We start from the raw sequence: 284,107 nt of genomic DNA, 5'->3' as shown, positions 1-284,107 counted from the left end.
TTGGTTTAATCCTCAGAGTGTTAGATTTCAGTTTTCAATTTTTATTTAGGGAATAAACTTACAAATCCGTGGGAGGTGATGAAATGTCTGATGAAATTATTCCCACGAGGAATGTTTATATCGATTGCCTGGTTTACTTGGAGAAAGACATGTTTGAAATAATGCATGCTCTTTCATTTCATCGAGATTCCCAGCAAGACCAATGTTTCAGACCTGCCATAGACAGACGTTTTTTTAATTTGATGCACGATGAACTTTCTTCCATGACGAGTGCTTGTATGATTTAGGTTTCGATTTCATATGTTATTAGAATATAATCCTAATTTGGCACGGTGGGTGTCCGGTATCTTGGAAAAAAGTGGATTCTGGGTTTTGTAGTGAAGAATGTAGGGCAAGTTCTTAAATTCTGTCATTTTGATCTTCCAAAAACAAAGGGCCTATTTCGTTTTAAAATGGAAATCTGACTCATATTAAAGTTTTCGGTCTTTAATTTGGTTTGGGTTTGAAAGATAATTTTGGGCTCTAAATGCCTTATAAGAGCTTGGGTTTTAGCATGGATTTGGACCAGCATGAGAATCTCAATCCACATTATTGGACTGGGCTTTTCAAAACTTAAAACATTTTTAGCAAACCTATAATCCATCAAAGAAAAAAAAAAGTTTTTAAGGCTTTTTTAGGATTATGGTAACGATTGTGGTTTAAAGTATTTTTTTAAAAAAAATATTTTAAAATAAAAATTTTATTTACTTTTTAAAAATTATTTTTAATATAAACACATCAAAAAAATTCAAAAATATATATAAAAAAAAACTAACAAAAAATAAATTAAAATTTGAAAGAACATGATTTCCCAAACAGGGCCTTAGCTTTTGAGGCATATTTGGCAAATATGTTCTTATAACAATTTTAAGCTATTGTTTTCTTAGTGGATGACATGTTTAGCAAACACGTTTTAACATATTTTTTCATTTTTTTATTTTATTTTATTTTATGTATTTTGTCCAACACAACTTTAGTTTAATATTAATCATTTTTTAGATTTTTAAAGGACTTTTTTGTACTTAATTTTGGTTTTTTATATCATTTTATATTTAATATTTGGGACTATGAATTTATAAGGTAGTTTTTTTATATTAAATAAACTAGTTTTTTTGTATAAAAAAAAAACAGATAAAAAAACAACAAAACAACTTCTTTCAGGAAAAAAAAAATTATGTTTTAACTTCCATATGGCTAAGTTTCTCTAAAAAAAAAAAATTCATGTTCGTATTTAAAAAAAAAATACAAAAATAACATGAAAAAAAAAGAGAAAACAAAGAATATATTGCATGATTTAATATTTCTTGAAAATACCAAAAAAATTAAAAATATATATATAGTTTTTTGCATGCATCATAGATTTAATAATAAGTTTATTAAACTTATGGGAGACTTGGTCTAAATTTAAAAAATACCAAAAACAAGTCTGTTTACTTTTAATATTTTAGGATTTACGAAGTTGTACATAAGATGTATGTTCAATAGTAAAAAAGCAAATATAACTCATAATAAATGATAACCAACCCTTCTCTCTCTCTTTCTTCTTTTTTTTACTTTTAATATTTTGGAATCACAAACTTAACCATAAACATGTTCCTAATATCACGGGAAATAAATATAAATTATATAACATTTTATTGGAATTTAGAATGGCTAGGTTTGACCCATAAAGTCATGATTCACTTTACTAGAGTTGATCCACTTTTATCAATAGACAAACCAATGGTTAGAATAACACAACAAAACCTTAATAATAATCCAATAAATGAAGAATGCAACTTATCTTAGGTAAAGTGTATTAATGGTGATTTTTTCTTCCTCATATACAGTCAGTTCTGTTATCTAAACTCTGTAAACTAGTTAAAGTTTTTAGTGACCAAAACACTATGTGACGATTCTAAAATTTTAAACTATAAAAGGACATGAATCCTTTGTTCTTTCCACACCTCAAAACTCGATATGAAAAGATGATTGCCATGACGCCGCACACATGCAACAACATTATTAATCTAGCAATGTTATATCATGATAATAATAAAGCTATTGCACAAGCAAATAAAACAAGCTCTCATCAATTATCCAAAAATACAACTAGACAATTACATTTTATTAGATAATCATAAAAATAAAAGATGTAAAGACAAGCAAGTACCCACCGAACAAAACCTTGTAGATCCTCTTATTAAGCTATTGTCCTAATAAAAGCATTATTGTCAAGTACAACGATATGATATTTGATACATAAATGATTGGTTTTAGTGAAAGTAAGATATTATTAGTGTACATGCTTGTAGTCAATTAGTTCGGTATGCATGGCATTGACTTTGTTAATATAAATATTTTTTTTAATAAAAGCTTTATTAATTTTTAATCTTCATCAAATATTAAATCAATGAATGTAGAATAAAGATAAAGTCCTTAAGATAAAAAATGTTTTAAAGAAAATTATAAAGTTGTTATAATTATAAGATTCTTATTGTATCAAATCATTGTTCTTAAATATTTCTAGTCAATGTTCTATTTAAAATTATATATTAATTAAAGTCGTTCAAATTTATACATATTATGTTATTTTATTTATTTAAAAAAAAAGTTATTCTCATAAGTTGTGGTATGAGGAATACCTAGAACTAACATGTAGGTGTTTGTTAGTGACATGTACACCAAACTTACCCGCATCAAAATTTCATATGGAGAGATCACATGTGTCTATGAAAAGGCTTATGTGATGGTTGTGCAAGTGATTTTTAAACTAGAGATAACTAAGTAATCATATATAGAAAATGTTATATTTTGATCCTGGTACATGTTTTCTTAATTACGGGTAATAAACGTGAAGTTATTAAGTACAACATGAACTATATAAAGGTACTTGAGTAATCAAGAGAAGATTCATCACCCTATGTCAATTAGAGAAAATGTTCTTTTTGTTCTCGAATAGTTTTGATTGTAAATCCTCGAGTAAGGTGGAATGAGACTTGAAAGAAGATTCAAATCTTATTTAAAAAATCAATGATTATGGCGTTGATAACAAACATGATTAAACATAATAGATACATTTCATGTTATAATGTCTAAATCAAAACATTGTTGCTAAAGAGATAATTATTACACTAAGAAACTAGTCACTGAAAGGATAAGTCAAATCACTTATGACTTCTATAATATTTAGAGAATCATGACAAGTTGCTAGAAATTGTACTTGATCTTCAAATACAAATCAATCAATTATTGAATTTGTCATAATTCATTTATGGGTTAATTCCCTAAATTCACTTTTTTTTTTTCAAAATAAAAATAAAATAATAAAATAAAAGCTAGCAATGTGGAAAAAGAAAGTGGAGAAGGATTCCAAAAAAATACATAAAATTCAAGTTGCAATTTTGGAGGAAATTCAAGAGATAATTGTACCCCATTAGACCCAAGACTAAAGAAACAATGCAGATTCAACGCCAAATTAATGTTTACGAATTAATTTAGGTCCAATTGTTTAATGTTTATTTAATTAGGTGTAATGACTTGATTATACTTTAAATGGGTCAAATTAATTTTATTAGGGGCTTAATTAGTTCAAAAAAAAAAAAAGTTTGGAGCCTAATTTGGGCTTACTTAAGAAGATTGAAATTTTAAAAGATCAAATTTAATTTTTACCAATTAATTGATTGAAATCAAGTTCAAAATCGTAAGAAAAATTGAGTTTTTTGGTCAATTAGAGGTTAAATTGAAAAAATTCACATTCAATAACTAATCTGCAAAAAACACTGAACTATAAAGGTTTAATTGATTGAAATCAAGGTGAAATTGAAGAAATTAAAAGTCTAATGGTCAATTACAGGTTAAATTGAAGAAATCCGAGATCAATGACCAAAATGAAAAAAAAGCGTCAACATCTAGGACAAAGTTAAGTGGGGACCAAATTGCATAAAATTTAAAGTTTGAAGACAATAAAGGGTGTAGATGAGATAAATAAGAAATCAAATGACCAAAGTGAACAATAATGCCATTGTGAACTGCACTTTCTTTCACTGTAAACTTCTTCTTCCAGCATAACAACAACTCCGTCGGCCAAACTCTCCACCAACACCGCCACCAGCCTCTTGTCAGCCACCCAGACCAACAACTCTTCCCCCTTGTGTCAAGTCAGATGGCCTCCCTTTCCTTCTTCCTCCCCTTCCTTCACTTTGTTCTCATGGCCATTACATGCAAAAGCTATTCTATATGCAATGAAAAATTAATGAACTCCTAAGAGTGTACTATACCTGATTTCGCTCATCCTAGATGATCCGGTCCACCCCCTAAAAAAGGAGAAGAAGAAGATTTGTTGGGCCGATCTTGGCCCCACCCTTTTAGGTTGATTCAACCCAACTAGGATAGGCCAGCCCAGCCCATATATTTAATCATTTGTAATAATAATAATATAATAACATATATTATAATATTATATTAGAAAACAAAAAAATTAAAAAAAATTAAAAAAATCCTTTCAAAAATTCTACTAATTTCGCATAATATCGGGTTATATATTTACACTATAAGATACAGATCCTGTATTAAAATACTCGGTTTTATTTGAATTAATTCAAAAAAAAATTTAAAAAAAATCTCAAAACTTAAATTAATTTTCCCTTTCAAAAAAATAAAAAAAAAATATTTTGTTTTCATGCATACGACCAAATCCTAAAAAAATTTTCAAGCATATTTTTATAAAAAAAAAAAAAAAATTGTATCATTCTCATGTTTTTAAAAAGCAAAAAATGGATATCATAACCAATTTATGATTATCCATTGGAATTTAGCCAAAATGTCAAAAATCATTTACCAATCATTTTTTTTTTAATTTCATATTAGGGTTTAGATGTAGATTTTAATTTTTATAGGGTGTAAAACTACACAATCGAGTACACTCTTAAGTATTAAAGATACAAGGTATAAAATAAATGTGATGTTAAAATTTAAACTTTTGAATGGTTAGGATTAAACCTGATGAGATAGAAACTCTCTCACGAAGGGAGATTTGCTTTAGATCTTAGAAAAGACCAACGAATAGAAATTCGACCTATAAAAATAATTAAATAGCAATGCAGTTTACCTTAGGTCTAGTGCACTAGGGGTGATGCGCTTGCACAACCAATCCTTTACCTAGACTCCGCGGACCATAGGTTCCTAGTAAGTATAATACTAGATGACAACTCTTAAATCATAATCATAATTTTATGATTAAACCCAAAATGTTTTTCATTCCCAACAACACAATACCTCCTCAGGAGGCATTAATAGCTCACCAGAGCCCTAACATTGCACCCGTGACAGAAATTAATAATAAATTAATTTGTTTTATTTATTTATTTATATTTTATTTAGGATTGTGATTTATATTTGAACCAACTTATTAAAGAACCTAATGGGTCACACACTTGATTGTAGATAAGTTTTAGAAATTGAGAACTAGGATGTAATTTACATAGGGAATTACAATTCTAGACCTGAAAAAATCAAGTAGATACTTGATTAAATAAATTTATAAAATTATCCTGAAATAATATATGTGATATTATTCAAGGGGCAAATTGATATTTTACTATTTATAAGGTTTTCAAGTTTTTTTATAAATAAAATGTTATACCTCTTATTTTTTTTATATTGTATAACAATACAGAACACCTGAAAAATATGAAACAAAAGAACTAGCACTAAAAAACATATCAATCCCTCTCTCCTAAAAAGGTTTAGAAGATTTTTCATTGACAGTTCGTATGGATTACCGTTAGAGATCGAACACTTAGATAACTTGTGGTTTGTGGTATCTAAGTCTTGAAGCAATTATTCAAAACTGAAAGAACATCTAATCTTAAGGTATTTTTTATTTAAACCCTAAACAATAATAAATTGTCTAACGAGATCTTGATATTCTAAAAAAAATATCAAAATTTACTGTTTTGATTAGGTGTATAAATTATATTTCAGAAAACTAAAAATTAGGTTCCACCCATTACCACGTAAGCATCCACATATTTCTACCTCGGACTAGACTAAACCTGTTTTAAAGGATTTGACCTGATAGCCCGTTTAGTTTATGATGTGCGATTGTCCCTCCTCTTTGGACAATATTTTTAACTCGGCTAGGTTCCAATCGGAACAAAGGGATCTCTAGGACAACTCGAACTATCTCCACCAATTCTAAAGACAAATCGTAACATTAAATACATGCATGTTCTTAAGACAAGTGACATGCATCAAATAATGTTAAAGGTTCCATATGATAAGAAAGCTTAGTCATCTATGGAGGTTTTGTGACCTCATCACCTTGAAATTGCAGACCAAAGGGTAAAGCATGTTTGGCAGAACTTAGACCCCATTTTTAGAGTTCAGCTATAGTCGGACAAATTAATGATACTATTAGAGCTAGCTGTGCACTGCATTCTAGCGTTGACGCACCTTGGTCACATATAGTCGATGGTGCACGCTGAAAGATGCAGGGTTCATCGATCGATCAGATTAGGGTTCGTGGAAGCTGATGTCAATATTTCAAGGGATACCCACAAGAGGATCACGTTCTGAGGCGAGGTCGTCCATATATATATATCAAGAAGGAAAAAGAGCATTTCTAAGATAAGATGATATATTTTTAGGTAGAGGAAATTCCCCGAAACTTCAATTCAGGTTTCCAGAAAAATTTTGCCTTTTTTTTTTCCATGCTATAGATGCAATCGTCCCCCCCTCCTCTTTTTTTCTTTTTAAATAGGTGTCTTTACCAATATTGTATCAATTTCAGTCCTCCATTATTATTATCATTATTATTTGCGGGGCGGACCTCAAACTTAAGGACCACCCTTAAAAGGAGTGTGATCGAATCCTCCAGTGACACTTGCTAGCTTGTTTTTAAAAAGAGAACTTAATTGCATGGTGCTCACTTTCATCGAACTATCCCTTTTCAATTTTTCATGTTCACCTACTCAACTCAATCACCATAAATAGAATCTTCCGAGGTCACTCTAAGTTCACACCCTGTGGAATGGACCAGGTTCAGTCTGGTCCGAGCAACGTCTAATCGGGTTCCGATATTTTCATAAAGATACACTTCGAGTTAGGAGTTAATGTGTTTGAACCGGTTTTGTATTTGATAAAGCTTTCAACAATACTTCGACAATGTTTCTAAAAAGTTTCTTTATCGTATCAAAAGGATTAAAGAAATATACCCGGGAAAAAACAAAAAACATCAATTAACTTCAACAAAAAATACTTCAGTATAGCAACTGCATGAACAATCTAACTCTCTGTTACTGTCTGATCACATGATATTATTATTAACAATCTAAAAACAAGAATATACATGAACTAATTGTATCCCTGTAAGCTGATCAACTAGTTTAGATCGGGATGCATGTCCATATACACGTACATAATACATTCGTTTCAAAACATCACAGGATATGATTATACTTGGACAGCGCCATGACTGGATAAAGATGGACACCTTCCTCCTTTTTACAGGCAGTCTTCTTCAAGAGAAAAGGTATAAGGTGTGAGGCTCGTTGTATCAGAGATTTTGACCTCCTTTCTATCCATGAAGGTGCATGCCCACATCTCTTCTCACATTTGGAATTTAACTGCATCAGTGGTGCACGTGCTTCGGAGCGTAAAGAGGAAGACTGTTGTCGACATGTCAAGAAGAGTATCATGGGTTTGGGACCCATACGAGACCATGCTTTATACCCTTTGATCTCTACATTATTATGCTAGAATAATAAGAAACACATTACAGCGAGACAGTCAAACCTTGATCTCTCTTTATCGACCGGGCCCAAAAAAGATACATATACTGTAGCAATAAATGGGATTAATTTTCCTTTTCATCTTTTGTATAGTTGAAGGACATTGTAACAGATGAAAATCCGATATTGATAGATGGAAATTGAGTGTTTATTTTGTGTGCATGGATGTGCTAGTACGTGTGTGTCTGCGTATACACAAAGTTATTTCTGATTTTTTTTATTTTTTACGAAAATAAGATTGAATCAATGCAGATACTGTAGCTATTTTTACTTTTCAAATAACCACTCCAGCGGCGCATTTAATAAAAAACGTCGGTGTATCAATTAGGTCGTTTTCAGATTGGCCCATACATGGAAATAGTTCCCTTACCTGCAGCTAAAAAGGCACAGACATATATAAATTAAGCGAGCGGCAATACAGAACTATTTCTATTAGGATGTTATAATATTATGCCAGATTTCTGGACGTTCACGTTATACTTTGCAAGCTGGGGAGTGGGTGGTCTTTGCAAGACCATGCCTATGATAAAGTATACATACTGAATTCTAAAATGTTGGCCAATCTTTTTTCAAAATAAACCAAAGTCCTCGAATAAAGATTAACTACTTATATTCTGCACTGAAAAGATGGAAAAAAAAAAAAAACCCATAAAGCTCAAGGGATGCTTTGTCTATGAGCAGCAACAGTTCTGGCTACTGCTCACTGCCCTTTTTTATAAATTGGAAATGGTCCACTGGAACATTGCAGTTCAGTAAGTAAATGCAATACCCCACTTGAAATAGATTGATCAAACAATGAAAAAACGGTGGTAGAATTGAAAAGCGGGGACTATGCTTGGGTGAATTTTAACGATCTGGCTTAAGATATTCTTGCATGAATGATGGGACCCGTAGGGACAAGAATTCCAAGATGATCAAGAACATAAATACTTGAGAGCATTTAGAATCCAACAATATATCTGAGGAATCAGCCACATGAGATGCCAACACACTTACAAAACACAATCCTATCATAGAGATTTTGTGATGTAAGATGTATCAATGTGGGTTTTGAAACAATATCATATAAAAACAAGCCAAGAGCACATGTCATTGCATGGTGTTTTTAGCTCTAGCGAGGAAAAGTGAATGATGATCACATATTAAACCTTGCATTATTTATTTATTACTCGACAAAACAATATTGTAACGACAGTATATAGAAGCTATCTCAAAACTGTTGACTAAGAACTGTTTTTTAATGTAACAACACCAGACTTGCATATGCGTGGGACCATCACCAATTAAGGCCTCCCCCATTCTCAAACTTAAATCTTGCGATCTCTATTTCCTCGCCGTATATACAAGATGCTCAAATGGACATTCCTAATCAGAAGAGTGCTGGTAGCTATTATTAAATTGTCTGTCCTCAATTTACGACTACGCCGTTAAGAGTTGGGATCTCGAATACTCAAATAGAGTGGGATGGGAATTTGAAGATTTGGAGAGGACAGGTTTGCTGATAACCTTTAGCTCATTTGCCCCTCGTTGAAAAACAAAAGATTTTACTCTTTCTTTTTCCCTTAACAGCCTCACTAAACCGAGTACAAAGACATGGCCCAATCTCCTCCCACTTAGCTTGCTAATTTAAACCTCCGAGCTATTCTTGGACTGCACTGGTCATAAAACTAGATCCCAACTTGCGGGAAAGCATCTTCTATACCATACTTTGATGATGGTACTTGAGTTTGAACAGAAGGTAGACAAATGACACAACAATCTTTCAAAATTCAAGGAGCTAGAATGTGACATGGTGGCATTCTAAATTAAAAGATTGTGATATGAGTTTATCCAGCAACAAGAGGTTCAGGGCAAGGTTGTTATATAATGAGTTGACTTGTAAAATCGTATGATTTTATGAGTCAACATGTACTTATCATGCAAAATAATGTAAAAATCAGACTAAAATTGTGTAAAACCATGCAAAGTCGGGTAAAATCATGATTTTACTACTAATTTTATGATTTTACAATAATTCTATATTTTTAATTTTTATCTTTTTCATTGCATATCTTGTGTTTACTTATTAACACATGAGCTCCCACAAGCATTTGTATCAATAGATTTTTTCTTCAATAAATAGTGCAAGGATGAAAAAAACATAATCTTGCTTAAACTCGTTATAACAAATAAAAAAGTATTTATTATGGGGCAGAACTTTGAAAAAACTTATTCAATAGGAATATTTTTATAGACAATAATAATAAACCATACTCTAAAATCTAACCCACCAAGTGTTTATGCCTATATACCATAGTATTTTAAATAAGCTTACAACATTATGAATTCTCTATAAAATTTCATACTTTGTCTAAGATAGATCTAAGAAAAAAAGATGATAAAAAAAAAAAAACAAGGTCTTACTTTGAATTGTTTGATTCATTTATTTTGATTTGTACAAAGCCTACATTTTCTTATTGATCCATTTGTTGTGTGTAACAAACAATATTTGAAACTTACAAAAGTATAGCAATATTTAAAAGTGATGCATTATTCATCAAGGTAGAAAACATCAAATAAGCTAAAACACTATAAATAGTTATGCATTTGAAAGGAGCATTGGAACTGGTGTTAGCCAACAAGAGAGCATAGTTGTAAGGACATAGTTGTTTTTAATGTTCTTTTTTAGACGCAAAGTCTTACCAACAATTTCCACTTTCAGCTTTTTTCTTTGGGATCTTCTATGGTAGGATTTTATCATGAAAGAATAAGTACACCACATCTTTATTGATGTAATTTCTTATTGTTTGTATTAACCATGTATAAAAATAAAATTAATTATGATTTTATAATTCATTTTTACAATCCTAGTTTATATTGTAATTTTCATGTCTTGTTAAAAATTGTTTTTTATAACCTTGGTTCATGGTTATGAGATATAACGTGAGATGTAATTTGTGTTGTTGTCATTTAATTACTCATAACATCTCTCTCTTTCTTTTTCATTGTGAAAGTTGTTGCTATTGAAACAAAAAACAATTTACACACATAAAAACAATGCTTCAATGGATGCTTAACAAGGTATAATTTTGGTAAATCATAGTTAAACTTAATTTGCTATTGAATGGAGAAAAAAGAGATCTAGAGAGTTAGAAGGATAAGGAAAGCTCATAGAAACTCTCTTGTATAAAGTAGATGTTTCCTATACAATTTTACATATGAATAGATTTCAATTTTGTTTTCTTTATATAGTATCAAAGCTAGGTCAATACCCTAGTCTTTCTATTCATTTCTTTTTTTTTTACTACTGCTATTATCAATCATCATAGAGGAACAATAGCCCTTAAATAACAATTCATATTTCCTGCACCATTTAGATCATCCAGGTATGGTGCTCATCTCAAATTCTCTCAACGATAATAATTATTCAACATGGTGTAGGGCCATGATGATTTCTTTAAATGTCAAATCCAAGCTAGGGGACATAAATGGAACCATTTCCATGCCATCTAAAACAAACAAGCCAGATGAATATGCTTCATGGAAAAAATACAATGATATGATTCTTTCTTGGATCCTTAATTCACTCACATAAGACATTGTAAACAATGTCATTTTTTTAGCAATGTCATAAAAAGTATGGGAAGACATTAGGGATCGTTTTTCACATGACAATGTTCCTAGTGTTTTTCAGATTGAATAAGATATTGCTTACTTTACTCAAGATCAGATGATTATTGCAGCTTACTACTTAAAACTAAAAAAATTATGAGATGAATTGGGATCCTATAATAATACCATCTATTCTTGTGGAGAAGATCACAATAGACATTGGTTGATGCAGTTCCTATTGGTATTTAATGACTCATATAATGCCATTTAAGGTCAAATTTTAATGATGAACCCATTATTTGACATTGTTAAAGCCTATGCCTTTGTACAAGAACAAAAGCAACGTAGCCTAGGCAGCATTCATGAAATAGAAGATAATTTTTCCATTGTTGTGCATTAGACAGAATCAGTGGCCATGGTTGCTAGACATGGATAAGATGCTCCTTCTTGTTTCATCTTTGTTAACAGTAAACCTTGCATTGTTCCTATTGTGATCGTGATCATCATGTGCCAGAAACTTGTTGTAAACTAAATGTTTATCCACCAGAATATCTTAAACATTTATCCAACAACAGGCATCACTCTTAGTCTTCCCCAGACAGTGCTTAATCCAAACATAATAATGACCCTCATTTTTCTACCAACAACATTAAGAAGGGTCAGCTAATACATAAGGTATCTCCAATTATGACTAGACTTTCATACATACAAATTTAGATACAAGGGAAGAGCATAGTACAACTATAAAATACTACGGTCATTCCAAAAGCTAATTGCCAACACCTCTACAAGTTTGTAGCCAATAACATTTATGCTACGCCGGATGATTATTAATAGTGGTGCAATAGACTATAGTATTTCCTCTCTAAATTTACTTGTTAACAGCAGCAATAATGGTGCTTTTCATCAATCATTATACCAAGTGGAGAACAGGCTTCCATTAGCTCTTTGCCTCTAAGTTTTACTATTGTTTTTACCAATATGCTTGGAGTACCATCTTTTAAGATGGACTTAATATCTATCAGCAAACTTACCAAAGATCTGAATTGTTTAGTAACTTTTTTTTCTTATTGGTGTTTTTTACAAGACTTGGTGATGAAATGATGATTTGTTTGGGTAAACAAGGAGATGGTCTTTATCACTTGGTTGCTTTAACATCAAACCAACAATGACATCCATCAGTAGCTGGAGCCACATCTTCATATTCATCCAAACCTTAGGTCTTTTATTCTACAACTTTATGGCATTTTCATCTAGGGTATTTATCCCTCTCTAGATTAAGATTTATGGCAAAACATATATTTCATGTTTCTTTTCAATCTAATAATACTTGTGGTGTTTTTGCATTTGCAAAGCAATATCGACTATCATTTCCTCTTAGTTCGATTTTGTATATTAGACCTTATGAATTAATTCATTGTGATATTTGAGTCCTTTATAAAGTTGCATTATTTTCTGGTTCAAATATTTTTTGACTATAGTGAATGATTAATCTCAGTTTACATGGATATTCTTTATGAATCACAAAAGCGAAACACAAAACTTAATCATGAATTTTTTTTTTCATTTATCCAAACACAATTTCATGTTTCTATAGCCAATATCAAGGTCGATAATGGAGGAGAATTCTCCTTTATATATGATTTTAAAAAACACAAAGGGACAATTGATCAATATTCTTATGTTTATACTCCCCTAATAAAATGAGGTTGTAGAGCACAAACATTATCATATTCATGAGTTTGCATAAGCCCTTCATTTTTAACCCCATCTTCTTTTACATTTCTAGATAGATTGTGTTTCTACAGTGGTTCACTTAATTAATCATTTGTTCATGTCACTCTTTGATAACAAAACTCCTTACGAATGCTTTTATAACAAACCACCCTCATATCATCATCTTTTAGTTTTAAGTGTCTTGCATATGCTACCAATGTGCATGTTACTCATATATTTGTTCCTCGTGCTAAATGTTGTATTTTTCTTAGTTATCCTGCTAGTCAGAAAGCTTACAAGCTTGATGACCTTCATACTCATAAAATATTCACTAGTTGTTATATTGTTTTTCAAGAAAACAATTTTCCTTATGAGTCCAACCACTTTGCCTCCATAAACAATAATTATGTACCACCTTATGTTGTCACTACTCCCTTGACCAAAACACACAACCTTTATACCAACATTCTGAACATCCAAGTTCAATTTTGTCATCTTCATCATCCAATTCTTATAAAAGTACATGTTTTCCCCTTAGAAATTTTGTTTCTTATCATTGTTACTCACCGCATATTATTCCTTCACCGTTATCATCCATCAAGATGTTGAGCCAACATCTTATGCCAAAGCAGTTCGTTATTCCTATTGGCAAGAGGCAATGCAATCTTAATTGGATTCTTTAGAGGCCAACAACACTTGGTCCCTCACCTCTCTTCCACATGGTAAGCAACCAATTAGTTTTCATTAGGTCTACAAGCTAAAACAACACTTTGATAGAACCATTGAGCGTTATAAAGTTTGTTTGGTAGCAAAAAGCTACACTTAATTTGAAGGTATTGATTATAATGATATTTTTTCTCCCACTACTAAAATGACTATTTTTCGTTTTTTACTAACTTCAGCAGCTACCCTAGATCGGTGCCTTCATCAGCTTAATGTTCACAATGCTTTTTTCATGGTGATCTCCGTAAGGAAATTTATATGTCTCCACCTCTTGGTTTTCGACGATAAGGGGAGAACTTAGTTTGTCATCTTCACAAATCATTGTATGGTTTGAAGCAGGCCTCACAATAATGGTTTTCCAAATTCTCTATAGTTATTCAAGTTGTTGGTTTTGTTCAAACCAAGGCAAATTACTCATTATTCACATGTCGCAAGGCCAAAACTTTTATAATATTATTGATATATATTGATGATATCCTTATTATCGGGAACGATATTACTGTTAACTAACTCTCAATCAATTTTTGAATACTCATTTTCAGATCAAAAACTTGGGTGATCTAAAGTACTTTCTAGGCATCAAAGTTTCTTGATCCAAAACAAGTATACTTTAGAAATTTTTAAGGACTATGGTTTTCTAGGTGTCAAGTTGGTAAATTTCCAATAAAGTAGAGCTTAAAGCTCTCAGAATCAAGTGATTTGCTTAAAAATCCTTCCCGATATAGATGATTATTTGGTCGTCTAATTTACTTGACTATTACCCATCAAAGCATTACATATTCGGTTAATGTATTAAGCAAATTCATGCATGCACCACGCAAACCATACATGGAAGTTATTTTGCATGTGATGCATTACTTAAAAGCATACTAGGACAAGGTTTATTTTTTTCCTACTTAGAATAATTTATCTTTGAGAGCCTTTTCTGACTCAGATTGGGATGGATGTCCAGCATCATGAAGATCCACTACAGACTATTGTATCTTCTTGTGTTCTGCCCTTATTTCTTAGCATACAAAGAGGTAGAAAATTGTGTCTCTCTCTTTAGTAGAAGCTGAATACAAAGCCATGACAGGTACATGTTATGAATTATCTTGGTTACGCTCGTTGCTATTAGACTTGTGAATATTGCATTCGAAGCTAACATTATTGTATTGTGATAACACAACATCTTTACATATAATTGTCATCAATCCTGTTTTTCATGAAAGAACTAGATACATAGAAATAGATTGTCATTTTATTTATGACAAAATACGAGATAGCTTTCTTAAAACACATTATGTTTCTTCAGCAAATCAACTGGCATATATTTTTACAAAGCAATTTGGAAAGGAAGCATTCTTAATCGATATGCAAGTTGGGCAATCTTGACATCCATTCTTCAATTTAAGAGGGAGTGTTAAGAAATATATTTTATTTAATGTAATTTTCTTGGAATTAATTTTAGTTTCATTTTACTCTTATACTATTTAGAATATAATAGTATAACTATAAGGTAGATGTTTCCTCCTCCAATTAAACATACGAACAGATTTTCAATTTTGTTTTCTTTACATGATGCACGCCTTTGTCTTTCCCAACATACAACATCGTGCTCATAAAATTACTTTTCTGTGAGTTTCTAATTGACAGAAAAATTAAATAATTCAAAGCAACGCGAGGGTTGTTGCCTAATATCCTGTGAAAAATGAAGCATGAGTTTTCAGCTATTCTGCTGTCATCATGGACTCAGCATGCATCCTTCCGTTTTCATTGTTACCGGAGAATTCCATATATATAGACCTTAATTGGACGGGTATAAATGAATGATTTGGGGATGTACAGTAGTAATGAATTCAAAGCTACATGCATAGTAGTAATGTATAGTCAATCAAAACCTAATAAGTTGGGCATCTCCCGATCCGGAAGCTAGTCAAAAATCGAGCCCCGCAAAACAAAAGCTAATTCAACGATGAATTACATTGCATTATATTAATTAATTAATTAGAAAATGATACTAAATGCTGTACTACTTTTCTGTGGTTAAATTTATATCTTCCCACCTCCACAGATGTTTTGGTGGGCACTAGAGACTAGCTACTTTCACCCTATGATCACCATGAACAACTGGAAGTGGAAAGCACCTTTTTGAGTCGCAAGTATTGAGTCAAATGGTTTCAAGCCAAAGAGAGGTGGGGCTGGAGAGAAAAAAGAGGGCGTAGTGGGATTTTTATATGAAAAGATTAACATCTAGGTTTGACGTTTAGGATCCCATCCTACTGCAAAAGTGGGTTTGAATTTTGAAAAACATTACCCTAGTCCATTGACAAATGTAGATGGTGGCCTCTCCTCGATCCCCATGAACAATAATTTAGCCGTTTTTTCTTTAAAACTACTTTGGTTCTTAACCTACTTTTTTGTTTTTCTATTCACATCAAGACCACAAAAGAAGAGACAGAGTAGACTGATATTAGAAATAAGGCGGAACAGGCAACTATAACAATGGCCAATGTTCCAAGTATGGCCTAAGGAAACTATGAGCATGGTACCACGATCTCCACCCTCGTAGGCAGACAAGTCATGTAGGAATTCCCACATCATGATAAGCTTTTTCTGTCTTGGCAAATTAGATTCTACATGTTCCTCTTACGTAAGATTAAGATTAATGGACACCCATTCTTACACGAGCGTAAAAACTGTTCATTACATAAGATTAATGCATAAAAGCTTATCTATTTGTTAATTTCAGAGTCTGAAAGATTAGTTAAGGTATACAGTTTTGGATATCCATAATTAAAAAAAAAAAAGATGATGAGGCAAGCCCTCCAGTCTTTTCCATTCTTTTCTTTCCTTTTCTTTTCTTTTTGATCCTTGTGGATGAGCTACTGGACTGCTGCTAGTGGAGGATTTTCTGAACTGTAAGCAACCTCAAAGAAAGAAATAAAGGTGATAAACGCGTCTCTTTGGGCCCTCCAAAGCGGCAACCTTTAGCATTTTCACATGGCTAATTGTCTCATCCTGTGAATTAAGTGTTGAATTCTCTACTTGAGCACAGCACCACTGTAACAATCCAACCTTCTTGATCCCAATGCGCGCGCGTGTGTGTATAAGAATATGGTTAAAAATATTTAAGCCTGGATGGATAATCTATACTGATTTTATGTACCGGCAGTCATATACTATATACTTTTTTCTTATTCTAATTTTTTTTTTATATGCAGTAAATAGCTTCATGTATTGGATACAAATATTTCCAGCTGGTTATTGCTCCCACTATTACTGTAACTGGTAACAAAAATATTTTGAATGTAAAAAATTATTTAAAAAATCATAATTTACTTCGCTTAGATTTAAAATTAAATTATTTAAAAATTATATCAATATAACCTTATCAACTAGACATGCCTAAAAAAATTAAAAAAAAAAAATGTCAAGTTCATCTTAGTTAACTTGTCAAATTTGTAATTCAAATTATTGATTAGGTTGAATTATTTTTGAAAATTTTATTATATGATAATAAATACAAAAATTAATTGATAATGAACTTAATAATAAAATTTAATAAAAAAATTAACATTAAAAAATAGAATTAAAAGGAAAAAAAAAAAACAAAATCTCAGGCCCGTTCTAGGAGCAGGTTTTTTTCTTCTTTTCTTTTTATATAGAATGAACGACTAGTCATCTCTCGTCATTATTTTGAGTGTGGAGCCATATAAGCCCCATGCGAAAAAATGAGTAACCAAACGGAAAAAGAGGCAGTGTTTGACGTTTCCCCACAGAACAATAATGATCTGAAGAAATTATTTATCTTACACTTTAAAAAAAAAAATAAATATTTATGATAATGTGTAGAACAAATTTGCTTACAATTAAAAAAATAAATAAATTTAGTGGTGGTGTGTGATAATTGATTCGAGAAATATCATATGAATTAGAAAAAACTAAAAGAACGTAGCAAAATCTCCTTTGTATTCTGGAGTGAAGGTATTTAAGAGGCAAAAAGGAGTCTCGAATTATATATAATGTCGCCACACGTGCAGATAATCACACGCAAAGCCTGTCTTAATGAACTGTCAATGAGCATCAAATTGATGGTCAAAGGAAGTCTCGAATTATGTTTACGGATTGCTTTGGCAAATGGCGCCCCTCGTCCCCCCTCCATGGCCTTCCACGTGTATAGCGGCCTCCCCCTGGCATGGTTCGTGTCTTCATGATTTCCTTCCTTGCAGGAACTCTGTGTTCATTAGACATCTAGGAATCAAATTCAAGATCGAAAGTTCTTAAAACGTACAAAAAGTTACACAAAAAAATTAACAAATGAGGTTTGATTTTCAATCCGATTCACATCAACAGTTTCGATTGTACTGAACTTCACTGTTGTATTTGTTTATTCGGTAGCTTTTGTATTTAGTCTCATCATATAAACATTATATTTGGTAATATTAAAATGTAATTGACTATTTATATGGGATTCATGTATTTTTTTTATTGAAACACCAGTTTTACAAAATAGTTGTGAGCTTGCTTCTCATGCTTGCCAACCTGGATAATTCTAGGCACTATTCACATGAATAGTACATGATTATAATTGCTTCTATTAAAAATATATTTTTAAAAAATTATATTTTACTTAAAAATTAGTGTTTAATATTATTTAATAACACTATATAAATTAGAAAGAACATCACATGATGAGGTAACATTTCTGGAATTTGATCGCAATTTCAATTTTATTTATAATGATATTTTATCTTGATTTTGTTGCACGCTTCAAAAAACCATAAAAACTATAGTCCTTTATCAGATGAATTTCTTACATGATAAAATTGTAGATAAGTTAATGAAATAATAAAAAATATTTGATATAAATTATTATTTATTTAATGATGTAAATAACGATAGTTAAATCTACAATATTTAAATTAAAAACTATCAATATTAATATGTATTTTTTTTAATTATTTCATAACTTTAATTTGAAAAGCATGTTTAGCCAAACACATTAAATTATTTTTTATTCAACCTCAATTTTAACAAAAGTTTTAACCAAACATATATAAATATCAAACCAACCTCAACTAAAAATACTTTTTACAAAATAATTTTTTTCAAATCATAACCATAAAAAATTACTACAATACCAAATATATAATTACTATATGAGATTTTTTTTATGGAAGGGACTAGATTACTCTCCAATGAGATTTCAAGCTAAAGCAACCATTATATTAGAAAAAATAAAACTATTTTCTTACAACTTTTTTGAGGTGTTCTTTTTTTTCAATTTCAAAATTAATATATCACTTATCTAAAATCACTTGAAAATTGTTAATTTGATGCTTTTTTGACGGTCAATTTCAAATGAAGTGCAAATGCATTAACAAACTCGCCTATTGCGGGGAGACCCGGTTTTTTTAAAACAAAAGAAAAATGTCTCATAAAATTCTTTGTTATTATCATTAGAATTTAGACCTAATATACAGTGGTTTTGAATTTTATTTTTTTATAAAGATAAATTTTCATGTAGCATATTTTTTATTTGTCTTAACTTACACAATATTTTAAAATTAAAATTATTATTTCTATTTAAAATATATATTTTATGATGTCAAAACAAGTTAACAAAAAATATAAAAAATAAACATTATAAAATCATGTTTAAAATCTATTTAAATATTTTAGTAATAAAAATCTGATTTCAATCCATTTTTTATGAACAATTTATTTTTATTTTTATTATTTTTAAATCAAAGATATAATTATTAAAAAAATCATTAAAATCCAAAAAAAATTATAATAATATTTAACAATGATATAAAAATCAAATAATAAGTGAATCAGTGAATTTTTATAAAAGTAGGGGGGGGGGATTTAGCAACAGGATAAGCCTCCACGCTGGCTTTGCTTTTTTATTTTTTAATTAAGAAGGCAGACAGTCTTATTTTTTAAGAAAAGCGCTCCAACTCTCAAGAACTCGTGATTTATGTCACAGGTGCTAACCGACCGAGTCATGATAAGAATTTGTTATAAAATGATTAAAAGCATATATTAAAATGTTGCAGGTAAAATATCATAAGAAAACTCCAATTTATTTTTAGTGTTTAGATAATAATTTGTCCAAACCAAACTTAGATTTGTCATTTCTTGAAAAAGAAAAGGTCGTCGTGTAAAAACAAGAAGACCTTTGATTGCACGCTGAACAATAGAAAAACAGACATTTTGTCGTGGGTGATGATAATTTACCCTGCAAATAAAATAAAAATTATGGTGGAATGACAAAAATTGACCACTGCTTGAGATTGAGATAAAGATAAAATAAATTAAAAATAATATTTTTTATATTATTGTATTAAAATAATTTAAAAATATTAAAAATATATAATTTTCATAAGAAAAACTACCTTAATGTTCAGTTACTCGCCGCTAAAACTAACGGTGATTTGCTCCCTTCTGAAAATTTCAAGTTTTCAACATCCAAGTATCCAACCGCTTGCCATAACGGAACAAAATATAAAATGCCGTCTCGGGTGTAAATATCTCTACTGTCTCTTGCTTTCATCCACGTGTCACCATGCATTCCTTCGTGTTGGTTACAATTCACAGATCCTGTTGTAGACTCTGAATGACGGTGTCACGTGAATTGTTGAATAAGTAGTAAACGTTTTGGAAGTATGGTTATTGTTGTTTTAAAGTATTTTTTATTTAAAAAAATATGTTAATAATATTTTTTTTATTTTTTAAAAATTATTTTTAAGAATAGCACATCAAAATGATTTAAAAACATAAAAAACATACTAATTTAAAGTAAAAAAAAAAATTCAAAATTTTTAAAAAAATGCTTTTTTACCGCATTACCAAACAACATCTTAAATGTGTTTGTATTTTTAGGTAGTTTTTATTATTGTTGTTTTTAAAAAATTAAGTTTTAAAAAAATATGGTCAGATATAGTTAGTTGAATTTAGATACGTGTTTAGTAAAAATTATGATTGAGGTTTATATGTAACAAAAAAACATGTATAATTAAATAAATATTGTTTTTAAAACACAAAAATAAATACTGTTTTACAAAATATAATTAAAAAACATATCAAAACTGTTTTATAAAAATTATATTTTAAATTTAATTTTTAATATGTCACATAATATAAAACATAATTTTTATCTTACTATATTTTTGGCACTAAACAAAAAAAACAGATATAAAAGAAACGCACCCAACCTAAGCGAGTACGTGGTTGTTAATTTAGAATATATGCAGCCAAAAATGATTCGATCCCTGGGAAGAGAATAACTTCCACGCGGTACATTAGGTCGTGATATGTACGTTCGAATCGCATGGATGAACAGCATTCTATTCGCGTCAGACCTTTCGCTATCCCGTATCTGCAATCCACTTGAATATATAATACTCGTCTTTTTTATCCAACTCTCGCTCACGCTTTTCATGTACGCGTGCCATACAGCTGCGGCACCAGCTTTTCATCCCCCAATGGTGGTAACCGAGGGCCGTTTAGGCTCGAATTTGTTTGTTTACGGTGACATTTATTTTTTTATCCCCATCAGTTTTACTGTAATAACTTTAGAAGTATTTAATTAATGAATATATATTATATTTTTTGCTGGATTTCCGTGAAACCTCTTTTTTAAAATTTTAGTTATAAAAATTATAATTTATAGCAAAAGCACATCAAATATTTTATACAAAAATTAGTTTTAAATTATATTAAAATAATATATTTTTTTAGTTTTTAAAATTTATTTTTAACATCAGCACATCAAAATAATTTAAAAATAAAAAATAAACAAAAAAAATTGACAAATAATATCTTACAGCTAAACATTCTCTTAATATATGGATTATTAAATGTTATATTGAAATATAATTACTGAATAGTATGATTTTTGATAATGTGATTTTTATGATTAGTTAAAAATAATAATAAAATACTAATATATTTCTATTGTGTATACAAGAAATATATGAAGAATTTAAGTGAGTTTATTGTTTTACTTTAAGAACTTAAACCTTCTAAACTCGTATGGTATCAAATTTAACTTTATAAAATTATAAATAGCACATAAAATAATAAATGTACCAATAAATTAATAAATGTACCGTAAATTATATAATATACATATTATATTATATTATTATAGTTGGTCGAATAGATTATACTAATGGAGTAATTAAGATATATAATAGTTGTTTGAATGAATTATAAGTCTAGAATGGTTGTGTTGTTATTAGTCAAAACAATATTATGTAAGCCCACGTGAAATATAAGGAGATTTTTCGGTAGTCCAGATCTTAGATTCCGTCATAGATCAATAAAGAAATCTTAGATTAAGTTATTCTAAAAAATACTAATCAATGGTGTAGCTGAAAAGAATCTTAGATTTTTTATAAATAAAAAAATGGATTTAGTTATTATCATAAAGAAATCTTAGATTTAGTGATGGGTTAGAGACAACAATGAAATCATTGGTGTATCTTATCCCTCATCAATTAAATGTAAAAGAATTTTATCCCTTATTATGTGTAAAAGATATTTATCCTTAATAGATACTAACAAAAGAAAATTGCTTTTCAGTTTCTTTTCTTCACAAAAGAATAAGATTCATGGGTTATATATATCCTATAAATCCTTCAAATGTCAAGGTTCACAATCTCTTCATTCTCAATATTTTCAGCGTATATTATTTCAGAGTTTATCCTTCTAAAATATCATTACACTTTCTATCTCTAAAAAGATACTTAATTAAGCATTCGAGAGTCTTAAAATCTACAAAATATGACCTTTTACATGTGCTAGCCACCTTGGCCTACCAGATATAACTTACCGGTCACCTTAGCCTACGAGACACAAGTTACCAGTCACCTTGATTAAGGAGCAAGTACTAGCCATCTTAGCTCAGCAAACACCAAATACAAGCTACCAGTCACTTTGATTAAGGAGAATAGATCAGTCTGCTATACCAAATAGATTAACCGATTATTAAGCATATAAGTCTTGCTTCTAAGCTATTAAATTAGCATTACTAAACACTATAATTAAATTAGCATCTTGATTCTTATCGTATTATAATTTGTGTTTTTTTCATTGAGCTAAAAGTTACAGAATTTTTTTTTTATCGTATTTACTAGTTCTTTACAAGGTAATGTTTTGATGATTCTAGCAAATATCATGTGGTTATCATTTGATTATCACAAATAGACATCCATTGATATATGTCAAATTACTATGTTGAAATAACAGATTGGTTGGTCAAAACATTTATTTATTTATTTATTCTATGATAAGATTTTAGTGTATTTTTTGAATTAGCTCTATGTGTTTGGAAAAAATGTTTTTTCTTAAATAATAATTCTAAGATTCAAAATCAAAATGAAAAAATTAACTAAATCTTATTAACAACCAATAGAGACTCGGTTATAGGAGACATATCAGGTACTACATCAATAGAGACTCTCACTTCCCTTTTCAGAGGTAATCCATCACATACCAGGTATTACATCAATAGTTTCTTTTTTCATATCCATCACATACGCTAGATACTCCTTTTTTTCATCATTTTCCTAGCAACCATAACCGATATAACACAATTGGGTATGACCTGCCTTTCCCCTCTAAATATTACTCTCTTATCATCTTGTCCTTGGAGTGTCATTATTTTTGCAAAACAGTCCATCTGAGCCCTATTTGTACCTAACTAATCCATCACAAGGATGACATCAAGATCATGTAATTCTAAGGGTATTAGGTCTACTCTAATCTCACACACCTTTATATCAACCCTGATTCCATTAAACGCATGATCAATATTAATACTTTTTCCTAAAAGAGTATTTATAGTAAACTTTTTTTCTAACCTATATTGATTCTTCCCTAGTTTCTCCACAAGCTTATTTGCAACAAAAAATATGTGTAGCCCAAAAAAAAAAACACATGCACAGACAGAGAATTTCATTGTAATGTACTTGCCACTACATCGAGGGCAGCCCTAGTCTCCTTCTATGTTATGTAGAATACTTTGCCCTAAGTTCCGGTTCTCTAGGCCTTGTCAGTTTGAGCCTAAGGTCGACCCCTACTGTTGTTGGCCCCTGATTGTGCTTGTCTGGCTCGTCTGTCCACAATGACTTATTACTACCAACTCTAAACTTGTTATTACTGAATCTAAATAAACTAAGTCCACCAAGGAAAATTCCTTCAAAAGTGTCTCTGTCCCCTACAATAGTAACACTCGCGACCTAAATATAGGCAGTCATGCCATCTACACTCTCCTTTATAAATATAGCATTATCCTGGCGATGCAGAATAGTCCACTAGATGTTTTGCCTATATTGAACACGCAGTGGATAGATAATTGTCTTCTGCTTTGAAGATTCTATAATAGATCTACCCCTTGGGTTCAATTGCCCTCTAATTGACCCTACTTTAACACTTTAAGTAGACCTAACCATTGCTCTTCCCTCTTTTCTAAACTGACTAAATTGTCTCTCGTTTTTTTTTTTCAAAATGAGGGGTCTATCTAAAATGTAATCCACATCCTTTCTTTTTTCATACCTAAACTTACCCTACTGGCCCTTTCTTATACATTCATATACTACCACAAAAAGTTTTTTAGCTATGTCGAACTTGAATGCAATCAGCCATTGCCTTAGTTCCTATCATAATCCATCTTGTAACCTTTATATCTTACGTTGCTTAGTAGGTACATAATACGAAGCAAACATGAAGAGATTATGAAACCTTCTTTCATAGTCAAGCACTAATAAGTCTCCTTGTACCAAATTCAAAAGCTCTTGCTCTTTCACTTTACAATGATATAATGAGTAAACTAACTTTTCAACTCTATCCTCAATTTAGTCTATGTTCTTGCAGGTCTTCTCGATTGTGTTGTATCTCACCAAGACCATGTATTATCAGGTAGTAGGTGTATGACATAATTCACTCATAAATCCTCTGATACCTATATTTGATCCATAATATTCTTAATTGTGCGAAGCCATCTACTTGCAATCTCAACATCTAGCTCATTTAAATAAGGTTCACATCCCATTTCTCTCATGCTCTACACAATCTGCACCAATGTAACTACATTATCAGTAAAGGCTATAATTATTAGTGTTGTTCGTTTCCCTGGAGCTACTAAAATTGTTGTAACTAGGGGTGTTCACGGTCCGGTTCGATCTGATTTTAACCTAAAAATTCAACCAAACCAGAAAATAGCATTCCTTGTTAATATAACCCAGATCGAACTGAGAATCGGTTCAAACCGGATCGGTTTTATTTGGTTGAAATTGGTTTTTTAACATTAAAATTCAAAAAAACCAAAATGTTTTTGTTGCTACCATTGTTGCAAGGCGACCATGAAATAAACCAGAAAGCAGGAGTGATTATAAAATGGGGAAAAGGGAAAGGGGAAGGGGAAAGCCAATTGAGAGTTGTTTGAATAAAGTATGGGAATTGGAGAGGTGAAAGAGTGAGATCTAGAGCTGTGAAAGATAAGAAAGGAACTTGGAGCTCATTTGCAATATGTGAGAGTACATAAAGCAAGGGAAGGGGGTGGCTAGAAAGAGATAAAGGGTAAGGGGAGGGGGGGCTGAAAAGGTATGGTTAGGGTATTTAGGTTTAGAATGTTTCTTTTCATACCTCTTTTTTAGATTCAATTAAACCGGTTTGGTTTAGTCCGGTTCAATCGGTTTAAACTTTTTTAAACTAGAAACAAATTTTTTATTTTATTTTTTAATTGGTTTATTCAGGTTTTTCTATCGGTTCGGTTTTTTCGATTATTTGTTTCTCAATTTTCTCGGTTTAATACGTTGGTCAGTTTTTTTGAACACCCCTAGTCATAGCTGATGTACTGGGCATCACCTTAATCACTGCTCTCATTATTTAATCTATCTATGCAGGGTTAATATGTAGTACGGATGTTCCTATAAATGTTGTTATTGTTGATAGAGGTACATGTTCTCTATCTCTATTAACTTGGTCCCTCAGACTGTGACACTTCCACCTGTCTTGAGACAACATTATCATGAAGTCTAAATGCCTTCTTCAATCTCAATCGATAAGATATCAGCGAAATATGAGAGACAATATCCTCTAGGGGATCCTTCCCCTACCGCTCCACAGTGTTGATATATTGAATCCATCCCTGTCCTAGTAGGGAATTTGTCATTGTATCTTTCCTTGTAAGAACCATCCTGATACAATTCAACAATTATCAAAGTTCCATTCTAACCCATAAACTTAAACTAGGGTTCTGTTACCAACTATAATAACTCTAAATTTTATTTTATCGTATTTACAAAAACATATAGTATTACCATTTAAAGTATATGATTTTTTTTATTCTACCAAAATTTCAGCAAAGTTTTTTTTATATATTTTTATACTAAGTTATTGACTCAATCATTTTTCACATCTTGTAAATACAATTTCAACATATTCTCATTATCAGGACTTCCATATTTAGATATTACCATTAACTCAAAATCAACTTCTTTTTTCTTCCATATTTTCTCAAGCAAATCAATTATGATAATATTCCAAAATACTTTAAGTAACAGTATAATTAACTTAGTTAAACATAAAACAAACACGTATTCATATTAATGTTAATCGAACCTAAAACTGTATCTATATAATTATAGTTATATGGTTTCAAAAGAACTAATTAAGATACATCACCCATACTTATTTTGGATTCATACACTACTTGGTTACAAAATTATATTATATAAAAAAATATGAAATGATTTCATAAAATTACAAATGCGATATCCACTATCTGTCACAACATTGTGAAGTACCTGAAATTTATATAATACTTAGCATAATTAGTTTAGACATGAAAAAAAAATTACTATTGTTACTTTAATATGTAATTATTCTCAATTTATACAATTCATATGATTTAAAAATGTAGTATCTTCTTTTGTCAGACCGACACTTATTTCATTTCCATTATGAATCTCTCTAATTAGTTATTAACCAGAGAACTAGTCTCAATAATCACAAGGACTAGTTCTCCAATTTCCCATTAATTAAAGAATTATCCTATTTATCATGGAACTAAAATCCCCAACTACCTATTAACCAATACTTTAATCTCATTAACCAAATATCTTCATATACCCATTAACTAAGGCATTAATCCCATTAACCAGGAAATCGATATCTTCATTTGCCCGTTTACCAGGCACTAGTCTCATTAACTAAGGTAACTAGTTTCTCAATCACCCATTAATCAGGGCACTAGTCTTATTTACCAGGGTAATTAGTTTCTTCAATAATTCATCATCTATCAAATAAGATTGTTATACATTTAAATAATTAAATAATGCTCTAGTTTTAAGATGCCAAACACCTGCCTAAAGTTTGGGTGCGTGAAATGATTATCTACTGTTGGGCAGGTTCTGTAGTCTCTCTTGTACTAACAGGAATAATATCATATACTAGTCAAGTCCTTGACTGCTTCATATTTTAACTTAATAGACCATCATTTTATTCTTGATTTAAAATGACTTGGTATAATTTTCAATCTTCAAGTGAATCCTTACTTGAAACATAACCAAACTAAAATTTTGATTTCATGTATAGTTTGTTTCTTTTGAAAGCTAAATTACAGGCTGTAGCTTTACTAAAAGGGAGGAAACTTAATTTTTAATTTGAGTTTCCTTTCCCTTGGATTTTAAGTTGTATATGGAATTTTAGAACTCTAACTTAAATGAGGTCAATTTTGTTGAAAAAAATATCATCATGTACTTCAACTTTCTTGAAAAACTCATTCCATTTTTATTTTTTTTGTCATTTTCAAGTTATAAATCTGACTAGAAATTGGATAATGAAGTTATCTAGTTTTTCAATTTCTTTAGTTTGACATAACACAGTATCTGCATTCATTTTTCTCACTATTCAACACAATTGTTTATCCTCTATGTGATATATAACACCATTTACCTTATCATCCTACTAATCAACTAATTTTCTCACTTCCTTCTCTAAATAATCAAAATTATCTTATTAAAATGCATTTACTTTCTCTACATTCCTTTATTTATTAAATATTCAATATAACACAAAAATTTCCATAATTCCCAAAAGCTTTGAAATGTTCTTAACATAGAGTATAACCAACTTTTCATTAAAATTCAAAACACAAAATTTCTTTTTCATTTTCATCCATTCTTTACATTTAACATATGTCAAAGTAGACATACTCAAATAACATTCATGAATTGTTTTTAATTTTTTTCAATTTAATCCTTTTATAGCCAGCACTAACACCTTTCTAAACCCAATGATGTTTTTTTCAATAATTCATTATTTTGAGTTTTTTTTTTCATCCATTTCCATGCCAATTACATTAAACAAAGTCAATTTCTCATTTCCTAAATTTTACTCATAAACCCTAACATAAAATTTGCAATTTACACATCAATTTATAATAGTAACCAATTTGGCTGCGTGGTAGTTTTCACGTTTAGTTGCCACCGCAGGTATTAGTTGTTTGGTAAATGATAAACCATTGTTTATTGTTAATGAGACCTACTGAAATTTACGAACGCATCTGCGTTCCGTTGAAAACAAGTCCAAGTTGCTTTACCTGTATATGCGTGGTAACCAGTGAAGTTTTTGTCAGGGAGTTAAAGAAAAATGAGAGCTCTCTCATGTTCTTCAAACTAATATGATATGGGGTCCACTGTGGATGATGATATTTTCAATATCAATGCCAGGGTTTGAGCCAATGAAAGGGTTCAAAGTGCAGTAAATAGTATTCATAACAAAATAAGTATTCTTAACAATGATCATATTGAAAACAACCAGAGATTGTGATTTTTCAGAAAAAATAACAAAAGATCAAATAATTTGTGGTTTTAAGTGTTCAGATTTCTATATAATTTAATGAATTAATAAAAAATATTTTATATTAAGTGTTATTTAGTTTATAATATAATAGTAGTAGTTAAATCTACAATATTTAAATTATTAATTATTAATTTTTTTTAGTTATTTTATAACCTTAATTTGAAAAGTATTCTTGTAACCAAATATATTAAACTACTTTTTGTTCAATTTTAATTTCAACCACAGTTTTAACTAAATATATATTTTTTATATCAACCTCAACTAAAAATTATTTTTTTTAAATTACAACCACAATAGCTACCACAATACTAAATACACTCGTAATTAAGTTTAAAACCTCTTGTATGATGATAAAACTTAGTTTCGACCCTCAAGTTTTCCGACAATTGCTTTTTATCCCACTTGGCCGACCCTTTTCCACCTAATTTCCCTAATCTCTTTCAATTTTTTCTCCCTCTGTCCTTGTCTAGTCTAGAAACTATTCTCTCACTATTTAGGCTAAATCTTATCCAAATCCCTTCAATTTTGTTGTATTTTTTGTCTTTTGTTTTTGGTGAAAAAGGCTTGAAAATCTTCCCCCTCTTTCCTTCTTTTGTAGCCGGCCATTTGAGAGAAATTTTGGAGTTTTTATAGTCAAAACTTTAGGTAATGACACATTGACCCAATAGTTTAATTATTTTATTTTTATCCTTATCTTTTCTCTTTCTCTTTTCTAACAATTCATGATATATACTACTTTTTTACTGATGCTTTTGTTTTTTTTTAGTTTGCTGGCTTGGCCATGCTATATCGTTGAGATAAAAAAAAAAAATTTCGGCAAATGCTATCATATTATCACCATTTATTTCCAGAAGACATGGAAAAATAAAAGAGCTAGTAAAATTAATGTAATTTTTAAATAAACGACTCCCAATCAATCCCCCCCCCCCCCTCTCTCTCTCTCTCTCTCTCTCACACACACACGCATACACGCCCTCTTAATTTCATGGATGTTTATTCAACACAAAGAGAGCTCTTGCCAAAACAGTAAAAGTCATCGAGCCCACTAACCACGCAATCCCCTCCCAAATATGGCCTCTGCCCAGTAACCACTCACCCATCCCCAACCCTCTCTCCCTCCCTCTCTCTCTCTCTCTCTCTATATCTATATATATATATATATATACAAGCTTTGTCACTCGCTCCGGTACACACCCCAACACACACGCTCACTGTCCCTCCCTCTCCCCAAACTGTTTTCCCACTATTCCCTCCCCACTTCTCCACCATTCCCACACCCTAAAACACTCCCATCTCCCATGAAAAATTCTCGTTTATTTCAACAAACTCCCCAACCTAGCCCCCTTCACCAATAAAAAAGAAGAAGAATAAAAACATCTCACTTTCTTTCCTTTTCCTCACCACCGGCGGCTACTCTCATCTCATCTCTTTCCCCTACAAAAAATGGAAAAAAAACAAGGTTTCTTCTCGGCGCTCAAAGAAGAAGTAGTCCGTGGCCTCTCCCCTTCTCGTTCCCGCTCCAACAGCCCGGCTCGAACCGCTTCTCCAATGTCGGGTCTGCTTCGCCGCAAAAAACACAACAAGGACACTTCCTTCTTCGCGTCGCAACCAGAACCGGTGATTGGGAGATCAGGGAGTTTAAGGCCAATAGTTGGCGAAGCGTTATCTCCACTAATGGAGGGCCCGGATCCGGATGGAGGGGAAGGTGAGCGTAAACGGGTCGGGTCGGGTTTGGGTCATTGGATGAGAGGGCAGTTATCGAGGGCTCCATCGGTTACTAGTTTGGCTTACAAGAGGTCTGATCTGAGGTTGTTGCTGGGGGTTATGGGTGCACCATTGGCTCCTGTGCATGTTAGCACTTTGGACCCTTTGCCTCACCTTAGCATTAAAGACACCCCCATTGTAAACTCCCTCTCTGTCTCTTTTTCTTTAGCAATGCACAAACGGTTTTTGTTTTTGTTTTTTTTTTTCGCAAGGTTTAACAAAAAACAAAGGCTGCATTTTTTTTAAGTAATTAGTTTTGAGGAGAAGGTTAAGTGGAAACCACTAAGCAGAGTTGGGATTGGACGTTGGCTTACTGAGAGTAGTAGTTTTGTGGGTTTCCTTTTCTTTTCATTCTTTTTAAGTGAATTGAGAATTATTGTATCAGTGAATTGCTAGATCCATGGAATATTTTTTTTTTCTAGGTTAACTTTTTTAAATTGCTTTTTATTTTTTTTCGGGGGCGCCAAAATTTTCTTTGGGTGGTGAGAAACGGAGGAAAAGGCAAAGAAATAAAAGCTCATGATGTTTATATTTGATGTTGCTCTACAAAATTTCTGGTTGAATATCCAAAGGTGCTCATAATAGTACAATTTGTTGTTCTTCTGCTGAAATTATTGAAAAAAAATATGATACTGTAAGGACTTGTCTGTTTGTTTTAATCTTTTTTCATGAAAGTTGAAACTGATATTTGCACCATAGTGTGTAATGGGTTGTTGCTAACTGTGGACGCTTGACTTCATTTCTCTGCACTGTTACTTGGTGTGAATTGTTTTAATTTCTTTGAAAAACAAAAAAGAGTTGTTGCTAATATTTTGTCTTTTATGGTATTGCATTACTGCAGGAAACTTCCTCTGCCCAGTACATATTGCAGCAGTACATGGCAGCGTCTGGTGGGCACCAGGTGCAGAACTCTATTCGAAATGCGTATGCTATGGGAAAGCTTAAGATGATAGCTTCGGAGTTTGAAACACCCACGAGGGTGGTGAAGAACCGGAATGGTGCTAGAGGTGTGGAATCGGGTGGGTTTGTGCTTTGGCAGATGAATCCTGATATGTGGTATGTTGAGCTAGCGGTTGGGGGAAGTAAGGTTCATGCTGGCTGCAATGGCAAACTTGTTTGGAGGCACACACCTTGGCTTGGTGCACATACTGCTAAAGGCCCTGTTAGACCCTTGCGTCGAGCACTTCAGGTGACGTTCTGTATGCTAATTCCTCCTCCAAACTGTGCTGGGACATTTACCTTTGTGTCACTAATTTGCTCATCCGTGTGCTTTTTTATCCTATTTCAGGGTCTTGATCCAAGAACCACAGCCAGTATGTTTGCTGATGCAAAGTGCATAGGAGAGAAAAACATAAATGGTGAGGATTGCTTTATACTAAAGCTTTTTGCTGATCCACAGACTCTGAAGGCCCGGAGTGAAGGCCCTGCAGAGATCATAAGGCATGTCTTATTTGGCTACTTCAGTCAAAAGACTGGACTTCTTGTTCACATGGAGGATTCACATCTGACCCGTATCCAATCCAATGGTGGAGATGCAGTTTACTGGGAAACAACAATCAATTCGTTCCTTGATGATTACAGGCCAGTTGAAGGGATCATGATTGCCCACTCGGGTCGCACTGTGGTGACTCTTTACAGGTTTGGCGAGGTAGCAATGAGCCATACCAAGACAAAGATGGAGGAAGCTTGGACTATTGAAGAGGTTGCATTCAATGTGCCCGGCCTTTCAGTAGACTGTTTTATCCCTCCAGCAGATTTAAAATCAGGGTCCTTTAGTGAAGCTTGTGAGCTAACTCAGGATGAAAGGGGAAAGAGTGCGATGGCATTAGCAGCATACCGGGCGAAAGTTGCAGCCCTAGACAACTCAGATGATAGCTGTGCAGATAACATGATATGGAAGATGGAGGTTTCTGATTGAGGGGTTAGGATTGCATTACTACAAATGTTTATACTGGTAGTTAGCTTTAATTGACTAACGGAGTAGAAGTTACAAAGTAGGAGTTCAAGTCATTTTTTGGACTTCGGGATCTGCCTCTGTTAATCTGTAAATAGAGCATGATCATTCACCGGCTCAAACAAGGGCCTGGACGAATCTTTATACTCTCAATGCAGGATCCAGCTAAGGTGTTGGAGCTCGGTTTTCCAATTAGGGATAGAGCAAATGGAGGTTTAGTTTTAGTTTACCTTCCATGTCCGGAGGAAGGTGGTGAAGCTTTAAAATAGCAGAACTGTTAACCTTCTATACATTTTACTAATTCTATCTTGAATGCATACAGCGGTGGCAGTAGAAAGGAAAACTGCTTCTGGCTAACATGAGTTTTAACTCGAATGTCTAGTTTGTTCACTTCTGTTTGTGGGCTTGTTACTCTTGTGTGGATGCTCAGTTTGTTGAAGGGTCTTCTCGGTTTTGAAGAGAATGGAAGTTTCTGGTATCTGATGAATGCCAGGCAGGTAAACGAGACCAGCTAGTTTCTTCACCGTTCTGCATCTGTTTTTTGCAGTGCTTTTCCATTGCTGTTGAAAGGGATGTAAACTATGATATTTGTTGATCAAATATTGAATGATTAATGCTTATTATTGTTGAGATCAGCACGTTTTCCTCCTTCTCCCTCTTCTGGATCTTCGTGAAATTCAACATTTTAACTCACCCCCCAATCTTTAGAGCCTTTTTATCGTTACTGATCCTGCAATGAGTGCAACCATTGGATTTTTATTCTAAATCGTCACGCCTGGTTCGTTTCTGAATGCTCTGTGATTTAGGATGTTGTTCTAGTTCCCACCATCTCCATGTATCTTTTCGCAGTGATTGACATCATCTAGTGGCGGTGCTGGACAACTCAGGAGCACAGCGACGCTGGCACCTTTCTGTACACTGCCCCCTTCTCGGTGGGGTCTTGAACTTTTTCATTAAAGTCTGTCTGTGTATTAAATTAGAGAACCCATTGACCCAAACGCATCGCCATGGAACTAACATGGAGAGAGGTTGAATATGGGTTTGCATCGTTTGAGGCAAAACCTGTGCACGGAGCATCATTACAGCAAGGCACGGGGTAAAAGGTCTCCAAACCCCATGTGATTTCTACCCCTACTTTTGCTTTCTCGTCCTTAGCTGTGCTTTGTTTTATCATCCTGCCTTTTGCAGGCACTGTCTCTTCACTTCTTTACCCCACACAGGTTTTTTAATCCACTTGTTACGTTTACTCCGTGGTCTAGACTCTAGACAGTGCGAAGCTTCCTCAATGTGTGTCTGTTAATTTGGTTGTGTTTTTATAAGAATATTTTTTATTTTCAATATTTTTTTATTTTTAATATTGGAACATTCAAATTATAAAATATTTTAAAAATTATAAAACACGTTGAATGGTAAAAACAAACACCCCCACTTCCCCTCGGGTGGTCAATGGCTTTGCCTTAGCCTAGTTTTGAGTTGATTTAACTTAGTCCCTAAAGTTTAATAAAATTATTAAGCAGCCCTTGAAACCCTGTATGTTTAATTGAAATGTTTAATTTTTTTTTTACAATTCAGTTCTCCACAAGTTCCACTCTATTTCTCAATTTATTATTGTTTCTTAAATATGAAAGAAAGAATGTTTAATAAATAACGTGGGAAAGTTTGATTAGGTAAGAAGGTGAGATTTTGGAACAAAAAATTCACAAATTTAGTCTTGATTCGGCCATTATGCAATTTGGTTCTGCGCAGTGGATAGATAATGCAGAGAGGCTGTGCTGGGCACCAGCGACTGTCAAACGAGAATGATATCTTAGCTTCCACAACGTCCTCACATTTTCTTTCTTTTTCTTTTTTCTTATTTGGTATATATTCCTTTTTTCAGTATTTACGGGTGGAATGACAAATTACCTGATTGATTCAACAACCACGTATGTTTGCTGCGACCTCCTTTTGTTTTATTTAGTAATTAAATCTGGCATCTCCCTCTCCAGGAAAAGAAAAAAGCTAACCAGAAAGCATGGGGAAGCAATCTGTGGCACTTGACTACTAGTTTTAAAACCGTGTTTTTAAATCCCATTAGATTTTCTTCACCGTTGTTCTTATTGGACTTGTTTGTAAATATGGTATGAATATCAAGATTTGAGCCGCGAGCAAGTTCTTTTTCTACTTGTATCTTGAGCGAAAGTAAAAAGAGTAGTGAAAACGACAATTTCAGGCTAAGAACCACCACGAACAGCGATCTCGGCGTAACTCAAAAATACAAGCATTTGTGGGTTCAATGTGCCCGTCGTCATCCCTGGTAACTCTCCCATGTAAGTAGTTTTACCTAACACAGACATTTTCTTAGCTGTCTCCTTTCATGGCCACTGTCAATCCTTATCAACCCATTAATCTACCTCTTATGCATGTCATAATTTTGATGCGTGCTTACTGTTTAATTGGTTAACACAACGATTTAGAAACTTAAACGAGTTTGTTGGCATAGGCTGCTGGCCTATAACCTCAACCTCCCTTCTTGCCTGACAAAAGGAAAGCATGGCGGGTAGCTAGAAATTTGCGTGGTTTAAGTTATCCTTGTGTGTATGTTCACACACAAACGCACACGTGTGCATTTGGGTAAATGAGCTTATTCAATATGGGAATGGGAGATCTGCTACCAATGAGTCAAGATGGTACGAGTTGAAGGCTGGTCTTAATTAATTGTCTAGGAAGTAGGGATCTATTGAGATTGTTGAAGTCTAAGAGACTAGTCATACACATAATTTGAGCAGACACCTCCGTGTTTGTTTATGGGGGAGATGGTATCTAATTATTCCAGGTATCATTCAGCTACCTCATCTTCCTAGCGCTTTCCTAGATGGCTCTGTTGATTCTGAAGTTGACTTGAACTACGAATTCAAAAATCTTAACACCCTGTGCTTCCTAGCTAACATTTTCATGCAATTTGATTGCAAGAAAACCAGTCCTGAAGGAAAATAAAAGAAAAGAAAAGAAAAGAAACCCCCACCATTTCATGTGCAAGGAAGGGTTAGATAACTCAGATCAACTACAGGTTAAGCTTAATTAGCTGGCATATGCATGGAGGCCGTGAATCTTTCAATTAGAAGTCAAAGATGACAGTGTACATTTTTTTATGCCATAGCATATGGGAAATGACCTTCAATCTTCTTGAATAAAATTGATTTGACTTTGAGAATCCCACAGTATGTTTAGTTTAATAGCGGAAATCCCACATACGCACCAGGATTTTAGGAGACGTTCTTAGATTTCTTTACATTTTGAGCACATCAAGATAAAAATGCATGGATAGTAATGTCAAGAGCTGGAAACTTGAATTTGCTGAGGGGAAAAAAAGAATACTACCGAGGCAGTGTCGGCAAAGGAAACCTTGCACCAGATCATGAGCAGTACAAGGAATAGATTGCTCAATATTAATGACAGAGTAGCTGTCCCCAAAAATAGATGAACATTTATTGAGCCTCTGACTCTGTACCCATTCTTCAAGTGAAATTGCTGTTAAGAAAATAGAGAGAGGTCCAAGCTCGTAGTTGCATCTGTTTCTCTTTGTATGTGGACGTACGTGGCTGCATTGCATATGCGAATGTCAGTGAGAGAAGGGAAACACTTGAAAGAGAATGTACATGTGCTTCCACACATTTGTCTGCACATCAATAAAGAGTGTTGGGGTTAATTTTAACAGCCCGATAATCGAAACAGAGAGCAATAAAACCCTGATGCTGGGCTCGAGTTCTTGTTTGTTTTGGTTTTATGTCCACACTCTTGTAAGAATAGATCAACTCCATCTTTCTTGTCTGTTCTTGTTAAAAATAACTCATGAAAAACGTTGCTTGTCGCAATGATATTTATTCCTCACAGTCCTGTTTCAAGTCCGCGATATAGATATCATCCGCGAGTCACAGGCGGGTTTGTGATGCGATTAGGTCCCTGATCTTCAACTGTTTATATCGTCATGCAACGAAGAACATTGTCTACCAGCTTATAATTCTGCAGTAAAATATGGAGAAATTCTCAAGCCAGACCATGCAAGGTGAAATTCTCACGATTTACCTCATCTTGGTGTGTGTGTCCTTCCTTTAATCAAGTCAAGTTTCTATTCTCATCAAAAAATATGTTTTCATAGATATTCAACTCCATCTTTTCCTTCTCGATATTGTAAAGATCCGAGACAAATCAATTGCATGTGTGATATATCAGTGAAAAAACTCTATTCAAATCATTTCTTATGACCGTTGAAAACACTAAAATATCCACGTTTAAAGTTGATGACAACTGCTGATGCCCGGAGGAGCAATATCAACTTTTAGAGGGCACACAGGCGACATGGCACTGCTAGGCCCATGTTATGAAATCAAGAAGGGTTCCACGGACCATGAAGGATGAAAAGCCCACTGAAGGATTAATCGTGCTTAACGGGCCAGCAGTACTATCTCCGAAAGGCCGAAGCTTTACTTCTTTCCCCCTTTAATTTGAGGTTCAGAGGCCCGGTTTCCTCCATTCAAGTTCAAAGACTGAAGTGTTAAATCCAACTCGGAAATTCTTTTTTTTTTTTTTTTTTTTGAAAAAGAAGAACAAAAGAATGGAAAATCTGAAAACTCGAGGAAAATCTAACGGTGATTGGGAGTAACCGGTTATGTTTTATTAGTAATTTTCTGAGATTAGCTTGAAAAAAGAAGAAGATAAATACAAAAAAAAAGGAATGAAATTAATTACTTTTTTTTTTAAATAAGAATATTTACACGTGGGATTTATCTTGCTTGTTTGTATCTATTTTTTAAAAAAAGTGTACTTGAAAAGTAACTAATAGAATATTGCTTGATACCTTTGAAGTTTGAACATCATAAAATTACATGTATTTCAAGAATAATATAAATGATTTACGCTATTACATTCCAGTCGACAATGCATCATGTTATCCAACAAACTACATAACTTGTAGTAACGGGGGGAGTTGATAATTGAAACCTCTAAGCAACTATATCTTATAGATTTAAACTAATTATGTGATTATGTGATTTGTGCTCCATCGTGAGCAGATAATTTTTTATATAAAATTAAAAAATAAATTTAAATTTACTTTTTTTTATTTTTTTTTTTAATATATTTTACTCAAAACATAATTTCAAACACCTATAAAATATCTTAGATAAATTTTTATATGACCTTAAAAAATTATATTTAAAATCAAAATCAACTTAAAATTAAAAATCAACTGAAGCTTAAATATATTTTTATGAATTTTAAATATAAAAAACACATAATATAAACTTTTTTAATTAAATAAAATTATTTAATATAAATATTATTTATATTGAATGGTATTAAATTAGTATTAATAACATATTTTTCTCAATCATTCAAATCCATTTACCTCCTTTTCTTCCTCAAACTTAAAAAATAATAAAAATAAATTTGTATTATAAAAACCCTCTCGCCTTTTACTTTTATCGGTAATCTTGTACTTCCAAACCATGTAGAAGTGAATTGACGACACACAGCATGTTCACCAAATTGACAAGACTAGAAATTAAATTTGTTTAAATCTGCATTTTTATATTTATAACAACGTAATAATGTAGCTAGCCTATTACCCTGTCGTTTAATGGGTGCTAGTGGTCGATGGCAGGATAGGGTAGGATCTTTCAGAGCCGAAGCAGACGCCATTATTCCACAACCTTAACAGAGGCCGGCAGTTGACAGTCCTGCTCGAAACGTTTTTAAAAATACCCATTCAGGAGTTATAGCTAATTTATTTTTATTTTAATACCAATCTTAATACTAATTTATTTTTATTAAAGGATTGTTAAAGGAAAAGGAAGAAGAAGAAGCGGTCTCTGTGATTTTATCTCGAATTTTTTAACTTAATCCTAATTTACTTTTTTTTTTTTTTGGGTACTTTTGTTTCTTATTGTGAAGCACAATTATTTATTATTTATAATTATTTTAAACCAATCATAAAATCTTCGATTTCTACACAACATTCTTTGAAGTTAAAACTCCTTTTACATCATCTACACCCTTAACTCTTACCCTCCTGGTATCTCTCTTCCGAGATTTTCACCTCGTCCAAAAACACCCTCTATTTTATTTTATTTTATTTCGAAACCTTAGGTCGGTGCCGGAGAAGAACCCATTAAGCTGCGAAAGGGCCATTAATCTTAATAGCTCTTTAAATCGATCATGTTTATGTTTGGAATTGATTATCGGTTACTTTTTAATTCAGAAATATATTAATATATTAAAATAATATATTTTTTATTTTTTAAAATTCCTTAGAAGGACCCGTTTTAGAAGCTGTAAGCTATTGCTTATATCGGAAAGGCACATGTAAAGAAGAAAGAAAAGAAAAATAAATGAATAGGCGAATACTAATCAGGGAAATTTAAATGAGTGAAGGAGGTGACTACCAACGATCCCAGATACAAAATAACTCCCCTCCGATGCAAAAGCTTCCCTCAAAAAATCTACCCAAAGAATCCAACCGAATGTATAACATGTAGCTCAGCACAGGCGATTAAACGGCTCATCACCGTGCAGGGGCTAAAATGGAAGCAAAATAATATATGTAGACGACCGCTGCAAATAATAATAATAATAGGAGGAAGACGAAGAACTGAGACAGGGAGATGACATGTCTAGAGCAGCAACCAGAAAGCTGATCCAAGGGCCACGCTCACGACCATCTTCTGCAATGACCACATCTTCTCCGATCCACTCTGCCACGCCACAATTTTGCAACAAATCAAATTAAAACATCAAAACGCAACATTTATATATACAGGCTTGAAAGGCACCTCTAGCAATGCAATGAAGAAAGCGTGGGAAACAACAGTCGCTTATTCAAACCTAATTTAGCAGTTAACTTGGACCCACTTAACTTTAAGGCCCAGATATAAATAATTTGAAGCCCATTAAATGTGACCGAGATCAGGCCTAGGGGCAGTTATCTTGAGCCCAGAGATTTTACGAGACTCGAATTTCTAACCCCCTTAAATAAGGCAATAAGATCAATTTAATTTATGTTTTCGGACGTATGACCCTGCACTAGAGCAGAGGAGGGGTGGTCCTCCCTCCAAGGACAGTGCAGGCAGTCCTTGGGATTCCGTGTCTCGTGCTCCTCGTCCACACAGAGACTTCAGTGACCCTTCAAAAAACTCCTCGTTTCCTTGGCTTAAATTATGGTTTTTATTGCATTTTGTCAGCAATCACGTGAAACCACCCGACTGAGTTATTGCAACGACACTTGCTCATCTAAGTTTTCCCTAAAAAAGGAGAAGATTTACCTTTGATCAAATAGCGTTGATTCCTCCACGTTGTTACAGCAAGGCCGATCAAATCAGGTCAAACACTGACTTTTAAATCAGAACTGTAAACTACTGATTGGTTCACAACTCTTAAGCTTAATCTAGTTATATCCACACCGGACAACAGCCCTAGCAAACAGACGCACAGAACCAAAGCCAGAGACCGTTGAGGCCGCTTCGGGACACAACAAAACACAAACGGTACTCCAGCTTACAACAGCAAACAATACTATATTTTCTCTACATTACGCCGGTTCCTAACTAAATTAACTACTCCGTACTACAAGGACACCAACCAGGTTTTGAAAAAATTAACAACGCGATATTAATTTAAATGCGAGAGATGAGCGAGGTAGATCTGATGTTAAAATCATAGATAAATTAATATGACTGGTCTGTTTTTTTTTTTCTTTTCTTTTTAATAAACGAGTATTCATATTTGTTAAATCCAAACGGGAAAACAAATTTACAGATGAGTATTTCAAAAAAAAAATGAGAACATAAAAGGGGATCAAAGGACTTACCGTATCGGTTCCTACGGGTCCAGGAGAAGAAGCACCCAAACTTGGAGAAGGAGCACCGGTTGGTGGAGCTGGAGGACTCGATGCCAAGGGAGATGGAGCTGGAGCCTTCAGCTTAGACTTGCTGGGAGCTGGAGCTGGAACAAGAGCTGGCGGAGCAGCCAAGGGAGCTGGAGGAGGGGTTGCTGGTGGAGGAGAAGCAGGTGGTGGTGTGGCCGGAGGAGGTGTTGCTGGTGGTGGTGTGGCGGGAGGAGGTGTTGCTGGGGGCGGGGTTGCGGGAGGAGGGGAGGCTGGTGGTGGGGCTGAGACCGGGGGAGGTGTAGCTGGGGGTGGGGATTGGGTGACTGGAGGTGGGGCTGAGACTGGTGGGGGAGTGGAGGTTGCTGGTGGAGGAGAAGTAGTTGGTGTTGTTGCCGTGGGTGGTGCTGGTGTTGCTGTTGGTGATGTTGCTGGTGCTTGACCACTAACACCAGCAATAACAATGCAGATCAAAGAAAGAAAGATCACAGCGTTTCTGCGCACCATTTTTGTCCAGTTCCTAGTCTCTCTCTCCCCGGGCTCTTTTGTGTGTAGAGGCTTGGAGTACTGACCAGTGAGGAAGTTGAGAATTGAAGGGACGATGATAAATAGAGAGTGCTAGGAAGGTTCGGAATTTTGAGAGGGATCAGTGGGCCCCTATTGGGTACCAAACAGATCTGAGGCGTCTGATTACGGAGTTTGATGTGTGGGACCAACAAGCATGTGATTTGGATATGAGATCAAGATGACACGTTGATGGCCAGCTCGGTGGTTTTTTTTTGGGTTGTTGTTTAGTGCCGCCTTGGTTTGTGTTAGTGTTAATGATGATTTTGGGGGCTTTTATTAGCTTGTAGTGGGAAGGGTGAAAGACAGGATGGTAGACTGGGCCTTTAATATATGATTAAAAAAATCTTGATCATCAATAAGTTGGTTTGTTGGAATGATTTTCTTTTGTCCTTAAAACGGTGATGTATTTGTCAATCACTGGTTTTAGAAGGGGAGAGGGCTGGGATGACTCGAATGTGACATAATAATATCCTTTTATTTTAGATTCTCACTTATTAATTAATCTCTGTCATTTCGAATGTGAGAATGACAGGATTAATATCAAAGTTTCGGGTGTTTAAATAAATGATATGATTTTTAAAAAAAATAAATTATTTTATTTTTTTAAATAAAATTTTAAAAAAACGGAGGAAGGACCTTGAGTTTGGACAAAACAAAACCTCCATCTTATTTTTTCTTGTCTCTTCTTCTCAATTTCTTACCCCATTGAGCCAAGCTAGCTAACACTTAACTTGTCCAGGCAAGAATAATGCACAGCATAATGACAGTCCTTCTTACTAAGGAAGCAACAGGGGAGGATTATGATTAGCGGACCCTGCCTTCCTCCATATGTGCTGGTCCTTAATCATAGCGTGGCCACTGGATTGGCACTGGCAGTTGTATATTTTACGCTGAAGTTTTGTCTATAGTCCACCGAAGGTAGATGCTACCGCCTGTCTAGTGGTGGCCCATGCTGTGCTGTCCCGCCGTGATAGCTGCCCTCGAATCAACTTGAATGCAAAATGATCTTCGACAATCTGTAATGTTAAGAGTTTGGTGTGGTTCTTAAAGAGGCACGTTTTCTTTATTTGATTTCTCGATTCAAATCTCCTGAATGGTATTTTTAAAAAAGATTAATATTTTTTTTTCTGAATTCATCAAGTCAGTATAGAAGATGTGCTGTTAAAGTTATTAAAAAAAAATCAATTTTGATCGATATATAAACTTACATGATAATACTCTATAATGAAAAGAATAATAAAAAAATACTTCCACCTTGTCGAAGAATTTGAACAATAAACACTAATAAGTGGACTTAGAGATGCAAATCATACAGATAAACTGGTGATAACGAGAGCTGAATTTGTAATGATTTCCAGCAACGTCGCTGTAACCAGGCCTGGCAGAACAACGCCCGTTTTTTGGGTATGTCCTAAAAGCCTGTTGAGTGAGATGGATCATTAAACTTGGTTGATGGGTGTCGCCCAAATAGGGTGAGAGTTTCGAAGAAAAAAAAATGATTTTTTTAAAAAAGGTTAGCATAATAAACATAAAAATTTCAGAGAATAATATTAGTTTAAAAGAATTTAATGAAATAACATGTCAAACTCTAATTTCCAGTCTTAACATTTCTGTCGATAATTTTACACAAAAAAATATCGATTTATAAGTTTTTCATTTTAAATATATTTTATTGGTCAAAATTATCTTATTTCAACTTATAAATTAAAAAATAAACCACTAATTAAAATCTCAAAAGTTATTATTCACACAATAACAGGTAATTTTTAGCAATAAGGTGTGAATCTGCTATAACATGGTGTGGACAATAAGGATTTGCTTCAAATAGATTATGTAAATAATATAACAAATATATTTATAAACTAGTGAGAAAGATTTAGGTCTAAGAGGAAGTTTGATCGCGTCATATTAGAATAACAACTTAAAAAAGTCATAACTTTTGATAGATCATTGAATCACGTTTAAATTTACACGAGAATTTATAGAAATTGTTTCCTTTACATTACCTATTGTGTCGCTACACAAACATTCATATATTTAGATATCAAAAATCTCAATAAAGCCTGTTTATTCTTGTAGTTTTAAGATTGTTTTATTAGTTTTAGAATTTATCGGCTAGTTGAGCTATAAATAGCATAATTTCACCATATTGCGCTTCATAAGCGTAATATTTACTAAATGTTACAATTTTAAATCATAACATAGTTAAATTATGCTATTTCACTTAAATTTTTTTGCTTCTATTTCAATTTGTCAATTATTTTTAATCTTGTGTGCTATACCAATTTACATATAAAAAATAAAATTGGAAGATGTTCTTTGCTCGTATCCCAATCCTTTTGTTTGATTATCTTTTTTCCGTAACATGATCAAGGAAGATGTTCACATGATCCCACAGAACTCGCCTACATTATGATTACTAATGACTTAATTATGGGCCCTATTTTCATTGACCTATCACCATCGCAGAAGTCCTTGCAGGTTTGTAGGTTTTTTCTTCATAACAAACGTTTAATTATAATAATCCATTCCATATTCTTTCTGGAGATTGATGGTATGAGAGCAGTGGCATTCCGTAGCCACGGTAGTGCGTGGGCATGCATTGTTTTTTTTTTACCTGGAGATAAGAAAAAAAGAAAAAAAGAAAAAAAAAACACTGTTGCCTGCACATGAAGGTTTGGTGGAGCAATGATCTGTAATTTTCTTCAACAAATGATTGTTATTGTAATAATAATTGGTTTTTAAAGTAAAGTTTTAAAATATCTTAAAATAATATTTATTTTTATATTTTAAATTTTATTTTTGATATTAACATATCAAAACAATTTAAAAATATAAAAAAAATTATTTTAAAACTAAAAAAATTCAAGAAATTTTAAAAGCGCGGTTGGGCTGCAATATTAAACTAGGTCAGGATATGATTGAAATCAATGTAGTGTTTGACATTGTAGTAACAATTGCTTTTCAAAGTGTTTTTCAGAAAATACATCAAAATAATATATTTTTTTATTTTTTTAAATTTATTTTTGACATTAACATATCAAAACAATCCATAAACAAAAAAATATTAAAAAAAATCAAATTTTTTTAATAAAAACATGTTACAATCTTATTATCTCTCTCTCTTTTTTCCTTATTGATTGTAGTAAAATGGTAGAATACCATCCCTATTAATAATATGTATTCCAACATATTTCAGGCCTCTATTTTTTTTTTTAAAGTACAGGTAAATTGAGATGAAAATTTATTGATATGTGTATTGGGTGAGAATGATTGAAAGATATAATTAAAAGGACAAGATATAATTATAGAAATCGTAATTACTGTATCTATTATAAATTAAGGAATTGGTGTAATAGTAAGGGTTTGCATTGTTTTCTTGGTGATATATATAAATTCAAAATTAACTGACTGCGAAGGGTACGTAGAGTTTTAATGAATCTTTAAATTTAGATACGACTAGTTCACACGTAAAGAAAAAAAGAAGTCATACACACTTGAGGGTCTAGTCCATTGGTCATCAACAAGGCTTATCTTTGCAAAGGTCCTGGATTTGATCCTCAAGAGTACCAGCCTGTCACCCCCGCGGTGCCTTACCTGCCTACTGGGCTAGTAGGATGTTCAGTAGGCCCTGAAATTAGTTGTAGTGCACGTAAGCTGGCCCGGACACCCAGAATAAAAAAAAAAAAAAAAAAAAAAAGTCCCACGCAAAAGTGAAGATTAAAAATTCTCCATGTAGCGAGAGCAGTAATCTAGGTGGTTAATTATTTTCAACACAAAAAAAGGCAGCGACTGACAGGGCATTCCATGAAAACTCATGAAGTTGATACTGCTAGCACCTAGCTAGCTAGCTCCTCCAAAAGTAATGGCTTCTTCTTCAACCCCTCTTCGAAACCTTGTCCGCATGCATCGAAATGCCATTACAAAGCCTGTCGAGGATTTGCCCTCTCAACCTCCTCGATAACTCCATTGACGGCAAACTCCAGTTTTTTTTACGAGCACGCTTCGGTTGAGTAAAAACATAAAATTCTCCTCGCATTTTACACGGCGAGAATATCATATCTTGAACGTCTTGGTCTGGATTGAAACATTGCCATGCCAGGCACGGTTCATGCTCGCACAAATGGTAGCTCCGACGTCCATGTAGCCCAGAGTAGAGTAGAAGGGAGCGTGTGGAGGGGCCGTGTTTACTTTAACGAGAATTTCCTGCTAGATGAATGATGGTAACGTGCTATCCTCCTCTTGTTGGCCCATTTGTTTCCTTTCCTTGTGTTTAAATTGACCTCCTTCCTACCTCTTAATTAATCGAAGGCTAGCTTTATAATAATGTGTGTCAACAGCAACTTAATTTGAATTTGTGTGTTTTAATTATGATCAATTTGCCTAAAACGTGTCTCGATACATGATCCCGGTTGGTTTTCACCGGTCAGAGAACATAATAGACCATCGGAGAACCCCAAGGCCACCTCATGGGCTTATGCCTCCAGGGTATGGGCCCTAAGCCTGAATCATCAGCGCATGTCTTGGGGATGTTGGGCTACCAAGAAAAATATTATTTTAATATAAAAATATTTTAAAAAAACAACATATAATTGGATCCAAAACGCTATTAACAATATCTAAATGGTGTGGGGGAATCACTGTTCCCCACACATAAATCACTGTGGATTACAACAGTAATCCACAGTACTTTCCCTTCTTTTTTTTTTTTTTTTTTTTTTTTTTTTTTTTTGGCATTTTGTCATTTTTTTTTAAACTTTCCCTCTTCTTTTTTTTCGTTTTTTTTTTCTCTTTTTTTTTTTTCGAAATTGCTTTCCTTTTTTTTTTTCCAACTTTGCTTCTTTTTTTTTTTTTTCCAACTTTGCTTCTTTTTTTTTTTCTTTTTTTCCATTTAATTTTTTTTTAAAATGTTTTCTTTATTGATTTTACTTTTTAAATATTGAACTGGTTAAAAATTCTGTTTTGTAATTTTTTTCCTTTAAAATATTATGGATTGTTACGGTGTTTTTTCAATTAGTTTTTCTATTTTATTTTTCTATTTTTTCAAAATTATATTTGTTAAATTTTTTTATATTGAGTTGATTAATAATTTAGTTTTGTAATTTTTTTTCTTTAAAACATTGTTGATTGCTACAGTGTTTCTCTGCATGGTTTTCTTTGTTTTTGTTTTTGTTTTCTCCAAAATTATCTTTTTTTATTTTATTTTTTTAATATTGAGCTGGTTAAAAATTACAGTTACAATATGTGAGGAAAGCACTATAACTTTCCTTGTAAATTACTGTGGATTGCTACAGTATTTTTTCTTATGTGGTTTTTTTTCTGTTTTGTTATGTTTTTTTTTTTTTCTAAAATTGTCTTTGTCAATTTTATTCTTTAAATATTAAGCTGTTTAATAATTGCAATTACAAATAAATACAAGTTTTTCCTCACAAAACACTATGGATTGATACAATTTTTCCTTACATGGTTTTTTTTCCAGTTTCTTTTGTGTTTTTCTTTTTTGTAATATTTTTTTTAAATTATCTTCGTCGATTTTATTTTTTTAATATCGAGTTGGTTAGAATTTAACTTTGTAATAAAGCTTAATCATGTGGGGAAAACACTGTAGATTTCCTCACAAAACATTGTTGAAAATTACTATTAAAAGTCATTATAAATAATGTTAAATCATGTGGGGAAGCACTATAGCTTTCATTACAAAATATCATGAATTGCTATAGTGTTTGCAACATGATTTTTTTTCCTTTTTTTGTGTTTTCTTTTAATATTTTTTTTTTCTAAAATTATCTTTGTTGATTTAATATTTTTTTAATATTGGGCCGATTAAGAATTTAGCTTTATAATTTTTTTTCTTTAAAACACTGTGAATTATTGCAGTGTTTTTCCATATCATTTTTTTATTATTTTTTCCAAAATTATCTTTGTTTATTTTTTTAAAAATATTAAGTTGGTTAAGAATTATAATTACAATAAAGTTAAATCATATAGGGAAAGCGTTATAGTTTTTCTTACAAAACAATAAGGATTGCTACAGTATTTATCTAAATGGTTTTTTATTTTATTTTATTGGGGAAAACACTGTAGTTTTCCTCATAAAACATTATCAATTGCTACAATGTTTTTTCTTATAGGTTTTTTTCCTTCCAAAATTATCTTTGTTGGTTTATTTTAATATTAAGTTGGTAGAAAATTTAGCTTTGTAATTTTATTTTCTTTTTATTAACAGAAAAGTTAAATCATGTGGCGAAAGCAATGTATCTTTCCTCCCAAAACATTATGGATTGCTACAAATCATTTTGTTCAGTCTCTAAGTTTTGATCACCAACACAACTTTTTTTTCTGTCATGAAATATTAGCTCCATCATATCTTTAGTTTCTATTACTTATCTAGCGTTGGTTCATAATTATAACACTATTAAATATATTTATTTTATAAGCCCGCAGCAGCGCGTGGGCATGCATCTCGTCTTTCCTGAAAGAAAAACCCCTGAGAAAATAGAAAAAGTCCTCAGCTTCTTGTCAACTTGCCTGTCACGTAAGCCCAAGTCTGGAATGAAATGAAAGTTAAAACCCAATTGTAAGCCCATAACCACTTGTTTCTAAGCATTTATGGGCCTACTTCTTTTTCAAATTCTTCATGTAGGAGCCGAACTGGATTTATATGCCCACCCCAACTCCGTCCTCCTGCCGCCCAGATTTCTTGGGGATGTCTGTCATGTCATCACACTTGGACACTCTTAACCCAACAAAAATCACATGATCCTTCCTACAGTACCTGCCTAATAGAGGGTATGTAAGTCATTTTAACTATCCTGAAAAAGTTAAAAAATAGAGGGATGAATATTTGAAATTATAATAATGTTTTTTTTTAAAAATATATTTTTAATTTTAATTGATTTTTTTATTTTTAAAAATTTATTTTTAACCTTATTATTTTAAAATAATTTAAAGAAAAAAAAATAATTTAAAAAACAATTTAAATTTTTTCGACGTAAAAAATAAACACTGTCCGCGTCATGAATAAGGCGGGATCAGCCAAATTCTGCCTCTCTCTCACTCACTCACTTACTAACACACACAAACCCTTATCTCTCTCAGAAAAAGAACAAGAACAAAAAAAATCAAGATAACTCAAAGCCCTCTCCTCTGAGAAACCTAAGCATCTCCAAATTTTTTTTGTCAAATGGAAATTTCTTCAAGGACTTGCTTTCCTTTCCTATCCACCGAAACGGTGCCGCTTCTCAAGCTTCCATTTCATACATCCTCTCCTTCTCTCAGGACTCTGGCTGCGCGTCCTGTTAACCTGCGCATGGGGCGTACTGTTGTTACCTGCGCTACGGCGTCGACTGGAAACCGCGCTCCCAGCGGCATAATGAAGCCGAGGCGAGTCTCACCTGAAATGGCAGACTTTGTTGGTGCTCCTGAGGTCTCTCGCACCCAGGTTCTCAAGCTTATCTGGGCCCATATAAAGGAGCACAATCTTCAGGTATATTTTGATTAAAATTCGGAATTTTTATTTAAAATTTTGGGTTCGTATTATTTTTCGTGCTTAATTTTTAACTAAATGTTTGGATAAGGTTGTGTTGAGACGGTAAAATGTGGGCTGTGTTTGTTCATGGGTTTTTATATTGTTGATTATTTAATTAATTAGCAGGAGATGTGTCATGTTTGTGGATAAGGTTGTGGCGGTGTCAGGGAAATGTTCCAGTTCTGTTAACTTCTTATGAGTGTGCGTTATTGAGATGGGTTGCTATGAACGAAGTGTGGGTTATGCGATTACCGTATTTCAGTTCTAAAATGTTTTGTGTTTTGTTTCTTTTGTGGTTTTGGATGATGCTATTGACTTGTTTGGCTGCTGAATTATTGTGGGCCTTTGGGTAATGTTTGTTTGCTATCTTTTATGCCTCATCTATGATTTTCAGGATCCATGATGTTTTGTTGAGTGTGCTATATCCGAGTAGACTCGGATACATTGAATGTTTAGATTGGCCTTATATTGTTTATAGGGTGTCTTGGTTTGAAAAAAGATGGGGACATAGCGTGATTGCTTGAGTGTTTTTGTTGCTCTTACATGTCATGTGTTTTTGGATCTACTTGTTGAAATCTCTTTCTATGCTGACTAGGCTTATCTGCTGTTATATCTCGAGTTGAGTATTATCTTAGTGAGGTTTTATCTCATGTTGAGTTGAGTTACTCACATGGCCTGATGATTATTGTTGAATACAATGATGTATGGACAGGGCATCTCTCATGTTAGGGATGGATTTTATCACATGAATTTGGGTTGAGACATGATTTTGTAGATAGCGTCAAGTTTGAGAAATGACTCCGAATAATTTCAAGTCTATAGTACATGAATGTGGGATGTAGTTCTTTGTTGATTCAGCCACACGCAGCATGTTATGTATGTGGCTGAATTAGAAGTCACTAGATTTTACTAATGTGAAAATGCCAGGCAGTGGTGATAAAATTATGATGCCAACGCGGGGAATGGCTGTTGGCATGTTATTTCCAAGCGGCTATTGCCCTTCACTATAATGGTTATCTTCCGGATGAATAATTTGGTTGAAAGAAAAACATGACTTGGTGTCTCTTCTTCTAGCTGCTTCTGAGCCATTGCATAGAACATCTATAATGCATGCATATATGACTATATCATAAATTTGGAGCTGACTGGACTTGCTGCAACGTTTTTAGGACCCTAGTAACAAGAAGAACATAATTTGTGACGAGAAGTTGAAGAAGATATTTCCTGGTAGAGACCAGGTCGGATTTCTTGAGATTGCTGGGTTGATTAGTCCTCACTTCCTCAAATGAAGTTCAAGGGGATGAACTCCAGTCTTCGTGGGTCATCTTTCCTTCCTGTGGCAGGGCTATCTTTTTTGTTGATGATAATAGCCAAAATTATGCCTGCTGCTGTCGGCAATTTCTGTTTTTAGTTCAATTTAGTACTTGCTTACAGAACTAGCCTTGTTAAGGATTTTGCTTATGGATCCCCTAAATAGTAGGATTTTTAAGATGATATTGCTGTCTGCAGTTTATGCTTCTGTTGATGAATCTTAATTTAGGTTGAATCATGGATGCAGCAGCTGTGGTTCTGGCTATATATTTTCTTTGCATGCGTAAAACTGGCTCCTGTTATTCATTTAGGTAGTTCTTATCTACAAGCTGAAGAACTTACCTCAAATTATCAAGCGTCTCTTGCAAGTCCTCTGGATTCGGGATTTCCTCCTTAGAGCTCTTTATTTTTTATTGAAATAAATTATGCATATACTACATTTGTCACCATGGTTAATGTGCTAGTATTTTTAAAATGTAAAGATAAAACATGCATTAATAAAAAAATTCAATATAACCTCAAAAGAAAAAAAAATTACTGTCATCTAATTTTTGCACAATAAAAAATAAGTTTTATCAATTTATTTTCTCATTTATCATATGAAAAAGAATTACATAAGAGAAGAAAAAAAATATTAATTTGAACTAAAGAAAAAAATAAAAAAAAATTTAAAGTTTTAAAAAGTATTTTTGAATCATAAAATAAAATAAAAAAAACATCTTTTAATAAGGAAATTCAATCTAATAAATGAGAAAAATTTATCATCATCTAACTTTTGTAGAATATATAGAAAATCTCATCAATTTATTCACTTTACCGTATGAAAAAAAAAATTCAATAAGAGAAAAGAAATTAAAATTGATTTTTTATATCATTACAATAAAATAATACAAAAACATAAAAAAATATTAATTTGAATTAAAGAAAAAAAAATAAAAAAATCGCAATTTTTTTAAAGCATTTTTAAATGAAAAAAAAAACATGTTTTAATAAGAAAATTCAATCTAGCCTCAAATGAAAAAAAAAATTATTGTCACCCAACTTTTATACAATATAAAAAAACTCTCGTCAATTTATTTTCTCTTTACAATATATATATAAAAAAAAAACATGATAGAAAAGAAAAAAAAAATAAAAATGTCGGTCTAGTTGGTAGCACCCAATTGGGGTCAGCTGAGGCCGAACCTAACACTATTAGGTCATGGTAGGAGGCCAGACCCAACGTTATTGGATTCTGCTAGACAGCCGGACTCAAAGCTATTTTAGGTTTTGAAAGGGCAGAACCCTACTCTAATAGGTCTGAACCCAAAGCTATAGGGTTCTGCTGGGGGCAAGACTCAACAATGATTGGTAATGCTAGGCAGGACCCAGCACTGATGGGTCTTTCGGAGACCAAACCCAAAACTAATGGGTCTTGTTGTGCAATCAAACCCAGAGCTATTTTTGGGTTCTATTAGTGGCAAGACTCGACGCTAATTGGTAATGCTATGGTAAGACCCGATGCTAATAGGTCTTGTTGAGGGTAGGATTTGACATTGATGGATCTAGCTGAGGCCAGACCCAAAGCTATTGGGTTCTGTTGTGCAGCTAAATTCAAAGCTATTTTGGGTCCTGCTGGGAGCAAAACCCAACTCTAATAGGTCTGGATCCAAAGCTATGGGGTCTTGTTATGTATTTGAATCCAAAGCTATTTTGAGTTAGACTAGTGGTAGGACTTAAATTTCCTTTTTATCATAAAACACAATCTAATGCTTTTTTTTCCCCAACTGTCCTTGGTCAAGTGCTTAGATAAGTTTTTTAGATAAGTTTTTTAAGTGAATGGTAAGAAAAAGGTTTGGTACTTGACTCATCGTGGCTGAATTGCTTAGAAAGCTCCCTCCCCTCGTTGGCTAAACCACTTCTCCTTCATTTGTCTTTTTCTTTCCACCTAACAAAAAGGAAAGATTAGTCCTTACCCCTTCTCAAAAAGCTTCTTTGATTCAGTTGACATGAATGAAGCCATAATAGGTCAATAATTGGTTTTTCTAATAAATGAACTGGCCTGAATTGAAAGGGAAGAGTTTGATTTCCAGCCATAGTCATAATAGACACTCTTTCTTGCTACTCCCATGTCTGCTTTCGATAGGAAGAAAGGAAAAAAAATCTAAAGAGAAAAACAAATAAAATTGGAAATATCTAGACCAAATGCTATTGAATCATGCTGAGCAATAAGACCCAATGTTATTAGAATTTTTTGGAAGCGATTTGGGTATGATTTCCAAACCAGATCCAATAGTGTTGAGTCTTGCTGTCAGGCTAGCCCCAACAACTTTTGACACAAAATAAAAAAGACAACATTTCTGGTAGCAATCTTTGACTAGACACAGTAAAAACAACGCCCCTCACAAGTGCTATAGTGTCGTTCATAATACAAACAGTCTATGACTATAATGTTGTCCACGGTATAATAAGTAGCAATAATTTTTTACTAAACATACAAACGCTATATAATCATCCATAATGCAAATAGTTTATAAGTATAGTGTTATTTACAATACAATGAGTCTATATTTATCGTAAATCTACAATATTTTTTCCACACGTTTTAAAGTTATATATCACAAGATTGGAGAGAGACTTAAACTCGAAACTTCTGTTTGGGAGTCCATGCGTTAAATGCTTTCCTCCGAATTTGGAGTCCCAACAGCTTAGAGAAATTCCCATCGTGATGTTTAGGTTTAGACTCTTCGAAATTTCTGAAATTCGAGAACATGAGTGCCCGTGTTGAGATATGAATTGAGAATTTCTTTGTTCAAATTTAAGATTAGGATAAGTGTTCTTAAAGTGATTCTGCTCTTTGCCAATTTTTTCTCTCCTCCAAATCAGATAGTCAACCCTTGCTGACATGGCAAGCTAGCTTTTTGGGAGATATTCTTGTCTGCTACCTTGCAAACCTCCACTACATTGAGAGAGGTAATCGCCTTGAGTATCTCAACATGCTCCTCCAGTCAAAAGACCGCACAAAAAAATCTTGCCATCAAGTCGAAACACCACACAAACTCAACGAAAAAAACCAACTTATAATCCTTGACACTCACCCAGCCCCCTCTCACTCTAAAAATGACAGAGAAACTATCTCTGCCTCTTCTCCTCTCGAACCCACCTCCAACAAAACCCTCACTCCCTATCCAAACTCACCTCCACCATCAACAGCTAAAACCAACAACGCCCACTTCACCACCACCGCAGCATGGCACACCGCTTATGCAGGACTTCCTTTTTAAGCAAAGCTCTGATTTTTCCAAACCCATCACCTCACAAACCCAACCTGACCCATTTCCCATCCCAAGAGCCCGAACCCGAATTGGCAAGGCCCGTGACAGCAACCGTGGCAAACCCTGGACCCACCATCGCCTCTCCCTTCAAGGTCAGCGAGTTCTTGATTCCTTAAATGACCCATCTTTTGAAAGCAGTGAATTAGATAAGATCTTGAGTCTTTTACTTGATTACCATAAAGAAGAGTTGAGTTTAAGTAGCGGTGGCAAGGAGGGGTTAAGTAATGATGCTTTGGGTGTTATTAAGGGTTTAGGTTTTTATAAAAAACGTGACCTGGCTTTGAGTGTGTTTGAGTGGTTTAAGAATAGGAATGATTGTGGATCTGTTTTGAGTAATTCAGCTGTGGCTGTGATTATTAGTATGCTTGGTAAAGAAGGAAAAGTTTCAGTGGCAGCGTCTTTGTTGAATGATTTGCATAAAGATGGGTTTGGACTTGATGTTTATGCTTATACATCTTTAATCACTGCTTGTGTTAGTAATGGAAGGTATAGGGAAGCTGTGATGGTGTTTAAGAAAATGGAGGAAGAAGGGTGCAAACCAACTTTGATTACTTATAATGTGATTTTGAATGTGTATGGGAAAATGGGCATGCCTTGGAATAAGATTAAAGGCCTGTTTGAGGGAATGAAGAATGCTGGAATTTTGCCAGATGAGTATACATATAATACGCTTATAACTTGTTGTAGACGAGGATCTTTGCATGAAGAAGCTGTTGCGGTTTTTAAGGATATGAAATCGATGGGTTTTGTGCCTGACAAGGTCACTTATAATGCGTTATTGGATGTTTATGGGAAATCAAGGCGGACTAAGGAGGCCATGGAGGTATTAAGAGAAATGGAGGTTAATGGATGTTCACCAAGCATTGTGACTTATAATTCTTTGATATCTGCCTATGCAAGAGATGGTCTCTTGAAAGAAGCAATGGAGCTTAAAAACCAGATGGTTGAAGGTGGGATTAACCCGGATGTTTTTACTTACACTACGCTTTTGTCAGGATTTGTGAGGGCTGGTAAGGACGAGTCTGCAATGAGGGTTTTTGCTGAAATGAGAGCAGCAGGTTGCAAACCTAATATTTGTACTTTCAATGCCTTGATTAAGATGCATGGTAACCGGGGAAAGTTTGCAGAAATGATGAAGATTTTTGAGGAGATCAAAAATTCCTGTTGCGTACCGGATATTGTTACTTGGAATACCCTTTTAGCAGTGTTTGGGCAAAATGGGATGGACTCAGAAGTGTCTGGAGTTTTCAAGGAGATGAAGAGGGCTGGCTTTGTACCTGAGAGGGACACTTACAACACCCTAATCAGTGCGTACAGCCGGTGTGGATCATTTGACCAAGCCATGGATATATACAAGAGAATGCTGGAAGCTGGGATTACACCTGATCTTTCCACCTATAATGCTGTTTTGGCAGCATTAGCTCGAGGAGGGCTCTGGGAACAGTCAGAGAAAATACTCGCTGAAATGAAAGATGGTCGGTGCAAGCCCAATGAGCTGACATACTGTTCTTTGCTTCATGCTTATGCCAATGGCAAGGAGATTGGGCGGATGCTTGCTCTTGCGGAGGAGATATGCTCTGGTGTAATTGAACCCCATGCCGTACTCTTGAAGACCCTTGTTTTAGTTAATAGTAAATGTGACCTACTGGTAGAAGCTGAGGTTGCATTCCTGGAGTTGAAGAGAAAAGGTTTTTCACCTGACTTGAGTACTCTGAATGCCATGCTTTCTATATATGGCAGGAGGCAGATGTTTACCAAAACAAATGAGATCTTGAACTTCATGAATGAGAGTGGATTCACTCCCAGCTTGGCAACTTACAATAGTTTGATGTATATGCACAGCCGATCGGAGAATTTTGAGAGATCAGAAGAAGTTTTGAAAGAAATCCTAGCAAAGGGAATAAAACCAGATATAATTTCTTACAACACCGTAATTTTTGCATATTGTCGAAATGGGAGGATGAAAGAGGCTTCACGGATATTCTCAGAAATGAGGGAATCTGGGCTTGTTCCAGATGTAATCACTTATAATACTTTTGTTGCAAGTTATGCAGCTGATTCAATGTTTGAGGATGCTATTGATGTTGTGCGATACATGATCAAGCATGGCTGTAAACCGAACCAAAATACATATAACTCAGTTGTCGATGGATACTGTAAACATAACCATCGGGATGATGCAATCATGTTCATAAGCAGTCTTCACGAGCTTGATCCACATATTTCTAGGGAGGAAAAGTGCAGGTTATCAGAACGTTTAACCAAGTGGTCATAGGCAATCCTCTTCTTATCTGTCTCATGTTTTGATTAGGCATGGAGATATGGTTGATATGGATGATCTTGTAAGAGCTTCCCAATGTCTCTTGGAGGTTGAAGATATGCAAGTACTCATGAACACATCCATTTGGAGGGCTAAGCATGGATCCGGACAAGACATGAAAAGAAGGGGAACGTGGAGTTACTGACTTCAAGGTATGTATACCTCTATCAAATATGAACCATTTTGTGTCATTAACATTTGGTGGTTATGAAAACGAAAATTTTCTCCGCAACTTCTCGTCATTGTGATTAATAATTTAATGCTCTTAATATACAAGAAGATGACATTTTTTTTATTAAATTTACTCAAGAAGAAAATAGTCCCTCTGAAAATATGGAACTGGAATATCTGCCGTTGTTTTGTTCTTATGGGCCACATATATTATATGTATTCTTTTGTTAGTTGAACTTAGTTCTGAATCTCCTTGTCAAAGCATTTTTCGGCCTAAACCTGTCTTACCCTTTCCCTGAGTTGGTGTTATTTATTTTGACAAAATTTTACTGTCATATGAAAGATGGCCTTTAATTTTCATTGATAAGATGTGATTTTTCATGTAATGTTGTTAGGTTCTTGAGCATCGAACTATGTGGTAAAGAAAGAAGAGTGAACGGTTTGGCCAGGAGAGCTGCTAAGTGGCCATTTATTAGCTGATGATGCATGATTTCGGAAAGTTCTGGCTTCTGGGATATACACTGAAAGTAGCTAGATGTGTGTGCAGTGTGTATATAGCAGGTGAAACAAAAAGTATAACTATATATAAATGCTGAATTGATGAAAAGCTATGCCTACAGGTAACGATGATGTGGCGTTTAAATTCCATTTGTTGGTTTTGTGAAGAACAGTTATAACCTAATTCAGAAACATGAATGCCAACAGTGTGTTTCAGTGGTCCTCTGTAGTTTGAACTGTTCTATCCTCAAGAATGATCATGGAAACCTTGTTAACGACGAAAAACTTGCAAGTGCCTGTCATCGCCCTTTTACTCCCAGTGGAACTCGTTCAACTGTGACCATCTTGGAAATTATGTGACGTGTCTTGTCGAAGTGACACACTGTTGGCATTCATGTTTCTGAATTACGAGGAGCAAGATCTTGTAGGATCCATTTCCACTTCAAACAACTTGTTGCTTTGCTTAAAATCAATTCAAGAAATGATTTAAAAGCAAAAGGATAAAGATAGAACGAATGATGATAAAATTTAAAACAAAATCAAAATGGCAAAACACTTTCTATTAATAGCAGAGTAGCAGAAAGAAAAGAGGGAGGAGAAAGAAATATGAGTTGCCAAATGCTTCCCAACAGAACACACGCCCCCTCAACAAGAAGCTCTTGCCCAAAGAATCCAACTCAACGGCATATACAAGGAACATTAAAGAGAACATTAACTTTGACTGTTACTTTGCTTAGTTGCCTATAAATCATATGAATTTAAGATTTAAACTTGTCAAACTACTCCTAAAGAAGTGGAGTCTGTTGAGGTGTTTTTGAACTCCTACAATAGAGGAGTCCTCTGCTGATGAGATCTGTTCTTCTACGTATCTTTATTTTTTTATTTTTTTGTATTTGTATAATTTTATTTATTTATTTAATTATGCTCGTCCATCCATCGGCCCCTTCACCTAGAGAATGCCTTTTAATCTTTTCTTTGCTTACCAAAAAGAAAAGATTTTTATGCTAGACTTGGCCTTTGCTAGTTTCCAAGTATATTAAATGCTGAAGGAAACGTTTAAAAGCTAGATTTTACGATAATTGCACTGTTTTTATGAAAATCATACAAAATAATATGGTGATTTACCCTTTTCATTTTTTACCAATCAATTTACACTTTTAAAATCTTCAATTTGAGAATCTAACATAATTTATTTAAATTCATGGCATTTTCTGATATGGTCCTCATCTACTTCCATTTACTGTGTTTTTAGCACCGATATAATTTATTTAAAAGTTATAATATATGTTAATTAGTGCAGGGATCCTAGGAAACAAGAATCGACTAATCACGCATTCCATTGCTTTTGTACCCTGTTAGGTAGTGCAAGTTACCACATAAAACTGTTCAAATCCCTTGAACAAACTTCGTAATGGGACAATGATCAATCAATCAAGACTTGTAATTTCTAAAATTTGGAACACAAAAAGGCACAAAATCTGTGCTACAATCTCTGAGAAGTTATCCAATCCGTAATAGAACGAAAGAAAGTATAGTTAGATCTTCACTTGCAAGAACCCGCTATCCATTGATAAACTTATCCACATAAATGTATTTTCTACTTTGAATTCCTTATGTGCATCATCCATATGCATCCTATACCCATCTCAATATATACCTTGAAGAAATCAAGACGTCAGTGTTGACCCTTCAGAGGGCTTTTTCTTTTTCTTTGTTCAAGAAATTGTTTGAAGCATGTCCACCTCTGCTTGATCTGCATCACGGGAGAAAATGTCGACTGGAGCGCTGGTGCAGCCAATGGCATTGTTCTTTAATCTACCATTGGAAGAACCTTTTTGGTGATCAAGGTAAATTACAATCACAGTGATGTCATCATGAAAATGCCTTCGTATTCCTTTTTCAATTTTCTTAATGTCATTATATCTCATCTCTCTTTTCTTTGCAGCTTCCTGAATAGCAGCTCTAACCAATCTCTTAGCAATCCCCTGCAGGTATCAAACAGCCCAAAGGAACGTCAAGCAAACAGCAAAATCTGGACTGGCATAAATAACTCCGTACAATTGAACATTGATGACATCTAGTTTGTTTTTCAATGCATTTGCTTAAAATTTCAGAAGTCTGGAATAACCTATTTCCAAAAGTATGTCCATGTTCAACAAAAATATGGTACGTCTGGAAGCTAGGGGTAGATTTAACCACGCTCCTGCATTTTCATGGGCTCAACCAGGCTTGTGGTGTGAAAAAGGAATTCAATTATTTCATTCCCAATGATCCCATTGTAGCTAAAACTTGCCTCTCAAGGTATAAATTAGGACTGAGATCGAAGCTATTGATGAGAGTTGCAACAAAAAGTAAGCAAAACATGCAAGTCAAAGACAGCACTCACAGCTCTAGGGTTCTTAAAAACAATCTCTACAGCTGCTTCGTCGGTCAATTGTTCCCAGAGACCATCTGAAGCAAATATCAGGAACAAGTCTTCTGACCTCAACTTTCTAAAAACAATGGAAGGTTCTGCTGTCATTACTGGCCGTTTCAAAGGAATAGGGTTACCAAACTGCTGATAAATTGGGTCCCTGTTAAACTCTGGTTTCTTCAGATACACATCACCAATGGATCTGGATACCTGAAAAGGAAAAAAAGACACAGGAAAGGTTTATTCCACCCTCATCTACCACATGCGTTAAGTTAGTGATCAGCTCCAAAACTTCAGGGAGTCAAGTGACAACAGAAGACAATGTTTCAGTTCATTAATCAGAAGATCACAGTATGATGTTCCTAGTGTCTAGAAAAGTTAAATGAAAAAATCAAAAAGGAAAAGGAAAAAAAAAAAAAACATGAGAGGATCAAGACTCCCTGTAATTACACAAGCATTCTTGTTAGGCCTCGGGGGTTTTCATGTACATCTCATGCATGGAAGACTATACTGTTTCACTTGATTGCATGAAATGGTAGACCAGGAGACAGAGAATAAGATTCCTGGAAGAGCATGAACCTAACCCTCTGACCAACTTTAACTACAGTGTTTCCACCATAGACAGATGCCTATCATAAAGCAAAAGCAAAAGGTAAACATAAGATAACCAAACATAAAATTGGATGCCTTTAGAATTGATCCATCCTCAGATCAATTACTTTATGTCAAACAAACACTGTAAATGGTGTTTTTAGGATGAAGGTTATCCAAGTAACTCAAAACAAACCTGGCAAGACATTCAAAGAAAAGGAGAGGAATAAACATATTCGCCCCTAAATCAATGAATGTATTATTCCCCAGCACAAACAATGCTCAATAAGCTGAATTCTCATAACTAACAAGCAAAAACAGGAAGAAGAAAACAAACCTAGCAGCAAGAACCCACTGTACCTGGATTATGCCCTTAATTCTCCAAACTCCACGAGTATAGACTACAATATGTGAATCATCAGGATGAAGTGCCTCGACCTCCTTTCTCACCTCTTCAACAGCAACGTTGTGATCAGTCGATAACCTTTCTGCCACTACTGTTTTTTTCTTATCCTCGTCAACTCTTCGACCAAGAACTGCCCTAGAATCCCCGAGATTTGCAACATATAACACATCATTTGAAATTGCACCAACCAAACAACATGATCCAACTGAAGCAATCTGCGGCTTCAAAGGTAATGATCGCTTCACTAAATGGCAAAATTCCTCTTCAGTTGCATTAAAAGCCTTCTTTATGACATCAGCTGATAACCCCCCATGCTCTTTAGCAAATTCTGCAATCAAAGATAACATCTTAGACAGAAAATGATACAGAGACAGAAGTCTGTTGCCTACAGGTCGTTTCAGTCCACACCATCGGCTGTCAAATTGTTATTTTTATCACATATTCTATAGTTTCTATTTCAATTGGGGAAATATGAGAATAAGGAAGCTCCAATAAAAAACACCTAACTAAAAGAAAACAACATAGCAGACCATCCTAATAAAAAAAAAAATTAAGAAAGAAAATTAAACAGGAAGACGGAGAGAGGGAGAGAATTCTCACTATGCATGAAAGGAAACAGATGTTTATTAACAAACCGGGAAGCTTCAGGACCACCATGACCATCATAAACACCAACATAAGTAGCGGACGGAGACGTAAAAACCTGACTTTGATCTTCTAAATTAGAATTGGCTTGGACAACCGCTATTGAATAATCACCAGAAGCATGCTGTTTCAAATCCGCATGCCACATCAATCCATCACCACCACCACCTGCTACCCGACCAAAACACCTCTCCAACGGCCTGTAACACGATCTCAACATCATCTGCTTTAGCAACTTTGAATGTTCTTGGTTTCTTTGGTTCCAGAACTTTGAATCTATGTCTCTTTTGCTTTTCGTTTATTGGGCTTCTTGTTCCAATGTAAATAAATATTGGGAGGTAGGGTTTCTTTTTTCTTTGAGGAGAGAAATGACAATGAGAGATACCGCGTGAAGGAGGAGGAGAAGAAGAGCGACTGGGGGAAAGCTTTTTGGGTTTTTGCTTTCGGTGTACACTCCGCGTTAACTCTCTCTCTCTCTCTCTCTCCCCATAAGCAACTTCCGGTTCCTTTCCTTTTTGTTTTTTACTTTCTTGTTGCTTTACATTTTATTTATTTATTTATTTTTAAATTATTCACATTTTCCGCTGCACTTTGATCTTGTTTTTGGAGTCTACAAGTCGTGCTTGTTTAATTTATTGTTTAATTGCGATAGGAAATTAGATAGGGTCGTTTCATTGACTTTTGACATGAAATTTTTGACTAGGACCAAGATATTATTATAAAAAACACCCTAGATTTTGGACCGGTGTGTATTTAGGTTAATACATGACAAAGAAATTTTGGAAACTAGGGTTAGCTTCAAATTTCTTGGAACGATCCTTTCTTTTATCCGTTTTCTAGTTAAACATAACTTGTGAGCACAAGGAGTTATGGCTAAATTAGTTTTTTCTTATATATATTTTCCTGGTAAAAAAAATATAAAAAAACTTTTTAAAAAAATTGTGAGCTTATCATAATACGTGGGATACATAGTATATATTCATGATATGAGCCATCGTGTCATGATATTCTATAACTATTAATTTACTAACTTGTATATATTCGTGAAATTGTTTTTTTTTTTCTCCCACCACACAAGCTAGATATGGATTCTATCTCTACTATAACTCGATGCTTGAGCAACATGTAAAAAATAAAAAGTATTTTGATATCATTGTGGATAGATGTGATTAATCACATATAATAAAGTTCATATCTACCACTAACCATATTAGTATATAGAACTCTAAAACGCATGATATTTTTATTGTAGGTGGGTATTATTTATACACTCACAAAACATTGTGGATTTGTTGTTTATTTTCTAGTAACTTATTTTGATACTCAAAGTTTATCTTATGAGATTTGATCCTTATTGAAGACTAATTATTTCTAGTGTTTTAGTTAATTATGAAATTAAAAGAATAGAAACTTAAATGAAAAAGGGGCCCAACATGGATGGCGCCAAGAGACTTCATGCAAAATACACGTAGGTCCTCGATCTTTAAAAATAACATGATTGATACATTTTATGTCTCTTGAAATTTTAAAAAATCACTCTTGATATACATGTTTATTTGCGTTATTTTTCAATCCCAGGTGAGAGAGATGTGTTGCTGGATTTCGATGATAAGAGAGAAAGTTACTGTTCACTCTATTTCCAGCCATCAAAATGGGTTCTTATTGGTGTTCATGGGTTCTTAGAGATGAGAAAAGTTTTATGATGGTTGTTTAGAGCCTCAATATTGCATAAAAAAACTAAATTTAAACCGAGAAAACCAAAACTTACTCGATTTGATTTTGGGTTCTTAAGCAATTTTTTTAGGTATTTGGAGCTGACACAATGGTTTTGGGTGTTACAAGGGTGTTGGTGAGGTATTTTGGGGGGTTGAAATGATTTAAAAATTGAGTTTTGTTTTGTTTTTTGTCCTTTTACCAAAAAAGGTGTTTTCCCAATTTTTCAGCTACTATAATGATGGCCAAAATATGAGCTCGTAGATGATATGTCATCTGCCTTGACAAGCTAGTATTTTTTTCCTAAAAAAAATAAGGGTTGACAACCTGCATTCCCCTTTAAAAAATAAAAAAAAATATAACCAAGCCCGGACGTGTGGGCTTGGGCTTAAAGACCCACCACATACCTCGACTTTTTCTTGCAATGACATAAGAGCCTGGATTGTTTTTTTGCCTTTTTTTTTTTTTCAGGTGTTAAATAGAAATTTAAGAGAAAAAAAATTGTTAAACCTAGTGGAATTTATGACTCGGAGTATATACTTGACGAGTTAAGCCACAACATTTATATTATTTTTTTCTAATTTTGCCTTTTTTAATTGATATCTTCTTTGAATTTCTTTTTTCTTAAATAATTTTTAAGTTTATGATTCAATTAATATTTATTCTTTGTGAATTTTTTTATTTAACCTTTTTTATAGAGATTTTTTTAATGGTGTTGTGTGTAATTATGTTTTGGAAAGATTATTTTTATTCATCTATAGTTATTTTTAATCTTTTATATAGATGAATTTTATTTTTTAAAATAAAAATATTTATTTTTAGATAATATTTTTAATATGTGCAACCTTGCATAATATTTTTTTTATTTTATTTCATTCAATCAATTTAATGTGTATATCTATATATATTATCGTTTGATTGAATAAAAAATTAATTTTGATAAATAGATTTAGCAAGCATAACCAAATAAATATCTTGTCTTGCGAAGTTAAATATCTTTATATATCCATATCTCTTGATTTTTTTAATTTTATTTTTGGTAATTATTAATGATTCCTTTTTCTGTTTATGAACATATATAGTTCTTGTAATTATATATATATATATATATATATATATATATATATATATATATATAGCTTTTCAATTCACATAAGGTTTTTAAAATTATAAAACACAATGAAAAAAATCAGTTTATATAGTTTTTTTATAAATAAAAAATATCTCGTCCAGATAGAAAACACGTGTTAGCTAGTGTAAAACACCAATTAAGGTGTTGTCTGACTTTAATTACACGCAGGACATTCTTGTTTACAATCGGTCAATTATATCTTTTATATACATCCAGGTTGCTAGTGACCCCGTGATTAGTGCTGCAAATGCAAGCGTCTAGTAATGGTCTCTTCTTTTTTCAGTGATTAAATTAAATTAAATAAAAGACTATATAACATAGACAAAAACCTTATAGGAGACTTGTCATTTATTTTATTTTTTATTTTTAAATAAAATATCTGAACCAGTTTATGTCTATTTTAATTAATTTTTATAAATTCTAAAATTGATAACTAGATCGAGTAATATCAATATTAATCAAACTTTTCATTTATTTTTATTTTTTTTTTATTTTTTTGATAACGTGGGTGTCCGGGCCAGCTTACACGCACCACGACTAATCCCACGATCCACTGAACATCCTGCAAGCCCTAGTGAGCAGGTAAGGCACCGCGGGGATGACAGACATACCGCACAAGGAGGACCCAATAAAAATAAGAAAGGAGCAAACTTTCCAGTCCCATTTCCACTTGGACTCGAACCAGGGTTCGAAGGAAGGAAAGTTTGCTCCCAACACCACTGAGCCACACGCTTGTTGGTAAACTTTTCATTTATTGTGCAGGAAGAAAAGGAGAGAGAGAGAGATCAGATGTAATTGAAAACCGGCTGAACCGGTGTTGAATATGAATCATTTGGCAGGTAGCCAGTGGATTTTGAGCTTGGACAATGGACACCACTTTCCTGCTCACGGTTTCCCTGCACATGGTTTTTATCCTCATTTTTCACATTGTTTTCATCCTCGATATTCCTTGAAAACAAAGTGTATGATCAGAGATGATGCGTAACAGATAAAAGAATAACAGAGCATGCCTAACTTTCAGTATTGCTAAAAGAAAAGGGAAACCATTGACCATGCTAGGAGATAAATGAATAATGGAATAGCTACAGCATTGCACGGGTCGATACACACATCGCCCGGTATCCATCGTTTATGGCTAGAACTACTGAGGTATCTAATCCCATTCGCTCCCCTAGCTTTCGTCTCTCAGTGTCAGTGTCGGTCTAGCAGAGTGTTTTCACCGTTGGTGTTCTTTATAATCTCTACGCGTTTCACCACTCCACCGGAAATTTCCTCTGCCCCTACGGTATTCCAGCTTGGCAGTTTCCACGGCCTATCCATGGTTGAGCCCTAGGATTTGACAGTGGACTTAAAAAGCCACCTATAGATGCTTTACATCCAATCATTCCGGATAACGCTTGCATCATCTGTAGTATTGCGGCTACTGGCACAGAGTTAGCCGATGCTTATTCTCTAGATACCGTCATTGCTTCTTCTCCGGGAAAAGAAGTTCACGACCCGTAGGCCTCCTACCTCCACGCGGCATTGCTCCGTCAAGCTTTCGCCCATTGCGGAAAATTCCCCACTGCTGCCTCCCGTACTTGAACTTGAAAATGAAAATTCTTGAGCTAACACATACTGTTCAGTTTATCAGCTCATCAATCCATCACAGCTAGATTCTTCAATTCATCCCTGCTAATTGCAGAGCTTAAAATCTTTTCCATCTCTGGAGCCGAGCTCTTCTCTGTCAAAATCTACTCTTACTGTGTGTAATCATTTGTAGAATGATAATCTCCCATCAAGAACATTGATCTTGCAGAGCTTAGGATGATCATTGAATGTGAAAATCTTTTCTCTCCACGGGTTATAGATAACCTCATAAATTAATAGCCCATGGAGACACCGAATTCGTCCACAATTGTGCCACTCACGCCTTCAGAAATATCACATACAGCAATACAACTCTTCAACTTGACAACAATTCTGTAAGTCTCTGCCAGTAGCGCTCTTCAATTTCAGATTTCTTGTTCGTCAGAATGAATACTTGGGTGAGGGAGCTGCATTCCATCATCATCTGTCCATGTTCCATACTTACTGTTGAAAGTGACACTCTTCCAGCAAGATCTTTGAAAAAAATACATTAGATTTTCCGTATCTTCTAAATAAGTAAATAGCATGAGATGCAATTTCAGGATGTGGGGCTGCATGTTGAAGTTTCTCCGATAGCTCCTCTGTGTAAGACCAAAATATGTGGTCATTGGCTGCATATCTTAGTTTCTATATATATGTGGTCTCTCTCTCTCTCTCTCTCTCTCTCTCGGCTTCCATGCCTTTCCCTCACTCTCTTTAATTTCTTTAAGTATATAATATGCACTGAACTTCCATTACTTATCCACAATCTTCAAGTATTGTTTGGATTTCTTCCTCTCATCAGGTTCCATAAATAGCTTCTTGTACGCTTTCATGGCAACATAAGTAAGCCCTGCCTTTTGACAGGAGCTTGAATCTCTTTGGATTCCTCAAGGGCTTTAGCGCGATGGAGCAAGAACTTCCTTTTGCAATCGATTGCGAACTCTATATGCACAAGAACTTCCTTTTGCATTCCATAATCTCTGACTAGTTATTTCAGAATCAAGTTCTCCCTGCTCCTCCGTTCCATCACGAAAATTAAAGAACTCCGTTCAATGAACCCCGCTGCATTTTCTTCTTCCAAAAAATCAAATCAAATTCCAGATTCTGCAGTTGAATCCATGACCATGAAACATAAAATGATTCAATCTTGTCACTCAAATCCAAAACTATACGAGACAAAAACTAGCTTGCTTGGAAAAATGTTGAAGCATTCAGATTTCTACGTTCTTTTCCGTTTCTTGTTTTCTTAAGAGTGCACTCTGCTGGGTCCATGGCAGGACCAAGCATGAGACAATGCACGAACTCTCGCTCTATGTTCATGTCTACTTTGTTTATTTTTGGATTGGAAGAATTTCTTTTAATCAAATCATTTGCTTGGAGTTTACCTGCTACAAAACTACTAGTGGTTTTTAAGTCCAAAAACAATTTGAACTATTGTTAAAACAATATAAGAATGAAAATGAGAAGAAAAAAAAATTAAAAGGAAAAAAATAGATGGACATGGAAAATAAAAAAGGGCTCTATTGAAAGAAAGAAAGAAAAAAAGCGTTTAGCTCTTCGTATAAAAAATGAACCTTCATAAGCTCTCCATAACTAGGTAATTATCTTTTTAGAAATAACGTAAAAAACAATAAAAAACATGCGGAGCTACATCACTTGCGAGAAATTGCAACTGCAGAATAAAAAATGCAGGGGTTGCTAGTAAAATCTTGGCCAATTAAATTCATCGGCATTATAATCTTCCATGGAAGGATGCTAGAAGTTGAAAGAAGCGAACATCTTTATCGTTCAGACTATAATACGTTATGCCAAAACATCAATTATGTTTAATTCTTTTCCATTCAGCTCCGATGCATTCTATTAACCAAGAATTATTCAGATCACTTAACAATATTAATGCAGTTGAATTCGAATTCATGACGACGAAATAGACTGCTTCCAAATGACTTCATGTTCTTTTTATTGTCAATCATTACTTACAACTATATCTCTTCTACAATATGGGCAGTCCCCACAAGTTCGGACCCAAGGATCCAGGCAAGCAGAGTGGAATCTATGGTCACAGGGCAAACGAATAAGCTCGTCTCCTTCACTGAAACTCTCGAGACATATACTACAATCCCGCGACACCTGAGATGAACCCCCTTCAATTCCCTTCCCTAAACAGCTAAATACCTCTGATTGCAAACACTGAAGGGCATCTTGAGTTAGACCAGGCGGTTTCTTCTTGCATGATTCCTGCACGGTGTGAGGTCTTTCGGTTTGAAAGGTTGAGTCATTGAAAGGAGAAACTCCAGCAAACAACCCTGTAGAAATGTCAGTTCCCCAGGCTCCTGCATCAACAACCCTCAATTCGTCACCAAGCGTATACTCCCTGTTATAGATGCCAAAGGAAGCTGGGCCACTTCGCCTGGATGAAACCAAAATAAACAGGTCAGTTCCTAGAGTTAAATCCATGATCTAACACGCTTGCATTAGCAAAGAAAATCATTAACAATCCCAACCTAAAAATTTAAACGGTTAGATAAGGCCCAAGATAACTAGCACATGCCCGTATAATTTTATTCTTGATTTTTATCGAATAGAATGGAAGTGGAAAAATTCTAACTCGTGTATGTGTCGTGTGACATAATTAGACAGATGTCTCCGAGTTACAGCAAGACATCGAGTAGTGGTAGTAGTGGGTGGCAAAAGAAATGGGACCAAAAGCAGCAGCCACTAATATCGTGGTGGCAACAGCACATACATGATGGGATGGCATCAACATGTAACAAATGCCAGAGGTTAGCATCATTGGCATCAATGGCTGCTAATTTGTGGTGGGTTCAAATACCACTGTGTATGCAATGCTCTGTGCATTATACAGTGAATGCAACAGGTAAATTGGATCACCTGTTTGCAGAAAGGGACACTCCTCTTAACCTTTCAAGAAGCCTTGCCCTTGCTAGTAGCACAGCTCCAGGAAGCCTCCCATTTCCAGTCGCTCTTGGCCGGCTTAAAGTTTCAGCGGTGAGATTGTTGCTTGGTACAAACTGGTCGGTACCTTGATCCAGTCGAGCTGAGGCACTTCCCTATGCAAGCCAGACACAATACAACAATAAGCTAAAGAGAATGTATCCTGGCATTGCCACACTGATTACAGCAATGAAAATGTCCTACGAACATAACTACTTAACCACCGGACCATGCACTTAAAGTTACAGTGATTTACAGATTTTACACTTTAGAAAATACAAATAAAAGCAACATCAGCTTAAATACCCACTTAAATCACATTCCAAATTTAACAAAGTTTGCAGCCTTTTATGTTGGTGTATTTACTAGTGCTAGAGAAATATTAGAATTATAAGCTACCAGTCAAGTAATTAAATAATTTAAGCTCCCGTTTCTTGAACTCTAAAACTCCAAAAAATATTCAGTTGCTTACAGGTGGGGATGACAGCCGGTGGCAGGGGGTCCGCACGTGGGGGGGTCTGCGGAGAGGATCACAGCCGTCCAAATCATGACGATGGTTATGATTATGATTATGGTGATGGCGGCGATTGTAATTTTGGTAAGAGCTACGGTCAGAGAGAGAAGGCTCGAGCCCTAGATCGGTATAGGCTCGGCTCACACGGGACCTTCTTTGATAAAATAACTCCGATGCGCTCGTCATGCACCACGAAGCTCACGATCCGGTTTCTTTATTTATTTTTGCCACTAAAACGGCAGCATAAAAAAGAAAAAGAAAAATCGGAGATAAAAATTAAGGTGAAGTGTCAGTGAGGTTTCAAAGAAGAAACCGGAGTTCAAAATAGGAGAGGGATTATGAAGAGATGGGAAGGGTTCGTAGAAATGCAGGATTAATATTTGGTAGTGAGTGAAAGGGATGGAAGAAGGGACCGTTGCTTGGTGCTGAGCAGGAGATAAAACGACGATGAAGTTTCATCACAAAATATTTAAGAAATGGTTTTGGTAATAGAACTTTGGGACTGGGTTAGAAACAATCCCTAGAAAATGGTAGAGATCTCAATTCAGGTCCCAAACTGTAATTGTTTTGCAATTTAGCATCGAGCCACGTAGGCTTCACAAATGCCAACCTGTCCTAGCGATTGGTTTTATACAATTCTAATTTTCAGAGGCCGTTTGTCAAGTGTGTTATTTGATGATTTTTAAATGTATTAGAATAATATTGTTTTTATTTTTTAAAATTTTATTTTTATTATCAACACATTATAATAATTTAAAAATAAAAAAAAAATATTAGTTTGAAGTATGTTATTTGTTGTTTTTTAAAGTTTTTTTTTTAATGTATTTGAATAATATTTTTTTTATTTTTTTAAATTTATTTTTAATATCAACACATTAAAACAATGAAAAAAATTAATTTTAAAGAAAAAAAATCAATTTTTTTCAAAAATAATTTGAAAACACAAAACCAAACGGATTTTTAAAGTAATAATAATCGAAGCACATAGGATACCACTAGCATATAGGACTTACTTATTTGGTATTGCGGTGATGATTGTTTTTTAAAATGTTTTTGGTTTAGAAATTCATCAAAATAATTTTTTTTAAAAATTTATTTTTTATAATCAGCACATCAAAACAATTCAAAAACACACAAAAAAATAATTTAAAACAAATAAAAATCATTTTTTTAAAAACAACAGCATTATATTTACAAACTAGCAATAAAAAAAACTTTTTCTTGCTTCTCCAAGGATTAGAATGATTACTTGATATAGTGTTGTTGGGTGATAAAATCAAAATATTACAAAGTTTAAGGACTGGCTAAAAGTACGCATCATAATCTAGGGTCAGATTCGTAGTTAGTGCTTGATTTATGACAGCACAAAAACGGAAAATGAAAAGAAAATGCAGTGATAAAGATGGAAAGGAAAATGTCCGTCAAGAAATTTCCCCGTGATGAACGGTGGGTCAAACTTTTGACTCTCTGACTATTGTGGTTTCTTCGTGGAATACTGGCAAACCTTAATTTGCCCCCACCCCCCATAATTGTACCAGGTTTATCTTTTAACCCCTCAAACTATTTGTTTTTCACCAACCACCCTCTTATGTTTCAGCTCTCGTTTGGAATCCCAAACCGAAGGCCTTGGATTTTAACCGACAGTCCCTGCGAAGACGTGTGTGAAGACCGTTTTGACGACGATTGGTGTTAAGTGGAAACATAGAGGGGGTGATTGATAAACTAGGCAAAGTTATGAGATACAGTAAGGCTACTATGCTTTATTTATGTGTTTTAAAAATAAATTTTTAAAAAGATAAATTTTTTTTAATGTTTTTAAAATGTTTTGATATATTAATATTAAAAATAAATTTTAAAAAATTAACAACGCTACAAACTAGATATTTTTGCAAACTAAGAAAATCTTAACATTAACCTATCAACTATTATCTTACCCTCTTAAGACTTAACCTCTAACTTTTAACTTCATTGGGATGTAATTGTTTTTTATTACTATTGTCTGACTCATTTTTAACTCTCTAAATTCAATATATATATATATATATATATATATATATATATATATATATATATATATATTTAATTTTTTCAAAAATTGCATTTTTCATTAAAAGAATCATTTTTTCCCTTCAAATTTTAGCTCTCTTATGAACTTTTTGAGAACATACTTCCATAATTGATGAGTTTTCCAATAGATTTGCAAATCTTACAATGCATGTGAACCTGCCAATCTCCCAAAGATAATTCACCAGAGGGTTAAACCAAGAAAAAGATTGAGAGAAACGAATAAAATTTTGAAGGATTTCGATTTGAGACACGTTTCGGAAACGAGGAATTTGAGACCGGGCTGCCTTCCTCGATCGAAGAATAAGTTCCTTGCCAGGCCTTGCCATAACTATCCTCCTTCACTTTCATACGTACGCAGCTGATACCCACTAAATTAATTCGTATTCGCACACCAACCAATAAGTTTATGCTGGTAGGTTACCTCGTTTGGGAGACAGCAGGATCTACTTCCTTCAATTAAACACAACTAATTCTACTTCATTTAGCATGATCGATGTTATTAATCAAGGATTTCTTTTTCTTGTGATCAGTTGTATAGCCTTGGGAGTAATCATGAAGTAAGCTGCATGTATATATCTGTTAATTAATATGAATATTGCAGAGCTGCTGTAACAGCAAAGAAGCCATTCGAAAAAAAGAAAAGGACTGCGTAATTTCTTGGATCTGTGTTATTCCGTTTATTTATAGCGTTCAACACTTGGAGGATATATATATCTTAGTGTATAACTTTCAGGGCCACAGCGGCGCTCGTTACATCTTCTTGACTAAACTAGATACAGATTGGTGGCCAAGTAATGGTCATGGGGTGTATCGGGGCCTGGTTTCTCAACACCGTCAACATTCCTCAGCCAATAAGTCTGACTGAATGAAGCTGCATTCTCTGGTACGTCATCCATCACCCACTCTTGGCCTTTTGGAAAATAAATTCCCGTGCGAGGATGAGGTACCCAGTCCCCCATCTTGCTACATTCGACTGAGTTCCCTGACTTTTCTGGCTGCTGTACTGCTGGAGGACTGCTAAAATGGCGCTGGAGTGGCCTCGACGTTTCCCTGCACGAGCTGTGATCATACCTCAAAGTCAATATCAGGGAAGAAGAAGGAAACACAAAACCAGTGCACCCACGAACGTAAGTAGATGCCGAAACAAATGAAATTAAATGCAAATCACTTGAGGTGCAAGAGAGTTAATGCTTGTTAGCAAAACAGTACTGATGATCATGCATGCATTCAACGAAACACTAGATAGCTCCAGGTCTCCAATCTGTCAAAAAGTAATTAATTAATAAGAAGTCAATAGCATCACCTAAGCACTAGCATCTTTGCATTTGACATCACAGCTCTAGCCATATGACTGATGACACAAGTACAAGAGCTTAATTATTATAACCACGTGGTTGCACGTAGAGCTGCTAGGGCAAATTAAAGCTCTGGAGGTCTAAGGTCCTTTATATAATAGTAATGAAAAATCGAAAACGACGGAGTCCAGGCATGGAAACACAAGTACCTATAATCTTAGTGGTGTCCTGTCAATATCCATGAAGGAATAAGTTCTTTTGTACTTCTGGTAGTGAAGAGTTGAAGATAAAAGTACACATTAATGGGTGCATGAAACGTTTTTTCCATTTGAGAAAAACGATATGGGTGCATGATACAAATCTGTGGTCCTAAAATCACCGACGTTAATGAGTTGCTTGAAGAAATGGGTATCGAATGGGTGGGTGGGATTGTGATATAATCGATAGTTTCAAAATCTTATTTTAGCAACTTGGAATATATGGATTTTTGTGATAATTTCAAAATCTTATTTTAGCAACTTGGAATATATAGATTTTTGTGAAGAGTGGTGATTAGTGAGCTGTGGTTTCTTCCGGGTTTTATAATTTGTAGTGTAAGTGGCATGTAATCTTGGGCCAGAAATAGAATGAATGAAAGAGCTGTCGAATAAATCAGGAATTGACCGTAAGGTAGTGTTTATTTTTGTGATGATGGTTTTATTTTAAAATATATATTTTAATATATTAAAATATTTTTTTAAAAAATTATTTTTAATATTAATATATCAAAATCATTCAAAAACACAAACTTATTAACAATATGAACAATTTATGCAATATATATAAGTAATAATAAGTTATACAAAGCTACCAACAATAATATAGTATAAAGAAGGACCTGACAAAGGTAAACCATCAGAAGAAGAATAATATGCGTTAATCTCAATGAGAGTATTTACAGTCTTATTATAAGTAAGTTTAGCTCGCTCAAGAATATCTACAATATATTTCAATTGAGAAAGAAGATGACCATTGGGTGATTAGGCTATCTCAATACTCAAGAAATATCGAACAGAACTCAAATCCTTCATTTCAAAATTATCTAGATGACTCTGTTTCCAAAACTAAAATATCATTAATGTTATTACCAGTAATAATCATGCCATCAACATATAAAGATAAAATTTATTAGAGGTGTATCCCCCATTCAAATTACACCTAAAACATTTGATAACGATATAATGTTAAGTTTTGACAAAAGCTCAAAAGGCTGTATATATCTTAAAGGATTCAGAATGATGTTTCATTAAATAAACTCAACATTAAAATGAATCACATCAAATGGAGAAGAATAAATAAAAATACTTTTATTAAAAGGTAAAGTGAAAAATCTTACAAGTTTACATCCATTATAATTAAAAATATCACAAGTTTTTAAATTTTCTAAAGCTATTGTGAATGCTAAAAATCTCAAATGAGAAGAAGAAACATGACCTAAACGAGAATGCCATATATAAAAACTAGAATAAGGCAATGAAAAGAAGACAAATCAATACTAATAGCAAGAACAACAACAGTAACTGACACTTTTAACTCATCCAAAATATATAGTCCCTTCTTCTTACAGCTTGTCCTAATTAGCTTTTAAGATTGCAAATCCTGTACACAACAAAAAGAAGATGAAAAGATGACTAAATAATTACCATAATCACATAACTGACCAACAAAAACAATATTCAATATGAGTTTCAGAATAAAACAAAAATTAGAGGGAGACAAGTGAGGTGTGATAATAGAATTAATACTTGTTAAGGTCATGAGATTGTCATCACTAGTCATGATAGAAGTAAAAGGCGAAAGGGATATAGAAACAAAAGATAAAGAATCTAGAAACATATGATATGAAGTACCAGAATTTAAGACCTATTTAGAATGTGACATACCTGAAGAACTATGAGATAACTAACCTATGAAAAAATAAGCGGACATACCATGGATTGTAAAGAGAGAAACTTTTGAAATTGCTCAGCTAAAATACTAGGATCGGTGAAATGTCTTGATGAAACTATTGTTGCAATATTGTGGTGTGGTGGTTTGTGGCCCTGAGGTGGTTTATGAGTATTATATTGTGACTGATTATCAGGCTTCTAAGCTTGATTCTATTGTCTCAACATAGGACACCGACCTTTCCAATAATCTTTCTGCTTATAGAAACCGCACTCGTCGAAGGCAGCCCTTGTGTAAGGCTTATTTTGATTATTAAAGAATGACTTAAAAGGTATTGTTAGCACATGATAATTAGAAGAAGAAAGAAATCTCACTTCAAAATAACACTAAAGATGTATTTTTTCAACTAACAACTCACTGACATTTGAGTCAACATAAAGCAGTGAAGAACGAAGCAAAATTGAATCTTTAAATTCATCAAAATCACTACGAAGTGTCATTAAAATCTTTATAAATCATTGCTCTTGAGCTGCTCTTTATGAGCAAATTAGGCAACACATGCCTTTAATTATACTGATTTTGTAAGAGTTAATTAATCCTAAAAATCTATCATAGCATAATACAACTCCTGAATACGTATATTTTTTTGGTAAAGAGCTCATATGTCATTCTCTACTTGATACTGCTTTGTAAAATTTAATTGAGTGAATAATCTTTGTAGATGATCTTAAACCTCATTTGTTGTCTCAATAAAATTGTTAATCCAAGTAATAATCTTTGCATTATTGTTTCCCGGGCATCTATCAAAGTAGTATAACTCTCATTAGTATTCCTAAGTTTCACAAGAGTTCCACTAACATATCTCTACATCTTTTAACCCTTAAGAAAATTCTTCATTACATAACTCTAATATGAATAATTCTTTCCATCCAACCTCACATTCACATACTGAAGTGAATTATTCCTTTCAATAATCATAATCAATAAACAAAGAAAAACAAAACACAAAAGAAAAGACAACAAAATATCAGATTATAGAAATTGAACAAATATTTTCTTGAAATTGAATTCGTGAAAGTTGTGTTTGAGATCAAGTTTTGTTCTATGAAATTTGGTTTTGATACCATATTAAACAATATAAGAAAACAAAAGTGAAATACAAAATTAAAAAAGAAGGAAGTTAGAGTTTTATTAATACTGCATAATATAATTATAATAATATAAAGGAATAACTTTAACCTTAATACAAAGAGATTATATATAGGCTAAATTGAAAAGAAAATAAAAATATTATTATACCCTTAATAAATAAAATAAAATAATTCTATATTTCTTAACACCCTAAACCTTCCAAACACAAATATAATCTATAAAACATATTTTAACCAGCAAGTCAATTCAAATTCAAAATTAAGGTTTTAGATCTAAACCTTCAAATCTTTATATCTCTTAATACCAATGGTGAATTTATGAGTCCTTAAACAAGAGAGTTTTTATTTTATCATAGTTTTGAGCTGCACTGTAACGGAAATTTTTTTGAGTAAAATTCTATCTCTCTATTTTATTTCCTTGTCTTATTAATTTTTTTTTCTTCCTTTTATGATTTTTTCCGTTGTATTTCTAAAAAAAAATAAAATTTAATGCAAGAAAGTAAATGTTTTAGATTTTTTTTTTCTGTTAATGATAGAATGATAATTTTGAAATATATATATGTATATGTCGCATCTCATTTTCTAAAGGTTTATATCTTATAAACGAAGACGTTTTGTCCTTGTTTCTACAGCTAAATAATTTTTTATTTCAATTGTCTTTGTATATTTTATTTTAAAATATTAACCAAAAACTACATAATTATGATGACACGTGTCCATCCTAAATTGCGCATGCCTACCTACATAATAAATTTTATTATTTCTAAAGATGAATGATTTTATTATATTAAAATCTAGAGCAAAGAGTATGGTATAAATGTAAAATATATAACGATTTATTTGGGTTTTTTTCTAGGATTTCTCTGATGAACTTTGTTTGATAAGTGTAAAATATAATTTTTTTTTCTATTACCATTATAATTTATTTAATAAAAATTGATCATGAAAAAAACCATGCGGCTCTTCAACAAAAATCCACCTTACAAAGATGAACATAGAAAATTAAAAATTTTCTATTACCATTATAATGTAGGGTGTGTTTGAGATTCCCCAAAATTTTATTTACCTAATGCAATAAAAAGAAAAAAAAGAGATTTTCTCTATTTTGTTTCTTCTATTTTTTTAATTTAATTATTTTTTATGTTTTTTTTCAAAATTATTTTTTATTTATATTTAAATCAATATCATTTCTCTCTTGTATTTTATTTATATATTTTCTTTTAAATAACAATTAATTTTTAGTTATTTCGTATGTATTTAATATTTGAAGAGATTTTTCCTATTCATTTATATTTTTTATATAGATGAAATTTTATTTTTTTAAAATAAAAAATATTTATTTTCATATAATATTTCTAATTTGTGTAAACTTGTATAATATATTCTTTCTCTTTTATTTTATTCAATCAATTTAATATGTTTTATTTTCTATTATCATTTGATTAAATAAAAAATTTATTTAAATAAATAAATTTAGTAAATACAGCCGAATAAATATCTTCTCTTGTGAGATAAAATATCTTATTCTATATTTACTTCTTGATTTTTTTAGTTTTATTTTTAGTTATTGTTTATGTTTTTTTTTCATTTATTAACACAGTTCTTGATTTATATGATTATATATATGCATAATTTTTTTTTTTTTTCACTTTAAATTTTCTTAATTACAAAAATCTTCTAAAAAACATTATATATTTTTTTTATAAAAAAATATTTGACATTGGTGAAATAATTAGTTCTATCAATTGATGATCAAGAGTTTTCCAAGACATGTCTTTTTTATATAGATATAGACAGCCTTGAAATCATTATGTAGAAAACAAAAATCAAAATGAACGAGGACAATAAGTAGCTAACACGTGACCGCGCAAACTATAGGTTATAGATCCATAGACAAAAGAAAAAAGTGATAGGAGAGAATAACTTTATAACATGACATTAAAATTATGAAGAAAAGAAAAGAAAAGAAGAGAAAAAAATATGAGTGCTTTTTTTTAAATAAAGTATGAGTGCTTTTAAAAAAATATTTTTGGATTGAAAATATATCAATAATTTTTTTATTTAATTTTTGACATAATAAAAACAACAAAACTATAAAAAAACAAATAAAGTAAAAAAAAAAAACACACACACTCAAAGACAAGAAGTTACTTTCATGGCCACTATGGTAACGTGGTCAGGGGCCATAACTCCACAAGTTGGATTATTAATCGGCAAATCAAATTCATGGAACTTTATCTGTACTTTTTCCCCCCAAGAAAACGTTAGACTTGCCCCACTGTGTTAATTAATTTTTTTATGTCCTCCAGTAACCGCACTTATGGCTGCCCCCGTGATGTCACAGCGAAGAATAAAAAACCCTCCTCTCCTCTCCCGCCATTAACGCGCTTTGCTCTTCAGATCAACGGAAGAAAAAACACACACACAATCAACCCGAAACTCTCAGTTCTGCTTTTCAAGATCCACGATCCACACCCAAAAATAAAAAAAGAATCATAAATGAAAATCAAAACGAAAAGATCAAAAAGAAAGCTAGGGTTACCAGCTGCAATACTTCTTTGCTCTTTGTTCTTTCTTGGGGGTCTATACAGCTCCACTTTTATCTCCCACGTTTGTATCTCTCCCTCTATGCATGCATTGGTCGTGTGTTTTAATCAATTACTCTGATTAGAGGGTGATTACGTGTTTAATTATGGTTTTGCAGGATGTCCCGGTCATTAAACCAAGGTTAAGAATGCTTGAAGTAGCGGAAGTGGATCATGACGCGATGCCGCATGGGGATACTGGCGAAGCTTTTATTGAATCCATCCCTTTTCAGGTAATCAAGGTCTGATAATTTGAGGTTATAGAAAAAATGTTCTGGGTTAGTGATAGATTGGAGATTTACTGGGGAGCTGCTTTAAAATTAAGCTAGGTTAATATAATTTGATGCGAGAAAGATTTGCTTTAATATTGATTGGATCATTGTTTGTTTATTCTATTTCGAAATTGTTTGCTTGAGAAACTTTAAAGGAATTTAATTTATTATTATAAAGTGAAATGATGGCAAACAGAAGTGAAAATGGGAAATTTGAAACGTGGAAAGATATCAGGTCCCTTGTGGATGTTGTTGAGAGCAGGCAATACAACAAAAGTCGATGCATCAGGCGTAGCGGAGTTTCAATTTTGTAATAAGCCGATGTTTTTTGCTGCCTCGATCTTGTAATAGACCGATTTTTTTTTTTTTTTTTTTGTGGCAGATGGAATTAATCGGTTGCAATTGTTTTGTGCTATTATAGGAAGGTTTTGAATTATGTGATTCTGAGTTGGTTCGTGGATCGTGTTATGCTGTATGATTTCAGGTTTTAAGTTGGAAACCAAGAGCACTTTATTTCCCGAACTTTGCGACTCCTGAACAATGTGAAAGCATCATTAAAATGGCAAAATCTAAATTGAAACCATCTACTTTAGCTTTGCGGAAGGGAGAAACTACTGAGAGTACTAAAGGAACTAGAACAAGGCAAGCCATTTCACTTTCATTACTTTTTTCTGTGCAATATATTTTTTTTCACAACGCTTTAGATCAATGGGCTTTCCTCATCTGTTTGACTTTAAAACTCACGGCAACAGTTCAGGCACATTTATTGGTGGTTCAGAAGATCAAACTGGAACCTTGGACTTCATTGAGCGGAAAATTGCTAGGGCTACAATGATCCCACAATCACATGGAGAGGTATTTTCTTGCTGTTAAAATGTCCTTTGTTTTTGTATGGCTTGTATCCGGGACTGGAATTCAGAGGTTTGCTATAATAATTGTTGTGACAGGTAGTAATGCTACTTTTGTATCTGGGTGTTTACTTCTTTCTCTTTCTTTCAGTAAATCTAAAGCTAATAACTTACATTCAAATGTCACTCAATTAACAGTTGCAAATGCTTTATAACATTATATATCCTAAGGTTCCAGACTGTAACAACTGATGGATCTCTGACTTGCGTTTTTACTCTTAGAGTATTTTTTTTGTTAAACTAAGTGAAGCCCCTCTGTCCAGAGAGTTTCTAAATATTTGCTTTTTTCATGGATCTCTGGCCTTTATGTAAATTATAGTGGTTTATGGGCTACACTTGCAAGTTTTTGGAATCATGCTTGTGAGGTTCTAATGACTAATAAATCGAGAATGTTGGTAAATGTTCAAGAAAGAAAAGGAACTGCTGCAATTTAGATGGTCATCACTAGCAGCTAATGGTTAAAATAATTGGCAACAAAGTTAAGGATACTTATGAGAAAAGCTGAAAGATCTACAAGAAGAACCCTGTAATGATATCACAACTTACCTCTGATAGACTTTTTTTCTGGTCACTTATCTACTCAGAATGCTAAAATTTAAAAATACCTGTAAAAACTGAAAAACCGACTGAAAAGACATGCTTTTAATAACATCATGGTCTAAAAGGAAGTCCCATACTTTTGTAATGCTACCAAATGCATGTGAAATCTGATACTGCTACTGTCACTTTTTTCCATCCTATATGAGCTACTCGGAGTGCTGTCTGGCATCTCTGATCTTTGGGATGTATGATGGTAGAAAATATCACACATTTTCTTACAAGCATGATTTGACCTTTGCAGTTAATGATTCTTAGATAATCAAATATTTGATATTCTGTCCCCTTGCATTTAAAATTTAAAAATAATTAACCTTTCTTTACAGGTTCATTTCTATGTTAGTCTGAGTGGATATCACCGTGTTGCAGGCATTCAATATCTTGCGTTATGAAATCGGGCAGAAGTATGATTCACATTATGATGCGTTTAACCCAGATGAATATGGTCCACAGCCAAGCCAAAGGGTACATAACAAACACCTTTATCACATCTTGAATGCTTAGTTTCACCACTCCCTGCTACTTACTAAATGTAGAATGCTGTGCCAAATCAGGAGTTCAGTAAATTAGATTGCTCCCTTGCATGCCATTGTTTTTTTCCTTGCCTTTTGTTCTAGCATGGTCTCATACCCAAAAATCATATTTAAAGCTCTTTTATCTTGTTGTCGATTATTTACAAGGATTTTATTGCAGCATGTTACTTCTTTGACCTTTTATAGCATTGCTTTACATGCTCCCAATGAAAATCCATGAATCAATTGAAGTAGTCGTGGGATTCTCAAAGATTGTTCTTTTTTTTTTTTCTTTAAAAAAACACAAGATCTTTCTGTACCTTATGAAAGTTGTATTTTCCAAAATTATAATTTTGTGATCGATGCACCATCGTGTAGGTTGCTTCTTTCTTGTTGTACCTGTCTAGTGTGGAAGAAGGTGGAGAAACCATGTTCCCCTTTGAGGTATTTACCCAAATTCTGTATCTTTTTGTTGCTTTATGATTTGAATCATTTTGCAAACTGATAATAATCCTATTGGTTTGATCTATAGAATGGCTCTGCAGTAAGTTCTGGCTTTGAGTACAAGCAATGTGTTGGTTTGAAAGTGAAGCCTCGGCAAGGTGATGGACTTCTATTTTACTCGTTGTTTCCAAATGGAACCATTGATCGGGTAATTATTCCTTTTTTTCCAGATCATAATCACCCCATGATCATGTTTATATAACTGTACAGTATTTTCTTGTTTTAATACGCAAGTTAAGAGCTTTCCAATAAATTGATCCTGTGACAGTTAATTAAATGGTAATGATGAGCTTAGTATCAAAACCCAAACCAATTTTCAAGCCGTCCTTTTCCTTAGGATAGAGCATATAGCAGAAGACCTCCTCAGTTGAACTGCTTTTCATCCTACAGTTCATTGAAAGTTGTTTTCATAGCTTGCAGTAAGGTGTCTGGATTCGGTGTACAGTGTAAAGCCAACATACTTTCTTTGCCGCTTTCGCTGGATAATTTGCACCGCGTGTTTTTCTCCTCTTTACTTCATTTGACTGCGACGGAGTTGTTAGTATGTGGGGGGAGGGAACGGATGGAGGCCGTATTGTTAGCCATCGGTTTTTGACATTTATATTCTTCATGTATAATGACTGTTTTAGGTGTCGTTACTCTAGTTAATGCATGTGTTTTCTGACCCTTATGCGTCACAAACTTTTGCAGACATCTCTCCATGGAAGCTGTCCAGTTATCAAAGGGGAGAAATGGGTGGCAACGAAGTGGATTCGAGATCAAATGGAACTGGACTAGGCATGAGTAGATAATATTCTGCGATTCGCTCATCATCTTTGTCGGAACTCACAATAAATTTCATCACTCAATGCGAACTTTTTCATGTAAAAGCATTTTAACTCAGGCTCGCTGATGTATAGTTTACAAGTGAAACGTGCAGAGAATTTGATCGGTGCATTCTTCTACTACTTTTGGAATACTTCTATATCTCTCTGCTTATCATGTCAAAAAAAAGAAAAAGAAAAAAATGCTACAAGCAGAATAGGCATATTTTCGTATTTTACATGCTGTAATTGATAAGAGCCCGAATCTAATTCCTAAGCACTAAAACCCCGAAAGTAATTTTTATTTTTGAAAAGTGAATTATGAAGAAGTGAATTATTTTTTTATATTTGATAGTGTAATGAAAAATAAATTGAAAAGTATTTTTTAGTGTTTGGTTATGTCATGAAAAATAAGCTGGAAAATAACTTATTAATATTTTTTTTTAATTTTATTAAAATAATAAGGAATGAATTTTACAAATTAATAAGTATTAATAAGTTGAATGCAAATAAAATTGAAAAAAAAAAATATAATTTCATAAATTATCTTAAATAAAATAAATAATAATAAAAATAATAAAGAACAAATCTAAAAAAAAAAAGATGAAGAAATTAAAAATAATAATAATTAACATTTCATAAATTATTTTAAATAAAATAAGTAACAATCAAAGAATGAAGATCAAATTTGATAGATAAAAATATTTAAATAAAAAAAATATAAAAAAAAGAAAATAACTATTATAAAAATGAGAACCACAATTAATATAAAAATTAAATTTTAAGAGATAAAATTGAAAAATAAATATTCAAAACAAAATATATATTGCAATTAAAAGTTTGAGGACCAAATTTGATATAATTAGTAAATAATATGAATTTTTTCATAACTTTCGAAAAGTGTTTTTCACCTAAATTTTTTAAGAAGATAATTTTATAGAAACTAAGTCAAATTTTTCTTTGACTGAAAAATATTTTCCGTTGATTAATTTTTCTAATAACAAAAAAATTAAATTTTTTTTTTTCAAAAACCACTTTAGCCTAAAATATAGAACGATGCTATCTTTATTCAAAGGTTTTTCTACAAATTAACTTTCTGGAAAATAATTATGATGTGGGCTTCACATATCCAATAATTATGATGTTTCAAAAAGTAACACTGGAAAAAAAAAAAAGCAAAACTGGCATTAATTGTGAAAATCTCTGAGCAAGGATAAGTACGCGAGATAATACTAGGCTATGATCCACGTGTTTTGCTAGCAGTAGTCCACTACTAGCGCTACCATACTCCAAATACACCGGATAACAACTCAATACCGGATTTAGCCAAAACTAGCCGTTAGAGACCAACAACCCTCTAGCCGCAACGGCTTTCATTTTTTTTTTTTTAAAACAAACAAACCGTTACATCGTCGTTTTTTTTCTCTTCATAAAATCAGATCCCCTAAAACAAATAAAATTTTCTTCGTTCTCTTCTCTCTCCCTCCAAGTCGCCAAATATCTCCTTACTGAATCCACTGAATTCTTTTTAATACCATCGAGTTTGCATTTTTCAAGAGATTTAATTGTATGATTTGGCAATCAATGGATGGTGGGTGCTTAGACTTGGGATGCATATCTGTGTTAGACAAGAACAGAAGCCACACTGTTCTTGATTCTGTTGACAAAGAATGTGATTCGAGTGAGAAGGTTTCTTCGGGTTCTAAGCCCGGAAAGGTAAATCCTTTTCCGTTTTGTTGATTTTTCAACGATTAGGATTCTTTGGTTCCTTGTTAATTTGTATCAGTAAATTTTGCCTCATTTTATTGAACTTCAGAGTTACTATTAAGGTTTTTTCTTACGAGTGTTTACTTTAGGGTTTAGTTTTGATTTTACTGGAATCAAAACCTTAAAATCTCCTAACAAAAGAATTTGGTAACAAAAGAATTTGGTTTCTTTTGTTGTCGTTTCGATTTACTTTTCTTGATGTTTGAAACAAATATTATTGTTGAAATTCATTAGAATTCTAGAAATCCTAATATTAAGTACTTGGTGATTAAGTCTTAAGTTCTAATGGTTCACCTTTTCATCAATACATTTGTTGTCATTTAGGCCGTTAGCATTTTTGGTAGGTATATATGATTTTGATACTTGAAATTTGTGGAGGTTAATTGTGATGTTTTCATTTCCTGCTCATGAATATTGCAGAATAAATCACCAAAAGGGACTGGCCAGTCAGCATTGAATGCTCTAAACAAATTTACATCCCAAATTAAGAAGCCTTCTCACCGTAAGAATTCTCCCATCAACTGGTTCCCACGCAAAAAGGGGGACTCCTACTTGCAGAGGAAAATCAAAATGCTGCAGGTTGGTTGTGTATAATATTCTACTATGTAAAAGAAGTTAAAACACGCATCATTTTTATCTGATTTTTAAATTTGGATCAGGAATTAGATGGAATGAGTATGACTCTTGATGAGGCGCTTGGTGATTCAAATCCACATTATTCAAGAGTACTGAGAGAGAAAATTGCAGCAAGAGAAGCTGCAAACAAAGCGGTGGAGGCTCGAAAAGCTGCACTGGTGGAAGCATCTTGGTGTCGGATACTAAAAGCAGCCAGGTAAACTTTCTTGATGTATGGAGGATATGAAATATCTTAACGTTCTCCATTCTTTCGCTTAGTTTATTCGTATTGAATTTGTAGGATCCAAAGCAAGGAAGCAGAAGAGCTGCTGCTCAAGGCAGAGAAAACTGCAGCCGAAGCTTTCGAAGTTGCAAAAGCTATGGAAGTAATCATGTTCGATATACCAAATAGCCCTCAAGTGTCCTGTCAAGTTCAAACATCTACTGTTAGTGGAGGGGGATCTACTCCTTATACGGCCACAACATCTTTTGCAAGTGTATTTGAGGTAGATAAACAAGTAGCTGCAGCAGTCAAAACTGCATTTGCCAGGCTTGCAAACAGTCCTACTTTTGACAATGAAGAATTTAAAGATCTGCTTGATAGTAATTCTGAATTCTCAGAATATGAATTAGAGTCTGGGTCAGAATTTGAACCAATATCTCAAGACATGGATTTTACGTTGCCGATTCCTGGGACAAGACTCAAGAAATATAAGAGGAGACAGTCTTTGGATACGTTGAATATGACCAAGATTGTGGATCTGATGTTTGAGAGGCTTGGATGCTTGAATGAAGATGAGCTTTCTTCTCTGGCAACAATTGTTGCTACATGTGGTTTAAATGCTGCCTTGGCAGAAGTGGAAAACAGCAAGGTGCATGATCCAGGCTCTGCTGTTGATTATACCTCGAGTCAAGCTGTTAACCGTCACCGAAGAATGTCTTCCTTTGGTTCAGGAACAATAAGAAGGAACGAGGTTCAGTTGGAACTCCCAAGTCTAGACAAGTTCTTGGTCAAGCACGTGTCAAAACTTGAAAGAGAAGTGCAAGAAGCTAAGGATAGGAGGAAGAACGAACTCAGGGAAGGGAATCAAGGGAATACAGATACAACTGGTGATGGAAAGGTCAATTTAGATGGTAAAAAGACTTCATCCGAGAGTATTTCTGATCTGGGAACTATTCTTGTAAAGCATTCCTCAAAGTTAGAGAAAGAGATTGAAGAGGCAAAGAAAAATACGAGGAAAAGTTTCAAAATTATTTCAAAGAAACTGGCAAGTGACATAACCATATCTGAGGGCATTTCTGACCTGGGAAGTATGTTGATTAAGTATCCATCGAAGCTTGAAAAGGAAGTTAAGGAGATGAGAAAAAACTCAGGAAAAACGTTTGACATCGATGGCAAGGAGCTTGGACGAGCACCAAACTCTCCAAGAAAACATGTTCCAGAAGTACCAAGCCTGGAAAAAATTCTGGTGAAACATGTGTCAAGACTAGAAAAGGAGGTTCAAGAAGCAAAAAACAGAAAGAAAAATGAATCAGTTGAAGAAAGAAGATTAGAGAAAGAAAATGTGAACTTGAATAAAGAAGAGAATGGACTGGAAACGGAGAAAACGCAAGCATTGTCATTGGGAAGCAGCTGTGGAAATTACAGGCACCAAGACAATTTCGGAGGAAATGCAACTGCAGATTGTGAGGGCTTGGACAGAGTTCTGGTCAAGCATATCTCTAGACTAGAGAAAGAGAAAATGGCATTGAGTCTAAACCAAGAAGAGATGCATGTGGAAAGAAGTGGCAGAAAAGCTCATATGCAGACGAATGAAGGTGGTCTGGACCAAATTTTGGTTAAACATGAATCAAAGCTCGAGAGAGAGAAGATGGCTTCTGCTCAACAATCTGGAGAAGAAGTGCCAGCTAGGCTCTCCGTATCTCGTAGAGAAGCAAGGGAGAGAGAGTTGCAAGAAGCATGGGGAGGGTTGAGTTTAGGAAACTCCATCCGCCCACATCTCTCCAGACTTGAAAGGGACAAGGCAAGTTGTCACAATTTGTTTTAGCTTTTACCATTTCTGGGGATTTGCTTTTCGCAGCCTTGATTAATTTTTCATGTTGGTTCTTCCTTAATTCAGGCGGCTTGGATTAAAGCTGAAGAGGAGGCAAGAAGGCGAGCCATGGAGGAGGTGTAAACTCTTTCAGCCATATCGCCAATGCTAGGAGGAAGATTCTCTCTTGAATCCTATTTTATTACCCCATTGTTCTGTATATCTTCATTATATAACATGAACTGATTTTCCATCTTGGGTTTAGAAAACCTTTTGAATCGGCTGCCCTCCATTTCATTTCAACCAGCAAAAAGTTTGAGATACAGGCACGTAAATAACGAAAAAACTGCAGACCACCTGAGTTAGGACTGTTAGACCTATCTGGGTTGGTTTTCCTGATTCAGCTAAGCAAGAATGCAGTGCAAGTTAAAATAGTTCTTAGTCACATTTCAAGAGAAATAATTAACAACGCAAAAGGTTTATAGTTAATTTCAGAGTTGAAAAGGAAACATAAGTAACTTGTAAAAAGCCACTCGATGAAAGATTACTGAATCTTTATTCAATATGACAAAACCATACAGATTAAAATTTTGAGGGGATGGCTATTAAAAGTAAGTATATAGTTAATTTTGGTACTAGGAAAATAACTATAAACTACTCCAGTTACAAACATCGGAACCAAAAAACAAAAACAAAAACAAAACGGAAAGTAAAGTAAAGGCAATAGCAAACAAAATCCTTGTCCTAACTGCTCCTGTTCTCCTAAACCCCACAATATTAGTTATTCGCATCAACAAATAACTTATCTTCCTTGTTGGGGTAATTCATTAGTAACTTTTCTTTGCCTTTCTTTGTTGGCTATTCTTCTTCTTTCAAGACACCTCCTGCTCCCCTCCCTCTACCTTGTAATTCCTAACACACAATCAGAAACCCAAAAAAAATATTAAACCAAATCACCATGGGAGGAGGCAACGGTCAGAAATCAAAGATGGCTCGTGAGAGGAACATAGAGAAGCAAAAAGCTGCTGAGGGTATTCTTCATATTTCTTTTTACCTTGTATAATTTCCCCGAAGTTTGCTTCTTCAGTGATTATAATTTGATTTTTGTGTGTATAGGAAGCCAACTTGAGTCTAACAAAAAAGCTATGACTATCCAGGTAGTCTCTCTGCTTTTGCTTTTAAATTTTGTTATCACATATGTGCTATATCATTTCTTGTCTGTTTTTATTTTTCCTTCTTTTATGGTAGCATTTCTTGTTAGTATATTTTTTCTGAATTATATGATCTTATAGCCATCTGACAGCAAATCAGCATCATTTTTTTCTTCGATTTTAATTTGTTTGGTTAATGATTGTTCTGTTAGTAATAGCACTTCGTGAGGTTTGCAATAAGTAATTGGATCGTCTTTGTGAGAATTAGGAATTTGTTTCTTCCATGCCTCGGCCTGAAATTTGGCATTAGCCGGAATTTTCTTTTTTAAGCTTCTACCTTTGTTTTAAGATTACTCAAAGCTTCTCCAGTTGTACTTCTGGTTGTAGATTTGCTCTTCAAAATAGATGCCTTTCTTGATCAGACTTTTTCCTTCCATTTGGTACAAGTCGATCCGATTGACTCTTGGATTTTAGTTCAGTTCCGATAAACTCGTCTGATCGTGTCTTGCATAAATTAGTATGGATTGATATACATAGAACAATGAAAAAAAGGGGGAATTAGGTCACGTTTTCAGGATTTGATTTTAAGCAGATAATGCCAGTTACATGATCCTGAGGATCATCCGTGAATGCATTTTTGCAAATATGTCTTGGAACTTTCGTCAAGTTTGGGCCTGGAATTTATTTATTTTTATTTCTGCGCAGAAGTTAGAGTTGAACTGATTTATTATAGAGATCTGTGACCCTCCGTGGAATACAAACAGCAATATGAACAATGAGAACTTTATTTCATAGTTCGTGAACATTAGATCATTCTGCATTTAAGGTTTCACAGTACCGAGTTCCTTAAGTTCTTGTTTCTGATTTATGCTTGGAGTTTTCCCATGTTTCTTGGCCATTTTGTTTTTAGAATATAGTCGTCTCTTGTTGTTACTGTCTCTCTTGACACCGTCGCCGGTTCCTTCCAAATATTGATATGGCGGACGATGGAAGCTGAATGCAGTGCAAGGCGTGCATGCAGACATTCAGATGCACCACAGCAGAGGTGAAGTGCCGGGAACACGCTGAAGCAAAGCTCGCCAAGTCCGATGTGTATGGCTGCTTCCCGCATCTTAAAAATGACGCTGGAAGGGTAAAACAGTAACTTGCATTATTTTGACCTTTTGAATTCTATTCTTCATTTCTTTGTGGGGGAGTAGAGATTGCTTCAATGGGGGTGACATATTATAGCATTCTTTCAGGGGCGGGAATGAATTTCTGCTTCTTCTTCTTCTTTTGTCATGAAAGGGCAAACGGCAAGCTGCTTACGAGCCATTTAAATTTTCATATAACATTGCAAGGTAAAACTGTCAGCAAACGATGGAAAAATGTCAACGACACTCCTATACTACCATCTCCAATTCTTTATATATATATATATATATATATATATATATATATAATCTTTTTTATATAGTAATAAAACAACGGAATTAATCTTGCAATTAAAAAAAAATAAGGTTACTTTACTTCATAGAACAGTAAAAATGGCACGTGCTCATAGAGAAGGTGTGCTTGGGTTGCGGTGAAGGTTATTTTACTTTTTTTATTTGGTTATCCCGAGTGGCTTAATCAAATTAATTCAAGTTATTTATCATTTTTTAATTAATATTTTTTTAATTAACTTTGATATTTTTTTCTAGGTTTTTCTTTTGAAAGTCTTTTTTTTTTATCTCATGTTGTGAGTAGCAGGTTAGTCAAGTTAACTCGGGTTGACTTGGTTTTTTTCCTCAATTTTTTTATGACTTCATTATTTTTTTTTAATTTCATCACTTCGCATTAAAATTATTTGCCATTAAGCTTTGTTGATTTTTCGCTTCTCTTTCAATTTCGTTATCTCGAGAGTGGGCTGGTCAAGCTAACACAGGTCAACTTGCATTTTTTTTCATATAGTTTTTATTTTATTTAACTTGGCTCTTTTTTGTTAGATTTTTTTTTTGAAGGTCTAATTTGTTAGTCGAGTTAACCCAAGTTGATTTTGATTTTTTTTCTCTCGAATTTTTATAATTGTTTTTTTTTATTTCATCATTTTGCATTAAATTATTTCCCATTGAGATTTGTTATTTTTTCACTTTTCTTATTATTTGGTTATTCTGAGAGCAGGTTGGTAAAGTTAAGCTGAATTGACTAAGGGTTCTTTATTTTTATTTTTATTGAACTTTGGTTTTTTTTACTAGGTCATTCTTTTGAAATTATTTTTTTATGTCAATTTCATAACACGGGTTATTGGTTTGTCAAGTTACCCCAAGCTGACTTGGGTTTTCTTCTTCAACATTGTATTTTTTAAAGTTTTTTTTTTTTTTTCATCTTTGACATTAGGTTATTAAGCCTTGAACTTTATAATTTTTCTTTATTTTTCTTTTTGCGGGTTCTTTCGGTTTCATATCTTAGGCCGCATTAATATTTTAGTTAATTTAACTCGGGTTATCGGATTATCATTGCTTGAATATCCTTTTCTAAGCATTGAAAAAATTTTAACTAGACTTGCGATCCAACTATCTAGTCTTTCTACAAAAATGGAGTGCCATGGCAAGGAATGTTGTGCTAATAATTCCATCCCATGATGAAAGTTCACAATATCAGGCCTAAGGGCCCATTAGGTTTTTCATTTATATAATCACATGTAATTGAATTCAATTCATAAGTAAATTTGAATTTAATTGATAACTCATTATAATTTTTATATTTAAAATAAAATATTAAACAATATAGTTAAATTCAATTATATTGTTTGGAATATATGTGGAAATGAATTGAATTAGAAATAGTGACTATGTTGCCTTTAATTCAAAAATCTTCTTTTTTTGTTAAAAAACACCACAATTCTTAGTTCTAACTAAGATTATTTTGCCCATGCTACGATGCAATTCAAGTCAAATTTTTTTTAACATAAAAAAAAGAGAAAAAAAGATGTCCATGGGATGATAACCTGAGTCAACCTATATTAACTTGATAAATACATAAGATATGAGATCACAATATCCCATAAAATAGAAAGTGAAAAGATTCATAAAATTCAATGCCTGATAACTTAATTTCAAAGGATAAAATTGAAAAGATATAAATTTTAAAATAAATAAAAAACATTAAAGAAAAGACATGAGTTATCATGGGTTAACTTGACTAGGTGAAATAAAATGTCAAGGGACAAGATTGAAAAAAATAACAAATTAAAAAAAAAAAGCAATTAAAAGAATTGGAACCAAATTTGGATAAAGTAATAAATGAAATAAAATATCTAAAATGAAATGTCAAGGGAAAAAATTAAAAAAAAAAAAGAACAAATCAAGAAAATGATACAAAAACAACAATAAAAAAAATGAGGACCATATTTGATATAAAAATTAAATAAAATCAAATGAAAATGGATGAAATTAAAGAAAAAACCAATAAAAAAAGAGAGGACCATAATCGAAAGAAAAAATAAATTGGAAGACAACTTGGAATTTTGGCTGACTTAGTGTAGATTTCAAGGAGAGGAGAGAGAAAAAATTTGGAGAAAATTTTTTTTCACTAGTTTCGAACCATTACGAATTGGAGTATACGTGTTGCCTCATTAGGTGCGCCGCCACTAAATGTTTTAAAAGACACAATAGTTAGATCTTTTTGGAGTTTGGAAGATATTGAAAGGTACTAGCTGTGTCCACTCGCTAACACGTACTACACTTGTGCCGCCGCCCCCTTCACCCACCCACATGTTAACAAAGAAATCATAAGTAAAATATTAAAATACCCTTTGACCTCTTCTTTGATTTTTTTGACTTGAAGGACAATGAAGTAATTTTAATATTTTTTTAAAAAAAAGAAGATGCAAAAGCCCTATTATCCTTCAATTTCTTGTTTACCTTTTGAGGATATTTATGCTATTTAACCATGTAAACAAAGTTGATAGACCATTATACCCCAAATTAATTTCATAATACCATATAAATCTTCCAAAAATAAAAAAATATTTTACCCCGTAAAGAGACCATTTGATTTTTGCAATGAAGTGCAGGGATGTCATTGCACTATAGCATCCACAGTATAATGAATCTAGCCCTATAATAAAAGAAAGACCGATGGAGTTTATTTGTTTTTAATAATTCAAAGTATACCACTATCCAAAATAAGATTTTGGCAATGGATAACCTATTAAGGAAATCTCATTTGAGATAGACTGATTGTTAAAATCAAATATATAAAAAAAAACCTCAAAGTATTTTGATAAATGAAGGGCTTCTCATCTTTGAAATAAAAATGCAAGTGATGGTTATTAGTATACAAAGACCCAGTAATCAATTTTGCCAATTACTAGATTTAAATTAAAAAAATGTTATTCTAAATAGATCAAATCAAGTCACATTGTTGCAAGAATAGTTTTTAGATTTCGTCCGGTCTAAAATCCACTTTCTAGGTTTTGATCGGGTTACCGAATTGTTCAAGTTATTTTTTAAAAAAATCAAAACAATGTTATTTTAATAAAAAAAATTAATGGGTTATAATTAAGTTTTTAACCGAGTCTTATTGGATCAACCGGATTACCAGGTCAGCCTGCTAGGTCAGCCGAGTTACACTTTTTTTTTTTTTTTTCTTCAACCTAATTTAATTTCAGTTCGAGATTGATGAATTGATGAATTGATGAATCCTAAATTAACCTGACAAGCCAGCCGTAATTCAAAACTATGTTATCAACGATTTAAAAAATTGCTTCCCTGAAGGCAGATGCAAGGATGATCACCTCACCTGTAAGCCTTTCTTGTCCTGATGGCCCATTCCCTGTCAAATCCTGAAGTTTTTGCACAAATGACTGCACATTTTTTGAGCCATCTGTTTTGCTTGACTTTGACTGGATTCCGGGTGATTGATAAGGACTCTCCCCAAGGATAGAGATTTTGAGATCGGGGAGGCTGTGATTGTGATTTAATTTTTTTTATTTAAAAATTATTTTTTATATACATTAAAATAATCTAAAAAATATATATAAAAAAATTTTAGATAAATTTTTTTTTATTTTTTTAAAAATAAAATTTCAACTATATTTAATTTTTTAGTGCTATTTTATTTACGAGGTTGGTGCACATCAAAGCTTAGGATGGGTTTTAATTAATTTAGACAGTATTTAGTATATTTAAGCTTTTAGAGCAAAATTATCTTGTACACGAAACAGTCCTAAACATTTTTACCATAACAAAAAGGAAAATCTTGTATCCAAGGTCAAAAACTAAAAATAATTTGATTTTATATATTTTTATAAATTAAATTTTATTTAAAAATCAGATTTATATTCTAAAAATTATTTCAAATACAGGAAGTAATTTAACCTATAAATGGAATGCATTGCAAAAACGATTGGGTCTGGATGACGTGGCATAGCATGTTAGCGGGCCCCAGAAGAGCAACTTATTCTCTCCTCCCAAAATGCCCTTTTAACTGCTCCTCCTCTTCCCATTGATTAATTAACCTCAACTGCTATGCTTAAAAGTTCAAGCCCCTCTGGTATCAGATTCGAGTTTCATGCGATGATAATTAAGGTTTATATGATTGTTAATTTTAGAGCGAGTAATTAATTGTTAGGTGCTGATTCAGTTTAAATATATATTTTTTAATTTTTAATCTATCTTTTTATATATATTGAAATTATTTTAATGTTTTGTTATAATAAAAATAATAATATTTAAAAACAGTTTCTACTGTCCTTCCAAACAGATCCTTAACAGTACACACCCGAAAATGAACGCGTAAAAGACTCACAGCACACCTAAATCGTGAGCGTGAGAGTCAAAAGCCCAACACTTCACTGCCATTGGCTGTCTCTGTCTTCTCCTTCCTCCTCCCTTCAACTCGCACTATTATCTTCTCTACTTGTTGTGTTGCGTGGTGTGGTACAGCAACATCTGTGGTCTTTCTTCGAAACAAATAACGTGTGAAAGCGAAACCCACTTTTAAGAACTATTTTCTTATTCCACTCGAAAACATTTGACTTGACTCTCTTTGTTTTTCTTGTTTCTTTATGCTCCTTCCTTCGCTGTCTAGCTTCCATCTGAAAAAATGGCTCGCCTTTACCCTCTAGCTCTCTTTCTCTCCTTTCTTCTCACTATCTCCCCCTCCCTTTCCACCAACTCTGAAGGTACTACTGCTCATCAACTTCACTCCTTTGAGTTTCAAAGTTTCAACCTTTAGCACTGCACTGACATGATGATAATATTACCTTTCTTTTTGTATCTTGGCATGAAAAGAGAGTAGTGTGATGGTTTTAAGGATTTAGGTTTGGATTATTTCTTGTGTAGATTTTTTAGCTTTTGATTCTGCTTTTGTTGGGAAGAAAACGTGGATGGGTTTGGGTTTACTGATTTCTGAATTCTGATTTTGTTGTTTTGTGACTTTTGTTTGTTTGTATTGGGGTTCCAGGAAATGCCTTGCATGCCCTGAGGAGTAGGCTTTCTGATCCAACCAATGTGTTGCAGAGTTGGGACCCAACTCTTGTCAATCCCTGCACCTGGTTCCATGTCACTTGTGATTCCAGCAATCATGTTACTCGCTTGTATTTTCTTAGCCCTATCTCTCTCTCTCTCTCTCTCTTGCTTGTTTCATTCTACATTTTTAGATATGTTGCAATTCTATCTATGATTATGTTGTTTTATTTCCAACTTTTTTTTTGAATTTCAGGGATTTGGGTAATTCTAATATTTCTGGAACTTTGGGACCAGAGCTTGGAGAACTCAGGCATCTAAAGTACCTGTATGCCATTTTTCTTCCCCTTTTGCTGCACCTTATTATCTATTATGTTGTGAAAACATCACCCAAAAACAGGAGAAGTTTAGACCCTGAAGTACATCCCGTTTCTGCTCTGATTTTTCTGTTTTTCTTCAAAGGAAAGAAGCATTTGGTATTTTTTGTTGAGTGAGACCTAGTAGAGTTCAGGCTTTTGTTTCCTCGGAAACATTATAGGAAGAAGCTTACAGGCAATTCTAGGACTATATATCATCCTATCAATTGCTCTGTGAATAAGCCGCTGTATTTGTTTTTCATATGATTATATTAAATAACTGGGTTGTGATGGTCTTGAATGCCTGCAGGGAGCTTTATAGGAATGATATAGGAGGGAAAATTCCCAAGGAGTTGGGTAATTTGAAAAACCTTGTTAGCATGGACATGTATGGCAACAGGTTTGAAGGAGAAATACCCAAGTCTTTTGCCAAGTTGAAGTCTCTCAGATTCCTGTAAGCATTTTCACTTTAATCGCCCTAAGCAATTTGAACACACACAACTCAGAAATTACTTCAACTTTGAACTTTAATTTGGTTGAATTGATGGTACAGTCGACTAAACAACAACAAGCTATCAGGATCTATTCCAAGGGAGCTCACAACTCTAAAAGACCTCAAAGTTTTGTAAGTAGAGAACAAGGAAGATGTTTGAAATTACAAAATAATAGCTATTTAGATTGCTTACGAGTATTATAATTATTTTAATGTTTTGCTTTTGTTTGCAGTGATGTTTCTAACAACTATCTCTGTGGAACAATTCCAGTCGACGGTCCCTTTGCCTCTTTTCCAATGGAAAGGTATCTAGATCCTGTCAACACAACATGTCTTGCTTGTAGTTTTCTTGAATTACTAGGGCATGGAAGTTACTTCCTCGTCATTTACTGTATTTCTTGTGGCCAATTGAACATCTGAAATATAATTGTTAGTCTCCCTAAAAATCCCATAAAACGAGCGCCAGTTTATCTGCGTGAGTCAGTGCAGAACATGTGACTGGCATGTTGCATTTATGAACTAGCCAAACATAGTTTCTCTGCCCCAGTAGTGACAACTGGGAACTCCTCAATCATGTAGAATTCCATAGGCTTTTTTGTGAAAGTACCGGTTTTTTCCTCCACTTATGTCCATTTTAGCTGTCAACACTGCTTGCATCAGCCACATGGAGATGCAAGTACACCAGCAAATGGATTGATACAAGTCATGAGCAATGCAAATACTTTGATGCATGCAAGGTATCAATAAATTCAATGAACTGTTGCAAACACAAAAAATATGGAATGTCTGAAGCTGCTATGTGTAAATTTGTTTCATAATACATGCATGGAGCGTGATATGGCTCTGTCTTGGTTTATTTTCTGTGAACTTGGTTGATTTTTGCTGGCTTGTTTCAGTTTCGAAAACAACAAGCTTAATGGACCTGAGCTGAAGGGACTAGTGCCTTATGACTTTGGATGCTGAAGAAAGATTGAACTTGACCTTCGTCGAAGACTGTAATGCCGAAACTTATCTAAGATAATTTAGCTGGGGATATGCCTTGTTACCATATGTAGTTGACAATGGCACGTTGTTCATGCGTAGAAGGTAATCAAGTTAGCAAATAAAATGGTTATACAAGATCTGCGAGTTGGTCATAGACTCTTATCCTACCTTCCTCGGCGCTAAACCGTATCGTTGATATTGGAGCGCAGGGAAACATCCCTCGTTAGGCAATGGAGGACAGTGTCCGCATTATTAAAAAAAAAAACTAAAAGGGCTCAGGAAAACACTGTAACATGTGAGTGAATTCACTGTGGATTCAAACAGTATTTTTCGTTATAATCTTCTTATTCTCTCATTTCTTCTCGTGTGATTTGATACACTCATTGACTTTCTTTTCTGCACTTGCAACTTGATCGAAGCTTCAAGTTTTGGTGAGTTGATGTGATTGGTGTGATTGATTGCTATTTGGATATATATATATATATATATATATTAAAAACAATTATTTAGGGGAATTCATGATATGCGTGTATATATATCATTATAGCTTTAAATCTTTAGCATTTGAACCTTCTCCTAAAAATATGAGTTTTATTTTCAAGCAACAACAATGGAAGATGCAAAAAGAATTTAAAGGAAATAAAAATATTTTTATTTTCTTAATATTAAATATAAGAAAAACTAGATTGTATTTATTTGTAAAACATAAATTTTTATTAATTTAAAGAAAATAAAAATATTTTTATTTTCTTAATATTATGAAAAACTAGATTGTATTTATTATATTATAACATATACTAAAATTGCTCTGTGTTGCACTGTGCATTGCATAATGTAGTCCATGGTGAAACGCTGAGCTATATTTTTTTTTAAAAAAATTTTCTTGTTTTTATTTATTTATTTATTTATTTATTTATTGTTTTTTATGCCTTTATGGGTTTTTTTGTGTTTTTTTTCTTTTCATGATTTTTTTTGTTTAATTTAGTTTGTTAATATTATTATTTTTATTTAGTTATCAAAATTTATGACATGAATTCCGGGTTTGACGAGTTAACCTGTAATTTTTTTTTTTTTAATTAGTTTTTTTTCGTTTAGTTTAGTTTGTTAATGTTAAATTTATTTCTATTTAATTATTAGACTTTCATGATAGGTATCTCGGGCTTGACGGGTTAACCCAGTTAATTCTTGGTTAACCCATCATTATTTTTTCTATTTAATTATCAAACTTTCATGACGTCAATCTCATGTTTGACAAGTTAACCTGGTTTGAAGGGTTAACCCAATTAATTCAGTTATCAAACTTTTATGACACGGATTCCAGGTTTGACAGGTCAACCTGGTTTAACGAGTTAGCTTAGTTAATTATCAAACTTTCACGATGCGAATTCAAGGTATGACGGGTTAACCCAATTAATTCATTTTTTTTTCTTCATTAGTTTTTTTCTTCCTGTTGGTTTTTTTTCTTTGTTTTTTTCTTTTTAACTAATTTATTTAATTATCACACTTTTATAATACGACATTGCAGTCAGACCTACGTCCAATGCTATTGGGTCTGGTATTGCAGTCCAAACACTTTTATGCTAAGGGTTAACCAAAGTTTAATGTTATTATTAATATTATAAATATTACTCTTGGATCAGGCGTTACAGCCAAACCTAGGACTCTTGGGTATAATTTTACAAAAAAACTAACATTTTTAGATCTTAGTTTTTTTTAAAATACAAAAAATAATTGACCCGCGGCATCACGCGGGGCATATAACTAGTTAATATGTAAAAGCGAGCAGCCAAATTAGTTTTCTGCACGACATTTGCTATAAATTCTCTGTGTTTTCACTCTGAACCTCCACAATTTTTTGTAGCCTTTTGATGGATTTGGACATTGTGATCTTTCTTAGGTTGTGGTTGATTAGTATTTCATGATAAGAGGGATATATACAAGAGGAATATAAACATAAAAGTATTTGGATATGAACATAAGCGCATGGGGACGGAAACATTAGCTTTTATCATTTAAAGAAGGATATCTATTTGAACTGTAAAGTAAAATTTATTGATAAACGGGAATGGCCATTAAAAAATAAAAGATTCCGAACTTGAACTAGAACTAGCTGCTTGATTTGGTTAGCAATTGACTAGGTCAGAATTCCTTTCCCTCTTTATTGAGAGATTAGCATCCTCTTCATCCCCTTGCGCATCTGCAGCGTCATACATTTTCTCATTCAATAGATATGTAGAAATTGATTTTGAAACTGGGTCTTCTATCTCCAGAGCACCAACTACATCCTTGATAGAAAGGGAGGGCATCATGTTCTCCTGAGGCATCTCAAATGGGTTTTTCTTGCAATATATTTCCAGTCATTGTAAGAAAAGAAAGGAAGTCTTGATCATTTCCTTATCAATGATCTGTTTTGGATAGCATATTATAATCTAGGAATACAAGGCCCTTTCATTGCGTAACTTAAAAGAATTTAGTCATGCCATCACTAAAAAAAAATTGGAAAAAATCGTGAGGAAACTTTCCTAAAGTCCAAGAAAGAAAGATATTTCATAAAAGACCTTACTTTCACATAAACCTTCTTCCCTTTCTCTTGCAATCCTTGACCAGCTTCTGCTATCTTTCTTAATGTTCGAGAAGAGATGACTCACATCTTTGTCTTGCCGAACATTAGCTGGTAAGCTTAACTCTCTGTGACATTGCAGCTGAGCGTGTTGCCATTTCGATATCAAGTCATCATTCCCCAGAAACAATCGGGCAGCATCATTTGCCGCCGTGAATATCATTCTTTTTGATTCATTTGCCTACAAGGAGAAAATTTGACGATCCATATCTCTGAAATCAAGTCCTATCGGTTCCAATAAATGTCACTTTTGGTTGTGTTTGGAAATTTGACATCACTCTTAACAGAAACACTAAACAGAATCAATGGGAGACCACTGATTTTGAATGAAATCTTTTGCCCTCTCTGAACGCATCATGGACAAAACATTCAAAAACTTGAGTTATTCGTAGGATAAAGGAATGAAAGACTCGTTTTTTGAAGAAAAAGGAAAGGAATCTTGAGAAGAAAATGAGCCATGGAAGTTCAAAGTTTCCATGCATTATGTGTAACAAATTTTCTAATCACAATACAGGGGATTAAGACCGGAACCGACAAATAGTGAAAGAGACAAAAAACAACAAAACATATATTCTCCCAAGAATATGTTCCCATACAAATGGAAGTAAGAAATAGTCTTGAGCTAGAATTGGATAGGGGCCGCGGCTTGCGCAGCCCCCTCTGCCACAAATTTTGACGCAGGCTCTCCCACTTGGGGAGACCTTAAGCCAGCACCCATCCTCAGTGCAATGGATGCCACTGACCTAGGCCATGGACCTTCTTGATCGCCCATCGACCCCGTCCAGGTAAGTATGGATCATGTTGTTTCGAGCTTCTTATTTATAGACACATTCCTTGCTTAAACTTCGTATTTTTCCTGTGTGGGATTGTAAAGTTGAACGGACAACGCTTCATTGCATTCCCAATGCACCTGCACACATTTTCTCTAGTCCAATGAGTTATATTTAATAATACGAAGTAGAGATATGTCGATGCCTAAAAAACTGATTGATTGTGTGGTAGAGAATCAAAATCCAGAATTAGCGAAGGTTGTAAAGCATTTCCCCCAGGTATCTGTTCCCAAAAATGAACTTCAAAGGTTGATTTGGTGAGAGAATTTGGGCAGATTCCTCCGAAGCTTTGTATCGAGACCTTATTCAACTTGATCAATGCATCATCCCCAATCTTGTGAGAATTGATGGTAATCTGACATGGAACAAAAGGAAAAAAAGAAAAGAAAAAAAGAACAATAACCTATCAGAAATTACCAAGGAGAAAATGTAGCTCATTGTTATTCATACAGTGAATAGAAAAGTTATTACACACACAGAAATCTGAGGTTTATCCTTGATGATTCTTGTACAAAGACATGCTATTCTTGATCATAAGACTGAAAAATGACAGGCAAAATATACCTCTGCGTATTTGACAGTACCAAGCAATGTCTGACAGCAGATTACAATGACATAAAACTTGTTCAGACACAAAATAATGGCAAACCACATGCTGTTTGTTACGTCAGATACTGATGCAGTTGCAGAGCTAAGGATTGAGGACTGAATAAATGCTTGTAGATCACTGCTCTCCTTTTTTGTTAGTGAAATTTCAAGGCTTTTATAACACTCTGTTAGTAAAAGATGGAATCTAAAAGCAAGAACTTATTATCATGACTTCGTTTCGAGACTGATTTGGTAATACTTTAAAGAAACCCTCGGAACCATGTTGACGATCTCACAAAGTGAATTTCAGTGAAAATGAATTATCCCCTTTTGACTGTACAAGAGCTCGCATGTCTGGAAGCATAGCTAGATCACCACTTATTATGAGTCGTGACTAGGTTTTATGCCTTCAGCACTTTAGAAGCTGTGGTCTGGTAATAACTCTGCAAAGGCTTTGACGGCAGTTTTGACAGCACGCGGAGATACTAATGACCCATATACCTCGTTCACCCTTACAATTTGAGCCCTAAACAAGAATCTGGTGGGAATACAGAAACAGAGACAATATAATTTACCTGTCTATAGAGAAGCGTAACTTTAAACTGTTCAGTTAGGGTCCTTCGCAAAATGAAAAGAACCCTCCAAAAATAAGCGTATGCCGCTGATTGCGGCGCGCACACGGTATTCTTTAGTAAAAGGCGAAAGAATAGTTCGCTTTGTGCTCACCGCGCGGCTGCGTGATTGTTTCAGGGTTGTATGCTCGATGTTTATAGGCACTTGCTCACAGGTTATTTCGTTTTTCTCCGATGTGGGATGTCTTATAGTTTTGTCCCTGCATGCCCACAACCAATGAGACAATGAGATCATTTGATGTAAACAAAAACCAGACAAAAAGAATGATTTCATGAAAATCAAACTGCTGGCAGAATTGAAGAATGTCTGATCAGTGTTTAGAACTGGATATGAACTTTATCAAAAGATTTTTCCCTCTTAGGGGCACAGGGCCGCGACTTGCGCAGCCCTCTCTACCACAGCTTATGGCGTAGGGTCTTCCTCTTGAGGCGACCTTAAGCCAGCACCCATTCTAAGTGCAATAGACGTCACTGACCTAGGCCATGAACCTTCTTGATCGTCCATTAACCCCGTCCAGGTAAGCATGTCTCCCGTTGTTGAGGGCTTCTTATATATATTCTCATGCCTTATCTCTACAATCTACATCTTATGTTTCCCTGAAAATAAAAAAAAAATAAGATAGCCATATCTTTTTATTATTATTAATATTAGTGTTTAAAAGATAACTTACACATATCTTAATTAATTTTATAGATTTCATTGACGCACCCCTTTAATAAATTTGTTTTCATATGCCTTTAAAATTAAAGCTTTAATATATTTTTAAATAAAAAAATATTTTAAAAAAATAATTCTCAAACACCTATCTTAAACAAAATTCTTGCTACGTAAATCTGCTAACCTTTATAGATTAATTTTCAATTTCATTGCTTATTCAAACAAAACCAATCACTTCAATAATCATTTTTAAGCTAACGTTGAGTTACATCCAAGCAGATTAATGTAGTTATAATTCCATACTTCTCGAAAACCTTCTATTCTAACCTTGGATGTGGTTCTGTTTTTTTTTTTTTTTTTTAGGAAAAAAAAAAAAAAAAAACTAGCTAACACGTGATTCGTGGATGGTGCGAGAATACCAACGCGTGTTGGAGTCGTCCAAAATAGTCTTGGTTCAATTAAAACGACGTGTCATTCGTATAGACGGAGCTAATCGTGTTTGAAAAGATTTCCAGGAAGGGCACGTGTCAGAAAGTCGATGGGAATTGTGCTGAAATGTTGGAAGGTGGAGTATTCAAGTTTTGGCGAACTTGTGGCTTTCAGGGACTTTTTCAAAGGGTTCAACTACTGCTAGAAGCTCTTATAAACAGAGAGGGTGTTTGAAAGTGTAAAAGTTATTTTTGTGAGCCCAAACCCCCAACTCACTTTCTAGACACCACCAAAATGAGCGGCTCATTCATGAGAAACTCCACCATCCCCCGCCTGTTACGCGCCCACACCATCACCAACATCACAGACCCAGCAGCTCATTCGGTTTTCAGACAACAACAACAGTCAAGAAAAGCTTTCTTTGGTTTCTCAAATGTTTTTAAGAGATCAAAAGAGTACAATAATGAGCTCTCTCCTTCTTCTTTTTTGACTTCTTCTTTCTCTTCAAAGGCTGAAAACGCTGCGTTTTTCAAAATTGGGTTTATTGGTTGGTACCTGGGGATGGTTAAGTCACGGCCTATTTTGACCAAAAGTGCCACTTCTTCTCTTATTTACATTGCTGCTGACTTGTCGTCTCAGGTAAATGTAGAGCCACCGAGTTGTTAAACATGGCTTGTAGGTTACTGGGTCTTTGTTGTTTTAAGTGGTCTGCTTTAAAAATGGGGTCCTTTTAAGTATTTGTTTTTTACTGTTTAATTTTCAATTTTGATGGATTTAGTTTGTGTTCACAGTGTAGAATTAAACCGGGGTCATGTTGATATATTGAAAAAGAGAATAGTTTATGCATGATTCAAGAAATGATTTTTTATTTCTAACAATAAGGGTCTTCCTCTTTTCTTTTCTTTTTGGGTGAACTTTTAGATATGAACTTGAGTTATATTTTATTAAGCTATAATTGTGATGTCAATTACCCAGAGTTGTTTGATTTGATGGCAAGTTCTGTTATTTTTCCCTGTGAGATGATGGATTTAGTATTACTAGGGAGTTGTTTATAATGTGTAGAGAGCCATCTTCTTTTTCTATGTGATGAAGAATCTTTTGTTGATTGGAGTAATTTGGCTGGAAATTATGGATGGGCCTTTTCTGTTATGATAAATTGTTAAATTCTGGACGTTGCTTCATTTGCTGTAGTTGTAGCTTGGATTAAACTATGATTGCCCCAACTATCTGCAAGTTAGAATGACCTATCATGTTTTTGTTTATGTTGTTTTATCTGCTTTATACCTCTGTTCTATCTCACTACTGTGTACAAGAGGCACTCCTTGCAAGCATTTCATTAGCAGTCCTCTCTCTTTAGTAGGGACAGGACAATAAAACTATAAACCAGCAACTCTGTTCAGCTTGCATTGTACTCTCTGTTTAGAATGTCTTGACAAAGCATGATTTCAAGTCATCTTAGGATTGGGATGAGGTGCACACAGCATCGCTACTCTTCCCTTCCTATTTGCATTTTTGTATGACCTATTTCTTCTCCTTGCCTACTTTAATGCAAGTCTCTGCCAGAATTAGATGCAAATAGCTGCGATTAATATTTGCATGTTTGCCCAGGAAACTATTATCCCTGACACTCTTTCACAAAAATTTCTTCGATTTTTGCTCAGACAATTTCACTGCCAAGTTCGGAACCTTATGATCTGGTGAGGACATTGCGCATGGCTGGATATGGGTTGCTGATTGTAGGACCATCACTGCATTTTTGGTTCAAATTTGTCTCAAAACTCCTTCCAAAACGAGATCTAATCACGACATTTAAGAAAATTCTCATGGGTCAGACCATCTACGGACCTATCATGACTGTTGTTTTCTTCTCATTGAATGCACGCCTACAGGGTAAGCACAGGGTAATTCTTGCAATTTGAGATACCGCTTTTTGGCTGTGAGCATTGAAGTCTGCAAACTAACAAATAAACTAGATTGAGTATGAAATTTTTTGTTCATTTATTTCTTCCCTGGCTGTTGATGGCCAGTTCATTCAATGTGAAAAATCCATTTAATAAGCATGGAATAATTAAAATGAGCAGGTGCTTTTAGTAACTCTGAAACAAGAGGTGCTTTTAAGTAATTATGAAGATTTGAACTATGATAACTGTGAGTTGTTGACAATATATCTAATATACATTATGAAGTGCAACCTCTGACACATTCTTGAGTTCAATTTGACTTTATAGGTACTAAAATGTTCTGAATTCATAGTTCTCGGAATTAACAACATTCTGTCAATGTGCATGCCTTCTCTACTAGACTTGCATCTTTGTTCACATGTATTCATCAGGCAGATCCTGTACTGTCAAATTGGTCAATCAATAAAAATGTATTCCATTTTGATCTTCATGATGGTCAAGTGTGTTCCACAGAAGACACGATCACCTGTACGAGCTACTTAAACTTCATAGTAAAGAGTTTGTTGCCTTGATTGCCTGGTTCAGGTGAGAATAGTGCCGAGATTATTGCCCGGTTAAAGCGAGATTTATTGCCTACAATGATAAACGGTGTTATGTACTGGCCTGTATGTGATTTTGTCACATTCAAATTCATTCCTGTCCATTTACAGGTACAAGTAGGTTCATTGCTGTAGTCAAAACTATTGTCCATCCTTTTGATATGATCTGGTTTTTGCACTTCTGACTTTTACCCCTGATGTTGTCATTTTGACAGCCCTTGGTGAGCAACTCGTTTTCATATCTATGGACTGTCTACATGACATACATGGCAAATTTAGAGAAAGCAGGCTCCTCCGGATGATGGGCTCAATGCTTACCAATTCATTCCTTCACCAAAATCATGTCTCCTAACTACACAGCCCTGCACTGGTGGTTGCGTACATAACCAGTTCAACGAAACTCAATGATGCCTTCAATGACATGCTGTTATGGTATCTAAAATAGTACGATGGCTGAACATGCGAGTTAGATTTCTGATATAATTGAGAATAGCAACCTGATCTTGTCTTCTCATGATTGTTTTGAGACAATTTACCAGATTTGTAAAGTAGAACTTAGTGTTTTGTAAAGCAATGGCTTAATGTCATTGGAAACATCTCTTTGAAACATTGCCCTCTGGGATTACGTTTAATTTATATCAAACTCCATTTTTAAAAAGCTGACAAAGGGAACAATGTTAATATTTTTGGAAAAATTGATACTGCAGAAGAATAAGCATAGATAATTGCACTGTCTACTCTATAAACATTAGTTTTCACCTTCTATAGCAGAAAGTTTCAGACCTTACTGGGAACAATAGGATTCAAAATTCAGCAATTCACATCAGATTCGATACCGAGTCACCAGTCTTCCAAATCGCAATTGTGAGGATGAGGTGATTAGATGCAAAATGAAATTTTGTTAACAAGTAAACATCATTCCAAATCAATGAAACTTTTGTTCATTGATAACCCAACACACTACAGGGAGGCAAAATCCAAAAGAGATTGGTAGAAGAATCGTGTAAATTTCCTAAAATAGCTAAGCTCTAACCTGTATCTAGAATTACACTGTACTGTATAAACAAGTTTCCCTTCAACGATTATGACTGCTGGCATTTAAAGGCAACCTGGTCAAGCTGACCAAAGATTTCCACAGCTTCTGCTAGTTATTACTCCCCTTGGGACTGTCTGTAAAGCTCCACGCCAAGAGGAGAGCGAGGAGAGCAAAATTGGAGTAAATGATCGATTCAAAAAACTGAATTATCTATGTAAGTGACTATCAACTGAAAACCCATTTCATCCACCACTTAATTCTAATACAACAGTGAAGAAGGTATTATTTATCGCTCTTCAAAACCACGCAAGGAAATTTTTTCAAGTTGCACGGGCCAATCCTCCCCGAGTATCTGGGGATTTGACTCCATTGTAAAATGAAAATCCAACATGGATGCATTAACTGATTTTCTCTGTCTTTGTGCATATCTCCCAGGTAATGTTCCATTCAGACCAGGAATGAACTCACCACTTGAACTTTTCAACTGCTCATTATCACACCTTGATCCAGCAAGAGCCATACAAGGCTCAATCAACCTCTTCAAATACACATCCAACCCATTATTTAGCAGGTTAACACAGTCCAAGGACACACCGATGCCCTCCATCTCCAACTTCTGCTCCAAATGACTTCTTAATGATCTTGTGTCTGGTAGCTCTCCTCTATTTAGACAGGTCTCTGGAATGTAATTACTCCCTTTAGAAATATTTGAAAGCGCTTTACGGGATCCACCTAGATTCATCAATATACCGTAAGGAGCCGTAACTGGGCTTCTACTCTGAACACCAGGGCTTACTGCCATTTGCTCAACCTCTTCTCCATCTTCCACAGAAGCAAATTCAATTGGAGGTCTGCTGCCAAGTGAAAGCAATTCTGTAGCGCTTTGCTGCTCTTGGGCCCTGGAATTCAATTCCTCACATGCCATGCTTTGGGGCTTACCAAGTGGGCCCAGAGGACTTGGGCGGTCCCTACACTTGCGATCTCGACTAACAGGCGATCTCCCCTTGCGCGGGGAAGAAGGAAAGGCATCCCTGTAAAGCGACTGAAGACAATTTCTCTTATATCCATTTGCAGTTTTAACAGTAAGGTTACTTCCTGCTCTTTCAACACCCGTGTGCGGTGGAACTTTCCCAAGGCAAGTATTCTTGAGAATAGATCTAATAAAGTGGTTGTGAAGAGAGATATTTTCCCTACCAATAATCCTAAGACAAAACTTATCAAATTCACATTTGGTAATCTTCAAACTAAACAATCTTGCAAGCTGATCAAAGTATTTATCTGCTCTTTGATGCCCAAACTTTTTAAGAATCAAAGATTTGAGCTCCAAAGTATCAATTCGACTATTCATTTCATTCGACCCCATTGTTTCAACTCTCTCTAAAAAATTATCTATCTTCACCAAATCCAAAATCTTGAACTTTAAAGCAAAACCCACATCATTAATATGCTTCTTCAAATATCTAAAACCTAAAACCCTAATTCCCTGAGCACCGTTCCCATCTGCATAGTAACCAGAAATACATCAAAATTCAACAAAGTTTACACATTTTTTCTAGTTCTAATCAAACATTAAAAAAGCCTAGGTGCAAATTCAGCTAAAATAACAGCTTGTAATGTTTAATATAAAAATATTCACAACCAAAAAAGGGAATATAATTATTTTAATTTAAGAACTACATGAACAGAATTTCCGGAGATGGAAAGACAATTAGGGGAATTTAAGAATCGAATTGAAAAAATAATAGAAACCCATTTAAGATTTCAATGAAAATCGAAAACCCAAATGGCTAATTTTGAATTAAAACAAAGTAGAAGAGATACGTACCCAGTTGGAATTAGGGTTTCCAATGTTAGTCTGTGCTCGTGCAAGCAATGGTTTTCCCGTTGACGCAACACCTCTTTTTTAGCTGGTAATGTGCTTTTGGGTGTCTAGAAACAGACCGCAGCCAGTAAGGACGTCTCAGGGGCTTGTTTTAGGACACAAGTCACACAACACATGTCACGTGCACTTTCAGAAAGACCTGTTAGTTTGCTTTTTTTTAAAAAAAACTAATTTTGTTTTCCTACATGTTCTGCATGAAAGGAATGTCCACAACACAGATCATGCGGGTGAAAACTGAAAAGCTTTCTACTACCTATAGAGAAAAAAAGAAAAAAGAAAAAAAAAGAAGAAGAAATAAAAGAAAAATATTTATTATTTTCGTTTTCTGGCAAGTACTTTGGACTAACTAATATGCACCACAATTGTATTTCTTGTGGTTTGATCATGATCGGATTTCTGTAATCTGATCAAATGTTTATTCACGCTGGGGTACTTTCTATAATTTGGTCTGAGAGTCTGGATAGTTTTGTTTAATTTCTTTGATTTATTCAAAACAATAGAACATGAATAATTTATTTCACAGATATTAGAAATTTTCAGATTTTAAACTCTTCTAAGAGTTGTCGGGTCGTAGCTACCCTTATATTTCTTCAACAAATTAATCCAGCTACTGGCTTTATTTAACCCTGAAAAAGGATGTACATTGGGTTGATTTGTAAAGAAAACTCTGTTTCTGATTATTTTTCAACGAAACTTGATCTGGGTAGTGAAAACTGAGACAGGTGGCGTAGCTTGTAGCTGAGGAGATGCAGAAAGCTACAACTTGATTATGGGGGAGAAAGAAAAACTTGTTTCTTGAGCAGCATAAAAGAAAATTATAATGTAAAGCGACAAAACTATTGCCAAGCTGCCAGTCGAGTGATACTAAACTTGAAATCGCTTGGAATTGCCTTTGCTTTGCTAATTGAAACATACCCCCTTCGGTTCTAGGAGGCAGAATTATGGAGAGCCATGTACGTCTTTCCCTCTTGTTTTCCTTTGGCATAAAAGTCTCTCCACGGGCAACCATTTCAGGATTTCCAAGAACTCGATAAGAAAGACTAACCGACTGAAAAGATCATCATTTACCAGAACATCATTTTTAAATTAGCGACCCTGTTGAAGTAAAATTTAAAAATGATTTCCAGAACTGAAGTATACATGAACTTCTCACTATGGTTTCAAAAACTCCTTACACCAAAACTTCAGTCTTCTTGATCTGTTTCTGTGCATGATGAAATGGAAAGAATGCTGACTAAAGCCTCATTGGCTATTTCTTCATTGTGGATCTGGCACAACCCGGTTGTCCCTGCAGACAAGTATTGGAAGGCACTGCTGGTTTCTCTGTATCAAATTTGATCCATTCTATACCTTTTGCATGATCTCAAGTTAGTATATGACGAATTCCAGAAAAAAAAAAAATACACCTCTAAATAAGAATTTTTGCACATAAGCCAGAGGCGCATATATAAAACAAGCAACGAAACGAGATCGAGGCTAGTTGCACCAAGATAATAACATTCTAAGGCCGGTGACGCACTGGCTTCTTTATTCACAACTTTATTAAAGCTGAAAACATAAGAAGCATTCCATCAGCATAAAGAAAACTAATTATCGGTGTACAGTGACTAGGAACTGATTTCCAGTTTCATCAACCAGTTTTAGTACTAAAACGACGACAGTATTTATCACTCTTCAAACCCAAGCAAGGAAATTTTCTCAAGTTGTGTGGGCCAATCCTCTCCGAGTATTTGGGGATTTGACTCCATTGCCACACGAAAATCCAACATGGATGCATAAACTGATTCTGTCTCTCTATGGATATGTTTCCCAGGTAACGCCCCATTCAAACCAGGAACGAACTGACCACTTGCTCTTTTCAAGTACTCATTTCCATGCCTTGAATCCGCTAAAGCCATACAAGGCTCAATCAACCTCTTCAAATACGCATCTAAACCATTATTCAACAGGTTAACACAGTCCAGAGACATGCTAATGCCCTCCATCTCCAACTTCTGCTCCAACCGATGTCTTAATGATCTAGAATCAGGTAGTCCGCCGCTTCTCAGACAAGTCCCTTTAAGGTAATTACTGCTTAAAGATGCATTTGAAAGAGCTTTCCGAGATCCACTGAAATTCATGGAAATACCAAGAGGAGCAGTGACCGGGCTTCTACTCTGAACACAAGGACTTCCTGTCATCTGCTCAACCTCTTCTCCCTCTTCTACAGAAACAACTTCCACTGGGGGTCTACTACCAAGTGAAAGCAACTCTGTAGCACTCTGTTGTTCTTGTGCCCCTGCATTCAATTCCTCACATGCTACGCTTTGAGGCTTTTCAAGTGGGTCCGGAGGATTTGGGCGGTCCCTAAACTTGCGATCTCGACTGACAGGTGACCTTCCCTTGCGAGGGGAAGAAGGCAAGGCATCTCCATAAAGCAATTGAAGACTGTTTTTCTGGTATCCATTTGCAGTAGCAACAGTGAGGTTACTTCCCCCTCTTCTAAAACCTTTGGATGGTAGAACTTTTGCACAGCAAGCATTCTTGAGAATAGATCGAATAAATCGGTTGTGAATAGGGATATTTTCTCTTCCAATAATCCCGACACAAAATTTATCAAATTCACACTTGGTAACCTTCGAACTAAGTAATCTTGTAAGTTGATAGAAGTATTTATCTGCTCTTTGCTGCCCAATCTTTTTAACAATCAAGGATTTGAGCTCTAAAGTATCAATTCGCATAGATGTTTGATTGGATACTGTCATTTTCACTCCCCAAAACAATTTAAGTTCAGCCAATCCAAATCCTCATCAAAATCTTAACTTTCAAGCAAAACCCACAACATCACAAGATTCACAATGCTTCCTCATAAATCCAAAACCAAAAACCCTGTAGGGCTATACCAAAAACAGTCTATTGACATCAGCACAGTAAACAAAAACTCATCAAAATTCAATGAAAGCTCACACATTTTTCTAGTTCTAATGAGAAACGAACAAACCCCAAGTATAAATTTAGCTAAAGAACACCACTTAACATTTAAAACAAAGTTACACAAACTGAACAGATTAAAAAAAGAAATTCAGAATTCTTAACAGAAACCCATTTGAGATTATAATGAAATTCAATAACCAAATGGTTAATTGAAAATTGAAACAAGATAGAGTGAAGTACGTACCAAACTGTGAATTGGGTTTATTTCTTTTTGTGTTACTCTGCAACTATTTCTTTAAGACTTTTTTTCTTTTTCTCTCTCTATTTTTGGTTTCTTTCTTTCACTCTTTCCTTTTTCTCTTCGTGTTTTTTTTCCCCCGCGAGGAGAGAAGCAGACCATGGAGTCATAGACCAAAAGCGCTTGGCGGGTCGTTTTTCAGGACACAAGTCAACACACGTGCACTTTGACAGAAGGGTTGTTAGTTTGCTGTTCTATTAACATCATGCGGGGTCGGATGATTTTTTGAATACAGCATTTATTTAAAAATATATTAAAATAATTATTTTTAATATTAATACATCAAAATCATTAAAAAATTAATATAATATTTTTTAAGTAAAATTTATTTATAAAATACATCCAAACTAAAAATTAATTAAACACTCGGAAATCTTTGCAAATCCAATTACTTTTAATTTTAGATCTGTTTATTTTTTTTAAAAAAATCTTTCTTTAATGATCTTAAATAATATAAATAATGGTATTAACTTATAAAATAATTTAAAAAATATTCTTTATTCTCAAATAGAAAAAAAAATTCATATCTTTTTTATTGACTAGCACTAATATTTTCTTTTTGGATTTTGCTTTCATATTTCAAAAGAAATTTAGTATCTGTGTAATACAAATATGAATGAACGTTTAAATTAATAATAATAATAATAATAATAATAATAAATCTAGTCTTAGCTTATAAAAGATCGCTTAAGTATTCTATTATATGTATGTTTAGTAATGCAAAACGTGGTATTTTGAAAAAATATTTTTTAATTGAAAATGTATTAAGATTATATTATTTATATACATTTTTACATTAAAATTATAAAAAATATTTAAAAAATAAATTTAACACTATTTTTTAAAAAAAGACAATTTAAAAAATAAGGCGCAAGTTGAACTTGTTTTTTGAATACAGCATGTCAGTCTATTAGTATATTATCAGGGTTAAAGTTAATTATAAGCCTCCCCTCACTCATGTTCAGGGATCTATTTGAGTTGAAGAAACAATTTAATCACAAGACTCTTGTTCTAACAAGGCTTGCTTAAAAGCCAGAAGTGCATTGAAAAGTTTTTAAGAATTATAATTAGATTCCATCAAGAACATAAGATTTTGTTCTCCAAGGCACTGAAAATCCTTTCCAGACTACCAGGCTATTGATTTTCAAGCCACCAAGGTTAAAACTTGGTTTGCAGATTGAAACACGCCCTCTTCTGCCCTGAAGTTACTTGGTGGCAAGAATCAGAATTACAGAGTTTCCTGGAGCTCACTGAGAAAAATTCAGCTGCCAAGACATCGAAATACTATTGCAATTCAAGGAAGCCGTCCGGCACTTTAGAATAACATTTTACAAGCCATTAATATAATTTACGTATTTTATAAACTAGTGATAACGTTGAAGCTAATTTCTTAGTATGATCTACAGCATAAAAATATACATGGACTTCTCATTCTTCTTTCACAACTCCTTCCACCAAAACTTCACAGCGTTCTTGGCCCAGTTTTGTTGGTGACAGATCTGAAAGAAGGCTGACTGAAGCCTCATCTGCTACTTCCTGATGCGGCTGTAGCAGAACCGAGCTCTCTTCTAGTGATGTGCTGGAAGGCAATCCTGGTTCATCTGTATCAAATTTGGCCCACTTCCTGTCCTTGGCAAGAACTAAAGTCGGGTATAAGAGGAACCCTAGTAGAATAACGACACTGCTAACTAGGAATGTCTGGACAGAAGCCAGGCACATAACAAGAACAAGTAGCATTGCAGGAGGCAGGCAAAGCAGTGTTGCACCAAGTGTTTGCAAGGGAACTTTATAAGGCCTGTGAAGTTCTGGCTTCTTTATCCTCAATTTTATGAAAGCTGCAAACTCAAGGAGCATTCCTATAGCATATAAGAAGTTCAGAAATTCCAGGATCTCCTGAAAACTCATCCAAGAGAGGAAGATTACTCCAGTAGCAGAGCACAAAATGCTGATGGTAGGCGTTCCGTATTTGGACCTGCAGAAACACATAAAAGTTCTCAAATGATGTAATAAAAGTGCAAAATATTACGGTCTAGTTGATCATCTTTGGACCTGGGAAGCATAGGTAGTTCAATCAATTTGATGAGGAATCCACATCCTTAAGGTGCACTAAAAGAGCTTATTTGGCAAATATAAGAAAACGTCAACTTCAAATACTGAAAAAGAAAATTGATGTGCAGCATTTATGTTTGAGCCTCACCCTGTTAGCATTGTCTCAGGTTATTGAATTAGGTCACGGGGAATATTTTGCTTGAATTGCTTCATAATAGATTAATTTCAAATAACAAAGAAAACAGCAATTATTGGAATCCAAATCAGTAAGGAAAAAAAAATTAAGACAAAATGACTAACCTTGAAGCAAATATAGATGGAAGCATTCCCATCTCGCTCATACCAAGAAGTTGAAAAGCATCACCACTCATTTCTGCTTCAAACAATCCCAAGTTCGACATAGCAGCAGCTGCTTGGATCCACCATTTGAGCCAAACCCCTCCAATCAACATCCCAACTTCTGCGAAGTACCCATCACTCCATTCACTAGAGGGCGACTTCAATGCCCCCGTGCCCGCAAGAAGTGGAATTAAGTATGAAGACACCACCAAAATCACAGCACCAAAAAGTGCCTTTGGAAATGTCTTGCTAGGGTTTTCAACCTCGCCAGCTAGAGTACTAGCCTTATCCCAATAATTCAGGTTCCAGAACAAGCAATTGAAGTATCCTCTCCATTCTACTTTCTTAAAATCTACAGCTAGCCATTGCTTAGGACTGATTCGAGGGATCGAAAGAAAACCCATTACAACAAATGGACATAGTGAAAAAACAGCAAGGGAAACTGCTGAAAATCCAACAATATGCAGACCTCTATAATTCAAATATGTCAAGGAAACTGTAATGCCTAAAAGAGCCGGAATTCGAGCTATTAATTGGTTAAAAATAGGAAACGAACGCTTCAAGTAATCAAGAAACAATACAGGGTAAAGGGCATTGTCCATAACCCCACTAAACCATTTCCAAAATCCTTCTTGAAAACCCCAGAAAGGACCAAAAGCTGAAGATATCCAAATAACATATCCACCATTCTCAGGGAAACTCGTGGCCAGCTCTGCGGTGATTAGAGCTTCTGGTATGCTCCAAATTAAAGGGAATATCAAGAAACCAAGCAAAGACAATAAAGGGCCACCTCCAGCCCTAACTGAATCCTCTACACCAAATGGACCCCCAGATACATCATAGAATATCAAAGCAATAAGAGGCAATAAAGTTAGTTTTGGACTTGTTTTAGCTTTGTTCTCTGCATCACTTGCCATTCCCTCTTCACCCATCGACACAGACAGGATCTAGAGGAGGTTTAAACTTTGACCCAGGACTTAGTTGAACTGGGTTTAGCCTGAAATCAGATATTTATGGATCCATGAAGCTAGTTTAGTTTCTTCACACCGATCAATAAAAGTAAAAAGAATTTGTCCGAGGACAGTACCTGTGCTTGAATTTCAAGAGAAACCTAGTAGTACTTTCTCCATTAGATCTTTAGATACAATGAACAAAAGGAACACCTGGTCGGCTTGTCATGTTATGAGAATCTGTGCTTGAATGTTATCTTCTCATCATCTTTGCTATGGTGGCTTCCTATCAATCTATCTCTCTCTTGGAAACTCAAGGAAAGTTGTGCCCCCGTCTCCTGCTTGCAGGGAGTGGGGTGTAATTTAATGATAATTTCCATCCATGGGTGCCAGATTTGACCACGCAACAGACTTTTTTGGCTTACGGGAGCTTAAATTACCAGTATCTAAAGTCTCACAGGTATGCTTATTGGCCTCGTATCCCATATTTTAAGGGCTAAAGATGTAATAAGCCGAAACATTGTCCAAAATGCATTGTTACTTGCCATGAACGGTAACTACAAGTCAAACATTTTTTTTTTCTTTTTTTTTTAGCTTGAACTTTGAAATGAGTATCCATTAAAATCATTTTTTTATAAACTATATAAGGTATTTATTGAAATCGTTTGAAAAAATAGTTATTTCAATTAAAGTTAAAAATTATTGAAAATGCCTCTTATTGTCAAATTAAAAAAAAATCTTAAACAAATTTGAAATTTTAATTAGATTCTTTTGTTCACTAAAACTAAGGTTTGCTCTAATTTCAAGTCCCCGCTGGTAGAAAACATTAGATACTCTAGATGTAATGTCGTTTTACTCACATGAAAATTGGTCCAGAAATGATAATCATTCATTAACTCTGTTTTTAAGAGCGTTAGAAAAATACTACTTAAGAATTGTCTAATAATTTCCCTTGCAGTTAATAAACATTGAATAATTTTATCATTGGTGGATCTTTAAACATCTTAAAAAAGGATTTTTTACATGTACTTCAAAAATATTTATCAAGATAGTTATTTATTTATTTTATACCGGAGAAGAGAGTTATTTAAAGAGACACATCACAACTCATAATTCATACACTTAAAAACCTTATTCCAGTAGCGTATCTATTTTAACACCATCATCAGAAAAGTAACTTGAAAAAGAAGAAGAAGAAGCAGGATTGGCATATAGCAATGAAAGACCTTAAAAACAAAGTTCTCAAAACCGAATCAGCGTTTCAACCAATGAATTAATAGATTGAATCTTGAACCAATCTTGGTTTAAGGACATGGATTGTTTGTGCAATTGATCTTGTAAAAACTGGTTTGAAATTAATTGAATCGACCAAAAAATGGATGAGTTGTACTGAATCGACCAAGAACTACGTTTCAAGGTTGTCAGGTCACGTATTATTTGATAAAAAATCTGGGAAAAAAGAACTTTTTGCAGGTATAAAATCGGATCTGATTGAATGGGCACGTCGGTTGAACTGATGAACATTTCTTGAAAGTACCAAATAAAAACGATACCTTGTACACATAAACCAAACGAACCTTAATCCATCCTTGGACATTCTACCACCTTCATGTGTCTGCAAAAAAATGGCTGACAATTAATCCATTGCTGAATCTCTTCCAAACCTTTCAGAAAAGTCTCAAATTGGACCCAAGCCCATCTGTCTAATTTCACAGGACAACCTCAAAACCCATCATCATCCACCAGCAAGAAGCCTCTTTTATCTCTCACATCACGACCACCTTCATCATCCAAAACACACCCAGCTAACATTGACACTCCTACAGTCCAACCTGTAGACATTCTTGATAAAGTTAGTATTATTTGTTATTATTTAGTATTGCAAATAAGCTCTCCGTTACTTGAGGGAGAAGATTTTATTTTCTGTTGATTTATTGAGGCAATATCCATTTGATTGTATTGTATTGGTTCAACTTATGATTCATCATTTTGATCGCCTCTGCTGTTAGCATTTAGATACAAGACAAAATGTAACTCAGTAGGCTTTTCCAGGCCCCCCTGCTCAGTTTCTTTTCATATTCCATTGAACTTTTTGCAATTAATCCATCTAGCAAGATAGGATGTGCAACCGGAGAGATCTTGTTCAGGCTGACCTTGCAACGCTCTAAAGCTTGACAGTTTGTCATACCAGCAAGAAAACTGCTTGAAATCTTTCTTGCAATCTTTCCATCCTGTGAAATGGAATAGGTCACTTGGGAATATTGCAGGTGACCATATAACTCTTTAAAGCTTGATAGTTGCCAGACTCGTAGCAGCAAGAAAACTCGTCGATGTAAGATGGAATATATCAAATTAAATAGCTTTCAATGGATGGTAGCAAGAGAGAAATTCGACCTCGTTCACAAAATGCTTGTCACGAAAATATAAACAAGGTTTCTTCTTTTGCATTTTGATTCAACAGAAACATCAAACACAGTTGAATTCCTGTCAACTACGCAGCCCTGATATACAAGCGGGGAAAGAAGAAATATAAAGAAGTTTATGGTTAAGGTTTAGGAAAGAGCTCGGGATGCCTGAAACGACACCGCCCAGTGACTGCTACAAGTTGTCACGTGCTTATAGCTGTAAGTTCCAGTCTAGTCTATGGCTGTCGAGTAGCTCAGGCAGCCTAACGAACAACTTATTTCTTTCATCTTTTTTATTTTTTTCCTCTAATATTTTCCTTCCAAACTCCCTTATATACGATAACACTCTAAAGACTTCTTTTAACTCAAATAATAATAATAATTAAAAAAGTTGGCCTATCGGTAGTTTTATTAGGTATTTAACAGTTAATATGAGTCGCAATGGAATCCCTTTAAAAAAAAACATGGAATTAGTGTCGAGATGTCTTTGACTATGAGCCAAATTGTTGAATTTACAAGAACTAAAATATAATTTACCCCAGAGAAATAAAAATTCTCAATTGCATGAATCTGTCAAATAATTACCCAATGAACAATCATCAGTAAAATTTATGTAAAAAATGCGTTTTTGGGACAAATAAATCCTTTATTATTTGTTATTATGAAGACAAAAATTATGAAGCCATCGTTAACTGGGCAAATGTGGGGATGGATAGGTCCTCGCAAACCAAACCCACTCATGCATGAGTACTGAGCTGCGTCGGCTGTCATTGAGTTTGGAGTAGAGAAGAAGAGGATGCCTTTTCAGGGCCCAAGTTATTAGCATCAAGTAGAAAAGAATAAAAATTCCACCCATTAGCTTGTTTGTTTTCGAGTTCAAAAATTATTTTTAATTTTTTTTTAAATTATTATTTTTTATAAATTTATTTTTTATGTGCGATATTAAATTTTTTTTTTGAAGGGTTCCGAGCCTCTGAGCTACAGGACCAAACTAGTAGTCACTCTGGGTCAAATACCAAAAAAGGCCCAAATCCGACAACCTCATGGCTCGTATGACACCCACTAGAAAACTAGGGTTTTGTAGCACCACTATAAATATTCTCTTTCCTTCACAAATACAGAAGTCCTCTGCAAACTCCAGGCTTCAAGCTCTCTCTAGCGGCTTCAAGATTTTGTTCACCATAACGATCGGTAGTAGAAAGGATGGGTCACTCTAATGTCTGGAACTCTCACCCCAAGAACTACGGCCCTGGTTCTCGCACTTGGTAACCTATACTTTCCTTCTCTCTGCTTGAATGGAAGTATAATCTTATATTAAATCGATGTATTTACTTGCTTATTTTACGACAGAAAGGGTTCTATCAGTTTTTCTTGTTATGCTTCTTTAATATGCGTTGGGTCTGAAAGAGTTTTCCTTGGGAGTGTGGTTTCTAGGAACTTGTCCTGTTATTTTCATGTTCGTGTTGTCCTAAGAGCTTTTATGGTTTTGTTTGGATATTCCCAGGAAATATGATGATTTATTGTTTATGAGAGCTTTTAGCTAGTGCTTAAGATGATGATTCTAGCTTTGTGTTGGTTAGAGTTTAATTTTGAAGTTCAATGATCCCTAACCTTTCTTTTCTACGCTACTATCTTCTCCTGTTATTCAGCTAGATGAAGCCAAAATTTACTTCTCTTTTTATTTCGAGTCTCTAGATTGTAATGGTTTGGATAGAAACATGAAATATTGAATTATGTGTTCTGATGTTTGTTTTATTGTTGATTTGTCAGCCGTGTGTGTGGAAATCCCCATGGTATTATCAGGAAGTACGGGCTTATGTGCTGCAGACAGTGCTTCCGTAGCAATGCCAAGGAAATTGGATTCATCAAGGTAAAGTCAATTATGTATTAATTGAATAGCATTTAATTTTTGTAATTCATTCTTATTCTATGCATTGGTTCTTTTACAGTACCGCTAAAGAAGATGGTGTCTTCCACAGAAGCAGATGAGTCTGGAACAAGTATGATCTTGTTAGAGTTTTTATGTTTGAATTGAACTCTTAAGACAATGTTTTGCTTAGTTGATGTATTATTGAAATTGGATTGATGTTGCGAATTGAATGTTTTCGAATTGCTTGATAACATTTTGGAATTATCTTCTTTGTTAGAGCTTCTCCTCAAAATGGAAAGCCAAAAAAAATATTATTTTGGCTTTTCAATGCTTATTACTTGCTTCCTTCTATTGGTTGCCGAAGATTTTAGCAAAATTTCAATACTTATTAACGGTTACCGCCTGTGGCCGTCCACAAGCCAGCGTGTGGTTTGTAAATGTGGATGAACATATTAACGGCCTCCAATTTTTTTCATTCTGATTCTCCATGGTAATGCTGGCGAGGATATATCAGGCACTTTTTTGAAGCAAAGATATCTAGTGTAGCTAAGATGTGTGGCTTTGTCCTGAACAAACTAGTTCTTGAAGCGATCCTTGTTAGTTTGATGGATGTCTATCAAGTTTTCCCACTCGTACCCCTTTTTATACTTCATCTGCTATAAGCCTATAAGCTGTTAAATAGAGAAGGTGCATATGCTTTGCATCAATTCATGGCCCGATTTCTCATGCATTGCATGGCCCGATTCTAGTCTGGTGAATGTGGGTTCCGACCGGGCAGAGAGTCTCGTCTCAGTTGTACGCCATGCGATCTTGAATGACTGGCACAGAAAAATGGGGCAGGTCAGATACTATTCTAAACAATATGGAAGCAAAACAAGCTCCATACAAGATTATTGACTAAGTCTTCTCGGAACACTAAGATCTTCCCTGAACTTTAGAAGCTTAAAAACTGTCTGAATGATGCGAATTCTCTCGCTACTGGAAAGATCGTTTGCCGATTATCACCGTGAAAAGGAAATGTGATAGTTTAATTGCTTCTTAATTGTAAAGAAGCAACTTTGGAGTTTGTGAATCAAAATTGCAAAATGTGCCAGTTATAAAAAAGAAATGCTTAACTTTTCTTGCGGAAAGAACACTAGCATCGTTCTCATGTGCACTGCATAAAAAAAACAGCTATAAAAAGATGAGGAAGAGAAAAGGCTGTGGTTTGCAACTTTGAACCAACCTCATTTGTGTTTTCAAGACTGTATACACTGATGACCAATGTCGTTTCCATTGTCTGCACGGTTTCATATGCCTTCATTTTCCACTGCGAATCTGCACCCCATGTCCATAATTCTACAATCATTCTATTCTCCTTCTTTTTCCCTCTTGGCTACCCCCCGTCTCTCTCTCTCTCTCTCTCTCTCTCCTCTCTCTCTCTCTCTCACTTATAACTAAGTGCCCAATCATTAGAAACATCAAAACTAAACCCAGAAGTATTTATAAATTTAGGAACATGAGGTATGATTTCATCATCATCATCATTTACTATCACATTCGAGTTTAACATATCATCATCTTTATTGTCACTAAGCTCAAAATAATCAAATTTATGTTGATCAGTAAATGAATTGTCAAACATAGTATCATCTATTCTATACAACAAATCATCCGACAATAAACTACTTTTACCTTTACTGATTAAACTTGAAGAACCAACAAAAGTTGGGTTATACATAGATTTTGATCGACTACTCATATACCATATCATTATGTTTAAACCACTTTGGATGAAAGAAATAATCACTATCTTAAAATTGTAATCACATATAATTGGTATAGTATAATACTGATGTTCACCAATCTGACACCTCTAGGTTATTTCAACATCAATATCATTATAATTTCGCTGAAATCCATGACAAATGGTTTCTTTTATTTTTGCATATGACATGTCTAAATTACCATTTAACAACAAATTACTCTCACTATTGTATGCGATACTACTGTTCATATCATGAATAATAATGCCAACATAATGATATAACAAAATATGTTATAAGATATTTTGTAAAAATAAAATAAAATCATATTCTAGTTAATTGGATTTAATTTTAACTAAATTGCATTACCCCAACACTAATAGGTAAAATCCATATCAAATTCGCTCAAATTCCTAAAATTTAATGTTAAAGACAATTCACCACCAAAAAATAAATGTAATTCATGATACAAAATCTAATTGATGTGTTTATGCTCAATTGCATTAAATTAAATCCAAACTCATAGCAAGTTAATATAATTCAAAGAAAATATCAAATTTATCAACTTATCAACAACTTAATAGAACATGTAATTAATCATAATTCTACTGCATCCGTGCTCTCTTACATAAAATTATCAAACGTAGTTAATTATATTATTAGTTGATTTAAAAAAAACACAAAATTTCAAATTCAATAACTTAACATCAATTAAACACAACACATAACTAATTAAAATAATTAATTCAACTTTTTTTCTCCATGTTCAACTATATCAAATCAATCTTAATTAATGATATTCTTAACTAATTTAATATTAATTCAACTAACCCTAAATTCAATCTAAATAATTATTTCATTTCAACCAAACCAAACACAAATTTATAGCAATGTAGTATATTTATCTTGCTTTTAAGACTAGAGAAAGGGTTGGGGAGGTGGTGACAGTGATGAAGTAAAAGGAATGGTCGATTTTGAACCCAAAACATATCCTTAGATGCTTAAAGACTAAGATGTGTTTGACTTTTGGTTGTTTTAAGGACAAGATAAAAGTATTTGTGGGTTTTGTAGAGAGTTTATGAGGGTGTTGTTTGGTTTTGAGAGAGAGAAAGGATATCTATTTTGTATGTTCTTTAATATGAAAAAATTTTAAATTTTAATTGATATCATGCTTTTTAATAAAAATATTTATTAAATGATATGTTTCTAAAGTGCGACAAGGTGAAACTATACTATTTCATCATTTTTGTTTTAAACAGTGTTAGTTAAATTAGTACTTGGTATTTAGGGAATTTCATTCGTTTGGAAGACATGGTGAGGTTGGCTGTGTTTGGATTCTGACGGCCTTTATGTCTTCCAGTCATTCCTCTTCTCACGGTAAGTTCTATTAACCCAAGGTTTTACACACACACACACACATATATATATATAGTTTCATTTTAATACCTTGTTCATTGAATTTTATTCTATCTTTACATATAGATTCAAAGTAAATTTTCAAGAGGAACGACTATAAGTTCTTTGCTCCTTGTTGCCATATTTTCCCTCTGTTTCTCTGCCACAGTTTAGCTGTATTTGTAACACTTGTAGTGCTGTACTGGTAAAAGTACAGTGTCAGAATGCTTTCATATACACCGAGGTATCACTATTTTTGTTCTGGTCATTGTCTTTTACTGTTTTACAAGCTAAAAATATGTTTTTTTTTTTTTTTAAAAAAAAAGAAAACTATTGATCTTCTGAGTTCTGATTGATTTAATCGTACCATTATAGTTTAGACGACTGTGTATGGACTCGCTTTCGTTGCCAAACCCCAAAGAAATGATGCATAAACTTTCCCTTGCGAACTCCATTACCATTTAAGCAATGAGCCCCTTGGACCACTGGGCCATGCATCTTTCTGCTTCCAACAATTTCCTTTTCACGGTCCATCATCTATGCATGTGCCTGTCGAGCATAAAGTAGAGTAAGCAATCACCAAGTGTTTTCTTTTGATAGCAAGGTCTGTAATTAAAGGATCATGATCTAAGTTTCACCATTATTACTAAGTATGGATCCAGAATTATCATTTATAGAGCTAAGAACTGAAGGAAGACCGGAGGCAATTCTTTTTGGCACTTAAACCTTGTAGATTTTGCTGCAAATTCCAACTGTGTGCTTGAAGATTATGCTCTAATAGTGTAAAATCTTTTTGTTCACTATCTTTTCCCTTATCTCACTTCCTTGATCTACATTGAATGAGCTCTTGACGTAAGAATTCCATATTTTTACTTTTATCCTACCTTTATGTAATGTATGATTTGACAATGCTTTACAGCGTGTGGTGTCCTCTCCATTTTAGCTAGCTGCTTAACAAGCACATATGTAGTGGTCCTGACCCTGATGATGCTGACATTCCTTTTTGTGCTATCATGTAATTTATGCTTGCACTTTGAATGGACTTCCCTTAATCATGGAACGTGCTCTGCAACAACAGACATAGAAGCACCGAACTGCGAAAGGCTGTTTCTTATCATCCGTGTAGAGCTAAAGAGAAACTGCAAACGTTTACTCAAGTCATCTAGTCTTGAGCACTTTGCCCGAACTGGGTGTGAGTAGGGACTGATATCTTTTTATATAGGATCCCTGACACTAGAACAATAATGATTCTTAATTTTATCTCACACTCGCCAAACAGGACCACTGATAATCACGTCGCAGATAGGAGTGGATAAAGTCCATTTTCTCTGGTGTTTTCTTGAGGATGATGGAGGACTGACCTTTTATTGTAATCACCCTATCCATTCTTAACAAATTCGGGCATATTACTTGATCTGGTTTCTGTGATGACATGCATAAACACACCACGGAAATCATGTAAAGTTAAATTTGTGCTTGCCAATCTCATGTTAAATTTTCCCAATTCTTTGTTTGTTCTTAGTCAGAGCGTGTCCATTTTCTTTTACTGTTACTGCAATTATTCACTAGCTACAAGTCGAGCAGATCGCCTGATAATAACAAATACCTGTGCACCCTTTTAGAGATGTTAAATGTTTTGGGGAAAAAAAAAAGGCGCAGAAGGAAAATATATAGAAGCCTAGATTCCAGTTGAACTTTACGTGGATCTAAACTTAATGAAAATGTCAGTTCATGATTCTGCTGAACATAGTTGTCTAGGTGGTTCACCTTTGCACAAAGTTAATAAACTGAGTGGCCCTACCTTTTCCATTTTAATGGAGATGTCATACGAGATCGATTATTTCGAGCTCATCAGAGTGTTTTGCACTGATCATCTGAACATTGATTATGACTCGTGACATAAAAAATGTACAAATTGTTAATTCAAGTCCGATGTTGTCTCTTTTGTGATCATTTCTGTTATATCACGTTAAACCCAGATGTGAATTTCCCCAAAACTGAAGATGGTATGACAGCTAGAATACCAATGAAAGAACTAAAGGTATACTTAATTCTTTAACATCTGACTCAATCCTAAATCCGCCCCATACATGAATTTATGAAGTTGCCAAGAAGGCATTTGTTTGTGCTGTAGGATGAGATTCAGAATCGTGAAATATAAGACTGCTAAATGTCAAATTAATGGATTTTCTTCCTATTATTTATGTGATTTCTCTGTATCCAGGAGGGAAGCTAGAGACAGGGAATCTCTAGGGAGGAGATTCAGACAGACAACAAAGATTCGAGGGACTACAGCCAGATTGATCCAGCTTTGAAATCTACTGTCACTACAGTATCCAGACCAACTGAACATGGCACTCCTATATCGTACCTTACATTCCAGGACCGACACAACCGTATTCCCCAAAGCATGACAGGTTCGATTCACCTCCACCTGCTTAAACATTCTATCGCCAGCCAAAAGCAAGTCCTTAGTAGTTTTGAAAGACTGGGCTAGTTCAAAGTTCAGGTTGTTGTCTGAAGTCTTAAATCAGGGTCACTTAGTTTGTTTGCCTGTATGATGGTCTAAAAGGCGAACATGCATCCTTCGTTGTAGCAAACTTACTTTTCTAATGCTTGTCTTTGGCTTGAAGATTCTGAAAATGGCATTTGTTTTGCACAGCTAGGACTCATTCTGTGACTCCTGAAACTGAAACCTTGAATTAGGGATCAGTTTGCTTTCTTTTAGTGCCAAGGCATCGTTCAAGCTGATAAGGTTTAGCCTAACAAAATTTAACTACTGATGCATGCTCTTAAGAAGCAACCTTAAATGGTCACATACACTGCAATCACCTAAATGAGAAATAAAAGCACATACAAGCTAAAAGTGACTGCAATAATCTCCTTCACCAACCTCCTTAACTACTATTTCTTCTGTTCAAAGGTATTCTGTGTGTCCTTTTCACATTTCTTTCAAGCACCAATCAATCATCTCTATCATTGAAGAACGCATCTGGGATTTTCATGAATGCTGCATCTCTCCAACTGGGATTATACCACATTTCCTCCTTATTTTTACTCGTGGATACAACTGAGTCCTGTTGAACCTTATCCTCATCACCTGGAATGCGAATTCCTGAGAGAATGTAATCGTGCCATCCCTGAAACTTCTTATAACATAAAATCTTAATCTTATAGGCGTTCAGGTAGTGCATCTCTTACATTTTAGAGACACATGCTGATTACGTTGTTTGTTTAACATGTTTTCATTCCTGAAAACCTGCAGGTCAGCCATGGCAGGTCTAGATTGCAATGGTCGAAAAGGGAGGTTGTGTAAATTCTCCAAGACGTTGCCCTCATGTTTTTTTACACAGTGCTTCGTTTTAGTTGCCTCTGAATCTTCGGTTCTAAGGAAAACATGAAGCACAGTGCAATGCATGCACCAAAAATCGCTTTCCCAATTGTTTTCTTTATAATCTTCTTTAATAGCAAGTAGTCGCATTCGTTTTTATGTGGGGTTGGGTTGAGGTGGAAAGGTAAACCAATGCTGGAGAGGTATGGGTCTAGACTAAATCGCACTCCCAATTATATTCTCACTTTCAAAGTGGGTTAACTCGTACCAAATTAAACAAACATCACTTAAGTGCTCTGTTTTTCTTTTAAATTAATTGTAGCATGGAGTTTATTTCAAGTCTTATTATCTTCTTTTCTCCTTTTAGCCAGAGCTTAACAAACAGAGCTCTTAATGCGCCATGTTCATCTTAAGATACGTTGAACTGCCTTACATCTGGGTTCATCACTGATTCATAGTTGTTTGTTAATTCTTAATAGATAAATCTAGACTTGATGGCTCAATGTATCAATATAATTGGGGCATTTTCTTCTAAATATCTCTAATTTAGATGCCCTTTGGAATTGCATTTCAAATGATATTTAATGAAAATGTGAATTTTTTTCTTTTAAAATTTATATTTTTAAATTATTTTGATTTGTTGATGTTAAAAATAATATTTTTTAAAATATAAAATATATTTTTTTGATATATTTTTTAGCATAAAAAAAAACATTTTAAAAAATAACTATTAATACACTTCTGAGTAACCCTAGCTATTTTATTTCTTAAAACTAAGTTAAGTTTTTTATATGATATTTACATGGGATTCTCATATCAGCAATAATAAATTTATATTCGAACATATATATATATATATATATATATATTAAGATTTTAGATTATTACGCAAATCATGTGTCTAAATCATGTGTCTAATCCCTTGAGTTAACTTGAGAATCTCATATTTATGAAAAGTTTAAGATATGTTTAGAGATAAAATTGATCCAATTAAAGATTTAATAACATAAAGGGCAAGAGAGATATTTACGTAGCTATGTGCAGTCGAAGTCATCTGTGGAATAAAAATATAACTATATTGTTGCTCGTAGCCGCTGGCCTCCTCCTCCTCCTCCTCCTCCAGCGGTCGCCCTTCAATTCTTGTGCTTTTTACCGGTGAAGGGTGGTGAGAGTTTAATCGGAGTCCTTGTAGCTTGTAAGAGCCGGTGATGACAGAACAACCACTCGACCAAACCTTCGGTTGGGATTTTATTTTATTTTTGGAAGATGTATTTATTCAGTAACCTTTGATGCCCTTTTTTTTGGAATATTATGGAATAAACCTGTTTCTTTCTATCAAAATACCATGATATCTAAATCTTATCCTTTCTAAATCATTACATATCACCAAATTTAATTCTTTTTTAAACAATTTTCATCATGGTATATATTTCTTTTCTTGTGCTCTCAAGTATTATCTACCAATAAAGTATTTATTTTAAGAAATATATTATGGGGATTAGAACTCTAGAAGCATCAATTTATACTCAAGTTATGTCGAGGGTGCAGACGACCCTACATCTCTCCATTTCCTTTTTACAGTTGACTATAATTGCTTTCACTTTTTGTTGGGCACAGCAAGTCAACTAGATATGGGTTCATAGGGACCGACCACCAAATTGAAAACAACTTCAATGGAAAAAGAAACTTTGCTGGAATTTCCAGGGAAGCTGGCCTTAATTTGTTTACATGTAATTTATTGTTTCATGGTTTGGAAACATATAAATTTAAATTTAATTAAATATATCGAGAACTATTTATATGAATAAATATAAAAAATAAAATGTTAAACGTGTCCATTCAACTTATCTTGATGCAAGTTGAATAATTATTTTTTCAACGCAAAAAATTAATGTATAAGTTTTATTAATATATTTTTTGATATTGAATAAAAAATATAATCGTGAATTAAAAAATTAATGATTATATATAATAAAATATAATAAATATTACATGCGTTAATAAAAATATATAAGATCATAGACTATTTTTTAACGTGGTTGAAGAATAGAATAATATTGTAATTGCTACATTAAAATATTATTTTCATAGTTTTTATATAATAATTTTATAACAAAAAAAATGTAAGGAAAAAAATTACAAAAAAATAAAGAAAAGAGGGGGAAAATAATATAAATAAGAACCATAAATATTCAAAGTTTAAAAAATAATATTTTTTCCTTAAAAAAACTAAAAATATACAAGATAGAAAATGAAGATAAAAAATTTAGTGATACGTTAAATGTAAAATGATAATATATATATTTTCCTAGGTTAGTACATTTATAATAATGGAATACTAAGTACAACCTAGATCTAAGAAAGCTAGGCTAGTGGTCTGTAATCTGAGCAGAGGATTGGGGGAGAAATTAATTCTAAGAAATACAGGATTGAAGAAGCGTTAAAAGCAAGGGTTTGGAGAGGTTGGGAAGATTGAATGAGATGTTGCATCTTACTACATCATTAATTAGCATAAAAAAAGTAATTGTTAACATAACAAATGGGTTGTGTAGCTTAGCTTGCAAAAATCACATGGCGTTTTTGTCGGCTTTCTGAACTTTTCTTCAATACAGTAGCATTTTCATATTGACGGCACCAGCATCCTCCCTCCGTGTCTGCTTGAGAGCTCTTTTCATGAAGGCTGTCTCTCTCAGTCTAGCTCAGCCACCCCTCTCTTTATCTACCTCTGTGTCTTCTTTAATCTTGTTAATTCCGTACTTCCAGCAGCCTCGTATATTTATTGATTGACCTAGGAGGTTTGTCACCACAAACAAATGTTTTTTGTCTTTGTATTTTTACCTTCAACTGTTTTTTATTCTATTTATTGAAACCCTATTAACTTGTACCCTGCCTTCTCTGCTAATCCACCAGCAAAGAAGTGACCTCCTAACGAGTGGCTTGGAAAATGCCAAAAACATGGACGTGGGAGGATGCTCCGCCAATTTTTCAATTATTCGTATGAACACGAGGTTATAAAACAAAACAATTCCTTTCTTGTGGATCGGTTGGATTGATGTGGTTGCTCCAGAATCGTACTTGACTTTGTTCTGAAGCAGCCGGATTCGTAACTCTACTGTCTAATTCTCATCAAGACTACTGTTCAACCATGCTCATTTGACGGTACACGAGGGTCTTCTTCAAGCTCTCTGTTTTTTTATTTGACCATTGTTTTCCTTCAAGTGACCCCTTTGGGGCATGAACCTGGTTCACAGGCATCATTGGAAAGATTCATAAATCAAGTAATGTGATGATAAAAATCTATAATAAATGACCCCAGCAGCCCAGCTTTGATTCTCTTACCTTTCAGGGAACTATAATTGTGAGTAAATATGGAAAACCACCCGTAATCATTTTACAAAAATAAATTAATTGAAAGCAATTAACAGTTCAATTACTGTCGGTGTCCAGTTTCTGTTTTTGTTTTCTCGGCAATCCTATATATTTTCTCGCACAAACTAGATTGATATAAATCTGCATACTTGAAAACATCATTTACCGAATTACCTTTGAAAAGGAAAAAAAACTAAATCCCTCTTGAATTACATAGCTTGGCAGGGAGCATGATCATGAATGTACTTGACAAATGACAAGCATGATGTTATTATACAGATGCTTGATTCAGTCAAGTGTGTTATCACCGTCACAATCCTAAATACCTAATCAGTAAGAAAAATGAAGCAAAGGATAACGAGTTTCCTCTGGTCTGTAGGTGTAGCGCGAGACAGAGACACCATTAAAAAACAAATACCAACCTTCTCAGTCAAATACCAGAACTCTGTACAAAATGAAGGTGTGTAGTAGTAGAGTAGAGTAGAAAAACCAAAGGAAAACCATGCACTAACCGTAATTGAAAGTTTTATCAGAACTAAAAAATGGCGCAAACACAATTAAATTATCATTACTTCTCTCCAAAGATTCACCAAAACCTACACCCAAAACACACACGCTCACATAAGCCCACCTGTGATTCTCCTCTCGCAAATCTCACCTCTCTCACCTACTCTCTCTGATCCCCCTCAAACCCAAAACAGAAGTACAAGGTAAAAATGCAGGCTAATCCATCTGTAACCCATTTTGGGTTTCCTATTTCTTGCTCAAAATCCTAACTTTCCCCAACTTTTTTTGCAGGATTTAACCATGAAAACCACGATGTTGTGTCTTTAATGTGAGAGAAGCGTAAAACCTAAGGTTTTTCAAGAGGCAATGTGAGAAACTCGTAAACCAGATTCATCACACACAGAATGGTGGCTGCCTTTCCTCAAGCAGCAGCAGCAGCAGCTACTAGTTCAACTGACAAAACCCCTAATCTAACAAGACCCCCACTTTTACCTTCAGGGAAAGACCAACAACAAAACAATGGTAGTGCACACATTGCAACAAGAAAACCCAGAGGCAAACAAGTCCCTTCTAGGTACCTCTCTCCCTCTCCTTCCACTTCTACGACAACGACCACCACCACCACCACCACTTCAAGTTCTTCATCTTCAAGCTCTTCATTTCCAAAGAGACTTCCTTCTCCGTTACTTTCAAGGTCTACTAATTCTGGAACTTCACACACACCATCAACAACAACTGCAAGTCCTTTTCTTTCTGGGTCTAAAAGATCCCAATCTGTTGATAGAAGAAGGCCTGTTACTTCTTCAAGGGAAACAACACCAAACCCACAAGGCAATGCTGAAATGTCAGCTGCGACGAAGATGTTGATTACTTCAACAAGGAGTTTATCAGTTTCTTTTCAAGGTGAGGCCTTTTCACTTCCAATTAGTAAAGCTAAGTCTGTGACACCACCACAAAATAACGTGGCCAGAAAAGCCACTCCTGAGAGGAGGAGAGCAACTCCTGTGGGGGATCAGGGTGAGAATTCTAGGCCTGTGGATCACCATAGGTGGCCCGGGAGGAGTAGAGAAGGGAATTTGAAGGAGCGGAATCAACTGTTGTCTAGGAGTTTGGATTGTAGTGCTGTTGTTGGTTGTGGTGGAGATAAGAGGGTTGTTGGATCTGGGTTAATGGGGGTTAAGTCATTGCAGCAGTCTATGATGGTTGGTGAGGGTAGGAGGTTGAGTTTGGATTTAGGCAATATTGCTAAGCAAAACCCAGATACTGTTTCAGTCAATGAGTCATTTTATACTGGTGATCTCACTGCTTCTGATAGTGATAGTGTCTCCTCTGGTAGCACTTCTGGAGTGACAGAAATTGGTAAATGGAAAACAGGGGCTCGTGGCATTGCTGTTTCGGCAAGGTTTTGGCAGGAAACTAATAGCAGGATGAGGAGGTTGCAGGATCCAGGTTCACCCTTATCTACTAGTCCCGGTTCTAGAATGGGTGTTTCACCAAAGGCTATTCAATCAAAAAGGTTTAGTAGTGATGGTCCTTTGGCTTCTCCAAGAATGATGGCAGCATCACCTATTAGGGGAGCTACAAGGCCTGCATCTCCTGGTAAGCTTTGGACATCTTCATTTTCATCTCCGTCTAGAGGGATGTCTAGTCCTTCAAGGGTGAGACCAATGAGCAGCAGTACACCTTCCATTCTTAGTTTCTCTGTTGATTTAAGGAGAGGGAAGATGGGGGAGGATAGAATTGTCGATGCACACATGTTGAGGCTTCTGTATAACCGTTATTTGCAATGGCGATTTGTAAATGCAAGGGCAGATGCTACCTTCATGGTGCAAAGACTGAGTGCAGAGGTATGATAAACTGAATTATCATCTAGATTATGTTGTTTTCAATTTATTCATTTCAGTTCTCTTTGTTTAGCTTAGTTTATATCCTGTGGATGCACCTTTTCATTGGTAATAGTCAATGTTCGGTTTTCATTGCTAATATTTGATGTGTTCATTTTGGTGTGTGAACGTGAAAATAATGTCCATTTCAAATCTGAAAGTGAATGCTCGATGAAAATGCTATTATTTTCTTTCACCGGGTGCTAGCTTCTGTATGTTATTTGCTTTGTAATGATGTAAATTGTTTAGACTTTTCGCATAAAAAAGTACTCTATGGAGTGGAAAAATTAAGGACAGTGTTCAATAAATTGGCTTCCAGAGTCCAAACAATGGGGCATGAACCATAAATCTAAGCAAGTAAATTTCTGTGTGTATTTTTGAGAATTTGGTGGAGATAATAGGTTAAGAAGAAGGACCTTGACTTAAGGTGGTTCACAATCAAAAGGATAACATTAACGAGTTTGCAAACTTGATTAAGTACTTGCTAGAGATGGAATTTACTTTCTGGATGGCTTTGGCATGCTTTTTATTAAAAAGTGTGCTGCATAACTATGGGCAAGGACAGACTTCGTGCTTAAATTGAGGATTTATGCTATCTTAAATTCCCAAGAGGCAAGGCGACATGATTATCTTCATGCCTAAGACAGTATTCTACACATAATAGTACTTTCTCTAAGATTAAAGGAATGGCCAAAACTCCATTCCCTTTTATTCCTAGGCGATCTGCATCATTTACACAAAACATATGTGGAGTTCTGGGGCTTAGGCATGCCATGAGTACCTTAAAGAAACATTTGCCATTGTATATGTAATCAATAACAATTCCTATATATGGGCCCATGCATTACTTTGGATTGCATTTGGATTCCTCACTCAAGTCCATGCTAGAATCAAAAGCAACAGTGGAGCAGACAAATTGGGAACTAGCAGGGCAGAAGTTGTATTTGTCTAAAGAGATTGTTGACTATACAAGTCTTCCCTTTTAATATAATCCAGTTTTCACAATTAGATTAAGAGTGCATAAGGGATTGGTAAAGGTTCAAAGGGATGTTTCTGTTGGAAGAGTACTAAAAGGGGAAAGTGGAGGGAGTACACAACAATTTTAAATATCGTTTTAGTGAAAGTGACTATACATGTTGTAAATAGGATAAGAAGTTGCTACTTTGAATAAAGGACCTTTAGTTCAGCGATTTTGGTCTTATGAACGTGGGAAAGGGCAGTTTGAGGAGGTATACAAGACAAGTTCTGATTTCATTTCAGTAAATGTCAGTATAGATATTTTAAATAGGATAAGGAAGTTGCTTCTTTGAGCAAAGTGCTTTTAGTTCTGTAATTTTGGTGTTATGAACATGGGAAAGGGAAGTTAGCGGAGATGGATTGTAAACTCAAACAAGGGAAGTGGATGGATATTGGAGGTTGGGATATTTTTCATTCTCACCTCGTGTTTTTGGATGTTATGAGAGATGCTTTGATTTGGCATTGAATGCAGTGGAAAAACTTTTAAATCCCTTCTTCTATAATTGCTTTTCATTAAGCTAATGGTTGTCAATGACCTGCTTTTGAGAATTATTTCTTGATGCTGTTATAGGAATGCTTGAAGGCTTCAGTATCTGATTATCTACTTGTCTCCTTGCCTTTGAGGTTTTGAAGGTGGTACAGGATTGAGAGTTGGTGCGAACAATTCCATTCTGGATAGTTTCAGAGTTTGTGGTGTTGGGGATGCAAGAGTTTTTGATGTTTGTACAAGATCAAAAAAGGCTGACTTATCATTTAACTTCTTTTAGTAATTCGGGGTTGTTCCACCTTACGTGGTGTCCTCTCCTCCGAAAGCATATGGAAGGAAAAATGCATCCTAAAGTTAGAGTCTAACCTTGTTTCTGTTGGTGTACTAGCCATACTTGCCTGGCATGTTTGGCTCAAGCTAGTAAAGTCTAAAGTTTAGGGTAAGTTTAGCTTGTGTTTCTGAAAACTGTTTTTTGTTCTTGAGACAAACCCTTTTTCAGACTGAAAAACCTGTTTGGCTAGCTGTTGAAAACAATTTTCTGAAAATCTGTTTCTCCAAAAAAAGCTCCATAATTAACAACAGGAAAAAGGTTGTTTTATGTGTTTCCAAAAGCTCTACTAAAGTGAGGTCATGAAGAAACAAAATTACAATTAAGAAAAATTTTATCAGTTTTTTCTGTCTTGTTTCTGAAATACATTTTAGAGAACAGGAAAATGGAACAGGAACCAAATAGGATCACTAGCATTCAGCATAAATGGACTTCTATGCACCTCATAATTTTATAACTGTATTCCCGCCCTCCACTTCATACTTTGCATCTAGGTCTGTGTTTCATTGACTGTTTTTTGTTTGCATTAACCTTGTGAGACATTGCTTTGATTCAGGAGCTTGCTCTTGCAGTACCGCCTACAGAAACTTCTGTTTCTACTGGCTTCTAAGCCTTATACCCTAGCCTGAAACAATTTATTTCAATGAGTTACTTTGTTGCCAAAATTTCAGGATAAGTGTAGCAGACATATTATTTTGATTTCACACTCTTAATGCTATTCTTTCTACCAGAAAAATATGTGGAATGCATGGGTAACAATCTCAGAACTACGGCATTCTGTCACTCTCAGAAGAATCAAGTTAATATTGCTGAGGCAAAAGCTGAAGCTAACTTCTATCCTCAAGGGACAGGTAAGATTAAGAGATTCACTTAACTTTTGTACTGAACCTCTTCATATTTCTGATAAACTATCTGTATTCACCCAGCTTGAGAATTAGTAGGTAAGTTAAACCTGAGAGATCAATTTAGCCCTTAATGGTTGCATATCATTTGGTATTTATACCTGTCGGATTTGGACTGGTCAATTTCTCTCTCATGTAACTTGTTAGTGGCATACAGATTTTGGAGTATCTATACTGTTTGCCAGCTCTTACCAGCCAACTGTGCCCCAAATGCCTTCCAGAGTCATTTTTCTAATGTTTACTTTTATTTGGAACCTGACCTCAAAACAATTAAGACCATAAAATTGTTTCTAAAATCATTTGGAGAGATTAAAAAATTTCCTGTGAACCGGTGAAGCATTTATAGGACTTGATGTTTGCGTATACTATAGATGCTTGTAGAGCTTTATCTAGATTTCCTTTAGTTTATTGATCATTTTTTCAGGAGTAACTTTTTTAATGTAAGGTGGTCATGTGCCTTGTATATCAAGGGTCTCCAATGCCATGATGAATGATTATTTACTAACACCCAGGGATTAGTCATGAGGGTTGTATTGAAGTAGATGAGTGTTATTTTACTCTATTTTGGTACTTCCGGAAACGCATTTAGTATTTTATTCATTCTGGTTTTCTCATCTTCATCACTTAAGTTCATTTTACTTGGTGAATGCAGATTGCTCATTTAGAAGAATGGTCTCTTCTTGACAGAGATCATTCAAGTTCCCTTGAAGGAGCAACTGAAGCTCTGAAGGCCAGTACCCTTCGCCTTCCAGTTGTTGGAAAAGCAGTGGTACATGCCTTCAGTTTTAATCATCTAAGATGAAAGGGAGCATTTTACAAGCTCAACACTAGCAATACCGAGGTTAACAAACTTTACTTTTCTATATTACAGGCCGATGTACAAAATCTGAAAGAAGTTGTCGGTTCAGCTGTTGACGTGATGCAAGCAATGGCGTCCTCAATATGCTCACTATCATCAAAGGTAACTCATTCTTGTAATCATAGTTGTACATAATATCTTGAACTCAAGAGAGGGGTGGTTTAACTAACGAGCATGCCAAATATTCTTCTAAAACATGTGCTCTGACGACAAACTTTAAGTTACTTAGCTTGTCTTCTAATTTCTTAATATATGAGCAATAAAGCATTAAAAGATGTTTTTAGTGCTATGTTAACGAAGAGTCAGGATTTGCTAACTAGCTCGGTCACCCAGTTTTGACTCTGGTTTGAGGGAGTTTGCTGGATTATGCGCAGTCTGGCTCATGGGTTGCCTGGTTTGACTAGGTAGACCTTGGACAGGTCCTGTTTTTAAGTGCAGTGTACTACTATTGTTTGGCAAGTACAGCAAGTCCTGTTTGACTTATTAGAGTATATTTGTTTCTGAAGTAGCTTTTGTGGTTATGATTTAAAAAAAATATGGTCAGATGTGGTTAATTGGATTTAGATACGTGTATGGTAAAAATTGTGGTTAAAGTTGATGTACAACAAAAAACATGTTAAAATGTTTGGTTGTGGTTGCTTTCAAAAATGCTTTTTACTTGGAAATACATTAAAATAATTTGTTTATTTTTAAAAAATTATTTTTGATATCAGAGCATCAAAATGATCTAAATATATATATATATAAAATAATAATTTGAAGTAAAGAAAAAATTAAAATTTTGAAAAATTTGAAAAAAGTGTTTTTGGAACGCAAAAAAAAAAAGAGTTTTACGAAATTCAGTTAAAAAAGCATGTAAAAACTGCTTTACAAAAACTGCATTTTAAATTTAATTTTTTAGTGGGCCTGCAGTATAAAATGCAATTTGGTGTATTACAAAACACCTAACTGGTGTATCAGAATCCGCCACTAAGACAGGTCCTGTCTTCTTTCTTCTTTTTTTTTTTTAATCTTTTAAGACCTCAAATCGCATTCTCCCTGAAATAAAATCAGTCTTGTCCTTTCAAGTCAGTGGAACAGAAATTGATTGTATGGCAATTGGCATCGAGACATTAGCGAAGTCCTTCCATCTTCATCTCCTATGACATTAACTCTCATTCCTGAAACCCAATAGCACCAGTACCGTGTCATCGTGGTCATGTGGTATCTAGAACAATGCCAACAATTTTATTGAGAGTTCACTGTCAACTTCTCCACTTAATGGCTGGAAATAACTTGATTTATTCTAAACTTGATAAATCAAGGGAAAGGGGCATGAAAAAGATGTACTAATGCAAATAGATTTGCTCAACATCATTTGGTTGCCTCTTTCATGGACTTTTTAGAGATGCATGTGCTTCACATCTAAAAAAATTTGTCATTCACAGGTGGAGGACATGAACTCGTTGGTGGCTGAACTTTTGAATGTGACTGCTAAGGAAAGACGCATGCTTGAACAATGTAAAGGTTTCTTATCTGCCTTAGCAATCGTGCAGGTAATGGTTGTTTCTTCCGGCTACTCTAGGATTAGTGGATTGTTTTCCTCTCCATCTGCTTACGAAAGATTATACATATACGAACAGGTTAAGGACTGTAGCATGAGAACACATACATTACAACTAAATCGTTTGCCAACTACCAGCAGCCTGACAACACATGTGTAGAACTGATCTCACACTTGACCACTCACTCTAAAATGCTAACATGACACCCGACTCTTCCTTTTCTTTTGGGTGGAGGTGAAGGTAATAAACATGGACTGAGTAGTTAGTTTTGGCTTCACGTTTGGCATTTTTTTGAACCACTTGTGGTCTTGTATCTCTTTTATTCCATGTATCTTTATATCCCATGACAGGAAGTGGTTTGTCGCCTCCTACTAATTAGCTGTATACAATGCAAAAAGGAAAGTAATTGTGTATATATATGTATCATTTACGGTGGTTCATCTGATTACTCAAAATTATGCAGTTCTTGGCCTTCTTGATCTTGTAATCTGAACATGGTGTTGTGAACTTGTCGTTCTTTGTCTTTTGGTTGGAAGTCTGGTCGCAAGGCTTCTTAATTAGTAGTAGTTCACTGAACAAGTGAGCTTGTCGCAAACCAGCGTCTGAGTTGAGTGAAACCAATCATGGTGATGGCTATTTGCCAAATGTTCATGTTGTCGACTTTATTCCGAGCGCTATTACACGGCATAGCTTTCAATGTAAGGTGATGCAAGGATTTCTAAAAAGTTTAAGAATAATTTCAATGCTCAGGTTGTTAACTTGGTCGTAAAAAAAAAATATATATATACAAACTTGTCTAATTTAAATAATACAAATAAAAAAAATAAAGCAATAGCAAATAATTGACAAAAAAAAAAAAACCTGACCATGTAAAATCTATAAAGTGATTTTGATATTGAAATAATCTTGTTGAAAGTATACTAAATAATTTTATGAATTAAATTTGATATAAAAATAATTTGAAATCAAATATCAAGAGATAAAATTAGAAATGAAATTCAATTAGAAAAAAGCAAAAATAAAAATATAAAACAATCACAAGAATAAGAATCAAATTTGATGTAAAAATAAAATGAAATCAAATGATAATGGCAAAATTAAAGAAAAAATTCAATCAAAAAAATGTTAAAAAACAAAACTAATAGTAATCAAAAGAATGAGAATCAAATTGAAAATAATAATAAAAAATCAAATTAAATGATACCTTTATATTTTTTTTTCAAGAAGAAGAGAGAAAAGAGGAAGGAGAAGAAAAAGCTAATTGGAACCCAACCACTTTGTCATCGTATACACGCGTGCCACCAATGAAAAATGAATGTCAAGATGCTTCTAACACCATTCTGGAAGGTTGCTTTTGGATGTGGAATGATGTCACATGCTTTGTCCACTTACTAGCATTGCAATTTATGCATCACCAACCCTTTTTTTTTTTTTTAATAATATTTATATTAATCAAAAGATTAAATTGCTTCCATGTCAACTCATTTAAAAAGAAAATAATTTGAAAAGATGAAAAAAAACCCCATATACAAGTTTACTAATTTTTATTTTTAAGAGAAATATAATATTTACATCGTGTTTTTTAAAAAAGTAAAAAGATAGAATTGCCCATGTCTTTTGATGCAATTAAAAAATAAAAGATCTAATTGTCCACAATCTTATAATAATTAATGTACCCTAAAAAACTATTTTACCCTCAATAGAAATTTATTGATTTTTTGTTGAAAGGATAAAATAATAACTATACTGTATATATCTAGATGCACAATAGATCTTAGTTTTTATTAAATATCACAATTATGCATACGCTTGGCGGTGCCCAGCAAGAAAATGGTTGGTGGGCCTCACTCTAAATATCAACGAATGAATATAGGCAAAACTGGAATAGAAAAACTAGTTCTCCTATAAAAGTTACTTTATACCGATACTCAAAATATTGTTTATTATAATAGAATAATGATAAAATTACCTTTGAATTATAAAACCTTTAAACTAGGCAACGGAGGTAAGGTGGCTTTCACTATAATATAATTGGTTTTTATAAATTGTATAGGGTTTAGATAAGTTATTTTATTTTTTAATAATAAAATTACTAATTTAACCCTAAAATAAAATAATATAATACCTAATATCTAGGGGTATTTTTGTCTTTCTAGTTTTTCTAGAATAATGCAATTGCTTTAATGTTCTTAAAGACAAAACCAACACAACTATCTTACAAGGGTTTTTCTGTCATTTTACATTAATTTTATTGTAAATTCTAAAGCTTTTTTAGGAGCATTGTTGTAATTTATATTTATTAAATATTATATATATATAAAAAAAACATGTTAGCTTATGCACTCATTAGTATGTTGATAGCCCCTTGTCGTTCAAGCAACACATGTGAAGTCATCCGGCCACCAAAGATTGCCTTCCATGATAATGTTTAAAAAGTCATGGTACCCATAAGATAACAGGGTGATAAGTGCCCCAAACTCTCCTTGTTTTTAGTGCCATGATAACTTATTGTTTTCTTTCTCTTCAACTTGAATTTCATGTCAACCCTTTTAAAAAAATCGGATTAGACCCTGCAATTTATTTTTCCTTCATATTTGATCCATGTCTTTTTAATTGTTATTTTTTAAATTTTGAATTATTTATAAAATTATAAATATTTCTCAATTTCATCTCCTGTTATTTTTTAATTTATAAATAATTTATCAAATCATAAATGTTTCTCAATTGCACCCCTTTCTCATTTTTTGGTTGTTATTTTATTTATTATTGTTACTTTTTTTTTTCATTACTCGAGTCCTGAACTTTTTTATCCTAACATTTTTTTTTACATTGAAAAAAATATTTGTCCAGGGTACAATAGAATGTAGGCAACCAATCTAATTATTTTCTGAAATCTAAATTTAAAGCTAAATAATAATAATAATAATAATAATAATAAACAACTCAACCACAATAATAAACGGGGCTCCAGTACATGACCCCGCCATCAACATGAGGTGCCGGTGCATTCGTGAAAGTTCCAAACCTATTTTCTCATTTCATTTCATGTGTAATAACAATAAGAATAGAATACATTGGCGAATATTTAAAGAAAGCAAAACCTTTCATTGATTCTTATAATGTTTCTTGTCTCTCCGATAAGACAAGAAAAAGCTCATTTTATTGTTCATTCACCTGTCCTGTTTTGATTGATCATATCATACAGGAATGCCTCAACTGTAGTGCATGAGTAACTGTTCATATGTTTCTCTGGCAGAATCATCGTTTTGCAGGTAATTATAATAGTAATTATGGTTCAGCTGCTCCTGTAGCTTGTTAAACAAACAGTCTCAAAAGCTTTGGTTCACCTCCCTCGTGGAATCTGCAATTATCCCCTAAACTACGCTTCAATGTCGTGGTTTCAGACTCTTCTGATGGGGACTCTGATCCCCGGTACATCAAGCAAAGATCAAGATCAGTCGTCTGTCCGTATTTGGCTCCATCATCATTCCTCTTTCTCTTCAATTTTTGTGATCCTGAACCGACATGATCTATCGGCGGCCTAAAACCACCACTTTCTGAAACACTATCGAATTCTGGTCCCAAGACTCCGTCCTCCAATTCTGGCAGTGGTTCTACTGTGCCGCGGCGAAGCACTGCCATCACCGCCTTCTGGCATACATGCCAGTTTCCTGTCCAGAGAAGCCCCACTGCTCCACTTACTGGGTTCACCGCTCTCCCCACGGCCTCAAACAAAAGCGATTGAAACAATGCTGAAAAGACCAGAACACACCAAAACAAAACTTTTAGCTTCAATGGTTCTTCAATAAATATTATCAATGGCTCTCAATTAGTCAGGATTGCTTTTGATGCAAAAGAATTGAACTTCGGATCTGATAGTTGTTCTAGTGTGATGTATGGTTTCGAGACTTACACGGACGTTGGCTTTGGGGCACGGAGGACATGAAGGACATGAGGCCGGCACGGCCAAAGAACTTGGCAACAAAGACGGTGGCATTAGCTTGAGCTTGGGGATTATTTATCCAACCTATGCCTTGTCTAAGAATACAATCCTCGCTGCATCCCTTTCGAAGAACTCGACAGCCATTGCAGCTCATTGTTCAAGATTTTTCTAGGGCATGAAAGTAAGATTCTAGGCAAAGAAAAACAGGTTTCTTACTCTGGTAACGAGTAATACTGGTCAGAGAGAATAGTTGGTGTTTGAGCAGGAGAGAAAAGTAAGGGACAGGTATGCATATATAGAGGAGAGGTTTAATTATGGTTAGGTTTAATTAACCGTGGTTTAGTAAATTAGGACTCAATTTTTGTTGTCGGGTTGAGTTCCAAGGAAGAGGGTGAGAGAGCAGCTGCGTGTTTCCGCGAATAATCGGGTTTTTGGGCCATTTGACTCATCTATTGGATTCTTTCTCTTTTCTTCTGTTTCCCTCTTCTTCTTTCATTTTGGAAGCACAAAAGCACTAAATATAAAAAAAAAACCAGGAAGAACAATTCTTGATAAATTAAATATTAAAAAATAAAATTAAAAAAATTAACAACATGAAAATATCTAAAGTAAAAAACAATTATTAAAAGAAAAAAAAAAACATGAAAGACCTAGTTTAACCTACTAAACCCATAAACTATGTCATGATTATAGGATAACCATATATATATAAGAAAAAAAACCATGAAACCTATTTTTTCTTAAAAACCAATATCTAGTAATTAGACCAAAAAATAAAATAAGTCTAAAAAAATATGGAAAACCATGTCAGTTTATAAAACTCATGACCTGACCATTTAATTGGAAGCATCAAATCCAGAAAAACTACAAATTCTAAAATTTTAAAAAATCAAATGTTAAGAGAAAAAATTAAAAAATAATTTAAAATAAAAATAGTAATTAAAAGAATGAGAAAAAAATTTAAAGAAAAAACTGAGAGGGACAATAATTTTGGATTAAAGGGATAAATTGAAAAGAAAATTAATCTTACTAAATAATTAAAAGAAAAAACCACCAAAATAACGAGGACCAAATCTTAAAAAATCAATAAATTAAAATTTTGATTAAATGATAAAATTAAAAAAAAAAAAAAACCCTAAAAGTTTACAAAAGAGACGGAAAAAAAATCAAGACCATATTTGAAAATTCAAAACATGAAAATTTTAGATTGAAGGATGCAATTAAAAATAAAAACTTATAAAAAAGCAAAGAATAAAAATTAACAAATCAAAAGAATAAAGATCGATACTCAAATATATCTAATTAAGGGGATTGTCCTGGGATTTTAAATAAAAGGCATGAATCTCAAGGGAGAAGAGAAAAGAAAGAAAATAAAAATGCAGTTTTTATGATAATTTATCTATCAAAACTCAACATGCACCATTGGGATGGAAGAGTATCTCATAAGGAATCCAATACAAAAAAAGCAATTTTTTTATTATATGAAGGCGCACACGCCACCGAACCACAACAACTTCTCTCATGCACCTCACAAGTTATTTTTTCTATATAATTAATTAATTAATTAATTTAGAAAGCCAGTTTACCTCTCAACTAATATGCTTATAACTTAGAAACCTACTCGAAAATACAAAATTACCCCTAAATCAAGCTTAAATTAATTTTGAGATAAAAGTTAATCTCGTGATTTTATCCTGCTAAGAATAATAAAAATATATAAAAAAAGCCTTAATTATTTGATTAAAATGTTCATCATTAATTCTGACATAAATGACAAGCTAATGATTAAAATTTGCAAAAAAAAAAAAAAAAGAAATAATAAAAACAAAAAGCTTTGGCAACAAATAACTTTTGGCTTCATATATTGCGTGTTGCCAAGAAAGCACTCTCCAATGCTCTCACATTAGCTATAAGAATGAGGTACTGTTTTTGGCGTTTTAAATTCTATTACAAGAGGCTTCATATATAGTTTGTATGTGAATGTAATAGTAGTTATTTTTTATAATATTTTTTATTTAAAAATATATTAAAATAATATATTTTGTATTTTTAATATTAATAAATTAAAATAATATAAAAAATATTTTTTTCAAGGTTATCCCAAGGAGAAACTTGCTGAACTCGTAAACCTTGTGATAGTGGTTTGTCTTGTACGTAGTTTACAGTCCCTCTTCCGCCCTCCCCCGCGAAAAAAGAGGAAACAATTTGACAAAAAAAAGGAAGATGAGGCCTTTTTTGTCACTTGGGTTTTTTTTATACTTTGGTTTGGTAACTTCCTATGTAATAAACGATAGGAAATAAGACTAATTGCGACAATTTTACTCTGTTTTTAGGCATTAGACTGACCATTTACCTTGAGATAAACGGCAAGCAAAACTACAAGCTTCCAATTATTACAACTAATTGGAATTAACAAGAAGATTATTTTATTGGCAACTTTCACAGTGACGTTGGATTGCATAAATTATTAAAACCATATGCTTTCTGGGTAACTTGTAGCCGCATTACATCTACATCTTAGCTCCCATATGTTATGCAAAGATACTAGATTTTTCATAATTTTAAAACTTGCAAGTCGATCCAAGACTAAAACTAAAATGAGTTTAAGAAAATAAAAAAAGTCAAAGATCTGGTTGACCCGATAAGATTCAGTTAAAAATTCAGTTATAATTTATTGACTATTTATTTTTTTTTAATCAAAACAATATTATTTTAATTTATAAAAAAATATTAGGATTCATCTGAGTAACTCAGCAAAACTTGTAACCTGGGTTGAACGGGTTTAAAAACTTAGGTTTTTTTTGCATAATTTTGCAAATTGTAATAATTCCTCGGAAAGACGAGAAATTGTATTTGACCATTCTCGAATCTTGGTGCTTCAGTGAGTTATGTCTTCGCAGTTAAGATTTTGACAAATTTAATGTAGCTTTAGGAGTTAAAGGATCATAACTTATTATTAGAAAAATAATAATAATTATGGGAGGATTTGTTCCCAATACTTCACTTGAAAAAGGGAAAAAACTAATAAATTATTTGGAATTAATTCTTTAATGTAATTAAATTTAATTAATAAATAAATTAAATTTACATGTTTACAAAATATAAAATTCAATTCATCTTGTTTCTTATATTATCTTAATCTTATTACTTCAAAAAAAAAAAAAACTAAATGAGTATTTTGAAAAAATTAAATTTAATATTAAATTTATTTATTTTAAAATTATAAATTAAAAGGATTGATATCTGATTTATCTTTATAGTATTTTTAAATATCGAATTAAAGAATAAAAGTGTAGGCAGTGCTTTGTAGTTTTCCTTAATGTCTGTATGAATTATATATACCCACCCGACGTGTAGAAAAGTGGGATTCAAAGAGTCGATTATGTGGAGAACAGACGGCGCAAACTACCATCATTCTTAAGCTTGTTTTGTTCGATTTATGCCAATTAGGTTGAAACATTCCTAGTTTATCATCGAAGCAGCCTCGCCTCTTTTTCACTACACTTTTCTTGTCCGTTTCTCCGGTAAAATACACACAGGGCGGTGCCGGCTGCCAAGTGACAGTGACCGGTGAGAAAGACGACGGAGGAATGCTTCCAACCCCAAACATGAACTAGAGTCCGCCCAGTTTAGTGGTCCAACCATTCATTTAAATCGCGGCCCGAACTTGCAAGTCAGGTGTAGCCCAAATAGATAAAACCATGTGATCCATAGGGCCCAACCCAACTCGCATTTTACTCTTTTTTTTTTCTTTTCTTTTTTTTTAATTTATTTTTTACATCAATATATTAAAATTATTTAAATTCTCAATTATTCCCATTTGCTGAGGAATTCCAAACAGGAAATTTTTATTCTATTCATGATGTTCTTGCTAGTATTTGTAATATACTCGTTTATTGCAGCAGTAATATTCACTTCATTTTGCTCTTTTTAGAAGATAAAACACCGCTCTTTTCAAGCTGTTGGAGTCATTAACACAGGTAAAAGGCCAGTAAAGAAACATGTCAAGAAAACTACTCTGCATCATAACTAAATTCTACTAAGAGACTGAGTGCCTCCTATTTCTGGAAGGTGTGGATTTAGCTTCTTCCATGTTAGCAGAACCAGCACTCTCTGATGAATCGGAGCCACTCTTCTCACCCTTTTCTCCTTTGCTTGACCAGAGCTTACTAAAGATCTTCTTCGACTTAAGCATCCCTTTCAATTTGTTACTGGCAGCCTTATCTACACCATTTCTACCATTAGCCAATCTCAAGGAAGCTACCTCCTCCTTTAGAGCCTTGAGCTCCTCAGCAGTGGCCACAGCATCCCACTCTTCTTCGGTGTTAGTAGTGGTTGACCTTGAGCTCCTTTGAGACCCATTGTTAAGATCCCTGATGCTTTTGGGAAGGTCGGGAGTGCTACTGCCTGATGACGCAGCCACCCTGACCTGCTCGAAGAAGAGTACCTGCACGACTACACGCAGTGGTAGTCTGTCATTCTGCATCGCATGCATGCATGCATCAACTGATAGCTTCTTGCAGTCCATCAATTTGCATATCCTCTTCCTCTCACTCTTGCTGATCCCTGGGTGTTCCTGCATCAAAGAACAGCAGCACTCCACATCAGTAACCACTAAGAAATAGAATGCACCCAAGTTTTATGATTGGCTACGCTCACTGGACATGCTTTCTTTCAATTATGAATGTGGATTTGCGGGATCAAACATGCTGTTTATTGTATCTTGAAAACTTTTGATGTGAATTTAAAGAAAATCTCGAGATTACCTTGAGATACATGTCAATTGCCCTGTAAAGTGCATCATGAGCAGGTCTGGAGATACCAGATACCATCTCAGCAAGTTCAATAAACTTCAACAGGGGCAGATTTGGATCCTTTGCTATCTCAGCTAGATATCCATCTATCAGTTTTGCCACCATGAGCTTGGAAGCATCAGATAAAATCCCAGGTTTTCTCGTCTCCTGAACCTCATGGCCTTCTTCCGACTCAATCTCAGCAATCTGATCTCGCATCAGAAACTCTTCGACCATTTTCTTTACTGAATCAACATCATACATCATAGTCTCTCCTTCCCCTGCGCGAATCAAAAGTTCATTTACAGAAGCCTCCTCTAGTTGCTGACCTATTTTCTTTATCAGCTGTCCTTTTGTTGTGTCACCAAAGTCAGCATATATGGCTGCTTTTAATAGCTTCAGCAAGAAACTACAGGAGACGCTGCCTCGCTCAGCAGGCAACAGCCACACAATGGTATCAACTGTCGATCGATATTTTGCTGCCTGTCCACTCTGGATCATACCCTTGCTGAAACCTGGCAACCTTCTGTAAGCATAAGCTTTCAAAGCTTCTCCAATCACCTCATCAGAAAGTATGGCTTTGGTCCTAATCGTAATAACAACACGCTTATATAATCCAATTTCAAGCTCACACAAATCCTCAACCCACCAGTCCTTTGGCACTGACCGGTTTCTCAGACCATTCAAGTTTGATTCAGTCCCATTCGCCTCAGGGAGATTTTTTCGATTGTATGAATAGGACCAGTCAACTTTTGAAACATCAACACAGGCCTTTGCAGCTATGGCATCAATGCAATGGCTGATCACCTTCAGTTCCTCGGATAATGGCAAAAGTGACCTTGTGGTCTGAAGAACAATGATCGAATCCTTCCAGCTGCGGAATATGCTAGAACTAAGGAAGACTTCAATTTTGTAAATGAGGTTCCCTTTTTCGATAGTCTCATGCATTCCCAGGTACTCAGCCGCACATCGGGCAGCAACAACATTATAAGCATTGATGGTTACGGTCATGCCATAACAAAATTTTGCACATATCTCGAAGGCAGAAGGCCCACCCGGAATATCAGAAATGTCAACTTCATCACCGTTTTCTCCATTGGCAGTTGTGACCAACTTCTGCAACTGAGCGCTTTTGGACAGAAGAGGAAACTGCACAGCAGGATTTTAAATTAATTAGCATCAAAATAATTGTAGCAACATAGCATATTAACACAGATTCCTATTGGCTTCCAACACAGTTCCATTTCATAACACTCTACCCCAGCATAATTGAAGCCTTAGTCAATGATGCCTTTGACAAAAGGTTAGATGATTTATTCAACAATAATATTGAATGCATCGAATCACTCAAGTATTGCTGCCATCCTACTATGCTTGTTTCAGACATTGCCAAACCAAGCTGAGCTTGGTCAGATCATTGTCCTCGCATGGCAGAACCAAAAATCACAGTACAGGCTCACTTATATTGGATTGATAAGCAAATCAGCTACCTAGGGTGCCGATAGTGTCATGTACTGCATCATGCACTAAAGATACAAAGATCAAGATGAAGTTACAGAAATAATACCATGGTCATCAATTTGAAATGTTTACTGGATTGAAAGATTATGAGTACCTTGTGCAGATAAAACTTTATATCCCCAACGTTAACAGTGATATCAGTTGCCAACTCGGTAGCCACGTACCTGCACATGAACATAAAGTCTCGGTAATGTCAGCAACAGTTCAAAAGATTTTTAAATGTGGCAATACGCATACTGCCAAGTATAACCACATGCTATTCCGAATATCTAAACCATTCTTTTACTTTCTTTGAATGTATTAAGCTTCACAGGCTGACCAAACTTTATGAGGGCCAAGTGCATAAATATGACCCCATGGGTGGAAAAAAACACTATAATCATAAGCATCCAACAATAACTTTGGACCAGAACAAATTTCAATTCCTCAAACAATCAGAAACTGAACAATCTCTCCTTTTGAACCACTTGGTATTTCAAAGCAGCTCCAATTTCAGAGAAGATAGAAATAATCAGTGCACACTGGGCTCATGCATGAAAGTGAGATCGTGGAGAAAGGGAACTAAACACACTGGCAAAACATTTAAAAGATTATTTCATTTTGTTAAAGCATCTGTGGTATTAGCAACTACCAACAGAGGCTGAATAAATCCTCATTTGCTTCACTTTCCAGCAATACAAATGTTGTATGGCCTTCCAGTAGAAAACCCAAATTTCATGTTTCTTTAAAGAAGGTAGTCATGCAACCAAAGTAGCAAATCTATGACAAAGCAGCAGCTGTGCAAATTCATCAATTAGAGGATTAACTTAAAAGAAACCAAAATGTATCAAACATAAAAGCAACTCCAAGAATCAAAATAAGATTTTCAGAAAGGAATAAAACAAAATGCAAATTAAGCTACAAAGCATCTCACCTAATACTATTCCCATCTGTTTGAAACGAATCTGACTTTGATCCAAGTTTCATGAACTTCATCTTGCCAAACAAGAAGATCCAAATAATGTAGCACTTCAAAAGAAATATTCTTCCCCGCACTCAATTGATCACTCCTAGATCAAACACCTTTGCGCTATACGCTCGCCACCACACATTCCCAATGAAACATCTACATAACCCAACTCGAGGAATTTTTTCCTGAATTGGAAAGGATACTCCTGGTGTGGGGACCAGGTTCCTCAATTGTAACAGACTTCTTGGCCTACGTGAGAGTCAATAAGGATCTGAAAGGGTAGTGAACAATGTGTACCAAGTAAGGTATGTGCAAATCTTGAAAGCAACCGAGGCAGGAAGGGTAGAGAGAGAGAGAGAGAGAGAGAGAGTTAAAAAGGGATATAAAGAAGATGGGATCGAGTAGTTTCTCAACTAAAAGGATCTCTTGTATAAATTGAAAGCCAAAGAAATGGCTGTTGCCTAAATCGGCGGCAAAGCCCACAGAGTACGGAGGCAATGAATCAACCCAGGAGACATGGCCAACAGGCACTCTACACTAAACAATTCACTAAATAGAAACAACCCACAAGCATAAATCTGATTCCACCTCACTCACACTCTATTTCTTTTATCTCTCCATCTCTCATGTCTCCGATACGTTTCCTCCCTTCTTTATTTGAAGATTCATATATCAACAAGAAGAATTCAGCTTAATTAAATGTCAAGTTCCAAACTTGACAAGTATAAAGAATATGTATATTTTTACCGTTGAACTTTGAAAACCTGCAACAGAAACAGCATCACGGTATCAGTTGAATAAACCACCAAAAACGCAGACAGCAAGCATCTATCTTCATTTTATTTTTAATAAAAAGGCCAAGTATGGGAATAAATGAGAGAGACACGTCGTCAAAATGCTTTAGTAATGAACAATCAAACTTCAACTACCAACAACAAAACTGAAACTGAAATCAAAAGAATCTACCAGAATATGTAACAAAAACCTTGCTAAACAACAAGCATCTAGTTTAATAATAACCAAAGATCATAAAACCTAAAGCTAAAACCCCATATGTTGACGTTTGAATAGAACCAACTTGGAAACCAAAAGACAAAAACTCCAAAAGCCACTCTCCGTGTAAACCCCGCTGAAATCCAAGACTAACCCCATGTATCCATGCCTACAAAGCCATAAACATTGCTACCATATTCCTAGGACCAATGTAGATATACCCTCCAAAAAGAACCCTATTTCAACAACAATAAAAGGAGAAAAAATCGTCAAAAAGACCAGACCTTGAAGGCAAAACGTGAAGATTCAACAAACTAGATAGAGGCACTCACCCAATAATTGCTATGCTAGTACCATTGAAAAGATGCGAATTTTGAGTCCGAACTAGCTAAAAACATTAACGAAGACAAAACTCTAAGGGAATCACCAAGGAGAATCTCCAGGAAGATGAGTCGTCACTTGGTTACAGAAACCGAAAACCCCACAAGTTTTCTTACACAAAAACACAAGCTAGAAACCGATGTTTTAGCACATATGCGTGTATTGCCGCCAATCCTACATTTTACAGTTATTACATCAAACCAAAAATAAAAATGGTCTTCGAGTGTCTTTTCTTGTTTTGGTTTAATTATTGTGAAAGAAAGTAAAGATAAGCTCATTCAGTTTTTGGAGAAGGGAGCATTAAAGATGTCACTCACCGCCACCTTTGCTCAGTCATGCACGCCAAAACTGACACAGAGCTCGCTTTCCTGTTGCCACTACACTGCCTTTTAAGAAATGACCCGTCTTTATTAGCTCTTAGGATTTCCGTTCCTCAATTTACACAGTTACTTGTTTGATAGTAGCCTAGTACCCTGAGCCCATGGCACGTCTCTGGCTCTCTCATTTCTCTCTCTCAATAAAGAATGGATGCAAATGATGTCCGTCTGACTCAGGTTAATTAAATGATTACTGTGCACCCAAAAAAGCAAAGAATACAAAAGAAAGTGTCGATTATGTTTAATTCTGCTAAATTTATGGCGCATTGCTGCAAGTTCGGGTTGATGGGATTGGCCCCATACTTTCAAACCCTGTTACAGCAGATAGAGTACAGTAAATTGTAATCAACTTTTTTGATGAAATGCTGTTCCAAAAAATATTTCATGTGCTTATTTTCTTATCACTAGAAGTGCCATAAAGCATCACACGCATTGTTTAGTTCATTCTTGAAAAAGAAAAAAACTTGGTTAAGGACATCTTATATCTCGAGTCTGGATTTTCAAGAGTCTAAAACTTGTAAAAGGTCAAGATTTTCTTTTAAGAAAACTCTGTGTTGGAATGGTGACCAACTGATTAAAGAATAGGTTATGGGGTAGTTGATGAAAGCACTCACAAGAAGATTCTCATGCATCGGCTATATTTTAATCAACAAGCTGAGCCCTGCTTGGCCGGGAGAGGAGCTACTGGCTAATCAGATTGGCCTAAACGTGACTTGACTATTTGCCAGCTTTGTCCAAGAATCCCATCCAGCCCTAGAATCACCAAGAAACAGCAATTTACATTATAAAACTAACAAAGAACATCTCATATTCCATTTGGGCATATCCCTATAAAAGTGACTCTTCAATCACACCACGTTTTAAGGTCCCCATTATTTATCTTTTCTGTAAAGGGTTTCTGAACTCATACACATGGTGCTGACTCTACCACTTTAAACACTGCTAGATTCTCTAACCCTTACAAAAAGAATTTGATTCCTTAAGAAACACTTGATTCCTATTGCTTCGAGCCTTTCAACTAAGATTTTAAAAGTCATTGTGTGGTGTGGGTTTTAAGACGTAATTAGTCGACAACTTATCGTCACGCCAATTGTTTTAAATCATGATAAATGCTTAATCTTAACAATCAGGATCTCAAAGGAATATAATCTCTAGTTTTGATCCCATATGCTTGTTGTGGAAAATAGATCCCCAGTGTCAACTTTGACCCAACCACATGTTTTTTTCTCCTTGTTTCATACGCTTTGATCACATTTGGTTATTGCTAGTTGCAAACACTCCATTCCTTACATCATTGTCTCGTGGCTAATCTTGAGGAGAATCATCTTCGTATCTTCTACGGTCCCTAACTTTGCTAGAGAAAGGGAGAATAATTTGGAGACAGTGTATGAACCATATCAGACTAGGAGGATCCAGTATCTCCCTTAACTGCAAGATTTCGTGATCATTGGTTATTTGCAGAGTACTAGCTAGCTAGCAACTGGTTGCTTTCTGCCTTTTTGGCCCAACCTAAAAAGCAAGCACATTTACAACTCATGGATGTACTAACAAGGGAGAAAGAAAGGATTTTATGTGCTTGATTGTCCAACAGAGTGCACATGGTGGCAATGCAATACTGTTTAGCCAGATCACTTTAAACAGCATCACATTAATCAAAAAACTATTCCCTAATCATGATAACCGTCGGGGCGTCGATGCTTAAGCACATAATCGAGGTCTAGATCAGATTAATCCAATTATGATCAATTTGCACGTGTCGGACTAAGATGCTTCTCGACAGCACTGCGATGAACTTTCTATAGATGATGTAAAATGAATCAAAATATGGTCAGGGCCACCACCACTGGCATCCTCCCCTTGTTTTGCGTTTGGTTTACCAGTAAGAATCAGATTGGATCCAGATTTGCATATTTAAAACTTGAAAAGGTACAAAAGCACACACAAGATCATCACATTGCATACACCATTTTCACTTTATTACAAGCATAACATGCGGACTAGAGGCATGGTAATGGTAATTCCTGGGCTTGTATGTAGCAAATGTAGTGAAGCCATGCCAGTGAATATAAAAGTTCATTGAAAACGCATAGAGGGCCACTCCTAGTGTGAGCAATTATGTTGATTATGATGATACCATGTTGGCTTCATGATGATTTGCATGAAAACCAAGCAACTACATATCAAATATCCATGTTCACAAAGATTTATTGAAAGCTTTTTAGTTCGTTGTCATGCATTGCAAATAATCATGACCAGTTATGGCTTGAATTCAGGGCCATTTAGAGGTGAACAAAGGTTATTTAGGTAGCTTGTGTTACTCTTTTTCTTCTTTTCTTCATTATCAGAAGCATCATGGTGCTTGAACTCGCAATATATAGCAGTTCTCTCTTCCCAGATGATCTCTCTCTTCTCTAACAAGAACGGGATTTGAACTTTGGCAATGTGTTAATTTGATCTCATTTATTACAGTGTTTTCCAGGATTGTTGTGATATAATTTCTCCAATATATGTGAAATTCTATGACAAATTAAAGATGTCTCCTCGAGTTTTTTGAAAAAATAAATTCAAAGGCTCTGTCTTTGTCTCCACAAGATTCTCTCTTTTTTTCTTTCTTTTTTTTTTCCTTTTTGATAAATTTCACATTTTTAGACTTTTTTCAATAGCTATAGAGTTTTTTGAAAATGCTCATTCGGCATGGTGGGAGTGATTCTAAACCATGATTGGATTTCATGTGTAGTCTAATAGGATGTGATTGAACACCAAAACATATTGTTCATTAATTTAGTGGTGGCTTTGGATTTTTGCCGAGGCACCGAAAAACCCACTTTTCATTGAAATTGATTTTTAAATCCTATTTATTTTTATCTTTTAAAAATTTTAAAAAAAAAAATTTATTTTTTAAAAAATTAATATTTTTTTAATATTTTAAAATCATTTTGATGTGCTGATATCAAAAATAATTTTTTTAAAATAAAAAAAATATTATTTTAATACATTTCCAAATAAAAAACATTTTAAAAAACAACAATAACTATACTCTCAAAAATTTCCATACCATAACTTCATGGTGTGCATTATGTTGGCAATGACAAGAATTGTCATATCAAAATGTTTGATATTATTGTGTAAAATAATTTTTAATGAAAACTATATTAAGATAATATTTTTTTATTTGTTTTTGACATTAGTATATTAAAATTATCAAAATAATTCCTAAAAATAATTAGTTTAATGATTTTTTAAATAAAAAAATAATTGAGAAACACTTTAAAAAAATAAGTTATAATACAAAAATTAACACTTATTAAAAACTTTTCACTGAAAACGCCCTGTTTAGGATCACTATTTTCTGGTGGAAATTATTTCGCTAGATATGACCTTTTTAGGTTGTTTGTTGGCAGCTGGAGAAGCAATGATTTAGCTTGTCCCATGGAGAATGCAGCTATCAATCGAAAGCCAAAATGAGATAAGTAGGAAAGGAAAGATAATTTGGAATTGCTTTTTAAATGGTGTTTTTTTTTTAAGTAATTCTTTCTGTTAAAATTTTTTTTATATATTTTTGAATTGTATTAATATACTAATATTAAAATTATTTTTTTAAAAAAAATAAAAATTATATATTATTTTAATATATTTCTGAACAAAAATTATTTTAAAAAACAATCATTATTATTCTCTTCAATAGAATAAATTTAAATAAAAAAAATCATTCCCAAACTCACAAAAAAACGTAAATTGAAATCTATGAAATAAGATTTTATTTGAAACCGACAATCATGTACAGAAGAAAATATATTGAAATTTATATTAAAAAAAAAATAAATTTCGAGGAATCTTCCGCTTGCACCTTTAGATCCGCGGATGAACTAGTCACGCATTGCGTGGCAGTTTAATGGCGATGACTGGATTAATCACTTGACCTAAGTAAACGATCAAAAATTTCAGTTATAGGATTACAATGTGTTTCGCTCCCTCCATTTCAAATGTTAAATTAAATAAATAAATAAAAACTAAATCTTATAGGAAAGTTATTTTCATCGAGACTCATATTACCTTTTGTTGCAACAATTTAACGATGAAATTACACCTTAGCCATTAAATTATTTAACTAAGCTTCTGGCAAGGTGGTTATATATATATATATAATAATTATCTCTTACAAATTATACAGAATTAGATTGGATATTTTACTTTTTGTTCATAGTAAAATTTATTAATTTAACTCTAGATAAAAAAATAATTATAATGTCTATTATTAAAGGATATTCTGGTCTTTTTATTTATTTTTAGAATAATTTAATTACTTTGATGCCCTTAAAGATAAAATCAACATAATTCTCTTATAAGAGTTTTTTTTTGTCAATTTACATTGGTTTTATTGTAAATTCAAAAATTACTTAAGGGTATTATTGTAATTTATATATATTAAATATTATATAAAAAACATTGTTGATGCTCGTGTAGCACGTGCTAGCGTGGGGACGGACCTCGCGCTGTTTAGATGACGCGTGTGAGGTCATAAGACCAACAAACATCACTTTCTTGAACGGTGTTTGGAAGGTCTCAGCACCCTAATACAACGGGGAGGCACATATCCTAAATACACATTGGGTTTCGTGTACAAGACTACTTTTTTTTCCTCTATCCTCACCTCGATCAACATTATTCCCTTCAAAAAAATTAGACCAACCCATACAATTTTTTTTATATATATTTGATCTCTGTCATTTTAATTATTATTTTAAAAGGTTAATATTTAGAGATTAGTTCAGGTTAAGGTGGTTTAAGTGGGTTTGGTTTGTTTTATTTTTTTAAAGCTAATATTTTTTTTCTTTTTTAGTTTAACTTCGCTAATTTTTACAAGGTTAACCCTATTTCATAACTATAATCATCAGTTTTAAAGGTTAATGTGGATTTTTTTTAAAATGATTTATTTTAATTTTATCTTTTAAATTTTTTTTCCTGATTTTTTTATGAAATTACTCCAATCTCATGCTCATGATTGTAAAGTTTTGTAAAGTTTGTGAGTTCACCTGTTTAATAAGGTTTTTTTTTCTTTTTAATTATTATTTTTCACAGTTTCACTTTTCATTATTAGAATTTTTTTTTTAATCGAGATAGATTCAAGTCTTATTCTTTTTATTTTTTTATATTATTTAAATTATGAATTTAACCAATCACTCGAGTCTCAAAAAAAAAAAAAATATTGTCCGGTTCTTGACGTGACCGTAAGCGACAAATCTAGTACTTTCTATGTATATTTCTTTGGAGCTGATGGGGTAGACGTGTGGCATCTTACTTGTGAAAATATCAATTAGCAAATAAAAGGGTCCGAAAAACCCTCTATTTTTTTTTAGCTACTCCTTTGGATACTTAGCATGCCCACTTGAGATAACCCAACGGTTAATGCTCTGCCATCTCTCCAAAATGTTTTTTCCTCCAATTGCAAAGGCTTTAAAACCAATTTGATCTCTTCCCAACCTCTGCTGTAAATCTTACCAGCCCTTTCCATAGCCAGTATCAAATGGCCTTGATCGTGTTAATTTCAATTTATTCCATGCTTACACCAACGGAGAGTTTTGGTTCAGAAACTAAGCAAAGGCCAAGAAAAAAAAGAATTCTTCGAAGGAGAAGGAGTTAAACTTAGCCTATAAAGAAATCCACTTCCAGCACCGGAAAACGACAGTCAGGAACCTGTGAACTTCAGGCAAACCTAATAATATTCTGGCAGCCAACAAGGATTGCATTGAAAACGTTTCGTACTGGATGATGGCCATGCAATGAGAGCTTTGCGATAATGGAGCACACACAGCTTAAGGAAATGATTATCAAGGAACTTACCACGCAAAAGCCTAAAACTTTGCGACAGACACCTCATGGCACTAAGGGTAGGGGAGTTATGATGAGCTCTCCTGCTATAGGGCAATAGGATATATAACTAGTCTTATCGCGGGGCTTTGCTGCAGGCCAAATATATGTTTTTTTCTCTGTAAAAAATGATATTCATTCAACGCAGGATGAGGTTTAGGATTACTGGATTAATACACCTCCACTGTAGTGCCTTTACACGATAACGAAAAAGAAAGGTGGATTAATCATTCTTGCATGAACGTGTGGCGTCAAAACTGGACTCGTAAATGGACCCTCCCTTGCTCAAGTAGTAAAATCCAAGGCTAACAAAAAAGAAAAAAGAAAAAAGAAGCAGGTTTAGGTGAGGTTTGGGCTACTGGAAGAGAGAGACCGAGAAAGGACGGGGGAGGGGGGATACTGGATTGTTCCAGCTTTCAAGTTTCAACGAGGGAGAACGAGAGAGAAAATTGCAAGGGAGGAGCATCTCCCGTCAAAGAAAAGGGGGGAAATATGATTTAGAGTTTTTTTTAAAAAAAATTGATTGAATTGATCCGGTTTAATTGGTTTGAGTTTTTTTAAAATTGAAATCGGACCAAACCTCCTAATTTCTTTAGTTTTTTTTTCCTCTTGGTTTGGCCTTTTTAATTAATGTTTTTTTTTTTCTGATTTAATTAATTAAATGGTTATTTTGAACACCTCTAAAGTCTAAACTAAATAAATTCTGAAATTAAAGGGAAATTTAGTATTTTAACCATGCACATAAAAAGAAAAAGTCAAGAAGGCCCTTGCAAAGGGTATATTAAAATCTTATTTTTAAAAATAATTCAATCATTACATTGTATTAGAAAAAAAATATATAGGTGTTTTATACTATTTTTTTTAACATCAAATAAAATTATAATTGTGAATTTAAATATTGATATTTATACAATAAAATAAAGTAAAGATCATACATATTAATAAAGACATTAATAAAGACGTAATAAAATTTCAAATTAATTTTTAATATAAATAAAAATTAGATAATGTTGTAATTGCTAGAATAAAACATCATTTACTTTTAGTTTTATATAATAATTTTTTTAAAAAAAAAGGGAAAAATTTTAAAAAAATAAAAACAAAATGAATGATATAAATAAACCAAGTGAAGAAAAATAAATGGAAAAACTAAAAAAAATTAAAAAATCCATAATTAAAAAAAAACGCATGCATCAAATAAGAAACGCGAAAAAAAAATCTTACATTCTGTGATCCATCTCAGAAGCTGCATAGCCAGCAACAAATATCTTCAGCATCACAAAGTGTTTTTTTTATGTATTTTCTGCTTCTCTAATTCAGCCACTCTTGATTCCTTCATCATCGAGAATTTTAGGGTTTCTTTCAAAAAAAAAAAAAATTAAAGAAAAAGACAGAGAGATATTGGACATGGGATGAAAAAATTTTTCTAGAGCCTTTGTCTGTTCTTTCTTGAAAAAGAAAAGGATGAACAAAAAAGATTTGATTTTGAGTAAAAAAATCAAGGGGCTTTTTATAGCTAGGCAGCTATGTATTTTATTTAAAAAAAAAAAAAAAAAACAAGAATCATTGTGCAAGTCCATAGTTATATGTGACTTGGACTTGATACACAATATTAATACAGTGTTTTAGCCACAAGATTTAGAGTTTTGTTAATAATAACATAATTAATAATTAATTAGCCACAAGATTTAGAGTTTTGTTAAAAAATCTATTTATTTTTGTGTTTTAAAAATATTTTTTAAAAATATTAAATATAAAAGTATTTCTAACTATTTTTTTTTTTTTTTAAAAAATTTTCTAGTTATAAATTAAAAGACTTATCTCTTTCAACTATAGAGCTAGGGTTCACCCTCGATTCTAATGAAAAAAGAAGAACCTTGGAAATGATTGCCGATTCAACAAGAAGCTTTTGAATCAAGAATCAATTGTGCCAATAAAAAAACAAAAAGTTAACACTTTTATTTGACTTGTCCCAATGCAGGTTGAGTAAATTCTTTTCTAACTTAAAAAAATAAATGTACAGGTGTTTTTAATATTTTTTTAACATTAAGTAAAATTATAATTGTGAATTTAAAGATTGGTATTTATATACAATAAAATAAAATAAAGATTATATATTTTAATAGAGATGTTTAAGATTTCAAATTAATTTTTAGCGTAAATAAAAAATTAGATAATGCCGTATTGGCTATAATAGAACACTATTTACTTTTAGTTTTATTTAATATTTTTTTAAAAAAAAAGATAAAGAAAAAAAGGAAAATTTTAAAAAAATAAAAAAAAAATGAATGATATAAATAAACCAAGTAAAGTAAAATAAATGGAAAAACTAAAAAAATTAAAAATTCATCATTAAAAAATAAATATAAAAAAAACACATGTATCGTATCCAAATAAAAAACTGAAAAACACACACACAAGATTAAGGATCTCAAAGAACACACTTTTTTGTAGGTTTTCTTACATTATGTGATCCATCTTACCACATAGCCAGCATCAAATATCTTCAGCATCACAAAGTAGGCTTTTTTTTTTATGCATTTTCTGCTTCTCCAACTCAGCCATTCTCGATTCTTTCATCATTCTCGGGTAGATTAAGGTCTTGAATTTCTCTTGGAATTGGCCTCTCTTAGTTCTTTTACCACCGAGGCTAAATTACCTCGAGAATTTTAGGGGTTTCTTTAAAAAAAAAAAAAAAAAAAAAAAACTTAAAGAAAAAGAGAGAGATATTGGATATGGGGTGGAAATTTTTGTCTAGAGCCTTTGTCTATTCTTTCTTGAAAAAGAAAAGGATGAACAAAAAAAGATTTGATTTTGGGTCAAAAAATCAAGGGGTTTTTGTAGCTAGGCAGCTATGTATTTTTTTTTTATTATAAAAAAACAAAAATCATTGTGCAAGTCCATAGTTATATGTGACTTGGACTTGATACACAATATTTAATACAGTGTTTTGGCCACAAGATTTAGAGTTTTGTTAATAATAAAATAATTAATAATTAATTAATGCTAAGGAGATACTTTGGCACAGCAATACCATAAAACCTGCTCACATCCATTTCACTGCTCCCGTTCCATAACATTTTGTCAAATCCTAAGTACCAAGAGCACGGAATGGTATTTCAATAAATTTTACAAAAAAATGTTTAAAATTATTTATTTTTTATGTTTTTAAATAATTCTTTAAAAATAATAAAAAAAATATTACTTTAACGTTTAATGTATTTCTGATTAAAACATATTTAAAAAATTAACTGTTGTTCTATCTAAAACAAAGTGTGACACACTACAAATATAACATTATATTATATTTATTGTCCTCCCTGTTTTTTTTTTTTAAAAAAAAAACAACTTTAAAAGATGTTTTTTAAAAGGTATTTGAAATTTTCTTACCATAATTAAAACATGTTTTTTAAAAGATCGCTTTATCGGCTCTATCTCGATTTTCCTTCAACAATTGCTCTATCTTTCAATTTAGAAAACGTTTTCTGTTTTCAACATATTTAATGTGGGATTAATTTTTAATTTTTAGAGTTGGAAGAGTATATAAAAAAATAATACTTATCTATTTATTTTTATTATGTTTCAAAAATATTTTTTAAAAAATAAAAAATATTATTTAATATATTTATAAATAAAAAATACTTTAAAAAATAATAAAATAAAGACGGAGCAGCTAACGGCAGTCGACTATGCCACTGTGGCCACACCACTCTCCACCGCAGCTCCATTGTCATTGGGCCACTCCGCCCACTCCCATTATACTAGGCGGAGTCCCAAGAATGAAACCCAATGTTTTAGCAATTGACCCGCAAAGATATACATAAAACTGCCACCAAATGGGCCATAACCCATAAGGATCCGATAGCATTATCCCAGATAAAAAAATAAAAAACAAAAAACTATGAAGCCCTGTTTAATAAGAATAGGTTGGTAAGTTAATTTAGGCGAATTATCCGGATCAACCGAATCAATTTAGAAAAATTTAAAAAATATTTAAAATTTTAATATTTTATATGAAAAAAAAAAAAAATCAATATAAATATAAATTATACATGTTATAAATAATAAAATTTAAAAATTTATTTTAAAAAATTTTGTATCCCAATTTAAAAAAAATACTATATTAATATATTATTCTTTTAAATTGAAGTATTTAAACAAAAAAAATTATTTTACATTGAAAAAACATAATTTTTTTTCTTATAAATATAAAATATATATACTAAAAGGCTTCAAATCCTACATTGAAAAAAATATTTTTTTTATTAACATAGAGTATATATATTAAAGGGTTTTAAATCTCACATTTAAAAAATAAAACATTCTTATAGTATTTATATAATAAATTTTAAAAAGAATGAATAACCAATTAAAAAATATATATATAAAAAATACTTTTAGTTAAAAAAAAATACAATAAAAAAAAAAAAACTCAAGTTTCAATCAGATTTTGCCTCATCTCCCGTATCACGTGTAACAATTCCTATTTTGTTCACACGTCACCTTGCAATCCTGATGCAAACGCACACATACATTATTCCTATATTTCCATCCCTGGTTTACAAGGAGATGTGGCCTTTTACAGGAGACTCTAAATCCTTTTATGAAATGAAGCAATCATCGACTTCATGAAAACCGAATCCTTGACGATTTTCCTGATGAATCCGGACTGGAAACCCTTTTTTGCTCCATCTGCGGGGAGAGAATCAGGGCAAAAAAATAAAATGCTATAAAAATATATAAAATTTAAGTTAAATATTTTTATGGGTGAAATTTTTGTTAATGTCCTTGTTCAAATACACATAATATAACGACTGTTATAACATACAAAAATAATAATTAAAAGACATAATTAAATTATTAAAAAATCATTTATATATGAATAATTGAATGAGTAAAATTGATCATACATGAGCAATTGATTATGGCTGCAATGTGGGGGCATACGATTAGTTAAATTATATAATAGTACCTTTGTTTTCAGCTGACATAATGTTTATTTCAACTTGCAAGTAAAGTTGCAAAATTGGAAAGCATCCTAAAGACCGAATAATTCTATCTTATCCATAGAAAAAATAAAAAGAATAATTTAGTGCCCTTTGTTGTTTTATCTATTACGTGATTTATTTGGCATAACAAAATGTAATGCATACTTTAACGGAAAAAAAAAAACTGTTGCATTTCCTAAGTAAAAAACACTTATATAAAACAAGATGAGCAGTTAAAGGGAAGCTAGCTAAATTTTGAAATGTGATGGCAATTCAAAGGATCAACTAAACACTTTATAACATAAAGATGCATGTATATGTAGTAAAATGAGACTTTGTAATGGTTCATGAAAAAAGTGACTGTGAGACGGATAAAACATATGTGAATCACTAAATTAGAAATTGATAATATAATACAAAATAAAAAAGATAAGAAAAAGCTCTGATGGGCCTTGACCCAATCGAGTCCCAACACACTTGGTTGGGTCATGGCCCAACTGAGTCCACTACACTTGATTGGACTGTGGCCTAATCAAGCTCCTCTCTCTTCTCCTTTTCTTTTTAATCTCTTAGCTTAGTATGGTCTCATTTACTATTCATGAATATTATTTACTATTCATAAATCGTATTTATTATGCAAAACACGTTCCGAACAAGTCCAAAACATAGCTTTTAAACTTGATCTAGTGGTCGACCTGAACCAAGACCCGGGTCAAGGGTTTTGACCTGGTCATCCTAGGTCGACCTTTAATTTTTCGCTTTTTTATATATAAAATAAAATGTTGTTATTTTTATTAAAAAAAAAAAGATAACGGGTTGCAATCAAGTCGCCCGAGTTTTTTCCTTTCCCTACGTTTTCTTAAACTCAACCCGGTTATGACTTTGGGTCGGCCGGGTCCCAAGTTGACTGACCCATCAGACCAGCCTGGGTTTTAAGATTATGGTCCATAGTCCCCAGACTTAGTCAAACCAAGCTTAACCCCACCTCTCTCTCTCTCTCTCTCCCTCCCTCCCTCCCTCTCCTTTCTCTTTAGCTTGATATAGTCTCGCTTATTATTCATGAATATTATTTACTATGTAAAACTCGTTCAAAATGAGTCCTAAGTCCCAAACTTTGTTAGACCAAGTTCATTTCTCTCTCCTCTCTTTGTTGGGTCTGACCGAGCTACATTGTCTCACCTCGTTTTACTATTTTTGAAACATACTATTTGTATGGTACCATTCACGCATCGTACTATTAATTATTATCCATACTATTTATAAATAATATCATTTCTCATGTATTTAACCACAACTTTTCTAGATATTTTCAAGATATTTGTCATTATCCAGACTCAGTCAAACCGAGCTTAACCCCTCCTCTCTCTCTCTCTCTCTCCTTTCTTTCTCATCTTTAGCTTGATATAGTCTCGTTTATTGTTCATGAATATTAATTACTATGTAAAACTCGTTCAAAATGAGTCCCAATTCCTAAACTTGGTTAGACCAAGCTCATCTCTCTCTACTTTTTTTGTTGGGTCTGACCGAGCTACATTGTCTCACCTCGTTTTACTATTTTTGAAACATACTATTTATATGGTATTATTCATGCATCGTACTATTAATTATTATCTATACTATTTATAAATAATACCATTTCTCATATATTTAACCACATACTTTTCTAGATATTTTCAAGATATTTGTCATAAATTGTCTAAGATATATATTCTCAGGTTTTTAGAAAAAAAAAAAAGGGGTCTAAACATTTATCTATACACTTCTCTATTATACAAATAACACGAGACAAAGAGCACACATATCTTCTCTGCATATAAAAGCACCATTTTTAACTTCTTTAATTTTTACTTGCTTGTCACTTGATAAAAACTCGAATACTATCTCAAGCATTGAAGTGTCCTTCATTTCATGAGGGATTTGTTTTATAGGTATGACTCAGGCCTAGGTCTCATCAGATAAGGAAAGTCGGTATTTTTTTATGAAGTTTTTCCATGCATTCATCAGTGACTTCGTTTATATGAGTTTAAACAAAAAATTAGTCCATTCTCTTTCTTTTCTTTTTTTCAAAAAACTTTCCATTATGGACGAGACTCCAGAATAAAAAAGGGTGATTGATCTACCTATAAAAACTCTAGATCCTATTGGGCTTCAACAACTTTGCAATCAAATTCATTTACTTAACGATGTTGTTGTGGTGATGTAACTGTATCTTCACACTATTTCTCATAAACAACAACAAGCCTCTATACATGCACGAAGTACACACATATACAACTCCATTTTTATAGAGAAACAAGTTAAAATGACTTATATACGAGTAACACTTGCAATCTTACAATAAAAATGAGATACACATCTCATTCTTACATGAGACACTCCAAACATTCTAGTCTCCATCAGTTTTCATCACCTCACTCCACCATATAAAGACCTAGGCGTCAGACAACCTCCATGACTCCACTAGTCCGTGAGCCACAACACAATGCTCACTAAAAGACTCTACTTTGTCACATAGTGTTACAAACTCAACTCATCAAAGACCGTGTCTCTATAAAAGTTAGTCTAGATAACTACGAAGGATTTATAGACCTTTAGGGGAACTTTTAAAATGTAAAAAACATCCTAGAGCTTATCACATAAAACATTGATGTTATGTATAAAGTTCTTCCAACAACTTTTTACGAATATGTTAAAATGTGGTATTATAGCCTAAAACATGCCTCGACCATAAGTCTTCATAATCTTTTTGTGAAGCTTATCTCTCACTTTAGCATAAGTATTCCTTCCAATAAAGTACCATATAACTCTTCATAGTCACATAATGAAAAAATAAAAGTACTAGAGCCTATCTTCAAAGGTTCAATGAAAAATTCTTAAGCGTGGAGAATATACTTAAACTCATCGCCATTGAAACTCTGATGAATAGGGTCTATAACTATTCTTTATGAGAAAGGTTATATGCACTCTTTGAAAAAAATCTTCTCAATATCAAACACGTGATGCAAAATTACAAAAGGTTAGAATAAGTTAGTGTGACTAGACAAAATCATCCATGCTTCCAAATATAGGTAAAGTCTTCACCACATCATCAATCTCCGGTAAAAAATTCAAAAGGAAAACTAGAGGGCACATCTATGATATTTGAAATTCCCTAAGCTTATGACCATACATCTGACCACCACAAAAACAAAGTTGTTAATTGTTATTCAAAGAAAATACTTCTTATAACATCCACCTCCAATAAAATATGGTTTAGACACAAAAAACCCCAATAAGTTTTATCTTTTTCAGCATAACAATGAGTATAACACTAGGGAGTGTCATGCACTAAAAAACAATAGAACAATTGATTATCAGTGGTCACCTCCACTAATTTATAAAAGAGAAAAAAAACAGCCAAAGCTAGGGCGAGAAGTCTATGCACTTACATTGTTGCCTAAGATTAAATAAACCATGGATTATCTCTAAAGATTTGAATCTCCATCTTTTTTATCTTTTAATAGAATAAACTAAACTATGCATGGCTTAGTTAGTACTATTATACTATTATGCATAACTTGGTTTTACTGTTTATGAATAGTAGCATTACTTTATGCATAACTTGGTTTTCCTATTCATGAACACTATTTTTCAAGGCTTAGAGTAACCGAGCTTCACATTCGATTTACTATTCCTTGAATTGTAATAATGGCTATTGTCTTGTAAATAATAAAGAGTTTAAGCGATAATAGCTAGTCAATCTCTTAATCACAAGTTTATATGGCCACTATCTCCAATTCTTCAATTCTTATGACCAAATTTCTCTAGGTCTTGGTGACCAATATCTCTAGGTCTTCGTAGCCATGTCTCCAGGTTCTCGTGAACAAGTATCTTTAGGTTCTTATGACCAAATCTTTCTATGTCTCCATGACCATTATCTCCAAGTCACTATAACCACTCTCTTTATATCTTCGTGACCAATGTTTCCAAGTTCTTGTGACCTAATGTCTTTAGAAAGATCATGGATATTTCTACATCAAACATTAACAAAAATCTATTAATGGGAAAAAATTCAAAAGTATGCCTATACAAGTGACACTTTTGTGCAAGCATAGTGATAAAAGTAAATTTTTGCACTGTAAGTATTTTCTCCCCCTCTTTAGCTAAATAAAGTCTTCCAAACATATATATTTATAAGACTTTGAGGTGCAAGTTATAATACAAAAAAAAAAAAGATAAGAAAAAAACTTAGTTAGGTCGTGGCTTCATCAAGCTCTTTTCTCTTCCTGCTCCTTCTCTCTCACCCTTTAGCATGTTATAGTTTAATTTACTATTCATGAATAGTATTTAACAGACTCAGTCAAACCGAGCTTCAACGCCTTATTTCCCTCTCATCCCTTAGCTCGATATAATACTGTCATTTATTATTCATTAATAATTTTTATCATGCAAAATTTGTTCAGAACAAGTCCTAAGTCCCATACTCTATTAAATTGAGCTCCATTCTCTCATCTTTTTCTCTCTCTTCCCTTGGTCGATTCGACCAAGTTACCTTACCTTATCTCGTTTTACTATTTATGAATAGTATTATTTGCATGGTACAATTCATCACTATTATCTATTATTTATAAATAGTATATTTTCTCATATATTTGATTAAATGTTTTTTTAGATATTTCCAAGCTATATATTCTCAGGTTTTGAGAGAGAAAAGGGGGCTCGAACATTTACCTCTACACTTCTCCATCATATAGATAACACAAGACAAAAAAACACACATCTTTTCTTTACACACAAAAAACATCTTGTTCATCTTCTTAAATTTTATTTGCTTGTCACGTAAGAAAAACTCAAATACCGACTTACGCATCAAAGTGTCTCTCTTTCCATGAAGAACTTGTTTTATGACTTGCTCCTTCCTGGGACATCTCCCAAGAACAGCAGCAAGATAGAAGAATTCATGGCTGCTAGAGGTAGAGGGCTATGATCTAAGCGTACTAATTAACTAGGAATCAAACGCTTTCTCTAATTCGAGGCCAGAGGCACGCGATTTGCAGTTTGCGAGGGTGGACCAAGTAACAAACATTTTTCAAGTGATGTGTTCATGTTTGCCTCCCACACGCAAAGAACTCCTCCACTTTCGCTTGTTTTTTCTTCTCATGTTTTTCAATGACTTTGAGGCTTTGAAGCCTCCTACTAACCTAATATTGTTCCCTTGTCGATGTATATATTTATTTGATAGTGTACGTGTCACCTAAAAAGCTTACTCTTCCTGCTTAACTTGTATCCAGACCTTGAGTAGATGTCCGAACCATGGAATCTTGGGTAATGTTTCACTTTTATAATGAATAAATTCAACGTAAAAGTTTAAATTATGAGGTAAAATTTTAATATATAATTTATATTATTTTTTAGTATATTTTTATAAGTTTTGAGTTTGAAATTTACACAGACTCATATTAACTTGTGTTTAATTTTTATTAAATAAATAAAAAATATTAAAATTTAAACTTATGATCATTTAATCATTAATATTTAATATCATATTAAAGATTGAATTGAATACAAAAACTTAAATTATTAACTAAAATTTTAAAATATAATTTATATTATTTTTTAATAATATATTCTTCTCTATCTAGAGAAGGATTAAAGGATCATCATCCATCGTATGTGGATAGAGAAGTGTAGAGGCAATACTAATAGCACGGCACGCATCGTCTTTAAGCATCTATATCCCCAAAAATAAAATCACGTGGCACTTCAATGCGTCGTCAATTGTACCACGTGATTGTTTGCTATTTTGCCCACGTTATCGTGCTGGAACCAAACCAGTTTAAAACTTATTTCGAAAATATTATATTTTATTTTCATATAGACTCTAAAATATACTAACCGCTAAACTAAAAAAATAATAAAAAAGATTCATTATAGATCGTCTCCTTAACAGCCTAGATTTCCATTAGCTGACAGTAGATAGATAGTATTATCAATGAAAAATGTTATATTATTCCAGTAATAACAAACCTCAGTGGAAGCAAAGAAGTAAGGAAGAGAAATATATGGAAAGAATATGAAACAAAAATTACGAAATACATTTTTAAAATATGATTTTGTTTAAACTGTACAACTTTTCAAATGTTAAACCATTAACAAACTATATTATTTTTAAAGAAAAAAACCATAATTTTAAAAGATATAACTTAACTGGTCAAATCCTGAATTTATTTTTTAAAAATAACTTGTTTAAGTACCACAAAATTTAGGGTTATCAAAAGCTTAACTTGTAATTAATTTTAAAATTTTAAAAATTAATTAAAAAATATATAAATTATCTAAACACCCACAATTAAATAAAAAAAAATCCACAATGAGAGGGATGTTTGAAAACTCATGCATTATCCATTAGGCATCCTGCAATCCCGAGGGTTTCACATCAATTCAAAAGTAAAAAGTGAATGAAATCAACACACAGATGTGAAAGCTCCGCCGACCGGAAATAGCCTCCAGAATTAGGACAAGACCTTGTACTGAAGTGGGTGTTGTGCAACTAACGCTTACAGCTACAAGTGTCCTGAGCCACGCAAAAGACGTAACATCATGATGCCAACATGTGGATTGATCACATGGGAGGTTATTGGTTAAGACCACCATCTCATTACTCTTAACATGGCTTGGTTCTTTGCTTAGAAAGACCATCACGACCACTACCGAGTGCCCCGCCTCCCTGCCTCCCTGCCTGCTGTATCTGCGCTGTTCACGCGGCAATGACTTGCTTCCATACGAGCCCACACAAAAAGGGTTATGAATATTTAAAGACTCTCGCGGCTTTGATTGAATGGGTATTTACTACGCGTATAATGCAGTACATGAACTTGACTTCAACATTCACAGGCCGCCGTGACCTGGATGTTATGGCGGTGCATTGAGATTGCGAGCCTGTATGTTATTGCAGCGAAGCCACGTTTCTTGAGAAAATTAATTTTTTTGATTTTCTTTTTATTATTCTAAAGTATTTATGTGAAAAATAAACTTTAAAACATTTTTCTACCGCAGAAGAGAATGGTTTCGTCGTGTTTGTTGGGCTTCCTTGGGCACTTCTTTTGAAAAATATAAATTTAAAAGGAGAAATTGAACTGTAAATACCCACAATATGAGGCATTTAAGGCGTGGGGAGAGAGTTCAACCATCCGAAAAAGAAATATGGAGTACAATTAAAACATGTAAATAAGAAGAAATCCATTCATATCCACGAGTATAATAAATAATTGAATATGAATCTCACGCAATTTTTTTTAAAAAATAATAGTAAAAGAATGAATTAATGTCCAATGGTAGAATAACAGAGGAAGTCTACAAACAACGAAGACAAATCCCTATACAGAACCAATTCATTATCAAAGCAAACCCCAAGAGACAACACCATAGAAGAGTGATGAAAAGAAAAGAAAAATCCAAGAATCTTCCTAATTAAACCTAATCTTAAATTCTAAATTCAAATTTACGAAGAACCCATATCGGTCTTTTCTTGCTTAAGCGAAAACATTAATCTTGGCTTTTTCCCTGGCAAAGGACTTTCCACTTCTTGATCACCGTAGAGTGCTTGTTGACTGATTCTTGGACCTTCAAATTCAGGCAAAGCAGGCAGGTTCAGGTCAAAGTCAAACCCACCACCGCTTCTTTGACTTTTACTCTGGCTCACGCCACCGCCTCCAACAGCACCACCGTCTGAGGTGGTGATTGCAGCGCTAGCACTGCTGCTGTTGTTGCCTCCAATTGTGCCCTCATAGTGACAACGCTTGTGTCCGCCTAAGGCCTGTCCAGTAAGGAAAGTCTTGTGGCAGATAGAGCACTCATGAGTCCTACCATTGGTGGTCGTGGTGGTTGTGTTGGTTGTGGTGGAGGCTGATGGGTTTTCGGCTGCTGTGGCGACGGTGGACTCGGAGGAGGATTTCCTGTGACTGGCTTTGTGCCCGCCGAGAGCCTGGTAAGAAGAGAAAGCCTTGTTGCAAACCGTACACTTGTAAGAAAGATCCAAAGTTGGTGGTTGGGGTGGTGCAGGGGAGGCGGAAGCGGTTTTTTTGGCGGTTGCGGCAGTGGAGCCGCCACGAGCAAGCATGATAAGGCAAAAAGCGAGGTATTCTTCCTCGGTCGAAGGGGACTCACTACGAGGTCTCTTAGAGCGTTTCCTCTTAATCCATGTTTCTTCATAATTTAAAGGAGCGGCTGTTGTAGGAGAGTTCAGAGCTTCAAGAGCCATGATTTGGATTCTTGATACTGAGTTTTTCTTGTGTGAGTGGGCAACGAGGGCTACAAACGAACAAGATTTCCAAGGAGAGGAAGAAAGGTATTGAGAGAGACAGGGAGGGGAGAAGGCCGATCACCGATCACTGAGTGTAGAGTAAGGAGAGGTTTCGTTTATATATATAGGAAGTTATGGTGGAGTGGGAGAGTTGGTGGGCAGTGAGGTCGGTCAACTAAAGCCATAGAGAGGTGGGGTGGGATTTGTGGAGACTGAGCTACTACTAACAAGGGAGGCTGTGAGGATACGACTAATTCCATTTTCCGGGTCAAAACAAGGGTACGCTTGCCTTTTTAGCACTCATAAAATAGAAGAGGTAATTTGAGTCCTAGGGGAACTCGGGGTCTTTTGGCCGTGTGGAACACGCATTATTGTGTCAGCAATGAGGCATTCACAAGGTGGATAAGCTTGCAAAGATTGTATTTTTATTGCCTTTTATTTTTTAGTTTCGCGTCCCACAAGTAAATCTTGGGATGCTTCGAAGATTATTCTATCAAAGTGACTTGCTCCTTTCCGATTTCTTTCCTTCTTCGGAGTGGTATGAGTTTTTTTTTTATATATATAAAAAAAACAATACCATTCAACTTACTCGAGGAAAAGTAATCGCAAGTCATTAATCTTTACTGCACGTGACTAATACTGCCGGTTTCCGATATCGTATTGATGCTCGTTACCAAATGGTACTTTTCTTCTCTTACAAATAGAATCAAGCATGGCTTTGAAACTGAAATTAGAATCCATTTCTTTTTAATGTTGAATAATAATAAAAAAAAATAACTTGGGTTTCTTTCTTTTAGTTTTGTTGAAATTCGACACGTGTAATGAAGAGTGAGGGACAATTTATTAAATAACTATGGTTTTTATGTACTTCTCCACGAAAATTAACAAAGGAAATTTGCCCACATAGCTGCCATTATATTTAATAATGTTTTCAGCGTTATTTTGGCGTTTCCCATGCATTATTCCTATATAGAAAAGAGATCTAACGTACGATAACAATGCATAGGACTGATGAATCCACACTATCTCTTCCTTGCAGATTAAGGTCTTACTCGTCGTCGGCCATTTCTTTATAGTATATGTCTTGGACGGCGAAAACGTCTGGCGGTGCTTGCTTGGGCCGCCGGTCTTCCTTCTCCAGAAGCAAACAGACATCCCTTGCTCTGCTTCCTCGTTACTTCTACGCCGTTGATCGTTTACACTCACGCGCTGATAAGTGCACAGGAAATTCGTCTGTTAGTTGCCAGTGACCTTATCTAGGAATTTCGAGCTTTATGCTTGGTTTTGGTAGTTTCTTGTTGGTTGGCTATCTAGAAAGACAGCTATCTAATGTTCGCCCCAGAAACATCTCTTTCTTTGCCACCTGGACAATTGTCATCCCATGATTATCCCTCCTTTGCATTCTAGAAAATACTAGCCACTCCCCTCGAATCACTCTCATCGGTCGTTAGGCAGTATCTGAACTGTTTTTTAAAAATAATTTATTTAAAAATATATTAAAATAATATTTTTATATTTTTTAAAATTTGTTTTTAATATAAAAAATAAAACGATGTAAAATTATAAAGAAAATTATTTTGAAATAAAAAAATAAAAAATTTTAAAAATGTTTTTTAAAAACAAAAATAAACACAGTCTAGGTTACCCCTACTCTTAGCCTCTCAATTTTCCTTCGGAGATTTTAGTCTTGATGCAAAGCATAAGATAATTAATTCTTTTTTATTACTTTTTAAGTTTTAAACTTTTTTTTTTTTATAGCAGTAAAAGGATTTGTAATTTATGAGTCGAGTCCAAGACTATCATAATTTAAAAATAAAAACTATGGTATCTCGTCCCAAACCAAGTTTAGTATAAGATATTTCTAAGTAAATTTCATTAGAACTACCTACTTTAAGAGGCATGATATTCTAGCTTTATTGCCACTATAATCCATGTTTACATAGTAAAAATTTATTTTTTTAATTTTTGTATTGTTTTAATATACTAACATTACAAATATATTTTTAAAAAACAATAAATATCGGTTGAACCGTCCACGTATCCTTAATTTTTTTAAATCATAAAAAGGGGGGCGGAGAAGGGTTATTGATGTCAAATAACATGACAGTTAGCTAGTACAGTCTAGTAGTAGCTAGAGAGGGATAGTGGACTTCTGAAAGCTTCACCGACGCGCAATCGTCAGGGCATACGGCAAGCAACGCGCCAATCTTCTAAAGTAAACACGTGTCACCTCCTTTTTGCTGGTTTTCACATGCTTGCAAACAAATAGAGATAAACCGACTATATATTTTTAATGACCACCACTACCCATCCATTGGCTAGGGATCTCTAGCAAATCGCCACGTGGATATTTTTATGTATGTTTTGCCACGTATAACCCTCTTTCTGCCGAGCATCCCTTGCCGCTCTTGACAAGCTCAGTGGCCTCTCTCTCCTTGGTACCTCTTCAAAATTAAATTATGACACTAGAAAAACCGACCCATAAATATATAATTAATAATTTAAAAAAAATTCTCGTAAACTTATAAAAGATATATTTTATTGATTATTAAACCCGGAGAGAAATATAAAACATGAAAATTGTTGAGGAAGAGATTGAGAAACAATAGTGCAAAAGCCAGGGAAAAGAGGACAACACTCCTTCGCTGCCATTCTTCCAAGTTTCTGACGTACTAAAACTTTAGGCCGTAGTGCATAAACTACAATTTTGTAAACTAACAAAAGCTACTCTTCCCAGTAACGGTATAATGATATTTTTGTTTTTTCACCACAAAAAAAAAAAAAAAAAAACTTAGCAATTAAGTATATTGAAATTTTTTTATCTGTACTTATTCAATACTAAATTAATAGGAAACAATTTAATTATAAGGTTAAATAACTAAAATATTATTGGAAGCTAAAAATTTAAAAATGACATGAAGGAGTATTTTTGTGTTTTTCACGATGATTTTTTTTTTATTATAATGTATACTAAGATGCAATTTAATATTTGATCAAATATAAAAAATATTATGCAATTAAAAAGTATAATGAAACTACCAAAATACTCTTAAAAGTAAAAATTTTAAAACTAGACTCAAGGGGAATTTTCATCATTTCACAATATTTTTTTTGTTATTATTAAATTAGTCTAGGAACAATTTGGTATTTGACTAAATGAAAACACAAAAAAGTGAGCAACCGTAAAGCGCTCTCCTTGACGTGTGAGAGATGTCCATACCCTTTGGACGGCGAGTGTGTCCCTCCCCATGTCCAAAAACACTCATCCACCATGTTAATGGAAGCACCGTCACATCCTTTTTCTAGTGGAATGATGTGTGTCGATGGTGGTGGTTCAGTTTGTCATCGATGAACGCCTTTTTCTCTCTCTTCTCCTTTAAAAATTATAATATGACCCTTTTTATTATTTGTATTTCAACTTCAATCCTTATTTATTTTATTTTTTATTTTTGTTTTTGACCCTTCTTATAAAAGTCTTATTTGTTTTCAATCTCATCCTTTCATCCCAATTCGCTATATATTATTTTTTTTCAATTTAATCCTCATTTTTTGATGATTTTTGGGCTCTTTTGTTAAATTAATTTTTTTTATTCAATTTCACCATTCAATTAATAATTTTTTATTTATTTAAATTTCGATCCTTATTATTTTGATTTTTTTTTAGTCCCTTTACTCGATTACATTTTCTTCTCAATTTCACCTTTCAATCAAAAATAAATTTTATTTAGTATTTTAATTTTGATCTCGTTACTTTTAATTATCATTTTTTGTTATGGATCCTTTTGTACAGTTGATATTATTTTCCAAGTTAATCCTTAAACATTTAATTGGTTGAGAATTGAGTTTCGTGTTTTTTCTATATAAGGTGTTTTTAGTCTAATATCCCGAGTCATGAGTTTGAAAAGTAAATGCGAGTTGACATCGCTTTTTATGAAAAAAAAAATATTTTCTTTCCAGCTTTCTGATTTTTTTTTTTTAGGTTATCCAAATCTCGTGATCTAAGATGCATGTTTGGTGGATCAACCCTAATTGGCTTGCCTCTTATTCCACGAGTTACAGGTTTGTCATGTTGACTTAGATTGACTCGAGATAAGTATTTTTTTGTCCTTTTTTTACTCAATTTTGTCCTTCCATATTTAATGGATGAAGAATTAAGCTACATCATTTATCCCCATTTACAAAAAAGTTCCCTATGTTATCATTATCACTAAAAAAAATAATGTTTTTGTTTAAAATTGTATTTTATATTTTTATATTGTTTTGATTTGTTGATATTGAAATTTTTTTTTAAAAAAAAACAAAAAAATATATTATTTTAATATATTTTTAAGCAAAAAAACAATCTTTATTACACCTCCAAGCACTCATTTCAACAACATATTCACTTGGAGTGCTTTGGTATTTTATTTATTTCCATTTCAATGATTACTGTTTGCACGAGTGATTAGCTGGGAAATTGTAAGATCGATAAAGACATATGAGTGGATGGGTACAACAAACAACTTAATTAGGGTCGTGCGGTCGTTGTGAGTAAAAAATCTCAAGTTTATTGAATTAAATCACGATTCATATCTGGTCTATAAATGTTTATTATTAGATGTATATCAGAGAGACACAGAGAGCAATTGTCAGTGCATGCAGGGAAGATGAGAGCACCATGGGAAAGGTTCACCGATGGTGCTCCTTTCCCCGAGGTAGAGAGGCCCTAGACGGCTAATCAAACGCCAAAAACACCTGGAAATCGAGATGTGTATATCTCACTCAAGCTTAATCTTGTATTTTATTAATCACCCAACAGAGAAAAAAGAAAAGAATTATATGAACAGTAAGTTTAAAGAAGTCTCTATCATTAAGGAAGGGGATAAGCTTAAACGCGGGAGTTCATAAGAGTGTGAATTCTCAGGCTTTTATGCTTCGCCGGAGTCAAGGTTCATCTTCAGAGACGACAGAAATGAACTAGGGTTCTTATTTTTTTTTTGTGCTGCCAGGCACTCCTCGATCTAAACCCTTGCCGTGTCAGAAACAACAAAGTAGAAGATACGTAGCCTTCTTATTTTTTATTCGTCAGCCATTACACATTCCAGACGTCACTTTTACAGGTTTTATATAATATCCAGTTTAATAGGAGGAAATTAAGGAGTGTCCACATTCATATATTGCTTTGCGATCCAACTCACTTTAGCTGGAGTTAAATGTCAAGGGCTGTTTGTTTTTGGAACCATGTTTCCTCCTCCTCTTTTTATATATATATATTCTTAAAATTAATTATTTTAATTATTCTTAAAATGTTTTTGAAAAATTTGAAATTTTTTAATTTTTTTTGTTTCAAATTAATATTTTTTTTTATTTTTAAAATTATTTTAATGTGTTGATGTCAAAAATAATTTTTTAAAAATAAAAAATATTATTTTAAAATATTTATAAATAAAAAAATACTTTAAAAAATAAATATAATTGTATTTCAGATAAACTTAGAATTATTATACTTGGATGCCGTGTCGTTGCTGGTTTTCTTTTCCCTGAATAGTTATGAGTCTTAGCAGCGAAGGCAAATAGATTAAAAAAAACCCACCCAATTAATTAATTAATTAATTAATGCTGCTGAAGCCACAGCCTTAAGTAGAGCAATTACTTTCTACCAGAGTTCGAGAGGTGCATGAACCTTCATAGATTCTGTATCCGTGTATTGAGAGCATGTACATATACTTAAAAAAGAATTTTCATATAATGATGGACATTATTTCCAACTTAATTAAAAGTCTATTCTGACGGGTCACGATTCTATCTTGTATAGAAAATTAAACTTTCATTTTCTTAACATGACATATTTACACCATATTAGTCTAACAACACATGTTTGTATGATATTTTAAAATGTTTTTTAAAAAATACATTAAAATAATTTTTATTTTTTATTTTTAAATCAAGAAGAAAAATCAAAATATTTTAGAATCGCGACTGGAAATAAAAAAACAAACCGCACCTGAATATGTAATTTACAAACTGGAATTTCTTGGCTTTTCTTGATAATCATGTGATGGTCAATTATCTCTTCATGCCCCGCTGCTTCTTGGAAACAGGCTGGAAACTTCAAGAAGGTGAGGAAGAAATGGGATATATATTTGACCTTTTGAATGATGAATTAGTCAAGTAATTCACTGCTCTTTTTTTATTGGATTATTTCGTTGTTTTCTGTTGAATTTCCTTTGTAGGAATCAACTAGTTATTTCACATAAACTTCGCAGCGGTCCGATAATTTTTTTAATAAAAAAAATAAATATATAAATTTTTTAAATGTGATTTTTACAATAAAAATAATAATTATAAATTAAAAAGCTTTTGAATGCATTTCATTAAATAAACAATGAATTATTTGTGGCACTAAATACAAACATATCTATTAAACTTCCATAGCTGCAAATGGAATAATTTTTTTTAATGCAAGTGAATTAACATGTAAGTTTTATTAATATAATTTTTGAAAAATAAATAAAAAATATAATTGTGAATCAATAAACTGATGCTTATATATTATAAAATATAATAAATATTATGTACATTAATAAAAACTCGTAAATATTTCAAGCTTGTTTTTAATATAGTATAAAAGTGAGAGAGTGTTGCAATTGCTACATTGACAAACCATTTATTTAATTTGTACAGTAAAATACCGTACATGTATAATAATACTTGTACTGAGTGTGTACTTTGAACATACTGATTGGCGAAGTAGTGTTTTCCTTCGTTTTCTAACCCGAATGAAGACTTGGATAAGGCCCAAGCCAGCAGTGGAATTGACGTCGAGAGCTAACCATTTTGCCAAGTTACTTGCTGCTAGTTTTTAATAGTCAAAACAATGGGGGCGGCTTTTTATATACTGTATTTTACAGTATGACAGTGATTGCTTTTTAAATATTTTTTTATATTAAAATACATGTCATAAAAATAATCTAAAAAAATCTAAAAAATATAAACCGTTTTAATTTTAATAAAAAAAAATTTAAAATTTGAATAAAATACAGGTTGAAACACAGAGCTAAACGCTTGTGACTACTTGTCTCGATAATACTGCTAATGGGGGGAGGCCGATCTGCCCCAGAACCGTGTATAGTTTTTCCATACCAAACTCGAATTAGTGGAAGTCAAATACAAAGACCAGCAGACTACATTTTACAGCGTCGACACAGCACCCTTTTTTTTTTTTTTTTTTTCTTTTTTTTTTTATGGGAACTTATCTTCCTTTATGATGGTAGATCTTGAGTTGCGTCGACTTTTCCAATTCACAGGGAGAGAATGGAGATCTTGTTGACTGCTGGAGGAGGCGCTGCAAATGGAACTAACGCCTATGGCTGCCTGAACCTGGAGGATGGCTGAAGAACAAGAACTAAATCCAGCCGAGCATTTCCATGGAAAGAAAAAGAATCCAAAACTTGTTGAAAGCAACCATTGTACTCTCCAGTACTGTCCACAACCAAAACCAGAAGGGTCAAGTTGTGCATTATTGACTTGTAGAGTTATTCTTTCTAAGATGATCCAAATTTGAGCCCTCGACTACAACGAAGAAGCAGCAGAAATTGAAAGCTGACCTGGTTTCTGGTCAAAAAAAAAAAAAAAAAAAAAGGGTCAAGCTATGCTTTCCTCCGTTTTTTAAACGGTTTTCAATTTTGACATGTTTGTTAGACTGTGATAAATATTAATTTTTAAATTATTTTTTATTTAAAAATATATTAAAATAGTATATTTTTTAAATTTATTTTTGTAGTATTGAAAGGAAAATTTATTTATAAGAATTTGTTTTTTTATCCTCAGATCTAATTATTTTAGTATCACTTTAATTACTAGAATTAAATTTTATAGTAAGAATATTTTTATAGATCTTATCGAAATAATACAATGGTTTAAGATAAAATAAAAAAAGATGAGAATTTTATTCTTTTAACCAAATAAAAAATTGTATTTTTAAAATGAGATATGTTTCTATTTATATAAGTATAAAAAATCAATTATTTTTTTAATAATTCCTTTAAATCTTGAATTAAGTTCATTTTTTTATGAGCATACCAGACCTAGTTAAGTAACCCATAATTTTTAACATAAAAATGATCAAATAACATAAAAAATATTAATTGTTTTTTTTTAAATGGAAATCCTCCACAATTCTCATTTTCGAACATGAGATCTTTAAATTAAATAGAAATCTTAAGTATTAAATGCTACGTATCTCCTACTTGACCTCCTCTAATTCCTTTCTTTGAAAGTAAAGAATTATTCAGTCATATAAAAAGAAAATAAAAGCAACGAATTATTCTGTAAAACCCACATCCATGCTCTTACAAATTGTTGCAATAACTTCTTCTTCTTTCGGTTTAGTGATGCAAGAGGAATGTTTGGGACTTTAGTAGTATTTTTTAATTAAAAATATATTACAATAATATTTTATTATTATTATTTAAAATATTTTTGATATTAGCATATCAAAATGATTTAAAAACAAAAAAAAATTATATTAAGCAAAAATAAATAAATGTTTTTTCAAAAACATTTTTAAAATATAAAGACAAATGAATTCTAAGGTGATGATTTTTTTTTTTCAGTGATACCATGTTTTTTAAAAAAAGTTGATTTGTTTTTTTGCTTTAAGTTTTTATTTTTAATTATTTTGATATGTTGATATATTTTATATATATATATATATATATATATTAAATAAAAATTATTTTAAAAAACAATGTTATTCTAGTAATTCAAAGTATGTGGGAATGATGGGCCTAAAGCAGCTCTGTTGTTGTTCTTCCAAAAGTGCAGGCTCTTCTACCCAAGTCTGTTTTGAATGAGACAAGTCTCTTTACATGAGGTTAGGCCCAAACCCAAATTCAGATACGTACTCACTCTTCACTCTCTAGAACCAACCAGTAATAAAGAACAAAAACACAGAAAGAGAACGAGACCCAAACGCACCAAAACCTCAAGCTTCACTATCACCGCTCTCTCCAAGCAAAGAGAAATCAGTAATCACTCGCTCCAGTCTGCAGTGCACATTGAGTATGGCGACTTCTCTGCTATCTCCACTCTCATCTCCAATCCCAGAATTGGTCAGTTCCTCTGCTCGGTTAAACAAATCCTCCTTTCTCCCATGCTCCAAACTCTTTTTATTAAGCACTCCAAGAAAACAAAGATGTCACTGCTCTTGCAAGTCCCCTACTGCTTCTGGGAGGTCACTGAATCATATTCCCAGCCAGTTTAGACAAGAAAACCTCAAAGATGGACGTCGGTCTCTCTCTCTCTGCTCTGTTTATTTAGTTTGTTATTGCCAGCTTTATTGATTTTTTTTTAATATGGGAATGTGCCCTTGTTTATATTTTTGAATCATTAATAGCTTTTTGGTTTTTCTTGTTTATGGAATTGTTTGTGTTTTAGAGTCTTTAATGGAAAAGACAGCAACATTGGCCATTTATTTACTTGATAATTCGGAGACTGCCTTTCAATCTTCCCTCATCCATGAGCTCGATAAGTCATAATTGCATTGCTATGAGATGAGATGAGATTCAATGATTTTAAGGTTAAGCCGGCAGTATACAGATCACTTATTTTGAATGAGATGACTCCTAATTATTCAAGTTGAGACCTTCAGGTTCATGCCATTTAACTGCAGTCTCTGTTCTTATCGGCACACTTATCTTTCTTTGGTTTTATGGGATACAAAGTGGCCTTTTGTATTAGAATTTGAGAGCTGCAATGGTTCTAGTGTCTTTGACTTGTTAATTTCCCAGCAGCTCCGAATTTGATACTTGGAAGCTTCAAATTCTAACTTCCATTTTTCTTTTATCTTATCCTCTGCAGTGATGGAAAATTATAAAAATTTACCTCCATCTCTTTATGGTCTTACTCCTTCACAAATGGACATGTTCATGACTGAAGATAATCCCGTTCGTCGTCAGTCAGGAAGTGTCACAGAGGTTCTTTCTTCTTAATCACTCCTTGAGATCACCTCTCTAGCTTCAAGATGATCTTGTATTGATTGATTGCGTAACAGTAATTTTTCTTATTGCTTGCTGGAAGTCGAATTTATCTGAGAAACTAAATCATTTCATTACCTTTGTTGACAGGAAAGCATCTCATCTAGAAAGAACTATCTGGACCATGGAGGGATGTATAGTCTATCAGGCATGATGGATCACGGTCCTCCAAAATATAGTATGAGTGTAACCATGTACCGTGGAGGGGGTAGAGGATATGGAAGACCTGAATCTGCTCCACCAGATTTACCTTCTTTGCTCTTAGATGCTCGAATATGCTACCTGGGAATGCCAGTAAGCAACTATTTTTATATGCTATTGCTATCCTCAATATCAACTAGAATTGTTAGTCTATCTTGCCAGGTTGTCTGACTTGTAACATCTTGATAGATTGTGCCAGCTGTCACAGAGCTTCTTGTTGCTCAATTCATGTATTTGGATTATGATGACCCTTCAAAGCCTATTTATCTATATATAAACTCATCCGGGACACAGGTTTGCACTTGAATTCCCCCCTCTTTTCTTTTCATTTTCTGGTAACCTGTTTGTGTCGCCCTAGATAAGCCATCAACTTGTGTTCTAATTATGCCTGAAATCACATTCATGTGGTTGAATATGTGTAATCATTTTCCCTAATTTCTTTTCTTACTGTTTAGAATGAGAAGATGGAGACTGTTGGATCTGAAACTGAAGCGTATGCCATTGCAGACACCATGTCTGTAAGTATCATAATCTATAAGATCTCTTTAGCTCATGCACCAATATCTGTGTGTGCGTGTCTGTTTGTTGTGTGTCTGCACACAAGATTTTCAGTTATTTTGTCACCTTTAAGTTTATGCTATGGAGCAATATTAAATGTGTGTTTGTTGCATGTCTGCATGCAATATTTTCAATTATTTGTTAATTCTTTCATCAATTGTTTAATGTAATTGAAACTTATCCTGTGCATCTCTTTCTATATGCCTGAAGTACTGCAAATCAACTATCTATACTGTGAATTGTGGCGTGGCATATGGTCAAGCAGCAATGCTTCTATCTCTTGGAGCCAAGGGTTATCGCGCTTTACAGCCAAACGCATCCAGTATGCTCCAAACTTCTCTTTAAGTTTAAAAGGATTATCACGACTTGTTTTGGAAAATGCAATTGCTATTTGGAGCTATGGGAGCAGTAATGTGTTTAAAATTATTTATAACTTGAGAACCTATTTGTACTTGAATGGTTTAAAATTATTCCATTCAACATCATGTCTTCTAACTGTATGGCTACTTAAGTACCATTCTTGAGAAAAAGAACATGTGTCAGAACAAGTGAATGACTGATAGGGTGAAGTTCTATCACCTAAAATTTTGCCGGATGTCAGGTAAGTGGTATGATAGTTATGGGAGAGTGTTTATCACTGGTCATTTGTGGCTTGACCTAATCACCAATTTGACAGTTTGTGGTCCTACAGGAAGGCGCACAATCTGTTTTCCACCCAGCAAATCCATCTCCTAACTTCTCGTAGCCTTATAAACTTAATTTCTTATAAAAGAACCTGTGAAAAACATGTACCTGTTTGCTTTGCTGAACTATTTTGATAGCCTTGGCATGAGTGACTAACCCATGCAGCCTGTTGATTGCTCGATCAAACCTATGGAACCTCTTTCAAGTCATGTAAAGGGTTTTGAGCATGAGGTTCTAATAATTTGATTCTGGAATGTAGCAAAACTATATTTGCCTAAAGTCAACAGATCAAGCGGAGCTGCAGTAGATATGTGGATCAAGGTTCTCCCCTACACTCTCCCTTCCTTTTTCTTCCTTCATCAATTTTCGTAACTAACTTTTTTCTCAGGCCAAGGAATTGGATGCAAATACTGAGTATTACATTGAGCTGTTAGCAAAGGGAACTGGAAAGCCGAAGGAAGAACTTGTTAAAGACATCCAGCGACCAAAATATCTCAAAGCTCAGGAAGCCATAGATTATGGGATTGCCGACAAACTACTTAGCTCAAGTGATGATGCATTTGAGAAAAGGGTAATTTTTTCATTGCATTTGGCTTTTGTTTTGTGTTTGATTTCATGTGCATTTGAGTGACAACAAGCCTTCGATGTTCAGGACTATGATGCATTGCTTGCTCAAACAAAAGCCATGAAGGCACAAGCTGCTGGGCCAAGAGCAGCTCCCTCTGGTTTTAGATGATGACACAATATAGTATAGCTGATTATACAGAGGCAACTGCCAAGGTAGGATACGCTTTTGTTGATGGCAGTGCTGGTCCGTGTGGCCAGATAGCTCTGGATCCGTATGCTCATCTCAAAATGCTGTATACAATGTGTATCTTGGGCAAGGGCTATGTTAAAGTTACATGTATAGCAATACGCCACTGGTTCGTAATATTAATGTAATACAAACAACTCCATATTTGTGTTTTGATCTTATTGAACTCCGGGAGAGAATTTATGCCTTTTCAACTAGAGATGAGTTCTCTTTTGTGCAGGGTGTGAACGAAATATTTTTCACACCCAGACCTGGAGCTGTTTTGGGTCACAAACTTTCCAAGGACACTTTAATTAAGTTGGTGTTGAACTGCAGATCCCAAATCTGATTGTTTGTCAGGAAAACTGGTTACAAATACTACATAGGGCAAGTTTGTGACGGTTGCATTTCATCTCATGATTGGTTGAGATTTGAGAGCTTGGACTTCATTATGATTGCTCTTGATGAAGTGCTCAGGGAAAGGCATCACCATCTTTAGTATGATTTCCTCTCTTTTAATCCATCGACAGCAACTGAATTCATCGGTTGATGTTTCAATCATTCAATGTCTCCGTTTGAGCTTTAAGAAATCAAAAGAAAGGCTGACACCTGTTTGTGTCATTGATAGCTTCGAATTCACTTGTTTATTTGCACTTCTGCTAATTCCAGAAATATAACCAAAATGCCATGTCTTTTGAAGAACATGACTATTTTTGCTGCTATTGAAGGTGGAGAAGACGTTAAGGAAAAATACTATATAGAGCAACTAGTTTAAACTTGGCAATAGCCGACAGAATAAATCCACAGAATATAGATTTCTTAGAAGTTGCTGATGCCTCACAATTAGGCTAGCCTATGGCTTCAACCTTCTTCTTGTTGATCTGATTGCAATGCATCTCATAACCATCATGATGATGAATAGATTGTACTGAAAGCTATTGTTATGCATTTTTTCCCCGGGAGACATGACATTTACAAATCCATTTGCATTATTACCTGTGCTGGACACATTCATCCAAAGATCGATTGTTTGCTGTAGCCTGTTCAGCAGGCTTCTTCACCTCGGTGCAAAACTACTTTGCCCAAAGATTGATTGGCTTCACCGTGCAAGTCACACGGTTTACTAAGCACCGTTCATTCTTGCACAACACAGAGGAGTTTTGAACCCCAATAAAACTCATACACGATAGATGAACAAACCCATTCAGAATCTGCACACACAAAAATGGGCGATGCCCTTGTAATGCACAACAGCTTCATATAGTCTTGTGCTTGTATTTACTGTCAAGGCTGCTGCATCCATTATAATTCCCTGTTAGCTGGTAAAACCTTCAGTAACTTCGCAATATCAAATGACTTAAAGTCTTTGCCAAAGCATAAGCTAAGATCCAGGGGTGTTATTCCATCCTGAAAAAAAAAAAAAGCAATTCAGCATTCCTTGGAACAATTTTCCCTTCAAATATAAAATTGCAAACATTTACCTTAGTTCTTCTGGTCTTATCTGCACCATTGACCAACAAAACTTTAACTATATCTCTATTTCTGCTTTGGACTGCAATGTGCAATGGAGTCCATCCTTCCTGCAAGAAATGTTATAAAATTTCTGGGGACCAGAATATGATCAATTGAGCAAAGGGTTCAGAAAAAATTTGGAAACTTGTACTGACATTATCCGCAGCATTGACATCAACCTCGTATTTCATCAGCAACTTTACAGTTTGCATTGCACCAACTTGAACTGCATAGTGCAGAGGGCTAGCACCATCCTATTACAGGGATAAATAAATGGCAACAAATGTTTTCCTTAGAAATGCAAACAAAATTAAACAGGGGCAAAAAACTCTTGCTACAATCAAAATATTAACCTCACCCGATCTCTGATATGTGGACTAGCACCTTTTCTTAAAAGATGACTAATAACAGCCTCCTTTTTGCCAATAATTGCCTTATGCAATGCCGTGAACCCATCCTATGTCAACAATTTCAACTTAAGATTTATGCTCAAAGTATAAGCTATAAACAGAATACAATAAAGGAATGAACTCACATTATCCTGGTCATCAATATCCAATCCATCATCAAGCAACTTGTCCATAAATTTTATCTGTCCAGATAGAGCAAGGGTCTGGAGTGGATTCCATTTTGCCTGAAAGGAGATTTTGCATGTTTACTACTATTTTTCTCATAGCCCATATGCTTTAGCAAATGGCAGCAAGTCAAAATATATAAACGCTACTTCTTAATGAAAAAAGAAAAAAACATATTTCAGCAGGAAAATAGCTCTAAAACGTTATCATCATAGGTTACAGTTGATATTTTGCGGAGATTAGGAGATGCATTCTGTTGGAAAATTGCTCTCTCTTCTGGTCCCAAAAGTTGTTCAACCTCTGCAGTGGTTACAGAACAACGTCAAATTCATAGGGTAAAAAAAAATTTCATCCCTAAAGGAATAGGAAGTTCCACTTGAGAAAATGATAGCATTGCACTATTAAAATAGGGGGGAAGGGAACGGTGAACCCCACCTTTGACAAGATCCTCCTCGTAGTTATTTTCTGTAGTGGAGTTAGTGACAGTGGAAGTAGCTGTGACAGAATTCTTTTCTTCCTCCCGGTTACTCTCAAAATCCAAGTCATTTTTTTTCGCTTCTTCTTCATCTTCTTGGTCATAATCACTGCCGCTTCCATCATCAGGATCTTCCCAAACTCCGTGTTTTGTCTCCAGAGATGATGGTGATGATGCCCATTTTGACCCGGCCGCATAAGCACTAACTCTTAAGCATTCCTTAGAAATAAATAATGGGAATCTTCCAAAACTTAAAAGGGGAATAGAAGAATAGTTGAAAGAAGAGAATCGAGGGAGTAGATAACTGGAATGACAAGTCACTGTAACTCCGGCGAACGCCATGATCAGCTAACGAGGTGTGTGTAGGCGTGGAAAGAACGAGATGGGGACGAAGATAAACAGATGACGCGAAAGCTAGTTTAAAGAAAAAGCAGACGACGAGAAGGCTTCTCTGAGAAGGATATTTTGAAGGGGTTCGAACTACAGGTCGTTCAGAAAATAAAAATCATCAAATATTAAAATATAAGCACGATACGTACGAATGAAAATAGAATCTATGTTCCGGGTTTCTTTATATTTATATTTCATTTAGGATAAATGATTTAGATATTTATATGCTTTCAATAGTAAATTTTGATATAATTTTATTTTTATTTTAATATTATTCATTTGTATTTTCTTGTTTTTATAATTTCAACAATCATGATAATTAAAAATAAAAAGTACCAATATTGTATGATAACATTACAAGTAACTTAAGAAGGATGTTTTACATCATTTAAGGTTATAGTTGTGTATACATAAGAAAACAATGGAAAGATAAATTGAGAAATTTTTAGGAATTAATAAATTTGTACAAAGAATTTTATTAATATTGATCATTTTCTTTAATTAGAGGTGAGGTTCAATTTATAAAGTAGTGTGCTTAAGTATGCAGTAATTTAGAAGTTATTAAATGTACAATAATCAATTAATGTTCTTTTTTTTAGTTTTGGTTTTTAGATATAATTATTGATATACAATTTACACTTATGAATATTACCCATCATACTTAAAATTGTTTATTTGACATGTGTTCCGTGCTGGGTTGTAAAATATTTTTTAAAGAAAAAATGGGTATAGAAAGTATTTTGATATTTTTTTTATATATAAATATTCAAAAATATAAATAAAAAAATTTATATAAATATTTACGTATAATATGTAGGTGAGAGATGAGCTTATAACTGGTGTTTTCCATTTAAATGACAAATATATCTCTAAAATCAGTGGCAACAAAACCAAGCCATTAATTTTACGAGCATTCCACAACTAAAAATCTATTTAAATTATATTTAAAGTAGTAATTATTTTTTAAAATATTTTTTATTTAAAAATATATTAAAATAATATTTTTTAAAAAAAATTATTTTTAACATTATCACATCAAAATAATTTAAACATATCAAAAAAAATATTAATTTTAAAAAAAATTAAATATTTTTTTTAAATATTTTTAAAACATAAAAAGAAAGGAATAGTTAACTGTGTTTGTATTGGTAATACCTTCGGATTATCATTTCATTGAAACTGAGCTGTCTAGACATTACATCCAACATAATCATACAGAACTTGTTCCTTGGCTGCTACTCTGGCATAATGATGATTGTTATATCTAGGAGACTAGATATATGAATAATTACAGAACCCAAAGTTCTAAGCACAGACCTACACGATCACTTAAAAAGAAATGAAACTACAGGGTCACTGGAAGCGAAAAGGTGTTCCAACTTGATTTAAGCATTAGCACACATCAAGATTTGAAAGCTTCATAGGAAACAAAAACGCCTAGAAAACCATGAGATATTGCACATCCAAGATTCTAGAGACCAGTGGTTTTAGAAGGGCTCACTTATGCTGGTGGGTTGGGGTAAGCTTTCGGCTTTGGCTTCACTTCTATTTCATTTACACTTCGTACAAAGATAGCATCTGGCTCATGGCTGGAAAGATGAACATGCAACAATCAGAGAAAAACATTGGAAAGAGAAATGGCGAGGTAAGATTAGAATGACTCTTACGGTTTATCTCCCTCTTCATAAGTGTAACTTGATGCCACAGCCAACAGACGACCATCTCTGCTAAATGAAAGTGCGGCAACACTCGATGGATACTTTGAGTACTGAAAAGAGCAAAATTGTAACAAGCTATAAGCTTTCCACAAGTAAATTAACACTGTCAAATGTTCTGTAAACATGCACCTGATATAGTCTCTTTTTGTTGTTCCCGTCCCATACATTCACAAAACCATCACAACCTCCAGTTGCAAATGTACCATAGCTGCAAGTTGAGCTTGGATGTAAGATAAGTGACCAAAAAATAGTAGAAGAGAAACAGGCTAGTAGTATGACTACATGCCAAACAAGACATCAACTTCAGTCATTGTAAGCTCAAAAATGGAGAAAAGAATCCAGCTTTCATCTTGATCAAGACATAATTACTTGGATGTCTTCAATGAGATTATGTTAGGCAAAAATATTAGTTACGGGCTTCTGAATCCTAACAGAATGAATGCTCCTCTCTAAATAAAAAAAAATCATCTAATTAGCATAAGAACTTGTCAGCTAGGAAAAAGTTGTGAATGTCAGCTAAACTTACACTAGACCTTCAAAATGCACATGGAATGGATTTTGATGTTCATTTTGCTTCTGTCTTATGTATCATATTGTGGTTTGGGTTCGAAGTCCATCTATTCATACAATTTTAAGGTAGAGTCAACTTTTGCGTAGTCAACCCTGCCCTTAAACAGCAAGTGCAAGATACGCCATTTATCATGAGCAAGTTACCATAGCATAACATGAACAGAAACAGAATATAAATCAAGATGCTGCACAATAAACAAAGCATGCATTACATGATAAAAATCAACCTTTGGTGAAAATCTAAACTTTGTTTATCTTTTTTATTTTGTCAAAAGCTCACAAATTCAATGCATGAAGAGTATTCAGAAACTTACACAGGATGAAAAGCAATGGCATTTACAGGATAGACAATGTCCCTTCCAGCCTCAGATTTTCGATGACACTTGAACGCATATCTGCACAAAGTTTCAACTCTATCAAATACATTGAATGAAAGATAAAGGATATTATTTGTTAGTATACATGGGCTGCCTTCATTTTCACACAGTTATAACTTATACCCTAAGTGCATCCATATAATGACTAGGTAACTTGATACAAATCACACATGCATACTACCATCACCAGATTATGGAGAATTCACATTGAAAATGATACCATGAAAACCACAGCATTTTTTGAGAATATAGAGTACACACCACCTGAAAGTACAAAAAGCTCACCCCACAAAAGTTGAATTTGGTGCTTAGTCTACCAACTTTTCCATATACCAAGTCATAGTCATTAGTGACATGACACATGGATTGATTCTTACTCTGTAATGAAGGGTACATTCACTTTTATACACATTTCATATCATGATTGACCTAGTCTCGGATAAGTTGACAGACTACAATCTACCTCACAGTCTCTCCCACAGAGGACGAGCTATAGGGGACAACCAAAAGTTTAATTGTAATGTACCGTATGAATTTCAAAATTTCTTTGAAAATACCCATTAGTGCCTGAAATTGGCATGGAAAAGGAGTAAATTAAACATCTATCATGCAACATTAAAAGTGTTCCAACCAGATATTTACAGTCATCTAACCTAAAGACATGAAAAATCATAAAAAAAAAAAGAAGTAAAGACTATCAGGGAAAAGACAAATCAAATTTGCACTATGCTGCATGGTATAGAGGAAAAGGAACCGTACTTTTTTGCTTGACTGGCCTCTGAAGGATCAAAAAATTCCATTGCAACTCGTCCTTCAACAGAACTGAGAGCATATCCTGCATCATGTAATTCAGGTGAAGAAGAGTCATCCATGAGAGAACTCCAACACAATAAAAATTCATGACATAGATGAAAATCATCACTGCATGTATAAGGCACTTTCCCTGCCAATAATATACCTAACTGAGCTATTTGAAGCAAGAGGATGCTATTCATGGAAGAGCAGAACATAAAACTAAACTATACAAGTATATAGAAGATTCCTTTGAACACCTTTCAGTTTTAGTGAATTTTTCGAGATCTAAAGCAAAACACAAGCAAATAAAAATAGCCTCATGACAAAGCAATTCAAGCAAGTCATTGCACCAACAAACTTAAATGCAGCACAAACAGAATGGCTTGTAATTGAGAGGCAGCAGAACTAGCATATGATTTTACCCACCATAAAATGTAGCAACAAAGACAGTGAAAATGATGTCAGTTCAGTGTCATGATCAATACCTGTGCCATTGGGATAGCACCGCACACATCGAGTTTGATATTTCAGAGACGATTCTCTCCTTTGCTCAGGTAGAGACATATTTCGCAGATCGTAGACATTAACATGTCTTCCTGCAGTAGCTACAACTAAACGATTTCCAACAAGAGACAGGGAGTAAACACGCTCAGGTTGTGGATATGTCCCAACAAGAGTGCGCTCTTGCCCACTAGCTCCTCTGGGATCCCAGCACTTCAGTGTTTTGTCCCAGCTACCAGTGATTACTTGCCCTGTAGTCGGGGAAAGATGGGAAAACAATAATTAAAGAGAGGAATGTGCCATAATCTTTTTATAAGGAGAAATTGTTCCCCGGTATTCTATATAATTATTTCAGTGATGGAATTCTTTACAACCTCATTACAAGTCAAGAGAGCGAAGGCAAGCACATTAGCAGCATGACATCTATAAACAAATCAACTAACATAGCTGAACATCTGAAAAATAAAAGTTCAATGAGCACAAGAGAGCCAGTAACTACAATTGCTTGTCTTTAAAGCTTAAAATAATTTTTAAAGCTTTGCCCATGTGTTGACTATTTATCTTTTACCTTCCGAGCCTATTTTTCTTTTGATTGACTGGTTTTAGCATTTTCAAATATTATTCTGTTTTTTCTGTTTCAGGGTCTCATTTGTGCATTGCCGTACTTGGGATTGCACATTTGCAACCCTAGGGCCTGTTACTAAATATACCTTTACCATTACTGACAAAGATATCCAAGTAAAAAGCAATAATCAAATAAGCAAACCATTTAGTCCATGCAAATAGACAACATTAAAGCACAACAGATCAAGCTGGACATATAAACATGCATCAACAAGATCAAACACTAACAAGTGGTAATTAGAGGCAGATTGTCTCACAAGTTGGACATACGAGAGAGTGTCAATGAGACCAAACACTAACGAGTTATACACACCAGAAGTACCTCGCTTTCAAAATTACACAGCTTTTCAGACAATCATAATTCAAGCACACCTACCTGCTGCATAAGAGTACTCGATGCAGCGAACAGGTGCATCGTGCCTTCCCAGAATATCCTCCTTCCCGTGGTTAAAAACCAACCTAAATAATCAAAATTAAAAAATCTAAACCAATTTAAAAAAGAAAATCTCTAGACAGTCTTGCCATAACATACTACTCAAAGCCAATTCCTAAATTCATACATTTTGCAGTTTAGTATAAAATCTGCTTCAATATACCTTCTCGAGAACCAAACAAAAAAGATAGTGAAAATCAACTAACTAACCGTCGCACGGTATTGTCCCCGCTGGCACTGAACCCAGAGGAATCGTCGTGGAAGCAGCAATCAAGCACGGCACCACCGTGCAAAAACTCTCCTCTCAAAGCATTAGCACTGGCGTCGTATAATCTCACAGTCTACAATAAATAAATAAAAATCAGATATTGAGTTATTCAGTAAAATTTGAAGATTGGGAGTAACTTGATTGGTGAGGGCGTACCTTGTCCCACGAGGAGACGAGTAGGAGATCGCTGTGATTGGAGAATCGAAGGTTCGAGATACCGTCTGCTGGTGGATTCGAGAGTTCGCGGCCGGAGAACGGTGGCGGGATGACAGCTGTCATCGCGTGATTGTACGGAGGGATATTCAAAAGAGCGTGAGAAAGCGGGTGTTCTGAGTGTTAGGGTATTGAGGGAGAGTAAAGGGGGAAGGAGATTTGAAAGTGCGAGGAGGGTAAACCTTAACTTTCACCCGTTTTTTTTTTTTTTTTTTGGATTATTTTGAGGAGGAGAGAGGGGGATTTGAATTTTTAAATTCAAAATAAGATTGGGGCAGGCAACGGTGATCTACTTACTGATGCATTGATCAATAGTGATCGTCACGGTTTTCAATCTTCCATGTTTTTCCGCTTCTTTCGTTTTGTTTCGGAGTTTGATTCCATTTATAACTTCGATAAAACTACAGATCAGTACGCAGCTTATACAGCGCTGTACAACTCAGTTTCCATTCTTTAAATCTTTGCTTAGGCCTTGTTTGTTTCTATAAAGTAGTTTTCAGGAAACTATTTTCCAAACTTTCCTGTATTTGTTTATTATTAGAAAAGTTAGTCAACGGAAAACAATTTCTAGTCAGCAAAAAATACTTTCCGGTCAACGGAAAACACTTTCCAGTTAATTTTAGTCAAAAAAAAAATTGACTTGGTTTTCAGGAAAGTGTTTTCCTTTAAGCTTGTGTTTGTTTTCCGGAAAGTGATTTCCGGGAAAGCACTTTCCAAACTTTCTTGTGTTTGTTTGCCAGTAGGAAAGTTGGTCAATGGAAAACACTTTCCAGTAAAAAGAAAATTTGGCTTGGTTTTCAGGAAAGTGTTTTCCTGAAAAATTTGAGGGGAAAACACTTTCCGGAAGTTGTGAAAAATTTAGAAATGTTATTATTTGCTGATTATATCAAATTTGATCCTCAAACTTTTGATTGCTATATATATTTTGTTTTGAATATTTATTTTTCAATTTCATCTCTTAAAATTTTATTTTTATATTAACTTTAGTCCTTATTTTTATAATTGCTATTTGCTTTTTTCTTATCATTTTTTTATTGAAATTTTTTATTTATCAAATTTGATCCTCATTCTTTTGATTGTTACTTATTTTATTTGAAATAATTTATGAAATGTTGATTATTATTATTTTAATTTCTTCATTTTTTATTTTTTTTTAATTTGTTAGATTTGATCCCTATTATTTTGATTATTATTTGTTTTATTTGAGATAATTTATGAAATTATATTTTTTTTTTCAATTTCATTCTCATTCAACTTTTTAATTTGTAAGATTTATTCCTCATTATTTTAATAAACTTGAGAAAAATAAAATATTAATAAGTTATTTTTCAGCTCATTTTCCATGACATAACTAAACACTGGAAAGTGTTTTTCAATTCATTTTCCATAACACTACCAAACATCGGAAAATACTTTCCCGGAATTCACTTTTCCCAGAATTCACTTTCCTGCAAACAAACGGAGCCTTAAACTTCATGATACTCGTAGTTTATGACTAATTGATCAAAAAAATATCTTGCACTTTCCATCAACATGACCTTAGTCCCTAGCCCTTTTCTTTAATCTTATTTATATCTTCAATCTTTCTTTTTTTCTGTAATGCCATCCCTATATCCAACTTGTTAAGTTTAATACAAAAAAAAATTGGATTGTAATTCAAATTAATGTACAATCAAATTTGATATTCTGGAAGGTGACATGGACAGAGGGATGGTATTGTAAAAAAAAAAAAAAAAAAAAACAAGAGGCTAAAGACCTAGATCAGATTAAAAGAAGATTGGAGACAAGTTATTGGTGGTTTTTTATCCTAATTGAAGGGCGATTCCTTTTGATTTATCTGGAAAGGGGAGATTGGTAATAAAAAGATGGAATTGAAAAAGATTGGAAATAAATATGCCAGGGATTTCATAAAAAATCCCTCCATCTTTAAAATAACATAATTTATATAATTTAAATTCCTTTAAACTATTTTTAAAAATAATTTTTGATATAAAAATTCATTTGTATTATTTCTCAATATCTTGATAGAGAAAGAAGACAAAAAGATTACCATATCTAGGCAATAAGAGAGTAGGTCACCATTTAAGCTATTTCCAACCACCAAAATAGTTTTTTTTAATGTCTACGAGTTTCATGTGATGAAATAGATTTGATGGTGGTGTTTTAGAGACTTAATATTATCTGAAAAAACATTTTTAAGTTGAAGAAGATAAATCTAACTCAATCTAATTTCAGGTTTTTAGATCTTTTTTGGGTTGATGGGTTGGTTTGTAGGTATTTCAAGGATCTCAATGAATTTTTTTTTATTATTATTGAAATGACTTAAAAATTCGGTTTGATGGTGGTTGTCTACCCTAGGCTATGCTTAAACTTAAAAAAAAAAATTAAAAAAAGTTTAAGCAAAGCCTAAACATTCAGCTTGGGCGCCTGAGCTTTTCCTTGCAATTGGCTAGTGGCATTAGGCCATAAGCTTAAGCACCTAGATTTTTTTATAGCCTTTTTTTTAACTAATATATTTTTTATCAAGTATTTTTTAAAATATATATATAGTCATGTTTCAATTAATATCCCATCTCTATTATTATTTTTTAGCATTTTTTGAATTATTTTGTGTGTATTTATTTATTTTTATAAGATTATGTTGATTCATCTATAATTTTTTTTAATCTTTTGTATAAATGAGATTTATTTTTTAATATATATATATAACCTTGCATAATATTTTTTTTTTCTCTTTTGTTTTATTTAATTAATTTAATATGTATGTTTATTTCTATTATTATTTGATTGAATAAAACAATTGATTTTAATAAACAAATTCAACAAACTCAACTAGATAAATTTTATGTTGCGATATCAAATATCTTAATCTATATTTGTCTCTTGATTTTTTTCATTTTATTTTTAATATTTTTTTTTGTTTATTTATACAAATGCTTCTAGATTTATTTAATTAGATGTGTAGTCAAGCTTTTTTATTTATATTTAAGGTTTTTATATGTAGAAAAACATGTCAGAAAAGCCTCTATATATATATATATATATATATATATATATATATTTTAATAAAATACCCGACTTACGGTGAAACATGAGTCAAATATAACTAATTTGACATAACTACTTGTTAACTTTAATGTTGAGACATGTTAAGTAGCTGATCAAACCCCTTCAACAAACTAATTTTAAATAAGGTTAAGCTCAAACTATAAACACCCATTAATTTTATATGGATTTTATGTGAAAATTAATTTGAAGATATTGGTGTTGAGAAAAAAAAAATTCAAGCGGAAATGCATAGAAATAAAAAGAAGTCGAGTTATTTTTTATAAGCTCAAGATTTTGCTCATTAGTGCTCAGATGGAGTTCATGTGTTAAGATTATATACCAATTCAAATCCTTACCTTTTCTTTTTTTCAAACATAACCCATTAGGCATAAACAAATTGAGGTCAAACTTAAAGAAACTCAACTGGTTTATGTTAATGGGATGTCTCAAGTGTATATAGCATGTTTGGAATACTATAAATTTAATTTAATTTAAAATTTTAATGAAATTTCATGTTTAAATTATTCTGAGCATAAAAATTGCATTTCAAATGGAATTTAATATTTGAAAATGCTATAAAAATAAATCAGAGATCAATCACTTTTATTTACTCATGTGAAGAGAAAAAATTAATATTAAAAGTAGTTTTTTAAAAAAACTCATTTACCCTTTTCTTTTTTTTTATCACTTTTCTCACTCTTATCAAGAATAGATATACACCACAATTAAAACATCCACTATGCCATACCAAAATACTATTATCTTCTCATTCCATTGCATGTCATATTGTTTGTGCTCAATTTTATGGCTTGAAAAAATAAGACCTTAGATAAAAGTATTTTGATTTGGTTTTTTGGGTTATTTCTAGTTATGGTGATGGAGGAGTAAAATGAAGATGATAAGGTTAACATAAAAAAAAAATGAATTGAATTTAATGATAAAATATCTTTTTCAAACATGAGAATTTAACTTATTTATCAATTGAATTCAAGTTTAACATATAATTAGAAGGAAAAAGAACTGGAAATGCTCTTGTAGAATAACATAATATACTTTTTGATAACAAATTTTATTTATTTTGTTATTTTTTATTATGCTATTTCCTTTCATTGTAGTAATTATTATAAGAGACTTTGAATGACATGGATTACAATAATGATTTACATTATTCATTATTCACTTTAACTTGTGTCATTATTTAAACACACACATAATTCATTTGTGGGATGCAATAATAATTTTTTTTTTAACATTTGTGGGATGCAATAATGATTTTTTTTTTAATTTGATCGTTTATTTTTTTCCTACTCGATTATGTCCTTTTATAGCTAAATTGATAGTTAGTTTTGTTTAATTTGCTAAGAAAGGGAAGGATTTAAAATTGGATGGCCAAGGTGAAAAAAAAAAACAAAACAAATCGATGACAATTCAAAAATTGAGGAAACAAATCTCACTTTGGTCCACATATTTTTTAAATAACAATATTTTGATCCTTCTATATTTCAAATTGTGATACAAAAACTTTATTTTTCTAATTTTTGGTCAGATAGAAAAAAAAAAGACGTATCGATTTTCTGGTTGTACATAGAGAAAGTTAATGATTGACTTGATTTCGACCATGTCAATTTTGGTGTCTAGGGGTTCCATTTGATTAACAAAGTTTAGCTTGAATGTTATTTCACCTTAAAATTACTTGAGAAGGTAGATCTAATCTCAAAAAATTTTAAGTTTCTAGTTTTTTTTTTTTATGAATAAATTTTTAGGTTGTTTGAAGGCATTTAGGGGTTTATATGAATCTTTAGGTTGTATTTTAGGTGTTTTAAGGGTGAAAAAAAAGTTGAACATGAATTTTGAGGTTGAAAAACCCCAATCATATTTTCTTGGCAACCTAAAGGTAGTTGAAAACTGGAGATACAGGTGATATGTCATTTTTATTGTTTGTGAGGAAAAGAAATTGGTTGGGCCAATGACATCATCCACCCAATCAAGCAAAAAAGAAATTAAAATGGCAAGCATGCGAGCTTTAGGCTCAGGAACAAGGCCATCAGGGCCAAACTCATGGGTTCCTTTATGAAAGGGCTTACCTTCAATTTTTTTTTTTAACTTCATTTAAATAAAACCAAAGAATATAGTTTTTTAAAAAAATCATACACCAATAACTTTTTTTAGATTATGGCGGGATATATTTTTTTTTACTCTTTTTAAAAAAAATATTGCTTTTTTTCTATGATATTATATCGGTTTCATGATCCAAATTGTAGATTTAGTGAGTTAACCCAAGTTAACTTGAATTTTTTTTTTTTTTTTTAAAAAAATGATTTCCCCCCACTTTCATACTTTTGACAATGGATTGGTTAGTAATTGCCTATGTATTTTTTTTTCCTATGGAAAATCTTATTTTCATGACCCATGTCACGATTCTTCCCTCTTTTCTTTTCTTTTTAAGTTCACTTAAGTCATTTTTCTTAAAATTTGAATTTTTTTTTTGTTTTCAATGTTTGATTGACTAAAATCGAGCTTTACAATTTGTTTTGATTTGCTTTCTATTGAGTTATCATGATCTAATGATTTTAGTTGTGAGTTGGTCTCTGTCGATCCAAAATGTCACCACATTAATTGTTTTTTTAATATGTCATTCATTATATCATAGTCTCAATATTTTATAAATATATTATTTAATATGCATGAGATTTTAGACTTCCTAGCATTTTTATATCTTTGCTGTAAAAAAAGAGAGGATTTGACGCACTGTGTTGCGTGAGTCAAATAGCTAGTAATATATAAATAATGAGATACATTAGTAAAGATTTAAGTTAAGCCTATTCTTACACCATAACTTATCAATCAGTTTTAATGACAAACCTTTGATTTCACAGGCTCGTCATGAACTATCGAATCAAGTTTTAAAACATGTTTGGAACCAAATCACAAGTTGAATTGAATTTAATTCATAAGCATATTTGAATTTTATTCATAATCTATTACAATTCTTATGTTTGGAATAAAATACTAAACTACATAATTAAATTCGATTATAATGATTGGAATACCTTTGGAAATGAATTGAATTAGCTATATTGATTATTTTTCATTTAATTTATAATTCGTATTGTTACATAAATTATTTATTTTTGCTACAAAGACTCTTATATTTATTTAAAATGACATAAAATATAGGTATTTTAAACAATATATAAATAGATTTATCTCATATTAGTTGTTTATCAAATATTTTTTTGAAAAAACTCAAAACATTATTAGCTCTAATAATTCAAAAGATATCACTATACAAAATAAGTTTTTGACAATTACATAAAATTATTTCTAGCTTTTATGCTTAACTTAAACTCATCAATAATATATTACTAACCCATCTTTTTTCACTAACCATTCAAAACATGGTTCTTCTGGTTAACCAAAAAATATTCTAATAAGATTAAGATGATCTACAAGTCATTTGTTGTACACTCTAACTATGTGAATGCTTAAACTATTAGAATGAAATCATACAATTTTTTTTGTTATCATGATAAGGTGATAACCATGACATAAACTATAAATCCTTATCCATGAGTTTTTTAAATTGAATATCCTTATTATGGATTCAAATATCCAAATTGATGATGAAGGAATTAAAGGATAAATTTGAAATGAAAATATAGTTGAGTTTTTTTTGTTAAAGGCTTATATAGTTAAGTTAGGCTTGGTTTGGAAATTTTTGGATTTATTCCTTTTTGGTTTAGGGGTTTTTTTTTTTTTTTAAAATAAAACATAGGGGAGCTTTTTACAATTTGGTCTAATAAACCCATCTTATAAAATCTTAGACATGGACCCATATATTTGCTACAATATCCCATTATATGAAAGAAAGTGTTAGGAAAGACTATCATGTTCCAGGGGAAAAAAAAGGGAAAGATATTATAAAAGGTTTTGTAAAAAATAGGGTTTGTGATAAGAGTATTTTTGGAATAATATTTTAATGTCAATTCCAAAGATTACTATAGCAAATCAGAGGGTTTTCCTTCTATTTTGTTTTTGGTCATTTTTTATCAATTAAATTTCACTGGGAATTTAATTCAATGCCCTTAAAAATGTTCTAAACTAAATAATTGATTTAACCCTTGGAATTGAATTCAATTCTAAGAGTTCTAAACAACCTGTTAAATAATAAAAAATATATGTCACCGAATCATGTGCCAAAAATCCAGACATTCCTAGTTTTGACTTGGTTGAAATCTCAACATCCCTATCTTTTTGTGCCATGTCATCATCTTGTGTATCGTAAACCACACTCCTCTGAATTCTCTACTGGAAGGTCAATAACCTCCTCTATGAACTCGTTTGGTTTTATGGTTGCATCCATGTTTTGGTTGAACCATAGTGTGTGAGTGTTTGGTTACAACTAGGATTTGTTTTTTTATTGGTGGGACTTATCACTTTCTGAGGTTAAACCTCAATCATAAAAAAGTAAGTTAAACCTTCTTTTTACACGAGTATGCAATGATAGATTCATTTGTCACCGTTGAAGCATTGAGAATGACCATTATAGCCTTTTATTTTTCTTCATTCTCTTTAACTCCAACAATAGAAAAAATAATTACATAGAATAAAAGTCTCCATTACTACAACCAACAATCCCAAAACATAAATCAAAATCTATTAGGTTAGTGGGCAATAATCGTGCTTCAATTTAACACCAAGCTTATAATTTCTATCTAATTAGTTTGATTAATAGACCAATCCACAAGAATGCTTTCTCATTTTCATTTTCATTTGTTTAATTAGTTTTATAAATTAGTGGGTTTTCCCCTGTTTGAGATTATTGCTTTTTGATTTCGAATATTTGTCTTATGCCTACATGTAACTTAATTTATTGATGTTTAGATTAATACGATGTTTAAACTAATCAAGGTTAAAGAAATACTAGTCGTTGCAGTCTTAATGAAATGACTTTCCATTTGTTAATGTCTTGACGGAGATGCTTGTATAAATTGACATCTGAATCTACTTTAACACTGATTAATTTGTTTTGTGCAATGATAATTTAGAAATGCAGTGCCTGCTATTTATTTGCATTTAACATTTCACCTTTATATAGATTAACCACCTTGAAAACAATTGAAGACATTTTAGGTTGGCAGATAGATTTGTGGAATATTTAGGTTGTTTTACAGTAGCATGTTGTATAAAAATTTTGTGTTATGTCATGAATATCTTATCTTGACTTCTATTAACAAGTTACCAGTCCATTTAGTTCTTCTTTATAAAAGATATATAGTTCTACAAGTAAAGTCATATTGCTTAAACATGTAGTTATATTAAACATGTGAAATTAGCAAAACTTTGGTCCAATCAGATCTCCTACAATCCATAGTCAGTAGGTATCAGATGTAGTTAGGTATTGTAGTGCAACATATCTAGAACATGTTTTTGTCTTTAGTACTGAACTTTGATACTACAAGAAGTAAATATAAGCTTCTACCATGCATTTTATTTTCAGGTAATTTAGCTTGCTTTTATACATGCACCCCATTAATGAATCTATTTTTTTTATTGTAAAAAAGGAAAGGAATAACTAGTCCTCACATATGTTTTGTCCTTATCCATATATTCTTTACTGTTTAATATTTTTTATGAAGAAAATGAATTACACATTATCATATCTCATTGGTTTTCAAATGATCAATAAATGTTGTGGAGGTTGTAGGTTTTTTTACTTTTATTTTCATATCCCATCTCTTTTAGACATTAAAGTGTTTTCATTATAGGTAATTATTTCTTTTCTTTCATTACCTTATCAAACATAGCAAAGGATGAGTCTGACACACATGATAAAACTTATTGAACCAAAGTAATGTTACACATGTTTTGTGATATTTGTATTAAAGCTGCTGAGAGATGCATGAGACCAAACACCTATTTCAATAAAATTGTCTGGAAATTTATCATACATGCATTAAAAAAACAAACAAGTCTTCCTTTAACAAAAGCATAACTTAAAAACAAATGGAATGGGATTAAAAAGGATTAAAGAGTATGTAAAAAGTTAATATTTGAAACTAGAGTTGGTTGGAGTAGAGAACTTGAGACTATTTATGCAACTAATGAATGGTGGAAAGCAAAAATCCCGGGTCACTTATATTTGTTGTTATCTTCATAATTTCATTTGTATTGTTGCATTATTTAATTAATCTTCTAGTATTGTTAACCATATTCAACTTTTATTATGTAGGAAATGAGAGGAGAAAATTTTTTAGTCATTTCAGGATTGAGCCCTCGTTGTGTGCCAAACATGACATCATATTTGGTAATATAGTGGTCGTGAGACAATATATTTGGACTCCCTTGCAAAGAGTGTTACCTAATGAAGATAATAGGGGTGCTGGATTAATAAATATGAATAATTATGAAGTTAATCTGAAGGAAGTGGTGATTTTAAAGAGGATGCAATTCTTGATTTTGTACATGATGTTTGTAATATGATTGGTGGATGCAATGCCACAAGTAGGGGTGATCATTTTCAGTTCGGTTTATTTTTTATAAAAAAAAGTAACCAAACCATTTTAAAAAAAAATCGAAACCGAACTGGAACTAGTTCAAATCAATTGGTTTCGATTCGGTTATTTTAGAACAAAAACTTGTTCAAATCAATTTGGCTTGGTTTTTCAGTTTGATTTGGTTTTTTCTGGTTTGACTCGATTTTTCTGATTTGGCTTGGTTTGTTTCTGGTTTGGCTCTGTTTTTTAGTTTAACTTGATTTTTTTTTGGTTTAGTTTTTTCAGTTTCAGGCTTATAAAACTAAAACCAAACTAATTGTTTTTTTTTTTATTATTATTCTAATCGGTTTAATCGGGTTTTTTTTCACGGTTTGGTTTTTTTTGTTATTTTTTTTGTTTTCTCAGTTTAATTGGTTTTTCAGTTTTTTTGCTCACCTCTAGTTACAAGCAATAGTAGCAACCATGGTAATGTTAAGAGAAATGGTGCATAACATATTACACCTCAATATTGTGAAATGAAAAGAGAATCTATAATGAAAGCACAATTATTCGCACTCCTAGATCGACTTATTGAGAGTGTTTTGATGGCTAGCAATTGCACATCAACTTCTAGAGATAAGAAATGATGTAGTATTAAGAAGATTATGGAAGAACTATATTTTATAAATATAGTTAACTTTGGCCGTGAATTGCATGCCTTTACCACTGAATTGTTTTGTGCGAGAAGCAAGAAAAGATGTTGGTTGCAATGGATTTATTGATAGGAAATTCTCATAGCTGAAAATAATGTTCGATCGACAAAGAAATCCATAAATGAAAAATGCCAGGTGTTAACTTGTTATCCTATTTATATCATTTAAGTTATGTTAAATATTAGTAAAACTGATTTTTTATGCATAATATTAGTTCTTAATGTTCTTATATCATCATAACTTAGTTGTCTAATTGTTTGCCATTAGTATGAAGTATAAGGATTATCTTTATATAATAGGTGATTGCAATATGTTTTTGTTGAATTCTTTCTTTCAACATAAGGTTTTTAATTTCTTAAATAGGTTATATTAAAGACTTGTTGATGTCTTTTTTATTTGTTAAAAGTAGTATGTTTGACCCAACAATCCAAGCTTTTGGTTGCTACAGTTGGGGAAAACAAACATGGCCTGAGAAAGTAACATTGAATTCATTGCAACCTTTAATGTCTTGTTTGTGTTATTTGTTGTTGGCAATACAATAATTTAGAAAATTTTCACTTGTCTTTATTGTTATTTCATTGTCAAATTTCTCATACTTTTTATGTTATAGTTGTTATTGGAATTATGTCATGTTGTCTATGTATTTCTGCTACTAAGTATTTGAATTGTAGAACTTTGTAGTTTTTCAACTTATTAACATTAAATATTGTTAGGTTGAAAGTTCAGTTGGTAATGGACTTTGAATGTTTAGTTCCTTGATTTTGAATTTTAGCTTTTATATATTGAAACTGAAAGCTCAGCTTACATGTACACATCTAGTAATTATTATATAAATAACAAAATTGTGAAGAACAATGTTCTTTAGAAGTTAGTAAGAAACTTGTTGTCATTTTCTCATTACTTTTATTTTGAACAAGTTTCCTTTTATTTTCTAAAATTACATAACCTGATTTCGAACAATATGTAAAAGTTATAGTGTTGTTGCATTAGTTATTTATGAAGAAAAAAAATGTAATGTTGCAACAAACCACTTATTTACTTCTATAATCAGGTATTATTTGAATGTGATGGAAAATGTTAAGTCTTGTTTACAGTTTTGGTCAATTACACCACCCGATACACGATACATAATACACATATTTTTCTTACGGCAATTGACAATCAAAATATAAAATTTTCTAAGCCACCAAAAGGTATTAACATACTAAAATATGTTATTTGATCTTATTTCTGATAAGTTAATGTTATTTTAGTTATTGTAAAATACATTAGAAAGTTAGTTTATGTTTTTGTAGGGAAATACTACTTGGTTGATTTAAGATATCCTAATGAATATGGATTTTTAGGTTCATATAGAGCCTAGAGATATCATCATTTGCAAGAATTTTACAAGTGAGAACAATCATAAACTCGGGAAGAAATCGTTATTCATGTCCATTATTCAATACATTGTGTGATAGTACGTGTATTTAAAGTTTGAAAAAAAAGATGGAGAATTTTGTAGAATATATCTTCATTTCTTTACAAAGAACAAGTTTAGATTGTTATTGCATCCATGACAATACATAACTACATTAGAAGAATGTCACTACAAGAACTTGATTGACATCTCGATTTTGTTCCTAAGGATTTTTTAACTAATATGACTCCATATTCACAGACCTATAGAAACCATAAGCCTTCCCATATGGATTATGTACGTGATGTGATTACAATAAGTTTAACTAGACAATAAAATTGTTGTTGTAATTTGTTTGGATCTTTTTTACAATGTATTGGTAGTGAAATTAAACTTTAGATAATCTGAAATTAAGAATATGATCCATGTACTTTTAGGCAAATTATATTCCATTAATTTCAATAACAGTTTTTAACTAAATGCCTTGAACATGCTTTTTGATGAACATAAAATTCATCCATAATTTTAACAAAACATATATTTCAACCTCACCAATCACAAGAAAAAAAAGATTTTTCAAAAACTTGTTTTCTTCACACTACAACCACAAAAGTTATTATAATACCAAATACACTACATATTTTTAAATTTTAATTGTTTAGTGCTTTCCACAAGGACATTAAATGTAAACAAAAAAGTCTGCAAAAAAACCAGACCTTATAGTATGATATCCAAACAAAACACTCATAGATTAAAAAGAAAAACAAAAAGCCTTAGAAACCCTTAAACACTTGTTTATTTTTGTGCTTTTAAAAATATTATTGAAAAAACTTGAAATTTTTTATTTTTTTACTTCAAATTAATTTTTTTATATGTTTTCAAATTATTTTAATGGATTAATATAAAAAATTAATTTTTTTTAAAAAAAACATAAATAATATATTTTAAGAAAACCACCCTAAATTTATCATGCTTTAGCAAGGCAAGAGAGGTAAGAGACCAAATAATATTAAGTCGATGTCACATAAAGAACACTTAAATATTTAGATTTTTTTTACTAATAAGAATGGACAGTTAAGACTAAAAACCAAGCCAATTCCATTAATGCCCTGTTTTTTTTGCATTTTAAAAATATTTTAAAAAAATTAATTTTTTTTTTTTTTATTTTTTCAAATTATTTTAATATGCTAATATCAAAAATAATTTTTAAAAAAATAAAAAAATATTATTTTAATATATTTTTAAATAAAAAACATTTTAAAAAACAATCAAAACCATACTCTAAATAGAACTTTCTTAAAACATTTTGTGCTAAAATATATCAAAATAAATTTTTTTTTATTTTTTAAAAAATCATTTTAAATATTAGCATATTAAAATAATTTAAAAACACTTATTTTTTAAAATAAATTAAAAAATATTAAAAAATTTAAATTTTTTTAAAAACACTTTTAAAAAAAAATTTTTAAAAACACATTTGCAGGTTTTGAATCGTGGACCGCGGGGTTCATGAATGGAATCAACATGATCGTTTCCATGGACTTCGGGAGGTTCAGATATTCGGACTTGAGATGTCTCTGTAGATGTATTACAAGTTTTCTCACACACAGTATGCTAGTGATTTGATCAAATTTTCAATTATACCGAGAAAAATCACCAAGAACCTCAACAGTGCAACTAGAACTTTATCCATGCTTGGCCTACTTTTGAAAACAAATTCCATAAACAATGTGTGACTATATAACCTCGACTAATTCATTCATCTGCGTGAAACAAGGTCTTCAATATCAGTTACACCCAAATTTGCAGGCTTCTTCTCATCAGGCAAGTTGACCACCAGCTGACCACAAGCACCACTTATATCCTGACCCATTTGCTTACGAACAGTTGTCCGAATGTTATTTACACCTCTAAGAATTTTCTGGAATCTCAACACTTTCTCTTCGCTACTGGTTCTGAATTGACTCAGGCTACCAATTGGATTGAAAGGTATCAAATTCACGACCTGCTTGGAAAATAAAAGAGTTGAGTGGGAATGGAATTGTATATTCAAGTAGCCTGTAGCTACTGATAGATATGAACTCACAACTGAAAACATGAGCAAAGATATGTGAAAGTGACAACAATAATGCAAATGGAAAACTCATAAAAGACAATGGGCCAAAGAGCATTCAAAGTGTAAAGCTGGATGAAAATTATGAAATAAGTGTAATTAAATTCCTTCAGAAGAGTTCAGCCTACCAAATCTTTCATTGTCATTCATCATACCTTAAAATCATTAAGGTATGTCCACAGTTAGGAATTTAGGTTCATAAACATCATAATGAAGCTCATCCACTAACCCTGCCAGTCATTATCACCAGAGCAAAATTAGAAAGTTAAAACAAATTTTTTGGTGTGTTCCATCCTGTGAGAGTTTCTTTTCTTCAAGAGAGAAATTCAAATACTATGATTTGATTAACAATTATAAACTGGGGCTTTGCTTAAATTCCTCAATCTAGTGATCTAGAAAGTACTTGTGATTCTGACTGGTTCCAGGTGTTTTGGTTCTCCATCATCAAAATATGTTTTTCTAACTCATAGTAAACTCCCAGTCAATGAATAAAAAACCGGGATGTGAATCTGTAACCAATAGAAAAGTAGGTTCTGTGAAGTGACATCGAAACTATCACAATTCATGAATGAAAAAAAAAGATGAGTAGTTATGAGCAAATAGAAGAATACGCAGATGCTCATTGGGTGTAAGTCAGTAGAAATTTCTTTAAAAATAATACTAAAAATTAAATTGGTTTGCAAGATGAAAAGCTGTTCTTCGATAATTAAGACTCGCTACTTATCTGCAAGTACAGTTTTTCAATGCCTTCCAGATTTTGACACTCAGCAAGCAACAAAACCAGATCTCAAGCCTTGTTATAGAGTTCCACACATAGCACCATCACATATAAAAATTTTGTGCTTAAACTCAAATTTAAGAGCTCACCACATCAAATGTCTCAAGCAATTTGCCTAGCTGGTGGGCATGCTGCTCTTCATCATTCACCCCATCAAGCATTATGTACTCAATAAAAATCTTCTGCTTACTGAAAATTAAAATACCAGCTGTGAGATAAACAAGTTGCAAAGACATGTAATTTAGAAATGAATTGCAGAAACATAAGACTAGCAAAGTTTTACCTGTTCTTTTGATATACTTGCAGAGCATCCATGAGTTTTTCCAAAGGGAAAGCCCGAGCTGCAGGCATTATCTGACAGCGAACATCTTGAACTGGTGCATGTAGGGACACTGCCAGGTTCAATCCAGGTAGATCTTTATGAAGCTTGTTGATAGCATGAATTATTCCAACCTACAGAAGATTAGATTGAACCGGTATGCTTGTAAGTCAAGTTTTCCTGCATTCAATAAACCAGTTTAAAAATTTCAACCTACCTACATACTTCTCCTTAGGAACAGTTCAGGTTTAATAGATTATGAAATCCATGTCAAATATATCAAATAAAAGTAGAAGAGATAAAAACAGACAATAAAAACTGACAGTAAAAGGAATCTTGTCTCGACTACTACATATGATGTCCTCAACATTCCATTTCCAAAATTACAAATTGTGTGCTTAACGGGACCATTAAAAGATCCCATTTACTAAATTAAAAATCAACTCATATGCACAAAATTGCATTTTCATATATTTATATGTTAAGTAAGGTAAATCACAAAGATTAACCACCCAAGATTCTTCAATTGCAAGTTATGAGCAGGCCAAGAGAAGGAAACAACAAAGATGAAGATGACAAAACAACATTGATGAGGTAAAAGAAAAAATTGTTGTAGATTTATTCAAGAAATTATGGATTTCATCAAATCTCAAAACCTAGAACATTGTAAATGTTACAGGCTTGATGATATGTGATAATTGAGGATGATATCCAGGAAAGTGTGGGCAACAAGGGCCCAATCTTTCAAATTCTACTGGAAGTAGATGTGACAAGAGATTCATCTAGGAGAGAGCAGGGCAATGATTTAGTAAAGTCAACAGCTATGGAGAGAGGAGCTCTGGAATAAAATAGACAAGGTGATAGTAGACAAGTGAAAACAATGTCAGTGCACTTACTGTTGACACAGTTATTCTCTTTGGAGATAGCTGAAACGGGCCTGACATAACACGTACTGCTTCCACCAAGGCAGAGTAGTTATTCAGTGGTTCCCCCATGCCCTAGTCACATAACAGAAAATTAAGAATTTAGACTCATTTTCAAACCTCATTTTGGACCAATATAAAGGCTTGGAAATTGCAATTTGGTTGGGGGGGGGGGGGAGCAGGGGGGCTGACCATAAAAACAACATTCCGTATTTGTGATAAACGAGAGGCATGAACTAATTGCTCAACAATTTCTCCTGACGACAGATTGTTTTTGAATCCCATACTTCCAGTAGCACAAAATTTGCAACCCATCTTACATCCAACCTACAATAGAAAGAGAAGAGGTTAAAACAAACATTGTGCATGGGCAGCACCTAAATGCATAAACCAACAACAGCAAGGAGACACAAGAAATCAAAGGTGAAGGAAAACTTCCTACAGATTAAAATTAGGGACAAGAGATGGCCCAAAATATCATTTTTCAAACACGAGCCAAGCTTCATCTTAAGTTGAAATCAATGCACTGAATTAAAAATGAAAAATGACTCAAATTTTCTGCTTTCCCGTAAAAAAAGAAAGCAATGTTGTTGTGCAAGGCTATATAAAACTTGTCTGGTCAATAAAGTTTTGAATCGGCTCAAGTCACACCTATACATGCAAAAAATGCTACAGCATTGCAAGGCTACATTTCTATATATATATATATATAAAAAAAAAACACAGGATACAACATTCATACCTGAGATGATATGCACAAAGTCGATCTTGGACCACCAGGACGGGGTTTCCCACAATATTTCCCCAACCGGGTGTCATACCTCATAATCACCGCCTCCACAAATGCTCCATTCTAATGATTAATCATCATAATGTAAACCCAGATCAAGAAAGAACAATAAAAGCGCCAATAAAAACACACACAAGCACAATTTCAACCCTAAAACTCATCTTAATTTATATTTTCAGTAAAACAAAATATCATCAGAGTTACAATGAAACTAAAGAAGTCAGTAGAGCAGTACCTGAAGCTTAACGAGAAGTTTGGTGGTGACCCCATCATTGGAGTTAATAACAGAGTCGACACTTGAAGTAGAAGTTTTGAACTTGGAACGCAAAAGTGAGTATGCAGCTGAGGGTAAATCGGGTATTTCATCCCATTCACAATTAGGGTTCTTAATCACATACCTTAAACAATAATAAAAAAAAAAACATCAAGGGAAATTAATTTCAAAATAAGAAGAAAAGGACAATGTTCTTGTAATTACTTACTTCCAAATAAAGGGAATGAAGTGAGTGTTGATGCCTGCTTTCTCAAACTCTGCCCGTACATCAGCACCGTCGAAAATCGATCCAACGCCCATATTAGTAACAGTTTAGCCCTTCGATTTTCTCTGTTGTTTGTTGGGGGTTTCTTTCTTTCTTTCTTCTCTATCTGTCAGCTCTGTCTCGCATCCTGGTTCTGGTGATGTCTTCAACACAAAACATGCTTCCAGCTTCAACACGATGTCGTTTCTATCTGGTGGTTAATTGATATTAATCATATTCCCTTCTTTAAACGACGTGTATTGTGAACCGTGATGCACTTTGGGTAATGGACGCATGGGCCAACCATCGTAGCCCACCTCCGAAGCAACCATATGCTTCAAAAAATCAAAATTGTAATTCTTTCGCACTGTTATTAAACATGGCTCCATATATGTATCAGCCCAGTCGTTTATTCATCCAGAACTTAATTGGATTAGATTTAAATTAAATTAGATCGTAAATAATTTATTTAAATAGATTAAAAAATCTGGTTTGACCTATTTGGTTTAATTTATCTAATTCATAATGTAAACTTTGGAGCATATGATGTTTAATAGTTTTGATATCATGTACATGATTAAAAAAAGAAGAAGAAAAATTAGATATTGCTCAAACATATATAAAAATAATAAAGAATGAAATAGTGGATATTTTAAAAATATTTTTGATGATACAAGTTTAATAGAAAAAAAAAAGTGTCGGACGAGTTTGAGTCAAGCTCGTGAGCTAAATTTAAACATTTTAGTTTCAATTTGATTCCTCCAAACTTGGTCTAATCATGGTCAAATCAAGCTCAACCAAGTTTATTTTGGGCTCGATTTCTACCATTTCAAGCTCGATTTGACTCTAGTCATATAAAGCCTAACCAAGCCCATCTTGTTGCTCGAGTTATCATCTTCGGGCTTAGTTTGACTATAGTTAAATTGAGCTTCACCAAGTCTAAGGTTTTGTTTGATTTGGTCAAGCCTAACCCAATTAAGTCAATTAATGGTTTGCTGTACTTGGGGTGTATTTAGAAATGTGGTGTAAATCGCATTCCTTAAATTTTAAATTTTTTTTTGTTAATTTTTTATATATGTTTTTAGATTGTTTTGATGTATCGATGTCAAAAACAAATTAAATAAAACTTTTTTTATTTTGATACATTTTTAAACGAAAAATATTTTAAACTGCCACTGTTACTACAATCTCAAACACCCCTCTTGTATAAATGCACTTTTCAGTCCCCTTTCTTCTCTTTTCTTCCCTTCTTTTCTCTCTCTTTTATAATTATTAATGTCGACAACGCTTAAGGTGTGTTTGAGATTATGATAGTGTTTGAGATTATGATAGTAATGATGGTTCAAAGTGCTTTTTGCTTAGAAATATATCAAAATAAATTTTTTTATTTTAAAAAAATTATTTTTAACATTAACATATTAAAATGATCTGAAAAATATATATAAAAAATTATTTTAAACAAATTTTGTTTTTAAAAATTTAAGAAAATATAGTTTACACTGCTAAGAGATGTCTTAACCTACGCCATGCTGCTGTGATGGCTTGATGCATACGTCACATCTTGATATTTTCTCTCATGTACGAAGAAGAGATGAGGTTTTTCGTTCACAATTACACATTTTTGCAATTACTTTTTTTTATATTTTATGATAAAAAAAAATTCCTTAAACATTATACTCACTTAGCGATTAAAGTATTGATTTACAAGAAGTACCAATGTCTATAGCTCAGAATTATTCACGAAGAAAACCAAGGTCCTGAAAAGTTCTTTGTAGCTATATTTGGATTACAATGGTTACAATAATTTAAAGTATTTTTTTAAAAAAAATATATTAAAATAAATTATTTTATTTTTTAAAAATTATTTTTAACATTAACACATTAAAATAATCTAAATACATAAAAAAATTATTTTAAACAAAAAACATTTAAAAAATTTAAAATACGGTTTACATTACATTTCTAAACATATTTTTAGAATCATATCCGACATTCAAATATATTTTATAGTATGATTTTGACTATTTCTATTGTATAGAATCGTTATGTTCTTACAATAGTTTTTGCATATTTTAACATGTGATATAGAATTAATTAATGTCATATGAAATAGATGGTAATAATCAATTAACATCCTTAAAGGAAATGAAAAGTGATTTAACGCTCTTATTAAGGATCTCAATTAAAAAAACTAATCTGTAGTTTTCCTGTAGGTAACATTTTGTTTATTTGTTTTAATACGTATAATTTACATATTTAAAGAACAAAAAAATAGATATATTAATTAATGAAGTACATATGTTGACATGTTCTCAAAAAAGTAACCATGTCGCACCACATATTATAGAGGATATTTAAAAAAGTGATAACAATTATTTTTTAATAATAACATATTAAAATAATTCAAAAATATATAAAAAAATTAAACTTAAATAAAAAATTTTAAATTTTACTCAATCCCAGTTTATAACGCAATTCCAAACAATAAAGTATCTGTGTGTATCTTTCCTAATAAACACCTAGCTAACTGGTTTTGGAATCAAAGTATATTATTATTAAGAAAATAATTTACAATTTCCTTTTTTTTCCCCTTTCGGATACACAATTATCTTGCAATAAATTAAGTACAGAAGAACATGATATAAAGTAAAAATACAAAAGAATCAAGAACAATACTGTCGAGTCATCTTCAACACTTCGAATCTCTTATTGTCGAATATTAGCTTTGTTGTTCACTTGCTTGCCCATTTGATGAGGATACGCATCAAACTTTGAGCCGCCAGTCATCGAGGGAGAGTTCAAAGAACGTTTCCTCAAGCTCCCAGATCGGAGAAAATCTAAATTGGCCCGCAGCTCCAAAGACTCCATGGGTGGTGGCTGGTAGTCTGACCTGGTTCGCCGATGAGACGAACCATTAACCGACTCCCCTTCACCTCCCATCAACAAACGGTAGCCACGGCTCGACCCCATGGAGAGAGACCTGTAGCTGTTATGAGGCTTCTGTTTCTTGATTGAATGGAGAAGAAATGGAATCAAACCTTCCATCACTTTTTTCTTCTTTCCTTGCAGTGCTCTACTCAACTATCTCGGATAAAACGTCGTAGATATGAAAGTGCGATTTGATGATGCTTGAAATGTCACGGAACAACCTATATTTATAGCGACCATATAATTGGCACTAGTGGATAACGGTAGGAGGAAAAATGTTCTGGTCAATGAAGTTTTGTTAGATAAACGTCGGGCCTTTGAAAATTCTTCGTTGAAATGCTGACAGCTAGCTAGCAGATGATATGTTATACAGCAAACAACTCTGTGCTAAAGGGAAATCGACCGAACTGGAGCTCATCTGTCATTAGTGCTAGAAAAGTTTACCATTTTTGATTTGAGAATCGTAAGGTCAAAAGTGAAGAAGTCTATGAAACAAAAACACGGTGTCAACAAATTAAACATTAAAAAATAGACTCGGTTCATTAATCGAGGATGAATTAGCCGACCCTAATCGTGAAAGGTAGGCAAATCACAACTTGGAAAGATTGAACTGAGGAAGTTTTGATTTTGGTTTGGTGGCTTGCCAATTGAGAAGTCAAAATTAATAGCGTGTCCGTGTCTTATTCAATGCGTGCGGCTCTTTCGAGCATGCGATCATCATCCTGAGCAAATGGGAGTAGCAGGTGTGACGTTTCTCCCCCGATCACCTTGCCAACGGTTTAGGTGTAAAACAAGATTCTACAGAGACTCAAGAAAATCTAAATAAAAAGATTGAATCCCGGCATGCATTCAATCGAGATGTAATTCCTCCTCCTCCTCCTCCTCCTTTTTGGCTAATGCAATCATTTTGTAAGTGGACCGAGGTATACGTTGTAAGTTCTGATACATTGACACCATTTACGAATCAAAAAATATTTAGAAAGCAATCCTTTTATCCAAAAATCGTATACAGATCCACCACGTATATTTATATATGAATTTCATATAAAGATTTTGTTTGTATATATATATATATATTATATATATATATATATGGATGTCCAGATTAATTTGCGTGCATCTTGATCAATCTCACGTGTCCTGAAGTTAACGACCATATAAATCTTTAATAACCTTGAGATTTGTGGGACTCGAATTGGTGATTTTAAGGAAAAAATTCAAAGATTGAATAGATTAAAATAAATAATATTTGAATAAAATATTGTTATATAAAATAGATTCATTAATAAAATAAAGTATGAATTGTTATATAAACTCCAACAATTCCCTCTATAAACAGTCACTCTCTTATTGTTTTTCTCGTTTAGATATGGTCATAGTCAATCTCAGCATTAGTTTTGATAGTATGGATAATCATATTTCTAAACAAATAAAATTAACACATATTCAAATATAAACCTGTTATTGTGTGTAAATTACGTGATTGATTTTGATAAATTAGTTTAAAAACCTTGCCTAAATGATAGATTAGAGACTTAATTAACATGTATGAAAGGATAAAATTAATTTAAATAAATATATTAAAACATATTAAAAAAAAACTTCATTATAATAACAAATCGAACCATCGAAGTTGTATTTTGTTCATTAAGAAGACCGGACATGCAATTGACTATTTATTTAATAAAAAATCTGATTTAAAAGAACCCATGGTCGATAGATAATTACCATAAACGCACGTGGAAATCGACTTTGAAAGGTTGCTTTAGCGATAAACAATGGGGTTGGTGGATAATTTGTCACTGTCATTAACATTGCTAAACAAGTAAGTGGAAAAACTTCTAATAAAAATATTGAGATGAGTTATGAGCTTGTGTTATATCTATAACACAAGTTTTGTTTTGGTAGAATAAGAGATATTTTAATGTTTAAGTTGATATTTAAATTTTTTTCTCAAGTAATAAACAATTAAAAATTTAAAAAGATAAAAATGATATTTTTTTTTTTTGTTTGTAGAGCAGAGATGTGTTACATGTCTTATTAAGAATATTCTTTGTACAATATTGTTTTGATGAATATATATATGGCCCAAGCAAGCTAAAATAGCGACCATAGCCCAACCAAATTTCAACATACCTCTATTTTTTTTTTATTATCATTTCCCATTGAAATCTTGTAAACATACATATTTAGAAGACTTCAACTAGCAAGAGAAGAGAATAAAATACTTATAGTGTATACTTGTATAAAGATGGTACATGGCTTGCTTTTGAATGTTTACTTGTTTTTTGAATTTGTGAGAGAAATTGCCAATGTTTTGTGAAGAAAGATCCATGATTTTTTTAGAGGTAGTAGTTGCAGGGATGTGGAGAAAGTTGGTCATAAGAACATAAAGATGGTCACAGGACCCAAAGACGGTGGTCACTAGAACCTGGAGAAAATTGGTCACGAAGACCTCAAGAAGATTGGTCACAGGGAATTGGCAACATAATAGAGATTAATGGAGACTTCTTTATGGAAATTTCATGGAGACCTTTTGGGTTTAGAGACATGGAGATACACTATTTTTTTTTTTAATTCAAATTATGATGGAGATATAATTTATGAGATTTATCTTATCTAAGGTAGTACATCACATGGATTATTTACTGTTTGTTCACATTGTATCTTCTCCTTTGTAAATTCTTGAAGGTATCATTTAGAGATTAATCTTTCTATCTCTTTTGTGAGTGCATGACACTTTTCTATGTCGTGTCCATGATCATGGTGAAAAAAACAGAACTTGTTAGGGTTCCTTGTGTTTAAACCACTTTTTATTAGCGATGGGTATTGCAAAAAGTCTTTTCCCTTTATGGCAACCAACACATCAACACATTTCGTTGTAAGAGGTGTGGTCACGAGCTCGAGAAATGTCAAACGATCATGGATGTGCCTTTTGGTGGTTCTTTTAGAAGCTCTAGCTGGATATTGATGGTATGGTGAAGACTTTTCTTGTGTATGGAAGTGTGAGAGATATTTTTTGGCTACACTAGCTTCTTCCACCCTGATCTAATTTTTTGTAATGTGTTTGATGCTAAAGAGATTTTTGTCAAAGAGTGTGTATAACCTTTCCTATAAAAAAATAGTTATAAACTTCATTGACCAGGGCATCGATGGTGATGGGTTCAAGCAGATCCTCCACGCTTAGCTTTTCCTCGTTGAATCTCTAAAGTCATGCTCTTGTGTTTTTATCATTTTATTGTGCAATTGAAAAGAGCCTTGTAATGTTCTTTTTAGCAGAAATGCTGGTGCTAAAATGAGAGATAAACTTCACATAGAGATCGTGGAGATCTAGGATGAAACTAGAGACTATGATACCACACCTTATCATTCCCACAAAAAGCTGTAGGGAAAATCCCACACATGGCTTCACTTTCTGTTGGCCTTAACTTCAAGATGTTTCTAACATTTTATACGTGCTCTCTATGGTTTGTAAAGCCATCATAGCTATTTAAGTTAGTTATAGAAGCGACACAATACTTGGTGAGGTGAGTGTGTAACAGTACGTGACAAAGTGAAGACTTTTTCACTTGCCGGGATTGATGTCATCTTGTACATATTATGCCTAGATTTTTTATGACAGGGGACATGTGAACGAGAAGACCAAGATTTAAAAGACGATTAATGGTATTTATATCTTTTATTTATAAAGGAATGCTAGTTTATTTGGAGAATTGAAGTATGGTGTCTATATGGCATGTTGTATGACATATTGTTTTGTGTAGTTTCTTCATGAAACTAAGATTATCTGTATACATCTTAGATTGACTTTTATGATGGTTGTACTAAAGATAACAAATATTTAATCTATTGACACCTATAAGTTAAGATTTAAAATATTTAGAACTAACTGCTCAGCATAAACTCCTCAGCCATCAATAAACGGTAACAACATGTTTTGTTTTATATTATTATTTATGTAAAAAGAAAAAATAACACCAAACTTGAGTTGGAGGCCATCTCTCATTTACTGTTAATAGCCAATGCTTTCTATATCAAAATAATTGTTCATTTGTTGGAGGACAACATCCATCATTTTCTTGTGAATGATGAGATTCAAGTGGTTTCAAGAAGAACAGATGTTACACGCTCTCTATTAGTGCTCTCAACGACGACAAATTCACAAGACTTTCAATTAATCTATTTTTTTCAATTTTTTTCTTTAATGAACTAGGTTAGATTGTTTCTTCTTCTTTTACCACCCAGATTAGGGTTTAATGTTTATGTAATTAACTAGGTTAATTTCTTTGTTCCATTTAATAAAAGGTGATAAGGAATCATCCTTTTTTAAAAAATAATTATGGAGTATTTGGACAAGTAGTTGTGTTGGATGTATCGTGATGATGACTTATCTGTCAAAAGCATTTTGAAAACCTTAGCCTACTTGCATTTTTATGTCTAGAAACTTTTTTTCCCTTTCCATTTTCTTTCTGTAAAGCCAGCCACCTAAGTCAACAATGGTGGGAGTAGGTGAAGCCATCCTTTACACTTTAGTCAATAATTATAGGCACCAATTCGATGCCACTTGCAGCACCAATTCGATACCACTTGTCTTTTGCAAGACAATTATGATGTACAACAAGAGAGAAAGAAGAGAAGAGTAAGAGAGGGAAAGTTCCCATAAAGTTGTGAGGAATCAGTGAGAGAGTAAGTAAGATATTTTCTCCTATTAATAGAGAGATTTTAGTTGTTCTTCTATTAGTAAAGAGAGGTTATAATTCCCACATTACTTAGTAAAATTCTTATATACCTGCCCATGAAAGTAGCCAAATTGGGTGAACCACGTAAATTATTGTGTCATTTCTTATTTTATCATATCCCTTGTCTTTTATCCTGTCAGGTTTGCATGCTAGTATCCTAACAGCTTTTCCATAGTTTTTTTAGCAACAACAGTGAAAACCAAGAATTTGCTTACCATGGTTTGTAATAGATGTTATTGTAAAGGAAATCAAGGATTCAGACAACGATGTTGAATGCATGTTTTTTTCTTACATGGTAACAAATTTGCTCAACCAACTGATTAGTAGCTTGTTAAGGCATCTAGACTTGCTTGAATCCTGATAACCTCATGTCAATTATCACAGTGCAGAAGGATGTTTTTTTCAGTAGTTATTAATGAAGTCGACAAATTTTCACTTTGTTGTGTTTTAGAATGATTTTGCACTCTAACACCATGAGTGCAATTTGCAAGGGTAAAACATGTGGTGTTCTAAAAAAAGGATGGAAAAGTTAAAACATTTTAGGGTGTTTATAATTTTTTTTTTATTAACGTGAGGTGTTCAGGTCTGCTTATATGTACCTTGACTAATCCTATGAACTCTGAAGTTAACGACTATGTAAACTTCTAGTGGCCTTGAGATTTGTGGGACTGAAACTAGTGATTTCTAGAAAGCAAACTTAGAATCTGACCATAACCTGACTAATTGAGCTACATCCCTTAAAATGAGTGCCATTTACTGTGGTTTATGGTGAATGGAGATAAAATAGATGAGAATCTTCCTGAAATAGTCTTGAATTAGCCACCTTTTAAAGATAAAATACCATAACTGGAATTACCTACACATTGCCAAATTTGAGTCGGAACATCATCATGTCATGAAAATCCACTTATCACAGAACAAACTGGCAAGTTAAAGAAAAAAAAATATCAAGTTAGAATAGCTCAGTTGGTAAGATCGTGTGGTTGCTAATCATAAGCTCGAAACTTCAAACCCTTCCTCTAGCGTTTTCCATTATTCTATTTATTTTTCCTTTTGTTTTAACTAATTTCGAGTACAAATATCATAAATACTAGCTATCTTAAGCTTAAGGTCACGAGGTCGCCTGGTATCCTCAGGTCAAGAGTCAAGACATGAACTCCAAGATAAGGACACTTATGGGAAATTAATCCTCTTTCTATTACATAAATGTGAATCCTCCCATGCTTCCATTTTAAGCTAGCCTAATGATGAGATGGTACCTCACTTGATGCTCACTCAGAGATCCAATTATAAATGTATGTTGTCTTGTTACCAGCTTCCTTTGTCTTTCACTATCCACAAGACTTAGTCCCTTGCACACATCCACATCCAATGTTATATTATTTGTGTTGCCCTTTTTCACACGTACCTTGTCAAATGCAGCCAGTTGCATATTTGGTGGATTTGTTATCTCTGCTGATTTATGTGGCTTTCAAAAGATTAGCACCACATGATCTCCATTCATTGGCCTATTGTTTCTCACACCAATGACTAGAACAAGTTGCAAATTGATGCAGTTTACACTCGAAACATCAATGGCTTGGCCATTAGGATAAGGGTCTTGTTTGGAGGGATAAACAGAGGGAAAACCAATTGGGTTAAGAGAAGATTTCTTTGGAACTAGTAAGATAGAAGGAGCATAAATAACAAACTTGGAAAAATTGAGTAGCTTAGTCCATGGCCAAACTCATATAATGATTTTCTAGTGTAGAACCTGTAGGTTCTTCCAGGGAAGTTATTAGTTGCATTGACTTTTAGGTTCATGTTTGTCATTGGCATTTGATCGGAGTACTCTTTTGGATACCATGTAAAAGGAGACCTCCCAGCTGATAAGATGAAGAGATTGTCAGTATGAAGATGGTAATTTGTAACTTTTTTTTTTTACTAGAAACAAATATAAATTGGTAATAGAATGCTCAAACATGAGATGTAGAAAATTATGTGGTTTAGAAATTGAAATAGAAAGATTACCAGGATTATGGTCTCCACATATAACTTGAGCTATGGCATCTCCTCCAGCTTGACCAGGGTAGCCTACCCACAAAATCCCTCTAACCTTTCTCTCATTCTTGGCAAAAGAGATATCGATAGGACTAATAGACATTATAACAAGAATCATTGTTCCATTTGTAGCATTAGCCATATCTTTTACACATTTTTCTTGATATCCTAGCAATATCAGGTTCTCCCAATCCAAGTCCTCTTGCTCTATAGATTGATCAAGCCCCATCACCAAGACCACCACATCTGTTGTAGTAGCAGCCTTAGTTGCTAGCCCGACAAGCAATTCATCAGTGCAATTCATGAATGGACACCCGACTGTATAAGTGACAAATAAGATGTACTTTTGCAGTCCTTGTAAAGGCGTAGTGTATTCACTAGGTATACCAGCATAAATACTTATCATAGCCACAATAGCATTACCATTTGGTCCTATAACAATGAAGTTTTTTGTGGTGTTTTTAGACAAAGAAAGAGCTCCTTTATTGTCCAGCAAGACTATCCCTTGCTTTGCAACATCCAGCGCTAGCTCTTGATGTTCTTCAGTACATACATTTAATGGTCCAAGATTTCCAAATGGGTGTAATTTTGGGTCCATGTCAAAGAAACCAAGTCTCATTAGGACTATATAATTGTAGATTAAAGCATGGTCTCCAATAGATTCTTTAATTTTATTTACTTGACTGCATTCTCTATATACCTTGGCAAAAAATCTTTGTAGTTCATGTTTAAACCTATATTACATGATCATTATAAGGTATCAATACCGAAAAAGAGTTGGAATCTTTAATTTTCAAACAGTCATCAAGGATTCTTGCAAGTGCATTGCATGTATACCTGCTTTTAAGGCCAGGGTTACTGAATCTTCAGGTGTGGCTGCATATTTGATTCTATCATAATAAACCTTGATGGAATCACAATATGATATAATATATATGCCAAAAAATGCACAAAATAGAAGTTAAAACATGAAATATATATAAATTAAAAGAAAAAAGTTTATATTGTCCTGTTACTTGATTCAATACTCATATATGCCTAGGAAAGAAGTAGAAGTCAACAAACCCGTCAAGATTCCATTGTTCTCTGATAACCCCTTTAAGCAGGACTGGATCAGCACAAGTAGGAATGCCATTAACCCTGTTATATGAACACATCACACTGCTCACACGACCCTCCTCTACACAACTCCTAAATAGTGGTTGAAATATGTCCTCTATGTCCTTTTTTGTCACCTTCAAAGCAAAAATAGCCTTGTTATCAATATTGTCATTGGGAAATTATACTATAGTTGAAAGAAAGAATTCATCAAGAAAGTTATCCGCTGGCCATATTAACACATTGATGCGGTGAAAATGGTAGTTTATATCCAAGACTCATACATAACTTGGCATCAAAGTGAAATCTATCGACACCTTTCCATTTGTCAAGGTCATATGCAGTGTAATGCTTGTAACAACTTGATACCTTAAGTTTATTACCAGTGGAATTTCCTTCCTTGCCAACTTCTTGCAAGCCCCTGACATAATTCATAGCATATTTTAACACCATCAGCGGATCCTCCCCTAGTGTCTCTTGGCCCCGACCCCACCTTGGGTCTCATAACATATTAATGGCGGGACTCCAATATGTTAACCCGACTAAACCGATATTATACATGGCTAGGGCCTCAGTTGACACCATTTATCCCATCTTAAACCATGATGTTGTATTAAAACTAGCAGCGGACAAAATCACAGCTGGGAAGCTAGTGGCACCTGCTACTGTAGCATTAAAATTTACACCATAACCGACACTTGCCATGCCATGAAGTGCCTCAGACCACCACTTGTAAGCAGGGATGCCTAGACGGGAAATCCCAGCAGCATGATTTCCTAGTTGTTGCGCCTTTTCTTGTAAAGTCAAGCGCGGGATAAGATCCTTGGCTCTGTTCACGTATGATAGGGATGTGTTACAGAAGGGAAACAGACTCGTTTCAGGAATGTTCTTGTCACAAGCAAAATTCTAAGTGAAACAAGGGGCTATTAAGAGCGACGAGAGAAAAAGTGCTAGGAAAAGTTGGATTTTCATGGTTTTTTTTTTATAGTTTGTTTTGTTTATTTCTTTGCATTATTAGCAATTGGCTGAGGTTTTATAGTTGAAGCTTAGCCTTTATGTCACCAATAGGCACAACGTTTCTATGCCAATTAGGCGGTTTGCTTGTTGATTGACGTATACAGATAGGATGGGCCATTAATTTGACTGATTCCTTTCTAGTTTAAGATGTGATAATGTTAGGATGCTTAGGAAGTTTGTGGACAATGATATGGTCCCAAATTTATGTCGGGGACAGTATAAACTTACATATACCTCCAGCATCAGTTTTTTCAAGTTATTACAGAGCACGAAAAGTAGACTGTCATTCTTTAATCTATCCTTTTCTTTTATTTTCTTATTTTGATTTTTTTAGCGTGTAGAGTCTTTTAAGCAAAGCATTAGAGAAGCTTGGCCATGAAAATTATTAGTTGTCTTTTCAAGGCTTACGTTGTGTTTTGGGATTCGACTGTTCTATGCTGACGCTTTCTTTTACGGGATCACTTTCCCAAATGCACCCTTGCAATCCGTATTGAAATTAGAGGTTTTCACTTATGTCACTCTGACCTCAACCAATCAAATTGGACCACATCTCAACAAACTTTATTCACTTCTCAAAATAATCAAGCTAGGGAGGTAGTATGATGATAGACATCATGATTTTTTGTTATTTTAACTTTACAGTAAGGAAGCAGCTTGATCTTGGCTTGGTATAATATAAGAAAAAGGGTCTTATTTATGTGCAGTCATGCAAGAGTGCCTGCTAAGGAATTGTAAGCACAACACTCTACTTTCCATATAGCAGCCCAACAAATCAGTAATTTGCAACAAAAAAGGGATCAAGTTGATTTAATAAAAAGAACCGTTCTTTGGAGAATTACAAGACTGACTTGCACTTGCTAATGGTTCGCTAGGAAAGATTTTCTGAACCTTGAAGGAGTTATTGTTTTGAAGTTTCGGTTTCTTAAGCCAGCCCAAACCTGATTTGTGCTTTCACAAAACGTATAGGCCAAGCTTGGTTTATTATTTTGTTATTTTTGAGTTCTAATTGTAATTTTTATCGTTTTTATTGGGACAACAAAGTTGTAAGGAGTTCATATTCCATAATCCAATGCAAAGGGCTTAGAATCTTTCCTTTTGAATATTTCTAACTTTGTCTAATTGAAGATAATGATCTAAAAATCTCTACTCTAAAATCATCAAACAAACCAAAAACAACAAATTCAGATAATTCCTTATTTTGGACCTCTCCTGCTGTTTGATAGCCTATAATCACTTATTCGTCAATCTTCTTCATGAACAAAATCAGGATTTCAGTTTCATTGATCCAAGAAACTTATTTGATGTTTCAAAAAGCCAGTCTGTTGACTTGTACACTATATAGCATTCTTTATGTTTCAAGATCTTGTGTTTCTCTTATCACTATTTTTTTAAGAAGATGGTAGAGTTGAACTCTGGGGTTCTTATGAAGTTTCTTTAAGAAATGGATGTTGATGGAAACACAATACGCCATTGTAAACCTGTGTTGTTACAAATTAGAAGTATAATTCCTATGTTAAGAAAAGGTAATCTTTGGCCTAATCAAGATTCTTTTTTAAGATCTCCGATTTGACACATGCATTGTATGTTTCATTGCCTCAAGAACAAGATGAATTGATTCTATATGACAAATTGCATCTTGTGCAATTCATGTATGTGGAGAAATTAGAGGCTGCATATCCAATTCCAATGCTCAGAGGCATTAAGCCTCTTCCAGGAAGGCATCCATGTTATGGGAATCCTAAAAAACTTCTGTCGATTGATAATTTGAAAAACTTTCTTGGTGTATCCAGTTTGGAGACGATGGTTGAGGATTGCATTGAGGTACCGAAGAAGACAAAAACAAAAAAGCCTCGATCTTTAAGTGTTCCGAAAGTAAGTGCATATGAGGGGACATGTTATAAAACTAGGGGCTTTAGTTGCATTGCTGATCAAGGTGGTAATGGTATGGTAAAGAAACCAAATGTAGGATCTTGCTCCATTAGTGCTTCATCAATAATAAGCTTACGTGAATGAATACCTGGAAGGGCACCGAATTACAGGCCTCACAAGATGGAAGTTAAGAGTGCCTTGAGTCACAGGCCTAAAAAGAGCATATCACTACCAAGGGTGATAGTGAATTACAGAATTACAGAAGAAGTAAGCTCTAGCAGTTGATATTGCTGACGCCCCTATTGACAAGAATGAGTTAGGGATTGATAATAGAAGTATAACAGACTTTCTATGAGTTCTTGAACTTCTTCTTTTGCTCCTTTGTTATATAATTGGTGAAGGTTATGGTCTCAAGATTTAGTGACTTCTCAAAAAGAATGAATCATGGATTCCGGATAGTTATCTTTAAACAAACTGGAGCCCAAAGCTGTGTAACAAACTTGACTACATATTTCAAACTTAAAAAAGTAGAAATTCAAAATGTTTTTAGCCCAATTATCAAATATACTAGGGAAACAATGGAATTCTTCCTATTTTCTAAAATTTACAAAAGATTTTTCGGCAACTAAATAATTCATGTTTAAGGAGTAATTAATGAATCAACTTGCGATTCAATGATTTAAAATCTTGTTTTTGTCGTATGAAATGGTTGCTTTGTTCTAGTAATGTGTGTTGCTCAAGAAGTTCTTTAATCTCTTCATTATGCTAATATTTTATTATAACTCCATGTTGTCTCTTTATGGACATATTTCGCCAATTAATTCGTTAAAGTATGATAGCTCTGATGACAATTCAAGCTCCAGATAGAAAAGAACAGTTGTTAGCTTATCTACAAAATCATCCAAGATTTCCAGCAAGGGTAGTCGTATCTCAGTGCCAGGAAAAATAAGTGAAGATTCTGTTGATAGAAAAGTGAATTTCAGTTCGTTAAACAATAAAAACTCGACAGGCACTAACATATCATGCGATTTCCTTCCCTCAACTCTGATGAAACTTGGCCAAGTATTGCATGCGCTGTACTTAGCTAAACTTTATGAGCACTTGCCTTGACTATCTGTCTGATAAATGGGTTGATATGTTCTGCAGGAGGTGTCAAGACAAAGAGACATTGCTTTGTTTGCTGCTGTTGAAGCTTTGCAAGAGGCTTCTACTGCTGAGAGATTGCTCAAATGCCTAAGGTCTGTATATTTATGCTTCTGGAGTGTAATTTTAGGAGCTGCCAACATTTTATTGCACATCATTCAGATCATGTATATAATTTAATTATTTTACTCGGTTAAAATTTCTTCCTAATATATGAGCTTTACCCTTTTTTTTTGTAAGAGTATGTGTCCCTACGAGCACTTGATTACCTTATCCTTGCAACTTGCCTGCTTTCATGCATGAAAGTTTCTGCATGACAGGAATGAACTTGTTTACCAGTCTGTTTCGTTCTCTTTTCCATTGACTCATGACAAATATCAGTAAGTATAAGCTGTGATTGAATTAGTTACGACTTCAATAGTCACTAGACTAACCTTTCTTCTCCTACTTTTCTCAGCACATACTCTCAGCTTCTGAAGGCGAAGGGGAATGATCAGCAACTATCAGTTGACAAATTCTTTACTCTTCAAGATGACTTGACTAATACCAGGTTAATTTTGCATTCACTAAAGAGTATTGGTCAACGAAGAACAGCTGATACTAATCCAAATGCCCCTGATGCTGTTGGGGAAGCACTAAGACTTGCATTAGACATAAAGCAAAACACCACTTCATAGACTAAAGCCTCCGTGGCATCAGATCTCAACTCTATTTCTGATCACAACAAATCCTAAACTCTTTTTCTAGCGGCTACGAGTGCAGAAATATCATCAACTAAATCCATTCGTGGCAAACATAAAGGGGGCTTGATGGCTAGGAAACAAGTAAGCAATGATGAATTGTATGCTGGGTTGGCACTTGACATGGACAAGCAACCAGATTGGGTGAAAGGGAGTTTTTCACCTGTATGTGCTGAACTAGCAAATTCCTTGAACGATGAAAGTAGAACATGGTTTTTGAGTAACCTTGAGGAATATTTAGAATGGTTCAGTAGCAAAACAAATTCCAGAAAGTTTGATAGCCAGGTAGCTGAAATGATGTTCATGATCAAGAGATGAATGACTGGGTAGATAATGTGAGACGCAAAGATGGTTTCACATTGAAGGATTTTGAATTAGAAGCTTACGGGAGGGTGAGGAACAAAATATATGAGATATTGTTGAAGCATGTTGAGAGAACCTATCAAGAATCCAGTGGTTTATCCCAGTGAGAGACATTAGCGACAAGGTTAGCTTGTACGCAACAGTTAGAAGATGTACTGAGATTTTCCCAGGTACAGAAGTACTATTCTGCCACTAATATACGGTGTTGTGGCCAGGGGCGGAACAAAAAAAAAAAGTTAGGGGGGCCAGGCTAAGAGAGGGGCATAACAGGCACGAGAAGAGGGGCGGTTCCTCCTTATTGTTTTCATTAAATTCATAATAGTCCTTAATAGTCTTATGAGTTCAGAATTGCCCCCCGTGACTCCTTGGAGTATAATATTGTTGGATTCTTTATTCTTTTATAGTAATTTTTCTCAATTTATTTTTTAATATTTGATAATTTAATAATTTAGGTGTACAGAATTAAAAATAAATTGAAAGATGAAGGGACACAAAAACTTGACCCCACCACATGTAAAACTCAGGTGTTTTTATTGAAGGGCTAGATATTCGCTGTGGTGAACCACCATCAAGACGTGAGAGAGATTATTTATGGTGCCAGTAACCATACGATAAGAATCCAATTCTTTATTGTTGGCTTCGACTCTCTTTTTTTTTTTTTATTACAAAATTATAAAATGTAACAATAAGTGACTTGTCCTTCTAAGATTGGTTGTGCTTTGTCATCCTTACTTGTAATTGGTCAACTGGTAGAAAAATCTCATATGATCAACTTGTAATGATTGACCCATGAATTGAGTGGTGTAGAAGCACTTGAACACCCAAAATTCTTCGGCTATTTTTCTTATTACCATGCTTTAAAAAACAAATTGGAAAAATAATATATTTTGAATAATAATGGGCAAAAGTGTATAGTTTGTAAATGTCAACACCTTATATTTATTCAAAAACATGATATTTTAAAAATATCACTCACCTAAATAACTATAAGTCTTGTGTACCTCAATGCCAAGAAAATAGTTCAAGTTCCCGAGGTTCTTTATAGCAAATTGTTTGAATTTTCTCGTAAGATATATAAAATGTATTATCATTATTTTTTTAAAATTATGTTATTTTGCTAAAAAAAAATGCTATTTTTTTTTTAAATATCAATTCTTAAAATTTATCTAAAAAGATATGAGGACAAGATTAATTAATAATATTTTTTCATAAAAACAAATAGATGGGTGCATAAATAGTGGATCATACATGAAAATATATTATTATATCTTTCATGTTTATATAAAAGTTAAGAAAAACTATATTAGCATTATATCATTTGGGGTTAAACAATGATTACACAAAAATTGCATTTCATATTCTAGTTTAACAAAAAAAAACTCATATAATAACTAAATTATCTTTTCATATATATATATATAATATGACAAATCATTACACCCTTATAAATTAAGTTTGTTGGTTATGAGTTTTATTTTACTTAAATGTATTAAAGAGATGAAGAGGTGGCAGGCCACTAGACATTTTTTTTTTATATGCTTAAAGGTGTAAGAAGAGTAGGATTTAAAATGTATTAAGCCAAGAAAAATCTCGAGGGGCTTGAAGGGTTGGGTTCTGGTTGCACTATTGATCCTGATTGGCTCTCAAAATAAGCCCCAACATGTTGCCTAAACCCACGGGTGCTAGGCTCAAGTTCCACACCCGAGCCTATGAGCGGTTGGTCCCAGGTATTTGCTTGGGCCTCTAGTTTTTTAGGCTTTTAAAGGTCTTTTAGGCTCGTTTAAGTTGGTTCAAGTCAACAAAAACTTTGTTTTGAAAATCGCTTATTAATCATGATTCATCAGTAGCCTTTTAAGTCTTTATGATATTGATACATAAAGACTTATAAAAATCTCCAATTACCATGACTAATTTATTGAATTTTCTTCATATAAGAAGGAGGTGGAAACCAAAGGTTATTTACTAAAGAACCTATATGTAGCGTTGTGCATCATGATTAAAAAAAAAAGTGTTTATTTCATATGAGATACCTGGAGAGAATTCATATTTAGAAAAAATAAATTATGAAGCAAAAAGGAACCCATAATTAAAATAATTTTCTAGAAGGTTGAGGGGAACCTATAACTCATACTTAGAATATCTTATATAAGAAGTTGAGGGGAGCCCATACTAAGAAAACATTTCTAAAAGGCTAAGAGGAACTCATGAAGAAACTCATACTTAGAAAGTTTTCAAAGAAGCTGAAGGGAATATATTCCATGAAGGGTTATTTATGATGATAACGTGAGGCCTAGAAACCCTTTAGAAAGTTGTGCTAATTCGAGATTATATTGGAGAGTAGAGGGTTTGTGGTTTTTTGGGTGATGGTTTGGGGCTTGGAAGCCCTGCATTATAGAGAGACCACACTGGAGAGTAGAAGGTATGTGGCTTTTCAAATGATGATATGGGGCTCAAAATCCCACCACTAAAGAAAAATCTCACTAAAGAGTAGGAAGTTTGTGACCTCCTCGATAATGGTGTGGGGTTTGTGAGCCACTCACTAAAAAGAGAAAGATCCGATATCATACTTGAAGATATTATGAGGTTTGAGAGCCTCATTAGAGAGTTATGCTAGTCTGATGATGTATTAAAAAGGGAGATCTGAGATCAATCCCTGGAGATTGCGTGAGGCCTAAGACCTCTATTGGAGAGTCATGTTAGTTTGAAATTACACTAGAGAACAAGATATCCAAGATCAATTTCTAGAGATTGTGTAGGGCTTGGGAGCCCCACTAGAGAGTCATGTCATTCAAGACTGGACTAGAAAGCAAGAGATCCAAGATCAATCTTTAAAGATTGTGTAAGGCCCAAGAGTTATACTAGAGAGTTATATTAAACCAACACTACACTAGAGAGCTGTAAATAGAAAATGTATATAAAAGATACAATATTTTTATTTAAGAAATAAACTTACATTCTTATTGAGGATAATGCATCTTGATGTTATTTGAGTGTCAAATATAAGGAAGACTCTTCAAACCATATCTTAGAGGTGTTAGGTGTTTTCTTTAACTACCATATCTTGATGTATCTTGATAACTTTGAATGAGTTATCATAGTTTGATTCAATGATGTATAAGTTTTTAGGATATACCAAATATCCATAAGCTGGTTCCTCCTGGTTCTTCCTTGAGCTGTCATTCCTATTAGGAGAATGACTCTACGCAGGAGGTTTTTCATGTTGATTATCCATATAAAAACATTAAGGCATATGTCATAACACTCTTGCCTCTTCCACTCGTATATGATTTTCCATGACTTACTTCACCTTAAGCAAGTTTCTATCTGGTAGGGTATAAAGCTTTCCCCATATAGCACACTTATTTACCCCTCTTATTAAGGCCTTTAAGGCCACTGTATCAAACAACTCTTTCATCTTGAGCATATTTAAGTATGCTTGTGTTGATTCACCCTATGACTGGGTAACCCCAAATGGCTTTATGGAGATTTTCTTAACAAGTATACTGGTGCTAAAATATGCCACTAGTTTGGTATAGAGATCATCGAACCCTTCAATAGAGCCTGACTTTAAATTATTATATCAGGTGCGCGCAGACCATCAGAATTTTACAAGGAAGATTTTGCATATCGAGTCACTATCCTGGATAACCAACTCTAAGCTATTTTGCATATTTTACACATGATCCTTTGGGTTGGTAAGACCATCATAGTTGTCCAATCTTATTTTTATGGAAATATGTCCCTAGAGAATCGAGTGTTCAATACTCGTTTGGATAAAGAAGAACCCTTCACCTAATAGAGGTTATAGACATACTCTTAGTTATGCTCAAATGTATATCATCTCTCAGTCATTTGTTTGTTAAGCTTTAAAAAGATTGGGGAGTTTGGTGTGGAACAATGGGATTAGTAATTGATGTCCATCTTGTGGTATCTAAAAGGAGCACATTTAGAGTACCGAATCTATACATGAGTATTGCAACAACGTGAATGACCCATTGAGGGACTTAGTGAATGCCAAGGTAAAACATTCTACTAAGTATCATTCTTTGTAAGCTCATCAAAGTAATGTAATTTTCTATAGGTGCTGGGAGCGGTAAGTGGTGGTGGCATTTAAGCGTTGTGTGTTGGTGAGGGTAGCAGGACCTGATTTTTCCTAAAAATTACCATCACAACCTTAGTGAGGAGTTATACTTGATTAATGAGTTATTGAAAGTCTGGCTGGGTAGTAGTGCTCGAGGTAACAAGTAGATTCGTCATGCGTCCTGGCCTAGGTTGTCTTGGTTATCTACCATGGAATGACCTTGAAATATAAAAAAACAAGTTTTAGAAAGAAATTGATGGCTTTATTTTCAGTTTCCCATAAATGACTATAATTAATAACGTTTTAAAATCCAATGTGCTTAGGAATAAGACTTATGTGGTTTGATAATAGCTTAATCACTTAGTTTTTGTAATATGATTCATTCTCCTTGGTTAAGGTGGGTGGTAACTTGATGTTAGAAGTTAAGGTAGATGGTAACTTGATATGGAAAGCCATGGTTAATTGTAGCTTAAAGTGAGAAGCCAAGTGCCTGCAAAAGGTTCTCTTTTATAGATTTAAAAACTCTTAGATGCTTAAGTATCTTTATAGAGAGAAGGTGTAATGATATTTTAAAGAAAGAGATTATGCAAGAATATGTTATGCAAAGAATAGAGAGATTGTAAACCCTTTATTTAGATAATTTATAAGGTATTTATAGCTTATGAGTCTTATCTTTTTGTAGAGTTGAGGGGCTAAAGAGTCATTCCATCATTAAAAATTAATTTTGTTAGCTATGAACTATATTCCATTTAAATGTATTAGAGAGATAAAGAGTTTTGTAAGCTTGAGAGATTTGTTTCTACACTTAGAAGTATAGGGAGAGTAGGATTCAAAATATATGGGGTCGTTAAAAATATCGACAGACTCGTGTGGGGTCCTAAAAAATTAGGCCTTGAGGGTAGGGCTCAGGTTGCGTGGTTGAGCCTGATTGGAGCCCAAAATTTGCCCAAACGCTACTTAGGTCCATGGGCACTAGGCTCGGGGACGACACCGGAGCCCCATAGGCATTGGGCTCACCTCTAGGCTAAGCCCATAGGCTATTAGGCCCATGTATATTTTATGACCTGTGGTTTTTTGGGTCTTCGAAAGTTTTTGGACTTATTAAATTTCATCCAAATCAACAAAAAATTTGTTCTGGAAAACACTGATAAATCTTGATCTATCAATATAATAATAAACATGTTTTCTTATTTTTTGATGAAAAAATATCTTCTTAGGTAATCAAATTCTAAATAACTTTTTATTTGTTATTGTGATAAAATGGGAAGCGTGCTAGTACCTATGGACCCCTTTGATTTTGAAACAATTAATTTAATTATTGGTTTAATACATCCTTATCTGCTTCATGGTGTATGCTATAAAAAAAACATTGTAATTGGGAAATTAATATATCAACAGGCAGAATGACAATGATACTCTTACTCTGCTTTTATGATAGCCTATGTTTATTGATTGGAGACTAAATTGTCAGGATTTCATTTGAAGGACTTATTGATTGTATATTAGTAATAGTTTTGGTTTGGAATCACTTGTGGATTTTTTTCCTGATTTTTTGTTAAAAAAATTATAAAAGTAAAAAATGTGTTTACTAATTGAAAATTAAAATTATTTTTAAAAAAACACTCGTTTCTAATTATTCACCTTTCAAGAAAATTAAAAAAACACTAAAATTGTTGTTTTTTAAATTCTCCACTGTGAAAATAAAGACTTTCTTTGGTTAATCTAATATTTTATGATCATTTTTTATATTTTAAAAATAATTATGTGCTTTCTATTTTGAAAAAAAAAATCTAATAAACATGTTTAAAATCTCTTTAAACACAACAAACATATATATGGCAATAGTTCTATTTTCGTTGTTTTTAAACTTCATATATCTCCCAAAAATACTTGGTAATTTATTTTAGTTACTAACATAGAAGCCGACTCAAACATTTAAGCATCATTTGGAAGTAAGATTCAACCTATTTTTTTAAAAATTATTAAAATATAATTTTTTTGCTTCAGATTAATTTTTTAGTGTTTTGGATTGTTTTAATGTGCTGATGTTAAAAATAAAAAATAAAAAAAAATGTTATTTTGATACTTTTTCGAGCGAAAAACACTTTTAAAAGCAACCACTATTACACGTCCAAACACCTTAATAATTTTATTTTCACTCTCTATAAACTTGTAAGAACAAATTGGTATCGCCTATTAATTATTTTTTACATTTTCTTTCTTATGATGTTTCAAAATTTAAGATATGTTAGGGAATAAAGTTTTTTGATGATTGGATTATGGGTTAATCAAATGTTCATTCAAATAACTCTTTTCTTCAAAGTAAAGGAAAATATCTCTTGATAAATGTTAGTTGATACCTATAAAAAGTTTTTTTTTAGTGGATTTGAGGACTTTCAGGTAGTAAAATCAGTAATTTTATAGAAAAAAAGAGTAATAAATATGTTAGAAAGCATCAAATTCCAAGAATAAAATTGTTCTTATGTTGAATATGGATGGTTTTTAAATGTAAAATCTTGTACCTCTTACCTACATAGTTCCAGGGATATTTATAATCGATGAACCTTTTTTTTTTCTTTAATAGAGAGGTTGGAGAGTTATTTTACCCTATAACATTAATGAAATATAAAAATCCCTTGCACATGCATCAACGAGGAAAAATATTTCTTACACATGTATTAATGAGGGGAAATATCTCATATGCATGTATTAATGAGGGAAGATATGATTGAGCTTTAAAATGAGACTAAGACCTAAGGGAATTGGGTATATCCCTCGAGGCTGGGCTCAGTGAGCTCGCAAGGTGCTAGGAGTTTGCCAACACCTAAGCTTGAGTATGCAGGTATTGGATATGAGTTTAATAATTAAACTTGTAATTATTATAGGCTTATGCTAAAAATAAATTTTTTAGTATTAAATATTTAAAAATATCAATAAATCTTGGTTTATGACTTTCTAGATTCAATTATGTGCTAAACTTTTAAAGACAAGCTTTTGGAAGATCCAATTGATGTTTAGCACAAGAAATAACCCAATCATTTTTTACATGTCCAAAAAGAGAAAATTTCTTTATCCAACAATTTTTTTCTTGAACCTGTATAAAATAATATCTTTTTATGTGTGATTATGATCATAATCTCTTTTCTAAATCGCTTGTTAGGAAGCATGATTACAATTGATTTTTAAAATACTTTTTATACTGAAATACATCAAAATGATTTTTTTTATTTTTTAAAAATTATTTTTTAGATTAACATATCAAAACAATGTAAAACATAAAAAAAAAAATTTAATAAAAAAATTTAAATTTTTTTAAAAATTTAAATACAACTATATTTCCAAATGCTATTTGAACCTAATCTAAAGTGACTGTCAAACCATATGAAGTGTTGACTAGTTCGAGAAACTTACACTCGGATTTTGTGATATAGATTTTTAAAATTAAATAATAAGGTACTTGATTGTTTACTCAAATATTCTGGTTTGAAATATGGGAGTTGGTGTTTAAATTAATTTATATTTTTAATACATCAAAATAAACTAATTTAAAAAATACATTTATTTATTAAAAAAATACACACATCTCTCCAAGAATGAATGAGTGAAAAAGAAGGCAGTCTTCACATACACAGACGAGAACAATTTTATTGGAATAAATATATCATCATTAAAAAATATTAATTAATTTAAACACATGCATGCACAGAGAGTCTCACAGTCACAAAAAATCGAAAATAAATCTGAGTCTTAACTCGTTCGCACGCATCACTGGTATTTCTATGATGCTTCCTCTCTTTTGTCAACAACAAAACCAACACTAAAAGAAACCCATACTTCCTTTCCAGACTTGTTTTTTTATCTCTTACAAAACTCAAAAAAGAAAAAAGAAGAAGAAAGAAATACGCACTGTTTGATCTTTTGATTATGCTTTCAAAGAAACAAGCTTTCTTCATTCAGCACCATTTATAGATCAAAACAAGCAAAGCCCACAAAAAAATCCCATTTCTTACCCATTTTAATAGAAAATGGTGCTAAAGAGATCGTCTTTGAGTCTCTTTTTAGGGTTTTTGCTGATTTCTTTGATAGCACCAAGATCTATAGCTAGATTTGTTGTTGAAAAAAACAGTTTGAGGGTTACATCACCAGATAAAATAAAGGGTACTTATGATAGTGCAATTGGGAATTTTGGGATACCCCAATATGGAGGTAGTATGGCAGGTGCTGTTGTGTATCCAAAAGATAATAAAAAGGGTTGCAAAGAGTTTGATGAGTTTGGGATTTCGTTTCAGTCGAAGCCTGGTGCTTTACCCACTTTTGTCTTGGTGGATCGTGGAGGTATTTACCCTTTTGATATTTTTGGTCAATTAGTTGTTTTTTTTTTTTTTTTTTTTTGTGTGTGAGTGATTGGTCCAGGTTTGCTTGATTGGATACGTACCCTTTTTGCATTTGAGGTTAGTTTTTGCAAGATTTGTGGTTTTTTTTGGGTTTGGTTGATTGTGAGGTGCCCTTCTGTTAATTTATTAAGTTGCACATTTTAATTTTGCTTAAGGTTTTTTTTTTTTGTGCCTAATTTGATTGTTTTTATGATGTTTTGAGGTGTACGGTTGGGAAGCTACTCTCTTTTTGCTTATGGTTTATTAATGGTTTTCAAGTTTAGGTTGTTGAGAAGGCACCCTTGTTTAATTGGGATCATTTACTTATTTTAGCTACTTTCAGTCAGTATAGATGTTTAAGGAGGTTTCCATTTGTTGTTTCAGATTAACTTGCTGAAATTTTAGTTCTTTTTAGACAGTGTGAGAGGCACCTATACTGCTGTTCTAGAAAATTCTTATTTGATTGGTTTGCTTTGTATGATAGATGAATCATCAGTGCACCAAGTTATTTTAGCTCCTTTTAGGCATTTTGCACAGCATACCAATTGTTTCCTGGTTCCATTGCGTTGGAAACTACTGTACTGTCCTGAATATGCCAATTCTTTACTTGTTTTGTTGGAACAAGCTTATGAAAGTCTGCACACGTTGCAACTTGATTTTCCCATAGTATTTGAGCTATTTTTCTTTCTTTTACTTCCCCTCCCCTTGATCTTTGGTTCCTTTATGCTTAACCAGGATCACATTGTTTGGTATGTTGCATATGCTGTTAAGGAATTATTATCCATCTAGATATCGGTTTTGTTGGATTCAGGACTTTCTTCTGTTAAACTACATTCCTCTAAGACTACCTACATAGCTGTAATACTAAATCTATAATTAGTTCTTTATATTGCTTTTCAGATTGCTTCTTTGCCTTGAAGGTCTGGAATGCCCAGAAGGCTGGGGCTTCTGCAGTTCTTGTTGCAGATGACATGGAGGAACCATTAATAACCATGGACACACCTGCAGAGGATGTTTCATCTGCACAATACATTGAGAACATAACAATACCTTCTGCACTTATCGAGAAAAGCTTTAGTGAAACGTTAAAGAAGGCACTTAGCAATGGGGATATGGTAAATGTGAATCTTGATTGGAGAGAAGCTGTTCCGCACCCAGATGATCGTGTGGAGTATGAGCTATGGACCAACAGCAATGATGAATGTGGGGTTAAGTGTGACATGTTGATGGAATTCGTGAAGGACTTTAGGGGTGCAGCACAGATACTTGAGAAAGGTGGTTACACTCAGTTTACACCCCATTACATTACTTGGTATTGCCCTCAAGCATTCACCTTGAGCAGGCAGTGCAAGTCTCAGTGTATAAATCATGGAAGATATTGTGCTCCTGATCCTGAACAAGACTTTAGCTCGGGTTATGATGGGAAACATGTTGTTCTTGAAAATTTAAGACAACTATGTGTTTTTAAAGTGGCAAATGAGACCAAAAAACCTTGGGTGTGGTGGGATTACGTGACTGATTTTCAAATTAGATGTCCCATGAAGGAGAAGAAGTACAACAAAGAATGTGCTGATGCTGTAATCAAATCTCTTGGTAAATATTTCATAGCCACTTCCTCATATTTTAAGGATACTATTGATCACACTAGAAAATGGGAAAACCAAGAGTTTTTAGTGTGCTAAATTTCTTATGCTGTTCATTTGTCAATCATTAGGGCTCGATGGTAAAAAGATTGATAAGTGTATGGGAGACCCAAATGCTAACTCTGAAAACCCAGTTTTGAAAGAAGAGCAAGATGCCCAGGTAATTGTTGTGTTATTTTTTATTCTTCAGTTTAGCATGATTCTTTTAAGGGACCGTCAAAAAATTTTGAATTTGTTTTGTTTAAAATTAATATTTTTTTAGTGTTTTTGAATTGTTTTGATGCGCTGATATCAAAAATGATTTTTTTTTTTTTTTTAAAAAAAAAACATTATTTTGATGCATTTCTGAGTGAAAAACACTTTGAAAAGTAACCGCAACCACACTCCCAAACACACCCTAAGTCCATAAGTTTGGATGCTTGTGCCTGCTTGCAATTGTCTTAATCTCTGATACCATTTAAACCATATATCACTGCTTTACAAAGACCTTCATGTAGGTTGGAAAAGGAACAAGGGGTGATGTAACCATTTTGCCCACCCTTGTTGTCAACAATCGTCAATATCGAGGTCTGTTATTGCCTGCTTGTATTCCTGGATGAACGTTACATTTGGCTATTTATTTATTTTTGGAAAAAAAAAAAACTTGGCTCTTTCAGGAAAGTTGGAGAAAGGTGCTGTTCTAAAGGCTCTATGCTCTGGTTTTGAGGAAACAACAGAGCCTGCTGTTTGTTTGAGTGGTGGTAGGTTTTCTTAAGCTATTTGTCCTGATTTTCTTGATATTGAGGCCATCATTTGATGAATGACCCTGACTAAGAGGATTTGAGTGCTTGGTATTGTGAGTAGTCACTGAAAGCATGCTAGACCTAGAACCATATTTCATTTTAGATCATGAGTCCAATACCCTTGTTGTTGAGACTAACATCTAGCGCCAGCTGCCTTGGGTGATTTGCGTACTCTCAACAATAGTTCCTGATTGGGGAATTCCTTTGATACAGATGTGGAGACAAATGAGTGCTTGGACAATAACGGGGGTTGCTGGCAAGATAAAATAGCCAACATTACAGCCTGCAGGGTATGAATTAAAACTTGCTGCAAGGCATCACTCTGGCTTTTGATATATTTAGCTCTGTTTGACAACCGTTTTTATCTGTGCAGGACACGTTTCGTGGGAGAGTATGTGAGTGTCCTCTTGTTGATGGCGTGCAGTTCAAAGGAGATGGTTACAAGAACTGTGAAGGTAAGCTCTATGTTTTTTTTTCCCCTTTTATAAATCAGCATAAACATGTAAAATGTTATAATATAGCTGTTCGTTCATTCAGTAAAGCTTGGTTGTCCTGCTGATGATGATAAATAAATGTCTGAAAAAAGTTATTTATGTACAATTATGGGCTATTATTAGAAACAAATACTCACAGTACTGACTATATTCATAGTCAGTAGAATTGCAAGATTTCCAAAATGAAAATCTAGTTCCATTGATGATACATGGATCTGATGTATACTTGAGAGACAGCCTATGTTGTTTGAGGGTTTTTGGGTGAAAGTTGGGTAGACTAGGCAGGAAAGTTCCAATCCTAGTCAACTGGAATCAAATAATAGTGACTGTTTTTCTTCGATTTCATTTTTTTGAGTAGTGGGGTGGGTGGGGGGAGAATGGTTTCAAATAGCTGTTCTAGCCATCCCTCGCAAATAACTTTGTGAGTAGGATTTTAGCCTAGGTTCTGGACCCAACACCAATGGATTTACTGCCTAAGCTAACTAGCATCACACTTGGTGTATTCTGTCCCAAGGTTTAATGGATCTTGCTCTGTTAAGCATGTGCTCAATATTAACTATACGTTTTGAGGTTCATGTTTGATGTTTGACTCTCAGATGTTAGTATTAGATGTGTTTGCACACGTCATAAGGGGCAACTTGTGTTATTTTCTAATTAAATCTGTTTGATATGCTTGTTCAACAATCTTAAAGTGTGCTATGCTTTTAAAGTGATTGTATTGTTTTACAGTGAGTGGATCTGGGAGGTGCAAGATTAACAATGGGGGCTGTTGGCATGAATCCCGGGACGGACATACCTTCTCTGCTTGTTTGGTTAGTGAACATCATGTTTTTCAACTTGTTATTCTCCAGTAAATATATTGAGTTTCAGTTTCTAATTTTACTGTGGACAGGATGTTGATGGTGGTAAATGCCAGTGTCCTCCAGGATTTAAAGGTGATGGTGTGAAAAGTTGTGTAGGTAAGAAATTCCTCCATTGTCATCCTTAGTATTGTAGTTTTATCAGGATGGGGAGCCTAATTCATTCTGAAAGGAAATTTAAGGATTATGCATGCAAATTGAGTCTTCAGAGAATGTTATGGTGCCTGAGGTGTAAGTTGCAAACAGAACAACAGGCCATGTTTGGTTGAAATATTGCATAATTGTTAGGTTTTGAGAACGTACAGCCATATACAAAAAGACCGAGTCATTGTCTCATCCTTCAACAGGCACTTGGGTTATGCCTGTTGACTCTCATCACACTGCTTTGAAGTTAGAGGTTGATTCACGCATGATTTCTCAGGCACCATTCCACTCAGTTCAAATCTAACAGCAGTTGTCTAAATCCAGTGTATTCAAATTATTTCTTCTATGCTACCCCAAGCAATGGGGTAATGCTTATGAATCACCATTGTAGGATAAAGCAAATGTTTAAATTTTAAACTTATTTATGCTTGGGCCACCAAGATGATCTGGTTTTACTGAATTGTTCATAACACTTTTCTGAGTATCCAAATCTTGCCAAGTCAAAATAGTTTTGGGTTTTATCCTTGACTTTGTTGAAAACAAAATCCTGCCAGATAAATCTGCATGTTCGTCGATGCTCCTGATTAATATGTTGTCCTATCTACTTATCTTTGACTGTGCAGATGTTGATGAGTGTAGAGAGAGAAAAGCCTGTCAGTGCCCTGCATGTAGTTGCAAAGATACTTGGGGAAGCTATGAATGCTCTTGTAGTGGGGATCTTCTTTATATCAGAGACCATGATACCTGCATAAGTGAGTTAGAAATCGTACCTCCTTGTTTGTTTGTTTAGAAACTTGCAATAATATGGTCCTTGTTTTGATGTCTGTCCTCCCCATGATCAATACCAGGTAAGAGCGGCACCGAAGTGAAATCAGCATGGACTGTGGTTTGGGTCATATTTATAGGCCTGGCGATGGCTGCTGGTGGAGGATATCTTGTCTACAAACATAAATTGAGGGTAAGCACAGTGCCCAGCATTTTTTCCCTTTTAAAACCATACCTTTGGTTAAGTTTTGCCTTGTTTTCTTGCTCACTCCAGACACCTGTCTGTTATGTGAACATTTGGAATAGCCGTGTTATCTCTATAGTAAAAATCTCTTTGCAACTTTTGAGGGATATCTATTAATGCAAAGATGAAGCATATGATTATCCGCAAAGTTTCTTACCCTGAACTTGGGCCATCTATTACTACTTTTAGGATCTCTTGTTAAGCATAGCTGGAACATTTTAAAAAGGCTAAACGACCAAAAATTACCCTGAACTTGGGGTCAAACTAAACTTAGCTCTTGAACTTTAATTTTTTTTTTATTCGGGTACTTCGAACCAGTTTTTTGGTAAAAATAGGCCATTTAATCAATTTTGACCATAGGTGATAGCCTAAAAAAATGGTGTCATGAAAACATGTGTTTGAATTTTTTTTTTAAATAATGGAGGGACATAAGACCTAGACAGAGGCTATTTTTTTACCAAACATAGTGCATGGTACTCAATAAAAAAAATATAATTCAGAGGCTAAGTTCGGGTAGTTTTTGGTCATCCAGCCTTTAAAAAATGGCTGAAAAGTACAGTATGGTAACTATGTTAACCACTTGTGAATTTAATATTAATTGCCATTACAATGGGGCTAGAGAGCTGCATATGGGCTGGCCGGGTTTCGGTTTACGTGTTGGTTAGAAAACTTCAAGCAGCCGGATCAATGAGAGTTGGGCATCAAACTGAGTATCTGGATTGGTCTTTGCAACATGTCATCTTGAAACTCTTATGCATGTCATTGTTATACTTGTGTTGCAGTTAATGCATTTCAGTTGATGTTTTTTTCTTTCTTTCTTCTTCTTGTTTTTTTTTGCAGTCATACATGGACTCAGAGATAAGAGCTATCATGGCACAGTACATGCCTCTGGACAGCCAAGCAGAAGTTCCAAACCATGTCCATGAGGAGCGGGCATGAAGAAAAAAACGCCCAATCATTAACACTCTTTTGTTGCTGGTAACAGCAGTGTTGATGCGGTTCTACTGTTGCTCTTCTTTATCCATTTTTCTGCGTGAATTTATGTACATGGACGATAAGAGTGCAGATTAGAAATTGTACTTCGTTTATTAGGACTGTAAAATCTTACACTTGAAGTAGAGATTGGATTTGGGGTAGACAGGAAGGGATTTGGCTGTAACGTCCAAGAATATTCGTTCCCATCCCTAAATTTGTCACGTAATCTATTTTAATTCTGTAACTGATCCATCCCTTTTAGACAGGTTGACCTTCTTTTTGCCGTTATGTACTAATTCAAGGAGAGTTGATGTTTTCGTTTGTACGGATGATCAAATTTGTGGTGGAAATACTCTTGCCTTGTTCCAAAATTGCTGCCACGCGAAGCTGCTATAGCCCCTTGATGTTCTCTGTCTGTTCATTATCTTTTCTCCTTCCCTTTCGTTTTGCTTGCTTTCTGATCTTCCCGAAGGATAACCTAGCATCGTCCAGGACTTCACAAATTTAAAGGCATGGTGCAAGTAGGAAATCATATGCATAAGAAACCATGAAAAATAAGCAGTGGTTTGTAAGTTGCGATATCTGTAGTGGATGGTCAATGAAGTGCAAGATTTCTCCGTTTCTGTTCGTTGGAAGCCTCTGCGGGCACGCCGTTACTGGTCTGCTCTACAGCAAGTAGGATTGCATAGAATGAATTTGAAAATCTTTCGGTCGAAAGTTGATCATTGATATTCTTTCCAGCAGATTTTCTTTGGAAATTCATTTTGGTTGCATGGAAAAGAATGCACCTTCATTATATGCAATCCTTAGGGCATTAATATGTAAAAAATGTCATCCTCAAGGAAGAAAAAAACATCAGTTGATATGGTAAAAATCATATGCCAGTACAGATCAGCAAATTCTTAGATTTTAATAATAAAAAGTTAAGCCACCAACTGAGATTGACTGTTCTATAGACAAGTTCATGTATGTTCTTATGGACACTTTTTTATATTCAAGAATAAAAACTCTGCTCGGATAGTGTTCACCATGTCAAGGTGTCTACATGAAAGAATTTCTCACGATGATTACTCCTCGTGAATTAATTTTATAAGCGAAACCCTATCTATACTCGTACAGTATAAAACCATTACAAAGTGGCAATGACTATATTTTAATCTCATCACATATGCTATTAACAGAAATAATAATAAAAATCACCACCCTCCTCTTAACATCTACTATCGTCTTGGCGTGGTAAGCTTCAGATGATCAAGATCGATGTCCATACCATTGTACGCGATAGGAGCATACATCCACAGGCCTTCAGAGCTTAGCAGCTGCAGAATTTAAAACAAGAAAATGGGAAAAAAAATGTATCAAAAAATTTGTTTCATGTCAAGATATTGCTAAGTTAGAAACAGGCAACGTTAAATTCTTTTGTAGTATAAAGAAGGAATTTAATTTGCTCTTACCTTAATTTGGAGTTGCAAAAACTTCACATACTGGACAGCCTCTTCAAGCATTGTGCTAATGTCAACCTTCCATATCAATAAATCAAGCTTGAGAATTTTGCGAAACACAAAATTTATAGCTGATAGAATCAGAGATGGTATCGTGAAAAATACTCCATATATACCTTTGTTCCATTGGGGACAAGGTTTTGTAGAATTCTCAGCCTCTCATTTATTCTCTCTCTTCTTTTCTGCAATAAGAAAATAAAAAGATCTATCAATTCCTGTTACATTGTGGGTGGGTGGAAGAAAAATGTTTCATCAAATCTGGTTCATTGAAATACTTTGCAAAAGCATTGAGAAGGGTAGCTACCCTTGCATAGAGGCTCTGGGGATCAGTGGCTGTTCCCTTACTGGCTCTTGTTTTGCCACTTGAGTTGAGAGTTGTTGTCCCCTTTGAGCTTAAACTTGAACTCGCTCCTCCATTGAGCTCCTGGGAGGCATTGGATTCATCCTCTGAGCAGCATCCGCTTGAGACAGGACCATTAAGGCCACCATTGCTTTCTTCATCATTGTTGCTAGTCGAGGCAACCTTCTGGCTCTTCTTTGACCTTACATTCCTCTTGTTCTTTTGGGCCTACTCATTAGAATCATAATTAGACAGTGCCTTGAAAAAGTAAAACTGGTTGCTATACCCTCTACAACAGGAAATAGAACTCCATCCATTGAGTCTGTAGCAAATTCTAAGGAGGTGAAAATGCTGGTTATTGTACTTACATCTCCCGTACGTCGTGATCTTTTCTTGGAATTCTCAGGTGGCTTTCCGCTTTTATCTTCCAGGGGTAGTTCAGATGCTGGCATCTTTGATTCTCTCTTGGGTTGCAAATTGCTTTCAGGTTCAGGAAGAGCAGCTACAGTCTGGTTTCCACCAGATTCTTCCACATTTCCATTGCTCAATTCTTGGTTTGAGAAGTCATCGCCATCAACAACATACGAGTCTCCCATGCAAAAATCCATTGACATGGAACTATTAGTGTTTGCCAAAACTGGGTGAGAATCACTCAGGTAGTAGCTTTCTGCACTTGAGTTGGGAAAAAGAATGCCACTACCACCACTATAACCACTGCTCACTTGTGAAAAATGGTACGGATTAGTATCAGCAATATCCGAAGAATACAATAAACATTCATTGGCCCCTTCCATGTTCATTGTTGATTCATGGTTAGGCCAAAAACTAGATGGAGCTCCAAAGCTTGAACTTGAATCAACCTGATTAGGAGGACAGTTGACAAGCAGCTGTTCCAAGAAATCAGCCTCCTCACTTGTGTACATTCTACTAAGAGAACTCCACTCTCCCTCCGCAGTGGCTCCAATAGGCTCCATCTTTTTTTCTCGTTTATTTTTTGTAACCTATCAGGGAAATCTCTAGTGTTTTTGTGAGTTAACTGCTGGCAGAGGCTCGATTAGACGATGCTTGAAAGGAAACAGGGATTAAAAAGACATATTTATACCCAGCAGCAATGAAGAATGTTGAGACAAACATTGACTTCACTTGTGTAACAATATCTGAATTTATTATTATTTGCAATTATTAACATATGAAAGGGTCTCAATTCCTTGTAACCAATTGGGACCAGTTCGTAATGGGGGCCAAGTACAACTCATCTATCGGACCTAAATCAAGCAATTATGGAACTAAATTTATTCAGCAACCTTTCATTAACGCCTTAGTCTTAAACTTAAAAGACACATGAAGGGAATGATTGTAAGCCCCTAAAGAAATAGTTTAGTTTAAGGGACTTAACTGTGTTTCTGTTTAGGATAACTGTTCAATTATTTTAGGCTGCAGGTTGAGAGAAATGAGATGTGGTGGAGGGTGAATAAAGAGAATGATAAGGAGAATCACACCTGGAAATAGATAGACGTGGGAGGTTCTTGTTGAATATGATAACACAAAAAAATAAAAATAAAATTGTTGAACAGAATGAAAAGGACATGGATATAAGGACGGCACCTAAAGGTCGTGAAGAGATGAGACTTGACATCCTCAAAACTACCCTGGAACCAGACAATATATCAGTTTACTGGATTCTGTCTCCTCCATCAGTCCTCAAAACTTACCAAGTGTCCCTTGAACTAAGAACTATTTTGTGAGAACCTAATCTTAATCAACTCTTAACCATCATATCAATCTGTCAACAAATACAAACAAGATTTCCTTGATATACAGTTTAATTTCCAGGGAGCTTGTTTGAATGTTCTAACTTTACGTCATGCGATCTATGGACTGCTAAAGGGAATATACATGGTGCTGCTGATCCTGCAGACTGTAACACTGAATTGGGATTGGTGATGCAGTTTTAACCTTCTGTCTTCTAAGTTGCCTGTTCTCAGGACTTGAACTCACAGAGGTCTGCTAGCTAGGTATAGAGTAACTATTTCCTCCATGTAAAGCAGCTGAGTAATTGTTAACCAGTATGGTTCTGCATAGTTTCCATGTCAAAGACATTAACAATAGCATCATGTTTGTAGTTTCCAAAGTTTCCAAGAAAATTACTTTTACAAGCACGCTATGCATATTGCAGAGCCACGTGGTGAAAAAAAAAAATATATACTAACAGAAGTTCACTCAATCGTAAGAAATTATGGATCAAATGTAATTCTGCCTTGGTGTTTTATGATTTTTGTTGTCTCTACGTATTTTTCCAAAACGAAAAGATCTCCATTTTCTCCCACAAAGAACTTATAAAACATTACCATACTGTATTGTAGTGGTCAATATATTTAACTTGAAACTGATTATGATCATCGTGTGAGTAATGAGGAAAAACCAAAGTCATTAATATCCTATCTCAAAGTTCTAGCCACCTCAGAATCCGGCGATCTTTACGCTTTATTGCACGCGTAAAATCAAGCATTCTTAGAATTAAGAAATATCAGAGGAAGGTTCATGATGAGAATTTCCATACTACTTGCTCAATATTTTTGAGATTTGTCGCCGGCCATTGCACGATCTCTTGTAACTTGCTTTTGCTGACGTATTAACTGTACAGGAATAAAATCCTTGCATTGCAACAATATTAGAAAAACTCTTGTAAATCTGATATTGATCTACTCAGCAGGAGGAGAACATTAAATTAAAAATATTGCAAGAACGAGGGTGTAAGGGTTTAAAATTATGGTTTCTTGATTCTTAGCCAGCCTGCACGACCCCGACCCATCCGGAAGGAGAAGGCCGCATTTCTTTACTGGCTGGCAGATGGTGCATGTCCCCTTTCAACTAAATTAGAACCCCAGACACGTTTGTGCTTTGTTTAATTTAATGCCCTACGTTGATATTGTTTTATAGCTTCCCAAGGGATCATAGTTCATTGATGAGATGATGAAATCTTAGTGTTTGTGCTTATATAAATCTTCTAATCAACTGTTTTGAGTTTCTGTAACTTTATTTCACATTTTTACTGTAAAATATATCAGAATTTGACAATATTTTACAGCAATTCTTGCTTGCTTGCAGCATTTAATTTACTGTGCTGATCTTAAAGCAGCGCGTGTATCCCTAACGTGTATCCCTAGCTGTAATAAATGAATCCACAGCCAGATGCTGTGTATTGATGGAGAGAACGACAGCTCCCATTAATAATTTATTAGCGAGCGATGTCGCATATTTTATCCTCCAATTAAGTCTTGCGCGTAAAACGGCAAGAGTAATACAAGTCAAAAATCCCAATAAAAATACAATTCCTCTTCTCCATTTTTATGAGTGGAATCTTTTTCTTTTTCTTTTTCTCTTTCTCTTTTTTTTTTTAAAAAAGGATGGGTTGTAAAAGGGAACTAATTAAGATGTTTTGTTTTTGGGTTACATGAATTATTAATTGTTAAGGAAAAAGAAAACAAGTTGCAATAATATTAATTATTAAATATTCATGTTCATTTACTCCTTACCTATTTCTAAATTAATATCGTGCTGATGGGAAAGGAATAAAATCTTTGTGTTTCAACAATTTTGGAAATGAGAATATTGTGAACATTTAGAATTTTGATTGCGATATTGTTCTACTGTCAGAATGAGAATATTACTACAATTTAAACTGTTCTTATCATCACAGAAATGAGAATGTTAACATTTAAAATCCTGATCTGATGATTCATGGCAGGCCTGCACGACCCTTTCAGAACGAGAAACGCAGCTTCTTTTTGGTGGCCGGTGAACTGGTCCGCGGCCCCTGCAGGAAAATAAAAGAATCCCATCCGCCACGAATTCATCATCTCAGCCTCTCTGGTTAATCTCTTTCCCATTAAATTAGAGGGAAATTATCGGATATTGTTGCCCTCCACGGATGAGCCACATTGTGCGCCGGTTAATTTAATGCCCTAAGTTTGACTGGGAAGAAGAAGAAGAAGAAGATATCTCCGGGGAAAATAAAATTTATTCAAATATTTAATTTAGAAAAAAATACAATAAGCCTAATTAAAACAACTACAATAATATATGGCGCCATCATCTACAGGCCTTTGGAGCACAGGAAGGCATCGATCTTATTGGAGAGAGGAAAATTGATAAAAGATATTGTATTCTTTGAATATATATAATACTGTACAAACAAAGTCTTCATGCAAATATATAATATACAAATATATAATACTATACCTTAATATATAATACCATACCTTTATATAGTAGGGGGCAGCTTCCAATTATTTATAATAAGAAAAATCAATTTTAATTTTTTTAATTCCTTTGCATTCGTTTATTTTTTTCTATTTAATTTTGGATGAAATTCAAAGAGTTCTTCAACAACTTTCCATTTTTTTCAGAATTTTTTATATATTTTTTAAAAATTTTGGTTAGGATCGTTTTATTGTTTTAGTAATTAGTTTAGGATTTTTAATTTTTATTCAAGTTTAATGGGTATTTTTATCATTATAGGTGAGGGGTATTTTGGATATTTCTTTCATGGAAATTCTCATTTATCAAATATCATTAACAAAGGGACTTATTAGAGACTTGATGTCTATTAGCTTAATTTTTCTTATTAGGAAAATACCATCTTTTTATTATTATTATTATTATTATTATTATTATAAAATTGATCAATTTTTTAATTTTATTTATTTATTTATTATTATATAAAAAATTGATCAAATTTTATATTTGTTTTTCATAACCAATCATTTACCACTTTAAACATCTATTTATATAAAATTCTATCATAAAAAATTTGTTTGTAAATCATTTTCTTAAATTACCACCAAAAAGAAAAATATCATTAAACACTCTTCATGTTATAAAATCTATAATTATATATATTGAATGTTCATTAGAGTCTCTTAAACTTCCATGACTCTTGAGTTTAGTCTCTTGGATATTTATGATACTTGGGTTTCCTAATATCTTTTAATGTTATCATTTTTTTCTCTTATAAATAGATTATTTGTTTTATATTCTGATGATTGAAAAAAATTCATAATAATAAAGATATGAATTTCTCTTTTAAGATTTATTCTAAATATTTATGTTCTTATTTATTCTTTATTTTTAACACATTATTATCATGACACTCTAAACTGAAACATATAATTTTTTTTCATGATAAAAAAGAAAGAAAGAAAAAGTATATATGCACACAAAAACTTATCTGTATTTGTTATTTCTCAGCCATTGCCACAATACTAATCTTTGATCATTGTACTGCCATTGATCAGTCTTAGATGACTTGTATCAATTTCAATTTTTTTTTTCCTTTTCATTAGTGTTCATACTTTATAAAATATATTTGGTTCTATAATTTATTTTAGCAAATTTTATTTCTTTTTTATTCATCAGATTTAAAGTTTTTAAAGAACTAGTATTGTAAATTCTTGAAGAATTAAATAAATTAAATATAGTTCTTGAAGAAACTAGTATCTCTAAAGAACTAAATAAATAACAGTCTTAAAAGGTTGTTTTTTTCCCCCCTTATATTCATGATTTTTTAATAAGTTATTTTCTTTTTTTATATAGATATATAATTTCGAATCTAATGAAACTTGAATTTACCACTTTTGATATCTCTATGACTAATTATTTTTCATAGGCTATGAATATTGGAAAGACCATCAAAGAAATAATGTATCCTTGTAGGAGTGCACAAAAATAATGATTTTCATTCGTCACCATCTCCATAAAGGATTGAAAGTTGAATATCTCATAATAAAATATTCTTTTGTCCTGTGGAGAAATCTAAAGGAAATATATGACTTCCAAAAATTTACCATACTTCCTCAAGCTCGTTATGATTGGTTGCACCTGAATTTACAAGACTTTAAATTGGTTAATAAATATAATTCTGTTTTTTTTTAAAAAAAAATTTATCTCACAACTAAAATTGTGTAGTGATAATATCACAAAAGACCAAATGTTAGAGAAAATATTCTTTACCTTTCATGTCTCAAATATTGTCATGTAGTAACAATATATAGAATGTAATTTCAAAAGGTACTCAGAACTAATTTAATGTTTTCTTGTTGTTGAACAAGATAATAAGCTTTTGATGAAAAATCTTCAATCTTATCCCACAGGTTCTAAACCATTCCTTGAAGTGAATGAAACCTTTGTTCAAAAAACAAAAAAGAGCCAAGAGTATAGATATGAGAAAAATAAATTAAAAAGAAGAAGAGATAATCATTTAAAAGAAAACTTACCTTATTACCAGAAGTGGAGACATCGTTAACTCAAACAAGAAAAGAGCAAGAATTTGTATAATCCTAGGATTACAGAGGATGGAGCTATCGTACTAAAAAGAACCTCTTCCAAGAAGATTATGCAGTCACACTAGAAATAACCCATTTCAAAGAGATTGTGCCAAAGTATAAAAGCCCTCACCAAAGATATGTAGATATAAAATGTATGTTAGAGAGATAATTATTTTACTTTAAAAATAAACTTATTTCCTATAGAGGTTAATATATTCAAATATGATTTGTTGGGCCCTAGGGAGCCCTCTGATCCATCCTTTAAAGATCGGTGCTATTGCACTAGGGAGACCCCTAATCAATTCCTTCCAAGGTTAGGGCTGTCGTGGGTGCCAAGACTTTTGAGATGTAAAGTTTAATTTTTTCCCTGAGCAGCCAACACAACCTGAATAAGGGGTTGCACTTGGTTGACGAGTCGTTAGAAGTTTGAATGGGTAGAAGTACTCGTGGTAACGAGTAGATCCATCAAGTGCTCTAACTTAATCGTGTTATAGTTGTGTGTCATGTAACAACTTGAAAATGTCATTAGAAAGAAATTAACAACTTTTTTATCCATTCCTCACAAACACATCAATAATGATGTTCCAAAAAAATTCAGTAGTTTTAGGGCAAAAATTATGTCTTAGATAATCGGTTAGTCTCTTAGTTCTGGCAATCTGGTCCATCATTTTTAGCCAAGATGACTGGTGACTGATGCATGATACTTGCAAAAGATCTCATTTAATGAATTAAAGGACTCTTCAAAGCTTAAGTAACTATATTTTTAGAGAAAAGACAATGATATTTTAGAGAGGGATTCTCAAAATAAATATACAATAAAAAATAAAAATTGAGAATCTTTTACTTGAAGGATTCATGGGGTATCATATAACCAATAAGTCTAGTCTTTTTACAGAGAGGAAAGACTAAAATATAATTTTTCAAAAATATAATGGGCCATTGTGAAATTTTATATATATTATCATTTATATAATATTAATATTGATGAAAATATGATAGATTTTTAGAAGAATTTTATACACTTAAAAGATATAAGAAGAATAATAACTAAAATATAATTGAGCTTTTCTCTTAGATTGAGCCTATAAAAATTAAGAGTTCTTCTCTTAAATTAAATTCATGAAAGCTGGGCTCGAATACGTTACGTTACGTGAAACTATAAATTTTTAAACCTGTTAAATTTGAGTTGATCATGCTTATATCGGTCACTTATTTGAGTTTCAATTTAGAAACAAAAACAGTGTGTCTATATATGTTTGATCATCAAAGTACTTTAAAATTCGATCTCTTTCTAACTCCATGGATGGATGGATGGAAAGGGCATAATTTCCCATGGTGGATTTGTGACCAATCCCCGATGACGCATCAAAATTGAGGGAGCTGAAGAAAAAATAAGTATTGATAATGCTACCACCAACTCTCCATTACTTCTCATGATTGTAAATGAGATGGCCATTAAAATGGTCACATCAACTAGAAGTTAGGAAAATATTTTTTTTATATAAAAAAGTGATGGTGATAATTGAAACTACTTGTCGCGTTGGAGTTGAAAAAGTGACACTAATTTTATTTGATTAATGTACATTGAAGTTGTATTTTTAATTGCTCTCAATTTTAAAAAAAAAAATACTATTGCATCATTCTATTTCATAATATTATTAAAAAACAATTTGATATAAAAATAATAAGGAATCTAAATAAACTCCTATATTATCAGAGAGTTTTAAACAACTCTAATGGACTTTGATATAAGTTGATGTAGAGTAAAAGATGTGTTCCTTGGATTTTTTTTTGTTTTTAAATCTTACATAAAATATTTAATATATATCTTAAACTAAAACTTGTGACATGAGTTTCCCCCCCTCATATTTAGTTGAAAAAATCCCTCATATTTTCTCTTTTTTCCAACTTGACATCAATATTTTGATTTTTCTATTTTTATTTGCCTATGTATAAAGATAAACTCGGTATGTGTTTTAATTTTGTTTTAATAGATATCAGAATATTATTAATTAAAATTTAAATAGGCAACTAAATAATTTATATATCATAATTGCATCGCAATTTTAAATTGCATCCATTTTGAAAATCTTACATGGGAGGATGTAAAATCATACACTTAGCAAAGAAGAAGGAGAGAGAGAGATGAAATATCCACTTTGGGTACATTTTAATGTTTTGACCTTAGCAGACATTATTTAAAGTTTAATTAGACAGCTCATGACAAACTGCACGATCCAACTCTTTCAGAGTGAGTTTATGTGCAGTGGACTCGTTCCTCAATCTACTCTCCTTGTGTAGTTCTCCGCTTTTGAATCCTTCAAGATTTTTGTGACTTCCAATTTGGTGCTTGAGTCAACGCTTTAAAGCTTAAACTATTATTATCCGAGTGAAAAGGTCAACCCATAAACTATTGCCTCCTAGTTGACTGAAACTATTAACCCGCATTAGCTGCCTCCTTTCAGACGCCCGGATGAAAGCCATTTAATTGACTTTGTCGATATTGATTTTTATTTGCCTGTATCATATCATTGGGTTGACATTTTTATAAGTTGATTTGAATTATTTTTTTATATTTATATTTTTTATTATTAAATTGATTAAAAATTGAGTTTTATAATTATAATTATTATTGTTTTATACGAGATTATCATGATCTCTTGATCCAGATTGCAAGTTTTGCGAGTTAGTTAGGTTGATTTAATTTTTTTAAATGAATTATTTTTTTTTTTAATAATATTAGTTTTTAATATTGGTTTGATTGAAGAATTAAACTTTATAATTTTTTTTTCTATTTGTTTTTTTTATGGAGTTATCCTTGTCTCCTCACCCGGGTTTAGCAGCTTAACCTCGGTTGAATCGAGTTATTGTTTTTTTTTTTTTAATTTAATCCTTTAAAATTAAGTTGATTAAGAATTGGACTTCATGATTTTTTTTCTATTTGCTTTTATGAGATTATCACGGCCTTATGACTTAAGGTCGCGAGTTAAATTGATTGACTTGATTTTTTTTTTTTTTTTAGCCGAGTTTTTTTTTCTCAATTTTATCCTTCAATATTGGATTGAATGAGAATTAAGCTTCATAATTTATTTTAGGTTTGTGTTTTAAGAGATTATTCTGGTTTCATGAGTTAGGTCACAAGTTTGTTCAATTGATTCCAGTGGTTTTATGTATCTTTTTTTTTTAATTAATTTTTTAATCTCATTCTTCAACATTAGATTGATTGTTAATTGAGTTTAATAATTTATTTCAATTTATTTTTTATAAAATTATCTTAATCTTGTATCTAGATTTGACAGGTTAAACCAAGTTGACTCACTTATTTTTTAGATGATTTTTTTTTCAATTTCATTTTTCATGGACTTGAAAATTTGATTTAATAATTTTTTTTTATTTGCTTTCTATAAAGTTATCAGAATCTCATGAATTCAGTAATAAATTTGATAGGTTTGTTAGATTCAATCTACAATATCATCATTTCAATATTTAAAAAAGATAATTTGATTTTTTTTAGTAAAATATAATTTTTATCGGTGATTTGAGTTGGATGCGGAAGAATAATGAAGTTGATCGACCAATAACGATTCAATGCAGAGCACCTAAATCTGATTTTGGTTCCACCTCTTGCACGGATCAGATTATGCACCACCTTCCAGTAGGAAGCAGAGGAATTTACATGACAGGAGAAGTCACGCACTATGGATCAGATACCCTCAATTCTACCAAACAAATAGGGCCTCCGAAATTTCAGGGTAGGGTCTAATCCGGTTTTTACCTAGGCAAATAACAGGAGGCTGTTTTGAACAGCACAAAAGCAACTCACTAGCAACTTGACATAAATTAGTGCCCATGCTTTAACTCAAAAGCTATTTTAGACAGGAAAACATACATGAAAATGACAATGTTCCTTGTCCCTGGAGTTAATAGCAGAGCTCCTTCCCAAATCCAACCAGCCCTGCGGGAAGACCAGAAGACGACTAGGCAGGTTAAAAAGGAGGGTCTAGCTCATGAACCTTTCAAATAGTATTTTCCCCAAGTTTTATTAACTAAATAGGCGTGTATAATTACAAAAACAGGCCAATTTAATAAATAAAAAAAACATCTATCCTTTAACCTGATTCTCCAATTCAATTATGAATAAACCAAGGAAAAAAAGGCAGAAAAGGTGGACAAGAAAGAATTTTTACATTTCACTCAATCACTAGTAACGGGTGCTTGGATCAAAGCAGCCATACAAAACGAGAAGCAGCAGAAGCACCATTGCCAGCAGGCATGCATCTAAGGGTACAACGTATCATTGTCCTATTCCATCACAACCTTACATAAATCACTGCTGCTCATCATCTGGCTGCTCCTCCCCAAAACCCCGTTGTGCAATTCTGTAATATAGTATGCCCATAGTTGCCATACAAGCCCTGCAAGAGATCACACCACGCTTGAATTAGTGAAAACAGTTATTATAGTGCGCTTGCACTTTATTAAATAGGCTTTTGTGTCTTGTTCTGAAGTGTGGGTTCATTGTTTCAGTTAGAAGTAAATCAATCCACAGATAAACTGTCTATACAGAAAGAAAAAAAAAAACCACTGTTCAAGTTTGGAAGCCTTTATGTGGGCAATTATAGACAGTCCACAAGTACCAAATCAACAATCTTTTGTTATCCTGTCAGCCAAACATAATATGATGTTCCAGAAAAGGAGCACAGAAATTACATGATTGCTATAAAGAGGAGGATTTTTCTTGGATCTGTCCTTGAACGTTTTTGCCTTGTACGACCTTCTGAGGGATCATCTGCATTTGATGCATCTTTACGTGGAGGTGCAGTAACTGGTAAAATTGGTAATGCACTGGACCAGAAAGGAAGCAAAGCTCTGAGGAACTTGTGACGAAATGAACCTGGGTGAAATGAGTTGAAACTGAGATGGTGTATGAAACCAGAGAAAATTAGAGAAGAAGATTGATATAAATATTTTTTTGATATCACCATATCAAAGACAAAGAGTCGAGATTCGCTGAGTATGGCTGTGTTTCTAGTTTACGAACTTCTAATGAACTGCTCACAGAATAAACAAACTATTGGAAATGAATAGTGAATAGGATAAGATTATAAAAGGTGAGGGTAGGTTTGCAAATATTGGTTTCGTAAAAAGCTCAGCAAGTTTCATCATATGATTTGAAATGAACTTCATATATATGCAAATTTATACTCACCCCTTCGACTGTACTTTTTATGATTCCCATCTTCATCATCTGCATAGTATGAAAGTTCAGAATTTTGCCGCTCAACATGTACGCCAACCTTCCGTGTTGCAGCAACAGGCTGGTTTGCATTGCAAAACAATACAAGAAATTGAAGTTGGCAAACATTTTTCTTTAAATGAGAGAAAAAAAACTGGGGGAAGGAAGAAAAAAACTCTTACAATGCCAGGACTTGAGTTTTTCATATAATTCCCTGCAGAATTGGGGCTATCAATCTCCACAATATCCGGCACTGAAATTTTAGAAGACCCTGTTCCAGTTTCATCTTTTGTCACCAAGGATGATGAAGAAATGGCAACCAAAGGATCTGAAGTGAATGTGGGAGGTGGTGCCAGCAATGAAACTGGATGATTTCCAAACAAGTTCTTTTCCAAACCCGTCTGCATGTTTGCAAAGAAAAGCAAGTAAAATCCTACTTAACACAAGGAAGAAGACCACATAACTTCAGCCCCTGTTTCAAGGATCCTTAAGCTAGCTATGATTTAACAGAAAATGGATGCCAAATTTCCCCCCTTTAAAATGCAAAAGGTGAAGCTTCCTTTTCTAATCAAATAACAACTCTCATGATAAAGATAAAGCATAAGAATACAGGAATAAAAAGGAGATTTCTAACAGCACCCATGTTCAACCAAAACCTTTATTCCTGCAGTGCAGAAAAACATGGTTCATTTATCAAGACAACTGCAAAGATCTTTCATATGGGGATTCTGTCTGATTGCAAAGTCTATGAGCAATCCAGCACCTATTCAAGAGGTTGTTTGTTTTTGCGTTTCAAACTGTGATTAGGTGTGTTTTAATAGTGCATTTGGCTTGAAAAAGCATCAAATTGATGCTTTTTTTAGTGTTTTTCGATGGTTTTCATGTGCTGATATCAAAACTGAAAAAAAAAAAATCATTTTGATTCATTTTCAAGCAAAAAACACATTGCACAACAATAAAAAACACACACTAAACTGTCAGCCATCATACCAGCAACCTCTAACTATAGTCCACCACATCAGAACCTGTATATCACAATCCTCCATCTGTGCATGTGGCATGTGGGTATGCATGTTTGTGTGAGACAGAGACAAAGCAGAAGTCAAGTTGGCTTAAAACTACCTAGAAAAGGAAGGAAATTTGCAAACTGATTACCTTTGCATTATTAGTATTGCTTTACCCCCAGTGATCTTAACTTTTTATAAGTACAAGCTATTTAATCTAGATGACATTTATGCATTTGCTACAGAAAACAAATCAACAAATAGCACATATATCATACAGGACTTGCAAGAAAGTACATTGGGTTTGGGCTATTTGCATTTGGGTGACTGTTTCAGATTTTGGCATTCAGTGTAATATTGTTTGTTCCATTAACATTGGCCTTAACTTCATCAGTTTAGTGATAACGAGGCTAAAAATATGCTATAAAATTCTTTGCCTTCTAATTTTTTCCACGCTATTACTAAACTAAAAGCATTAAAGTCAACGCTTATGAAAAAAAATACAAGACACTGAACCACCAAAATTTAAGCCTTTGTCACATGAAAATGACCCAGACCATATGGTGAGTATTTTTCATTTTACCCTGTCATAAGTTAGCAGAATGAGGCAAGGAAAGAGGAGGATAATTCCAGACAAGCCATTGAACAAAAAACAAACCCAATAGGTAGAAGAAAACTGAGGGTTCAGTCACATAATATATAAATAACAAGTATTTGACACAAAAACTAATGGAATACAGTAATCCAGAAACCAAGCTAAAACATTACCTGCATTATAGCTTCTTTCAGCTTTGAATGAAAACGGGATCCTGAGTCTTTCACACTTTTGGGAGGCCATATCTGCACCAACAAAACACCATATGGAAATAAACCAAGGCATATAGAAAACTCAGCTACAAGGAACTTCTAAACAGCAATAGCTTAAAAACTGTAAACGTAATTAAATGCTGGTGATGAATTGATATTGCTCTACCGGTGTTGAACACGAAGGGCACACATATCCAGCTGGTGCTGTGTGTGGAGGAAAGCTTTTGATATGTGAAACCAAACAATTTGTGTGTATAACATCTACAATAACACCAAAATAAATAAAATATTATCGCGTGTTTCAGAAAATTTTGCATCTAAGAGTGTAACTATATCAGCAATGTCACGTACGCAAGCAACCCAATCGAGTGGTTTGAGGACCATCCCCCTCTTCAAGCACAGCTTGGCAGGAGCAGCATTTTGGAGGCCAGTCATACTCTCCCTCTATCACCCATTCAGAGTATGTACGAACCTGAAAACAGTGACAGCATTAGCATAGTGTAAGCCAGTAAGCCGTACAGTGAGCTTTACAGAATTTTTCTTTTTAAATTACATATGCAAATACAAACAGGCACACATCTATAGTCCTGAAAAAAGTTGATTTCATGATATGTTTTTGACTTTAACCAGTCAAAAACATCTAATTCTAATAAAACCAAACCTCAGACAGTTTTCAACCAAGAAATTGATGCCAAAAGTTTCAGAAGACACGTTGATATTTCATAGCTCTTTTATTCTTTTTTCTTTTTTCTTTTTGGATGGACGATTTGTCATCTCATCCATAATTTCATGCTTAATGAATGGGTACTGGGTAGGCATTCACTTTGGTAGCTGCCAACAATGTTTCCTCTTCTGCCCTAATCGCATCTCTCCTATAGTTCCTCTCTTTTAGCCAGTACTGCCTGCTAAACTCCAATAACTTTTACTTCTTCACACCCTTTCTTCGCCTTCTATCTCCTTATTCGTTATCATGTCAGACTAAGATATAAAGGAATAAAACCTTTCTCGTGAAAGCAGTCTCGTTACACTTAGATATTTCTTCGTCATCAAGTAGAAACCGTAATGCAGGAATAAGTTTTTTTTCATAAAGTCCGATATAATTACCACACAGATTTGATGCTCTGGAAAGCAGATACATTCCCCACAAACGGGAACTTTGTGCACGAAACAATATAACTTGGTAGCCTGAAACACCAAAAAAAAAATCCTCAATTTAATTCAATCAATCAAAAACGCCTAAGAAATAACGAAGCGTAAAATCATTTACTCTAGATCAGAAATTTGATTCCGAAATTAAGCGACTGATGTGAGTTACAGATCTAAATACAAATCTCGATCGATCAATCGATTAATCAGAAACAATTCAATGAAAGTGAGAGAGAGAGAGAGAGAGAGTGTACCTTACGACATTTGCAGACCACCATTGCAGAGAGCTGGGGATTTTAGCGAGGGAGCTCGAATTTGTTAAATGGCTTAAGGGAGGGAGAGAGATCTAACTGGTAATGAAAAAAAAATCTGACGTTTAATTGTGATGAGTGTTATATTCCTGTTCTTTTTTCTTTTTCTTTTTTAATTTCAGTTAATTTGTATTTAGTTTGTAAGTGCGTGTTAGTGTATAGAAAGGGGGAAAGTCCCTGTGGATATGTAATTTTAGCCATGGAAATCCCTTCTGTTTTCGGATTCTCTCTTGAATTTTTATTTTTTTTAATATTCAAAACGAACTAGTTAAATAGTCGTAATGGGCCTGGTCTAACAAATGGGTCGAGATATTTTAAAATGGGCTCTATAAAGTGGGTTGATAGGCTCATTGGGCTTATATATACTCTTCCTCCTCCTCATCTCTCTGATTTCTCATACAGCAAGCAAAAACGAGGCCAGTGGGATACAGTGCAATGTGCGGTGCTTTTAATGGCAAGGAACACGGTTTCTTTCAGCCCACACTGTGGCACCGGCAGGATGATCCTCTTTCGTCGTCTCTTTTCCCTCTTTGTGCAGTGGGGTTTTCTGCGCTTTCGAAGCAAGCGGAGGAGAGCGGAGCTATTAGAGGCATTCCGATTAGCAGACACACCCCTGAAATATCGCATTTACTCTTTTTTTTCTCCGACGACGGCTTGTAATTCATTATGCAACCACAAATTCTGCAGAGGCTATCAATAACATTTTCCACTCATATCAGTGTGCTTTAGGTCTAGTGATAAACTTTGAGAAATCTGTAATTATGAATGAATACACATTATAGTCAAATTGTTAAAAAATTAAATATGAATAATTAAATTTATATCAAATTTAATGTCAAGTGTATAATTTCTTTTATTTTTTTTTAACGTGGATGTCCGGGTCAGTTTACGTGTACATTAACTAATTTCACGGGTCATGAAGTTAACGATCATGTAAGCTTTCAATAATCATGAAATTTATAAAACTCGAATTAATAATTATTAAAAAATAAATTTAGAATCTGACCAGTTAAAATACAACTCTCAACTTCAAGTGTGTAATTTATTAATTATTCTCTTCTTTGCGTCACATAGAGTTCTCAAGTTCTAGCAAAATTGAGTTGTGATTCCATGTGTTTTAATGTTAAATATTTGTTCTCAATAGTTACCAATCGGAGCTTTAATTGTTATGGAAAAATAAATAATCACTCACCTTATTTATCTAAGTAACTCTTCCTATTCCAGACATCATTAAAAACAAATCAGCATCTCTATTGAATTAGATTTTTTTTAAAAAATTAAACAGTTCCAACTATTTTTTTTTCCCCATTCAATCCCGAACTAACATTGAATGAAGTGCTAAAATGTCTTGCATGGGGAGTTTTATTATGAATAATATAACATTTTATGCTAATAAATTGAATTATGACAAAAAAATTTGTAAAATTCAAAGGTCATCTCTAATCATGAATTGCATAATTTATGTGGAAAATATTGGCAAATTAAATAAAAAAAACAAATACCTAATTAATATTGATTTTACTGGACGCATCAATTTTAATGAAAAAATAATTTAATTTTATTAAAATTTATCACGTTAATATAGAAAAGTTAATTTCATTTTTGTGAAATTAATACAATCAATTTTGTAGAGATAACATTGACATAGAGCTCTTGAATATTAAAATATTAGTATTAAAAATACAATCAATTTAGTATTCTTGAATATTAAATGTTATCTATTAAAACACAAAAACACAATCAATTTTAATTTAAAAAAAAAAACATTATTAAAACATAAAAACAAACATGACCAAATAAGATATAAACCTACCATCATTTACTACATTGTCGCCATAACTTGAGCCATCATAATAGAGTAAGGAAGTCAAACAAGAAATTATAGAAAAGGTAAATGGAGAATTATATAAAAGGAAATAAAAACACCAATAATTAGCCATATATGAAAAAAGGAAACATTAATGCAACTGCTTTTAATTATAAATTATCAGAATTCATTGAAATTGTAAGAGGATAGTTAATGGAGGCTAATTATAGAAAAGTGAAAGGAATAAAACATGGTATTAATGCAAGTATTACGAAAAAAGAATTATAAAAGATATCAGTGGAATTAAATATTTTAATATTGAGATGGTGTTTTTATAATATGAATCACGCATATAAAGATATCAGTGGAATTAAATATTTTAATATTGAGATGGTGTTTTTATAATATGAATCACGCATATAAAGTATGCACCTCATTGACTCCCTCAGCGACTCCTTAGCATTCACCGGATACAAAGATGAGCAACTCGAAACATAGGAAGCGAAGAAAAAGAAGCGCCGGCAGCAGCAAAACCAGCAAAGCTCCTCAAGCCCCTCTACTTTTCTCCAACTTCGGCAAGAAACCACTAGGTTTATCTGCTTGATTGCAACTTTCCTTTGTCACTTTCACTTAATTCAAGAAACTCTCTACAAGGATGATTAATTAGTTGTTTTCTGATTTAATCTGATTTCTTGGTACTGGGGGCTGATGTCAGTTTTCAATTGAAAACTACTCTATTCTTTTACAAATTTTTGATGCATTTTCCATGCAGACTTGGTAGAAGCAGGCTACAGTAAGGATCATAAATTTAGCATCTCCACATGTAGCACTACAGGGGCGGTATGCTGTGAGATTTCCTTTATTGAATTTTGCTACAGCAGAGTCCTACTGTTTCTCTTTTTATCAGATTTTTTTCGTTCTTTCTCGATGGCTAAAAGAAAAGGAAAGAACTCCATTCTTGTTTCGTGTGAAACTTGGCATATATATGTTTTCTGTCATTTTGATCCTAATCCGGTAATGTTATCGAGCCCTAAATTGGTCGTGTTGCATTCGTCAGAAACTTACTTCAAGTGCTGTCAAACGCGGACAGCTCTCAACTGCAAGTGTTGCAGCACAATACAAATACAAGGATGCTACCATTAATGTCATAGTTGATTCAAAATCACCAGTGAGTTGATTTTTCCGTTTTGAGTGGAAAGTAAAACCCTTCGAGAATATTTACTTGGTTTTCAGCTGTTACTTGTAAGCTTCAAACTTAAGCATCTGATGATATCCTCGGTAATCATGGCAGATTTCAACAACTCTAACATTAAGTAGAAAGTTCCCTCCATCCCTGAATATTTCTGTTTCACTGAAATTTCCAAAATACGATTCTAGCATGGTATGGACTGTTTCGTTCTATTCTTGAGTAAGGTTCCCCTGTAAAGTTTATATCATTTTAAATAAAACCCTGTGAGAACATTTACTAGGTTGTCAGCTGTTACTTGTAAGCTTCAAACTTAAGCATCTGACGATGTTCTCTGTAATCATGGCAGATTTCAACAACTCTAACATTAAGCAGAAAGTTCCTTCCATCCCTGAATACTTCTGCTTCACTGAAATTGCCAAAATACGATTCCAGCACGGTATGGACTGTTAAGTAAGGTTCTCCTGTGAAGTTTTTATCATTTTAAATACAATATGATTCCCACCTCCCCCTCTCCCTGATTGTAGGTTGCCTAGTTTCCATGCGTGGATTGTCCTATGTTGAGATCATTAATGCCAATTAAACAAATAATTCATGCTTTACCTCCTGTTTTGCCCAAGAAAATAGGCTATGCAGTTAAATGGCTAACTCAGAACTAATTTACAGGCAAGTTTCAGAACACAAATAAGAGGATGATAACATTTATACTTCATTTAGGATTATAATATCTATCATGAACTTGCATTTGGGATGGATCAACTTTATCCCCAAATGCAGAGACAACCTGGAATATCAGCAATTAAGATGATAGTAAAAAGGTAAAATACAACAAGATGATTTTTAGTTCCTTTCATGTTTTCAATGCTCAACCAAAGTTTTTTCTTTATGTTAATTTCTTTTTTGATTGAATGCATTTGCAAAATAAATCTTCCTTATTACCACAAAAGCAAAACTATACCTTCTTGTTTCTATTTCAGCTGCAAGCTCAATACTTCCACAAATATGCTGCTTTAGCCACGTCTTTTTCTTTGCACCACACCCCTAAAATTCAGCTTTCTGCATCTGCGGGTACTTCAACCCTTGCATTTGGTATACAGACAAAGTATGAGATTGCTTCTAGGCAGTTTCGTGAGATTGATGCAGGCTTTAGCATGACCAAACCGAATTATGATGCGTCAATTACTATGTAAGTCTTGCTAATAACCAGCATGATCACTGCTTGCGGCTGCTATCATTCATCATTATGCATTCCTTCCCGCCATGTATTGGAGGTGATTTTAATCATTATGCATTCCTTCCCGCCATGTATTGGAGGTGATTTTAAGACAATCTGTTCTCTAAAATATTCAGGGGAAACAAGGGTGACTTCCTAAGGGCATCATATATCCATTACTTCGATCACAAGAAAAAGGTTGCAGCTGCGGCAGTGATCTCTCGTAGGTTTTCGAAGAAGGAGAATGCTTTGACAGTTGGAGGATCATGGATTATGGACAATATAACTACAGTTAAGGCAAGGGTTGATGATCGTGGAAAGATTATGATGCTTCTGAAATATGGAATCAAATCAAAGTCATGCTTAACAATTGCTAGTGAATTTGACACCAAATCCCTTAACAAGATTCCTGGAATTGGATTAGCCTTTTCTCTTGTGCTCTGAATGGTTCCCAAAATTGATACAACTATGATCCATCGTTACCTTCTCTTGGTTCTCTGTAAGAATGAACTAAAGATATACTGTTTTTATCACTTAATCACCCCATTCAAAACATACTTAATTGCTGATTAGTTCCAATGATCATGTATCCACATACAGAATCACTTTAGCTGTCAGTATGAACTATGAAGTACCTTTTTTTTGTGGTCATTTGTCAATGCTTTCGGATGGCTTTGGTTACTTGATTATGCAATTCATCAAGTCAGATCGTTCCAAAAATACAAACAAACTCTAGACTCTTCAAGGTGTCCGCAGACAACCAGGATTTTTTTTCACCAGAACTCAGTGTTACAACAACACAAGCTTAAAACAAACCTTCAAAGTGTCGAACCTTGACGCCAATGTTCCTTCTTTCATTCTTTTTTTTTTTTTTAATATATATAATAAAAGCCAATATTTCAACTGAAAATAATAAAACGTTACCCTCTCAAGAGATTAAAAAGTCTATATTTTCCTTTTTGGTAAGCACACATCTAATTTACCGCGTATCCTATTAACTCACCTCAAACTTACATAATGCACGATCGTGTGTCAAAGCTAGTGATCGTATAAACGACTCAAGAACTTTCAACTTAGTTAACCAAACATTTGTTTAGTGAGGACCTTCTGGGCTAGCAAGAATTTTATAACGAAACCTATCCATTCTGCCGCCTCTAACCTTCCCCTCTGACCAACAAAATTCTAAATAAAAAATATGGGTGGCTCTAACATCAAGAGACCGCAAAAAAACCGACGTTCTAGATTCCTCTCCGACTTTGTAAAGCCTGCTGGAGGTTCTTTTTTATTTTCATGTCTTTTGTTTTATCAATAATTTTATCCTTGATCCTATTTGCAAGCTTTCTGGTTGTATACCATATTGCTCTTTGCTTTCCTAATTTGTATATCTCTCTCTCTCTCTCTCTCTCAAGTCATATTTATGGCAATGAATTTCCCGTGTATTCTTTTCCATTTGTTTGAGATACTTAACGAAAGAGATTGAATGACAACTTCAAGACAGATTTCTGTGTTTTTTCTCTTTCTTGAAAATGCTTCAATGGAAGTTCTTCATCATTTGTACTTGAAATGAACGTGGAATCTTCTGTTCTTGAAAAACAAAGGTCAAGAGTTTAAATTTGAAGAAGAGGGAAATGTACTGAAATTGTCGAAGTGTAGAAGAAGATAAACGGTATTATTCTCTGCTAAATAACAACGAATCGTTTTGTCTAAAAACGCATCGTTTAGCCTTAGTAAAACGCTGCACCTCACTCACTTACTACGCGTCGTTTTGTTTAATGTTTCAGTTTTTTAGTAATGCCACGTGTGTGGAAAGAAGGCTGATTTTCTCTCTTTCTACTAGAATGCTAAGATGTGATATATGCAACAAACTCCCTCCCTCCCTCCTTCTTCTCCTTCTTTTACATGATTTCAATACAACCACCATTGCAGGACACTACCAAATACAAACTCTACAAATACAACTTTTATATTTGGATTAGCACTCCTAAACTATATTCAAATTGGTTCTAATAGAGTGTTGCTTGTAACAAGTGGTGCCAAGCCACTAATCTTCAAACACAAGCTATGACTCCTGACATCATGTCCCAAGGATCTCATGAGGTTGGAGAATTCATTGGAAGTTGCAATATACTCCTAATAACACCAAGAGTGACTATCAAGCATTCAGCCAATAGGATTTTGCTATAAGTTCATGTTAGACCTTAAAGCTAAAAAATTTAAGTTAGCTTTCTATTATCTAGATGTAATAATCTTGATTTAACACTAAGACTTCATGAAACGAAAAGGTGATCAAGAGGTGACTTGGGGTGAATATGTAAAGGCAATATGCTATTAGTTTAGAGGTCAGAAGGATTCACTAGAAAATCTTAAGGATTTTAGATAGATTGAAGATTTCAAAAGTTACATTAAGAACTTTGACATACAATGAAACATGGCTGAAATTAGTGATAACCAAGCCTTGATATTTTTCTCAGGAGGATTGAAAATGAAAATCAAGAACTTAGTTAAGATGTTCGAACCTAAAACCTTAAATCAAGCCTACAACCTAGCACGTTTACAAGACAACACTTTAGCTTATAGAAGATCCCATCAGAACTATACCAAATTTGTCTTATTAAGCATTAATCAAAGAACTCAATCCAAGCCTAGCAATAATCAAACACCTTACAAAATTTCACCCACATTGAACACTAGAAATATTAAATAGCCACAAAACAGCTTATTACCTGCTCTTAATCCATATTTTCAATGCAAACGAGACTCACTAAGTATGTAAGGAATAAGGAGTTAGATGAGAGGAAAGTCAAGGGATTGTGTTTTTGGTGTAATGAAAGGTTTGTGCCAGACCATAAATGTAAAAATAAAAAATTATACTCCTTATATATAGTGGATGATAATGGTAAGAGGGTAGAGAAATGTAACAATATTGTTGAGGAAAAACCTAACCCTAAGCAAGTGACCCCTATTATATCTATCAATGTATTAAAAGGAATTGCTAGTTTCCACACTCTTATGATCACTAGTAAGGTGGATAAACACCTAGTTTTTATTATGGTGGACTTAGGAAGTACCCATAACTTCATTGACTCCACCATAGCCATTAAGTTGCAATGTGACCTTACAACAATCATGCTATTAGTAATGGAGGAAACTGATTGGGAAACAATATTGCGTGCAGATATTTGTAAGAATTTTAAGTGACATGGTATTCATTATAAGCAGGGGAACATATTCATAGCTTATGTATTCATTATTGAACTAAATAGTTATGACATGGTATTAAGTATACAGTGATTGGCAATTTTAGGAGACATCGTATCATATTACAAAGAGATGTGGATGTCTTTTAATTGGAAAGGACAAGAAGTGGTGATTAGAGGAGATAGTCCCATCAAGTTACAAGCTATCATATTTGAATAGTTCAATAATCTAATGGACAATTCTACTTAGATAGCAAAGGTCAACTTATGCAGTCTAAAGCTGATTTTAAAAGTGGGTGGTGAGTTGCATTTAATGTCTTCTACCCTCTTACCTAACACAAAAGGGAATCCTACTCTAGAATTACTACTAGAAAAACATCATGACCTATTTAGATAATCTAGAGGCTTGCCACCACTAAGTCTACAATATCATTCAATTTCTGTGAATAATAGAGCTCAACCTATTAGTCTGAGACCATACATACATTTTGAACTCTATGAAGATGTGGTAGAGAAGATGGTCTCTGAAATGTTAAAATCTTGGATTATATAGCCAAGTCACGACCCTTTTGCTTCCTTGGTTATTTTAGTGAAGAAGAAAGACAACTTATGAAAACTTTGTGTGGATTATAAGGCACTAAATAAACTTACAATAAAAAACAAATATCATATATTTTTTATTAATGAATTATTGGATAAACTAGTGGGTGCAACTGTCTGATAGATCACAAATTATGATGCATGACAGGTGAATCGCCAACAAACTGGATCAAATGGTTATTTCTAACTGAGAGGTTGTATAACACCGATTTTTATAACTCAACTAAAGCCACTCCCTATGAGGAATCTCCCTAAAGATTCTATGGTGGGGGTTGTTGATAATTACTTGACTACCAGAGAAGAAATGCCAATGACAATTAGGAACAATTTACAATCTGCTGAGCACAAGATGGTTCGCAAGGCAAACAAAAAGAGGAGTGAAAGGATATTTGCAATAGGAGACCTTGTCTATCACAAATTGCAACAAAAAACTAGAGCACACATGATTTCCCAAAAACTGGCATCAAAGGTCCACCTTGTCTATTCAATTTTTTGTGATGCCTTTTTTCTTTTTCCTACTGTCAGATTCTCTACTAGAAAAGAAAGAATTTCTTGTTATATATTCTAGGATGAAATTTGACATCCCACTCCCACATTATGATTAATCCTTCCATGTAATGCCATGTATTGATGAGAAATGAATGGCTTTCATTTTTCAGACTGATGCTTCAGATGCTGGCAAGAAAGCGCTAGTAGCAGGTGTTGCAGCAGAATAAAATCACGAGTACATTCATGCTTCTGTTAAGGTTGATGTTTCTGTTACTTTACTATTATCTATCATTTGTAAGTTGGAGGATCACGGATCATGGATGATCTTATGAAGATTAAGGCGAGGCTTGACAGTCGTGGGAAGCTGGCTACTCACCTGCAGCATTAAATCAAGCCCAGGAGATACGTTACAATTTCTAGTGAGTTTGACCCCAAAGCCCTTGACAAATTGCCTACATCCACGATTCCTGTCATCAAATTTGATCTCTCTCTCTCTCGTGCTCTGAAAGGTTTATCCATTTCTCAGCTGTGTGTCCAGCTGATGGAATTCCAACAATGACCCAAAGCCCTCCCTTTCAAATTTGATCCTCTCCTCTCGCTGGGTGCTTTGAAAAAAAGTAAAACAAAGATACACTGCTTTTATCATGCGCAGAAGATATATAGTTACTGGTAATGGAGGCTAAAACTAGCCTTTCCATTGTCTTTTGTTTAGAAATCCAAGAGCTGAAAAGTCCCTATGACCATTTACCTAAACCTTGATTCACTTGAGCAGTCAGTTTGCCTTGTCAAGTAATCGTGTTTTTAACACACAAGCTACTTCTTGACAATACAAGCAGAGAGCCTGACGGTTGAAGCTTTCTAATTCAACAGTGAAATAAAATTTTTAATATCCTACAGAAACTTGAGTGATATGTAATTGCTCTAAACATCAAGTAGTCACATTGAAATGTGATAGCATATTATTTCCAGAAAAAGAAACAATAAAACGATTCCTGAATCTACCTGTTGCACAAAAAGAGGAGGGTGAAAGGAACTGACGAAGCGGTCGCTTTCTCAATGCAAGACACCTTCACATTTAATGGCTGACTGTTGTTAAAGATTTTAATATATTTTTTATTTATTTCTTGAACATTTTAGGAAGTTTTATTTTTAAAAAATAATTGTTTGGGTATAAAGTAATAAATATTCAAACTAATGCAACATTCTTTTTTTCTTTTTTGACCAAAACTTTAGTTGCATTTTCTCGATCGAGGAACTTCTTGTTTAGCGAGAAGTTCATAGAGAATCCTTCTTCATTATCTTACCTTCACTCTAAACCGAAACATAAAATGAACAGCTCTGATCATCAAGAAAGCGCAAGAAGCAAAGAAACCGGAGGTCCCGGACTCTTCTCTGACTTTGGAAAGCTTGCATATGGTACTTTTTAATCTCATGCATCATCTTGTTTGCAAGCTTTCTTGATCTGTATCTTGTTTTCTCTCAAGTCTAACTCGTTTGCATTCTGATTAAAGATATTCAGTGCCAACTTTAAACAAAGATTTTCTGTGTGTTTCTCCTTTCTTGAAAATCTCCAATGGAGCTTCATGTTGAATCAAGAAGCAACGAACAAAAAAGTTTCTTTATCTGTTTCTCTTCTTGAACATACCATCCGTTTGTCTTGCAGGGTTCTGTTCCGTCCTTCCATTTTTTTATTCTTCATTCTATGAATTCTGAGCAAGTAGAGACTTTAAGGGTACTTTTTCTGCAAACTTCTTAATGATTTTTATTATTTTTTTGCAGACCTCCTACGCTACAGAATTAATCAGTCTTTTAACATCTCGACCAGTAGTGATTTTGGATTGGTATGTTGTGGATTTTCTTAAGCGTATTTGCCACCATAGTAACAATATTCAATTTCTTTGCTCTTGTGTTTTTTTTTTTATATATAATTTTTTATTATCAAACCCTTTACATTTTTTCAAATTGTCTGCAAGAAAGAAAGAAATCACTTGTTATTCTAGATGGCACGCTGTGATTTTAATCCTTGTAATGTTGTTGATGAAAAATTGAATATGCTCGCATTTCTTCAGACTCTTACTCCGTATGCTGCCAGACACAAGAAACTATCGAAAGCAGGTGTTACAGCAGAATACAATCTTGAGGATACTCATGCTACTATTAAGGTGGATGTTAATCCCGAATTGCAGGTGAGTTTGTGTATTGGTACTCAGCTAGCTGATCTTTTATGCTTTATATTATGCATTGCCTATCTGATGTCTTTTGCATAATGACAGATTTCAACAACTCTCACAATGAGCAGAACATGGCCATTCTTGAAGAACACAGTTTTGGTGAAATTTCCAGATTACAACTATAGAGAGGTAAGGACAGTTTGGTTCTCATGTTAAGGTTACTCAGATTCAGTCAAGCTAAATGAAAACCTGCAGAAAAATGACTAATCACGAGTTCGCATTTTTATGAGAACCATAGAAGATGATAAGAGCATTGAAACATCTCTGGTCACTTGTTAAACCATGATCTAATCTCAAAATCATGCAATTAAAATGAAGCTATTCGTAACATGATATGCAGCTTACAGTCTGCAATTCCTTCAATTATGGTAGAAATGAGATAAACCTCAGATCCCAACAAACAGTCTGCATTTTATACTTTCTCCTTTTGTCTTTAATCAATTTAAGCAAGCCCTCTTTGTTAATCTCATATTGTTCAAACGCATTTTCAGTGAGAAATTTAGTCGTCTTCTCTTCTGGTTCATTGCGTGTGCAGTTTCAAATTCTGCATGAGGTTCAATACTTCCACAAACGAGCTGCTTTAGCCATGACACTCCCTTTGCTTCGCTCCCCTCTAATTCAGCTTTCTGCAACAGTTGGTACTGCAAACCTTGCATTTGGTATGGAAACAATATACAATACTAGCTCTAGACAATTTCTCATGTTCGACGCAGGCATTAGCATGACAAGCCTGAATTGTGATGGTTCAATTATATTGTAAGTTGATTTACCTGCACTTATGAAAAACATGAATGGACATTCTTAGTTAAACTCACTACATATTGTAGATAAAACACCTGCTAATTTTGTGACAGCATGCTTATGGCTTTAGTATTGTGCTTTGTTTCCTCAACAGTCAGTAGTGAAGGAAGAGACTTAAAACAACTCACTCTTCTTTGGAACTTTTCAGGGAGAACAAGGGTGATTATCTAAGGGCATCTTATATACATTATTTTGATCATGAGAGGAAAGTCGCAGCAGTAGCAGTGATCGGCCGGACGTTATCAAGAAAGGAGAACGCTTTTGCAGTTGGAGCATCATGGATTATGGATGACCTAACTACGATTAAGGCGAGGTTTGATAGTCGTGGGAAGCTGGTTACTGTCCTCCGTCATAAAATCAAACCCAAGTCATACTTTACAATTTCTGGTGAATTTGAACCCAAAGCCCTTGACAAGACTCCAGAAATCAGATTAGGTCTCTTTCTCGTGCTCTGAAAGGTTTGTCCATTTTTTAGTTGGGTTATCCAGGATTCTGATCCATCATTAATTGGTGCTCTGCAAGAACGGCGATGAAGATTCGCTGCTTTTGTTTCTTGAAAATGCTTCAATGGAAGTTCTTCATCATTTGTACTTGAAATGAACGTGGAATCTGCTGTTCTTGAAAAACAAAGGTCAAGAGTTTAAATTTGAAGAAGAGGGAAATGTACTGAAATTGTCGAAGTGAAGATGAAGATAAAGTTATTATTCTCAGCTAAATAACAACGAATCGCTTTGTTTAAAAACGCATCGTTTAGCCTTAGTAAAACGCTGCACCTCACTCACTTACTACGCGGAGTTTTGTTTAACTAGACACTTGACCCGCGCGATGCCGCGGGTCATTTTTTTGCATAAAAAATAATAATTTAAAAATTTTAGGTTTTTTTATAAAGTTATTCCCAAGAATTTTAGGTTTGGCTATAACGACTGACCTAAAAGTAATATTTATAATATTAATAATAAAATTAAACTTGCATGACCCAAGTCTAAGTGAGCCTAACTGTAACACCGGACCCAAGAATATTGGATGTAGGTCTGGCTATAAGATCGTGTCATAAAAGTGTGATAATTAAATAGATTAATTAAAAAAAAAAAACAAAGAAAAAAAATCAACAGGAAGGAAAAAAGCAATGAAGAAAAAGAAAAAAAAAATTGAATTATTTGGTTAACCCTTTAAACCAGGTTATCCCATAAAACCTGAGATTTACGTCATGAAAGTTTGATAACTAAATAGAAAAAAAAAATAACAGGTTTACCCAGAATTAACCGGGTTAACTAATTAAACCAAGTTAACCCGTCAGGTCCAAGATACGTGTCATAAAAGTATGAAAATCTGATAATTAAATAGAAAGAAAATTAATTTTAACAAACTAAACTAAATGAAAAAAATAACACGTCAAATCAAGTTAACCCATCAAACATTAACAAACTAAATTAAATAAAAAAAATTCATTAAAAAAAATTAAAAAGCAAAAAAAAAAGAAAAAAACAGTTATATAATATAATATAATATAATACAATATAATTATAATTATAATGAAAAAACATGGGGAAAATTTAGAAAAACGAAAAAAAAAAACACGTTGGGAAAAGCTAAAGTTAAAGCTAAATTCTCAACCAACTCAATATTAAAAAATAAATTCGACAAAGATAATTTAAAAAAAACATGTAGGGGAAACACTACAGCCAAACAAAAACCATGTAAGGAAAACACTGTAGTAATCCATAGTTTTTTTTTTTTTTTTGAAAAAAGATACAAAGCTAAGTTCTCAACCAGATCAATATATAAAAAAAAAAAAAAAAACCGACAAAGGCTATTTAAAAAAAGAAGAAGAAGAAGTCAATTTTGGGTAAAAGAAATGAAAAAAAAAAACAACATGTAAAAAAAAGAAAACAAAAGCGGAAAAAAAAAACACGTGGGGAAAGCATGGTGTTTTAAAGAAAAAAATAAAAAAACTAAATTTTCAACCAGCTCAATAGTAAAAAAATAAAATCAACAAAAATAATTCGGAAAAAAAAAGGAAATATGTATAAAATGAAAATTTTGAAAAAAAAAAAATAAAAAAAAGCATGTGGGGAAAGCTAAAGCTAGATTATCAGCTAGTTCAATATTGAAAAAATAAATTTGATAAAGATAATTTAAAAAAAAAAAATATATGGGGAAATACTATAGCAATCTATATTATTTTTTAAAAAAAAAAAAACTACAAAGTTAAATTTTCAACCAACTTAATATAAAAAAAAATCTACAAAGACCATTTTGAAAAAAAAAAAAAAAATAAAGAAATCATAAAAAGAAAAAAGAAAACAATGTATGAGAATATTATAGCAATCCACAATGTTTTAAAGAAAAAAAAAACATAGTTAAATTTTCAACCAGCTTAATATTAAAAAAAATTAGTAAAGATAATTTTGAAACAAAAAAAAAAAAAAGAAATCAATTTTGGGTAAAAAAAGAAAAAAAAACATGTAAAAAAAAAAAAAACTTGCTGCAAAAAAAAAACATGGGTAAAAAAAAAAACATGTAAAAAAAAAACACCACGTGTTTTAGAGTTCTTTAATATTTCAGTTTTTTAGTAATGCCACGTGTGTGGAAAGAAGGCTGATTTTCTTTCTTTCTAGAATGTTAAGATGTTATATATGCAACAAATTGTAACAGAATGCATGATTTTGAAATGATGAAAGAATTAATGATCAATTAATCAGTGCAATCCCCTTTTCTCTCTCTCTCTCTCCCCCTCTCCCCCTCTCCCTCTCCCTCCTTCTTCTACATGATTTCAATACAAGCACACCATTGCAGGACACTACCAAATATAATGTTTATATTTGGATTAGTACTCCTAAACTATATTGAAATTAGTTTTAATACAGTGCTGCTTGCAATAAGTGTTGCCAGAGCCACTAATCTTCAAACACAAGCTATGACTTCTGACATTATATCTCAAGGTCTCGTGAGGTTGGAGAAATTATTACAAGCTACGAATAAGAAACAATTATATAAATATAAACAAGTTATGAAATCACTAAAAGTTATTAAGCTTGTTCACGAAGCTAAGTCTAATGAGTTCAAAGAACTCATCAGTGGGTTATCTCACCAAAAACTCTTCTTTATAGAAGTTGCAACATACTTTTAATGAACCTAACACCAAAAGTGACTATCAAGCATTCAACTATAAGTTTAGATGAGGCTAAAAAATTTCAGTTAGATTTCTATTATTTAAATGTAATAACCTTGTTTTGGCACTAAAACTTCATGAAAAGAAAAGGTAATCAAGAGGTGACTTTGGGTGAACACGTAAAGGCAATATGCTATCAGTTTAGAGGTTGGAAGGATCCACTACAAAAGCTTAAGGATTTTAGACAGATTGAAGATTTGGAAGGTTACATTAAGGACTTTGACATATTATGGAACATGACTGAAATCAGTGATAACCAAGCCCTACTATTTTTCTTAAGAGGATTAAAAGTGGAAATCAAGAACTTAGTTAAGATGTTCGAACCTAAAACCTTACATCAAGCCTACAACTTGGCACGTTTACAAGACAACACTCTAGCCTGTAGAAGATTCCACCATAATTACACCAAATTTGTCTTATTAAACACCAATCAAACAACTCAATCTAAGCCTAACAATAATCAAACACCTTACAAACTTACACTCACATTGAACACTAGCAATCTTAAACAGTCATAAAATAGCTTATTACCCGCTCCTAATCCAAATTTCCAATGCAAACCTACTATGAGACCCATTAAGTCTATAAGGAATAAGGCGTTAGATGAGAGGAAAGCCAAGGGATTGTGTTTTTGGTGTGATGAAATGCTTGTACTAGACCATAATTGTAAAAATAAAAAATTATATTCCTTATATATAGTGGATGGTGATGGTAAGGAGGTAAATGATGGTAACAATATTGCTGAGGAACAACCTAACCCCGAACAAGTGACCCCTATTATATATGTCAATGCATTGAAAGGAGTTTCTAGTTTCCACACTCTCATGATCACAAATAAATGGATAACCACCCAGTTTTTATTATTGTGGACTTAAGAAGTACCCATAACTTCATTGACTCCAACATAGCCATTAAGTTGCAATGTGACCTTACAACAATCAAGTTATTACTAATGGAGGCAACTGATTAGGAAACAATATTGTGTGCAGCTTTTGTAAGAATTTGAAGTGGAGAATGCAGGGGAACATATTCATAGCTTATGTATTCATTATTGAACTGAATAGTTGTGACATGGTATCAAGTATATAATGGTTGGCAATTTTAGGAAACATCGTATCATATTACAAGGAGATGTGGATATCTTTTAATTGGAAAGGGTAAGAAGTGGTGATTAGAGGGGATAGTCCCATCAAGTTACAAGCTATCATATTTGACATAGTATCAATTTAAAACATCTCATATTACAAGGAAAATTGGACAATTCTACTTAGATAGCAAAGGTCAACTTATGCAGTCTGAAGCTAATTTTAGAAGTGGATTGTGAGTTGCATTTAATGTCTTCTACTCTCTCACCTAACACAAAAGGGAACCCTGCTTTGGAGCTACTACTAGAAAAATATCAGGACCTATTTAGATAATTTAGAGGCTTGCCACCACCAAGGCTACAAGATCATTCAATTTTTATGAATAATAAAGCTCAACCTATTAGTCTGAGGTCCTATATACACTTTGAACTCTATAAAGATGTGGCAGAGAAGAAAGTATCTGAAATGTTAAAATCTGGATTTATACAGCCTAAGTCACAATCTTTTTGGTTCCCTAGTTGCTTTAGTGAAGAAGAAAGACAACTCATGGAGACTTTGTGTGGATTACAAAGCACTAAATAAATTTACAATAAAAAACAAATATCATATATTGATGAATTATTGGAAGAACTAGTGGGTGCAACTGTCTTATAGACAAACTGAGATAATTAACAATTTTTATACCTCAACTAAAGCTATTCTTTATGAGGTGTTGTATGGGTTCACTCCACCTATTCACATAACCTATTTCCCTAAACATTTTACGGTGAAGGTTGTTGATAATTACTTGACTCCTAGAGTAGAAATGCCAAGGACAATTAGGGACAATTTACAATCTGCTGAGCACAAGATGGTTCGCATGGCAAACAAAAAGAGGAGTGAAAGGATATTTGCAATAGGAGACATAATTGCAACCATATCAACAAAAAAAACTATAGCACACATAATTTCCCAAAAACTGGCATCAAACGTCCATACTTGGTTCTGGAGAGAATAGGATTACATGCAGGTTGGTTCTATTATAGTGTTGCTTGCAACAGAGTCACCACTTTGTCTTGCCGGGGCCTTTTGTTTTACTTTCTTTCACTTTTTCAACGCTTTATTCGAGAAACTCTCAACGAGTACATTTTACCTGACTTCTTTGCTGCTCACCGATCTTGATAATGGGATCTCTATCAAATTTCAGTTAAAGACTCTATAGTAATGGTTTGTTGTTTTTCAACTTTTGTAGACATTCTAAGCTACAAAATTAATCTCTACTTCAGCATCTCAAATATTAATGGTACTGGATTGATATGTTGTAGTAATCTCCCTTTACTCTAGCTTACCACAGAAGTAATAGAATTCAATTTTTTCTGATGCCTTTTTTCTTTTTCCTACCGTTTGTCTCAGATTCTCTGCTAGAAAAGAAAGAATTTCTTGATATATATTCTAAGATGAAATTTGACATGCCAATCCCACATTATGATTAATCCTTCCATGTATTGATGAGAAATGAATGGCTTTCATTTTTCAGACTGGTGCTTCAGATGCTGGCAAGAAAGCGCTAGGCTTAATAGCAGGTGTTGCTCTAAACATCAAGTAAGTCACATTGCAATGTGGATAGTTATTATTTCCAGAAAAAAGAAACAATAAAAACGATTCCTGAATCTACCTGATGCACAAAAAGAGGAGGGTGAAAGGAACTGACGAAGCGGTCGCTTTCTCAATGCAAGGCACCTTCACATTTAATGGCTGACTGTTGTTAAAGATTTTAATATATTTTTTATTTATTTCTTGAACATTTTAGGAAGTTTTATTTTTAAAAAATAATTGTTTGGGTATAAAGTAATATAAATATTCAAACTAACGCAACATTCTTTAATTTTTTCTTTTTTGACCAAAACTTTAGTTACATTTGTTTCTCGAGGAACTTCTTGTTTAGCGAGAAGTTCATAGAGAATCCTTCTTCATTATCTTACCTTCACTCTAAACCGAAACATAAAATGAACAGCTCTGATCATCAAGAATGCGCAAGAAGCAAAGAAACCGGAGGTCCCAGACTCTTCTCTGACTTTGGAAAGCTTGCATATGGTACTTTTTAATCTCGTGCATCATCTTGTTTGCAAGCTTTCTTGATCTGTATCTTGTTTTCTCTCGTTTGCATTCTGATTAAAGATATTCAGTGCCAACTTTAAACAAAGATTTTCTGTGTGTTTCTCCTTTCTTGAAAATCTCCAATGGAGCTTCATGTTGAATCAAGAAGCAACGAACAAAAAAGTTTCTTTATCTGTTTCTCTTCTTGAACATACCATCCCTTTGTCTTGCAGGGTTCTGTTACGTCCTTCCATTTTTTTATTCTTCATTCTATGAATTCTGAGCAAGTAGAGACTTTAAGGGTACTTTTTCTGCAAACTTCTTAATGATTTTTATTATTTTTTTGCAGAACTCCTGCTCTATAGAATTAATCAGTCTTGTAACATCTCGACCAGTAGTGATATTGGATTGGTATGTTGTGGATTTTCTTAAAGCGTAGTTGCCACCATTGTAACAATATTCAATTCTTTGCTCTGTGTTTTTTTTTTTTTTTTTTTTTATCAAACCCTTTACATTTTTTCAAATTGTCTGCAAGAAAGAAAGAAATCACTTGTTATTCTAGATGTCACGCTATGATTTTAATCCTTGTAATGTTGTTGATGAAAAGTTGAATATGTTCGCATTTCTTCAGACTCTTACTCCGTATGCTGCCGGACACCAGAAACAATCGAAAGCAGCTGTTACAGCAGAATACAATCTTGAGGATACTCATGCTACTATTAAGGTGGATGTTAATCCCGGATTGCCGGTGAGTTTGTGGATTGGTACTCAGCTAGCTGTTCTTTTATGCTTTATATTATGCATTGCCTATCTGATGTCTTTTGCATAATGACAGATTTCAACAACTCTCACAATGAGCAGAACATGGCCATTCTTGAAGAACACAGTTTTGGTGAAAATTCCAGATTGCAACTCTAGAGAGGTAAGGACAGTTTTTGGGCTTTACCTAGAGTTTTGTTCTCATGTTAAGGTTACTCAGATTCAATCAAGATAAATGAAAACCTGCAGATAAATGACTAATCGCGAGTTCGCATTTTTATGAGAACAATTGAAGATGATAAGAGCATTGAAACATCTCTGGTCACTTGTTAAACCATGATCTAATCTCAAAATCTTGCAATTCAAATGAAGCTATTCCTAACACGGTATGCAGCTTACAGTCTGCAATTCCTTCAATTATGGTAGAAATGAGATAAACCTCAGATCCCAACAAACAATCTGCATTTTATACTTTCTCCTTTTGTCTTTAATCAATTTAAGCAAGCCCTCTTCGCTAATCTCATATGGTTCAAACGCATTTTCAGTGAGAAATTTAGTCGTCTTCTCCTCTGGTTCCTTGCGTGTGCAGTTTCAAATTCTGCATAAGGTTCAATACTTCCACAAGCGAGCTGCTTTAGCCATGACACTCCCTTTGCTTCGCTCCCCTCTAGTTCGGCTTTCTGCAACAGTTGGTACTGAACACCTTGCATTTGGTATGAAAACGATATACAATACTAGCTCTAGACAATTTCTCATGTCCGACGCGGGCATTAGCATGAAGAGCCTGAATTGTGATGGGTCAATTGTATTGTAAGTTAATTTACCTGCACTTGTGAAAAACATGAATGGACATTCCTAGTTAAACTCACTACATACTGTAGATAAACACCTGTTAATTTTGTGACTGCATGCTTATGGCTTTAGTATTGTGCTTTGTTTCCTCAACAGCCAGTTGTGAAGGAAGAGACTTAAAACAACTCACTCTTCTTTGGAACTTTTCAGGGAGAACAATGGTGATTTTCTAAGGGCATCTTATATACATTATTTTGATCATGAGAGGAAACTCGCAGCAGTAGCAGTGATCGGCCGGGCGTTGTCAAGAAAGGAAAACTCTTTTTTAGTTGAAGGATCATGGATTGTGGATGACCTAACTACGATTAAGGGGAGGTTTGATAGTCGTGGGAAGCTGGCTGCTACCCTCCGTTATAAAATCAAACCCAAGTCATTCTTTACAATTTCTGGTGAATTTGAACCCAAAGCCCTTGACAAGACTCCAGAAATCAGATTAGGTCTCTCTCTCGTGATCTGAAAGGTTTGTCCATTTTTTAGTTGGGTTATCCAGGATTCTGATCCATCATTAATTGGTGCTCTGCAAGAACGGCGACGAAGATTCGCTGCTTCTACCATATCGAGACCACATACAGCTACTAATGCTGGCGGCATAAGCGGGCCTTTTCATTGTCTTGCTTTTAGAATATCAACTGCTCACAAGAAACTATAAACAGAAGCTCTTAATAAGTATGATTCAAGGAAGAAAATTCATTTCATTTCATACACCAATCAAACCTATTTCGTTTCAGAATCGACACCATCCCATTCTCAACAAGACAACGTTTATTCATCACTTTGGAGAAGAAAATCAACTGGTCTTTTTTTTTTTTTTTTTGACTTGGTACTTCAGAAAATCAACTACAGTGGTTTCTCTGCTTGTTCTATCTTAAGTAGAAATTGTGCCAACCGTAATATCATCTAGCTGAAAAACCAAAGATTTCTGAGCCCGTCCCCTTTCCTGGTTCAATGGAACTGCATATTGCATGAAGTTCTTTGGTTTCGCTTGCAAAAGGGCATGCATTGAAGGGATTGACAAATAAAGAAGTGGAATTTTCTGCATGCTTTGTTTTGCCAACACAAATTCTGGTTATTTTGACTCTTCAAGAAACTCTTAACAAGTGCATTTGCTGCTTTGCGGATTACTTTTAGGCATAGTGGTTTCCTGATGAAGCAGGCCATTCTAAGTGGAGCTGCTTCCCACGCCTTGCTACGGCAGCATTTTTTTCATATAACTCAAAAAACTTTCCAGCAAGCAAACAGGTGAAGATAGAATTCAACAAGACAACATATTAATACAATAGCAGAACTATAGTGAAGTAAAACTACGAATTATACATCATAGATAATATATCCCGTGTGGAGTGGACATTATCCTGCATAAGTTTTGATATGCCAAAAACACTCAGATGTTACGCACCTACTGCCCTGGAGCCAATAGTTTCCATCATCTGCCAAGCTTGTTTTCAAGTTCCAGAGTACTCGAGGGTGATAACATTCCTATCAGTGTGTTATCAATATGATATTTGAACTAACATATTCATGAAGTTTTCGAATCTGAAAGCAACTCCATAAGCAAATAATAGACACTGAAGAAATTAGTAAGTCTTCCGGGTACACAACCCAGAATCAGACTAAGGCAGCCACGTCAAAAACTAAAAACAAAAACATCCAAGTTTATATCCTGCAGAGCTACCCTGGATTAGAGTCAAGAGAATGCCAACGGTTTTTAGCCCAAAACAATTGACTGCAACCTGAAATTTGAAGTATTGAAAGTGTGCCATTTTTTTTCAGGGGGGTAATCACATATACACATTGTTGTTATCCAGTTTTATTAGGTAACGTTTGGTTATTGTTTAAAAAAGATGAAATCAGTGAAAAGATAAAAGTGTTTTAATTGGAGGGATAGAAAGAAATAAAATAAATTTGATTCTGATAGTCTTGGAGTAAATTTCAAAACTTGAAATACACCAGCACATGTTCTCTCTGCTCTCATTGTCCCAGTATTGTAACTAAAAAAACCAACTTGTAATTTATTTTTTTTTTTTTTTTTTTACCATTGACAACCATACTGCACCAAATATGCATCAAACAACCAAGTCAACTATCTAATTTCAATCATACCTATTAGACGGCGATTGGAACAAGGATAGAATGACTTCATCAGAATGTTTCCTTCAATTTATAAATTTAAACGTTAAACTTTTGTGCAATTTCTTGATGCAAATACAAGGTACGTTCTTAAGTTATAATTTGGGTAAACTTTTCAAAATGTGAGATGATTTTCACATAACCACCAAACTACATAGTGACAGCACAAATTATTTCCCAATAAACTAAACAAATAAGGATGTTAAAAAACTGCTGCAGAACAACACACCAAATCATGAAGGATGAACATCAAATAATCAAATTATTGATGTTACTCATACTATGATTCCAAAAATTAGAAACATTCCACTAATCAAACACAAATAACTAAGAAATAAACAAAGGAAGTACTGAAATGAGAAATATAACATAGTATATCCACTAAATGAGGGTTAAACCTTGAAAACAAAATTCAGCAAACCAAAAGCACCAAGGATAGCACTATCTAAGAAACTACACATTGCAGATTTAAAGCTAATTACGAAACCTAAACCAAAAGTAACTACTAACAAGACCATTTACGTACAAAAACCCCCACCCCACCCCCCAACATGTTCCTTCTCGGCCTCCCTAATCCTTTTCAGCTTTAAAAGCTGCCAGCATTAACTTCGCCTGTTCTCGTATTAGTTCATTCCGCTTCAAAAACAGCTCCAGCTCAGCCACATGCAACTTCCTCCACTCCTCTTCCATTTTCTCCTTCTCGGTTCCATGCACAAAATTCAGTCCCGTCCTCACAACATAATCCTCCATTCTTTCAACACTCACACTGCTGTCAAACTTCAAAACTCTTTTGACACTTGAACCTCTCCCCATCTCGACTTCCACTCTGTCCTCTTCTCCCACATCCATACCCAACTCAGGCTTAGATGCTTCTAGTTTCTTCGCATTCCCTGTCTTATTATTATTACTAGTATTACCACTATCATTTTTCCTCCCATTAGCTTTAATACTCCCATCGCTGCCCCAAATACTTTTAGACAAATCAAACCCCTTTTGATCATGTGGTTTACTGAAAGTCTTATTTTCACCTTTTTTACCTTTCACATGATTCTCAAATTTCTTCTTTAACCTAGAAATCTTATCCTTCAATTGAGTCATAGACACATCAAAATGCAACGACTTCTTGATAAAATCATAAAAAGCATTCATATCCTTTGATGGGTCATAACCCTTCTTTGCAGTAAAATCAATTATACCTCGCAACAGTGCAATCTCATCATCCTCAGTCCACAACCTTTGAAAGAGCTGTTTTTTGGAATCCTCGGACTTTTCAGGCTCGGGTTCCTTGTTCTTAGCCCGTTTCGAGTCTTCGCGATCAGTCTCGTTACCTCTCTTCAAAGCAGTTGTTTTCTCCGGGGTAGCAGTTGTAGCAGGTTTCGATCTGGGTTTCTTGGATGCTGCTGATGCCGCCTTTGGTGGGGTCTCCTCCATGGGCTTAGACGTTATAGGCTTGACAATCTGGTCGGGTTCGGACTCGGAATCGGATTCCGACTCCGAATCAGATTCAGATTGTTGAGTGGTGGTTTCGGTTATCTGGTGAGGTGGGTTTTGGGTTTTGTTTTGTGGTTGTGGAGGAGAGGGTTGTCTTTGTTCACCATCAGATTGTTGTTGTTGTTCTTCTTCTTCTTCCTCAGCGCTGGAAGAATCTTCCTCCTCTTCTTCAGAGACAGAAGCAGAGGGCGGCTCTTCAACAGGAGGAGGGCGTTTAGGTGCCATGGAGAGAGTGACAGGGATTGTTTTTAGGGTTTTGAAAGAAAGATAGTTTGATTCGCGGCAGGAGCGGAGCAGGGAGGGGAGCTTTCAAGGGAAGGTAGAAAAACCGTCCTCTTAAGGCGTTTAAAAAGAAGGCCGATACGGTGACAGCCGATTTCCTTCTCGCTGTTGGATTCCTCACGGTAACCTTGATTTTTAACCATCCGGATATTATAAAATAATTTTCCCAGTAGCGCTGAACGGCGTCGTTGGGCGCTTCGAGTTACCTCTTGTTTTGATTATAAAACAATAGCCTTCATATTTAACTCCTCAAATCACTGAAATACACAGAAGCCTGAAAATCCATGGAGGACCCATCCTATTATAACTTCATTAACTAACTAACTAACTAACTAACTATTCATCTCTCGGAAGTGTTCAATCAGGAAAAAGGACCAAATGATTAAGAACATTCGCAGATGCCGAAATTCTCGGAGCTTTATGTTAGGTGAAATTTTATATGATGAGATGTAATATAATTTAATGCAAGCCTTGATAAAGTTTCATTTTAATTCCTGTGACTTTAAAATATAGTACCTATATTTTATTTTTGTTAGAAAACTTTTTATCCTTGTATTTTATAAAATTTATAGTTTAGTCCTTATAGTAAGAATTTTTTTGCAATTAGATCCTTGCATGATTACTTAATCATATAAAGGTTTTTGTGGTTAAATTTTCTTTTTAAACTACTTTTTAAAGTTAATGTTTTTTAAAATATTTTTTTGATAATTTTAATATGTTAATATATATAGTTTATTATATTTTACACTTTGCTATTCTTCTTTTTCTTCCCTTTCAATCTCCAGCAAGTACACACCGAATTCCACCTAGAAGTCACTAACCACCATGGTGGACTTTTGATTTCATATGCATGAGCGAGAGTGGCAAGAACAACAACAATGGCATCATCCTCCCAATCTTTCAGAAAAGCTTGGGTAGTTGGTAAATAAACATTGACAACAAGTTCAATCCCACCAAAAAATTGCATCCTTTTCAACTTCAAATCGCCGCTCTCTAAATGATACTTCAAACCAGTTGTTCATGGCAGATCTTGTTGCTTTAACACCCAAATCTCATTATCTTGACTAACTCACCTCCCGGCTTGACTTTCCTCTTTCCGTCGTCCTCTCTACAAAAGTACCAATTTATCCATCAAGCATAAATCAAACACCATCAATTATTATAGAAAGTTTAAAGAAATTGAGATTTGTGTGGACCTAAGGCATGATTATGTTGGGATAAGAAAGGGAAAGGGAAAGGGCAGAGGATCGTTTTATTTTTTAGTTTTTCAAGTAAGCTCAATTCACAACAGTCTAGCATTTCGTCTGTTCCTTTAAGCACTTTGAACAGGTTAGCAAGAAATTTATACAGAACAACCTTCCATTTCATGGACACTCTCCTCTCTCACTGACTCTCATAGAAAAATGAATGACTTTGATCATCAAGAAAGCGAGAGAAACAAAGGACCCCAAGGTCTTAGATTCTTAGCCAACTTCGGAAAGTCTTCAAGAAGTGTTTTTTCAATTTGAAGTATCTTTTAGAAACCTTCTTGTTGTATATCATATCGTTCTCTGTTTTCTTATTTTGTATCTTGTTTCTCTTGAGTTACATGATTCTGCCAGAAAATTTCTTATATGCTTTATATTTTCCTTAAACGACTTCAAGAGAGATTTCTCTGTGTGTTTTCCCTTTCTTGGGAGGGAAATCCTTCAATGGAAACATATACATACATACTAACACTCTACATAGATTCTTGTGTGTTCTCCCAAAACCTTGTTATGTTTATTGTTCTTGGTTTTTTTTAGAATTAACGAACTCCAACTTTCGTTATATGTTATGTCACAATGTCGAAGCGACAAGAGGAGGATTTTCTGTATTGTTTTTCTGTTCTTGAAAAACACATGCATAATCCTTTATTTTACCAAGGTTCTCTCTTGCTACTTTATTTTATTATTTTGATAAGAAACTCTCAACAAGTATTTAGTCAACTTAATTTTCTTTCTGCTCCATTGCATGTGTAGTTCCTCTTTTGGCATCAAGTTCATTACTTCTTGAAAAATGCTGTTTCAGTCTTCTGTGTTCCTTGGGTCCGCTCTCTCTTGTTTTGATCCGCTATCTTCCTTTGATTATCCCCTGAAGCTCATCTTGCATTTGGTATGGAGAAAATTTTCGATGCAAACTCTGGACAATTTATCCTGTTTAATGCATGCATTAACATGACAACGCTGAATTGTGATGCATCGATTTTCCTGCAAGTTTCTTTACCTCCACTAGTTAAGAATATGTGCAGTCATTCCTAGCTATACTCCTAGCATACTGTACGATAAAAACCTTGCTAAAAGTAAACATGATCACTGCTTGTGGCTGTTGTTGATGTTGTTGAATCGGAAAGGAAAACTTAATTGTGAGAATTTGATTTTTTATTCCTGGATCAATTACTTTAATGTCACTTCAATTACTAGAACCAAAGTGATATTTCACAGTACGAACATCTTTGTAAATCTTGTCAAGTTAATACAGAGAGTAAATATGGGAGAAGAGAAAGAGAGAACTATGTTCTTTCAATAATGAAAAGTTGTTATTCCATATGGGTTATGTCCTTTTATTTATAATTAGAGAAGGCGGTTACTTCCTTTAGTAACTTCTCTAATAACTTGGACCAGGCCCATCCATCATGGACGGACCAAACCTAACCCAATAACCAACAATTGTTATACGTTGTTGCCTCAACAGTGAAGGAGAATTATAACACAATTCAAACTCCCTGATTTTTTCAGGAAACAAAAGGGTGACTTTCCAAGGGCATCATAAGTCCACTACTTGGGTCATGAGAAGAAAGTTCAGCAGCAGCATTAGTCTTTAGGTGGTTTTTGATAAAGAAGAACTTTCTTCTCGTTGGAGGATCATGGACTTTGGAGGATCATGGACTTTGGACAATCTAACTGCAATTAAGGCAAGGTTTGATAATCATGGAATGATAGTCATTCCTCTGCAGAACGAAATCAAAACCAAGTCAAACTTAATTTCTACTGAATTTGACGCCAGAGCCCTTGACAATAGACTTGTGATTGGATTAACTCTTTCTCTGGTGCTTTGAAGGTTTTTCTATTCTTCAGTTTTTTTTTGTTGAAATCGGGGCTAAATGTCCAATTAAATTAAACACGGCAGAGTTGATCCAATCATATCATAATACAAACTATTGTAAAGACCCACAAGAGGGTCATTAAGGGAAATAGAAAATCTATCGAAACAACTTCTGGTTAAACCATAATTAGCTAGCCAATTTGCCACTGAATTTGCTTCTCTGTAGACATGAATCACCTAAATATCCCAATCTTTTGCTAATAAATATCTTGCTTGCATGATTAGATTATAATTTTTGTCAATAATAACCTTATCTTTTGTAATTAAATCAACCGCCAAAGACAAATCAGATTCCAAAATAAATTTACGAAATCCTTTAGACCAAGCTAACTACAATCCATTGGTAATTGCCCATAATTCAGCATCTACTGGTGTCCAAATCCCGATATTAATAGCAAAACCTACAATCCATTTTCTCATAGCATCCCTAATGACTCCACCAGCTCCAGCCACCCCTGGGTTTCCCTTGCTACAACTATCAACGTTAATTTTCACCTAATCAATTGGGGGATATCTCCACCTTATAAACACCCTATGTTTACTATTAACTGTGAAACCCAATTCTCCAACCATAGAATGAATAATATCATCCACAAGTCTCCTAATCACTTGAACAGTGTTGGTGTAAGATGATATAGTAAAGTTAAAAATTCAATGGTTTCTCTCCTTTTATATTTTCCACAAGGCAATGCCAAATTTAAGTCCCCAAAAATTTCTCTTAGAGCTTGGATGATTATCTCGTAGGTTATTCAAAAGCCAAGTGTACCAGTTAAGGGAGTTAAAAGCCTCCCGATTTGCAACTTCAATAGTCCTGTCCAAAACCCCACGTGCATTTGGACAGTCTCGGAGAGCATGGATAATTGATTATGTCTTTGTCAAACAATGACAACAACAGGGGTTTGCAGTGATTTCCTTCTCCATCTGACTTCATTTGTCATAATGGCGCCATGAGCAATTATCCAAAGAAATATTTTCACTCTTTCTAAACCCTTCCATTTCCAAATGATGTTCCATAAAGGGTCAAATTGTTGTTGAGTAAATGTATTATCTTCTTAAATCAAATAAGCTGACTTAACAGATAATTGACCACCTGGAGAAGGTCTCCAATAGGCTTTATCTCCCCCCCCCCCCAACTGAGGAGTTGGAGGGTTATAACCTGCCAATATCATTAACACCTGAATTGGGAGGAGATGAGCAAAAGTTTCCCACTACCATTGGCTTCTATTATCCACATATTGGTTAATGTACAATTAATCAGATCATCAAGAATAATTTGGTTAGTGTGCATATTTAAAGGGTTGTACCTTTCTAGCTAGGAGTCCCTCCAAAACAGCACCTTACTTCCACATCCTAATGCCTAGTTTACACCTTGAGTGATAAATGGCCACATTTTGCAAATACCCTTCCACAATATAGAATATCTTTGTTGGGCTTGAGGATAAGGAATTAGCTCCTGCTTCTTGACATATTTAGATCTCAAACCCGAACCCATAAGCTTTCATTATTCTAAAAAACTCCCAAGGCCAGCTTCATAATGATCCTTGTTTATACCATCCATTTTCCTTAAACCCAAACCTCCAACTTTCTTTTACTGACACATAGTCCTCCAATTTACCAGATGAATCTTATTTCTTCCATCCTTTTGACCCCATATGAATCTTCTACACAACTTCTCAATATCATAACAAATGTTTTTTGGAAGTAACGTTGATTGGATTGGATCTAGAGGAACTGATGACAGCATTGCTTTACATAAGATAATCTTCCCTACAAGAGATAAACTATTTGTTTTCCACCCCGCTATCTTACTCTGCAAGTTATCAATAATATACTTGTATGCAGGGGCGGAACCAGGGGGAGACGGGTAGGGGCACGGGCCCCTGTAAAATATTTTAAATTTTTGTATTTTTAGTATTTAAATATAGTATAATGTAATATATTTTAATTTAAATAGATAAAATTTATAATAATAAATTATATCATTAATTTTATCCCTCCTTATTATATCATTTCAGCTCCGCCCTTACTTGTATGTATGCTTTGTGACCCTTTGATGCAAAAGTGGAACACCAAGATACTTCTCTAGGTCCTTTATTGTCTTGAAACCATTGTTCCTGCTAATATTATTGGTTAGAGCTTGAGAGACATTCTTTAAGAAGAAGATTTTGATTTTAACCATGTTCACCTTCTGACCTGAAACTTTACAGAATGAATCCAGATAATCCAAAATCCTATCCAATTGATCAGTGTTGGCTTCAACAAATAACAACATATCATCAGCAAAACATAGATGAGAGATAACAGGGCCAGTTCTTTTGATTCTAAAAGGAAGCCAACTGTTATGTTTAATCTCCATGTTAATAAGATGAGAAAAGCATTCAAGACATAAAACAAAAATATAAGGGGATAGGAGATCTCCTTATCTTATACCTCGAGATGGTTTAAAATCCATAGTAAATTTACCATTCCATAGAACATTGATAGAAGTAGATTCTATATATTTCATAATTTTAGACACCATATCATATTGCAGTTTTGCCTTTGTAAAAGTATCACCAATGAAATCCCACTATAATCTATCATGGGCCTTTTCCAGATCCACTTTAATAGCCATCATCCCCTTTCTCCCTTTCATCTGTCTTATGGAATGCCCAATCTTCTGAGCCACTATGATATTATTTATGATGTTCCTTCCTGGAATAAAATTGCTCTAGGATTCGCCAATCAGTTTTGGCATTATTAATTTATGTTTTTTTACAAGAATCTTAATCACAATCTTGTAATTGACATTGCAAAGGCTAGTTGGTCTAAATTGGTATAGATATTTTGGAGAATTCACTTTTGGGATGAGAACCAAATAAGTTTGATTCACTTCATCTACTTCAGACTTGCTATTAAAAATGTTGCTGATAAAGTCAAACGCTGATTTACCTACTAATGGCCACTGTGATTGGTAAAAAAAAGGCTGGAAACCATCTGGTCCGGGTGCAAAATAAGGCTTCATATCAAAGATTGCAGTTTTAACCTCGTCATCAATTACTAGATCTGATAAAAGACTTAAGTGAACTGGATCAATCTTTGGAAAACTGCTATGAATCTGATCACCCTAAAACACTGAAATCTCTTTTCAAAATAAGTTCTGAAAAAACATGCTAGTCATAATCTTCAATAAGTCTTCATCCTCCACCCAACACTAAAATCTCTATTCTTCAGTTATGTTGTCCTGTTAATGCAATTATGATCCCTCTTACCTTCCGTTAATGGTGCTCTACCAAAAAAAAAACACTTAAATATTCATTACTTTTACCATATCCATAACGTACACAATTACTGACAATGAAGGTCAAAACTAGCCTTATCATTGTCTTATGTTTAAAAATTCAACTACTGTCCAGTAGTTGCCTAAACCTGATTCAGTTGTGCAGTTAGTTTGCGCCATAAAAGTACATGAAACACTTTAGTTATTCCTTATATTGTCATGTTCTCTAAAAGATCCTACATTGTTCTTCTTTGGATTTGAATCACTGTTTTGATCATTGATTATTCGGTCCATTATGATTCAGTTAGTTATATCATTCCAATGCACATAACCACACACAAGGTACTTCATGGAGTTTGAAAAAAACTTCATTAGATATGGCTTTCTTTGCGGACAATAACAGGCTATGTAGTGGGTGTTACCTGCTAAAAAACCCTCCAATATTGAAATTAGTTTAGGGTTCCCATGTCATCTATTACATGTGACAATTATAAATGAAGTTTTAACATGTATAACTTGACATGCCCAAAAAAGATAATAGATAGATAATAAAACAATAAGATAGAAGAGAGAGAGAAAGTGACAAGTCGGGCAAAAATCGAACCTAATGAGGTTTGTTTGGGCCCAGGCCCCACCAAGCTAGCATGACATGGCAAGAAAGATAAAAGATGGATGATAAAACAATATGAGAGAGAAGAGAAAAAAAAAAAAGGCAAATTGGGAAAAAACTAAACCTAGTGAGGCTTGGTTGGGTTTCGACCCAACCGAGCCAAAACATTTTTTTGTATTATCATTTTCCCCCAAGTAAATTTTGAACAGCTACATTATTAAAAAAAATACTTTATCAAAATACCAAATTTAGTGGGGAAAAACAAATGATAGATGATATATTCAAATATATCCATGAAAAACATGATTTTACTGTGAATGTTGGTGATATCATAGTTGATAATTATGGGAGTAAAAGTCTATGGCTATGTCAGGAATCTTGAGACACTTTTTACATGGTTATGCACATGGCAATGTTGTAGAATCTTGGTCCACTATGATAATAACAAGAGTGTCAGGAATCTTTTTCCACTCTTTCATTGTTTCACATAGCTATGCCAGAATCACTTTACTTTGATAATAGTTGTCGGCAAAATCACTACTATAAATAACTAGTACCTCCCCTCTTATTCAGCATCACATTCTTTTTCCTTTCATATTATTTATGGATGAACCTTTAGTGTAGAAACAGACGTGAAGAACCTTATTCTTCTTTTCATGTTTTTTACATGCTTCTAAATATATTCATCTAGATAAAAAAAAAAATTAATAAAGGAAACTTTAAAGGTGGTACTTCTGCTAATAGAAGTGGGAGCTAAACATTCCCATCACACTGGTGGGAGTAAAGACACTAGATCTTCTCATACAGGACATTTATGCTTCATGCCTCTATTTATTCAACCTCAACCTATTATCCATATAGGAGCACTGTAACTATTGGTGTTATTACCCTTAAACATAAAAGTATGGTATGAGGCTAAGACTTCACTTTCCTATGAAAGAATAAGTAAGACACTAAAGGAAATAACTTAGAATTTTAATATCATAACCCGTATGAGTACGTTTAATTTGGGTATTACTTTCCATTGTTAGGTTTTGTTATAGAAGTGTTTTTCTACTATAACCTATCTACGAGTCAGTTGCACGTAAATAAGTGGATAATTGTGGTAGCTTTTGACAAGTATTTGAAACTTAAAGGTTAAGTTCTCAATGTTGATAGCTTGTCTATTTCTCTTGAGTCTAAAAAAAGCATGGCATAATTTTATACTTTTTCCTAAAAAGACACAAAATCCATTGAAAGATATTTTTCAAGATAAATCATTATTAATAAAGGAATGATTGGTTTATAATAGGTTATAACAGTTCTATAACCTCTTACTAAAAAGGAATGTGGATGTTCTCCAGTTTGAAGAGTGTCTATCATGAATAATGTCACTTCTTTAAGCCCAAATGGGGAGAATGTATTCAAAAATCTTGTTGATAATTGTCAATACTACCTCCTTCGATTGGCCAAAAGTTATTATCTAAAAGATAATATTTATGGTACAAGAGATATTTGTCATCTTCCTTGCTTTTTGACAGCATAACTATTATATTGGTGTTTATCTATGTCGTTTATATATAGGCCCCACTCTTTGAGACAATTGAAAAGGAAGGAACAATAAGCTTTAAATTTCTTATCTTCTTTTAAAGAAACACAAAGGGAGAAGAGGTAATAGTCTTAGAAGAAGAGAGACAGCAACAAAATACCTAAAATAAAGGTAATGGAAGAAACTTAGTAAGAGAGTGGTGAGACGGACACCAATAATGATATGAAAACAGCTAGGAACAGGTATGTTTTACACTAAAGGAGTACGAAAAAGTGTAGTTCACAACCTGTCATTCTTGATTCTCCTATGACAATAACACCCACGCCAAGTAAAGTACTAAGCCCTACACACATAGTTACTCCAAACACTACTACTCCTTGAATATTGCAACAATTCCTATTAACATTCTTAGTGATGTAAATTTAAGTGGTAGTGTCGTTTTTAGCAGCTTTTATTATCCTCATCTTTGGTTTCATCGTCCTTCCACCTTGAATTTTGTAAACTATATAACTACTAGTGATCCTCGACCTAAAGAACCTTCTTTGGTAGGATTTCAACCTTCTAGAGAGGTAATCTATACTTATAAAAAGGGGGACTTTATGACTTCCATATTTGAGGATAATCATTCATCTACATATAGAAATTGCTAAAATATAGATATTTTTGCTAGAATGTCTTAGTTTCTTAGGGATATACAATGATTTGAAAAAGGTAGTTTGTCACATCATTGACTAGCAACATGTCTAAAGCTTTCCATATAAGCATGAGGCTATTTGATCTCATTATTATTATCACTTATTATTTTTTCCACTGCTAATATAAGTTTTTCTTTTTCTTTTTGCAGATTTCTCAAATATAGTTATTAGCTCTTTTTTATATTAGCTCATTGGGAAATTACAACTTGCAAAGAGAAACAGCCTTAGGTAAATGTGAGTCTTCATGAACTACAATCAACCTTTTGCTCTCTAACCGTAGAAAAAGATATTTTCCATACAAAGGTTGCATCCCTTCTTGTTGTCATAGTGGAGTCTAAATGAAAAGTGACTAGTTGTGAGAAAAAGAATTGAAAAGCTTGAAAATATATCTTTTGATGCTTAGAGTTCACTAAATGGTATGCAAAATAAACTAGTCCAAACATAAGGTAAGATGACTCGGTTACAAGGAGAATGTTTGTTAGTTTATATGCCCTATAGTCATGGCACTATTTTATTCATGTAGAACATGTTTAATTTTATTAAATAAAGGTATTATTTATCTTTAAAATTCATTTATATTTATTTTATGAATTTAATGTTTGATAAATGAATCTAAAGTAAAGATAAAGTATATGGAACAAAAACACTTTGCAAATGAAATTATAAAGATGTTATAATTATGGGATTTATATTGCATCAAAGCATTGTTCTTAAATATTCATGGTCAATACTCTCTTAATATTGGATATTTATTAGAGTTGTAAAGACTGGTACATATTATGTACTTTTCTTTATGAAAATGAGCAGATATTCTCATAAGTTAAGTTATAAGGGATACCTAAAACTAATAAATAAGTGTTTGTCATAAGAAATGTACATTGAACTGACCCACATGAGAA

At 33.5% G+C, this 284,107-nt stretch overlaps 31 protein-coding genes, 1 long non-coding RNA gene and 3 other non-coding genes across 45 annotated transcripts; 14 read left to right on the top strand and 21 right to left on the bottom strand.

Annotated features, from left to right (window-relative positions):
• The first annotated feature begins 29,814 nt into the window (after window positions 1-29,814).
• Window positions 29,815-33,053, top strand: LOC118055465 (uncharacterized). Its single transcript, XM_035067384.2, has 3 exons — window positions 29,815-30,602; window positions 31,306-31,653; window positions 31,753-33,053. The coding sequence occupies exons 1-3, from the start codon at window positions 30,144-30,146 to the stop codon at window positions 32,380-32,382; spliced, it is 1,437 nt and encodes a 478-aa protein (XP_034923275.1). The 5' UTR covers window positions 29,815-30,143; the 3' UTR covers window positions 32,383-33,053.
• Window positions 33,054-38,774: 5,721 nt separating this feature from the next.
• LOC118055466 (uncharacterized) lies at window positions 38,775-40,891 on the bottom strand. Its single transcript, XM_035067385.2, has 2 exons — window positions 40,262-40,891; window positions 38,775-39,149 (listed from the first exon to the last, which is right to left on the bottom strand). Exons 1-2 carry the CDS (start codon window positions 40,781-40,783, stop codon window positions 39,069-39,071), a joined length of 603 nt encoding a protein of 200 aa, XP_034923276.1. The 5' UTR covers window positions 40,784-40,891; the 3' UTR covers window positions 38,775-39,068.
• A 6,998-nt stretch (window positions 40,892-47,889) lies between these two features.
• LOC118055467 (uncharacterized) lies at window positions 47,890-49,971 on the top strand. The gene is made up of 2 exons (XM_035067386.2): window positions 47,890-48,329; window positions 49,541-49,971. Exons 1-2 carry the CDS (start codon window positions 48,027-48,029, stop codon window positions 49,658-49,660), a joined length of 423 nt encoding a protein of 140 aa, XP_034923277.1. The 5' UTR covers window positions 47,890-48,026; the 3' UTR covers window positions 49,661-49,971.
• A 2,641-nt stretch (window positions 49,972-52,612) lies between these two features.
• Window positions 52,613-56,135, top strand: LOC118055468 (uncharacterized). The gene is made up of 2 exons (XM_035067387.2): window positions 52,613-55,468; window positions 55,883-56,135. Exon 1 carries the CDS (start codon window positions 52,782-52,784, stop codon window positions 55,269-55,271), a length of 2,490 nt encoding a protein of 829 aa, XP_034923278.1. The 5' UTR covers window positions 52,613-52,781; the 3' UTR covers window positions 55,272-55,468; window positions 55,883-56,135.
• A 1,273-nt stretch (window positions 56,136-57,408) lies between these two features.
• LOC118055469 (probable protein phosphatase 2C 63) lies at window positions 57,409-60,537 on the bottom strand. Its single transcript, XM_035067388.2, has 4 exons — window positions 59,996-60,537; window positions 59,350-59,723; window positions 58,372-58,608; window positions 57,409-57,970 (listed from the first exon to the last, which is right to left on the bottom strand). The coding sequence occupies exons 1-4, from the start codon at window positions 60,261-60,263 to the stop codon at window positions 57,701-57,703; spliced, it is 1,149 nt and encodes a 382-aa protein (XP_034923279.1). The 5' UTR covers window positions 60,264-60,537; the 3' UTR covers window positions 57,409-57,700.
• Window positions 60,538-66,413: 5,876 nt separating this feature from the next.
• On the bottom strand, window positions 66,414-68,411 carry LOC118055471 (probable E3 ubiquitin-protein ligase RHY1A). Its single transcript, XM_035067389.2, has 3 exons — window positions 67,924-68,411; window positions 67,389-67,567; window positions 66,414-66,906 (listed from the first exon to the last, which is right to left on the bottom strand). Exons 1-3 carry the CDS (start codon window positions 68,149-68,151, stop codon window positions 66,462-66,464), a joined length of 852 nt encoding a protein of 283 aa, XP_034923280.1. The 5' UTR covers window positions 68,152-68,411; the 3' UTR covers window positions 66,414-66,461.
• Window positions 68,412-76,668: 8,257 nt separating this feature from the next.
• LOC118055473 (probable prolyl 4-hydroxylase 9) lies at window positions 76,669-80,740 on the top strand. Its single transcript, XM_035067391.2, has 8 exons — window positions 76,669-77,014; window positions 77,109-77,222; window positions 77,746-77,903; window positions 78,014-78,116; window positions 79,136-79,231; window positions 79,657-79,722; window positions 79,811-79,930; window positions 80,473-80,740. The coding sequence occupies exons 1-8, from the start codon at window positions 76,904-76,906 to the stop codon at window positions 80,557-80,559; spliced, it is 855 nt and encodes a 284-aa protein (XP_034923282.1). The 5' UTR covers window positions 76,669-76,903; the 3' UTR covers window positions 80,560-80,740.
• Window positions 80,741-81,997: 1,257 nt separating this feature from the next.
• Window positions 81,998-85,500, top strand: LOC118055474 (uncharacterized). The gene is made up of 5 exons (XM_035067392.2): window positions 81,998-82,301; window positions 82,773-82,931; window positions 83,012-83,184; window positions 83,269-84,991; window positions 85,088-85,500. The coding sequence occupies exons 1-5, from the start codon at window positions 82,155-82,157 to the stop codon at window positions 85,142-85,144; spliced, it is 2,259 nt and encodes a 752-aa protein (XP_034923283.1). The 5' UTR covers window positions 81,998-82,154; the 3' UTR covers window positions 85,145-85,500.
• A 197-nt stretch (window positions 85,501-85,697) lies between these two features.
• On the top strand, window positions 85,698-87,536 carry LOC118055475 (uncharacterized protein At2g23090-like). The gene is made up of 4 exons (XM_073407100.1): window positions 85,698-86,031; window positions 86,117-86,157; window positions 87,155-87,283; window positions 87,393-87,536. Exons 1-4 carry the CDS (start codon window positions 85,959-85,961, stop codon window positions 87,402-87,404), a joined length of 255 nt encoding a protein of 84 aa, XP_073263201.1. The 5' UTR covers window positions 85,698-85,958; the 3' UTR covers window positions 87,405-87,536.
• Window positions 87,537-91,938: 4,402 nt separating this feature from the next.
• LOC118055476 (leucine-rich repeat protein 2) lies at window positions 91,939-94,770 on the top strand. The gene is made up of 7 exons (XM_035067393.2): window positions 91,939-92,299; window positions 92,581-92,713; window positions 92,839-92,910; window positions 93,249-93,392; window positions 93,492-93,563; window positions 93,665-93,736; window positions 94,328-94,770. Exons 1-7 carry the CDS (start codon window positions 92,221-92,223, stop codon window positions 94,392-94,394), a joined length of 639 nt encoding a protein of 212 aa, XP_034923284.1. The 5' UTR covers window positions 91,939-92,220; the 3' UTR covers window positions 94,395-94,770.
• Window positions 94,771-97,493: 2,723 nt separating this feature from the next.
• LOC140956176 (uncharacterized) lies at window positions 97,494-99,177 on the bottom strand. Its single transcript, XR_012171267.1, has 2 exons — window positions 98,430-99,177; window positions 97,494-98,220 (listed from the first exon to the last, which is right to left on the bottom strand). It is a non-coding gene; the product is annotated as an uncharacterized lncRNA (long non-coding RNA).
• LOC118055494 (U1 spliceosomal RNA) lies at window positions 97,669-97,828 on the bottom strand. The gene has a single exon (XR_004688659.1). It is a non-coding gene; the product is annotated as a U1 spliceosomal RNA (small nuclear RNA).
• On the bottom strand, window positions 99,070-99,188 carry LOC118055499 (U5 spliceosomal RNA). The gene has a single exon (XR_004688663.1). It is a non-coding gene; the product is annotated as a U5 spliceosomal RNA (small nuclear RNA).
• A 263-nt stretch (window positions 99,189-99,451) lies between these two features.
• Window positions 99,452-99,611, bottom strand: LOC118055498 (U1 spliceosomal RNA). The gene has a single exon (XR_004688662.1). It is a non-coding gene; the product is annotated as a U1 spliceosomal RNA (small nuclear RNA).
• Window positions 99,612-100,277: 666 nt separating this feature from the next.
• LOC118055479 (uncharacterized) lies at window positions 100,278-103,281 on the top strand. Its single transcript, XM_035067395.2, has 4 exons — window positions 100,278-100,811; window positions 101,834-102,062; window positions 102,659-102,783; window positions 102,888-103,281. Exons 1-4 carry the CDS (start codon window positions 100,467-100,469, stop codon window positions 102,972-102,974), a joined length of 786 nt encoding a protein of 261 aa, XP_034923286.1. The 5' UTR covers window positions 100,278-100,466; the 3' UTR covers window positions 102,975-103,281.
• Window positions 103,282-103,587: 306 nt separating this feature from the next.
• LOC118055478 (uncharacterized) lies at window positions 103,588-105,772 on the bottom strand. The gene is made up of 2 exons (XM_035067394.2): window positions 105,534-105,772; window positions 103,588-105,208 (listed from the first exon to the last, which is right to left on the bottom strand). Exon 2 carries the CDS (start codon window positions 105,069-105,071, stop codon window positions 103,995-103,997), a length of 1,077 nt encoding a protein of 358 aa, XP_034923285.1. The 5' UTR covers window positions 105,072-105,208; window positions 105,534-105,772; the 3' UTR covers window positions 103,588-103,994.
• Window positions 105,773-107,084: 1,312 nt separating this feature from the next.
• On the bottom strand, window positions 107,085-108,917 carry LOC118055480 (uncharacterized). 3 transcript variants are annotated; one of them, XM_035067397.2, is made up of 2 exons: window positions 108,748-108,917; window positions 107,085-108,482 (listed from the first exon to the last, which is right to left on the bottom strand). In XM_035067397.2, exon 2 carries the CDS (start codon window positions 108,332-108,334, stop codon window positions 107,258-107,260), a length of 1,077 nt encoding a protein of 358 aa, XP_034923288.1. In that variant the 5' UTR covers window positions 108,335-108,482; window positions 108,748-108,917; the 3' UTR covers window positions 107,085-107,257. The 3 variants fall into 3 exon arrangements, with proteins under 3 accessions (XP_034923288.1, XP_034923287.1, XP_034923289.1); XM_035067396.2 differs by having other exon boundaries at window positions 107,085-108,466; XM_035067398.2 differs by having other exon boundaries at window positions 107,085-108,458.
• Window positions 108,918-110,052: 1,135 nt separating this feature from the next.
• LOC118055482 (probable polyamine transporter At3g19553) lies at window positions 110,053-112,562 on the bottom strand. 4 transcript variants are annotated; one of them, XM_073407992.1, is made up of 4 exons: window positions 112,353-112,562; window positions 112,277-112,300; window positions 111,151-112,186; window positions 110,053-110,773 (listed from the first exon to the last, which is right to left on the bottom strand). In XM_073407992.1, the coding sequence occupies exons 3-4, from the start codon at window positions 112,119-112,121 to the stop codon at window positions 110,230-110,232; spliced, it is 1,515 nt and encodes a 504-aa protein (XP_073264093.1). In that variant the 5' UTR covers window positions 112,122-112,186; window positions 112,277-112,300; window positions 112,353-112,562; the 3' UTR covers window positions 110,053-110,229. The 4 variants fall into 4 exon arrangements, with proteins under 4 accessions (XP_073264093.1, XP_034923290.1, XP_073264092.1 ...); XM_035067399.2 differs by having other exon boundaries at window positions 112,277-112,562; XM_073407991.1 differs by having other exon boundaries at window positions 111,151-112,300.
• A 3,084-nt stretch (window positions 112,563-115,646) lies between these two features.
• LOC118055483 (small ribosomal subunit protein uS14z/uS14y/uS14x) lies at window positions 115,647-116,690 on the top strand. Its single transcript, XM_035067402.2, has 3 exons — window positions 115,647-115,809; window positions 116,315-116,414; window positions 116,494-116,690. The coding sequence occupies exons 1-3, from the start codon at window positions 115,748-115,750 to the stop codon at window positions 116,500-116,502; spliced, it is 171 nt and encodes a 56-aa protein (XP_034923293.1). The 5' UTR covers window positions 115,647-115,747; the 3' UTR covers window positions 116,503-116,690.
• A 9,929-nt stretch (window positions 116,691-126,619) lies between these two features.
• LOC118055484 (QWRF motif-containing protein 2) lies at window positions 126,620-134,256 on the top strand. Its single transcript, XM_035067403.2, has 7 exons — window positions 126,620-126,964; window positions 127,053-128,608; window positions 131,208-131,327; window positions 132,031-132,147; window positions 132,250-132,339; window positions 133,665-133,772; window positions 133,860-134,256. Exons 2-7 carry the CDS (start codon window positions 127,166-127,168, stop codon window positions 133,938-133,940), a joined length of 1,959 nt encoding a protein of 652 aa, XP_034923294.1. The 5' UTR covers window positions 126,620-126,964; window positions 127,053-127,165; the 3' UTR covers window positions 133,941-134,256.
• Window positions 134,257-136,789: 2,533 nt separating this feature from the next.
• On the bottom strand, window positions 136,790-137,976 carry LOC118055485 (LOB domain-containing protein 39). The gene is made up of 2 exons (XM_035067404.2): window positions 137,695-137,976; window positions 136,790-137,533 (listed from the first exon to the last, which is right to left on the bottom strand). Exons 1-2 carry the CDS (start codon window positions 137,876-137,878, stop codon window positions 137,097-137,099), a joined length of 621 nt encoding a protein of 206 aa, XP_034923295.1. The 5' UTR covers window positions 137,879-137,976; the 3' UTR covers window positions 136,790-137,096.
• A 3,667-nt stretch (window positions 137,977-141,643) lies between these two features.
• LOC118055486 (phototropic-responsive NPH3 family protein NPY2) lies at window positions 141,644-146,940 on the bottom strand. 2 transcript variants are annotated; one of them, XM_035067405.2, is made up of 5 exons: window positions 146,679-146,940; window positions 144,952-145,751; window positions 144,133-144,202; window positions 142,491-143,666; window positions 141,644-142,300 (listed from the first exon to the last, which is right to left on the bottom strand). In XM_035067405.2, the coding sequence occupies exons 2-5, from the start codon at window positions 145,011-145,013 to the stop codon at window positions 141,764-141,766; spliced, it is 1,845 nt and encodes a 614-aa protein (XP_034923296.1). In that variant the 5' UTR covers window positions 145,014-145,751; window positions 146,679-146,940; the 3' UTR covers window positions 141,644-141,763. The 2 variants fall into 2 exon arrangements, with proteins under 2 accessions (XP_034923296.1, XP_034923297.1); XM_035067406.2 differs by lacking the exon at window positions 146,679-146,940 and adding an exon at window positions 146,313-146,650.
• A 17,901-nt stretch (window positions 146,941-164,841) lies between these two features.
• Window positions 164,842-166,135, bottom strand: LOC118055487 (zinc finger protein ZAT10). Its single transcript, XM_035067407.2, has one exon. The coding sequence runs from the start codon at window positions 165,831-165,833 to the stop codon at window positions 165,075-165,077; it is 759 nt and encodes a 252-aa protein (XP_034923298.1). The 5' UTR covers window positions 165,834-166,135; the 3' UTR covers window positions 164,842-165,074.
• Window positions 166,136-174,789: 8,654 nt separating this feature from the next.
• Window positions 174,790-178,345, top strand: LOC118055407 (ATP-dependent Clp protease proteolytic subunit-related protein 1, chloroplastic). Its single transcript, XM_035067304.2, has 9 exons — window positions 174,790-175,142; window positions 175,716-175,831; window positions 175,982-176,185; window positions 176,282-176,386; window positions 176,548-176,610; window positions 176,861-176,972; window positions 177,594-177,655; window positions 177,723-177,905; window positions 177,987-178,345. The coding sequence occupies exons 1-9, from the start codon at window positions 174,920-174,922 to the stop codon at window positions 178,068-178,070; spliced, it is 1,152 nt and encodes a 383-aa protein (XP_034923195.2). The 5' UTR covers window positions 174,790-174,919; the 3' UTR covers window positions 178,071-178,345.
• Window positions 178,346-178,867: 522 nt separating this feature from the next.
• LOC118055488 (ankyrin repeat domain-containing protein EMB506, chloroplastic) lies at window positions 178,868-181,120 on the bottom strand. The gene is made up of 7 exons (XM_035067408.2): window positions 180,650-181,120; window positions 180,435-180,514; window positions 180,175-180,273; window positions 179,998-180,096; window positions 179,795-179,893; window positions 179,609-179,707; window positions 178,868-179,534 (listed from the first exon to the last, which is right to left on the bottom strand). Exons 1-7 carry the CDS (start codon window positions 181,029-181,031, stop codon window positions 179,430-179,432), a joined length of 963 nt encoding a protein of 320 aa, XP_034923299.1. The 5' UTR covers window positions 181,032-181,120; the 3' UTR covers window positions 178,868-179,429.
• A 1,098-nt stretch (window positions 181,121-182,218) lies between these two features.
• Window positions 182,219-186,965, bottom strand: LOC118055489 (mitotic checkpoint protein BUB3.2). The gene is made up of 9 exons (XM_035067410.2): window positions 186,522-186,965; window positions 186,308-186,438; window positions 186,041-186,123; window positions 185,025-185,291; window positions 184,504-184,579; window positions 183,682-183,762; window positions 182,927-183,005; window positions 182,747-182,847; window positions 182,219-182,668 (listed from the first exon to the last, which is right to left on the bottom strand). The coding sequence occupies exons 1-9, from the start codon at window positions 186,642-186,644 to the stop codon at window positions 182,581-182,583; spliced, it is 1,029 nt and encodes a 342-aa protein (XP_034923301.1). The 5' UTR covers window positions 186,645-186,965; the 3' UTR covers window positions 182,219-182,580.
• Window positions 186,966-199,826: 12,861 nt separating this feature from the next.
• On the bottom strand, window positions 199,827-203,877 carry LOC118055490 (uncharacterized). Its single transcript, XM_035067411.2, has 8 exons — window positions 203,620-203,877; window positions 203,373-203,535; window positions 203,090-203,200; window positions 202,540-202,674; window positions 202,321-202,422; window positions 201,389-201,558; window positions 201,195-201,294; window positions 199,827-200,219 (listed from the first exon to the last, which is right to left on the bottom strand). Exons 1-8 carry the CDS (start codon window positions 203,709-203,711, stop codon window positions 199,974-199,976), a joined length of 1,119 nt encoding a protein of 372 aa, XP_034923302.1. The 5' UTR covers window positions 203,712-203,877; the 3' UTR covers window positions 199,827-199,973.
• Window positions 203,878-206,186: 2,309 nt separating this feature from the next.
• LOC118055492 (uncharacterized) lies at window positions 206,187-206,890 on the bottom strand. The gene has a single exon (XM_035067413.2). It carries the CDS (start codon window positions 206,698-206,700, stop codon window positions 206,362-206,364), a length of 339 nt encoding a protein of 112 aa, XP_034923304.1. The 5' UTR covers window positions 206,701-206,890; the 3' UTR covers window positions 206,187-206,361.
• A 5,630-nt stretch (window positions 206,891-212,520) lies between these two features.
• LOC118055491 (probable beta-D-xylosidase 5) lies at window positions 212,521-215,432 on the bottom strand. Its single transcript, XM_035067412.1, is given in 8 exon segments — window positions 212,521-213,023; window positions 213,026-213,187; window positions 213,333-214,040; window positions 214,043-214,096; window positions 214,200-214,297; window positions 214,428-214,615; window positions 214,755-214,983; window positions 215,041-215,432. Coding segments are annotated over 8 exon segments (2,334 nt in total).
• Window positions 215,433-227,363: 11,931 nt separating this feature from the next.
• On the top strand, window positions 227,364-234,274 carry LOC118055493 (vacuolar-sorting receptor 3). Its single transcript, XM_035067414.2, has 12 exons — window positions 227,364-228,008; window positions 228,947-229,639; window positions 229,761-229,849; window positions 230,187-230,256; window positions 230,346-230,429; window positions 230,685-230,761; window positions 230,845-230,926; window positions 231,695-231,777; window positions 231,858-231,924; window positions 232,593-232,721; window positions 232,818-232,927; window positions 233,819-234,274. Exons 1-12 carry the CDS (start codon window positions 227,699-227,701, stop codon window positions 233,915-233,917), a joined length of 1,893 nt encoding a protein of 630 aa, XP_034923305.1. The 5' UTR covers window positions 227,364-227,698; the 3' UTR covers window positions 233,918-234,274.
• Window positions 234,275-235,173: 899 nt separating this feature from the next.
• LOC118055369 (uncharacterized) lies at window positions 235,174-236,769 on the bottom strand. Its single transcript, XM_035067251.1, has 6 exons — window positions 236,496-236,769; window positions 236,164-236,345; window positions 235,760-236,023; window positions 235,572-235,637; window positions 235,408-235,473; window positions 235,174-235,272 (listed from the first exon to the last, which is right to left on the bottom strand). Exons 1-6 carry the CDS (start codon window positions 236,767-236,769, stop codon window positions 235,174-235,176), a joined length of 951 nt encoding a protein of 316 aa, XP_034923142.1.
• Window positions 236,770-245,730: 8,961 nt separating this feature from the next.
• On the bottom strand, window positions 245,731-250,848 carry LOC118055312 (uncharacterized). 3 transcript variants are annotated; one of them, XR_004688638.2, is made up of 10 exons: window positions 250,569-250,845; window positions 250,273-250,353; window positions 249,520-249,640; window positions 249,335-249,429; window positions 249,130-249,201; window positions 247,540-247,758; window positions 247,331-247,439; window positions 246,832-247,015; window positions 246,309-246,536; window positions 245,731-246,076 (listed from the first exon to the last, which is right to left on the bottom strand). XR_004688638.2 is itself a non-coding variant. In XM_073407199.1 (9 exons), exons 1-8 carry the CDS (start codon window positions 250,590-250,592, stop codon window positions 246,839-246,841), a joined length of 918 nt encoding a protein of 305 aa, XP_073263300.1. In that variant the 5' UTR covers window positions 250,593-250,848; the 3' UTR covers window positions 246,130-246,536; window positions 246,832-246,838. The 3 variants fall into 3 exon arrangements, 2 of the variants coding, with proteins under 2 accessions (XP_073263300.1, XP_034923067.1); XM_073407199.1 differs by lacking the exon at window positions 245,731-246,076 and having other exon boundaries at window positions 246,130-246,536; window positions 246,832-247,035; window positions 250,569-250,848; XM_035067176.2 differs by lacking the exon at window positions 245,731-246,076 and having other exon boundaries at window positions 246,130-246,536.
• Window positions 250,849-252,861: 2,013 nt separating this feature from the next.
• On the top strand, window positions 252,862-255,493 carry LOC118055367 (mitochondrial outer membrane protein porin 2). Of its 3 annotated transcripts, XM_035067248.2 has the most exons (7): window positions 252,862-253,022; window positions 253,205-253,272; window positions 253,490-253,600; window positions 253,724-253,813; window positions 253,968-254,057; window positions 254,596-254,804; window positions 254,969-255,493. In XM_035067248.2, the coding sequence occupies exons 1-7, from the start codon at window positions 252,911-252,913 to the stop codon at window positions 255,273-255,275; spliced, it is 987 nt and encodes a 328-aa protein (XP_034923139.1). In that variant the 5' UTR covers window positions 252,862-252,910; the 3' UTR covers window positions 255,276-255,493. The 3 variants fall into 3 exon arrangements, with proteins under 3 accessions (XP_034923139.1, XP_073267470.1, XP_034923140.1); XM_073411369.1 differs by lacking the exon at window positions 253,490-253,600; XM_035067249.2 differs by lacking the exon at window positions 253,724-253,813.
• A 12,817-nt stretch (window positions 255,494-268,310) lies between these two features.
• Window positions 268,311-270,837, top strand: LOC118055315 (mitochondrial outer membrane protein porin 5). Its single transcript, XM_035067179.2, has 6 exons — window positions 268,311-268,479; window positions 268,832-268,893; window positions 269,114-269,230; window positions 269,318-269,404; window positions 269,831-270,051; window positions 270,244-270,837. Exons 1-6 carry the CDS (start codon window positions 268,392-268,394, stop codon window positions 270,548-270,550), a joined length of 882 nt encoding a protein of 293 aa, XP_034923070.1. The 5' UTR covers window positions 268,311-268,391; the 3' UTR covers window positions 270,551-270,837.
• A 1,734-nt stretch (window positions 270,838-272,571) lies between these two features.
• On the bottom strand, window positions 272,572-274,106 carry LOC118055340 (GLABROUS1 enhancer-binding protein-like). The gene has a single exon (XM_035067217.2). It carries the CDS (start codon window positions 273,934-273,936, stop codon window positions 272,791-272,793), a length of 1,146 nt encoding a protein of 381 aa, XP_034923108.1. The 5' UTR covers window positions 273,937-274,106; the 3' UTR covers window positions 272,572-272,790.
• Window positions 274,107-284,107: the final 10,001 nt, after the last annotated feature.

This window comes from Populus alba, chromosome 1 (assembly GCF_005239225.2).
Source record: "Populus alba chromosome 1, ASM523922v2, whole genome shotgun sequence".
Taxonomy (NCBI): Eukaryota; Viridiplantae; Streptophyta; class Magnoliopsida; order Malpighiales; family Salicaceae; genus Populus; species Populus alba.
The sequence above is the reverse complement of the archived record's forward strand: the minus strand, read 5'-3'. Positions and strand labels throughout refer to the sequence as shown.

Coding starts and splice junctions, on each gene's coding strand:
- LOC118055476 (XM_035067393.2), top strand. CDS start 92,221: ATGGCTCGCCTTTACCCTCTAGCTCTCTTTCTCTCCTTTCTTCTCACT. Junction 92,911..93,248: donor CTCAGGCATCTAAAGTACCT/GTATGCCATTTT, acceptor GAATGCCTGCAG/GGAGCTTTATAGGAATGATA. Junction 93,564..93,664: donor CTAAAAGACCTCAAAGTTTT/GTAAGTAGAGAA, acceptor TTTTGTTTGCAG/TGATGTTTCTAACAACTATC.
- LOC118055490 (XM_035067411.2), bottom strand. CDS start 203,711: ATGGGCGTTGGATCGATTTTCGACGGTGCTGATGTACGGGCAGAGTTT. Junction 203,201..203,372: donor AACTTCTCGTTAAGCTTCAG/GTACTGCTCTAC, acceptor ATTAATCATTAG/AATGGAGCATTTGTGGAGGC. Junction 200,220..201,194: donor TGCTTGAGACATTTGATGTG/GTGAGCTCTTAA, acceptor TTTTCCAAGCAG/GTCGTGAATTTGATACCTTT.
- LOC118055466 (XM_035067385.2), bottom strand. CDS start 40,783: ATGGTGCGCAGAAACGCTGTGATCTTTCTTTCTTTGATCTGCATTGTT. Junction 39,150..40,261: donor GACCCGTAGGAACCGATACG/GTAAGTCCTTTG, acceptor GTGGCGTGGCAG/AGTGGATCGGAGAAGATGTG.
- LOC118055488 (XM_035067408.2), bottom strand. CDS start 181,031: ATGGCGTTCGCCGGAGTTACAGTGACTTGTCATTCCAGTTATCTACTC. Junction 179,894..179,997: donor GTCCACATATCAGAGATCGG/GTGAGGTTAATA, acceptor TCCCTGTAATAG/GATGGTGCTAGCCCTCTGCA. Junction 179,535..179,608: donor ATAAGACCAGAAGAACTAAG/GTAAATGTTTGC, acceptor TTTTTTTTTCAG/GATGGAATAACACCCCTGGA.
- LOC118055484 (XM_035067403.2), top strand. CDS start 127,166: ATGGTGGCTGCCTTTCCTCAAGCAGCAGCAGCAGCAGCTACTAGTTCA. Junction 132,340..133,664: donor TATGCTCACTATCATCAAAG/GTAACTCATTCT, acceptor TGTCATTCACAG/GTGGAGGACATGAACTCGTT. Junction 133,773..133,859: donor CTGCCTTAGCAATCGTGCAG/GTAATGGTTGTT, acceptor ATATACGAACAG/GTTAAGGACTGTAGCATGAG.
- LOC118055469 (XM_035067388.2), bottom strand. CDS start 60,263: ATGATGTTGAGATCGTGTTACAGGCCGTTGGAGAGGTGTTTTGGTCGG. Junction 59,724..59,995: donor TCTGTTTCCTTTCATGCATA/GTGAGAATTCTC, acceptor CTTTGATTGCAG/AATTTGCTAAAGAGCATGGG. Junction 58,609..59,349: donor GAATTAAGGGCATAATCCAG/GTACAGTGGGTT, acceptor TTTCCTTTTCAG/GTATCCAGATCCATTGGTGA.
- LOC118055407 (XM_035067304.2), top strand. CDS start 174,920: ATGGCGACTTCTCTGCTATCTCCACTCTCATCTCCAATCCCAGAATTG. Junction 176,186..176,281: donor TATGCTACCTGGGAATGCCA/GTAAGCAACTAT, acceptor ACATCTTGATAG/ATTGTGCCAGCTGTCACAGA. Junction 177,656..177,722: donor CAGTAGATATGTGGATCAAG/GTTCTCCCCTAC, acceptor CTTTTTTCTCAG/GCCAAGGAATTGGATGCAAA.
- LOC118055486 (XM_035067405.2), bottom strand. CDS start 145,013: ATGAAGTTCATGAAACTTGGATCAAAGTCAGATTCGTTTCAAACAGAT. Junction 144,203..144,951: donor ACAGATGGGAATAGTATTAG/GTGAGATGCTTT, acceptor GTTCATGTGCAG/GTACGTGGCTACCGAGTTGG. Junction 142,301..142,490: donor CAATTGACATGTATCTCAAG/GTAATCTCGAGA, acceptor TCTTTGATGCAG/GAACACCCAGGGATCAGCAA.
- LOC118055475 (XM_073407100.1), top strand. CDS start 85,959: ATGGGAGGAGGCAACGGTCAGAAATCAAAGATGGCTCGTGAGAGGAAC. Junction 86,032..86,116: donor GAAGCAAAAAGCTGCTGAGG/GTATTCTTCATA, acceptor TTGTGTGTATAG/GAAGCCAACTTGAGTCTAAC. Junction 86,158..87,154: donor AAAAAGCTATGACTATCCAG/GTAGTCTCTCTG, acceptor AGCTGAATGCAG/TGCAAGGCGTGCATGCAGAC.
- LOC118055483 (XM_035067402.2), top strand. CDS start 115,748: ATGGGTCACTCTAATGTCTGGAACTCTCACCCCAAGAACTACGGCCCT. Junction 115,810..116,314: donor GGCCCTGGTTCTCGCACTTG/GTAACCTATACT, acceptor TTGATTTGTCAG/CCGTGTGTGTGGAAATCCCC.
- LOC118055493 (XM_035067414.2), top strand. CDS start 227,699: ATGGTGCTAAAGAGATCGTCTTTGAGTCTCTTTTTAGGGTTTTTGCTG. Junction 230,430..230,684: donor TGCTGTTTGTTTGAGTGGTG/GTAGGTTTTCTT, acceptor CCTTTGATACAG/ATGTGGAGACAAATGAGTGC. Junction 230,762..230,844: donor CCAACATTACAGCCTGCAGG/GTATGAATTAAA, acceptor TTATCTGTGCAG/GACACGTTTCGTGGGAGAGT.
- LOC118055315 (XM_035067179.2), top strand. CDS start 268,392: ATGAACAGCTCTGATCATCAAGAATGCGCAAGAAGCAAAGAAACCGGA. Junction 269,405..269,830: donor CAGATTGCAACTCTAGAGAG/GTAAGGACAGTT, acceptor TTGCGTGTGCAG/TTTCAAATTCTGCATAAGGT. Junction 270,052..270,243: donor TGTGATGGGTCAATTGTATT/GTAAGTTAATTT, acceptor GGAACTTTTCAG/GGAGAACAATGGTGATTTTC.
- LOC118055485 (XM_035067404.2), bottom strand. CDS start 137,878: ATGAGCTGCAATGGCTGTCGAGTTCTTCGAAAGGGATGCAGCGAGGAT. Junction 137,534..137,694: donor GCCCCAAAGCCAACGTCCGT/GTAAGTCTCGAA, acceptor TGGTCTTTTCAG/CATTGTTTCAATCGCTTTTG.
- LOC118055479 (XM_035067395.2), top strand. CDS start 100,467: ATGAGCGGCTCATTCATGAGAAACTCCACCATCCCCCGCCTGTTACGC. Junction 100,812..101,833: donor CTGCTGACTTGTCGTCTCAG/GTAAATGTAGAG, acceptor ATTTTTGCTCAG/ACAATTTCACTGCCAAGTTC. Junction 102,063..102,658: donor ATTGAATGCACGCCTACAGG/GTAAGCACAGGG, acceptor TGCCTGGTTCAG/GTGAGAATAGTGCCGAGATT.
- LOC118055312 (XM_035067176.2), bottom strand. CDS start 250,592: ATGGTGGTCTGCAAATGTCGTAAG. Junction 250,354..250,568: donor TGGTCTGCAAATGTCGTAAG/GTACACTCTCTC, acceptor TTGGTGTTTCAG/GCTACCAAGTTATATTGTTT. Junction 246,537..246,831: donor CTCCTCTTTATAGCAATCAT/GTAATTTCTGTG, acceptor GATCTCTTGCAG/GGCTTGTATGGCAACTATGG.
- LOC118055369 (XM_035067251.1), bottom strand. CDS start 236,769: ATGGAGCCTATTGGAGCCACTGCGGAGGGAGAGTGGAGTTCTCTTAGT. Junction 236,346..236,495: donor GAGCAGTGGTTATAGTGGTG/GTAGTGGCATTC, acceptor TCTCAAACCAAG/AATTGAGCAATGGAAATGTG. Junction 235,638..235,759: donor CCCAGAGCCTCTATGCAAGG/GTAGCTACCCTT, acceptor TTCTTATTGCAG/AAAAGAAGAGAGAGAATAAA.
- LOC118055487 (XM_035067407.2), bottom strand. CDS start 165,833: ATGGCTCTTGAAGCTCTGAACTCTCCTACAACAGCCGCTCCTTTAAAT.
- LOC118055367 (XM_035067248.2), top strand. CDS start 252,911: ATGAGCAACTCGAAACATAGGAAGCGAAGAAAAAGAAGCGCCGGCAGC. Junction 253,273..253,489: donor CATGTAGCACTACAGGGGCG/GTATGCTGTGAG, acceptor TGCATTCGTCAG/AAACTTACTTCAAGTGCTGT. Junction 253,601..253,723: donor TAGTTGATTCAAAATCACCA/GTGAGTTGATTT, acceptor TAATCATGGCAG/ATTTCAACAACTCTAACATT.
- LOC118055478 (XM_035067394.2), bottom strand. CDS start 105,071: ATGGGGTCGAATGAAATGAATAGTCGAATTGATACTTTGGAGCTCAAA.
- LOC118055474 (XM_035067392.2), top strand. CDS start 82,155: ATGATTTGGCAATCAATGGATGGTGGGTGCTTAGACTTGGGATGCATA. Junction 82,302..82,772: donor CGGGTTCTAAGCCCGGAAAG/GTAAATCCTTTT, acceptor TGAATATTGCAG/AATAAATCACCAAAAGGGAC. Junction 84,992..85,087: donor CCAGACTTGAAAGGGACAAG/GCAAGTTGTCAC, acceptor TCCTTAATTCAG/GCGGCTTGGATTAAAGCTGA.
- LOC118055471 (XM_035067389.2), bottom strand. CDS start 68,151: ATGACGAGCGCATCGGAGTTATTTTATCAAAGAAGGTCCCGTGTGAGC. Junction 67,568..67,923: donor ACCGGCTGTCATCCCCACCT/GTAAGCAACTGA, acceptor TGGCTTGCATAG/GGAAGTGCCTCAGCTCGACT. Junction 66,907..67,388: donor GTGTCCCTTTCTGCAAACAG/GTGATCCAATTT, acceptor GGTTTCATCCAG/GCGAAGTGGCCCAGCTTCCT.
- LOC118055489 (XM_035067410.2), bottom strand. CDS start 186,644: ATGACAGCTGTCATCCCGCCACCGTTCTCCGGCCGCGAACTCTCGAAT. Junction 184,580..185,024: donor GTGCTATCCCAATGGCACAG/GTATTGATCATG, acceptor TACATGATGCAG/GATATGCTCTCAGTTCTGTT. Junction 182,669..182,746: donor TATGAAGAGGGAGATAAACC/GTAAGAGTCATT, acceptor TCATCTTTCCAG/CCATGAGCCAGATGCTATCT.
- LOC118055340 (XM_035067217.2), bottom strand. CDS start 273,936: ATGGCACCTAAACGCCCTCCTCCTGTTGAAGAGCCGCCCTCTGCTTCT.
- LOC118055492 (XM_035067413.2), bottom strand. CDS start 206,700: ATGGAAGGTTTGATTCCATTTCTTCTCCATTCAATCAAGAAACAGAAG.
- LOC118055467 (XM_035067386.2), top strand. CDS start 48,027: ATGGAAATTTCTTCAAGGACTTGCTTTCCTTTCCTATCCACCGAAACG. Junction 48,330..49,540: donor TAAAGGAGCACAATCTTCAG/GTATATTTTGAT, acceptor CAACGTTTTTAG/GACCCTAGTAACAAGAAGAA.
- LOC118055465 (XM_035067384.2), top strand. CDS start 30,144: ATGGAAAAAAAACAAGGTTTCTTCTCGGCGCTCAAAGAAGAAGTAGTC. Junction 30,603..31,305: donor GCATTAAAGACACCCCCATT/GTAAACTCCCTC, acceptor GCATTACTGCAG/GAAACTTCCTCTGCCCAGTA. Junction 31,654..31,752: donor CCTTGCGTCGAGCACTTCAG/GTGACGTTCTGT, acceptor ATCCTATTTCAG/GGTCTTGATCCAAGAACCAC.
- LOC118055482 (XM_035067400.2), bottom strand. CDS start 112,121: ATGGGTGAAGAGGGAATGGCAAGTGATGCAGAGAACAAAGCTAAAACA. Junction 110,774..111,150: donor CCATCTATATTTGCTTCAAG/GTTAGTCATTTT, acceptor GTGTTTCTGCAG/GTCCAAATACGGAACGCCTA.
- LOC118055473 (XM_035067391.2), top strand. CDS start 76,904: ATGAAAATCAAAACGAAAAGATCAAAAAGAAAGCTAGGGTTACCAGCT. Junction 77,223..77,745: donor TTGAATCCATCCCTTTTCAG/GTAATCAAGGTC, acceptor GTATGATTTCAG/GTTTTAAGTTGGAAACCAAG. Junction 78,117..79,135: donor TCCCACAATCACATGGAGAG/GTATTTTCTTGC, acceptor ACCGTGTTGCAG/GCATTCAATATCTTGCGTTA.
- LOC118055468 (XM_035067387.2), top strand. CDS start 52,782: ATGACAGAGAAACTATCTCTGCCTCTTCTCCTCTCGAACCCACCTCCA.
- LOC118055480 (XM_035067397.2), bottom strand. CDS start 108,334: ATGACAGTATCCAATCAAACATCTATGCGAATTGATACTTTAGAGCTC.